Source organism: Onychomys torridus, chromosome 13, assembly GCF_903995425.1.
Source record: "Onychomys torridus chromosome 13, mOncTor1.1, whole genome shotgun sequence".
Lineage (NCBI taxonomy): Eukaryota > Metazoa > Chordata > Mammalia > Rodentia > Cricetidae > Onychomys > Onychomys torridus.
The window spans coordinates 27,441,854-27,709,130 of NC_050455.1; the positions used below are offsets into that span (position 1 = coordinate 27,441,854).

Below are 267,277 nucleotides of genomic sequence, written 5' to 3' on the forward strand. Positions count from 1 at the left end.
GTGTGTGTGTTTGCTTGTCTGTATATGTGTCACATTCATGCAGTGCCCACAGAGGTTGAAAGAAGATGCCAGATCCCCTGGCTCTGCAATTACAGGTAGTTGTAAGACATTCAGTGTGGGTAACAAACCCAGGTCCTCTGCAAGAGCAGAAAGAGCTCTTAACTGCTGAGGCATCTCTCCAGCCATGTTTTTAGTATTCTTAAAGCCAGACTCAGAGGAAGTTCTCATGAACATTTGTCAAATGAGTGTGTGAATATACGGATGACCAGGGGGTGCACACAGCAACAAAAGAGAGAATACCCAATGACATTGGGTTTGGAGGTTTGCTCTGAATCATGGCCGCAGCTAAGCTAGGGAGAGACTTGCAGCTAGTAGTTGAAGTCTCAGTTTGTTCAAACAGACTAGGATTTGTCCTGAATCTAAATAGTCTGTGTGACTCCGGGCAGGTTCCTTAACTGCTCTGTGCTTGGCCACTGCATCTGTACCATGGGAGCTAATAATATCATTTATATTATAGGATTGTGTTAAATTAAATAATTCGAGTTACATAAACGTGCTCAACACCTATTCATTACTGTGAAGGGACCAAAGCAGATGGAAGAACCAGGAGGAATTGTACCGTGCAGGCCATTTCAGGAGTGGGGCTCAGGATCTTGGGCAAGGATACAATTGACAGCCCTGGACTGCCAGGAACCTGTGTCCTGGCGCCAGCTCTGGTCCATAGGCTGTGTGACCTCAGATGAGTCTTTCCTCCCAAGTCTTGGTTTGTCTCCTCTTCAAAATAAGGACAGTAATTCCCTTCCCAGAACCACCCAATAGGATTATTGTGGGAGATCACACAAGATAATATATATGAAGAAGCCTCCAAATGTGCTAAGGGCTATATAAATACAAGGGATTACGGTTATCTGCAGGCGGTTTGTAGGGGCTTAATTATTAGCGTTCACAGGCACTGCAGCTGTGACGCAGCCCTGCAAATGTGCCCTTGGCAGCTCCTTAGCAGGAAGAGCCCCGGGCAGAAACTGAGGCTGGGTTGCCAGCGTGCTTCTCGAGGGGATGGGCACAGGAGGGGCCGGCACTGGGCAGCATGGGTTCTGTATAGCCCAGGCCTGCTCTGCAGGTGTAGATCTGCAAGGTTCAGGGCTGAGAGCGCAGGAGGGGAGGCTGACGCTCTTGGCTTCAGGCGTACCACCCTGTGGATGCTTCCAGAAGTGGGTCTTTCTTCTGGGTTCGATCCTGGCAAGCTCCTCCTCTGGCTAGAGGAGATAGATGGAGACAGGCCCCAGCTGAGGATGACTCGGCATTGGCTAGACCCAGCTGGGTGGTGGGGAAAGAGGCGCCCAGCCTCCCAGTGTCTGAAGACCCAGAGCTGTGCAGTTTGGAAATGGAAGGAGGCCAGGAATTCTCTAGGAAGCCAGAGCAGGGCCGGCAGTGGTTCAGTGCTTTATGCAGAAGGGCGGAGGAGCTGAGAGGACCTGGAGCCTGGCTTGAGGATGCCTGGGATGGAAGATAGCTATGGTGGAGGTGGAGATGGGGCCTGAGGGAGGGAGCGCTGAGGTGTGAAAAGGCATGCTCCAGAAGCAAATGGGAGTGGTGGTTCCCAATGCTACCACTGATTGCTTACTCACAATATTCCTAGCTGGGAGCATATACCTGCAATCCCCACACTTGGGGGACTGAGGCGAGAGGATTGCTGTGAATTCCAGGCTAGCCCTGGCTATGGAGCAAGACCATATCTTAAAAAACAAATCTATGCCCATCTTCTGTAAGCAATCCTAATGAAACTCCCTGGATCCAAGAAGAGGAGGAGGAGGAGGAGGAGGAGGAGGAGGAGGAGGAGGAGGAGGAATCATCACATCAGGAAAGCAGAAGAGGATCTGGTTGAGAAAAGAATGAGAATCACCGAAGGTGGAGGGAACAAGAAAGGGTAACGTGGGGGCTGTGAATATGATCAGAATATGTTAAGTACATGCATGAAAACATTATAATAAAACTCATCATTATGTATAATTAATACATATTAATGAGAAATTATTATTATTATTTTAATTTATTTTGGTTTTTCAAGACAGGGTTTCTCCATGTAGTTTGGTGCCTGTCCTGCATCTCGTTCACTCTGTAGACCAGGCTGGCCTCGAACTCACAGAGGTCCACCTGGGTCTGCCTCCTGAGTGTTGGGATTAAAGGCGTGCGCCACCACCGCCCGGCTTTACTTTTAATTATTTTAAACTTAAACAATCTTCCTGGAGCACTACAATAGTCAACTGGGGTGAAGACAACCCAATTTAATAAACATTAATTGATCATCTATTGACCCAATAGACAAAGGTTCTCTTCCTCCAAAGGCGGGAGTTTAGAAGTGAAACCGTCCCAGGAAGAACCAGTTGCAGACACAAAGACAGTAAGGAGAGACCAAAGGTAGCATGGGTAGACAGCCCCAGGCCACGCAAGGGTGCTGCAGCTTGGCCCAAGGAGAAGAGTCAGGCTGAGATTATAGACTGGAGACGCCAGACTCAAGTGTCCACCAGTACCATAGAAAAAGAACCAGCAAGTGGGAACCTGTGTCCCACATTCTCCACTCTCAGGCGGGGCTGAAGGCAGGGGAGGGTTACCTCAGCTGCAAGCCTGGACAGCTGTCAGAGACTCAGCGTGTCTGTCACTGACCAAATGTGGGAGCAACTAGGTATGTGTGTCTGCCTGATGCCTCCTCACACCTTTATTAGCATCTGTGAGTCAACAATAATAGCCCTTCACATGGGCCTGGCACCTCTGTCCACCTAAGTTTCATAACGATCTCTCCAGGGAGTAGAGCCCAGGTCTTCTCCTCCCATACTACAGACGTTGGTGCCTGACGTTATTGTCCACACTGTGAAGTGCTTGGGCAGAGACCAAGTTGCTGATGTAGCAGCCACTCCCATTTTACAAGTGAGAGGGACCAAGTGACCCTTGGGCGTCTAGACTGTAGACCACAGATCTAGAACTAGCAACCTTTTCTTTTAGTTTTCTGATTCTTGGAGGCAGGCTTTCACTATGTAGCCCTGGCTGGCCTGAAATTCATTGTGTAGACCAGGCTGGCCTGAAACTCCCATTAATCCCCCTGCTTCTGCCTGCCTGGGTGCTGGGATTACAGGCGGCCGCCAGCCTGCCGGGCTTGTTTCAGCCTCCTCCTTTCATCTCTGCTGAGAGCTGTAAAGCTGTCCAAACAGTGACCTGCTTCTTCCAGCACAGCCCAGTGTTCCCAGCTCCCAGCTCCTTCACACCCCAATCCCGAACTCTGACTGCAGCCCAGCCTTGAAGGCAGGACTGAAATTCTGGTTTATGTTGCCTGAGTGCTCCAGGCTTCTGCCCACATCAAGCCTTGGTGTTCCCATAAATTTTTCCAGAGTGGCGACCCCTCCCGACTCCATCTCAGAAGCTGCTTGGTTAGAGCAGCCGGGATCAATGTACAGAAAACCCAGTAATAACCCCAGCACAGGCAGCGGGGCTGCTGTATAAAGACAGATTAAAACCTCATCTGGTTGGGATGCGAAAATAATTCAACTGCCCGAGGTTGCAGGTGCAGAACAACATGGGAGCGACCCTGGGGATGGGTCTGCACCCCTCTATCTATCTTGGATCCCCCCTCGGAGCCACCTTTCTTTGTTGCCTGCCTGGAAGCCAAGGCTGACACATCCTGGTCCCCTAGGGAGCGGTGAGGGGGAGGCAGGCTGAGGGAAGCTAGTCCCGCCTAGCACCACACGGGGATTCATTCACTCCTCAGCGGGACGTTATTTTGCTCATTTGTTAGTCTAGGTCTCCTCACCTAGACTATAAGCCCCCAGGAAGCCAAGGACCTGTTCGTTTACGTCCCGCAGTGTATCCCCTATATGCAAGAAGCTCAGCTTGCACGTTGAGGAAACGAATACATGGATTAGAAATCCTGCTTCTTTCAGATCAGCCTCTAGGCCCTCGCTGGCCTCGATTCTCTGCGCTGTAAAGTGGGCTGAGCTGCCTGGAAGGGTGATCTCAGTCCAGCGAGGGCCTTGTATCTGGTTAAATTTAAACCGGGTGTGGTGGTGTCATATTCCTCTAACCCAAGCACTGAGGTGGTAGAGGCAAGAAGATCAGAAAAAGTTCAAGGTCATCCCTCACAATGTCGCAAGTTCGAGGCCAGCCTGGGCTAGATGAGACTTTATCTCAAAAAAAAAAAAAAAAAAAAAAAAAAAAAAAAAAAGAAAAGAAAAGAAAAGAAAAAAAAAAGAAAAAAGAAAAAAGGATTCCGCTAAACTGATTTTTTTTTTTCCCAGAAAATAGAAATTGCGTCTGACTCCCGAGGCGCCATCAGGGGGCGCCCTTGTGCAAGGTGCTGGGCGCCAGGCGCCTTCGGCTCCCGGGTGAGTTCGGCCGTGGCCACCCCCACTCCCCGCCTCCACCTTTGGGGGTTACCTCCCCTCTCCTCCGTCCGGTTCACACGCCCACCCCCACTCCAGCGCGTGTCCCCGCTCCAAAGATTGTCTCCGCAACCCAGCGCCCCTCCATCCCCCGCCCGGCCCAGACTCCTTCCACCCACGCAGCCCCATATGCTGGGAAGAGCCTCCCACTCCCCATCTGTCAAGCCGCTTCCTTACCCCCATTCCCCCCCTGCTCCGCCGCCATCCCCTCCTCCGGGAAGCCCTTCCTGATTGACAGGACGGGGGACCAACATTGCGGGACACTCGCCTCCAGCCCCACTGTCCTAAGCCGAAGGCTGTGCTGGGCGAAGGATGAGCTCAGCGTCTAGGTTTGGGGACAGATGCAGAAACTCTGTGAGCTTCAGATCATGGAAAAAAACCTGCCAAGGTTCAGCAGCTAGCAGGGACACCCTCCCCCCCCCCCTCCCCCCCTTTTTTTTGTCCCGCCCCAGAGGCCAGGAGAATGGGGCGCAGGCCCCACCCCCCGCAGGTGCGGGATCGTGGGAGGGACGGGGACTCGGGGCCTGGGGAGCTGGGTGCGGAGGAACAGGGTCTGCTTTTCTCGCCTGAAGGACCTGGTTTCATTTCGCAGATTGATTATGGCTTCATGTGTGGATGTGCGCGCGCGCAGGCGCGCGCTGGGCGTTGTTAGCTTTTTCTTAAATGTACCTTGCTTGTCTAATGAATGTTTGATTGCACCTACATCCGGAGGCTGTTTTAATGAAAGGTGAAGGCTCCTAGAGGGAAATAAATAAATAAAAGGCTGTTCCCCTTTCCCTCTGCACCTCCTTCTCCCACAACTCTGCGTCCCCAGCTGTCTTCTGAAGCCGGTGCCTCGCGGACGAATTCTGATCCTGTTTGAATGTTCTTGTGTAAAGGATGTTTCTCTCACGGGGAAATCAGCCGCCTCCATCGGTCAATCTCCGGGCTTTTATTAAGGGTGCCAAAGGGGAGATGAATGAAGAGAGAGGGCTGAGGAGGAGGAGGGGAGCCCTTTCTCTGCTGCCAGCACGCTGGACTGCCGCTTTGTTCACTTGTTGACTTGGGGGTTCTGTGTCAGCCTTTGCCTGCGGTCAGGCTCCAGTCGTCAGAATGTGATTAGCAACCCACAACTGCATTCTGACTAGGAATTTGCTGAACGCGAGAAAGCTTCAGTTTCTTTACCTGTAAAATGGAGACCGTCGTATTCATGCTGTGAATGGTTGGGTGACAGCGCATTATGCAAAGTGCCATTAAGCACAAAGTAAGTGCTCAGCGAAAGGGGCTGTAAATATCTCCTATGATGGGGACAGGGTGACACACAGACCCCGACACCGGTGGAGGCAGTGTGAGCTTGCCTTGAGGGGTGGAATATCTGAGGTTCATCAATCCGTAGACCATTACCAGGGCCTGTGTGCCAGGCTCTGCTCTGTGCTCTGGATTCAGCTGTGAGAGCAAACAGAGATGGTCTCTGCGGTCCACATGTAGCCTGCCACCAGACCCTAATAGCTGAGACAGAGCAACAGAGTAGGGCCACTTCAGAACACAGAGAAGGGTGCCCCCACTCCACCCCCGGCTTCTCAGAAGAAGGCGATTTCATCAGGCAAAGATGAGGCGTGTCTGGGTATTTCCTGCTAGAGGATGTTGAATTTAAGAGAGTGAAGTCATGGTTATTGTGGAACTAAAAGGTCAGTCCCTGTGTGCTTAGAAAAACAGTTCTGGAGACGGTGTGGTGGTGCGTGTGTTTACTCCCATCACTGGAAGGAAGAGGCAGGTAGATCTCTGAGTTTGAAGCTAGCCTGGTCTACATAGCAAGTTCAAGAGTTGCCAGATCCCAACCCCCAACCCCCAAGACAAGAAAGAAGAAAAATGGTCCTGGGTTCAAATCCTAAGTTTCCTATTTTCTGTCTTTGTGGCCAGATCACGTTATTTAGCCTTTCTGTGCCTTGCTTTCCTCTCCTGTTAAATGGGTATATTAATAATAAAAAAGCGAATCACAACACACCTCTTTCATTGGGGTTTTGTGGAGCACGAGAGAGCATTCACCAAGCGCTTAGTACAGGCTGGGCATGAGATTAACATTCGATAACTGTTAAACAGTATTAATACTCATGGGTCCTGGAAGATCATGGGCGGGGGACGAGATCAGGAAGTACCTTATAATCCTTGGCAAAGGGTCTGGACCAACCTAAGCACAGTAGTGAACAGGGGAGCCGTCAAGTCCTCAGCATCCTTGATGTCATCTCTGGCTCTTCCTTCACTTTACACCCAGCCCGGGGCTCAGCAGCCATTGTCAGCCGCTATTGTAATACCTCATGGAGCCTCTGACGGTTCCTTGCCACTTCCACAGTCAGCACCCTGGTCCCTGCTGTCTCCATCTCTCTTCTGCCTTGCTGCAGTGGCCTCCTGGCTCATCTCCCCTGCTGTCTGCCCTCCACACTGTAGGGAGACGGAGCCTGCTAAAATGTGAGGTAGGTCCCATCACTGTTCTGTCCAGGGACCTTACCTCTCACCCTGGGAGGGCAAAGCCAACGTTTTCATGATGGCCGACAGACACTGAAGTGAGGCCCCTTACCAAATCTCACCCCTCCCTCTCTAAAATAATACAACTATTTATTCAGTGAGCTCACGTGAACACACCATGGCGTGCATGTAGAGCTCAGAGAACAACTTGTGGGAACTGGTTCTCTCCTTTGTTTGACCTTGGGCTTCCTGGGGGTCGATCTCAAGTTAGCACGCTTGGTAGCAAGTGTCTTTAAGCTGCTGATATGTTTCGCTGGCTCCCCTTTTGGTTTTTGGTCTGTGATCCTAGGACTTGGTTGGCTGAGGTAGAGGGATTACCATCTAGATCTAGGATAGCTCGGGCTACATAGTCTAGGCCAGCCTGAGCTGCAGAATAAGACACTCTAGGTTTGCGGGCCTCTGCATCCTTCTTTAAGAGTTTGCAAAGCTCTGTTCTCTCTCAGGATTGCTGCCTGGTCCAGCCTCAGGTGTCAGTGAGAGGATGGTCCCCCACCTCTTCCGGCGGAGGCTCAGTCAGGCCTTCCTTCCTTCCCCTGTATAACAAGCCGACCTCCTGTTCTCTGGTTTCCTCCTTTTTAGTAGCAGTGACCACCATGGAACACCGCAAATTTGCTGGATGACTTACCACTGGTCCCTCCCCACCTCATCGGAGCGCAAGCCTCGCGAAGACAATGGTTTTGTTTGTTCCATTGTTATACCCTGTATCCAGGGCAGTGCCTGGCACACAGTAACCTCTCCATAACCATGTGTTGAGTGAGTGGGCTGAATGAATACGTGCCAGAGAAACAAGCGGTGCAGTGTACAGAATGGGTGGGGCCATGCTGAAGGCAGAGAGGGAGACCTTGACAAGCATCCAGGGGAGGGGCGTGCTCAACTCACATGGACCGAGGAGATATTGCTGGAGAGGGGTGAGCTGCCCGAGAGGCAATTCAGTCCGGTCTGCGTGGTTGGGAACCACTCGGCTGTGGAAGAAAGGATGAAGTGAAGGATGGTGGGCATGAGTGATGCTTGTTTCCGGCGTCTTGGCGGTTGGTGGTGCCAATTACTGAGCTGGAAGGAGGAATGGGCTGGGGTGACTGTTACCGATCTCAGCGTCTCTCAGCCTTTGTTACTTCATCAGCAGAGTGGGGAGGTTGAGTCCTGCCACTGTCTGAGGTGATTATGAAGACAGAGAGGAAGATAGATGAAAGAAAGGGCAAGCCCTGTAGGAGTACCTAGTTGGTTAGACAGGTGTCGATTTGGGGAGATCTGGCAGGTAGGTGAGATACTGACCTGCAGTAGACTCTAAGTGGCTGGCCCAGAAGGAAGGAAATGCCAGGAAAATTGCTTTGGTCCATATATGTAGGCGATAGGAGAGGGAGAGAATAATATGATATAAGGTGTCATGGCTGTGTGGAGGCGGGACTTGGTTGATTCTGGAGTGAGAATAGGGTACCAGCGCCAAGGGTGAGGTTCAGCCAGAGGTTTTCAAGCAAAGGGCCACAGGGTAGCTTGAATCTAGGTGTGGGCGGTGACGGCGGCAGGATGGGGGTGGCATACAGGCAGGATGGGGGTGGCATACAGACACAGGGTGGATGATACTGACTGCCATAGACATCCTTCTCTGCCCCCACCTATCACATAAGAGAGACATGCTGATGCTGAGGACAGAGAGGACAGATCTGAGTAACCTGACGCAAAGCCTCGGAGCACAGCCGCTGGGTGTCTTCCTCTCCACGTCACCCCCCAGTTGTGCTTAAGTCAGGGGTCAGGTAGAGTGGGATAGCAGAAATTCTGATGTTTTTATTTACTCGATTATTTTTATAGGTCTGGGAATCATGCGTGCTATGCCACTGAGCTGCACCCCAGGCTTCCCTTTGCAGTTTCTGAGGCCTCTGGGAAGTGCTGGGCAGTGGACTTGCAGGCTTGTCCCCGCCCTCTGCGAGGTCAGGCTGTGGGGAGCAGAACCTTCCCTGGGTCCATTGCAAGCTGTGCCAGCACCCTTACTTTGCAGGAAGAGGTTTTCCAACGTCAATGTCCCTGGGTTTATAAGAGGTAGAACTGGGGCTTGAACCCACAGGGTTCGTGTCCAGAGCCCTGGTTTGTAACCACAGATTAATCTGACCAGGGTTGGAGAGTCTGATCAGAGGTTTACCTATCAGAGGATAGACATGTGATTGTGGACACCTGGAGAGGTCACCAGAGAGAAGTGAGGTCCCTGAAAATAAAATGGCCTTTAGAGGGAGCCAGCTGGTAGACACTGCCTCCTTCCTTCCTTCCTTCCTTCCTTCCTTCCTTCCTTCCTTCCTTCTTTCCTTCCTTCCTTCCTTCATTTTATATTAATACAATTACATATATCGGTCTTCTGGGTTCCAGGCACAGGATGATAGAAACAGTTGAATACCTTCCATGTGCCAGACACTCTTAAGCTATAGGCTACCGTAGGAAGTAAGCAGCTCAAACTCCTGCCCCCATGGAGCTTATGCTATATAGAAGAGACAAAAGAAACAAGACGTGTGTGTGTGTGTGTGTGTGTGTGTGTGTGTGTGTGTGTGTTAAATAATAAATATCAAGAAGGAAAAACAAGGAGTGATATGAAGTTGAGATTCCAAACAAGGTGATGGGGAAAGGCTTTCATGACAGGAAACACAGGCCAGAGTCAGAGTATGCCAGGCCTTTCTGGTAGCAAACATGTGTGTATTTAACAGATATAACTGTGCACATTGATAATCCTGGCATTCAGGAGGCTGAGGCCAGCCTGAGCCACACAATGAAATCTTGTCTCAAAAAGCCAAAACGAGGCTAACGATGTTGCTACCCAGTGAAACCTAGCACACACCAGGCCTTGGCTTGGGTCCCCATAAATGTGGCTTGGTGGCAAATGCCTGCAGTCTCAGCCCCTTCGAAGCAGAGGCAGGAGAGTTATAAATTCAAGGTTATCCTTTACTACCTATGAGTCCCAGGCTAGCCTGGGTTATAAGAAACCCCATCTCAATGTGTGTATTTTATAAATACATATTTATCATTGGGCATGGTGGATTGTGCCTGTAAGGGAGGTTGAGGCAAAGGTTTGAGTCCAACCTCAACTGCATAGTGAGTTCAGGGCCAGCCAGAGGGAGACCCTGTCAAAAAAATTAAAAAAAACAATACACATTTGTATCTATAAAACATTCATACACATTGCTGAAGGCCAGTGGAATGTTTTGTGTTGTGTGCTTGGCTTTGCTTTTGTGCCTGGAATCTGTTTAAGGGTTCTTTGGGCTCAGTCCCTGTGCAAGAGGGATGGAAGCAGGAATGTACACTGCAGGGGTCTGGGGTCCAGGTCCAGCATCAGACTTGGTTGGCCCATGGGATGCTCTAGTTCTAGAGCATCCTTCAGGGGTGTCTGGGGCTGGGTAGCTGGCTGCTCTTTCCGGTCAGTTGTGGATATGGAGACCTAGGTGGGTCCTCAGGCAGGTTCCTTTATTTAAAACCTCTAACCTGCTGCTGGACAGGGGTGGCTCACACCTTTAATCCCAGCACTCAGGAGGCAGAGGCAGGCAGATCTCTGTGAGTTTGAGGCCAGCCTGGTCTACAGAGCGAGTACCAGGACATCCAGGGCTACACAGAGAAACCCTGTCTCAAAAAGCTAAACTAAACCAAAAAAAAAAAATATCTCGTACCCAAAGCTAGAGGGTGGGGAGGAGGGTTGTGACACGCTGTCTTCTGAACATGATGTGGCCGTTACATTCCTAAGTTCACATTGGTGTGGTCACCTGCATAAGGCCTTCATAGGGCCAAGCCAACACCATCAGCCAACTGCCCACGGGCAGCACTGGCTGAACTCAGTGGGTTAAGAAAAAAGTGGGTAGGGGATTTGTTGGGGGTTGTCCCCGGGAAATTAGAGGTAGAGTTGGATAGTCAAGATATACTGTATAAGTCTATAAAATTGTCAAAGAATAAATAAAATAAATTGTAAGATGTTTTTTAAAGCTAGCTCTTTATTTTATGTGTATGGGTATTTTGTCTATTTTTGTCTCTAGCCTCATTTTTATTTTATTTTATTTTGGTTTTTCGGGACAGAGTTTCTCTGTGTAGTTTTGGTGCCTGTCCTGGATCTCGCTCTGTAGACCAGGCTGGCCTCGAACTCACAGAAATTCACCTGGCTCTGCCTCCTGAGTGCTGGGATTAAAGGAGTGTGACATTTAAATTATAAAAGTAAATACTTCTTATCCTCCTCTTTTAAGACAGGGCTAGGGCTGGAGAGATGGCTCAGTGGTTAAGAACTACTGCTCTTTCAGAGGACCTGAGTTCAGTTTCCAGCACCCACATCAGGCTGCTCACAATCACTTGTAATTCTAGTCCTAGATCAGACTTCCTCTTCTGGACTTGGAGTGCACCTGCACACATGTGGGGCGCACACACACACACACACACACACACACACACACACAGAGAGAGAAAGAGAGAGAGAGAGAAATAAAGCTCACTATGGTACCACATACCCTTAATCTTATTACTTAGAAGACAGAGGCAGGCAGAGACTCTGTGAGTTTCAGGCTATGTAGTGAGACCCTATCTCAAAATAAATAAATACATGATAGAAATAAATGCTTTTAAAATAAGAATAAAGATCTGGGTGGTATATATTTTAATCCCAGTATTTGAGAGCCTGAGGCAGATGGATCTCTGTGAGTTCCAGACAAGTTTAGTATACAATAGTGAGTTGAGCATAACAAAGGCTACACAGAGACCCTGCCTCAAGGAGGAGGAGGAGCAGGAGGAAGAGGTGGTAGTGGAGGAGGAGGAGGGAGAGAGAGAGAGAGAGAGAGAGAGAGAGAGAGAGAGAGAGAGAGAGAAGGAAAGAAGTCTAGAGTACAAGAGTGTCAGGATCTTGCCATGAAGCTTAGAATCCTCCCACCTCCGTCTCCTGAGTGCTAGACTTTCAGCCATGGACCACCATGCCTGACCACCCCCCTCTCTTTCTCTCTCTCTCTCTCTCTCTCTCTCTCTCTCTCTCTCTCTCTCTCTCTCTCAGATTTATTTATTATGTATACAATGGTTTTTTTGGCCTGAAGAGGGCACCAGATCTCATTATGGATGGCTGTGAGCCACCATGTGGTTGCTGGGAATTGAACTCAGGACCTCTGGAAGAGCAGCCAGTGCTCTTAACCTCTGAGCCATCTCTCCAGCCCCGCCTGACATCTCTTACCCCACCTTAGATGAAGGAGGGAAGGAGGTGTGATTGTACTGGCTGAGACTATCTTCCAGGCTCTCGATCCAGCGCTCACCCCAGCTCTGGGCCCACAGGAGGGGATCAGAACCTGCTCTACTCAGGAAAAGGGGCCCAAGAGCAAACCAGGAAGAGGATGGAGTGAGACATCTATCTCTTGCCTGGAGTGGACCTCTTCCTTAGGAAGGGACTTGAGAGATGGGGGCCAGAGGCTTCTTGGGAGGAACCTTGACAGGTTGTCAGAGTGCCTCTGGTTTCAGTTTCTACTCAGATGCATGACGCCTGGCCCCTGGCCTTGGGAGGCCTTGCTGGCTGGCTGGCTGGTCCAGGAAGCTTTTTCTGTCTTACCAAACAGATGACCAAACTGCTTGTCCCTGTCTTAGCCACTTTTCTGGTTTTATGAAGAAACACCATGACCAAGGCACTTATTTTGTGGTGGTGGTGGTTGTTTTGCTCTGTTTTGTTTAAAACAGGGCTTCGGTACATAGTCCTGGCTATCCTGGAACTATCTGGACAAGGCTGGCTTCGAACCCAAAGATCCACCTGCCTCTGCCTTCCAAGCATGGAGGTTAAAGATGTGAGCCACTACCACCTGACTGACCAAGGCAACTCACAAAAACAAGCATTGAATTTGAAGTTTAGCATTGCTGAGGATTAGAGTCCTTGATGGCAGAGCAAGGGTATGGGGTCAGAAAGAGCTGAGAGCTTGCCTCTTGACCCTCAAGTAGGAGGCAGAGAGAAACAGACACTGGAAATTGCAGAAGTATTTTGAAACCTCAAAGCACACCCTAGTGACACATCTCCCCCAACAAGGCCACAGCACCTAATCTTTTTCAATAGTTCCATCAGCTGAGGACCAAACATTCAAAACATTAGCCTCGTGGGGGGGGGGGCATTCTCATCAAACCATCACATCCCACTCCCTGAACCTTCCCTCATAGGCTCATGGCCATGTCATAATGCAAAATGCATTTAATCTAACTTCAAAGGTCCCCACAGTCTTTCAGGCTCAGCCTAGTTTAGTTTAAAAGTCCAAAGTCTCTTCTGAGACTCAAGACAATTTCTTTTCTTTTTTTTTTTTTGAGCTGGGGATCGAACCCAGGGCCTTGTGCTTGCTAGGCGAGCACTCTACCACTGAGCTAAATCCCCAACTCCAATTTCTTAATTATAACCCCCCCATAAAATCAAAAAGCAAATTACATACTTCCAGCACACAGTGGTACAGGATATACATTACTGTTCCAAAAGGGATGGAAGGGAACATAATGAGGAAATACTGGCCCACAGCAAGATCGAAACTCAGCAGGGCCAACTCCAGATCTGTAGCTCCGTGTCTGGTGGTTAGATGGCTCTGCCCTTCTGGATTTGCTGACTACCACACACTGGTCTCCCTAGGGTTCCTTCCACTCCCTGTGTGTAACTTCCCTTGGTAGCTATCCCATGACTCTGACATGTCCCATATCTTGGGGTCTCCAACGAAATCTAGGCTTCATCCTCATGGCTTCGAGAAATGGCTTCTCAGGGCTTCCATGCAGGGACTCCCTTGCCACATGCCTGGCCTCAGCAGTGCTCCTTAACCATGGGAGAAGACTCTATAACCTCTTTACCCATGTATCCTTCACATCTCTGAAGCCAGAACCACCCAGCAGATGACGTCCAGTTCAGCTGCCTGCTTGGACGGGAGCCTGGCCCCATCCCCAATGCCCTTGAATCTCATTAGCAGCAGCTCTTCTTTGTGGTTGCTCTTCAGGAGCAAAGAACAAAATTCCTCAGGCCTTCCCTTTTTACAAGTTGGAGGCTTAGTTGGTTTCACCCTGAGACCTTATCTTATAATCTTATCTCTTTAATCTTCTCACCTCTTTTAGTACGAGCCTTGACTCCCACATTAAATCTCCTGATGCTCTTTTTTTTGGGGGGGGGCAGAGGCTTTGTTTTGTATTTCTTTTAGCCCTGCTTGTTTGTTTTCTCATTGTATCCCTGCATAAGAGTAACTACTAATAACCACATGACAGAGTCAATATTAGGCTGTCTTGAAATCTCCTCTGCCAAGAACACTAATCTAACACCTTTCAATTTAGCCTCAGACAGGTTCTTAGGACGAGAGCAGAAATCTAGAATGCCAAACTATCACAAGAATGGTCTCTAGTTCAGTTGTTAATATTATTCCCTCTCTGAAACCTCTTAAACTGGGCCCCCATAGTCCACATTGCTCTCAGCGATAGTGCCATTGTCTTTCAGGCTGGTACTAGAATGGCCTATTAACCCTCCATCAAGGCATTCGACATTCCTGGTCCAAAATCCCCAAATCTTCTATATTCCTCCCAAATCCAGCATGGTCAGGCCTGTCGCCCTGGCACCAACTTTTCTGTCTAGTTACTCCCTGAGCCTGGTCAAAGTCCAGCCTCTTTTGGGGAGCAAAACATGGAGAGAAGAAGGAGAGGGGGGTTCCAAAACTGGCCTGCGGAGGCCTTTGCAAGGCTTCAGGCTACTGGCTGGGGGGGGGGGGGGGTGGGGGGGGGGGGGGGGGGGGGGCGCTCAACGGAGGATGACCCCATCAACCCTGCAATTTCCAGCCAGTTTGAACCTTGGCTGCCCCTCCTACCCGGAAGGTCTCAGCAGTGAAGAGGGGGGATTGCTCTATCAAGTGTGACCTGGGGTTGGTGATGAGTAGCAGAGGTGGTATGATTAGCTAGACTAACATGTCACACGGTGGGCTGTGCGTGCAGAAATGCTGGATTGGGTAACTGGCAAACTGAAAGGCTCCTTCATACTATAATGGTTAAAGAAAAAGGGAATTATCTCATGCCTTTCTTTTCGTCTATCAAGGTGTCAGCGTATGCTAATTACCTGGCAGCGGCTTCAACTGGAAGAGGAAAGAACAACTGTTATATTTCAGAGGGAAGATTTATCTTGTGTTGTTGGCGCCAGTTGGAGGAGGAGGTGGGGTGGTAGGGGGGTCAGAGAGGCAGAGTGAGAGCTGATGCTTGACTTGAATGGAGTCAGAAATGGCTTTGAATTGAGTGTTCTCGTCTATGATTAGGAATAATAAGCCCTGTCGAGAGAGGCTTTGTACTGCATCCTGGGTCAGGGAAGGACGCAGCGTGGGCAGAGACCTGAGCACCCGATGGTTGTGGGGAGGCTCAGGTGGTACAGCACACCTGGAGGTTTGTAGGGGCTCCTCCACCCATCTACTGGTTGCACTAAGGGGCTGTATGGGGTGAGGATAGGGGGGTACAGGCCTAAGGACCGGGGAGCCTTACTTTGGCATCCTGGCTCCACTTCTGGCTGTGATCTGTATCACATGACACTATCATCCAGGTCCTCAGTTTCCTGGCATGGGGAGGTGTGTAATCCCTCCTCTCTGTGATGACTGTCAGAGCTGAGTGAAATCCTGTAAATGAAAGGCAGGGCAGCTTAACCAGCAATAGCACCCATGGTTAGAATTATTTGACACAGATTTTTATATTTTAGCATCTACTGGACTCCAGCATGCAGAAGGGAACAGGACACTGAACTCTGCCTGCAAGGGGATCACCACAAATGGATGCCATGCATGTTCTTTGCTCCCACACCCTCAGGGTCCTAGACTATGGACAAAGGGGACACAGGAACAGGCAAAGGCCCTTAAACCTCACACAGACTGTGTTTGGACCTGCTATGATGATAATGACAGTGACCTTGAACTGACTGCTTGATATGCATGAACTCAAAGTGGAGCTTGTCTAGGGAAGTGATGGGGACTGAAGGGTCATCGCAGGAAGGGAGGAGCCAAGCTACTGTTGGTGATGGTGAGCGAGGGTCTGCCTTTGAGGGGGGCCAAGATTTGGAAGCCAACATTGGTTGATTGCACATCTGAGGGGGTCTTTTCTTCAGGGGTGATGAACCCCCAGGATCTGGTGCGCAGGCTTCCATATATTAATTAGCCTGGCTGCCTGTGTTGAATCCCATGTGTCTCAGGTTTTTTTCTTCAGGATCAGCTGGGTGGGGAGTGAGGGAGCTGGAGAGAGAGGCAGGTTGGACCGGGAGCAAGTGTACATACAGACTGTAATGGCAGAGATCTGAGTTCAAATCTTACCCTTCAGGAACACTCGTCACAGCGTAGAATCTACTGAGTCGGCGTTCCTAAAGGCTGGAGGTGATTTCTAAACTATGGCCGACTTTTCCAGCTGGATTTCATTCTATCCCGCCCCCTTGGCCTGAAGTAGAATTAACTACTACAAGGATGGCTCAGAGTGGAAGGAATAGGGTGCTACCAGGTGGGCTGTGTGACAAGCAGAGGCTTTGAGAAGGTAATGGCTGTCAGAGACCAGCAAATCGCAGTGTCTTGAGAACAACACAAGTTACTCTCAGCCGCCAAAGAACAAACATGCAGCACAAGACGCTTTGCCGAAGCCGAGCTGTTTTGATCGTTCCGGATGTGACACGTGTCACGTGAGAAAGGCGAGCTTCTTGTACTGAAACTCCCTAATTGACAGCTGGTGGTTCCAGGAACAGTGGCTCGGAGCTTGAAGGGGCTGGGTCCAGAGCAGCCCCCTCACGCTACCCATCTCCCCCTTGGTCCCTGGCAAGCCTTCGTTAACCCAGGCACTCACAGTGGCATGGGATCTGGGGTGAGGAAGGCTCACTACTACAGATGCCTTGAGGTCCAGCCTCAGCCTCTAACTTTCCAGGCCCTTTCTTTTTGCCTCATTTCTGGAACCCAGGCTGTGTGCAGTCTAATTGAGCTTCTTGACTTGGCCAAATGCTCCAGGCTCTGTCTGGCCTTCAGGCCTTTGCATATGCTGTCTTCTCTGCTTTGGGTCCCTCTCCTGCCCTCCCTCCCATCCACCTGGCCAGCAATGACAACTTTGACTTAATAACAAATATAACAGCAGCTTCTCTTTATTGAGCGCTTAGTCTGGGCTAAGTGCTGCCCAAATGTTTTCTTGTATCTAAGTCTTACGATTTATAAGGAAAAAACAGTGACAGTTGGCACGTCACACATTCTACTGTTGACCAGGCACTACTCTAAGCACATTGTGTGATGTAAATTAACTCAGTCCTTACAGCCCCATGATGGGAAAGTTAGCTTCATTATTCTGATTTCACACGTAAGGAAACCGAGTCACAAAGAGGCCAAGCAACTTGTCCAAAGTCACCAGCTCAAAGTGGCAGAGTTCACCTTGCAGCTTGTCCCAGAGCTGAAGTTTGTCACGGCCATCTCATCGGCCTCCACTACCACCTCCCTCTACAGCATCAGATGAGGGCCTCTGCCGACATCTTGTGGAGATCATCCGTGTGGGCCTGAAATGCCTGACATGGGGGACAGGCTAGCCCAGCACCTGGCATGCAGCCGGGCTCATCTATGCTGAATCCTGTGGGAGCAGTCTTTCTCTGGGTTTCCCCTTTCAATCACAGGACTGTGAAATGAAAAAAAAAAAATGCAATTGCATAAAATCTAGGTTCTCATTTTTGCATAGATCTGAGGCTTGTTGTTATTTTGAGACAAGATCTCACTATGTATCCCTGGCTGGCCTGAAGCTCTATCTTCCAAGTTATTGGATTAGAGTCATGTATCACCATACACGGCTTTGGGGTCTTTTTTTGGGTGGGTTTTTGCTGTTGTTGTCTTTTTAATGCACCCATCTGAATTGATACAGAAAGTGCAGATGGTAAAACTTTTGCAGAATGAGACCAATCTTAGAGCAAAATGAGGAAGCGCCAGGGTGCAGGCAGCCGCTTCCTGACACTCCGACCCCCTTCTGAGATACGGGACTGGGTGCAGAACAGGAGCCCTGCACCAGCTCTCTATTACGGCAGATCTGAACTTAGGGTTCTTGTGAGAACATTCAGAGGGCTGTCACCATATTTATTCTCCGTCCAACCTTGGCCACGTGTTCAAAGGGTTAAATTCCTGTCAGAGGACCTGGGAGCCAGAGGAGCCAGAAGAGTGTGGTGGGTTCTGCTCTCCTTCCAAACATGGTGCTTAAACCACCACACTTTTGCATCTTGAGCAAGCTCCATTTTGGTTTGCTTTGTTTTGTGTTCTTGAGACGGAGGTCTTGCGATGTAACCTTGGCTGGCCTAGAACTCCCTACATAACCCTGACTTGCAGCAATCCTCCAGTCTCTTCCTTCAGATTGCTGGGATGACAAGCGTGAGCCACCATGTTTCAGCTTAATTAAACTCTTCCCCCAGAGTTGATTTCCCCCTTCAAACTCGGTGTTGTTGGCTAATGCTTTTGCTTTCTACCATGCTGCCAAAAGAATGGAGAGCCCCCAGCGGGAGTGAGGGCCTGGCCCGGAAAGGGCCATTGCGTTCCCTCTACCACTCAGGAAGAGGTGGTCTCGGACGGGGCTGTGCCCCCTGCTGGCCTTTCCTCTGTGGTTCTAACGGGCAGGCAGGAGCCTCAGCCTGCGCTCTCCCTGAGCCAGTGACAGCCGAGGGGTGGTGGTGAGGTTCTGACAGCCTTCACGGCTGCCCCGCTGCCCCGCCCCCCAGGTGCACAGCCTGCCCGCTCAGGCTGGGAGGTGTGAGTGCCTTCCTTTCCACACCAATAAAATGTAGATAATGATAATACCTTCCTCCCAGGCCTTCGGTGAAGATCAGATGAGAGGACGTGGGGAAAAGCGACTTACATGCTATAAAAGACTCTGACAAATGCTCATTATTTCTTCCTATTCTTCTCCTGGAATTTATCAAATACTTTATGAGCCCTGGAGGTGTTTTTTTTTTTTTTTTCCTCTTCCATCCCTTCTATCTTGCGTGGATTTGTCTGGGCCACAATTCTCCTGTCCTTTCCTGCTGTACCATAGAGAAACAGGGGTAGTTCAGTAGTTAGGGAGCGACAAGCTGGCATGTTTTGAATCCTGGCTAGATATCTTTCTAGGCCCAATGTAGGGCTAGGAACACAACCTCTGTGAGCTCTGTTAGCTTTCCCCTGTATAAAATGGGTATAAAAATTGAGCTTGAGCCGGGAGGTGGTGGCGCATGCCTTTAATCCCAGCACTCTTGGGAGGCAGAGGCAGGCAGATCTCTGTGGGTTCGATGCCAGCCTGGGCTACAGAGCGAGATCCAGGAAAGGCGCAAAGCTACACAGAGAAACCCTGTCTCGAAAAACCAAACCAAAACAAAACAAAAACAAAAACTGAGCTTAAGCATAGAGTTGATATGAGGACTGAGATGATTTGTGTAAAACTCAGTACTGTGCCTGCAGCAGGTCCAGGCACCATCTGCTGTACTGTGCTGTTGGGTATTCTCTCCGGCAGGCATGGCTATCCTCTTTAGTGGTAGGACCAGTGAAAATAGACCTGGGACACGATTTTCATAGGCTTCCTTGTCTTCATGTGCAGAAGCGGGTAGATTCATTCATTCAGCAAATCCTTTCTGATTATCTTGGTGCTGGGTACTCCTGGGGCAATAGGAAGTCTAGCTTGTAGTCCTTGCACTGGGGAACCCCACATTGCAGTGGGGCAAATATTCACTCATTCATTCATTTGTTCAATGCTCAATTCTCATCCATTTGCAGGGTCTATACAGCTCTGTGCTGGTCTTTGAAATAGAAAGCTGGGGGTGGGGCAGGAAAGGAGAGAAACAAGATCTGGTTAAGGTCCCTTGAAGCATCAGCTGTCCAGGATGTGTCTTCCTACTTCCTGTCACTTGACCTCAGTCTCCCCATTTGAAGGGGTCACTCAAGCTGATCCCCAGTCTCCTGGCCCACACCAACAGTCCAGGTTTCTGAGCCAGGACGGACAAATGATGAGTGACACCCCGTCTCTGCTCCCGGCCCACACGCTCACTTGGGTCTTGGGCATCGATCGGCTAGGAGCTCATTAGCGGCCGCACAGCCGTCGCCGCATGTCACAGGCTCTTAAAGTCTCCATTACTGAGGGACCTCACTCCTCTGTATTTTTAGCCTGCATCTGGAGGAGATGGCTGGCATCTCCTGTAGTTATACACATTAGGTTCAGTGCTTTCGACAGCTTCTCAGGCCTCTGGGCACCTGGATGGAGGTGGGGGCCCCAGATCTGCTCCTGGAAAAAAACAGTGGGAGGTGGGGAGTCAGGGGTCCTTTCCTCTCCCATAATTCTCCAGCCTACTCCTATAGGACCACTTTCCATATATGACAGAGTAGAGATGACTCCCACACTTCCAGGACACTGACAGCTCTTTGGATACACAAGAATGAGGGCAGGTGATGCCAACTTAGGAATAAAACCCAGGCCAGTCAGATGTCCCCAAGGATCAGCCACCATCTCTAGTTACAGACAGGTAGAGGAAAGCTTGCAGAAGCCACCCAGCATGTTGTCATGTCTCACAGTCAGATCAGGGTTCTGTCTGTCTGTGGGGGACTGAGCCAGCCTGAGTAGCTACCCAGTCCAGAGAGCTCAGGGCCCTCTGCCATTATGTAAGCACTGCATTTCCTAGACCCCAGAGTGCAGGAAAGGATGTTTTGCAGGCAATGACTCAGAGAATAGTGGTACCTGTGAGAAACAGAGCATCCCTTGCTTGGGAAGATAGGGAGGTTAGAAGGGACCATGAGGAGGAGATCCCTCCTTCTATTGAGGAGAGGCCATTCCCCAGCTTGATAGAAATAGAGCTGTGACCATGTCCAGCCTGGACTTAAGAAGAACACAGACTCTGTCAGAGACTAGATACACATGCCCCCCCCCCCACACCTAGCCATGTAATCAACTTACTGGCAAAATAAGATAACAAGATAACAGTATCAGATTCTTCTGTCCGAGCCCCAGGGTACCAGATATGCGCCTTGTGTTTCCTTGCCAGATTAGTGATCTTCCTGTGAAGGTGGGAGCTATGATGACTATTCTCATCTTGCAGATGAAGGAAGTGGAGCTCAGAGAGGCCAAGCAAGTCACCCATGCTCACACAGTTGAAAAGCACCAGAGTTTCTATCCAGAGGGCCAGCGAATCCTTTGCTGTACCAAAGCCAAGGAAATAAATAAGGTGAGTTACCCAGCAGTGGCTTTTTTTGCTGATGATAAAGCTAGAAGACAGGGCTGGAGAGGTGGCTCAGAGGTTAAAAGCACTGGCTCTTCTTCCAGAGGTTCTGAGTTCAATTCCCAGCAACCACATGGTGGCTCACAACCATCTATAATGAGATCGGATGCCCTCTTCTGGCATGCAGACATTCATGCAGGCAGAACATTCTATACACAATAAAAAAAAAAAGTCTTAAAAAAAAAGTGAGAAGACCATAGCATTGTGAGGGGTGTGGAGTTTCTGCGTGAGGCAAATTATCTACTTCCCTCTGGGCTTTGATCAGGGGCTGGGTTGAAAGGGGAGGAGTTAGCCTGGCAAAATGGTGAAGCACACCTTTAATCCCAGCACTCACCAGGCAGAAGCAGGAAGATCTTTATGTTCGAGGCCAGCCTGGTCTATAGAAGTGAGTTCTAGGACAGCCAGAGCTACACAGAGAAACCCTGTCTCAAAAAAGAAATGGGGAGGGACGCGTCTCACATTACACACTCGCTCTGAGCTCCACTCAACTGACAAGATGTTGAATGATAACAACAGAAAACATAGCTGGAACATTTTCCCAGAGCCAGGAGTATTGCCTGTGGTGCTGAGGTCTGCCCGTAAATGAATACGGAAACGGAGCTCAGAATGGCTGAGCAATCTGCCTAAAGCTGCACAGCGCATAGGAAGTGAAGGTGGGATTAGAAATGTAGTATGTCTGCCTTTGGCGCGTCAGTCCCAGAGGCCTGTTTGGAGAAGTGGGAACTTGGGAGGCCCTCAGTCAGACGGGCAAAGGAGGAGCCCCATGTTTTCAGGAAGCACTTAGCATTTTCCCCATTATCACAACGATGCTAACAGCTTCCTGATAATCAGGTTCCGAACTGCTTGCCTCTCACGGTGCCTTTTCACTCCATCCATCATAGATCTCCCTCCTCCCTCCTCCCCACTCCCCTCCCCCAGTGCCCCAGAGCTTCAGCACAGAACGCCCCCCAAAGGAGGAGGGAAAGAGTCTGTTATACCTTTGTGCATCTGGAAGGAGCAAGAGCAGCAATGGGAATCCCCTAGCACAGACTCTTGGGAACTTCTGAGCCCCGGCGACATCTGTGTAATCACCAGATAGACACTGTGTGCCTATTTGGTGTCAGACACCATCAAGGGTACGGCTGCCAAACACTGTCATGTTCTCCTGAAACCCACCAGTCCATCATCCACCCATAGACTCGCACAGTCGCATGGCCGAGCTGGGGATGTTGTGGCAAGCAAGGCCGGTCACTTCTAAACCCAGACCAGAATGACAAACGGGAATGGTCTGCTTGCTATGGGCGGGAAGGGGGACAGAAGGAAAGTGTAACCAACACACAATATGATATGATTCTAATATTAACACACCCAAAGGGGCTGGAAAGATGGCTCAGTGGTTAAGAGCATCGGTTGCTCTTCCAAAGGACCTGGGTTCAATTCCCAGCAAGCACACGTCAGTTCGTAACTATCTGTAACTCCAGTTCCAGGAGATCTGACACCCTTTTCTGACCTCCATGGGCCATAGGCTTGCATGTGGCACATAGACACGCATAAGAGCAAAACACCATACACATCAATAAGTCTAAAAAAACGAAACAAAAAACCTGAACAAGAGCACTTGGGGCCCTTGTTCACTTCATCAACACATTTCTCTGAAGCAGAGAGAGAGTACTTATTCCTGGAACTTTCACTGGAGGGTGCCCCATGAAATGGGCCTTGAGGAATGAGCAAGAGCTTTCTGGGGAGAGAAGAGGGAAAGGCCCATGCAAGAGAAAAGCCCATGAGCAAAGAATGTGGCTGGAGATTTGATGGCATTCTAGCCCTGGGCTAGATCTTTGCCTCTCTAGCTAACCTTGATATTTTATATTTTTTGAGCATGTATCATCTGTTAATAAGGATTCAGATAGGAGTGTGGACATCAATGGATGGCTGAGGACCCTTTGAGGTATTCTCTGGAATAAATGCCGGGTTTGGGCAGTTCCTTACTTCTTCAAACAGTTCGTTTCTCACGCATGTGCTTTCTTGGTGATGCCTTCTCCAAAGATGTGAGGGCTCCTTCAAGAGCCCGGGTGGCTGCAGTCAGTCTGTGTTGTCCTGACTGATCGTGACAGGAGGTACCTACAGACCCACAGGCTCCACTTTCAGCAGCTGTGACGTATAGGGGGTGTGGCTTCACCCTGGTTTGAGGAACAGGGCTTCTGGCCTCCCCAGAGCAGAGCCCTAGCCCTGAGATTCTGTGTGATCACTGAACAAGAAGCCTGAAGTGTGCCTTGCGGGTTGATTGGATTAGCATTTTGGAAGAGTCCCCTTCTAGTGCAGTATATTAACGATTCATTCTGGCTGGTCTTTCACCCAGGGCGGGCTCTTTGTAAAGTGCCTCAGATTTCTTAGGAATCCTCAGAGACACTTTGACATTCTGATTGTCACTGCCAACGTGGGCTGCGAGGAAATTAATTGACATGGATGAAACCCTCCATTTCCAAGGGCTGTATAATAAAATAAAGGTTATTGTATTATTGCAGATTCCACTACTCATGAAAAAGGGCTAAAGACCATAATCACAATATGGCATGTTTAGTGGGGCTTTGATTTCCACAGGCAACTATCCTGAACTATAGAGACTAAGAAGAGCAATAGTGATTATTTATCAAAAAGTTACATGTGCCAGGCACTTCACCAACCAATCTATGCCTTATCTATTCCCACAAATAAACCAGTGAAGGAGGTGCTGTCCATCTCTGAGGCCTGAAGAAATGGAAGGAACATGGCAGGAAAGTGTAGGCTAGAGCAGATACCCTTGTGGATAAAGCACTCTGCTCTTAGATGTGGGGGAATATTGAAAGATCTGGGCAGGCAAGGGTAGCCAATTAGCCAAGTGGAGGGCATTCTAGGTGGCAAAGTATTAGGCAAGTTTGTGTGTATTTTCTAGACTTGAGAAAACATCTTCTTTTTTCCCCTTAGACCCCAAGAGTTTCATTCATATGTCTCCTCATCCATCCACACAAAAGAGACCATCCATTCATCATCTACCCATGTACCCATCCATTTATCTATCTATAAATCTACTTGTCCATTTACCTGTCATCCACTCATCTATTAATGCACCCATTCATTTAGTTTTGCATTCATGTATTCATTTACTTAGTCAAATCAACAGTGTCTCTGATTAATTCCCAGCACCTGTCATGGAGGTGAGTGTCCACTGTGGTCTGGATGTCTGCCACTTAGCAGGTGCGAGAGAAGCAACAGAGAAAAAAAGCTTGGAGGAACACTGTCAGCCCTGTAATTTGTAGAATTTCTCTAACTTTCTCATCTCTAGTCTCCCTACGTGGATAATGTGGATAACACTTGCATGACATTGTGAATTAAAAGGCAACAAATTTAGAAAATGTTTTGCAAGTCAGGTGGGGGTGTCACAAGCCTTTAATTCCAGCACTCAGGAGCCAGAATCAGGCATAGCTCTGTGAGTTCTAGGCCAGCCTGGTCTACAAAGCAAGTTACAGGACAGCCAAGGTTATTCAGATAAATCTTGTCTTGGAAAAAAAAAAAGAGCTTTGCATATGTCTATGTATCATCATCATCATCACTAATATCACTATCACCACCACCACCACCACCACCACCACCACCACCACCACCACCACCACCACTATCATCATTACTAATGCAGGATATTCTGGAAACTGAAATATCCTTAAGTTTGAGAAATCACATCTACCACAAAAATCCTGAATATGTTCAAATATGGAACTTGGTAAAATGAAATTCGATACTTCAAATCATGAGATTCCTCAATTTTACAACAGTCATATCATATGCTCTTGGTGCTATGGTGTTGGGCAATAGAACTGGAAAATGACTTGGTAAAAGGGCTACTCCATCATGATATACCAGGTTTGCCATTTCCAGGTTAGTGGATAGAACTCCCGTGTTTCAATGTGATTGTTCAAGGGCTAATCCCTGTTGGTTGCAAGGATATATCAGGAGATAGTGTATGGAAAAATGTTTCTGGAAACTCAGGAAAAGATGAACAATGCAGTTCCAGAATGAGCAGGATCCACAGTAAGTGTAGGCTGCAAAGACACTGTGCCTGTCAGCTTAGGTGAGTTTATGCTGTGGTAGCAAAAAATTCCCTAGCCTCAGATCCTTTTGACAAGGTTACATCTCCTTGGTGTGTCTCTCTTGGGTCAGCAACAGCTCTGTTCCAAGTTTTCTTCACTTTGAAACTCAGGCCAAAGAAGAACACATTGGTTCTTTATAATTTTTATTATTTTTAATTTTAATTTATTTTGTGTGCATATGTGTGTGGGGGTGTGTGTGTACACATGCCACAGCTTGCATATGGAAGTCAGAGGACAATTTCCAGGAGTTGGTTTTCTTTTTCCACCATGTGGATGCTGGGATCAAATTCAGATAGTCAAGGTGGGTAGCAGGCACCTTTACCTGCTGGGCTGTCTCAGCAAGCCTGGCTAGTCTGGAACTTGAACCAATCCTCCAGTCTCAGCCTCCTGAGTGCTGGGATTGTAGTGCTCAATTATAGACCAACTTGAATTCATGATCTGCTGCCTCATCCTCTTTACAATTTTCATATTGTTAATTTCTTATTGGTGTATCTACAGCCCTGGTTAGCCTGGAACTTGCTATGTAGACTAGGCTGGCTTTGAACTCACAGAGATCTGTCTTCCTGTCTCCGGAGTGCTGAGATTAAACATATATGCCACCATGGCTGGTCCACAGTGGTTTTTAAAGCTTTGCCTTGCATTTTATTGGCCAAAGCTAAACACACAGCCAAGTCTGACACCATGGGAGCAATATTCCATCCACGTTTAGAGAGGACACCGAAGGAGAGACAGTGGAAGTTTTGAATAGTGATCCAATTTCCCTTAGACTGTAACTGCATGAGATGTCGGTGGAACCTCAGAATGGCTTGGAGGAAGGACCTTTGCAGACGGAGGCTGCAGCTCAGGTCACGCAGCTTTCCTGTGCATTTGCTTCTTCTCCATCGACACCCACTGGCTCTGGGAACATTTCTATCTGAGAAGTCGGCTTTTCTGTTTGCTGTTTCCCCAGCTTGCTATTTCCTCATGACTCTGCCTTCCTCTTTATGGTACCTTTGCCCTTTTCCTCTTTTTCCATTTTGCATGTGTATGTATATGTGGTGTGCTTCGGATATATGTACATGTCTGCTTGTGTGTGTGTGTGTGTGTGTGTGTGTGTGTGTGTGTGTGTGTGTGTGTTCCTGAGGTTAATGTCAAGAGTCTTCCTCAATTGATTTCTATGATGTATATTGAGGGAGGATCTCTCTTCAATTTTTAAAATTTTATTTTATAAGTATGTGTGTGTACATGCATGCATGTATGTATACCATGTGTGTGTGATGCACTTGGAAGCCAGAAGCTGTTGGATGTGACAGTTGTGAGCCATTTGATGTGGGTGCTGGGACCCAAATCCAGTCTTCTGCAAAAGCAGTAACTGCACTAGCTACTGAGCCATCTCTCCAGACCTAAGGCAGGGTTTCTAAGCTAACCCCCACACCCCCCAGAGCTTGGTCTTTCAGTTAGGTTGGCTAGCTAGCTTGGCCCAGTGATTCCTTATTGCCATGTCTCCTATTGGGATTACAGTTGTCTGCCATGCCCCCTGGCTTTATGGGTGGATCCAAATTCCAGTCTTCACGGTTGCCAGGCAAGCGTTTTACCGCTGTGCCCTTTCTCTAGTCCCTCTTTTTTCTTATAACCATTCCCCTGATGGCCTATGCTGTGAATTCAACAGAACTCTTCAATTCAGGTACCAGAAGTCCAAACCAAACCTATGTAAAGAAAGACGGTAAGTCCATTATATTTCTCATTGCTGTGACCAAGCACCTGGTCGGAAGCAACTTAATGGAGGGAGGGGCTTATTTGGCTCATGGTTTGAAAGGACAGCTCATCACATCAGGCAAGCAGATCTTGACTGTGTCAGCAGGACCATGAGGCTATTTGCTCACAACTGGGTGGATCAGAAAGCAGACAGGACAGAAAGTGGGGTAGGCCAGAACACCTCAAAAGTCTATCCCCGTGACCCACTTCCTCCCAGGAGGCTCTACCCTTAAAGGTCCCACACCCCCTCCAAAAGTACCACCATCTTGAAGCAAGCATTGAGACGCTTTTCGGTAGCATCTCACATTCAAACCAGAACAGAACAGTTCTGGCCCACACATGAAGAGTCACGGATAGAGCTGTCTGTCAGGTCCACCCTGAATCCCAGTGAGTCTCTGTTGTCTCACCCTCTTCCCACAGTGTGAACGCCTTTTTTGTTGGGCATACTCTATCATCACCCGATGGCCTGAATCCTAGTAGCCATCTCCCTCTACTTCCATGGGGACCAAATATTTCAGTTGGTAATATGGCCCTTGCCCGCAGCTAGGGATGGTTTAGATGTACATCCTGGCTAATGGGCATGAGTAAAGGTGATGTGCACACTTTTCTACTTCCCTTTCCTACTGCCACTCTCTGGCTGCAGTGTGGCTGTGTGGACAAGGTGAGCTCATCCACAAAACAGAAGGCACCCGAGCACCTCAAACTTGTGTAGGACAGAGCTACCACAAACACTTGGGAGAAGAAAATTAACTTTGTCTTGCCTAAAGTACTGCTGTGTGGGCCTTTGCTACAGCAGCCCAACTAGAAAGAATCTCAATTAATTTAGTCTCCTTCACAAGCCCAGCATGGCAGTCCAGGGCTAAAATCTGCCAACTGAGTCCAGTGTAGCCATGCAGGCCTAAAATCCCAGGTCAGGAGGCTGAGGTGAGATTGAAAGTTCACAGCCAGCCTGGTCTACAATGAAGATTATATCTTAAAACAAAACAAAACAAAAAACAAACCCAAAACCAAAAAACAACCTCAACAATAACAACAACAAAACAAAACAAAAACAAACAAACAAACAAAAACCAACAACAAAAATCAACTGACTGTCTGGCCTTGGATTTGGTTGGGCCCTTTGTCAGAATCTAGCATATCTAGAATACTGGGGTACCATCACTAGGAAAAAGGGGGCTTGCCCTCATGGCAGCAAAGCCCATTTAAGGGCCTCATTGCCCTTGTGTGTTGCCTGATGAGATCTCTGAGGAGAAGATCTAACTTCTGAGTGTCCCAACTTGGCTTTTTCCTCTCACTAGGCACCGGAGGAGGCCTCTGGCCTGTGCTGTGATGGGCAGAGTCCTGTGCGGTTCGAGTGTCTTCAGAGCCGTGTGAGCCTCAGCTGCCATGAGTGGGTTTTGTGAGGTCTAGAGGGAACTAAGGAAGCAGCTAGTGTTTTAGTTCATTTGGGTTGCTACAACAGAACACCGTAACCCAAGAGGCTTCTAAACAACAAAGTTGATTCTTTGCAATTCTGCAAACTAGAAAGGACAAGGTCAAGATGTTGATAAATTCAGTGTCTCCATAATATTCCTTTTGCCAGAGTCTGTTTTCATGGTTCTTGAATATATCTTCTCTCTGTCCTCACATGGAAGAGGGGCTAAGAAACTCTTTGGAGTCTCTTTTAAGGGGCACCCATCCCATTCAAGAGAGCTGAACCCTTGTGATCTAATTGCCCCCAAAGACTTTGCCTCTAGACACTACCGAATACATTTGTTGTTGTTGTTCATTTGTCTTGTTTTTGAGATAAGGTCTCCGGTAGCCAGGAGACTGGCATGGAACTCCCTCTGTGGTTGAGAATTCCCCTGAACTTCTGACCCATCCCCCTGTCTCCACCTCCTGGGTTTAATGTAGTGCTAAGGATTAAACCTAGAGCTTTGCACATGCTAGACAAGCCCTCTTATCAACTGAGCTAGTTTCTTAGCCCTTGATTTTTCAATATATGAATTTGAGAGGTGTTCTTGGTCATTGAGGAATTATTTAGATTTGGCTGTCCTGCAGTCATGTCTGTGGGAGGATTGTCTTGTTAATTGGTGTAGAAGGAGCTAGCCCAGTGGGAACCACCATTCCGTGAACAGGAGGTACTGGACTACATAAGACAGGAGGAAGCTGGATGAGGATTGCAGACAGGTAGCATGGGTGCATTCGTTTCTCTCTGTTCTTTTTTTTTTTTTTTTCCTTTGGTTTTGTTTTTTGAGACAGGGTTTCTCTGTAGCTTTGGAGCCTGTCCTGGACTAGTTCTGTAGACTAGGCTGGCCTTGAACTCACAGAGATCCATCTGTCTCTGCCTCCCGAGTGCTGGATGAAAGGTGTGTGCCACCACCGCCCGTCTCTCTCTGCTCTTGATGGTGCATGTGATGTGACAGCCGTGTAAATCCCTCACTTGACTTCCCCGAAATGATGGACTATAACTTGAGACTGTAAGTCTGATAAACCCTTCCTCCTCGGTGTTGCTTTAGGTCAGGGCATTTGTCAGAGCAACGTATGAACAGCAACAGGAGGCGAACAAACATTTAGACAATAGCAACTGGGGAGTGGCTGAGGGCAAAGAGGGTCTGGCTGGTGGCATCTATATCTGTGCCCTCTGCCTGCATCCTCAGTCTGTCTCTGCCAGCGATCATCTCTGCAAAATGACACAAGGATCCTAGTTGGGTCATCTTTTCTGTGCCAAAGGCAAGACAAGTCCTTTAAATTTACTGCAAACACTCATTGGGGATGGACTAGAGTGTTTGTTAGCGGCAAACGCCAGTGAGTGTTGATAAATAAAGCCATTAAAAATGTGTTATGGCTCTGACACTTGGCGTAACATCTTTCCTCCTGTTTTTCCCCATGTAACATTTATTTTAAATGGCCCCAGCCAAAAGCCAAGCACCAATAAAACTGGCCCATGTCTCCCAGAATATCTTCACTTGTGAAACACTCGAAGGTTCTGCACTCAGACGGGATGGGGAGGGGAAGCCACCGGAGGCCCCACTCTTGTGTAACTGCACTTGTTGCACTTCCTGTGGTTGACACCTAACTGTACATCACATTTGCAATTTTGAAGCTTCAATTGCTTAAAAATATTGTAACTGCTCCTCAAACAGGAAAATTGTATTTAGATTTCCCTCTGTGTTTAACCTCAGACTAGCAAGAGATGGTCTTCACATTTCCCCAGCAAATGAAATCATTTTTGGATTGAGACTGTTTAGGGATGGTTCCTATCATAAGAAAAAGAAAACCTAGGAACAAACACAGCCATATATTCTGTGCAGGCCTATAATGCGGACAATAAGTGATCGCTTTTGTCCTTATACTCCTTGGCATGAAGGGCCAAGACAAGGAAAGGCAGTCTTGAATATGAGGTTTAGTCACATCTGAACTGTTGCTGAGAGAATTGCAGCCTCCTGCACTCAATTTTCCTAGGGCCAGCCTCCTGCAAAATTGGCATTCCTTGGGCACTTTTCATACAAAAATTCCTGCTTCCTTGTAGAGGCTCAAAGGCTTTCAAACCATATCTTTCCCCTCAATCAAGCTTATAACTCATTTGCCCTAAAGTATGATTGCTTACATCTTAAAGGGAAGCAATAGAAATTGGGAAATAGTTTAATCAAAGGGAATAAGTGACGTTGGAGAGATCCTATACAGTAATAGTCTATTAGGTGACTGTTAAATGGAAGTCTTTTTCTGTCTCCTCATAAGTCTGGTGACTTTTGTTTGGGTCTCAAGTAGCCCAGGCTGACCTGAAACTCAGTATGTAGCCAGGGATGACCTTGAACTTCTGATCCTCCTGCTTCCACCTCCCAAGTGCTGGGATAACAGGCTTGCACCACCCCTTCCGGCTTATGTGCCACTCTGGATCAAACCCAGGGCCTCCTGCACACTAGGCAAACGCTCTGCCAATAGAGCTACAGTGCTACCCAGCCCACGAGACCAGTCTTAACTGTGGCAAGTCTGCCTTTTCTTCCTTCCCTTCCTTATATCCTGTCAGCAAACATCACTGAGGAGCCTCTGCTTAGAACAAGAGCTTCCTATCACAGAGAGAACAGAGCCCAAGAAGCAGCCGTCACAAGCATGTAGCTGCTGTGGGGATGTACCGTAGGAGTGCCCGATGCACGCCAGGGGCAGCCTGCCATGGACAGCATTTTCTTCTCAGCACCCCAGCCAGGCAGGTAGCACAGTTTCAAAGACAGAGGTAGCAATTTTTTCTCTTCCAGGTCACACACAGGAAGGCACGGTGCAGGGCTATCAGCACAGGCAGTTTGATTCCAGAGCCTTCTGTTCCAAGTGAGATTAGATTAAAATAAGCATATAGGGCAGGCTTTGAGGAGATTGTGTTTAATGTGCTCTGCACGACCAGAGAAGCTGTGATGAGGGGCAGGAAAGAGGGCCAGCCTCTTGCTGAGCAAGGGGAGCCTCAGGTGAGGGCAGCTGCAGTGGGTCACCCCACTCTTGGCCCCTTCCTCCTCAAAGCCCCCCCCCCCCCTTACCAGCAGACACCAGAAGCCAGCAGGCTGGCTGCGCCCCAGGCAGGCTCTGGTCAGGAAGAGGGAATCTTTTGTGAGCTGCAGGCCTGGTCTCTGTTAATGCCAATTAGCGTTTCTGCCTGCTTGGAGCTGCAGGGCCAGCAGGCTTCTGTGATCCTGGTGGCTAGGGGTTCTGGCCTAGAAATGCTCCCGATGTGGGACGAAAGTCAGAGAGTCTGAGGGGAGGGACTTCGTCATTGAAAGGAGAGGAAATGGGGTTTCACAGACGCTCCACAGGGCCCTGCAGCCTCAAGAGCACAACTCCCTGGGGCCAGAAAAAGAGAGAGAGAGAGAGAGAAAAAACAGCTGGCCTGCCTCCAGCTGCCCTAGCTGGCCTCTCTATGAACCAGGGTCTGGCTCCTGAGAGAGAAGGTGGAAAGAGGTTTCCCATGCTCCTAAATTTGTTGGAGACCTTGGGACAAAGCTCTTCCAGGGCTTGAACTATCTAAGCTTGTGGTGCAAGGAGCATCCACGTCAGAGTTCCCAGTCCTCAGGGCCTGTGTCTGTTTGCATCAGTGTAAATAATGACAACACACAACAGCTTGAGTGCTTAGGAAGTGCTGAGCCAAGCTACACGCTCCCTGTTAATAGGCTGCCACTGGGCTTCCAGGAGGGCATGACTAAAGGACCCCAGGTTTCTGAGGCCCCGGCTTTGGCCCCATGTCAGCTTCCCCCCCCCCCATCCTGACTGCCTGTCCCCTAAACTGCTCCCCTGCAGCTTCTACCCACTTCCTGTTGCCCTGACACCTGTCCCGTCTGCTCCCTTGTGGTTTTCCTCTTGCCCTTTGCTCGCCACAGAGGCTGCCTGTCTGGCAAGGCCTCTGGCAGAGCCATTCTCCTTTCTCCCATTCCCAGGCCTCCATGAGCTGGACCACATTGCCCTTTGCCTTCTGTGGGAGGGCGGTCCCTTGTGTCCCGCGCAAAGCAAGCCGACACAGAGAAAGCCAGGATCTGGTCCCTGTCTGTCCCTTCCCTCTCTGCTGGCTTCAGCTCTAGGCAGTTGATAAGTTGTTCTTTTATTTTATTTTATTTTTATTTTGGTGAGTCACCCAGGTGTTCCAAGGGAATAGTTTCCCAAAACCCTGTTACTGAAGCTTCAAGGAAAACACTTGACCTTGCCAGCACCAAGCTTGTCCTACCCTTATCCCTAGGGGTGGTCCTCCTCTCTGCACCCCCTCTCTAGGTGTGTGTGTGTGTGTGTGTGTGTGTGTGTGTGTGTGTGTGTGTGCAAGCCAGAGGACAACCTTGAATGCCATCTTAAAGAATGCCATCCACCCAGTGAGATAGAGTCTCTCATTATCCTGGAGCTCACTGAGTAAGCTAGGCTGGCCAGCTAATGAAGTCTGTTTCTACCTCCCCAGTGGTGCTGGGATTACATGTGTGTGCCACTGCATTTGTACATGGATGCTGAGGATCAGACATGGGTCTTGACACTTGAGAAGCTAGTGTGTCATGAACAGACATTCCCCAACCCCCTTCTCTCCCTTTCTTGAGATATGCTCTTACTATGTAGCCCAGGCTGCCTTTGAACTGCCAATATTCCCGCCTCTGCCTCCTAAATTGTGGAATTAGAGCTGTACCCCATACTCACACTCAGCTTTAGCAAAGTCTTTCCAAGAAGCACATGTAGGGACAGAGACAAGGCAGTGGTGTCGGCAGCTGGAAATCATCGGGCTTGGTCCATTTCTTGACCCAAACCTTTTTCTCTTTCTTTCTTTCTTTCTTTCTTTCTTTCTTTCTTTCTTTCTTTCTTTCTTTCTTTCTTCTTTTTTCTTTTTGGTTTTTCGAGACAGGGTTTCTCTGTGTAGCTTTGCGCCTGTCCTGGAACTCACTCTGTAGACCAGGCTGGCCTGGAACTCACAGAGATCCGCCTGGCTCTGCCTCCCGAGTGCTGGGATTAAAGACGTGGCCACCACCGCCCGGCCCTTTTCCTCTTTCTTGCACACACACCTCACTTTCTTCTCAGGGATTTCTGAAAACTACCAAGGCTTTGTAACTGAGGAAATGGACAATTTTAAGGTTAAAGAGGACCTAAAGAGTGATAGAGGGCTCACGCTGGCTTCCTGGGTCCCAGTCATAGCCTCCTGTGACACTTCAGGACAGTACCTCAACCTAGAGCACAAATGACTATTTTTTCTTTTCTTTCTTTCTTTCTTTCTTTCTTTCTTTCTTTCTTTCTTTCTTTCTTTCTTTTTCTTTTTTTTATTTTTTTTGGTGAGGGGGGTGAAAGGGAGGACAGAGTCTCACTATGCAGCTCTAGCTGTTCTGGAACTCACTCTGTAGAGCAGGCTGGCCTCAAGTGCACAGAAATCCACCTGCCTCTTCCTCTTCAGTGCTGGGATTAAAGGTGTGCAGCACCACACCCGGCTCAAATGACGATTTCCAACAAAACCGAACAAAAAAGTTTGCTCCCTCCTCAGAGCCTGAGGTGGGCAAGCAACTGACACTTGTCACTTCTTATTGTATTGGCCACCTGCTGGCCAGCCAGTGAACTCCAAAGTCCATAATTGTTTTGTTTTGTTTTGTTTTGTTTTTGAGACACGGCCTCATGTTGCCCAGGCTGACCTCAAACTCAATATATAGCCAGGGATGACCTTGAACTTCTGATCCTCCTGCTCCCACCTCCCAAGAGCTGGGATAACAGGCTTGCACCACCCCTTCCGGCTTATGTGTGACTCTGGATCAAACCCAGGGCCTCCTGCACACTGGGCAAATGCTCTGCCGATAGAGCTATAGTCTACAGCCCACGAGATTAATCTTAACTGTGGTAAGTCTGCCTTTTCTTCCTTCTCTTCCTTATATCCTGTCAGCAAACATCACTGAGGAGCAAGCTTCACGCAGGGAGACTTGGGGGCACTGCTGTGCTTTGTGGCAAGAGCCAAGAAAGGGCCTTAGGCTGCCACACACTGAGTGGCTCATCAGCAGAAGAGGTTTTTCTGCTTGGGTTGAGATTGGATACCCTGGGCTCTGGTTGTACTTCAGCCAGAGATATGAACGCAGGAGAATTCAGACTGTCATGTACAGCTCCTGTGTGTTGAATAGAGTCACTGAAGTCTTTGTGGACAGTGCTACAATCATTGCTGCTGAGGAGGTGGAAGCTTGGAGGGGTTAAGTATGTGACCAAGAAAACACAGCAAGAAAAGAGCTAAGGGTTGAGTGGAAATCTGTCTGGCTCCAGAGCTCCGAAATTGGACAATACTTCCTGGACATGACTCCTGCGACAATTTTCCACCCCCACCCCGAATATCTCCATTGCTTCAGCTGAACAGAACCTCTGCTGGGGTTCTGAGAGCAGGAAGTTAGCGTCCTTGAAAACCATCTTAAGGGACCTTATGATGTGGGGGCATTGAGATTGGGAAGGCTCTGTGGAGCTTTCTTCCCACCCATTAGCCATTTTTTGGTCATTGGAAGCTGGCAGAGGATGCTTTGCCAACAAAGGTATCACAAACGCTTTTTGCCAGCCTATCACCTATCACTCCCTGGGAAAGAGCAAAGAACAACAGTCTAAAAGCCAAGGGCTAGCCAGGTCATGGGACCAATCATTGGGCTTAAGCCTACCCTTCTAGAAGGGGCTTGAGTTCTGCACTCATCCCCACAGCCTGAGGCACATGGGAAGGTGGATGGTATTCACCAATTCCTTGGGGCATCTCCTGACTGTTCCAGCCAGCAAGAGCTCCAGCCTCCTGCCCTCATGGCTTACACGATTGAACTGGACTCTGAAGTTTTATTGGCAGGCATTAGTCTTATTTTCCCAGTCGGCCTCTTGAGGGCAGGAGACCCCCTCCCATGGCACTTGGTGAAGGGGTGTGCTTTCTTGGAACTCAGCCAATACCAGCTGGCTACTTGGAACCCTCTAGACTGTGTTCAAGGACTGGCATGCACATGTGTTTACGTTTACTTGCGTCCATGTGTCTATATGTTATATATGTCTGATATATACATAGGATGCATGTGTCCATATGCTCCAAAATGGCTCGCATACTTGTGCCATGTTCCTACATAACGTGATTCACCAGATATTAAGGACAAATTGAGTATGACACAGACTGTCCAACCCCAGAGCGAGGAAAAAGGCCTTTAGAGCAGTAGCAACAACAGCGTGTGGCAACATGCATCTGTAATCCCATCCCTATGGAGCTAGAATAAAGAGGGTCATGAACCCAGGGCTAGCCTGGGCTGTATATGGAAACCCTATCTGAAAATTAACAGCCTTCAGCAAAGTTAAAGCAGATGAAGTACCATGATTAGGGAGTACATAGCAGAGTCACAGCTTAGTCTAGGGAGATGGATCAGGGAAGGTTAAGAAAGGGAAAATCGGCCAAGACTTGGAGTGCCCCCCTGCACCCCAGGGTGTGTTCATCTGACTCCTAACACGTGTGAACTTGACCTTGTGTACAAGTTGGGCCTTTGCAAATACCATCAACTTAAGATGACGCCATGCTGAATGAGGGGACATCCTAATCCATCAACCATTGTGCTTCTCGAGGGACATCTGGTGACAAGACTGAGGTGATAGTCCAGTCTCCAGAAATTCTTGAAGGTTGTGGACTTCAGGTGACTGTTGTTGGTTTTTACTCTTTTTTTTTTTTTTTAAAGATTTTATTTATTTATTATGCACACAGTGTTCTGCCTTCATGTATGTCTACATGCCAGAAGAGGGCACCAGATCTCATTACAGATGGTTGTGAACCACCATGTGGTTGCTGGGAATTGAACTCAGGACCTCTGGAAGAACAGCCAGTTCTCTTAACTGCTGAGCCATCTCTCCAGCCCTGGTTTTTACTCTTTTGGGGGGGCCTGCTTCCTGGCTCCCAAATAGATCACTCACAGAAGCTTATTCTTGCTTATGAATGTCTGGCCTTAGCTTGGCTTGTTTCTTGTCAGCTTTTCTGAAATTATCCCATCTACCTTTTGCCTCTGGGCCTTTTCCTTCTCTTACTTCTGTATATCTTACTTTCACTCTTACTCTGTGGCTGGCTGTGTGGCTGTGTGGCTGTGTGGCTGTGTGGCTGGGTGGCTGGGTGGCTGGCCACTAGCACCCTCCTCTCCTTGTTCTCTTGCTCTTCTTTTCCTCCCAGATTTCTCCTCTCATTTCTCCTCTCTGCCTGCCAGCCCCACCTATTCTTTCTTCTGCCTTGCTATTGGCCGTTCAGCTCTTTATTAGACCATCAGGTATTTTAGACAGGCACAGTAACACAGCTTCACAGAGTTAAACAAATGCAAGATAAATAAAAGTAACACACCTTAAAATAATATTCTACAACAGGTGACTGTTCCCTGCCTCCCTCTGTGAACTTAGACAAGAGCTAGAACTTCCTTGAGACTCAGGAGGCATAGAATAGATCTTTTCTCCAAAGTTCCAGGAAGGAACTTACCCTGCTGACATAACCTCAGAGTTCTGGCCTCCAGAACTGTTAGTGAATAAATTCCCCTTGCATTTAAACTACCTTATTGTGGTCATTTGTTATGGCATCCCCAGGAAACGAAGCCAGAAGTGTCCTAAGAATCTACTGGGTGAGGAAAAAGAGGAAAGAATGATTCTGTCACAATGAACCAACTGCACTGGGGCATAGAGGAGTAAGAGCACACTGCAGAGGGTAACAGAAAGCATAGATCGGGAAAGTTCCCTGAGAGCAGGGAAGGGGAATTACATGTTAGAGCCTGCATGTGTGTATGTTTTCCAGGGGTGTGTGATTACATGAATGTGTGCCCATGCATGTACTTCCTGGAATTCCACTCTGCTTTTATGATTTCTGGTTTAGTATGCTCCTGCATGGTTGGTGTGTGTGTGCCTTGACCTGTATGTGTGACTTGTATGCTAGGGCATTAATGTGGACAGTCTACAAGTCTGTGCATTGAATTCAAAGCAGTCGTAGGGAGACTTGAGCAGGGACAGGCCTGTTTCTCTGTTTGCATTCTTGGTGCACACTGTCAATACGCCTGGCCAGAGTATGTGATGACAGGCAGAAGGCAAGGGCGGGGGCTTACCTGTCCTGGTTCAAGAAGACGAGACAGGGCAGGAGGCCTGTGGGGAAGAGAAGTACTCTGTTCTTGGGCTGGAAAGGTGGCCCAACAGTTAAATGCATGCAGAGGATCTCTTGCAAATGGCCAGGATTCAGTTCCCATATGTGCTTGCAACAGCCTTCAACTCCAGTTCTGGAGGATTGAATTCCTTCTTGCCTCCTTGGGCTCCTGCAGGTATGTGGTGCACATATATTCATGCAGCTTCACACATATACACATGCATTTAAAACAAAACAAAAAAGAAGTGCTTAGCTCTTGAGATTGACAGCTCTAGGTGGCCGTAAGTATGGTTATGGTCCCTTTTGTACCTTGGTCCGACCTCATTGGCACAGCTCCTGAAGAGTCCTCAAAACTCGGTTTACATAGAGGCAGGAGAGATGGCTCAGTGATTAAAAGCATATACTGCTCTTGCAGAGGATCTGAGTTTTGTTCCTAGCATCCATGTCAGGCAGCTCATAGTTGCCTGTAGCTCCAGCTACAGGGTTCTATGACACCCTTTCCTGGGCTTTTTGGGCACTTGTGCACAAGTGCATGCACTACAAGTAATTAAAAAATAAAATGATCTGTAAGAACAGCTGAATTCATAAAAGCACACTGGTTTGGTCAAATCTCCACCTGCTTGGGAATCTCTTAGAGGAGCCCCACTCCTTGGAGAAAGGTTACAGCTGAGAGCAGGAACCAGGGGAAGGACCACCCGATCCCAGCTCCTGCAGAAGGTTGCGTGTGTATGTGCTTTTGTTTTTTTCTGGGGACATCCCAACCAGAGATTTCTATGAAATCTAAGAACCACTTCTGTGCTCCAGGCTGACATTGAGAGCTTGAGTGTGTGCATGTTGTGTGCAGGTGTGTGCAAGCATGCGGAACTTCCAACCTGCTTCCTCGTCGAGAATATGGTTAGATCAGGATGTCAAGTGCAGCCCCAGGCCCTGCCAGCTGCTGCCCTGGTCAGATTGCAGGGGACTGTCCTTGATGGGGCCGGTAGAACAGACAGAGCCTGTGGTAAGGACAGGAAGAGAGGCGGAGGCTGCTGCTTTGAGGGGAGGGGCGGCTCCCCTGGCTTGGTGCTCTCTGAGATCAGCCTTCGACAGACGCTTAGACTGAGATTGTTTCAGGCAGGAGCAAGTCTTGAATTTGGAGCTGGGATGGACAGGTAGGATGAGGATGAGAGGAAGAAAGTGCACATGGCACTGTGAGAAAGAGCTAGGACTTTTCAGCACCTTGGCCAGTACCCTCGGGTTCCTAGGGCGCCAAAGTTGTCTGCCAGTTTCCAGATGCCTGGTCTGGGTGCAGTGGAGATGCTGAGGATAGGGAAAGGCACACAGGAACTTACCCGAGGGCTTTATTGGGGTTATAGAAGCTCTTGAGAAGCTGGATGTGGAAGAGAGTCCTTCATAAGTAAGTAGAGGTAAGCCCCCCAAGAATGAGGAAAGAGGATCTTCTGGGGCTCAGGTCTGGGAAAGAAGAACAGCAGGTTGCAGGTGGGGGGGAGTCATCCATGCTGGGGCTGTATTTCTTTGCCCTTTGTGTCAGGCACAGGGCCAAGCATTCTGGGCTTTAGTGCGTTCCACCCTTGGATAACCGAACTCTATTGTTCCTTTGGGAAGCGGTCCAGGAGCAGGGGCATTCCTGTAGCTATTCCTTGAGGCTTCTCCCATGTCCTTTCTTGATGCGCCTGCCACGTTCCTGTGCCTGCCTGCTGCTGCCACAGCCCTGCCCTTTGCAGCCCCGTTACAGCCAGCAAGGCTTCACTGCCACCACTGCAGGGATGCTCCTCGGCCTCCCAGACCCCGTGGCTCTCTTCCTTCCAAAGAACTTTTTCAGAGCAATTAATCAACCTTATCACATCCTTTCTATGGAGTCCTGCACAGGGAGGGATGCAGAAAAAGCATCCTGCTTGTAGGAGCCAGTCATGTGGATATGTGGATACCCGGGCAGCTGGTTGACAAATTCTTCCCTGGGGACTGCCACCTCTTCCAGCTTTGGAAGTGACTGCAGTATGAGCCTGACCCAGGAGGAAAAGTGGGGACACCTTGCTCTCAGCCTCGCTCATTTTCTAGCTCCCTCCGCCATTCACCCGCTTCAGTTACTTCAAGTTTGTTCTCCCAATCCTTTCCTAGGCAGCTCCTTGGGTCAAGGGTCACATGCAAAGGATTTGGAGATGAATACCCATGAGTGGAGAGAAGGACAACCTCTGTGAATGAGTCTTTCCCTTGCACATGGGGCCCACCATTTTGCAGCAGCCAATGACATGGGTAAATAACTTGTCTGAATACAAATGGATCGAGTCCATCCAGCAGCACACAGTCCTTTGGCCAATCTAGTCTAGGCTCTGATGTTTTGGTTTTCAGAGAGTAGCACATCAAATAACGGGGCCCTGGGTGAGAGGAATCCTAGGGCCATCTTAGCTGGTCCTGATGCCAGTAGATGGAGCCCCGCCACCACTCTGTTCTAGGCTCCATGCTGGGTCTGGGGATGTCCCTAGTGGGTGATGTGGTAGCTAAGGAGAAGCAGAGCCTAGGCGGGAACCTAGAGAAAGAAGACTGGGACAAAATGAGACATTAAGTATGCACCAGCTGGTGACAGTTCCTACCCTAGATGCCCTCTAAAAATGAACTCATATTTACCCATAAGCTCTTTTAAAAATATATAAACATTTTTATTTCATGTGTGTGTGTGCCATGTGTGCTGTTGCTCATGGAAGTCAGAAGAGAGCGTTGGAATTACAGGCTGTTGTGAGACACCTGCTGAGGGTGTGGGAACTGACTCGGGTTCCCTGAAAGGGCAGCAAGCATTCTTTTTTTTTTTTTTAAGATCTATTATGGGGGCTGGAGAGATGGCTCAGTGGTTAAGAGCACTGGCTGCTCTTCCAGAGGTCCTGAGTCCAATTCCCAGCAACCACATGGTGGCTCACAACCATCTGTAATGAGATCTGGTGCCCTCTTCTGGTCTGCAGGCATACATGGAGGCAGAACACTGTATACATAATAAATAAATAAATCTTAAAAAAAAAAAAAAAAAAAAAAGATCTATTATGTATACAGTGTTCTACCTGCAGGCCAGAAGAGGGCACCAGATCTCATTACAGATGGTTGGGAGCCACCATGTGGTTGCTGGGAATTGAACTTGGGTCCTCTGCTAGAACAGCCAGTGCTCTTAACCGCTGAGCCATCTCCCCATCCTGTAGCAAGCATTCTTAACCACAGAGCCACCCATCTTTCTAGCCCCTCTCCCACCCAAGAGTTCTTAAGGGAACTGAAGTTTAACAACATGAAGTTTACAAAGCTAGTCCTGGACCAAGTTGGGAGGGGTTTGGGATTTTTGTTTGTTTGTTTGTGGGGGGAGGGGTTCGAGACAGGGTTTCTTTTTTCTTTCTTGTTTTTTGTTTGTTTGTTTGTTTGTTTGTTTGTTTGTTTGAGACAGGGTTTCTCTGTGTAGCTTTGCGTCTCTCCTGGAACTCACTTTGTAGACCAGGCTGGCCTCAAACTCACAGAGATCCACCTGCCTCTGCCTCCCAAGTGCTGGGATTAAAGGCGTGCGCCACTACCGCCCGGCTTCGAGACAGGGTTTCTATGTTTTAGCTTTGGAGCCTGTCCTGGAAATAGCTCTGTAGACCAGGCTGGCCTCGAACTCGCAGAGATCCACCTGCTTCTGTCTCCCAAGTGCTGGGCTCAAAGGTGTGCACCACCACCTTCTGGCTTGTTTTGTTTTTAATCTTAGCAAAAATTTAAATGTAAGTCAGCTAGCACCATTCCCTCCTTACGTCGCTCACACAGCTTCCCAGTGCCGTTAAGAAGAATCCCTTTTCCTTTCCATGCTCAGCAAGTCCACGCATCTCTCCGACTCTATCACCTACTCCACACGGCTGGTGGCCTTCTTTCCGAGCCTGAGCACACACACACACACGCTCCCTCTCTTCTCAAGGCTCTTGCCCTCACTACACTGCTGCTTTGGGTACTTTTCCTCCAAATCTCCGCAGGGCAGCTTCTCATTTTTCAGGTCAAATGCCACCTCCTCAGACAGGCCTTTCCCTACTGAGGCCTCCCTCCTTTCGCCCCAATTTATTTTCTTCACAGCAATTAAAATTATTTATTCCTCACCTTAATCATCAGCTGTCTCGTAGCTAGAACAGAATTTCCTTCAGGGAGGAAACCTTGTTTGTTTGCCATGGTATTCCCAGGGCCTGGTGCTTAATAAGTGTTCAATAAATGTTTGATAAGTGAGTGGTCTCTGAAAGGCTTCCGGGGCCTCAAGAGCGGCAGATGACAATGATGATGATGGCGATGATGATGATGGGAGTGAGGAACAGGGTCCGGAGAGAACTCAGCCAATGGGCCACGGAGTACGCTGCAGCCTGATCACTGGGCAGCCCAGCTGTCCGTCTGTCCATGAGGTAGCCTGGCCTCCCTTGCTGAACGGCGAATGTATGTGGACACATTTCCTCAGACATTGCATGAAGTCAGGTGGAAGGGATGAAGTTGCCTGGTGTGGCTGAATCAGAGATGAGGGCCCTTGGGCCCCCCGGGTGTCCCCCAGCCTTTCCAGATTTGGGGTGAGGTTCGGGGAAGCTCTGGGGCCTGCTTTGCCTGCCCTGAGGGTTGCAGCAGGCATCGCCCGGAGGAGGGGGAGGCTGCTGCTCAAGGAACCTGATCTTTTGCATTTGCTGACATTCTTAGATTTGGCATTTACAACCTCAGGGTTCTATTCCAAGGAGGCCTTTTGCATTTGATGTAAATATTATGGTGATGAGAGGTGACACAGAGAAACCCTGTAGGAAATCGAAATCCACCCCCACCAGGCTGGGAGTCTCTCTCGCTGCCTCTTTGGGTTGATATGCAGTGGACTGATTCCTCCCAGGTCTTGGGTTAATCCAGAAGAGCCCCCTCCACCCATAGGCAGCAGGGTCTGGGAGCTGCACATTAGTTATTTTTCCAATTTGTAGAACCACATTCATCCATCAATGTGGGAAGCAATCAGGGCAAGTCCTGAGCCAAGTGGTGCTACAGCTATTCTTGGGGGGGGGGGGGGTTTCCAGAGGAAGGGGGGGAAGTCTTTAGCTGGACAGGAATGGAAAGTGAAGGCTCCTAGCCCTGGGGTGTTCCCTAAGTCAGCTGCTGTCCCCTCTACTTCTTCAGTGACTACCAGTTCAAATTGTCTCCCGCAGTTTACCTTGGATTTACATGTCTATGCAAAGTATTGGGGCCCTCTGGCAACTGCGGTGTTTCTTAATGACAGTTCTCTTCCTAAACAACCTGGAAGATGATGTGCACACACACACACACACACACACACACACACACACACACACACACACATGCTTTCAGCAGGGTGCTGGGACTGGAGGTGATCTAAGGATCCAGGAAAGCAGCAGGGCCTTTACACGGATAGTTCTCTGACATGCTGTGTGTCCGGATACAACTTGCCAATCTCTCTGAGCTCTGGTCTCCATATCCTTCAAATGGGGAAGATATCATCATGGGATTATATGAGGATCCCATAGAGTTATGTGCCCAGCCCTTGGCATGAGTGACTGATGAGAAAGCGGAGCAGTAATGATCAGATACAGAGGGCTTGGCAGGGGCAGTGTGGATCAGGGGCCAGCCACCGCTCTGGAAGCCCATCATTTATAGCTCCTCTTCCTGCTGTGCCATGAGCCCTGCCTGCACACTGGCGAGACACCCAGTTGATAAACTGGTTGTTGGATGCACGAGTATTTCTGAGAACATCAGTAAGCTAGAACAGCCAAGCTTCTATTCTGCAGCCAGAGACAAGAGTTCAAATCCCAGTGAGGTATCAGCCAGCTGACTTTTCAAAGTTTTGATTTCTTCATTTCAAAGAAGGAAGTGAATTTTACAAAGATTAAATGGGAAAGTGCTTGACATTTATCAGGCCCTTTCTGAACATCACTGTAAAAGGCTTTATGTTGTAATGGGAAAGACCTAGGATTTGAGATCAAGAGATCTAGGTTAAATCTACCTCCATCTCTTATTTACTGTGCTATCTTTAGCCAATTATTGCACCTCTAGTTCCCAATCTATAGAAAAAAACATGTCAAGTGGGACACCAAGACTCACACTTGTCATCCCAGCACTTAGCAGGTCAAGGCAAAGAGTTTTAGGCTTGCCTGGGCAACAGGGTGAGACTTGGTCTCAAAAACAACCAACCAACCAAAAAAGCAACAACAAAAACTACAGAAAGAAAGCATGCAGAAGTGTAATATCATCCGGTTTTAAGTTGCCATGAAGAAAACTGAGAGTTTGCTATGAAGAAGATGCTCAATGCCTACATAGTGAGTAACAACAGTGAAAAGATTTAGGGTCTGGATTGAGAGAAATTGGTTAGATTGCCTGGGCTTGTTATTTGCTTTGTGTGTGACTTGGGACAAGTGACTTCACCTCTGTGAACCTTGAATTCTCTTGCTATAAAATAGCATAATATGTATCCCCTAGCATCATTGTAGAATTAAATTAGACAGTTAATATTAAAACACCTCATAAACCACAGGACGTTGTGTTCACTCTAGTTTAACAGTACTTGGACGAGAGCTCTGGGCAAGGAGCTGCAAGGGCTTTAGAGTTCTGTTCCTAGATGACCTATGACAGCTGCGGAGAGAAGGCACAGAGCAAAGTGCCGAGCTCCATGGGATCTCCCTCCATTCACTAATTGCATACATGTTTACAGGGTGTCTTCCAAACTCGAGGCATGGAAGGTCTACTAGAGATTTTAGGTTAGGTCTGGCAGAGGAGCTAGAAGGCCAAAGTCAGGCTTCGAGATTTACCATCCTGTAGGTAAAGGTCTCTGAGAGTTCACATGCTTGTGGGTTACCTTGTGGTGACTTCTGGCCAGCTGAGTGGCTTCACTCAGTCACCTCTGAGGCTAGAGGGTGCAGGGACCACTGTGAGACCATTTGAATCAGCTATTTAGTGGGTGGCCTCTCCCCGAAGGTCAGAGGCCTATCTGGCTACCACAGCTGGCAGTCACAAAGGACCTGCCGAGAATCCAGTCTAATGGTGCTGCAAAGGCTGAAGCCACTTTTCTGGGAAGGGGAGGGCGAGTCGCAAGATGATTTGCTGCTGCCACAATTTCCCTTCAGACACAACCTGTCTCGAGGGCCAAAATAGCAGTTTTGCAGGCAGGAAAGTATTGTGACATCATCCCCAGATTCAGCCAGATTCATCAACCCCTCTCCAGCCAGTCGGTCTCCCTCGTCCCTTGGAAACATCGGCCAAGGTCCTAAGGGACAAGCTTGGTGGCCCAAAGGTCCCATCTAGCTTCTTGGCCCCAGTTCTGGGCTCTGTCTAAGAACAAGACCCCCAGCTGATAGCCACTAGGAAAAGAAGAAAGTGTTTGTGCCTGTGACTAGTTTCAGCCATTCCTGTGCCCCAGGGCTGAGTGTAAGACCTGCAGGCCAGGAGCATACAGACTGGGCTAGAGATACAAGGATGATCCCTGGCCTGGAGGCTGTTCTGAGCGGTGAGAAGTCAATCTGCAGTTGCTGGGAGAGGGAAGGGAGGGAGGAAAGGAAGGACAGAAAGAGAACAGGCTGTGTGTGTGTGTGTGTGTGTGTGTGTGTGTGTGTGTGTGTGTGTGTGTATGTGTGTGTGTGTTACAGCAGAAGGCAGGCAGGAATGGACACTCCACAGCCTCCACTGATTAGAAGGGTTTTGAAATTGATAAATTACTTTGTATCAGGGCAAAATGATTTGACCAGATTTCAAATGTCTTAGAGAAGGGAAGCTTCTCTTGGGCCAAGTATTGATTGCATTTAATAGAGCTGGGACTTTCTCACTTAAAAACAACAAAATAAACATCTGGGAGAAGGCACTAATCTCCTCTCTCTCCCTCTCCCTCTCTCCCTTTCTTCTTAGCTCTTTCTCCCTTCTCCTGCTTAAGAACAGCAAAGAATACAGAGACCCCTGCAGCCTGGGGCACTGCTGATGGTGAGCTGAGGAGCTCCTTTGGGGCAGATTGATGGTGGGGGCTTGGGCGAAGAGGGGGTCTTGGGTTGGTCCCATTCTTCACAGATCGATTTTTGCCAAACAGGGACTGTCAGGGCCTTTGATAAATCACTAGTCCGAGTGATGAATGCCCTGAGGCAGGATGGGGTGGGATGGGGGTAGGATGCTAGTCTGGGAGACAGCTCAGGGAAAGACAGGGGCAAGGAGAAAGGGCTGGTGGGCAGAGGGAACTGGGGAAAGTTAGCCCTAGTTAACTTTCCAAGATACATAGATACCTTGTCTCTCCACAGGATTTGACCACAATCATTGGCTCAACGGCACTTCAAAATCCATTTTCTGCCTGTCTCTCGTCTGTCTCTCACTGTCTGCCTCTTTATCTGGCTTCCAAATGAACTCTGATAGTTTCCTCCCAGGAGAAGATTTGCTTGGGCTTCCTGGAAAACGGAGAAAACCTTAGGAAAGAGGGAAGTGAGGAGGGGTTTGGCAGTGACAAGTGAGCAGGGCAGGGCAGGGCAGGATGGTGCAGGGTGCCCTCCCCCCCCACACACACACAATGTGCAGGGTGCAGCTACAGCAAGGACCAGCAAGGGCAGAGAGGGAGGGGGCTGTGGGGATGCACTTGGGAGTTTGCAGGACAGGTCTTTCCAGGAACAACCAGGCTTCCAAGGAATCATGTCCTCTCTAAAAGGAAAGCCATGTGTGTGGTTCTCATAGCCTTCCAATGGGAGGGGAGATTGGCCTGGGGGGGTGCTCCCTGAAAAACAGAAGAAAGTGTAGAGCGGGTGAGAGACCATCCTAGAGCCACAGGAATGAGCTATCTTTATAACAAAGCCTGCTTGGAGATGGCTCAGGTCATAGATTATTGAATCGAATCCTCCCTCACTGGCTTGGACACTTTGCTTACTCAACTTCCTTATCTTAAAAAAAAAAAAAAAAAAAAATGGGAAAATAGAATCATGATCCAGTATGACACGTTATCTTAATTAGTACAAACCTGGGCCTGGCCCAGAGCGAGCACTCATTGGTGAACATTAGCTAGGGAACCCTGCTGTTCTTCCTGGTGTAACAGCAAGATAGATTCTGAAGTCACAGAAACACAAACATGTCAGCCACCACGGGGACTCCTAGCTCTCTGCCAGAGGGTGAAGAACTGTACTGATTTTCCATCTACAGGCCCATTTATGTCTGTCCCCACAGCCAGCGCTGGTGCATCATGGGCCTAGGGCTCTATTAACTTCTCTGTAGTAGAAGTAGCTGGAACATAGCCCACCAAATATCCACAGGGCCCCCCAGCTGGACTCCTGGGCCTTGAGCTCTCCAGGACTCTGTCCATGGTGCTAACCTTCATCCCACGCCTTGCCTCAACCCTGCACGCCTGACCACCAACTCCAACATCTCTGAAGACCTCCTCATCTCGGGGATGAATTCTGAGCTCATGTTCTGGACCGCTGCCAGGAAGAAGGACGCAGTGTTAGTTGAAAGCATCACACAAAAGGCCGCAGGTAATTATGTCTCTTTTAAGCTGCTAACAGGATTGGCCGTTTGATAAATGGGAGGATTTGAGGCTGTTTTGTCACTGACAAGCTGTTGTAAGATCATATTGGAAGCCGAAGACAGTTTATCTTCATGTGTGTGGTAGAGAGAAGGGAATTCTCTGTGGATTTTACACCCTCTTCAAATTAATGTGATTTCCTAGGCTGGTCCTGGGCACAGAGTGAGTGATCTTTATGACTTACCCCCTGATTAGATTACCTGGCTCAGCGGCCACCTCCAGGCCCTCAGAGTGCCCTGGAGCTCACCAGGTCCCTCCCCCACTTCATGCCTCCAGCTCTCCAGTACCTCAGGCTTCCCCCTGACCTCCCTGCTCTCCTCTGCTAGCCTTACTCACAGGCCCATCTGCTAAGCAAGGCCACAGCTCAATTACTGCTGGCTGGCCTGAGAGCAAGAGAGATCTGGTTTCTTCAGCTCCTCTGGAGGGAGTAGAGAGGAGGCAGGCAATGGGAGTGGGAGGAGGGGGACCAGCACAGGAGAGCAGAAATGAGACAAAGAGAGCAGAGCGTTGAAACAGAAAAGCAAGCTGAGCCAGAGACAAGAGTAGACAAAACCAGTAGCAAAGGAGAGGAATGGTTTATCTGTTTTATTTCCAGAACCTTCCCTAGAGCCACAGGTACCAAGACAGCCTCCTTGCCTTTCCTGAAGCCTGAGTTAAACAGGTCCCCAGGCATTTCCTACCAGATGATGGCTTTATTGTCTTCATAACACATACCACCGTTACCCTGCTTAATTGTTCTTTTCTATGGCACATAAGACCCATGTGAGGGCAGAGGTCATTGTTGCCGTGTTCGTCCCAGAACTTGAGCACACAGTAGGCTCTTGGTACGTGTTTATGGAATGTGTGGTGAGGCGGGGATTTGGAAAGGGGTGGCCAAGGGGCAAGGTTGGCTTGGCACCCTGGCACAAATTTGAAGGCAAATGGAAGGCTGCCTGGTTTGGGGCCGGGTCCTTAAGGTCACCACCACTGGCTAGATTTAAAGAGACAATTTCCAGTTGAGGGAATGCTTCAGGAACTCTTTAGGAAAATTAGGCGTCCTCTAGAGCAAAGCTTCTCAAGATGTGACCCATGCAACACTTGTCATCTGCATTTCTTGACACATTTCATGTAATTCTACAGTGGTTTTGTGGGAAACAGGTCAGCCGGAGGCTCCTGGCTCCTGGCTCCTGCCCGAGTGGAGTAAAGTGTGTTTGTGTGTGTGTGTGTGTGTGTGTGTGTGTGTGTGTGTGTGTGTTGGAGGGTAGTGGTTAGAATCCTTGCAATGCAATGGGAAGGCTAATGCCAATTATGTCTACTCCAGTTCATTTTACAAACTTGAAGCAGCTTACAGGTAAGCATTCAGAGATAAAGCTAGCCATACCAGGCAGTTCTTCTACCTCCCCAAGACTTCTGAGGAAGAGGAAGACAGCAACAGATGTGGGAATGAGAAGGATCCCTTCTTGCTCCAGGCCAACTGAGGCTCTGCAGCTGGTCAGCCATGCCTCATTTCCCTGGCAAGCTGTGCACCCACCCTATACCCCAGGCTAGGTTCTCTGCTTCTTCAGGGGCCTCCCCCCAATTGTCAGCAATCTGTGTTCCATTACTGATTGGATACTATGCCAGCATATCAGCACACACACACACACACACACACACACACACACACACACACATTACAACACAACCCCATCATAATATCAGACATGGTCAGGGTCCTCATTAGACACTCAGCATATAGTAGTAGTTTGCCTGAGTCATGGTACAGCTTGAATGTATCCATTCTATGTTTCAGCCTAGACTGATAAATGTTGGAATTTGTGGGGGTGATATGGAAGCCAAGGTCCAGTAGGTTGGAAAAATAGCTCACCCATCCCATTACTGCCCAAGAAAACCAAGGCATGACAGAGCTACCACCACCTCCCACCCAACCTACTCTCCAGCAGCCCTGCCTTACATAATACCTCAAATAATACATGCTCTGGGTGGCTTAGAAGCATCCATTGCTCGGTACACAATAGTCCTTTGCATCTTAAAGCACTCCTACCCTTTAGTCTTCATGGACCTTTCTACATCTCTGGCTCTGTGCTGTTGGCACACTGAGCACTCTCTTCCCAAAGAGGTATCTGGTATCTGTCTTCTTCTCTGGACTGAGAGCCTCACCATAGGAGTGTCTGAGTCTTGCCCACTGAGGGGTCTCTGGTACTACTACCCACAGGGCAGGGCATATTGCAGGCTTTGAGATGGGAAGACTAAGGCTTAGGCAAGTCCCTTTGTTTTGAGGAGTGGCTCCTGAATATCCATTCTCAAGGCCCTGAGGATGCATTGGAAGGCTGAAAGGCCATCTCTCTCCCCTCACAGAGGCTATAAACTTAGGGTGACATGCATAGGCGTCAAGTGGTTGTATAGATTCATGTACAGGTGCAAATGTGTCAAGTGCTGTATGGAAGGGGCTGATGGAGTCAAGAATACACAAGAGTGGGGGGCAAGCAAGCTGAGGTATCAGAGCCTCCTTAGAAGAGAATAGCCGTAAGGATGATGTTACTCTGAGGTAGGAAAGTCTATATGGAGCCAAGGCAGAAGAAAAAGTGTTCTGGAGAGCGGTAACACCATGTGCAAAGGCCCTCTGCATCAGGACAGGACATGGCCTCCAGAAGGAAACAAAAGACCGATATGGCTGATGTGTGTGGGGTCTTTGAGGGTGCCTGGAAGCAGGCAGAGGCCAGACCACCATGCAGGGCCTTGTCAACTGAACCTGAGCAATTTGTTTCCACGTCCCACGGATTTAAACACTGAAGAGTTTAAACAGCACAGGGCATGGGCATCATCAGCAGTGATAAGATAAAATTGCATTTGAAAAGGTCATTATGGCTTCTGTGGAAGAAGGAGGAAGGGACTTGAGGAGAGACAAACAGGCCAGTCGGCTGTGCGTTGTAGCCATTCAGACTTGGTCCCTGAAGGTAAAGGCAGAGATGGAGAGTAGTGAACTGTGTGAGAATGTTTTCCGATTGACGCCATGGATGGATCAACAACAAAACTAGGGCGAGCATCTATCCTTACCCTTTGTCCTTTCTTTTGTTTTAAATTAATTTATTTCTATTTTATGTGCATTGGTGTTTTGCCATGGGTGTTAGATCCCCTGGAAATGGAATTACAGACAGTTGTGAGCTGACATGTGGGTGGGGAGAATTGAACCCAGGTCCTCTGGAAGAGCAGTCAGTGCTCCTAACCAGTGCTCCTAAAAGCCTTTGGTCTTTCTTATAGTCATTGGCTTCCTTGTCAAGCAGGTAGGCCACCAAGGAGAAAGGGCTTCTAGGTCACCTCCAGACCCAGATTTGCTCCCTGCTTTCACCGGGTGAGGGGGTAGCGGCTGGGGGTTCCTCACACTATGTTCTTCCATGCACCTTTTAGGCTGAACCCAGGCAGGGAGTGAATTTCTTTCATCCCTGCAGGTGCTTTGCATGCTGGGAAATGTAGTTCTGGAGCAGGAAACTGGGCCCGCTCCCGGCTGTGGGTCTGGCAGGCAGCCTGGTTGCCATGGCAGCAGCTGGGCTGGAGCCACCGAACCATTTCATCCACAGCTCTGCTGGTTCTGAGAGCTCCCAGCAAGAAAGCTTGGGCTCCAGGGAGGAGGGAGGGAAGAAGAAGGGAGAGGGAAGGAGAAGAGGGAGGGAGGATCTTTCGGGCCTTCCCCGGAGGCCTAGGCTAAGCTTACCACTCCATGGGGCTTGTGGATTGAGTAGAGAGAAGTCGCCAGCACAGGCTGAGAGAAGGAGTCAGAACTGTTGGAGATGGTCGCGTCAGTCAGACCCTGTAGGTTCAGTTTTGTGAATGCAGAAGCCCTTAGCCGACCAGAGAATGGAGGAAGCAGCCCTCCTCCCCAGGGAAACACAGCCTGAGTGCAAAGGCAAGAGAGTGCAAAAGCGTTACTTAGGAAGGAAAAGCCCTGCCCATCTTTTCTCCAAAGTGTCCCTAGGACACATTCCCTTCTCTCTGCCTGTTGGCCACAGTTCTAGTTCATTCTCCCCACCCCCTCCAAGAAGGCTTTCTAAAACACAAATCTGGCCCTGCCACCCCCCCCCCCCACACACCCCTGCTTAAAATTCTTCAATGGCTCCCCTTTTGCCCACGGCTGGACTAGGTCCAGGCACTCTAGTACGATCATTCATGGCCTTTCTGATGCTGGCCTGCAGCTTGCTGTCCAGCGATCCTCCCGCCTCCCCATCTGCTACACCATATCAAGGATTTCTCCTTCACCCCTGTCTCTGAACATGCTCCTCTCTGCATGATGTGTCCCTTCTCTCCACCTCCAAGCCCACCAAACCTAGCCAAAACAGCCCCTCCCTATGCAGTTTCCCGAACTCTTCCAGCAGCGGAAGAATGAATGGCCCGCTGCTCTGAGCTCCCAGAGCACTTTGTACCTCTCTCTACAGCACTTATCACCCATGTTGTGAGGATTGTCTCTGTAGCTGCCTCTTTCCTCTCTCTCCTCTGCATCGGAGCCATCCCAGGGTCCCCAGAGCCCAGCACAGTATCTGGCACACGGTAGGCCCTCAATAAACGGTGGATAGGATTGAATTTAGAAAAGGAAGGTTTTTTGGGCCTTCGCCACACTCCCACTCTGTATTCTTGGACCTCTCTCCTCTACCAGCTTCTCCCTTGGGTGCCTGAGTACTTGAGCATGGAGGACTGAGCAGTGCACCACAGCTGACTAGTGGACCTTGTCAAGAGAGTGGTGTGTTCTATTCTGGACAGGGGTGACATAGGCACCTATACATGGAGGCTGTAAGCCTCTTCATGGCACTAGGAGTTTGCACCAAGTCACACCCAGGTCTCCAGACACAAGGTGCCTGTATCTTCAACGGAGCCGTGATTTATGAAGCCAGCTCCAGGATCCGAGAAAACCAATTAGGCTTCTGTATTTCTCCACCTGGAGGCAGAATAATTCCAGGAAAGTCCTTCCTTCTGGGCAGAGGCTCCGTCTGCCTGGGCCTCAGCCTGCGTCTGGCCCATCCAGCTTTCTATGCTGTCCCTATGGGCTGCTCTCTGCTCAGTGGCTCTAAGCTTCCAGGGCCAGGAAGGAACCATCTCGAGAAGGATGGCTCTAATTCTACTACATCACATCTGGGAGGCCCTTTCTAGGTTGCTGTCCTTCCTAAACCTTATTTCCTCTTTATAACAAGAGGGGTTTGTTTGTTTGTTTGTTCTTAAGTCCTTAGTTGTCTGGGCCATTCATTCATTCACTTACATATGAATTCACTTGTTCACTGATATATTCTCTTTAAAAAAAAAAAAAAAAAGATTTATTAGGTGGCTTCTTGTGTGGGAGCCGCATTAATCACAAAGAAGTGATTCAGAAACATGGTCTCTACTCTCAGGAGGCTTTCAGTCTGAGGCTTACTTACCTTCAAGCGCTTTGAGGAGGAAGTGAATGGCCTGATTTGAGATGTCAACGATTTTTTTGCTCATTGCACCTGTGGTATGGCAGGTGTGGGAGAGGAAAGTAGGAATGATTCAGGTGTTTCCCTTCCAGAGGAAGTGGAGGGAGCCCCCCCCCACTCCACCCCCCATCCCCCCTCTCCCTGCTCCCCCCTCGTGTTAGGTTCTACATGGGTGATAGGGCCAGGAGAGAGGAGGTTGTGAACTGCTGCAGCAGGGACCCAGGCTCTCAGGGACCTTGGGGAAGGTTCTCTAAGACAGGGAGACTGGTCCTTTTCACCCTGTAGGAGAGAATGTGGATGGGTGGAGCTTTGGCAAGGCTGACTTAGGTTGAGCCAGAAACAGCCTTCCCTGGTTAAGGGTGGGAATAATGGATTAAGGTGTCCCTACTGAGAGAAAGGAGGGTTTCAGCTTCACAACCTGGAGGAAGTGGGCGTTCCCAGAGCTCTTGGAGGCTGTGATGTCACCTCTGCAGTGCAGGGATGAGTCCTGTAAGGGGTTGAGAGCAGGAATTGGTGCACTGGCTGGCTCAGGTTCTTCTCTTATTGCCCCCTCTACAAGCTGGGCCCAGAGCCTGAATGATGTCCTCAAATCCTGTTGCTCCCGTGATCCCAGAAGGCTAGGGCTTAGGGGAAGATAAGTCAGTCTAGGGACTAGGGTTTGATGGAGACCAGAGATGCTAGGGAGCAGAGAATGAGACTAGATGGTGGAGATCCTTGATGCTTCTGGATTGAATGGCAACCTTGTTCTGTAAGTTTCGAGTCTCAGTTCCCCTAGGTATAAAATCTGCTAAATGTTGGACGTGTCTGGGGAAATCCCCAGGGCTCTTTGGTTCCTTTCTTCTGCAATTGGAATGGGATGACATACGGAGAATCTACCAAGAAACGCTGGCTCCACCCTCTACCAAGGGACTCAAATCAGCATTTGTTGACATTTCTCAAGACACCCTCAGTGCTGGTGACATTTCAGAGCCCCGCTCTCTGACATGGCTGGAGGATGTAAGCCTGACCCTGAAGCCTTTGCTCCAGACCCAGACCCACTGGAAAAAACCTTGCCTCTCCTCCAGCACCTCCGACCAGTGCTGAAACTACCCAGGGGGCTCTGGGGCCAACTTGAAAATGTTGACGAGGCAAGACTGGAGCAGGTGTGGGCTCAGTCCTTTTCTTACCAAGCTTCAACATCTGCCTCTGTGGGATGGAAGCCGCCATCCTTGCTTCCCTCAGAAAAGAGTTGTAAGCGCATAATGGTGAGAAAAGGGGAGTGTTATGTCTGCTGCGTACTGTTATCCAAGTGTGAAGTTCAGATGGAGGTATTAGGGCCGGGGTAGGGGTACAGTGTGGAGGACCAGCAGGTGCAGAGGCTGGAGGAACCAAGGCAGATTCTGCCTGTTTCTTTTTTTGTTTGTTTGTTTTTGTTTTGTTTTTCGAGACAGGGTTTCTCTGTAGCTTTGGAGGCTGTCCTGGAACTCGATTTGTAGCCCAGGCTGGCCTTGAACTCACAGAGATCCGCCTGCCTCTGCCTCTCAAGGGCTGGGATTAAAGGCATGCGCCACCACCGCCCGGCTCTGCCCATTTCATACATTGGAGAAGGTCACTTGGTGGGTAGAGGTCGGCACAGGGAACCAGGGGGATTCTTGGATGCTCTTGGTGAAGCTAACAGAGAGCAACAGAGCTGTGGACCAATTCAGAACCAACCCAGTCTAAGGCCAGACCACCATGAACACACGCCTGATCTTGAGAACTAAGCAGGGTTGCGTACAGTTAGTCCCTAGCTAGGGAAACCAGCCTGTATCAGGAGGGAGAGCCAAGCTCACCAGTTTCCCCTCTTCATCTCAGGCTGGTTAGGAAGCCAATTTGAAAGGTCGGGTCAGAGTGATGACAAAATGTCCAGATTTCGGAGTCAGCAGAGCTAATCCTGGCCCTACTGCTCACTAGCTGTGTGGCTTTAGGCAAGTACTTCACCTTTCAGAACACTGTCTTTCTCAGTTCTGAAGAAAGGTAGTGATGTGGCATACCTTGCTGGCTTGTGAGGAGAGTTGGAGAGGATGATGCTTCAAATTTCTTAGCATGGACGGCCATAGAACACACGGTGAGCAGCCTTGCTGGCCTCTATCGTTAGTGGCATCCGCTCTCAACCAGGAAGCAGATTGGACCTCACTGAAAACCTGTCTCACCTCAGACGGGCCTTCATCCACAAAGAGAGAAGACCATCTCCCTGACAGGTGCTTGTACATTTGAATATGTGCCAAGTACCAGATTTCTACTTGGATTCCAAATGTGCTGATTATGTGAGATAGATTTCCCACCTGAGTCTCAGTTTTTGCCTATTTAAATATATAGAGCAGGGGGCTGGGTTTGGGCTTTGGAGGTTAAGAGTACTTGTTGCTCTTTCAGAGGACCCAAATTTGGTTCCCAGAACCCATGTCAGATGGCCTACAACTGCCTGTAGCTCCAGCTCCAGGGGATTCGATGCCCTCTTTTGGCTTCTGCAGTCACCTGCCCATACTGTACACACACACATAGGCAGACACACATATAAAAAACAGTGAGTCTTAAATAAATATGAGAGTAATCAGTCAAGGATTATGGATTGGTGTTAATAGCCATTAAGTGAATTTCTGGTCAAGCAAACAAGTGTGTTTGGTGCCAAAGTAACACACAAACATCATTTCCTAGGGGGTGAGGATAAAATTATAGCCACCGTGCTGTCTGCCTCAGCATTTCTAGTGGTGAGAGCGTAAGGTACCCGCCTCCTGCTGCAGTACAACAGGACGTATCAGTATTGCCTCACACGTGTTGCAGAGGATTGCTTTGAATGGCTTCAGCCTTTAGATCAATTTTCTGGTTTCCAGGAAATGCTAGGAGAGTGTCATAAGCCAAACAATAGTACAAGGAAATAACTAGAAAGCTGGGAGAAGGGATGTGTAGAGGAAGGCTGATCTGGATGTTCTAATGGATAAATAGCCCAGAAAAATGGACTGCATCACGCTAAGCAATGCTCTGCCCAGGATGGTCGGATACTGTCCTCCCACTGGACTCTGGCAAACAAACTAGAAAAGATTGGGAGGGTGGTCAGTTGGAGAAATTGGTATATGGGCTGTGTACTAGAAGAGAAGATGTTTACTGAAATGAAAAGGTGGAAATTGCTGGACACACACACCTTGATCACCTTTCCCCCCTCATTTTATGTGAACGGGTGTTTTGCCCGCCTGTGTATCTATCTATGCACGACATGTATGCAGTGCCAGTGGAGACCAGAAGAGGGCTCGAAATTCCCCGAACTGGAGTTGGAGTCAGTTGTGAACCTCGATGTGGGGGCTGGGAATTGAACTGGGGTCCTCTGGAAGAGCAGCCAGTGGTCTTAACTGTTAAGTCATCTCTCCAGCCCCTTGATCATATTTTGGTTAAACAAACAAACTAACAAACAAAAAAGACTTCTAAGTTTAAAAAAGAAGATCAAGAACAGCTGGCTACGGTGATGCATACCTGCAACTGCAGCACTTTGAAGGCAGAGGCAGGAGGATTGCCACAAGTTTGAGGCCAGCCTGGTCTACAGGGTGAGTGCCAGACTAGCCACCGCTACATGGTGAGATCTTATTTCAAAAGCAAACGAGAGCAGTAGTGGAGAGGTGGTGTTAATGATTAATAGGAATAGGGCCAGTTTTCAATTTTTGTATTTTTGCTGTCTGTACTCATCCCATTTCCAGAATGTGCATGCATTGCTCCTATAATAAAATGCTATTTAATAAGCAAAATGGAAACAGTAACAGCATGTACCTGCTGGTGCTGTCATGGTGCAATGAGGTAATGATGAGAAACACAGGCTTTGGCACAAGTGCATGCTGGGCAGTTTGGTGCCACTAAGATATCTGTGCTGCTCTACCCCCGATCAGCATTACCTTGAGCTGGCTTACTGGGGGTGCTAGCCTGTCCCCAAGTCCTGGCACATAGCAAGCCTTTGCTGATATTTGTTGAACAAATCACTTCCTTTGGTACAGCTTTTGTTGGAAGGAAGCATGCCTCAGAGTTACCTTCCTCTCCCTGAGCCCCCAGGATGTGACTCTCAGCCAGGTCCTTACAATCAGCAGGAGGCAACCTTCTGCTAGTAACAGAGAGCCTCGGTGGTCTGGGTCAAAGGAAACAACCGCGTCCCCACTCCCACGGGCTATACTCTCTGTTTGCTTTCTTTTTCATTTCGGAAACAGAATCTGACTGTAGCTCAGGCTAGTCTGGAACTCACGATTTTCCAGTCTTAGTCTCCCCGGTGTTGGAATTATAAACAATTTCCCCATCCCAACAGCTTTTGACTTTGACTTCCTTGTCCACCCTGAAACTCTTGGCCAGAGGCTGAGAGTGAAGCTCTTCTTTGAATACAGACTGGGATTAAGGCTAACCCCACCCTAGTAGCCGGTTCTTGGTCTGGTCTGAGCCAGCTTCCCAGATAAAGCCCCCAAATTAAGATCAGGCTGCAGCAGGGATTATCTTATGGCGGAGGACTGCCTGAGTTGAAAGCCAGACTTTAGACAGGTAAGCTCGGGTCCCAAGCTTGCTCTGGACCGAACGCTGAAGCTGAGGCGGAGTGTGATCCTGCTTGAGGCCGAAAGATAGCTGAGCTGTTGCTTCGCAGAGAAGCCAAGGAGGAGGCCGTGGGCAAGTGGGCTGCGGGGCGGAGCTCGGGCAGCCATGCTGCACCAGAGATGCAGAGATGCCTCCGGAGGCTCCAGCCTGCCCCGCGCTGAGGGCTGAACCCGCTTAGGGTGAGGGGAGCAGCGTCTGCCCGCGCCGACTCAGAGCGATCCGGCACCCGCAGGGGCGGGGAAGGGCTTTGCCAGCAGCGGAGGAGCACTTGCCTCCAAGGGATCCCCCGCTCTGGAGAGGAGCCTCCGGGCCCAGAGTCTGTGGTTTGTGCCCCATTACCCCAGCTCCACCCACCAGGAGCCCGCCGGGCTCTTTGCTCATTAGGCCGACATCCCTCTTTAATAAAAAATACATGAATAAATAAATAATAGCAGCCATAACCGAGCTGGAAACCGCTTTCCACTCTTCTTTCTGTTCTGTTTCCTCCAGTCCTTCCTTCCAGCCGCGGTCCGGGGGTTGGGGGGGGGGGTCTCGGTGGAGTCGACTGTAAATCCTTTGCTCCCCACAGAGTGGCAGGCATTCCTGAAGACTGCGGCTGGGCCCACTGGACTGGATGGCTGCTCTTGTGCGGGCCTAAGCCAGAAGAGGGGTTCTTCTGGTTTGTTGTTGTTTTGGTTTGGGCACAGTCAAGTCTTTAAAGGACAAGACTCGAACTGGCAGAGACTGGAGCAGTATGAGAGGAACTGGAAAGTGGTATCTACAGAGAAAGCAGGGGCAACACCGAGCTGGTCTCAGGGAGAGGAAGGAACTAGGAGAGAAGATTATCTTTCTTAGACAGAACGACCAAAATCTCACCTTTCACATCTCCCCCTTTCTCTCTGTGCCTCTGTGTCTTCCACGCTTTTTCTCAGTTGTGGGAGACTTCCTTTCTAGGAGGAGACCATCTCTTTCCTGATCTCTGCCCCTCGAAGTTAGTAGAGACCTTTGCGGGCCTACCCACAGTTCAGGACCATGGAGAGTGTCCTACGAGGCACGTGCCCTCTCCCGAAGGAAACTCAGTTCAAATACAGGACTGACCGCCTTAGAGAGTAAGACACGGGCTGAATGGAAGCATAGTAGAGGTGGAGGTCAGAGGGACCAGTGGGGGAGAGGGCGTCCCCAAAGCCTCCCCCCCGCGCGTGTACACACACACACACACACACACACACACACACACACACACTGCCTCCACCCCACGGTAGCTAAGCTTGCATACACACACACACACACACACACACACACACACACACACCCTGAATTACTAGATTTTAGAGGATTGGGAAGCAAAAAAAAAACAAAAAAACAAAAAACAAAAAAAAACTACCCATCCTGGGATATGTAGTTCAGGAGTGCAGCCCTTGCTAGGATGCTAAACATAACCAGCAAATCCTGGCACAGAGAACACTATGACCCGTGGGTAGGTGCTGGGGAGGCTGGGGAAGCAATGTTGTGCACACAATCCCCAATCTGAGGGTGTGCTCAAGAGTAGGAAGAGTAGGCAATAGGGGCCATGCTCTCTTAGGTCTGTTCATTCTGTTCATCTGGCAGCTGCAGGCTGGAAGGAGGGGGTCAGCCAGGGCCTTCCCTGGCCCTAGCTCAGAACTAATGGCACCCAGGAGTTTCCTCTTCCCCCAGCAGCTCCCTCTGGACAAAAACCAGGAGCCAGATTTCGGGAGCAGTCCAGATGTTCAGGGAAAATACAGGGAAGTGGAGCAGATGGGGCCTGGGGTTCCAGTGGGGGTAGGGGAGGAGGGCGGCAGCTGGAGGCTGTGCTGGGGCATGTGTTAGAGACAAGGTTGGCACAGTGTGCCAGGGCATGCCCTACAGTGTGAGCCCAGGATACAGGACTTGGTTAAAGATCAGGTGGAGTCAGGTGGTCCTGAAAACCTTCCCTGGACCAGTTACTAAGATCTGAGCTGGCTCTGGTTCTGCCGGGGCCCAACGGGTGTACCCTGTGTCAGAAGTGAACATGACAGACCCTGCCCCTGCACCTGCATAGAGGAGCTTAGTCTGTCGGCCTATCATTCAGGACTTGGATTTGAATGCATCTGCCACTCAGCAGCCAGAGTGGCCACTCCTAGGCTCAGGGTAGAAAGTTTTGCCCAGAGAAGGCCCAAGCTTTCTACCCCAGGAGAGACAACTCATCTCCCCATGCAGGTCCTTGATCCATGCCCATGCCATCCCTGTCCTGTGGAGCAGGAGTATGGACACCTACCACAAGACTCTAGATCTCTCTCTCTCTCTCTCTCTCTCTCTCTCTCTCTCTCTCTCTCTCTCTGTTTTGTTTTGTTTTTCAAGACAGGGTTTCTTCTGTGTAGCTTTGTGCCTTTCCTGGAACTCACTCTGTAGCCCAGGCTGGCCTCGAACTCACAGAGGTCCGCCTGGCTCTGCCTCCCAAGTGCTGGGATTAAAGGCGTGCGCCACCACCGTCCGGCAACTCTAGAACTCTTACCATCCTGCCTCCAGCATGCACTTGAGGTCCAGAGGCTTTTTCTCCCCACCCCCATTTAGCTTCACCCAGCTGTTTTCAATTCCCTGAGGTCATACCAGTGTGAGAGAAGAGCCATGAGCTCACTGGGAAGATGAGCAATCTCAGGTGCATAGGAGTAAACTTGCATGGAAGGCACAGTTCTGCAGCAAGGCAAGATTGAAAGCTGTCTCCCAGGCTTTGGGACAATGTGGTCACCAGCAAGTCATGTAGCCCTGAGCATGACTCTCCCCACCCACTGGATGAGAAGGTCTGAACAGGTTGATCTCTCTCCAAGACCTCTTTATGCTCCACTCGGCTCTGGGAAATGGAATGGTGGGGGTCAGCTGTGTTGATGGTCCCCCAGCTGAGGACAAGGCAGTGATCCATCTCCCTCACTTTCTAGGCTCTCGGGACCTCCCAGGAGGTCAGGACAATTGGCAGGGTGGGACTGGAGGACCATCGTGGGGAGGCCAGATTCTGGACTAATGCGTTGCCTGCTCAGGAAGGAGAGCAGGGGAGGTGTGGGGTAGGGAGCAGAGCTAACCGGGCAGGCCAGCACCAGACAGGCAGAGCCAGGCAAACAGAGCCAGGCGAGCAGAACAGAACGCGGCTCAAAGCTCTAGGGCTTCACAAATGGATTTTGCTAAAAACGGAAATTTCCACCCATCCCTGAAATGGAGCCTCGCAGTGTGGCCGGCTCTGGTGGGGGTCTGCAGCAGCTGGGGGCATAGGCAGGGACAGAAACCTCAAGCCAACCCACCTCTTCCCAGCACCCTCCTCCTTCCTCTCTTCCCCTGCCGACAGGGGTCATGGGGTTCCTTGGGGACCTGAAGCATCCTCACACCTTTTGAAACCTTTCTCACCTTCCCCTAGCCTCGGTGTGGCTCACACTCCCCCGTCCTTCTCCTCCTCCTCCTCCTCCTCATCATCATCATCATCATCATCATCATCTTCAGGCTGCCTCTACCCCAAACAGCCCTCACACCTCCCCACTCCCCCAGGACTGACCTGACCAACTTCCCACCTCTACCTTTTCACCCTCTTACCCCCCCTCTGCTCCCCCTCCCCTTCACACACCCTCTTACACTCTCTCCCCAGCTCACTCCCAACTCCCGGTCACACCGCACCCTCCTCACTCCACTTTTTGGAATCCTCTGCTGCTCCCAACTCTCTCTCACCCTCCCCTTTCCCTCCTCCTGCCACTCCATATGACACTGCCTTCCTAGCTTGAACCCCCTCTCCTACACACTTGCTTAGAACTATTAATAGTCCTTGGGGGTTGCTTTCAGAGACAAGGTCTTAGCTCTGTAGCCCAGGCTAGCCTTGAACTTGGAATCTTCCTACCTCAGACTCCTGAGTGCTAGGATTATGGTGGGGGGGGTGCTCCCACACCCACACACCTGGCTCCCACCATCAAGTCTTTAGAGCTAAGTAGCTCCTGGGAAGGGGCTCCCAACTGGACCCTGACGGTTGGATGAACCAGGAAATTGTCTGATGCCTCTGAGATCATTTCCTTACCTGTACAGTGGAATTGACAACTAGCCGCCCCTGTGGTGGGGCTATTGCGCAGACTTCTTGGTGGACCGCTTGCCTAGCACGCAGGAGCCTTAGTCATGTCCATTTGCTGTTTTGTAATTAATTGATCCTTAGGGGGAGGGGAAGGATGGAGCGGATTGTGCAAGCCCAGAGGGCCAGAGTAAAGGAAAACAGTGAATGGCTCCTGGGAAATACGGATAGCCCAGACCTTAAAGAGACACATGCAGATACTGGCCATGGGGTATCACAGAGAATGAGGACACCCTTTCCTTCCCAGGCCAGTGCCCAACACAGACTTCCGTGGACACCACCCAAAGGCTAACCTAGAAGTTGGAATTTGGGATAGAGTATGGGACATTCCAGGTCCCTTTATGAGTGGGTAAGAAGAGTATTGCTGGACTAAGACAATACAGTAGCCAAGAGAGTAAGCGGGGGTGGGGGGGGTGGGGGGGTGGAGGGGCGTTGCCATGGGTTCCCTTGGGGATTTCTTGCTGCAAGCACAGAGCTTAAGGTCTAGGTATAGATAGGATCTAGTCAGCGCCTTATATGAGGTCTTAAAATCAGGAGATGTGTCAGGGCCTCAGGGCTGCAGAGAACAGGTTCCTACTTCTAGGTGGGTGGACAGCAGAGTATGGAGACTGGGCAGGACAGAGCCTGGGGGCTGCATGAATGTGGCCTGTGGTCAGAGCAGGCCAAAAGACTGCATTTAACCTGAGCAGGTGGGGTATTGAGGGACACCTGGTAGGCCGTGGGGGTATGGTATGGAGCCCACCTTTTTCTTTGTCAGCTTCACTTAGAATTAGCAGCAGAAGCCAGGTGGTGGTGGTGATGTATGCCCTTAATCCCAGCACTCAGGAGACAGAGGCAGGTGGATCTCCGCGAGTTCAAGGCCAGCCTGGTCTACAGAGGGAGTTCCAGGACAGGCTCCAAAGCTACACAGAGAAACCCTGTCTCGGGGAAAAAAATAGCAGAAGAATTAGCATCTCTCTGGTTTTCTCTCATTCTAGCCTCAGGTGCTGGGTACCAATCCCAGAGCCTGGCCTGAGCTGGGCCAATCTGTGGAAGACCAGGTTGTTACAGGGGAGAGATGGCTGCGGGTGATACATAAGGACAAGCAAACAGTCACTCGGAGAAGTGGCCTTGGGCCTGGGGCCTGGGAGGACAAGTAGCAGGAAGATGGGAACTAGGGAAAGAATGCATCTTTATGATGGCCCAGAAACAGGGAGCCTGAGAAAAACTGGGACACAAGCAAGGCTGAGAATGTCTGGGAGGTAAGGGTGGGTGAGTGGACCAAGGTGGACTGTGTTCCAGGGACTATGAGGGAGATGGAGCATTCCCGGGGCTTGTGGGCTTGTTCGTAAGAAACGGAGTTTGTGTCTCTGAACACTCAGAGCTGGGGAGAGGGGGGCGAAGGAGGGGAGAGAAGAGGAGGGGAGGGAAAGAAGGAAGTACAGAAGATAGAATCGCTTTCAAGTCTAAAGCCTAGATGACTCCAGGCTCGGCAGGTGGGCTTATGCATACACCTTGCAGAGCATTGTGGGATATTGGTTATCACTGGAGTCTGGACACTTACCTCACCTCAGTTCCATTTGCCTTTCCATAGGAGAGGAAAAGAGGAGCCCATATCCTTGGAAATAGGGGAGTAGAAATCTGATCAGGCCCAGCCTGCTGCCCCCTCATCCAGACTAAGGAGCTCCAAGTAAGAATGCTACCACATTCTAGCCTGTGTGACTTTGGCATGTAACTAACTGCTCTAGCATCCTCACTTTAAAAGAAGGATAACAATAGTAATAACAGCCATGTTTGTGAGGCATGGTGCTAAGCATTTACTCTCTTGAGATGCTGAGCCCAGACCTTATTTGTTGATACTAGGCAGGCATGCAACCTCATTAGCTATCCCCTATCTTTGGTTTTTTGTTTGCTTGTTTTGAGAAAAGGTCTTACTGTGTAGCTCAGGTTAGCCTGGAACCTGAGAGCCTCCTCCTGCCTCAGGCTTCTGAGGGCTGAGATTACAGATGTGAGCTACTAAGTTCAGCACTTAACACTTTATTAATGTCCTCACACAACCTTATAAGGAGGCTTTGCAGTTGAGAAAACAGGAAGTCTGAAAGGTTAAGTGATTTCTGTTGCCTGTGGTCACCTGGCAAGTGAGAAGGTGGGGTCTCTAGCCTCAGAACCCTGTCCTTCATAGAGTATGGTATCTATGTCTCCAAGTCACTGTGAGGGGTAAATGAGATAATGCACATAAAGAAGTATTTAGTTACTGCCTGGCACACAGCAAGTGCTTAGGAACTAATGTTGTCATTACTTATTCATTGGCACGGGTGCTCCGGGTTTTTTGGTTTATGGCTGGGCAGATAGCAGGGAGCTTGGGAAAGGAGGGAGAAACTTCTTGGGGGTGGATGCAATTGTAAGGAGGCCACAGGTGCAGGGGGCTGGGTGCAGAATGCGCTGGTGAGAGGGGGTGAGCCGGTGAGGCAAGCAGAGTAGAGGGAACGGAGGTGAATGGCTGTGTATTTACTTAAAGATCACTCCTGTGATCTCACTGGCCAGACATCTGGTTTTCCTGGGCATCCCCAGGGAATGGAAGTCAGACAGCATTACTTCAGCGGTTCTGATGCCATTTACCTCAGGTCTGCTTGAACTGGCTTGACAGCTTGAGGGCTCGGGCCGTTTCACTACAAAGGAAGCACAGCTCTAGGTCTGGTCCTGGAGCTTGCTGGGAGTGGCAGTCCTTTCTGGATTGGGTGCTCTCTGCTCAGAGCTGGAAAACACAATCTGACTCCCTGTCCGGGTTTGTCCTATTACAGAAGTCAGAGGCTGTTGAGAGGGTCACTGGGCAAATCCCCACACCTCTTCCCTCCCTGACTACCTGGAGAAGAGACCCCAGGAGGGCACTCATGTGTTGGAGGAGAGAGTATGAGTCTTAATGAGCAAGGAGGAGAGCAGCTGGGAGAGTTCTAGAAGCTGTGGTCATCAAGGTGAGACCCTCACAGGGCCGATCAGCCACAGGGCAGTTCATTACATCCTTCCTGCTCAGCCGGGCAGTGGTGGCGCATGCCTTTAATCCCAGCACATGGGAGGCAGAGGTGGGCGGATCTCTGTGAGTTCGAGGCCAGTCTAGGCTACAGAGTGAGTTCCAGGAAAGGTGCCAAAGCTTTCACAGAGAAACCCTGTCTCAAAAAACCAAAAAGGAAAAAAAGAAAACATCCTTCTTTCTCAGGTGGGGTCCCGGGGAATCAGAGTTCCATGAAACTCAGTGAGGGAAGCCAGGTTAGGGCCAGACAGGGACAGCCTAGCTGATGGGGGGAGTGGCAGGCAGCCTTGCTCTTTGTCCATTTCTTACACAGCTTCTCCTCCAATAAACACAGGACAAGGACTGAATGCATGTTAGTTAGAAGAGGCACCAAACTGCTGTCTGTCCTTGGCTCTAAGCTTCGGTTCTGCCCATTGTAAAAACACCATAGTGATGGTTTTCATGTTTGCCTCCCTGTCTCGGGTCATGCTCATTCATTCATTCATTCATTCATTCATTCATTCATTCATTCTCCTCTTCACTCATTCAGCAGGCATGTCCAAGCACCTACCTTGTGCTGGCCCTGTCTTAGAACTCATGGGACAGTAGCAAACTATTTTCTTTCCATTTTTTTTTTTTCATTCCTATGAGCCACTGAACCTGTAGATGTTTAGATGCTCTGTGTGCCAAGCCTAGATTAAAGAGGGGTGTGTCAGAGCAATCTATAGCCTGGTCTCTGCCCCAGGAAGAAATTCCCCCTTGGAGTAAGAAGGGATCTCAGTTGAGGCATCATTTGGGGCCTGTCTGCTGTCTAGCCCAGCGTCCCTACTTTTTCCAGTTTTATATTCCCAGCTTTCTCCAAACACCCCAGGACTTCATGAGACCTAATAAATTCAGGCTGGTCCTTGCTCTGTGTATGTCTTCATGTGAATCTATATGAATGTTCATGTACACGTGAGCATTCATGCAAGTATGTGTATGTTTGTGTGAATATGTGTATTTGTGTGTGTGTGAGTGGATGTTCCTGTGTGTGAGTGCCTGTGAGTGTGTGTATGTGTGTGAGTGTTCCTCTGTGTGTGTGCACAAGTGTGAATATTCTCATGAGTGTGTGTGTGTGTGTGTGTGTGTGTGTGTGTGTGTGTGTATCTCCAGCAAGGACTGTCGAGAGGTGCATTCTCCCTGAGCAGATGCCCAGCTGGACAGCTAGGGTTTAGGGGGCAGGTGATGTCAGTCTCCACCCCTATCCCAGTTGTAGACCCCACTGGGTCTTTCTGCCAAGAGGGGCTGCCCGCAGAATAGCACCTAAACTAGGCTGATGGTGGTTTCTTAGTCCCGAAGGAGAACTGTGGGGAGGCCAGGAAGTGAGAAGGAGTAAAGGCAACGAGGCACCTCAGAGTGCATGACCTCACTACCAGCCAGGGTCCCTGGGGGTTCATTCCCTGCCTGGGCTTCTGGGCCTACTTCCAACCCTGAAGGTGTCCTGACCCAGCAGCCTTGTCCCAAAGGTCCTATTTGACTTGCAGAAGAGGCAGAAACAACCCCGGGAGATTTAGGTCTTTGTCTGTGTTTTGTGGCCGGGGGCCCTGCCTCTCCCCGACTCCGAGACCCGTCAGAACGTTCTCTGAGGAACTGGATTCTAAGCAACAGCTGGCCCAGCAGAGGGAGGCTGTGAGCAGCAGGGGCATGTGTCGGGGAAACTGGGAGGGAGCTGGGTACCACGTGCCGAGAAATGGGGGGCCTGTGTCTGCACAGGCGCCCCTCCAACACTGTCTGACAAAACGAGCTGCGTCCTTGCCGTCTCTATTTTTAGTCGGAACTGGAAGGAAAGGAAATTCGGGGGCCAAGCCACCAGCCCCGGCTGCCGCTACCAGCACCCACTCCACGTGGTGCGGGGGCACAGGAGGAGCCCCAAGTACCAGAGTCTCAGGGAGGCGGCACATTGCTCCCTCCCACCTGTCAACCCAGATACCGGGGCCTGATGGAGCCTGGAGTCAGGGGACATGCTCTGGGTTCCCGAAGCGGGAGGCAGTGCCTCCTTCCTGCCTGACCCGGATGCCCTGCTGGAGGCGTCCTGCCGGAGAAGAGGATAGAGGAGCATCCAGACCCAGTTTGCACTCCTGAAAACAGGATTTTGGTAGCTCTACTTGTGGGCTCTTAGGGTGGAGCCCCTGCTTCCTTCCACAGGCTTAAACAGTTTAGAAGGTGTCGGGGCTGGCTCTTCCTCAATGGGAGACTTGAATCGATAGAACCCTCCAACCACCTCAGCAAGGATTGGGGGCAGGGGGAGGAGTGTTTCAGTGTCTCCACTTGGCAGAAGGACAACCTAGCTTGAAGCCCACAACTATCACACTCATCACTTCTGAGTTAAAACAAAAAAAACAAAAAAACACAGTCTGGGTGGCAGTGGAGTACAGTGGTTAGAGCCTGGCCTCCAACCTGCAGACAGATGCGGGTCTGGTCCTGACTGCTCTGCCTACTGGCTGTGTGACCCCAAGGAGGTGAACAAACCTCTCTGAAATTCTATTTTCCCATCTGTAGACAAACCATACCGTCCTTGTTGGGGAGATTCAGTGGGGAAATGTGATAGAACCTCACCGTTGGCTAATGGAATTTAAAAAGCAGATCCAGAACCTGGAGAGATGGCTCAGCAGTTAAGAACTCTGGCTGTGGGTTCAATTCCCAGCATCCATGTGGCCACTAACAGCTATTTTAGCTCCAGTCCCAGGTGCAGGCACATGGTGCACAGAGATAAATACCTGGGAGCAAAACATCCATACACATAAAATAAGTAATAAAAACTCTTTGAAAGTTTAAAAAGAAGACCCATGGTGTAGCTAATCTCAGGCGCACATTGTAGATCCATAGCACTGGGCAGATTCCCCAGTGACCTAGGATTTCCCCCACACACAGAACATTTAAGGACCACTAAAGACCTTGACCCCAAAGTTAAGAGATCTGGATGTTAAGATCATGGTGGCTTCTCACTACCTAGGAAGTCCCCATTTCCTTTTTGATTGGTCACACCAAGTGAGCTTTGTGGTCCAGCTGGGATATCCACCCAAAAGCTATGAAGTATAACTTTATTTATTTAGCTAGTTAGTTTTGAAACAGGGTCTCTCTATGTAACCAGGCTGATGTCTAATTCATGACCCTCTTGTCTCAGCCTCCCAGGTGCAAGGATTGATGGGCTTGTGCCACAATACCCTGCCCTCTGTGAAGTCTAGTGGGCAAAGATGAAGACGAGTATGAAGAGCTGGCCTGGGGGCAGGCTTGAAGACATCGAGGGAGGGCCCCTGCCTACTCCTTCCCAGGAGCTGGTATGGTCCATCAGCCAACATGTCAGCCAGCCAGCCGACAGAAACTGAGCTGCATCCCTCCACCAACCCGGGAGGCTGTTGCCATGGCAACTTCATATTTATCCACTTTAGCTCCTAATTAAGGGGAAAAGCATATAACATATTGGATGTCAAGGAGGCTTTGTGAGCCTCAATTTAGCGGCCGTGCCTGGATGTCAAACTCAAGCGTGATTGCTGTTAATCACCTCCCAAATTACCAAGACAGGTCACAAAGGAAGAGGGTCCCCCAGTGCAGGGCCGGCAGGGCCCAGGGGAGATGAGGTCGGGGGCAGGAAGGGTGACTTCAGCCTCATGACCTGGGAGACTGCTGGGCAAATGCTGGTCTGATTAGAAGGTCTGTGGGGACAGTGGCCAGGTCTGTTTTCACTGACCCTGTGTCATTGAGCATCACCCTAGAGAGTCACAAATAAAGGCCCTTGGTCTGTAGAAAGGAACTAGCCAACTGATGAACCAAGAGGAAGGAAGGACCATCTGTAGCTCCTGGTATCAGAGGAAGAGGGAAGGATGGCTGGGAATGGTAAGTGCAGGCCAATCTGTCATCCAGTAGGATGACGGCCACCACATGGCAGATGGGCAGTTCAATGGGGGTCCACTTAAGATGGACTGGCTGGGTGGTTGCACTTACCAGTTCACCCAGGCTCTCCCAAGGTTGGTCCTTGAGCTCCAGTTAGGTCAGCTCCTGCTGTGGTGATGCTGCCCTGTGTCATTGGGTGGTAACTCAAGGCCATGCTCCTTGACGCTTTGGATAGTCCTTGGAGCCCTGTGCAGGCTGACAGTTGTGTTAGGAGTCCAGGGTACTGATAAGAGGACATTAGCAGAGTAGGTAAGTTTGGGGAGAGTTTCACCTTGATTATTCATAGCTGTGTGACTTTGATCACATCACACTATATCTCTGATTCTGTGTCATCATCTGTCAGGTGGGAATTATGGTAACTCCTATGTCATGTGTCCTGTGTGGTTCCACGAGACAATGTGGAAGGTTGGCACTCTGGCATGTGGTATGCCCTCAGTAACTATGCAGAGAGTATTACTACCTGAAGAGGCAGGCTTGGAAAGACGGCACAAGTGTGTGGGGATTGAGGGCTGGGCTTGGAAGAATAGAGGAATGTTTCTGTGTGCCCCTTCTTGACAGCTCTGAAAGAAAAAAAAACTCAGAAGGGAGCCTTGGTGGAAGTGGGTGGAGGATGCTGGGAGCGAGAGGGGATGGGACCACGGACACCTGTGTGACCTACATGGGGGTGTTTCTCAGTCTAAGAAAAGGCCATAGGAAAGAGGCTCTGGGGCTTGCTTACCAGCCAGTCTAGGCAAACTGATGAGTTCCAGATTCAGTGAGACCTTGCTTCAAAATAAGGAGTAGAGAGCAAGAATTAAGGAAGACACTCAACATTGATTTCTGGTCTCCATGCACACATACTCACATTCACACACACACACACACTCACATATTCACATACACACACATTCCCTCTCTCTCTCTCTCTCTCTCTCTCTCTCTCTCTCTCTCACACACACACACACACACACACACACACACACACACACACACTACCTGGGCTGATTCCACTCTGTACTCATCACAGAATTCCTGAATGAGAATCAAGGGCTGTGGCCTTGTGACTGTTCTCAATATTCCCTGGGGTCTCTGAGACTCAGCCAAGCCTGTGACTTACTGTTTAAAACCAAAAGGTCACTGCAGGTCAGAGCTTGAAGCAAAGAAGGACAAACCCTCCCCACACCTGCCTTTTGTAGGTAGTGCCCAGGTTCTGCTTGAAAACTTGTACCTGGAAAAAACCCACAGCAAAAATATCTGAAGCCACTATTAATACTGATAGCCCACTACCATGGACCAGCCAAGAAAAAGCATTTGAAAAATAACTATGATGAGGATGAGGATGAGGATGAGGATGAGGAGGTGGATGAGGAGGAGGAGGAAGAGGAAGAAGAGGAGACTGTGAACCAGGAACCAGTTAAGGGTATCTCATGAATCTCTTTCAATCCTCACAACAGCCACTGAGTAGGTCAACCCATTTATACAGAGGAGAAAGTGGAGGTTCAGAGGGGTATGTCAAAGGTCACAGAGCTTGTTCATGTGATTCAAACCTTGGTCATTTGAATCTGTGACTGACATGACCTCCTCTTTCTCTACATACAGTTCAGGAAACAGGAGGCCCAGAGAACTGCAGTGAATTTCTCAAGATCACAAAGCAAATATGTGGTAGCGGAAGGACTAGAATCCCTTCTCTTTCTACTCTGCATTCTTCAGACACGGTTTGCAGACAGGTTAGGGATGGTCAAGGGGAGCGTTCTCAGGTCTGCACTTCCACTCTAGATAGAGAAAGAGGAAGCAGAGTGACAGAGGCTGACACGCGGGGAGAAGGAGCAATTTGGGACAAGGTGACCATGGTGGCTGGGGCAGCCTTACTGGCCTGGTAGGAGGAGTTGCGTGGCCTGGTTTCCACAGATGTGGGCTGCAGCCGCCCGCTGAATGGGAGGCTATTAAGGGAAAATGCTTTGCAAGGAGCTGAGCAGCCGGGTGCACAGACCATCGGGTGCTGAATGGGGGCTTTGTCTCTTTAGCCTCCCGCAGACGTCTGCTGCCTGGGTCTGTGTCTGGGAGGCTGGCTGGTCATGAGGCCAAAGGGTCATTCTAAGAAGGCTCTGTGGCCTCCACTTCCTTCATGCTTCTCTCCCGGGGTGGCTCTGGGGGCCAATCAGAGAGCACATGCTAGAGTTGCCTGAAAAGTCCTAGGGACTCAGTTTTGCTATTTGTGCAATGGAGCTAAAGGGGGCATTGTCTTATAATCTCATGAAGGCCGAGCCTGAAAGGAACCTCACCTTCATGGTGCTGGTAGCTACAGAGAATGCTGTATGGGGCCTGAGGCGTCCCTTTGATCTTGCTCCACTCCACTCATCCCAGGGAAAACTTATTTCAAGTCTCCCTACTGTTCGTTCCTCCCCACAACAGACAGACAGCAGCTCATGATGGCCGTCTCGTGTGAAGCGAGGCTGTGTGTGGACAAAGAGCATCCCTAAAGGAAGAGCTCTGAAGAACATGTGGGCTCCGGGCTGCGTTCCCCCTTGACTTCAGACACCCTTCAAAGGCTGAAATGTGCATGGCAGTCAACACCATAAGCCTTTAAGGATACTGGTCCTTCATTTGCATGCCTTCTTCCTGGACCCTTTGCCAGCCAGCTCTTCCCTGTGCTTTGGACATTACAAGTTGCCTCAAGGAAGCCATCCTTCAGACCCCAGATCCTCCTAACAAGCACCCACCTCTCTCTTTGGGGCCTGGGGTCCTGTGAGGTTAGAGACGTATGGCCCATTGAACAGAGCTTGGCCCACAGTACCTCACATATAGATGTCTGCCAGATGAAGGAATGAATGAATAAGTGAAGGGATGACTTGATTCCTTGGTCCAGGGGAGAAATAAAGTAAAAGGGAATGTCTGGTGGGATGAAGAGAAAGCAGAGAGGGCTTCAGGAGAGGCTGTGAACACACCAGGTGAGGGACCGAGCTGACCTTCTTTCCTGGGACCTGTCTTGAAGTTAGACTATCATCATAGCTGGTGGTTGCTGAGGACCTTCTGCATGTGGGCTGCCATGATCAGCACGCCATACCCTCACATATTGCGTGCATGCTGCTTTGTTGACTCTGTCCCAATCCCCATACTAAGAATGGAAGCCAGGGCCTCAGGCATGTCAGGCAAGTGCCCTCTTCCTGAGGTCCATTCCTAGCCCCTTCATTGCATTCTTAAAGCATCTCTGTGAAAACAGGCACCATAACTGCCTGCATTGTATAGAATAGAAAATAGAAGGCGAGTGTGCCCAAGGCCACACAGTCAGCGATGGTGGAGCTACAGGTAGGGTTAGCCCCCAAGCCTGTCATCACTCTACCTCCCAGGAAGCGGAAGTTGATGGGAGATGAAGCTGGAGAAAGCTCAGCCACTCAGTCAACTTTTGGTGAGCAACCAAGTACTGGGCCCAGCAGGGAACACAGAGTTTGGCAGGTAGCCCAGCTAGCCAACTCTCCATCTGAGCAGACAGACAGACCAACCTCAGGAAGAGGAGTTGGATGATGACAGCACACTGCAGGGGTGGGGGGGGGGGGCTATGCCAACCCACCTGGTGGCAGCAGGCAACTTTTGTCCACAGGTGCCTTGTATATGGACAGTGGTGAGCCCTGGGTGCAGAGTTGTTCGTAGAGAGCCATTTGAAGCTTTTGCTAGAGACTTCATGGTGCGACGCTTGCTGAGCTCAGCCCTGTGGCTCCTTGGCACTCCTGGCACCAACAGGGCCAACTTCTTTGCCATCTCCAGAGAGGAAGTTTCCCTGCTTCTCAGGGCTTGGCAGATCACTCTAAGTTACTCTTTTTCCCAACCCCCAAGCCATGGGATGCCAAGCATTACAGTAGCCTCCTCTCCTGATGAATGCCAACAACATCCTTTTAGCAGAGAGAGAGCCCCTGGGTCTGGCCTGCCTGAGACCCTAGCGGCTATATTCTCTGATTGTCCGCTGTGCTGGAAGCAAAGGCCCATTAGGCTTAGCCTCTGCCGTGTGGAAATAACCCACTGAGCAGCGAGGAGTCTAGTGGTAGGCTGTCTTGGCCAAGTGCTGATTTCTTGCCATTCCTCAGGAGAAGCATGGCCTCTCAGCTCTGCCCTGGCAGCTGTCACATGTCTCTTGCCTGAGCCCTGGTTGTTAAGATGCTGGGCACAGGGGGAGAGACCCAGGCTTGACTATAAAGAGCTGGGAACTTGAGCATCCGCATCCACAGGAGGCGCTACCCTGATGCCTTGGCGTTACTTGGGAGCCTCAAACCTGCCTCTAGCCTTGTTCAGTCACTGCAGGACCAAGCTGGCTGCAGTGTGAGATGAGGGGCCATTACAGTGAGGTGGTCAAACTGAGGTTGGAGAAAAGATCGGATCAGGCAACAAATGAGGACTAGGCATGGGGTCAAGGGCATGGTTAGGGATCAGTTAATATCAAATATGTATGGAGACACTGGAGGTGTAGGTCAGCCATAGAACACATTTTCAGTAGGCAGAAGACCTGAATTCTATTAACAGCTGACAAAAACTTGCACATATATGTATATACACATACAAAGGTCTATACCTATGTTGGCATTGAGATTGGAAATGGTGTTGGGATCATTGCCGTTAGCTATAGGATTTGAGGGGGAATCCGTCTTGGTTTTAATATCACGGCTGGGATGAGGGGGTTGAAGCTGAAATTGTAGTTATAACAAAGGTTGGATATAGGGTTAGAGATGGAGAGAGACTCAAGCTGGTTGTGGCAGGATTGCAGGCCTGCTGTTAGTACAAAGTCAGGTTTGATTTGCTTTGGAATTGGGCCTGAGAGTGACTGGGAAATGGTGGGAACCAAGGTGAACACTTACAAGACTACAGGGGTCCTCTCAAGAGTCCTCCCCCACTTCCCCCCATCACTGCTTGCCTTCAGCATCCTGACCCCCACCAACCTCAAGTTCCATCTCCTAGTTCCAGGCAAAGTCTAGGTTCAAAGGTCATTTCCTTTCTGCCCTCAGCAGACAGAACTGCCTGGGGTCTAGGCTGTGCCTTTCCTAGCTACTGCATTAGGTAGTGTGTCCTCCAGGGAGGAGCAGAGTGGGAATTGAGACTTGCTGGGTAGGCTCCGTCAGCTGCGCTTCATCCTAGGGGTGAGTGGGGACATGGGTGCCTGATGTCCACCCCCTCCCGCTCCTTACCCTGACCTCTTGCCATCATTCTGCAGAGGCCCCAGTCTCTGCCTGCCCCTTCTCGCTTCTCAGGGTGACAACCTGACATCTTCCAGCACTCAGCGCCGGGGTCAGGCTTTTAAAGCTGTCGTTGGGAAGACTGTGGCCCCTCTCCCCCTCTGCTCCCCCGCCTGAGTGTCCCTTTATGCAGAAGCGTGCATCAGGGCATGAAGCAGAGGATGACTGTGACACCGTGATGCATTTTAAATGCAGGCAATTAGTGGCTGAATAAAATACAGAATAAGCACCTCCGCCTGCTCTTGGCACAGCCGTGCTGAAAGCTGCCAGGGTGAGGAACAGGGAATGGCGGCCCTACTCCTGGGCAGGGGCTGTTTGCTGGGAACATGCTGCAGAGAATGGAGAGTTAAATTTTCTCCAGAAACTTCTCATCTCTCCAGAGTTGGGGATATTTAGGCTGCTTAGGCTGCTATAACAAAAAGCTGCAAATTGGGTGGGTGGCTTTAAAAGCGAAGAAATGTATTGCTCGCACTCTGTGATTAAGACACTGGCTGATTTGATGGCGAGAGGCTTCCTGCTTTGGAGGCACCTCTGGTTGTCTCCATGGGAAAGGGGCATAGGAGTTCCCTAGATCTAGTTCACAAAGATGCAGCTCTCATCTGTGAGTCTTCAGGGACCTTTAAGGACTTTCCTAAGGCCTTGTCTCCTACAAATTAAGGATTGCTTCAGCATATGAATTTGGGGTAGCATAAATATTCAGGCCATTGTCCAGGAACACAGAAAGGCTGGGGGGGGGGGGTTCTTAAGGGATCTGGGAGACAGAAGAGCAGCAAGCAGAAGACAGTGACCTTGGAACGTGACAGACTCGGGTTAGCACCTTGGTTCTACCATCCTGTTGTCCACCTTTCTGTTGCTGTGACAGAATACCCGAGACAGTCAACTTATAAGAAAGATGATTTTGCCTATGGTTTCAGTCCATAGTCCCTCATTACTTTGGTTACCATGGCGAGAGAGAAGTGAGAGGGAGACAGAAAGGACATGTCGCCAGCAATCAAGCTTCCTTCCATCAGGCTCTTCCTCCTAAAGAGTCCATCATCTTCACCCCTACCTCAGCCAAAAGGCTGAGAAGTGATAATTCACTGCTGTCCAATAGTGCCACAGGCTGACGACCAAGCCTGTAACATGTGGCCACTGGGAGACATTCAAGATCCCAACCGTTAGAGCCACCCACCAGCTGTGTAACTTGGGCAAGCTGCCTCCTCTGTAAAAAGGAAATAATCAACAGCACCACCCTCTGAGTGATGTCATATTTAAATGAGATACTTAGTGAGCCACATCCCAAATGAGCCCGCCTCCCCCCGCCCCCCAGGAAGAGATGAGGCCAAGGTATAAAGAAGTTTGAGGCTGTGCTGGGAAGTCTTAGGGTGCATAGTGGGATAGGTCATGGACATGGGAGTAAAAGAGGCGCTGAGCAGACCTGTTCCCCACCCCCAGCCTTGGGGTTCTTTCCGATTCCCTCACTGATGGCCCTCTCTGGTGTCCCAAAGAGAAACAGGTGGCCAGGCTGACTGTTAGGGGATGCAAGAGAAAGATCACGGACCTCATGAGTCCAGGGGCATGTTTCCCATGGGTTCCCCTCTTTGTCACCCTCCACTGGGATGCCAGGCAGAGATACCTGCCCTTGGACGGCTATCTGAAGACCCCTCAGTCCTAAACACACAGAAGCTGTGAGCATCCTCACAGACCTCGGCTTTGCTGTTTTCTTGTTAATCTGTGAGTCCCTCCCACACTGTTCCCAAGATGAGAAGGGCCATGAGGGTGATTCTCGGGGGAGGTGACTGTCTCATGGAGTAGCTACACAGTTCACCACAGCTGGGGAACAGAAAAGGCCAGGCAGGTACCTGGCTCCTGCTCCCAGAAGGACCCTCATCCTCTCTCTGGCTCAGCCCCCTTCTTCAAATAAAAGCAATGACATCATCCTCGTGCTCAGTGGCTGAGCCAAAAAGAGGTGATCTGAGAGACTGTGGAGGAAAAACAAAAGGAGCTTGGGGTGGACAGGCCTTGGCCAGATGAAGGACAAATTCCCAGTCCGCTCCAATGCTCTTGTATGCATCTCTGGAGTCCACCCACAAGTGTGTTGGCCAGTGAGAGAGGAAACTGCTGAGTCACAAATGTTAGAGCAAGGATGGGGCTTCCAAGGGCTGCTAGGAAGGCAGAGGTGCACACTCAGCAAGGTAGAGTCCATGGGATCTAGACAAGCTCCCTAGAGGGTATGCATCTCCGCTCCACCTTCTGTAAAATGGGTGGGGGGTGGGGGAGTCAGAACTGGGCTTAGTGGTGGAGCCCTAGCTACCTGAGAGGCTAAAAGCAGGAGAGAACACAAGTTCAAGGCCAGCTAGACTACTGCGAGACACCCTGTCTCAAAAAGTTCCAAGAAGGTCAAGACTACAGCTTAGTGGTTACAGTGTTCGCTGTGGGACTGGCACTCTGGGACCCGCTCTACCAGAGGCAGTGCACAGTGCGAGGTGCTGGCCCCATTTGGTACTCCAAGGCTCCTCCACCCCCACCCCCACCCCCGTCACCTGTTGGCAGGGCTTCCCTTGGCCCACTTGCCCTCCCTCCCAGGCATGGTCCAGGTCTTAATGGTCATAGCCAACATGCTCTCTGTCTAAATGATGCTCGGCTAGCAATGGGGGTGTGGGGAGAGGCTTCACATCCGTGATCCTGGGCAACATCCAGCCCACCATAGCAGGAGTCCTGGCCTCAGGTTCTTCCAGGTCACTGGGTGTGTCCCCAGCCAGCAACTCCTGTCAGAGTTCTGAGAAGCTTCTGCTCTCCCCTCCAGGCACAGGCCTGGATCCTTCTGGATTATTCTGTAGAAGCCCTGGGTTCTAGTTTCCTTGTGTATTTCTAGGGCTCCCTTCAGGGCTTGGTGGGACTCCTGATGGCTTCTCCCCATCTGGGTACTTGCCACCATTCTGTTCAGTGTCCCTTTGATCTCCTCCTGTCTAGAGTGTCTCTCATTGTTCCTCATCCTTGTCTCTGGCCCATCCCATGATCCATGGTCGCACCTTGGTTCCTAGACCCTGCCTCTCCTTCCGCGTTTCCCTGCCAAGCCTCTGTCCCATCCTTCCCCTCCTGCATATAAACCCCTGTGGCCTCTCTCGCCAGTCCACACTATGTTTTGATATTTAATATACATCACGTGACTCCCCAACCCACCCACCCCCTGCGTGCGCACACACCCCTCCCCCCCCACACACACAAAGTTGAATCCCAAGCTTTGAACAGAAAAGACCAAAGGCTAAAGGCCAGGTTTGCTATCCAAAGAGGGAAGGGCCTCTCCTCCGCCCAGCTCTCTTCTTCTCCAGTGTGGGGTGCAGCCCTGGCTCTCTGTGCTTCCTGAGCACGGGTGTGTGTGGGCTGAGGGCAGAAGGCCCATCTTGTCTGTCATCTGGAGAGACGTGTGTGCAAAATGTTAGTTCTATGGCTCTGATTCAGCTTCCAGGCGGCTGGCTGCAGAACACAATGATGGAGGGGGTGATGGGGACCCAGAAGGAGGAGCAAGTGGGAATCGAGACAGAGCCCTGGGCTTTGGCAGAAGACCTAAGACTGCCAGGCTAGGACTCCAGGTGGTCTCAAGAGGGTGTGGGTGGGGTCAGAATACCACCGATGCAGTGATGTTATTAAGAGTCCTGGGAAGGAAGCATGGATGGCAGGGCCATTTGGGTGTGATAAAGGGGACCCAGAATGGGGCAGAGGGGGCCTGCGGTGAAGAGGCGGGATATTGTGTGGTGAACGCAGGTGAAAGGATGGGTCAGAAGAAGGTAGCCCGCAGCAGTAGACATCCATGAGTGCTGAGAAGCCATTGGCTGACCTCTGTGGGCTCTGCCTCTCCCTGTTTCTCACTAGTCTCCCTGATGTATTCCTTCCAGATCTCTCTCTCTGCCCTGGCAATCCCGGCCCACTCCCTCTCTCTTCTCCCTGCGAAGTTTGTGGGAAGTTTGGTTTTGTCTGGGTGGTCTCATTTAAAGACCACTATACTTAAATAGCCCAGGTTGGCCCGGAATTCCAAATGTTCCTGCCTCAGCCTCACAAGTGCCGGGTTACAGGCTACCTGTGTAGTTGGGAGCAGCTGGTGCCTTCTTGATGAAGGATATTCTACTTACAGAGCCCCTTATCACCATGGTCTGGCCTCCACAGGCGACTCTGCGTTTTAGGGTTGAGCCTGAGTTCTTACCCTAAGAAGGGGCTGGTAGATGATCCTTACATTTTGACCAGGGGCCAGTGTGTAGCCAGACACTGACAGCTCAGAGAGTCCACAGAAGGCCAGATCCACCACTGTTTCCCATTCCCACAATCCTTTGTCTGCACCCACAGGGGTCTGGAGGGGGCCACAATGACCTCTTGGTTTGGAGGGGTGTATTTTAGGAGACCAGTTTTTAAATACATGCTAATGATGCTGTTGATGTAGGGTAGCCCTCGCTGAGAACTCAGGCTGTAGAGAGGCTGCAGAGAGGATCCTTGCATTTTTTTTTTTTTTACTTAAAACAAAATCTTCAACTAGCTGAGATAGACCTCGTTTTTACCATCACATCACAGAGATGAAAACTGAGGCTCAGAAAGCTTAAGTCATGGGCCTGTTTTTGCCAGGGCGGGGCTGGCTCAGAAACCAGAGCAAACAACTCAGAGCTTGGGTCCTTGGGCGGTTAATGTCGGAGGCACCCAAGGGTAGAAGGGTAAGGAGCATTCCAGAGAGACCACTAGTTTATGGGTACAGTTTCGGCGGAGCCAGGCTCCCAGCTCCTCCCCCAAGGCCTGAGAGAGCCTCCCAAGTTCAAGTAGCATTTCCAGACCCACATGGGCCTCAGATTCCCCTGCCTCCACTGACACCTCGAAAAGTCGCTAATTGGTTACACTTGTGGCCATTGGGGGAGGGGTAGCCTATATTTAGTCCTTTTTCTCTGGGGGGTGGGGTGTAAATGAAACCATGAAGTTGAGGCAAGAGCCTGTTCAGGGTCCATTCCCGTTTCCCAGCCCCGTCCTACAAGTAGCATGAGCCCCTGGCAGCAGGGAGAGGCTTGGAGACCCTCCCCACGTGTCTCTGTGTGGGTGCACTGGGCTGCTGTGTTCCTGAGGCGCCGGTGGGTGCGTGACGACGGCAGCTCCCACCCGGCAGAGCCGTGAACAGAAGGGGCGAGCTGCAGGCAGCTTTAAATAGCTCCTTGCTGTATCGCACTTGCGGAAGCCCCATCCCCCCCCCCTCCAGTCTGCTGCCCTAGGGAGGGGCCGTGTGAGCCCCAGAAATGAGGCCAAGACAGAGGGGCTCAGCCCCCACCTGAGAAACATCCTAGTCACGAAGCACCTGCCTGTGCTCAAGAGGCCGGGCTCACTCCCCCCCCCCCCACCTCCGCTCCCCGAACCCACTTTTTTCTGGATCCAGGAGAATTCCCATGATACGGGACTGAGCAAGATGCGTTTCGGCCTGGGCATGTATTAGGGATGTAGGGGACACAACCTTCACAACGGGCAAGTCCAGCCTGCCATTGCTACAGTGAGAGGCCCACCAATGTACTCCCAGGTGAAGCACCTGGTGGTCAGCGCCCACCCTCACCTTTTATGATCTTTACCTTTGACCTCCTTCCTCTCCCTGTCTCCAATCTCCAGACCTCACTTGCTGATCTTTTTATTAATGCTTCCCACACATGCCCGGCTGGTTGTCACCTCAAGACCTTGTATGTATTATTCCTTCTCTCTGAAATGCTTTTCTGTGGCTTCCTAGGGCTTGTAGACAGGGCCACATTGTAGGTTCCGGGCACCTTTGCCTTTCTGTGTCCCTCTCTATTAAAAGATACACAAATAATATTTTATGGCCTTATATGTTACTATTACATATTAAAATACTTTCTTCAACCCCAAAGTTCATTGTTTTCCTCTGATTTTAAAAGAAATGAGCATCTCGACTAACCTCCCAAAGTGGGGGGCTCTGGCCTCTGGGCTGTAATCTTTAATGGCGAACTTAAGACCAGAAAGTTCAGGGATGGCTTCCCATAAGAAACAAGGGCTCGTCTGAGATCTCTACACAAGTTGGAGTTCATGAGGCTAGGATTCCAACTGGAAGTAGAAACAGGCTAAGCAACAGGACATCACATGCAAATAACAGGTAGCTGGAGTTGTGCTAGCCAATGAGATGACTAGGGACATGGACGGCCACACGAGATAAGGAGATAGAAGGAGACTTTGCCCACACTGTAGAGGACCTTGGAGTCCACATTGTGGCACATTTTCTTTTTCTGGGGAGGTCCTCAAATGATTTTAACTTATATATTAAGCTTGTATTAGTCTGGTTGCCTATGAAATAAGGATGCACATACCCTACTTGTCACTACCCCCTCCTGGCATGCCACAGCAGACAGCACTAATCAATTACAGCAGAAGTTCTCAAAGTGTGGGCCTGAGACCAGAGGCATCAGCACCACCGGGGGATTTGTTAGAAATGCAAATGATCAGACCTCACACCAGAGTCCTCAAATGGGAAACTCTGGGGGTGGGAGCCAGCAAGCTGTGTTTAACAAGCCCTCCAGGTAATTCTGATGCGAGATGAAATTTAAGAACCACTGAACTATAACACTCTTTCCTGCACGGTCCCTCTGTGTGGCCTCCTAGGCAGTCACTACTAACCCAGCTAACTGCACAGAGCCCTGGCTTGGGGAAGCTCAGAGTGGGTGGCTGCTCAGAGCCTAAGAAGCTAACGAAGGTCCTGGCAAGCCGGCAAATGGGCCAGGAGCAAGATAATAAAGCTGGCCTCCTGACGGCTGAGTATTGCACAACCTCAGAGCGTCCTCTCCCTCTGAGCCTCAGTTTCCTCCTCTGGGCATTGAAGAAAGTGTCACTGAGTGGGACTGTTTCTGCAGCTTCTGAGCCAGAGTGAAGTGGATGCCTGATTGCACCCCTCCCCTGGGGAAATCCCTATAAATCTGCCTTTCTACTGCTCGGAGTGGAGCGAGGACTGAGCAGTGGCGGGGGATGTTGCCCAGAGCTTGTAAGAGGCAGCACATGACTCAGCCCTGGAAGGAGGCATCCATCACCCTGGGCAGCAGAAGGCAGTCAGGGAGAGACAGCGTGAGAGTGAGGGAAGAGGAAGGGAGCGCCCAGCCTACTCCTGCCCAGGCTTCGGAGCCATTGACCTACAGGAGAACCCTCAACCCAGAGAGGGGGAAACCCGAGATTCAGGGGAAAGAGAAAGGGAGTGTCAAATGATACAAAAACATTCAAGATACAAAATGCATGACCCTGAACTTCGGACAAATTCTATCTCAAAGGAAATTCCTCCCGAAACCCCATTTTCCTGGCTGCCTCTCTTCTTAAATGTCACTTCAAGAGAGCGGGCCTCCCTGGTGCGCCATCATCTTCTCAGGACCCTCTGAGCTTACATCACTCTTCAGAGTCACTGTGCTGATCTGCACACTGGCCTGTGGCATCTCCCTGCACCCCTGCAATGCAGCTCCTTGAGAACCGGGGTCTCCCTTCTCCGTGGCTGCTCCCCCTCCCACACCTGGGACAGTGCCTGGTACGGAGTGGCCACTCCACACAGCTGTCTCAGTGTGCTGGGAGTGGCTGCAGACAGCTTACTACATTATGTCACCACGTCCCGGCCATCTCTAACAGGGAATGAGATCTCTATCCATTGTGCAGATGGAAACACCGGACAGAAACCTATGTGTCACAGGGCTAAGCAGGAGGGGAGCCCTGATTTAGGCCTCCCCTCTCTAACTCTAAAGCTCAGAATACCCCTGTCCGTGTGTGTGTGTGTGTGTGTGTGTGTGTGTGTGTGTGTGTGTGTGTGTGTGTGTGTGTGTGTGTGTGTGTGTCTGTGTCTGTGTCTGTGTGTCTGTGTATGTCTGTCTGTCTGTCCGTCTGTCTGTCACCACCTAAGATCCTATAAGGAAACCTCAGCACAAAGAAGACCCTTCCCAAGCTAGAATGCCTTAGCTGAGGACTTCTAGAGGCGGGGTCCTGATTTAACAGCTGCTGTCCACCTTCTGGAATTTGTTACCCACATGGGGTCTTCCCAGCTAAAAATAGAAAGGAGTTCAGGAAGAGCTGTGCAAAGTTAACGGATGGCAGGTCCCCAATGGTAATTAAAGGAAGTGAGAGATGCTGGGGGCGTTGGGCCTAGAAGCGGGAGGTCAACATCCTGTGGGGGACTGCCATGGTCTCACTTTAATAGATCCCAGATGCCTCAAGCAAGGAAACGTGGAAGACACTTGGTCTCAGTCCCAGGCTATTCACTGCCAGAATTCTTGCCTCCTCCCAGGCCCACACTCAGCTGGCCCACTAGGAGGGCTGGGTAACTTGCCATGGGGACTTGCTCACTTGCCTAGGTTAATTTGTGTAGGATAGATAGGTAGACAGGTAAGATTGTATATGCATTCATGGTGTTTGGTTTGGGGGTGTTTTGTTTCGTTTGTTTCCAAGACAGGTTTTCCCTGTGTAGCCTTGGCTTTCCTAGAACTCGCTCTGTAGAACAGGCTGGCCTGGAACTCACAGAGATCCTCCTCTTCTTACCTGAGTGTTGGAATTAAAGGTGTGCACCACCAGGGTCTGGCTACATATATGTGTGTGAGCACCCATGCCATGGTGTCCAAGTGGAGAGCAGAGAACACCTTGGGGAAGCTGGTTTTCTCAACTATATGGTTCCCGTGGAGTGAATACAAGTCCTCAAATCATCAGTTGGCAGCAGCTTTTTCTCCCTGCATCATCTCCCTGGCCCCGTGCACTGTTTATTTGAGACAAGATCTTCTGTAGCCCAGGCTAGCCTCAAACTCACTATGTACCTGAGGATGACCTTGAGCTCTAGGTCTCCCTGCGTCTATTTCCCAAGTTCTAGGATTATAGATGTGAGCTACCACAACTGGGCCTTGTTCTCTGTGCTGGCTGGTCTTATGTCAACTTGTCATACAAACTAGAATTCTCTGAAAGGAGGGAAACTTACTTGAGAAGATGTCTCATAGAATCATTTTTTCTTAGTTATCGACAGGGGAGGGCCTGGCCCATTGTGGTGCCGTTCCTGGGCTGGTGGTCCTGGGTTCTATAAGAAAGTAGGCTGAGCAAGTCATGGGGAGTAAGTCAGTAGGCTGCACCCCTCCATGGCCTCTGCATCAGCTCCTGCCTCCAGGTTCCTGCCCTGTTTGAGTTCCTGTCCTGACTTCCTTTGAACAGTGCTGTGCAAGTGGGAGCCGAATAGACCCTCTCTGCTCCAACTTGCCCTTTGGTCATGGTGTTGTGTAGCAACAGTAGAAACCCTAAGACATTCTGGTATTTTCTTTGCAGCCCTCAGTTTTGTTGATTTGTTTTAATTAATGTAATGGTTTTTTATGGAGTTTTTTGGAGTTGACTTTTTATATGTGGTGTATGTTGAGACAGAACCTAACTGTAGAGCCCTGGCTGGGCTCAACTCCAGGCAGTTCCTGGTTTAGCCTCCAAAGTTCTAGGATGACAAGTATGAGCCGCCATAGTCAGCGGAAAGCTTTGTGGGTGGGTTGGTCTTTATCTCATTTATTTTTTTTCTTACTTTTTTCTTTCTTTATTTTTTACTCTTTGAGACATTCATGTATGTATCAATGAGACATCACATACACTCTTCATCCCATCCTTCAGCCCCCCCCCCCCGTTACCTCCAACATACAGCCTCCTAACATCATATCTTTCTTTTTGCTAACCCACTAAGTCCCATTAATGCTGCCCATATGTGCATAGGTATGGGGCCACCCCTAGAGTATAAGGGACTTACCAGTGGCCTTACATTCAGAGAAGAACGGCTTGGCTGGCTTGATCTTGTACAGGTCTCATGCAGACAACCACACCTGATGGGAGCAATAGCCAGGCTGTGCCCAGAAGACAGGCTCTCACAGCTCTCCTCCACCCCCCAGCTCTTACATTCTTTCACTCCTCCTTCCTATCATCTTCTGAAATGTCCCCTCAGCCGTGGGGATCAGGGATGGGGGTGTGTGTGTGTGTGACTGGGTGGCAGGTTGGTGAAGATGTCTCATTTAGGGCAGAGCACTGAGGCACGTGGCCCAGCTAGACACCTGTGCCCTGACTGCTGCACACGCACAGCCGAGCTGCTCTGGCCAAGGCTGACAAGAGATCTGATTCCTGCCCTGGGTCAGCAGCCTCCTCTGAACTTTCCTGGGGAGGGGGACAAGACCATCTTTCCTTCCTAATGGTTCATATTCCTTCCATTTATGTGTTATATTTATATATTTATTATACAAAATTCAATCCGCAGCTCTCTTTCTCGCCTAATCCAGACTTGTGGATTTCAGGCCAGGGCCTCTTATGTCTAGTAAACCAAAGACATGAGACAGGCCCCCATGCCCTTCCCACTGGGGATCTGCACCCCCACTCCATGACCCCCTCCCACTAACATCCCACAGATGCTGTGGCTCATCCCTCCCATCCTCCTGCCTCAGCCTCCTCGCCTTTCCCTTTGTCTCTCCCCTTTCCCCATCCTCTTCCCCTCTCCTTCCCTGATACCCACCTGCATCCCTGGTTTTCCTGTCCACTTAGCCAATTTCCTCCCCCTCCTCCCCCTCCTCCTCCTCCTCCTCCTCCTCCTTCCCCAGACTCCTCCTTCCCTCTCACATGCAGCACCCAGCACCCTCCCACTTCACAGTCACCCGCAGAGCATCTAAGTCTCTCTTATCTCAGCCCCTCTCACTCTCTGAAAGACACACAGGCCCAAGTTGTCTGTGGCCTTCTCAGAAACGGTCTATGTTGCCCTATTCCTGACCAGTCCTCCTACTACCTGAAAACTCACTGGTTCCAAGGCACCAGCAATGAAGAGGGGCGGGAACCTGCAAGTCCCTTGACCACTGGGGCCAACATACAGTCCCTTCTGTATGTTCAAGGTTAGGATGTCAAGGCTGAGGCAGATCTTGTCCACCATCCCTGGGCAAGGGCAGTAGTCTTCCTCATACCCCTAGGCACCCCACACAAGGGTCTTATGGGCACCCAGGAACAAATGGCTATTGGAAGAAGCTGACCTGAGCTATCCTCCGGCAGCAGCATGCTGGGGCATCTGAGGGCCCGACTTCTGCCTGGGCCTTTCTAACGTCCACTGCTGCAGCTTTCTTGCTTCGAATGAAGGTCCCAAGTCTCAGATACTCCCATGCCCACGCACAACACAGGTATGTGTACCCCTTCCCATGACGTGGCACACATACATTACAGCATGGCTTCGCAAACTTGAACACCAGAATCACCTGGGAGGCTTGGGGAGTTCAAGGCTCCACCCTCAGGGGTTTGTAATTTGGCAGAACTGGGGGAAAAGGGGGTGAGGGGTGGTTGCATTCAAAGCCCAGCCCAGCCCAGCTCCTGCTGCTCCTGCTGGCTGGTCAGGTGCAGAGTTGAAAACCGCTGTCCTAGAGATGCTCGATTGTGCACATACAGGAGGACACAACCGCGCAAAGCTTTTGCAAATGAGACTTGAGGTAACTGGGGAGAAATGGAAGCGATGAATTGAGACTGGAACTCCTCGGCCTAAGAACAATCTCCAAGCGTCCTTCTCTCGTTCTCGGTTTCTAAGTCTGAGTTCTCAGTCACCCTTCTCTCTGCAGTGTCTTCCCCCAGCCAAGCCCTGCTCTCCCAGGTGGCCTCCCAACTCCTCTGCACACAGGAACCCATTTATCGCCATCCCCTGATGAGTGGCAGGCAGGTGAGAGAGGGAGAATACAGACCAGGCTCAGTTTCCAGCTAACAGGGGAGCACCTCCACCACAAGAATGCAGCCAATTATTTCCCCTGTTCTGGGGGATAATCATTAATGCCACGGGAAATTCTAAACAAGCGATTAGATCATTACTGGGGCAGGCTCTGCCAGCCTGTGCCACCATTAAGTTCACTGTGTATCAGTCTCAGGAAAGCTCACCTGAGAGGGAAGGAAAGGAGGAGGAGAGGGTGTTGGCCCGGCCAAGCAGGATCACCAGCAGTCAGTCTGGCAGAGGTTGGCCCCAGACCCACCAACCCTTCTCTGAGCTGCGTGCCTTCTCTGGCTATTGCTTCTGACCCACCAGCAGCCCTTCACAATCACATCCCACTTGATGGGCCAATTCTTTCATTCAACCACTGACTATTTACTAAGCACCTACTATGTGCCAGAGATAGTCTAAGGTATTCCCTGGGGAGACGATGACTATGACAGGCAGGACCCTTTCCCCAGGAGCTCACAATTCAGAAGGAAGGGCAGATAATCAAAAGGTGAACAAATAACCAAGAGATAATTACAGCTGTGGCAGGTGCTCAGGAGGGAATAAACAAGGGACCAGGTATTTTGTGTGGAGCCCCTAGTGGGAAGAGCTTGGAGGCACCCTCACCAGCCCTCCCTAGGGCTGGCCAGCAGTCTGTGCCCATCTCTTGGGCCTGCAGATCATGTTCTACATGAACATCTGCAGTTCGTGAGCAGCCTCCTTCCTCCCCCCAAGTCTCCAGCACACTATCTTTGGAAAGATAATGAGTATCTGTAACAGCTTACTGTTGTTTAGCACTTACTGTGTGCCAGGGATTGTACTGAGCAATTTATGGTCATGACGCCATTTCATCCACAGAACAATAATAACGTTATGAGCTAGCTGTTTCTTCATCCCCATTTTACAGAGGAGGAAACAGAGACCCGAAACAGTTGAGCCATTTCATTTGTCCAAGTCAGAGGTCTGCCTGAGCTCCAGAGAGATACCACCTTGTTTTGACTCCCATTAGGCCTGTGTGGACTCCTCAGCATTTATTGCAAAGCTAAGAGGTGTGTGGCTTGGCTTCCCTGTGGAGGTGGAGCTCTTTAGGACTGGACAATCAGGGCTGATGAGGCCAATATAATAACAACGAGAGGCTTTGGGCCTCCAAAATAAAGCCCCGAGAGGAAAGGCAATTTGCCACGGCCAGCTGAAGGGACCCCACTCACTCAGGGATTCTAGGTCAGCCCCCTCTGTTTCCCCAAGACTGAAAAGAACCCACAGACCTCTCTATTTCACTGTTGCAACCCAGGACACTGCAGCCCCCAGAGGGCTCTCCAAGTGTCCCTGCATGTCCTCTACCTCCTGCCCCTGTGGCCAGGCTGCATTCCCCAGGGCCCTCGGGGCAGCCAGAGGTAGACAGGACCGGAGCCTGGGTCTGCGGTGACTAATCGCCTGGTGCTTGGGAGGCCATGGTGAATTATTCACACGGATTCTGTGAATTATTCAAGTTGTTATTATTTATTTTTCAGATATGCCTGCGGCAGAGCCTCCAGGCCCATGTTCAAAGGATGACATAACTCCTGACTTCTGGTCTCCTCTGTCTGTGGAAGGAACTCAACCAATCCCCAACCTCTGCACCAGTGTCCAAATGCAGGCCCAGACACAGGGTTGTTCTGTGGGGCAGACTCCTGCAGAAGCCCTGCCCTGGCACCAATTACTTGTGGAGGCTTTGCCATGCCTCTCCACACAGTGCTTTACCTAGACTGGCTCACAGGACTGCCACAGCAGCTAGAATAAAGAACACTATCGCCAAGTGGTGGTGGCACACGCCTTTAATCTCAGCCCTCGGGAGGCAGAGGCAGGAGGATTGCTGTGAGTTCGAGGCCAGCTTGGGCTAGAGTGAGTTCCAGGACAGGCTCCAAAACTACACAGGGACACCCTGTCTCAAAAAACAAACAAACAAACAAACAAATAAAAAAAGAGAATACTATCAAACCCATTTTACAGATGAGGGAACTGAGGCTAAGTGATGTCATATTTCTGGTCCAGGGCTCCCAGTTAGAAATTGGGATCAAGTCCAGAACTGCAGATTCTAATGCCGGTGTCATATGTCTAATGCCACATCATATGTGCTCATGGCTGTGATGTTGCACAGTGTCTCATCAGATCCTTCTGCTGCCCCAAACACCTCCCACCTCCACCCTCAGCTTCAAACCATGCTGAGGGCAGGCCACGCCCCATGGCTTAACACTCTCAGAGGAGCATGGCTCCACATCTCTATGGCAACAGTATCCAGAACAGCCAGTGCTGAGTTTGCCAGGCCTCTAAGGAACAGGAGGTGGCCTTTGCCAACAGAGGCCCCCAGGTGTCCCAGGCTCTGAGCAAGCGTGATTCGGGGCTCCCTCAAGCACATCAACCTCACACACTTCTCCATCTCCCCGACACACACAGAAAGACAGACGTTTCTCGCCCCACAGTCAGGGCAGCCATCCCTGCCCCCCCCATCCCACCCCTCCCCCCCCCCCCCCCCCACCCCCCCGTTCCTCAGCCCTCTCACAGCTTACTAGCCATCTAACTTCCATGCCTCAGAAAGCAGCTTCTTCTGGGATGGAGCCTCCCCTCCCCTCCCCCACACTGCCATCTGAAGGAGAAGACTTCATCCCTGGGAAGGCGTCCTGACCATAAATTGCTCAGTGCAGTCACCCTGAGATCAAGGTGATCAGTGATCTGTGTCCCACAGACACTCTCTTGTCCTGGAAGAACACTTGTCTTTTTGCCAGTCTGTTCATTCATTCACCACTCACTCATTCATTCATTCATTCATTCATTCGTTCATTCACTGACTCCTTAGCTGGGCACCTCCTATGTGTCAGGCACTGTTCTAGGAGCTAAAGGGAGTTGCTGAGAACAAAGTGTCCCCTTACCAGGAACTCCTCTCTCCAGGGACCAGCACCTCCTGACATTGAAAGCCAAATCACAGGCCGACTGGGTTAGAGTCTGGTTCTTCCAGCTCCCCTGACTCTGGATGACCTTGAGCTAGCAGCCCCTGGCTCCCTGTTTTAACTAACTGTGGGTTCTAAACCCTCAGAGCCCCCCTCCTTCTCCCGTGCCAGGAACTTAAGAACAGGGACAACACGCCTGTTTCCATGTCACAGCTGTGAGAGCCAGCACTGTGCACACGCTCCGCACATGCTCCGCCTCAGGTAGACTTCACAACTGTCCTCCCTCTGTGCACTCTAAAGAGGGGTCTGCGGATGACTCTGTTAAAAAGCCATGGTAGAAAGGCACCAATTCCTGAAGTTGTCCTCTGACCACCGTGGGAGAGCATCATGGTACACATGCACCCACACACCCACATACACACAAATACCGGATACCTAAGTGCAAATATAATACTAAATTTTAAAAGTTTAAACGTGCCAATTTCAGTTGCTAAAGTGGAACAGGGGCAAGCGTTCGCTTGGTGCCTGTTCTTGCCCCACAAATGGCTTTTTAAAGTCTCCACAGAGGTAGATCCTGTCAGTCCCATTTGATGGACAGGGCAAATGGGACTCTGGCTACAGGGCTGGGGAGGAGCAGAGCTGGACTTTGAACCTGGGCCCACAACAGCCCAGGCTGCTACCAGGATGGAGTGATGGGGTGTGGTTCCCTCTCCCCAAGCCTACCATAGAGGTGGGAGGGTGACCAGATCAGCCCCTCTGCTGGGAAGCAGGAGGCCCCTGATTTCTGCTTTCTGGGACAGCTACAGCGGAGACACTTTGGGTGAGGCCATGCTGGCTAGTCATACAGGGTCTAGGAAATCCAGGTTTCTAGGTACCCCAGAGCAGCCACTTCAACATGCTGGGGTTCTGCCAGCTCTTTATCTCAAAGCACCCAGACTTGGTGAGAGGCGGAGAGGTGAGGAGGAAGCAGAGTCTGAAACCTAGGCCTAGAACCTGGGCGTGGAAGCATCCACACCTAAGGCCCAGCCAATGACACTGTACTCATGTAGCCTGGTCTGATTTTCATATTTCTTCTGATCCTGCAACTATGGAGGAGATCTTGCAGGACTGTGAGAATAAAAACAATTCCTAAACTCCCCCAAGCCCAGCCATGGGGCCTCCTCCTCAGAGCCCAGGCTCTGGGAAACCTAAGCCTGCATCCTAGGGCTGTTACTCCCTAGCCAGGCATCCTTGGATCAGCACATCACCTATTGAACCTTTTGTGAAACTGGGATACCCGCACCCTTCTCCTGGGCTTGTGTGACTGATATAAAGTGCTCAGCAAAAGCCAGGTATAATGAGCTAGCTCCTCCCTCCCAAGCTCCTCCTGCTTGTCATGAAGTGGCCCAGTAAGTCCTTAACTCCTCACAGAAGCATGGTGTCAAAGTGTCTTTGGACAACGGTCCCTTGTTCCCATGGGCCCTGCTTGAGGCTCTGCAGAAAGCTCTGGGTCTGGCGGGAAGGCTCAGTGGTTAAGAATGCTTGCTGTTCTTGCAGAGGGTGGAAGTTCGGGTCCCCAGCTCCCATGTGGGGCAGCTCCCAACCTTCTGTAACTACAGCTCCTGGGGATCTGATGCCCTCTTCTGGTCTCCATGGACACCCACACAGATCTGCAAACACACATACACACACACACACACACACACACACTCACACACACAAGCATGTGCACATGCACACACACACACACACACTTTAATAAAAAAAAAAAAAAAAAAAAAGGAAAGAAAACTCGCCAGGTGGTGGTGGTGCACACCTTTAATCCCAGCACTCGGGAGGCAGAGGCAGGTGGATCTCTGTGAGTTCGAGGCCAGCCTGCGCTACAAAGCAAGTTCCAGGAAAGGTGCAAAGCTACACAGAGAAACCCTGTCTCAGAAAAAAAAAAAGAAAGAAAAAAGAAAGAAAGAAAACTCAGCCGGGCACGGTGGTACACTCCTTTAATCTCAGCACTTGGGAGAGGCAGGCAGATCTCTGTGAGTTCAAGGCCAGTATGATCTACAAAGTGAGTTGCAGAGAAACCCTGTCTTGAAAAATCAAAAACAGAAAAGAAAACTCTACAGACTTTTGTCTCCTGCAGCCTGGGGCTGTAAGGCCCCTATAGAACCTCTGAGCTTCAGAAAGTGCAATCTTTAGTCTCTGGGGTGAAATGTCAGAGAGATGGCTGAGATCGAGGTCGTGATTGGGAGACCCACTGGAGGCAGCAATGTTTAGGCAGAACTGGAAGCCCAAGCCCCATCTCATTCCTCCTGCCCCTGCTTGGGAAAGGACATGTGTTGGTTCTGTTACAGGTGATAAACCCAATCAGTGCTCCATGTTTGAGGATGGAGGTATGGATCTGGTTAGTGGACAGGCTGGAACTGGAGCCTGTGGAAGTCTGAGGCCAGAGTTAGTACCCAGCATGTGATGGCTCTCCCTGAGCCATCCCTGGTGAGAGTGTTTACTGAGCTCTGGTGGGTCCAGAGCCTCTGAGCACTGTTCATCTACATTCTCATCCTTGCTTCTCTTTGGAGCCTCCTCCCCTCTCCTGTACCCTCACCCTGGCCTCTCTGAGGACTCAGGACTCAAGAGGTGGCCCCCACCTTCAACTCCAAACTAGAAACTGTCCTTCCCACTGCCTGCAAGCCCCTGGGAACCAGCCCCTAATTGCATCTCGGGCTGGGAGGCTATTAGCCTGTGATTGAATCCCTGATGTCTCCCATACCCCCTGGGTGTCAGCTCTCAGCTTCCATGGGGGTTTGAGATGACATTGAGCTCTAATTTAGCACCCAGCTAGCTTGGTTCCCCAACACTCTCACCCCAAGCCCTGGGTAGGCTCCTCCAATGATCTGCATTCTCTACTGAGGGGTGGTCAAGGGCTCTGACCATAAGCGAGGCTCCCTGGCCTATCAAATACAGAACACATCTCCACGCTGACACACATCTCATGCCCTGCTGCTGTGGGATTTTCATGGCATCTTCCTCTCCCTTTTTTGGCCTAGGCTTCCTTGTATCATGGGAGGACAAGAGCCTGGAGTGAGAGTCCTGGGTGCTTTTCCTCACTGCCTGAGCCTTAAAAGTACGAGGGGGGAGGGGATACTTCTGCTCTGTCTAACCTGCTTCTAGCAGGAATGATTGACATTTTGATATGTCCTGGGGTTTCCACCACCAATATCTTCTGAATGCTGGGCATGGTGCCAGGTAACTGTGCATGTCAGCGAGGCAAAGTCTTGCCTTCCCAGCCGCAGAACAGTCACCAGGGCTAGGCTAGAGAAATCACAGACAGGCCGGAGGATGGCATGGCCAGCAGTGGCCCGTGGGAAGCCAGAAGAGGAACTTTTTCTAGCTGAGAGGTATGGCCTGAGAAAGCTTCCTAGAAAGGAGTGAGGAGGCCTTGTCGGTTTACTCAAGGGTAAGGTGCCGGGGCTAGACAAGGAACCTGCTCCAAGCAGAGGGACCAGCATCGGAGAGAGGCCGAGGAAGACAGGGGTGACCAGTGTAGAGGCTGGAGGCGGGCTAAGGCCCTGTTTGAGGATCTGCACTTCATCCAGAGGGCACGGAAGAGCCATAGGAAGTACTGGGACAGGAGCATGATACAATGCCATATGGAGGAAGGATTGGGGGCCAGAGGGGTGAAGGCGGGAGACCTTCATGCAGACTCCCAACCATCTGTCCTTCCTCCCCCACAAGTGGGAAGAGCCCCTTATGTCCCCATTAGAAAGGGAAGCGGGACTCCTCTGGTTCTCCTTCTCTCTTCTCCCACAGTTCCTGACTCGACCGTGTGCACACAGGCACAGAGAAAGACCTGCTATAGAGACCCTCCGTTGGAGGGAGGCTGGAGATGGCTTGGGGGAGACAACACAGAGCCATCTGCCCTTCCAGAGCTGCCTTTCATGCCTGGGTGAAGCTCCAGGCGGGAGAGCCACTTCACGACACTTGGCACAGCAACACTCTTGTCCACTAAAGGTTCATCTCTGCCCGAGCCACAGAGACTGGAGTTCAGCGGCTCCAGCAGCCTTGGGTCCCACACTTGGCTCAGAGAGACAGCGTCCCACAGGGGTGGGTGCCGTCATCAGACTCCAAGTAGCTATCACCAGGCTGTAGCTCTACCTGTGAGTTCTCTGGAAAGCATCTGTCCATTGTTGTCAACTCTACAGCATCCTCCTCACTGTCCTTCTTCTCCCATCCTCCCACTGCCATCCAGCCCCTGCACTGCAGCCACACCAGTGAAGCTGCAAGGAAACTCCAGTCACTGCTCTTCTTGATGTCCTTCTGTGCCTTTCCCTGTCCTCAGAGTGAGAATCAAAGCCCTCCTGTAGAACGCAAGGCCAGTCTGACCTCAGTACCTGACTACAGCATCCTCACTAGTATTGCTAGTAGTGCATAGGGACACCCCACATCCGGGTCACCCTGGAGTGCTGGGCCCTCGGGGTCTACCTGTTCTCTCCCTCCAGGCTTTGCACAGTGCACCATTAGTTCATCATGTCTCTACTTGGAAGTTAACGCCACATGCGAGGAGCCTCTGACCACCCTTGGAGGTACCGCTTCAGGGTTTACTTTTTTGTTGTTGTGTTTATTTGTTTGGTTGGTTGGTTGTTGTTTTGAGACAGGGTTTCTCTGTGTAGCCCTGGCTGTCCTGGAACTCAAACTGTAGACCAGGCTGGCCTTGAACTCACAGAGTGAGGATACCTGCCTCTTCTTCCTGAGAGCTGGGATTAAAGGTATGCGCCACCAACTTGGATGGGCTGAGGGTTCTTAAAACCCTGGAACTTTGCTGGCCACTGTACTGCACTGCACTGTCAAATGCCTGTCTAACAGCTACCCTGGATCTGGATCTGTGAGAACCCAACAATGAGCTGCAAATCACCTGTCTGTGATCCTGGCACTTGGGAGATGGAGGCAGGAGGATGATCAGGAGTTCAAAACCTACACTGGACTACATAAGTCTCAAAACAAACAAACAAACCAACAAACAAAATACCAGACAGGCCATTGAGTGTCTTCACTCACACGGCCTGATGTTTCTTGCAGTATATTCTGATCTTTTCTATTACTTTGCTTTAAGTAAAATTTTCTTGATACTTTAAAAACGAACAAAACTGCCGGGCAGTGGTGGTGCATTCATTTACTTCCAACACTGGGAAGCAAAGGCAGGTGGAGCTATGAGAGTTTGAGGCCAGTCTGGTCTACAGAGGGAGTTCCAGGATAGCCAGGGCTACACAGAGAAACCCTGTCTCAAAACACCAAAAACGAATAAATAATAAAAATAAACAAACCCAATAACTGTCTGCTAAGTGCATGAGAGAAGGACAAAGCAGGAAAAGGAAAGCCATCACCCTGCTACCCGATTCAAGGGCCAAGCATTGCTACTGTGCTCGGGGCAATTCGGCAGCTGCTAGCAGAACCGCTGTGCCCACTCCGTGCCAGGCACTCTCCGAGCACTCCCTCATTGCATGCCCCAGGGGTCTTAGAGAGGAGAGGGGTTTTGCAAATATCCTCATTGGATAAGCAAAGAAGCCATTTGGTGCCATGAACAAGATTGTCCCCGACAAAATTCATGCCAAGGCTTAACTCCCTGTGTGAAGGGTTAGGATGTGAGACCTTTTAGAGGGAATTAGATCATGAAGGCTCTGTGTTAATGAATGATGAACCCAGTGATGGATTTTTAAAAATCTCTGTCTCTCTGTGTGAGTGTGAGTGTGAGTGTGAGTGTGTGTGTGTGTGTGTGTGTGTGTGTGTGTGTGTGTGTGTTTTCAAATATTAGGAGTCAAACACAGAACCTCTCACATGCTAACTCAGTGCCCTAACTCTGAGCCGTGCCTCCATTCATGTGTTTACAGGGTCAAGGATTGATGAGTTGTCTGCAGAGTGGGTCTGACACAAAGGCCAGTTTGGCTCTGTCTGCTGTATGTGTCTCTTTTACCAGGCAATGTCCATACTTATTGAGTGCCCCCAGCAAGAAGGTCCTCACCATACACGGGCTCAGAAAGCTTTAGTATCCAAAGTTAAATAGCCAGAAAATGACGTAGCCTACGTCTACATCCCAATGGCTGGAGAATGTATCTGACACTCGAAAAGGCTCTTCGTTGTTCTAGAACATTCTTCAGTCCAGGAAAATCACCAGAGCACCGTCTGTCCCAATCAAGAGAAGTCCCACTTCTCTGGCCAAGGGGCCAAGATTCCAGGGTCCCTCAAGGAGACATATGCCATGCATGCACCGCAAAACCATGCAGGAGGTATGAAGAAGCCAGCCTCTGGGGACTCCCTTGGTAACACTTGCGTCCTTCTGAGGCAGAAGTCTGGGAAGTGGGAAGAACATCTTTCAACATCACGCCAGAAGGTAAGGTCCTGAATCTAATAACAAAGCAAATTTGACTGGAAAGGAAATGAGATTTCTTTGTCAAGGTGAGAATGTCTAGGAGAGCCGGGAACAGCATGGAGTTGGGGGCCAGGGTGCTTTGGGGGGGGGGCTACAAAAGAGGGAGTGTGGATCTGGAATTATTAGAATGTTGATTATGTCCTCTTGATTGTTAATGAAATTCTTCACCTTGCTTTTCTGGACCAGGGGGAAAGCTCCCAGAGCTCATTTTCCAGCTGATGAGAGCAAGAGAGAGGGCAAGAAGGGGCAGAAGACTCTCGGCTTAGGGAGAAATTAAATTCCACCTCAACAAATGTGACTGGACAAGCCTGGCCGCAGCCATGGGAGGCAGAGCCCCTGGCTGGCCTGAAGTCCCTGTGGAAATGTGATGGAGACCCTGGAGAGGGAAAAGCCCAAGACCCACGACTCAGGCAGCAGCATCAAGTCTGGTAACAACAGCTGACCCTGAGCCAGCCACATAACCCAGACACAAGCCTGCCCAGGAACCTCCCACTGAAAGCTCCAATAGCCCAGGTGGTCAAAACAGCTATTGCTCCCATCCTGCCAATGTGGACACTGAGGCACAGCCAGGATAGAAATGCACCTACTCTCCCACACCTGGGATATGCAGAGGCTAGCACTCTAGGCCAGCTAGGACCGGTTTGTGTCCTCTGAGGTTTGGATGATGCCCAACTCTACACTGCCTCCTGGAACCTCAGCTGCCTCACCTAGAAAATGGAGCCAATAACAGTTGTTGCTATGGAGGGCTGCCGTCAGGACTCAATGAAACAAACAACAACAAAAGTTAATTTCAAATAGAAGTAGTATTCCTAGGCTGGAGAGATGGTTCAGTGGTTAAGAGCACTGGCTGTTCTTCCAGAGGTCCTGAGTTCAATCCCCAGCAACCACATGGTAGCTCAAAACTATCTATAATGAGATCTAGTGCCCTCTTCTGGCATGTAGACAGAACACTGTATTTGTAATAAATATAAATCTTTAAAAAAAAAAAAAAAAGTAGTATTCCTTCAGGCTGGGGATGCCGCTCAGTTGGTAGAGGGCTTGGCTAGCATGCATGAAGCTCTGGGTTTGATTCTAGTACCGCATAAACCAGTTGTGGACGGACATCTGTAATCCTAGCCCTTTGCAGGTGGAGACAGGGAAGTAAGTTCAAGCTCATCCTCACCTGTATCCTCAGTGAATCTGAGGCCAGCCTGGAATACATGAGACCCCTGTCTCAAAAACAGTTCTAGGGCTGGAGAGATGACTCAGAGGTTAAGAGCACTGGCTGCTCTTGCAGAGGACCCAGGTCCATTCCCAGCACCCATACACTGGCTCACAGCTGTCTGGAACACTTGTTCCAGGGGATCTGATGCCCTCTTCTAACCTCTACAGGGACCAGGCATGCACATGTCAAACAGACATACAAGCAGGCAAAACATTCTTACAATAAAAATAAAGAAAGAAGAAGTTTTAACTTGATGTAAAGACTTAATATTCCCCTTGGCAGTGATCCCTCTTAGATGATTCAATGACGACACAGAACAACAGGGCCAAAATCCCCGTCTGTGTGACCACGAGCAAGATAAATAAGTACATTAGGACCCAACTGTAGTGGTTTTGATGAGGATGGTCCTGTAGGCTCATAGATTTAAATGCTTGGTCCCCAGGTGGTGGAACTGTTTGGGAAGAATTAGGTTAGGAGGTGTGGCCTTGTTGGATGAGCTGTGTCGCTGGGGGTGGACTTGGAGGTTTCAAAAGCCCACACCGTTTCCAGTTACTGCTCTGTCTCTCTGTCTGTCTCTCTCTGTCTCTGTCTCTCTCTCTCTCCTCTCCTCTCCCCCCACCTGTGCCTCCTGTGAATCAGATGTAAGCTCCCAGCAACTGCTCCAGCATCAAGCCTGCCTGCCTGCCTGCCTGCCTGCCGCCATGCTCCCTACCAAGATGGTCATGGACACACGCTCTGAAACTGTAAGCCACCATTAAATGCTTTCTTCTGTAAGTTGCCTTGACCATGGCGTTTTGTCACGCAATACAAAAGCAACTAAAACACCTACAGGTGATGAATACAATGGAGCACAATCAAGCAGCCGAGGAGAGGAATTGTTGACGGGAAAGATGGCAATTAAAACAAGACAGTCTAAGAAAGATGGAAGTGAAAGAGGGGAATAGAGGTCCAAGTAAGTGCAAAGGTCCTGAGCTGGGCCACACCCAGGAGGTCATAGGAAAGAGTAATAAAAATAAGAGTCTTAAAATAACGGGGAGTGCAGCTTGTTGGCCTTTGTAAGGACCCCGAGCTTCCGTCTTCCTGAGACAACAATGCTTCAGAGGGTTTTAGGAATGACCATGTTCGTGGTTTTAAGGTACCTCTCTGATGTGGCATTGAGAATGGACTGTCAGGAGCCCAGCCCAGAAGCAAAGGAGAGTTAGACGGCTGTGGGCAGCAATCCAGGTGACAATAGATGGATGCTTGTCCAGGGAAGCAGTGAGGGACGCTCACATTCTGGATGTGTGTCCCAGGATGGAGGCAAAACCCGCAGGATGAGCTGATACTACATGAGAGATAAAAGGGAAAATCTCTGATGGTTTTTTTTCCTGCTTTCCACCTCCTAGACTCCTGAAGACCTGTCTGGAAAAGCTCCGTGGAAGAGCCATGACTGAGAGCAGACATCTGCCTTGTGGCTTTCCTGCACTTCCTAAGCCTCTCCCCTTCAGACACCCCACGGCAGCTTGCCTCTGCCCCAGGCCTCTGCTCCTGAAGCCCTCCCTGTTTTGCTCTGGGAACTGGTTCTATTCACCACTCTTCCCAGCTGCCACCCTGCCTTGTCATCTCAACAGAGCATCCATATGGCCAGAAGACCTTCTCTGGCCTACTGGGCTGGGTGAAGCCACTATCCCAAGCTTCCTCCACGGGGAAGAGTCCCTTTTCCCTTTTGTGTTTGATAAAAGCCTGCCCTCAGCTAACTGACTATAACCTCTATGGTGACAGGGGACCACCTGTGTCCTCACAGGAGGCAACTCACCAGGAGAGACCTTAGATCTGCTGTGGATCCTTCCGCTTCTGGTAAATTAACTCGGATGAGGAAGTGTTGAGACAGGCTCTCGTGTAGCCCAGGCTGGCCTTGAACTCACTACATAGTCAAAGGTGTCCTTGATCTTCTGACCCTCCTACCTCTACTAGCCTAAGTTCTGGGATTACAGCAGTTCCTCACCATGCCCAGCTGGGAAATTAACTTCACTGACCTCAAATCTCTGGCTACCAAGCAGATGCCTGGCACGGAGCGCTTAGCACACACTTATTGAAGGAACAAGCCAGACTTCTGTAAGACCTTGTGCATGAGACAGATCGGAGCCTCAGTCTCTCCATAGGTAAGGATGGGAATAGAATACCAATTTCATGTGTTGTATGGAGATTAAAAAGCATGAGGCAGGAGCATTGCCCACGCTAGACGATGCACAATAATATATCCTAGAACGCATTCTCAGACAATTACACCTTACTATTCCCCTGCTCATCCCTGCCCCTCCCCATCCATTCCATACCACCAGCCCTTCCCCTACTGCCCCCCTTCCCCTCCAAAGGACTCCCCGGGAGTGGAATCATCAAGGCCTCCAAACGCACCCCTTCTCTCCCAAAGTCCCCCCAATTCGCCACTGGTTACATATTGATCCGTTTAACTTTCCCAATGGATGATAAACATGAAATTAAAATGACTTCCTGGAATATTAATGCAGTAAATGGCCCTATTAAAAGAAAGAAAATACAGCTGAGAAAATTTGCTTTGATGTAGCATTTCTGCAGGAGGCTCATTTATCTGCAGCCCGGATTCTCCAAATGAGATTCTGAAGGTTTCTCTGATGTCTCTTATTTTTCCCTCACCAGAATTTCAACAGAAAATAGAATTACAAGCTGGTGTCATAAAAACGTGGGGCTTTTCCCTTCTCAACCAAGAGGCAACTGAAAACAGGGCAGGTAGGTGTCAGTTTCTGCAAACACAGGCTGAGGTCTCTCCTCCTCCTCCTCCTCCTCCTCCTCCCATTTCCCCAGCATCTTATGGACGGAGTCCTGGTCTAGGCTGCCACAGCAGCCTCTAAAGATCAGCCTCAAAAACCTGCGCTGCTCTGAAATAAGGAAAAGGGTTCAGTCCTCCCAGACTGTGCTCTGGGCTGGATGGGCAGCTCAACTTGTGTATGTGAAGTTTGGCTATCACTTATCAAGTGTGTGGTCTTTGACAAAGCATTTCAGGACAGGTATAGTGGTGGCTAGCTAATTCCAGTGCTTGGGGAACAGAAGTAAACGGATCACCGAAAGTTCAAGGCCAGCCTGGTCTACAGCAAGTTCTAAGCCAACCAGCACTACATAAAACCCTGTTTTGGTTTGGTTTGGTTTGGGTTTGGTTTTTTGAGACACGTTTCTCTGTTTGGCTTTGGTACCTGTCCTGGATCTCGCTCTGTAGACCAGGCTGGCCTCGAACTCACAGAGATCCACCTGCCTCTGCCTCCCGAGTGCTGGGATTAAAGGCGCGCACCACCGCCACCCTGTTTTGTTTTTTTAACTTGAAGGCATAGTGACACACGCCTCTAATCCTAGCACTTGGGTGGCAGAGGACAGCTTGGTTACCAAGTAAGTTCCAGAACAGCTAGGGCTACACAGAGAAACCCTGCCTTGAAAAGCCAAAAAATAAAATCAAGCATGAGTCTAGAGAGTGGGTTCAGTGGTTAGGAGCTGCTCTTCCAGAGAACCCAGGTTCAGTTTCTAACATCCACATTATGGTTCACAACCATGCATAACTCCAGTTCCAGGGAATCTGATGCCCTCTTCTGACCTCTACAGACATCAGACATGTGGTGCACATACATATGTACATATAGGTAAAACAGTGAGACACATAAAAATAAATAAATCTAAACTTTTTTTTATAAATCAATCACTTCACCTGTAGTGGTCTGAATGAGAATAGCCCCCCATGAATACTTGGTTCCCAATGGGTGGAACTGTTTGGGAAGGATTAGGAGATATGGCCTTGGTGGAGGAGGTGTGTGTTCCTGGGGTAGACTTTGAGGTTTCAAAAGATTTGTGCCATTTTCCCTGCCTCCTGGTTTTGGATCAAGATGTGAGCTCTCAGCTGTTCCTCTGCTCCAACCCCATGGACTCCAACCCTCTAAAACTATAAGCCAAACTAAATCATGTGGCCCTCCACTGAGGTGTCACCGACTCCAAGAAGATGCCCCTAAGCTGAGTATTCCCCTGCTTTGTGTGATTGTGTGTGTGGTGTGTGTATGTATTTGTGTGTGCAAGTACATGTACACATGTGTTTGTAGAAGCCAGAGGTAGTGGCTGTTGTCAGTCACTAAACATCAATCGCTCTCTATCTTCTCTTTTGAGGCAGAGTCCTTTCACTGAACCTGGTGCTCACTAATTTGACCAGATTGGCCAGAAAGCCGTAGGGACCCTCCTGTCTAAAGATAGGCACCAGAGGTCCCGGCTTTTTACATGGATGCTGGGGATTCGAATTTACGTCCTTAAGTTTACACAGGAAGTACTTTATCTACTGAGACATCCCCCTCAGCTTCTTCCGCTTTTGGTGGTTGGTATCTTGTTCCACCTGGCAGGGTCTTTGTGTTTGATAGGGGCTGTCAAGTGGATCTATGAGCTTTGAGTGCCCAGCTCAAAGAGGGTGGTCCCGGGCTTCCTTGTCTGCATCTTGCCTGGGTCTCCACTTGATGTGAAGAAGCCTATCCCTTCCTTAAACCCTCAGAGAAACAGTTATTCAAGGCCCTGTAGCATAACTCATCCCCCCCTTCTTTAAAAGTCTCTTACTTTCCTTTCTCCTCAGCAGCTTCTTCAGAGATCTCAGGTCCCCTCCAGACCAGAATTTGGCTCTATGGGTCGGTAAAGAAGTGCTGCACACCGTCTGCCTGGGTGACTCTCTGTGGATGCCCTGGAAAAGCCTGAGGCGTCTCCCAGCCTCCCAGCTTGGCAATGTCTATCTTTGCCAACTACGAATCAAGATTCTTCTGACCTTTCCCAGGCTACCAGAGGAGCCCTATGCTGGGATCCAGAGCACAGCCCCAGCCCTGCCTGCCTCCATGCTTCTCAGCCATCCCTAGCCTCACAAGTGTGCACAGACACAGTCACACACAAGGAAGGTCAGGTGCTCAATCCTATAATCCCTGTGGTCACAGCCACAGGAATCCAGAAAGATGAGAAACTCCTGGGGACCAGGGATAGGCCTGGGGCTTTGTAACATCAGCTTACCTGCTGGGGCTGCTGTCCTTGGAGACCCCTGCCCAGCCAGCCCATGGACCCCTGGCAAGAAAACGAGGGACTGGAACCTAGGGGTTAATTCAGGGGAAACAGCAGCTGCTTCGATTCCAAGGGGCAGATGAGGGCAAGAGCTGTTCCAGCTGTGATGATGACTGTGAGGAGGTTGGGCTGGCCATGGAGCATGGCCCAAAGTGCCTCCCCTCATGTACAGCACAGCTATCTGTGTGGACAGACAGACAGACAGGCAGACAGACACACACACACACACACATACACACACACCTTTTTCTAGGCAATGTGTGTCAGGGATCGACAGCATACTGAGATGACCCTCATCGCTGCACACGAACAGGATCCCTCCCTGTAAGAGTGAGCAAAGAGTTAAGGACACCAGCCAGGAGCCCCAGGACTGGTTGGAGCTGTCTTAGCCCTGCTGGCCTCTCCTTACCCCTGAGGCTGCTTTCTGCAGAACATCAACAGCGGCGGCGGTGGCGGCGGTGGCGGCGGCAGCAGCACGGCGATAGCCACGCCCAGCTTCACACTCCATCCCATTACCAAGAGCCAGATGAGCCGGGCAGCTTTGCACGAGGCATAATGTGATGCTTCGCTGGCACTTCATTATGCATTTGTTGCTCGTGACTTCTCCGTGTGGGTTTTTGTCCTAGCTGAGGCCATTGATCATCTTCAATGGCAGAGCCCTGAAAAGCCTTCGGCCTGGGGCTCGAGTCCTTGGTGATAGATGAGAGAGACTAAGGGAAAAGGTAGTGGGCATGGGGAGCCAGCACTGTAGCCACTGGGGGTCCAACCGTACTTTAATGATCAGTCAGAAACAGCCGGCAGAGACTCTCTAAGGACCAGCTGGCTCACCAGTTGCCGAAGATTGTGGACTCTGGAGACTCCATGTTGAAACTCAGACTCCAAGCGCACACCATTCAGCTGATCCGTAAATGCTCCACAAACCATGCATGGACCTCAACACAATGTGTGGGCCCTCACACAAGTACTCTGACACATGCACGCCCATGTCCTCTGTACACATGCCCCACCTGATATGCATTGCTGTGTTAACCTGCCTACACCCCCAGACATACATATGCTCCCTAACTAAGTGGCCCCAGGCAGACTCAGGCACCTCCAACTCTGCCTCTAATAGAAAGCTACACAATATGGCACAGAGGGCCCCCCTGGAAAAACTTGTCTGTGGATAACACCCAACCTAGCCCTTGAGTCTACACAGCATCACACAACCAGGCATGTGGCTGCAGATGCTCATATCTGAACGTCCTCCCTGCCTCCTTCCCCTCACCCCAACTTCCACACTGCCTGTCCTGTCATGAGGAGACAGAGCATCCCAGTCCCACAGAGCCCAAGGGGCCTGATTAACAGGAAATTCTACAAATGCCAATTAGAGCCAAGTTTACTGAACAAATTGTTTGCAGTTGTGCCCCGGAACCATCATGAATTTTAATTTTGCATTGATTTGCACTGATGCGAAGCTCACAGATGCCAGGGTCTGTGGCACCTCCCACCTCTTCCCAGTCCCCAGTGAAGTGTCATTATCCAACCTCAGACCCTGGGGCCCTGGGACAGCCTTCAGCCTCGACCAGTCACAAGGCCAGCGCCACCAGCTCAGGTTTGAGAGACCCATGATGCCCAGGAGATGGGTGTGGGTTTAGAAACACACACATTGGTGATGAGGAAGACTCTAGGCTTTCAAGACTCCTGGAATTCTGCAGATGACACTGGGGCCCTCTCATGAACATGAAGTCATTCGTGAATATAAACACCAATGTAAGAGAGACACAGGCACAGAGTTGTAATAGTTTTATTTAATACCACCCCAACTAAGAGGAATTCCAGCATCATACAACCTCAGTCCAAAAGACACTTCAAAAATAAATCTAGTCACATCTTCCTGTCCTTTGTATCAAAGTCTCTCCCCAAATGCCTCTATCATTTTGCACCACTTAAAAAAGTATCCTTGAGTCTGGGCCCTGCTGGGACACAACTGTGATCTCAGAAGCTGCTTGAGAGGCTGAGGCAAGAAAAGTCTCAAGTTCAAGGGCTGCAAAGGCTACAGAGCAAGTTTGAAGTCAGCCTGGGCAACTTGGTGAAGCCCAGTCTCTAATTAAAATATTAAAAGTAGTAGTGTACTAGCGAGTCAGGCTGTGATGGCACATGACTTTAATCCTAGCACTTGGGATTCAACATAGTGAGTTCCAGGACAGCTGGGGTTTACAAAGACAAACCCTGTCTCAGAAAAAAAAAAAAAAAGAGTATTCATCTCCACTTAAGGGTCACTCAGAATTTTCCTTGGCCCTCCAAAATGGTCCCTCCCCTCCAAAATGCACCCTCCACACTTCCCTGTCTTCAAATGACCGTAACTGGCTTTGCTGGATATTGCATGCTCAGTACTTAGCCAAGGGCCTTGCATGTAATTGATGGTCTACATGTCTCAACCTTTTGCTCAAGGAACACTGTACCACAAACCACCTCGAAGCAAGTATTTCTTTCCTTCCAGTTGGTTGACTGGGTTTTGGTTGGTCTGGCTTGGGCCCAGCTGGGCAAGGCTCTGAGGTTGGGTGAAGCCACATGAGGTATACTCTGCAGAAGGCAGGAATTCAAGAAAGCCTGTGCAGCCAAGCAGGCACACCATTGGCTAAGGCAAGCCCTGAGGCCACAGCAAGGGTGTGCACCCAGGATGCCAGGCATTCCGAACAGGTGAATCTACCACAGGCCACTGAACACCTCCTGGAGTCCAATTCTGTGCTCCATGGTGCTAGCACCTTGCATATGTGAATTCATCTAGTCCTGTAGTACTTACAGCCCTGTAAGTAGTGTACCATTGGTCCTGTTTTCATAAAAAAGTAGTTTAAGCCGGGCAGTGGTGGCGCACGCCTTTAATCCCAGCACTCGGGGAGGCAGACGTGGGTGGATCTCTGTGAGTTCGAGGCCAGCCTGGGCTACCAAGTGAGTTCCAGAATAGGCTCCAAAACTACACAGAGAAATCCTGTCTCAAAAAACAAAACAAAACAAAAAAAAATGTAGTTTAATTAGTAAGTAAAACTTCTGCAAAACAAACAACAAAAGTCACATTAATGTTATGATTCCTCCTGCAATCTCAGCCTGGCCCCCTGAGGCAGAGGGTTATTTTCTTCATTTTGAGCGCTTCCTAGTAGTTTACATGTACGTCTCCTCTGCCTTCCCCGCCTCCTCCCCAACACACACACTAAAACCTCTGAAAAAGTGACTTGCGGGCTGGGAAGTGCCCGACTTGATGAGAGCTTGCCTTGAAAGTATGAGGACCCAAGTTCTAGTCCCAAAACCTACTTTTTAAAAAAGGCCTGGCATGGTGGAGCTTTAATCTCAGCACTTAGGAGCCAGAGGTAAGTGAATCTCTATGAGTTCAAGTCTAGCCTGGTCTACAGAGTGAGTTCCTGAATAGCTAGGGCTGTTACACAGAAAACTCTGTCTCAAAAAAAAAAAAAAAATCAATCAATCAATAAATCAATAAAAATAAAAGCTAGGCATGGTGGCAAGTACTTTTAATGATAGTACTTAGAAAATGGAGATAGGTGAGCTTGGGGGAGGACTCACTGGCCAATCAGACTAACCTAGCCTATTTGGTAAATTCTAGACCAGGGAGAGGCCCTGTCTCAGTGGACAGGGTCTGAGGAACAACACCTGAGATTGTCCTGCCCTGTATACACACACACACACACACACACACACACACACACACACACACACACACAGTGTGGCAGCTGTGGATATAACTCAGATGGCAGAATACTTTCCTAGTATGCATAAAGCCTGGCTCAGTCCTCCACATTGCCTAAACTGGGTGTGGTGGCACATACCTATAATCCCAGCCCTCAACAGGTAGAGTCGGGAAACAGAATTTAATATGCCCTCTTAAATTGAAAATACCTAGTGAGTTTGAGGCCAGCCTGAGCTACAGGAGATCCTGTCCCAAAACAAACTAATATTGTGACTTGGAGCATTAAGACTTGTCTTGGTTTCATTTTGTTGTTAGGCAGGATCTCATGCCAGTGGCCATGTCAGAGGAACAGCAGGTGCTACCCAGCCCAGGCCACCCTCAAACTCTCAATCCTCCTGCCTCAGCCTCCCAAGTGCTGGGATTGCAGGCATGCACTATCAGGACCAGTTCCTTGTTTGCTTGTTTCACATTTATTTTTAGTTTGTGGGTGTTTGTCTGCATATGGCCTGTGTACCACATGTGTGCAGTGTCCTCAGAGGCCAGAAGGGGGCGGCAGATACCCTGGAACTGGAGCTACAGACACTTGCTAGTGACTGTGGGTGCTAGAAACAGAAGCCGGGTCCTCTGGAAGAGCAGCCGGTGCTCTCAACCACTGAATCATCACTCCAGCCCCTCCTTTTGTTTTTGAAGGAAGTCCCTGGACCCTGACCTCACTGGCTCCATCATGGCCTTCTCTGGTTCTGCTTCTGATTGCTTATCTTCTTTCTCCTGAGTCATTCTCTTCTGCAATTGCCCCGGGTTCCAGGAACAACGGGACTGATCAATAAACATCCTCATGACACAGGACTGAAACTAAGCCCTTAGCAACAGCAAGCCTCGTAGGACAGATGACCCCATAATGAGATCATTCCCCCAACGGTAAGGCTGCACCCTGGAGCGGGGACACCACATTGTTCCCAAGTGACAACCATGGTATCAACTTCTTCAGAACCTCTCGCAGAACTAGAACTGAGACACCAAGCAAAGAGACCATAGCCAGCTGCTCGGAAGCTGTGTCTTGTCCCTTCCCTTTTATAAAAACTCAGGGGCCAGTAAGGTGGTTCAGCTGGTAAAGACATTTGCTGCCAAGACTCACGTGGTGGAAGGGAAGAACCAACGCCCACATGTTGTCTCTGACTGTCACAGATGTACCATGGCATGTACAAGCAAGTGTGTGTGCGCGCACACATGACAAAGAAAAACATCTCAGAGTACTGGAATATAGACTTCGGGGTCACTAAACCATTATTTAATCACCCTGCTGACTGAAGGCCCTGCCTCTGCCTGTCCTTTGCTGCATGGGATCAGGATATGTGGTGCGTTGGGATTCCCAGAGCCGGGACATTTGCCCTTGAACTCTGGTTACCTGTTGCGTGAGTCATGCATCCAAGCAGCTCTTCCTCCTCGTGAGTCAAGTTGACCTACATTATTTTTCCACTTTCTTAGATTTCACAGGTGAGGAAACAGAGTCTCAAGAGTCAGGCGTAATGCACATACCTGTAATTCCTGTGTGTTCAGCTTCTCCGCTCTACTGATATGGGGGAAGAGCATTGACACACAGCGGCCCTGGCATAAGCGGAGAAGTCCAGCCCAGAAGCTTGGCTCGGACAGAGGGATCTCCTACAAGATAAGGAATGACAAAGAGAACCTCGCACACTGGATCCGCCAAGGCCTGCTAGCTCTCCCAATCCCAGGGCCAAGCCTCTGCCCTCAGGCCCCGTTCCTTCCTAGAGTACAGCCTGGGCTTCAGGCAGCTCCTCCCCCTCCTCAGTCCAGCCTCATCTTCTCCTCTGCTCCCTTGACAGACAGTAAAGTTCCTTCTGAAGAGAGGCAGGAAATGTGTGACTAAACCTGCCTTTCCCCCCACCCCCGCAATTTTGTGGTACTGGGGTTTGAATCTAGGGTCTACCCCTAAGCTACATCCCCAACCCTCTTTCCACTCTTTATTTTCAGACAGCGTGTCTCTATGTCACCCAAACTGGACTTAAACTTGTGATCCTGCTGCCTCAGTCTCCCAAATAGCCAGGATTACAGGCCTGTGCCTTCAGGACCGGCCTTCCTGTCTTAACAGAGCCTTTGCACAGAACTTTTGTGTGTGTTAAATAAGAAATCACTCTCACCTCCTCTCTCAGAGGAAAGAGACTGTAAGCCTAGATAGGAGAACTGGGGGTGGGGTGTGCTTTAAAAATGGGTACCAACTGTAAGACTATTAGGGAAGTTGCTCTGAACCTTGTGACTGGGCCGAGAACCCCACTAACTCCCCACACACTCAGAATGCAGCCTCTCTCCTGGAAGCAGTTCCTATGTGGGGTGGGGGTGGAGGGCCAGTTCGGTGGCTCACAGTCTGCCTCTGCCTGAGGACCTGGGCTCTGTGAGTCACTACCACAGGGCACACTCTTGGTGTGTCCCAGATGTGGATGATCCTGCCTCAAGCAATGCTCCAGACAATTCTGGGAAGTAGATATTGTCCTCAGCAGAATCTGAGTCACAGAAAGGCTGGCTCAAAGCCAAGAAATAGAGAAGGGAAATTGTCTGGTTTTCTGATTCTCGGGTTCCTCCTCTGTTCAGGGGGTACAATAATAATGTCCATCAGAAGCAAAGTAAACTGGCTTCGGGCACATAGTAGGTGCTCAGTAAACATGATTCCCTGCCCAACTTGGTAGAGACAAACTTAGATAGTTTGAAATCACCAGAGAGCTTTGTTCATTTGGGTTGGTTTTTCAGTCGGCCCTGGCCAGCTTGGGACTTGCTGCATAGAACATAGTGGCCACAGGGCTGGAGAGATGGCTCAGCAGTTAAGAGCACTAGCTGCTCATCTAGAAGATTTGAGTTTGATTCCCAAGCCCCTCTTGGAGACTCACAACCACCTGTAACTCCAAGTCTTAGGGGATCAGACATCTCTTCTGGCCTCTGTGGATACCTGGCCAAAAAACAAAAACCACTTAATCAGGGGGCTGGGTCAGGGACCCAGGGAGGGCTCTGTGGTTCAGTGGATACCACACAAGTATGAGGACTGAGTTTGTACCTCCAGAACCCATGGAAATGCTAGGTGGGTACAGCGGTTCCTCTGTAATTCCAGCCTCTGAAAGCACAGACAGAGGACAGCCAGAACAGGCTGGCTAAGGAGATTGGCCATGTTGGTGAGCTCTGGGTGTAACTGAGAGACTCTGCCTCCTTAAATGAAGTAGAAGGATCAAGGATGAGTCCTGGCATCAACCTTGGGTTTCCATATGCATGTGTACCCACGTGTTTGTGCACACACACTTGCAAACATGCATCCATACATGCATACCACACACACACACACACACACACATACACACACACACACTAAAAAAGGGAAAAGAAAAATTCATCAGGGACAATCTGGTAGTGTGTACCTATAAACCTCATACACTGGGGAGACAGAGGCAGACTGGCAGGAAGAGAATGCAGGCCTTTATGCTTGTTACCAAAGCATGCTACTAAAGGAGCTACGTCCCTAGCCCTCTCACATTGCATTTAATAGTTTCTTGGTTTTAATTTTGTTTTGTTTTTTGTTCGTTAGTTTGTTTGCTTTTTTTTTCAAGATAATGTTTTTCTGTGTAGCCCTGGCTGTTCTAGAACTCCTCCTGTAGACCAGGCTAGACTTGATTCAGAGACCCACCTGCCTCTGCCTCCTGAGTGCTCACTGACCCCATGCTTTGTCGATATCCACCTGAACAGCTCCCACTGGCCACTTCCACCAAGAAGTTGCCCTGGCCAGCAATCTGGAGCCGGCACTTTGGCTTTGCTCTCTGAGATACTGTTAAACACATGGTGGGATGGACAGGTCATGCCTAAAACCGCTGCTTTATGTGTCCACGTGTCTGCTCCATGTCTCTCCTCCTTCCACTCTCAGTTTTAGGAGTTCAGGGCTCCTGTCTGCTCTGCTCCATGGCTGCACCTACAGCAGCCAGCACACCAGAGACAGCGCTTAATGAATATTTGCTGGGGCTGGGATGGATTCAATGGCTAAGTGCCTGTCTAGCATGCACGAGGCCTGGGTTCCGTCCTAGCACCACAGAAAGAAATAAGCAGGAGTTGGATGGTAGCTTAGTTAGTAAGGCACCTGCCATGCAAGTGTGAGGATATGGGTTTGACTCCCAGAAGCCATTTTTAAAAACCAATTGTAGTGTCATGTGCTTATAATCCTGGTGCTGGGGAGGTGGAGACAGGCGAATCCCTGGAGCTTGATGGCCAGCCAGCCTCCCCTAATTGGTAAGTGCAAAGCCAGTCTCACGAGGTGTGGGCTGGGTGGATGCCTCTGTGGATAAAGTATTTATTGTGCAAGCATGTGGACCAGGGTTGGGATCTCTGGCACCAGGTAGATTCTGGGCAGGCATGGAGGCTAACTACAATCCCAAAACTTAGGCAGCAGAGAGAGGGGATCCCTGGAGCAGGCTAGACAGATATATTATCCAGAGTTGGTGGGGTCCAGGTTCAGCAAGAGACCCTGCCTCAATAAATGAAGTAGAAAGCAATTGAGGGAGACATTTGACATTAACTTTGAGCCTCCAGACACAAGTACAGCCACACACATAGCAACATGCATATACATACATGTCACACATATGCAAAAATGATAATAATATGTTTTTAAAAGTGTTCCCCAAAATTCCAAGTGGATAATACCCAAGGAATGACTTCCCCGAGGTTTATTTCTGTCTTCCACATGCAAGTGGACACACCTGCACCCACAAACTCACAAAATAAATTAATACAAATAAGTAAACAAATAAACTTTGGTGGAATGAATGAAGGAATGTAAGTCCACGGCCTCTTGCAGAATTGGATGTCTCAGAATTTCTTCATTACTATAAATATAAATATAAATATAAATATAAATATAAATATAAATATATATATATATATAATGTGTGTGTATGATGTGTATATATTCACATTTGTGTATATGTATATTATATGTATATATAGCTATACACACATATACACGGGGGGGGGGGGGGGGGATAAATAATAGCCCCTAACTAGAGAGTACAGTCAGCCCTCTATGCCCATGGGTTGCATATCTGCAGATTCAACAACTTTGATTAGAAAATCTTTGGGGGAGAAATTACATCTGTACTGAACATGTAGAGAAGATTTCCCTTGCCATTATTCCCTAAACAACACAGTGCAGCAACTATTTACACAGCATTTACATTGTATTAGGCATTATAAGTCATCTGGACATGATTTAAAGTACACTGCAGGGCTGTGAGGGCTCTATGCAAATCCTACAACATTTTATACAAAGAATTAGACAGCCATCCATTTAGGTAACCAGTGGTGAGGCAGTCCGGGAACCCATCCCTCCTTCAAGGATCCAAAGTTAACTGAACTCATTTCGCTGGGACAAATGGAGAGTCAGGCAAGAGCCCCCTTCCTGCATCCTCTCTACAAGAGTCTTTCCACTTGCTCTAGCTCATGGTCCTAACTGAATGCTCCCTCTGTGGATTGCACCTCTCTGTGGACCAGCCAGGTCAGAGGAGCCTTTTCTGGAGCCAGGCTCACCTCACCAGGCAGCAGTAGCAGCCTGGTGGGATGACATCACCAAAACCCCGTGGATACTCAGGAGAGGTGGTTGCTAGGGGACAGACTGAGGAAGAGTATCACCAGCAGGAACCCAACATGAGTCAATGTGAGGGAGAAGACGGTGGCCATGATGGTGTGTTTGGAATAAGAGCCATGACCCTTGTTCCTGGGTTGAGAGAGGATGAAGAGGAGACACTTTAAGAGAGTATCATCACTCACCTTCAGCCCACCCAAACCTCAGCCTGCTAGCTTCCTCTAAATATTCCCAAGCGGCCCCATCACTTGAGCAAGGGCAGGGATACTGCCAGAAGCTGAGTCTCATCCTCATCTTCGTTCTTTGTGGCTAAGGTGCCAGGCACTAACCTAAGCAATTTACACACACCCTTTCAGCTCAGCTTCCCTCACAGCAGCCGCAGAAGGTCACACTATCACTATGTTGTGACAAATGAGGAAACAGAGGGTCATTTGTCTGTTATGTCATTTGCCTGTCATAAACAGCAGTTATGTCATTGGCCTATCTCCAAGCCCAGATCTTGGTGGCATTGCTATGCCTGTTCCCCAAAAGGTACTGTTTAGAACCATCTCAAGCCCCTAATCCTGAAAAGGAGAGCCTCAACATCGTGGTACCCTCCCATCATTTGATGGTAGCTTCCCCTTCATGCTTAGTAAAGGCGCCCCAATTACTGACACCACCTCTGGCACAAGGGAGCTTAAAGGGAGACAGAATCCTAGGCTATCAAGCTGGCAGAGACCTAATGCCACACTTTCAGCTGGCAGGTGATGAACCAGAGGCCTGCAGAGGCTTCCCACACCCCTCTAACAGCAGCCATTGAGACTTGTGTTGGGGGCTTCTAGATATTTCCGCCCATAATCTCAGGTCCCTGCTCTGATAGATAGCCACTTTGATTTTGAGGGTGGGTTGTGCAGCTTGAATCAAGAGACTCTTGCTAGCTAGGCAAGTACTCCGCTACTGAGCTACATCCCCAGCTCATACATTTCCATTTCGAATTTCAGCTCTCTTCCCAGAAAGCCCCTGGGAGCCTTCTGCTTCTTCTCATTTTGTGCGCCTTTAAAGAACACTGCACAACTCATCTCCCTCCCGTTGGATTTTGTCCTTTGGAGCCAGGGCCCCTCTCCCCCTTCCTCCTCCTCACACCCCCAGATCATCTTTCTCCTCTTCCTCTTCCGGCAGCTAGAACAGGATCCTGAAGGGTCCAGGTCCCACTGTGGTCATGTGCTGGCAAGCAGGGGCTATCAGATCTTCTGGCTGCTCCAAAGAGCCTCTCTCTGCTGCTTCTCTCCTCTCTCAGGGTTGCTGGGAGATTATTAGATAATTTTCAAATTTGTAAAGTGCCTTAAGCTCCTCGGAGGCAAGGTGGTATATGAGTGTAATAACAATAACAATCCTATCTGTCAGAGCCATTGAGAAAATGAATCTTGTTATCCTCAGGAACCAGCCTAGAAACTGCAGCAAGGAGCACCCAAACAATGTGTGCAGCTCAGTTTCCTGACCAATCAAGGGGCAGATAAAGTGCCACCCCAGCCAAAGTGGTGTTTTATACACACACACACACACACACACACACACACACACACACACACACACTGCCCAGGGCTAGCAGTAAAGGGCTCTCAGAAAGTTACCCAAATTGCCTCTGACGCTTCACCAATTAAAATGACTTTAGGACAAGTTGAAATCAACTCTGGGAGCAAAGCATTCTGATTTCTGAACCTCTCGGAAGGCAAGTGTCTGAGCAGACTGTCACTCACTCAGGAGTAATGACGGGAAATCCATCAGGGACAGCGATTGAGTCTGGAGAATTAGTAAGGCTGTTTACACTGTAGCTGCGAGTCAGTGGGGCTGGCCATGGCTGGGCTCTTGACGGCCACGTCAGCTTCTCTCCTAATGAGCTTCTCCAGCTCCACACTCCCCCGGCTGGACTCGCTGCTACAGACTTCAAGTCCAGCCGGCTCTGACCTTTCAGTGAGGACCTGAGGGCAGGGTGTCTGCAGACAGGCAGAACTGGATTCAAGTTCTGTCTCTGTCACTTCCAGACTGTTGATGTTGGGCAAAGCACGTACTTCTCCGAGCCTCAGTTTCCCCAGGGCTGACATCTACTTGAAGAGACAAGAGCTTATCTGTAATCCTGGGAGGATCAAAAGGCCAACCCAGGGTACATAGGCAGTTCTAAGCTAGCCTTGGGTCCATGAAATCCTGTCTCAAAAGCACAAAAAAAGCAAAATAAAATTGACATGATAGCACAATTTACAGTTGTCCAGTGAGGGTGGAAATGGGTTGAGATGCCTTCTGCTGTGCATTCGCCTTATGAGCACTAAAGGAAAACAAGGTCTGGTTTATCTGCTCAGCCGTGGGGCATCCATCTCCTTTAGAGCTCAGGAGATACAAGAAAGGCAGAAACCATTGAGAAAATACAACCACATTTCAAGCCACAGGCCTATGCCACCCTGGCTGTGTGAGATTATACACAAGTCCCTCTGAGCCTTAGTTTCATCATCTGAAAAATAAAATAAGCATGTAACCCTTCTCTTGGCCCACCAGAACCTCTCTAGGAGAAATTACAGAGGACTGCAGCATGAAAGACTGCAGTCAGATTAGAGCTAGACTTCCAGGCAATGGGCAGCAATCATCCCACTCCTTCACAGGATCTTTGGCATGACAGCCCCAGAGATGCTCTACAAACTGGAGAAGGGACCGCTGTGGTCTAGTAGTTCCAAGAGCTTTCTTTGATCCTCATTTTCCAAGGCTTTGCAGAACCTAGAGTGACCCTGAAGGGAAATCTCTGGACCTGTCCAGGAGCAGAGGTCACATCCTCACAGACAAGCCCAGGTCAGCCATAGGCCATGACCCTATTATTTAAGTTTTTCATAAAAGGCCTTGGGCTGGAAGAATGACCGGGACTGGCTTTTCCGGCCAGGAAGTAGGAGCAGCTGGGCCTAAGACCTAGATTGACCTATGCAGCACTCGGGGCTGGGCTGAAGACTCCCAGCCTAAGCCAAGCGCCTCAGTGGCTGAGATGAAAGCCCCTAGATGGCCAGCGGTGGGGGGTGGAGGGGGGTGCTCTTTTCTGCCTAAGCCAGGCCCACCCGCCTCTTCACGCAGCTTGTGGACTCTGCGCTGATTTTATTGTAATTTCCGACTTGTCTCGGTTAATAGCGTTCGTTGGTTAATTACTGTGTATTGTTAAAATAAAAGGAGAGGGAATTCCCACAGGAGGCTCTCACTTGGCTAAAGCAACGTGAGGTGGTGAAGAGAGAGGGTCTGGGGGAGTGAGTGAGCTTGCCTGGCTGGATTCTGCTCAGTCAACAGTAGCTGAGGCTGTGGACTGCCAAGGTGGGAGGCATCAGATCCCTTCCTGCCTTCTTCTAGACACAGCTCCTCGACACCATCCTTGTGTCAGAGGCCCTACCTACTTGCCATCCCCATACTCTTATCAGGAGAAGCCTAAGGAGAAAGCCTATATATATCAGGAGACCTGGGACCCAGGGGACAGCTCCCAGGGGTCTGTCCTGTGACAAGGAGCAGCTGACAGAGTAGAGGTCTTTTGGTTAGGAAACAGCTATAATTCAGGGCTCATATGTTAAAATCTAGCCATAAAGTTCAGTGACAGCACACTTGCCTAGCAAGCGTGAAGCCCTGGGTTCGAACCCCAATAGTGCATTTAAAAAAAATGACAAATAGGTACCTAGAAGATGGTTCAGCCGGTAAAGTTTTTGCCTAGCAATCATGAGGACCTGAGTTCCATCTCCAACACACATTTGAAAAGCCAAACACAGTGATGTGCACTTATAATCCTAGCACTGGGGAGGCAGAGGCAGAGGCAGGTGGGTCCCTGGGGCTCAGTGATCATTCAGCTTAGCCTACTTGGTGCATTCGAGGCCAGTGAGAAATCCTGACTCAAAAACAGGGCTGGTGGGTGGCAGGGGGAGTTGGATGGTACCTGAGGAAACACACTTCTGGCCCCAACCTGTACACACACACACACACACACACACACACACACACACACACACACACACACACACACACACACACACACTACCACCCCTAGAAAAATAGGTATGGGGTCCAGGTCCTGACGGAGGCTGGAGCGGCAACTGTGGTTGGCCACTAGAACTGTAGGTTGCCAGGCAATTCACCAGGAGTGGGGGGGGGGGGTTCTAAAGGGGTTCCAAATGCTGACCTGCCATACATTTATCCAGAGCCATCCTGAGTCACAGACTCAAGAAGCATTGGCATAGCGTAGGGGCAGGGAGAGAAGAGAGTTGGGAGGGAAGGGAGCTGGGGAGAGAGAGAATCCCCCCGACAGAGAAGGATGGAGCCTGAGAAGGAAGTCCATACAATCTCAAGGCACTGATTAAAATCCTAGAAGAAAATGTGATGGAGAAACTTTCTATCTTGCTATTGAGACATTTAACCTAAAAGAAATGAGTTAAATAATTTATACGGAGAACAAGTGAAATTTGCTTTGATCAAATTAAAAAATATGACTGTGGAAATAAAGTGTCCGCCGCATCCTTTCCAGGCGGCAGATAGGGCTGCCGAGAAACAAAATGACAGAGACATAAAAATAACTAACCCTAACCCGGCGAATATTAGCACCATATTTTTTGGGAGATTACACGGCGTCACTGTAGGCCACGCAGAGAAATCCTTGCTAAGCACCAACAGGAGAGGTCTCTCTCATTGTGGAGGCCCCATAAAACCCAGAAAATGGATAAAATTTTCCTTTGTAAAAGCGATCTGACTTCACACAGGGGTTGGCCCAAAAGCCACAAGGGATCAAATCAAATTTCCCACTTGTGCATTTCCAAAAACGAAGAAAGCTGCTTAGCTTCCCACCCCAACTCTGTAGTTCTTGAAGATGCCTCCCTTTCTTCCATTTATTCTGCACACACACACACACACACACACACACACACACACACACACAGAGAGAGGGGGGGGGGGCTCACATGGGCTCACACACTCAGCTATGATTTTTTTTTCTTTTTGTCTTTTTTGGGGGGAGACATTTGAAACAGGTATCACTTTGGGGCCATAGCTTAACCTGGAACTCATCATGTAGCCTGGCTTGGCCTCAAATTTGTAATCCTCCTGCCTTTACCTTTGGGTACTGGGATTCTGTATAGGTCCAGACCTCTGCACCAGACATTCAACTCCCCTGTATACGTTTTCCCGCTCTTCCTTCTACCTCTCCAAGCCTAGGATTATAGCTATGCATCACTAAGCCTATCTGGTGCAGGGATGGATCATAGAGCTTTGAGAATGATAGACAGTACTCTACCAAGTGAGCTGTGTCCCCAGACTCCTTCATCTGATCCTTGTTTGTTTTTTTTTGTTTTTGTTTGTTTGTTTTGTTTTGTTTTTTGTTTTGTTTTTTTGAGGCGGGAGGATTTTATTTTTATTTTATATGTATGAGTGTTTTGCCCTCGTGAATGTCTGTGCGCCATGTTCATTCAGTGCTTGTGGAGGCCAGAAGAGGGCGTCAGTTCCCCTGGGACTGTGTTACAGATGGCTTCTGGGACTAGAGCTTCAGAGATGGTTGCTAGTTTTGCGGTGTGAGTGCTAGGAACAAAACCTGGGTCATCTGAAAGAGCAGCCAGTGCTCTTAATGACTGAGCTGTCTCTCCACTCCCTGATCCACTCTTGGGAAACATCTCAGACCAGTTTTAAGAGTCCTGAGCAAGAGATGGATGTAGATGCCACGCACTGACTTAACCATTCAGCCTCAGCAAGTCACCCTGTATGGTGGACCTTGCCTGGTTCATTGTGGTAGCATATGCCTGTAATCACAGCCTTCCGGGGACTGAGAAGTAGGATGATGGATGAAAGCCATATCCAGCCTGATCTACATTGTGAGAGCCAGTCAAAAAGGAGGAGGAGGAACAGGAGAAATAAGCCTGCCATAGTACATAGAGAAACTCACTAGCAGCTTGGGACCTATCTTCCTCTTCTACTGGGGGGAAAAAAACAGCAAGTAAAACCAGAGAAGCCAGGGATCTCCCGTCACATTGACTCTGTACCTCCTCCTGGAGAGTCTACGGCACACCTGTAATCCAATCTGGGAGAGAAAGTTCAGGTTGGCTTGTACCAGTCCTACTGGCTTTGGGGGTTCAGATGACCCCCCAAAAAACCCTATCTCTGAGGAGAGGTTAAAAACCAGACAGTAGAGGCTGAAGAGATGGTGCTGGGGTTATGGGGCTGCTTTTCCAGATGACCAGGGTTCAATTCCTAGCACCCACATGGCAGCTCACAACTGTCTGTAATTCCAATTCCAGGGGACCCGACACCCATGGCAAAACACCAATGCACATAAGAATAAATGTAGAAGGTCAGACAGTAGCTGCCTGAAGTTCTGGCTTCACCGCTAGTGTGCTTGTGTGCCCACAGACAAGCTAACTCCCCTCCTCATCTGCAGGAAGAGCAGGACTCTCCAAGGATGGAATGAATATGGGGATGCAACAGGGTATCCAGAATTTATAAACATTCCATAAATGCAGGTGATTTTTTCTTTGCAATGACCTTGGTCAAGGCATCCAAGGTTACAGTGGATTTTCTTTCCAAATCCTTAGTTATGGTTTCTGACTCTCCACAGAAAGAGTGTCTTACTGGCCTGTGTTCTGCCTGCCCTGTGGAAAGGGCTGTGGTCTGCAGTCCTGGCAGCACAGACAAGGGGCATCAAGACAACGGCACAGCTCAGAAATGAACCCCTGGCAGCTGTCCCCTTCCCAAAGGCCTGCCATGTGCCAGAGGGAGCCTGAAGCCAAGACTGGCTTCTCCTGAGGAAGCTGCTTCTTGTCTGTCTGTCTGTCTGTACTTTGATTTTGGATACAAGGTCTCATGTAGTTCAGGCTGGTCTCTAACTCACTAGGTAGCAGAGGGTGTCATTGAACTTCTAATCTGCTTGTGTCCACTTCCTGGTGCTGGAACTTAAGGTGTACACCATCAAGCCTGGCTTCTAGAGAAGCTCCAGAAGGCTGGGGGCTTTGCGGCAATGCAGATGCTGTCTTTAGTGGGAGTGAGCTCTTTGTGTGTGCAAACAGAGCCTAAGGGACCTACAGAGGGGTGTGCATGTCGGTGCACTCTAAGGGAACCCTGCGTAGTTCTCAGTATGTCAGGAGGACTTGAACTCAGAGCCTACCCAGCCCTGGGGGGCTCGAGATGTATGCTCCCTTCTTTTCTAGGCACTTCCTCCTTTCCTTTCCCTATGATTGATCTCCTCCTCTCCCCACCCCCTCCCTAGGACCCTTGAGAAATGCAAAACCCATATGAGAATAGAATCTCACATTATGTGCCTATTAGGGTTGTGTGGTGGAATGCTGTGCAGATAAAGGAAGGAGAGGTAGAGAATGGAAAGGCAGGCTCTCTCTCTCTCTCTCTCTCTCTCTCTCTCTCTCTCTCGTGTGTGTGTGTGTGTGTGTGTGTGTGTGTGTGTGTGTGTGTGTGTGTGTAAGGGGGGAGGGATCAAGGTAGGAAATATCCACAGCAGGTGTGCGGTTGTTGTCCAGGAATTGGACTGTGGGTGGGCCCAGGGCACACGAGTGTGTGTGCACCCAGGCAGAGCTGCTGAGCCACTGTGTCTGTGCAAGTGTGTCAGCCCAGGGATGGGGTTGAGCCTGCTTTTATCTCCTCTGGCTGTGCAGGATTTACAAGCTTTTGAAATGCAGGATTAATAAGAAGAGGCCGGTGTTTTAATCTATAATGGAACAGAAAGTATCATTATTGTTAAATAATGCACAGCCTGTCGTTTATTAAGAATTAATGGTTTATCGAGTGTTCGGGTTGCAGCAGCTGCCTGTGCCCTCCCTGGCCTGGGCTCCTAGCCGGTGGCCTGGCCCTCTGTGCTGTCCCCAGAGCTTGCAGGCTGCAGGGGCAGCAGCCGCCAGTGGGTGGCCTGAGAAGCTCAGCGTTTGCTTAGACTCTTTTAGTGGTGTTCCCTGGTGGGGTCAGGGACAGGCTGGCAGAGTGGGGAGATGTGACACAGTGATTCCCCTCTCACTCCCTCAGCCTGGATTCTTCTGTCCCATCCTAGAGAGAGGAGGAGCATCCCTGTCCCACCATATTTTGGGTTAGAAAGCTGTCTCCATTCTTAGAAGTGGGGACAGTAGAAACCCAACTATTCAGGAAGTTCCTTGCCCCTGGGTCAGGAGAATCAGCATCTACAGAGATGGCTCAGAAGAAGGAAGCCACATTAACCAAGGACTTTCTACAGGCCAGGCATTTCCCAGGCATCATTCCACTGTAACGGGTATCACCAACTAGCATATATGTTCCCATCTTATAAATGAGGAAACTGAGGCTCACAGAAATTACATCCATCCAAGACTACATCACAAGTGGACCTAGAGCCAAGCCTTTTTTTTTTTGGCCTTGAACTACCTATGTAGCCAAGGGATGACCTTGAACTCCTGATCTTCCCGCCTCCACCTCCTGCATGCTGGGATTATAGATCTGTATCTTCGTGCTTAATTTAGAGCTAAACTATTGGTTTTTTGTTTTTTTTTCCCCAAATCTCTTTCCAGTCTGGGCCTTGGGGCACTAGCTCTAGGCTTCCCCATTGCATCAAAATAGATGATCTTCAAAGGCAGTCACTGGAGAATTGCTTTAGGGTCTCTGTGTCTCTCATGTGAGGCCTGGCCTGCAATGATACACAAAATACAGAACAAACACCCCAGCCAATCTAGCATCTCCCCCAGCAGGGAGCACTAAGCACAGATCCAGATGATGTCACAGATGGCAGCCAGGGCCCTGACCCCCAGCTTAACATCACAGCCAGATCCATCCTTGACCTCTGGACACAGAGCGCCTTGCTTACCCCATCACCAACCTGGTTTGAATCTCTAGCCAGAAAGACTCGACTCCAGATCTAATTTCTGATCACACGTCCACTATATCTGCAGCAGAATCAGCACCCTGTGACCTTGAATAAGTTACTCAACCTCTCTGAATCTCTGGTGGATGTTGTAATAGGCCTGCCTCAAAGGATTATTGTAAGTGCCCGATGAGGTCATCCATGTCAGCATGTAGCTCAGACTTGACAGTAAACACTGGGTTGATACTAGGAAGGAGTGTTGTTGCTGGGGTTGTTGATTTCAGCGGATATTCCCAGCATGCATAGCCCACCAGCTTCCACCCCATTCCTCCACTGCTCCTCAGGCTCTGTGCTGGGCACATGTGGGGTGAGTCAGCCTGAGGCAGTGCTGAACAATGTCTATCTCTTATCAAAGCTTCAAGCCCTCTTCACCTTCCTCCAGTCCCGGCTCCAATCCCTCTCCTCTCGGCCTTTAAACTTGCACCCTTTGAAGCCCCCTTCCTATGCCTACCCCACCTCATCTCTATACCCCCCCACGCTCCACTCTTCATCCATCCCAAACAACGCGGTGTTTACCATGTGCCTCATTCCTACCTCTCTCCTCCTTCCCCCTCTTCAAGCGCGACACCACTCTTGTCTCAAGCCCATCTCGCTCCAGTCTTCTTCCCCAATCCCAACCTTTCCACAGCTATCCTCCCTCATCCCCACCCAGCCTTCTCCCATCCCAGTTACAGGGGTCCGGGAGGTTTTGTTGGGGGGGAGACGGTGACACTGCCCCTAGAGGCCATGGTGGGAAGGTGCACGATGAGAAAATGAGCCCCCAATATCCTAGGGCCGGCGCAACCCCAGCACCTGCAGTGGGTGGAGCCCCTGATGGGCTGGAGTGGGGCGGGCACTAACTGCGCTCCAGGCGAGCTCCTCACTCCCCACCCCTACCGTCCCTCGCTCCTCCGGGCGGGCCACCACGCTGGGACCTCGGCCCACAGCCGGGCTCCTCACGCGGCTCCTGTTTTATTAACCTGCTCTCGCCACTGAATAGGGTGTGCGGGGTGTGGAGGGGTGAGCTGCGAGGTGGGGGCCGGGCTTTGCCGGAGATCACCATGGAAACAGCCGCTCGGCCAATCAGTGGGCAGGCTGGCCGAGTGCAGCGGGCAGCTCGGTCTCTGAATCCTCGTGCAGCCGCCGGCTGACTCCTTCCTGACAGGCGGTCCACAACCCCTGCGAGGCAGAGGATGAAAGGGGGGACAAGACCCTAGGGGCAGTGGCACCGGCAGCTGAGTGGCGGGGGCGGCCGTGAGGCCTGAGGCACTGGAGGATGGGGGTGGGGGGATGGCTAGAACAGAAGATAGAGATGGGGGGCGGTGAGTAGGGGCTGGAGACGATCCATGGCACGAGGACACGGTGACAGGACCACAGGAGGCCGCCACAGGGGTCCCAGTTTCTCCCCAGTGGAAGTGTTCTGTCCAAGCCAGGGTTCCTCGCCGGTTGGGACCCCTTCCTTCCCTCTTTGCGTGGGAAAGGACTGTCTCTGCACTCCCTCCTCTCCAGCTGGGACAAGCAAAGATGACGGCACACGTTGTTGAATGTCCCTGGGGGTAGGACTGGCCCTGGTCGGGAGCCACTGAGCCGCACCAGGCAGTGGTCACTGTTGATGAAACTTGTTGCCCCTAGGCTGGCTTCCCTGCGGGAAAGGAGGAGGAAGACACGGAGGAGAAGTGGAACAGGCGGAGGGGGAGCCAGAGGGAGCCAGGCTGGAGGGGGTGGGGGGATGGAGGAAGGAGAGAGGACTCCAGGGCTGTCAGGAGCAAACAAAGCAAGCTCTTTAAATTCCTTTCTCCCTGCCCTGCCTTGCCCAGCTGTCCTGCAGCCTCTCTCCAGACACCACATCCAGGAAGTCCTCCCTGGTTGTCTCATTGCCGTCACTGGATTTCCTTTTCTTCAGAACCACTCGTCACTCACCTCTGCCTCTACCACATCCCGCTGACTCATTCACTGCTAACAGCTGTCAACCCTGTGGAGGGAGAGCTTTCCCTCTGCCAGACCCTGACAGACTTCATTCCTAATTTCTCATTTCATCCTCACAACTCCACAGCTAGGTAACATCATCATCACCATTTTGCAGGTGAGGGAAGTGTGGCTCACATTAGCAAGCTTGCCCAGGATTGATCGAAGAGACGGCGATGAGGATCCAAAGCAGGTTGTCAGGTCTGAGGGCGTGCCTGTCTAACCTCAGATGTGTAGTGGGAAGCTTGTGCCTCCTGGATGGGTCTGGAGCCCCCTTGCAATGCCCAGCACGCACTGGTGAGCAGCAGGCACTGCCGAACTGCTCTGAATAGGATGGTGGTTCTGTGTGAACAGCCAGGCATCGAGCCCAAGAAAGCTAAGACTGAATGGCAACCCCTGGTTGCTGGTCCCCAGAAGGCCAGCAGGGTTTGCTGTGGCATGGTCTAGTGGGGCCAGTCCCACGAAAGGAAGCACCACAGGGGCTATTTTCCAGCCATACTACCTCACCAGGTCTCCCATGGATGCTGGGCCATGGCCCCCCCCTAGTGGCCAGAGGGTCACTCTAATGACAGCGGTATCCACCAGTGCACCTGAAGATCTCCAACACAGTCGTCTTATCATCTGGGTGAATTCTCAGGCTCCAGGGCATCCCCTCGGAGTAAGAGCTAAACACCTCAAGTGACTGGACTTGCCCCAATCTGAGCCTGACAAGACAAACTTCCGCCACCACCCCTCCCCACGGGGAGTCCCTGCCCTCCACCCCTAACACATTTGAAAAGGTGTTGCCATCGGAGGACTGGATCAGAACCCTTTCACAATGACCACAATGATTCCACCCGCATCCCTGCAAGAGGGGCCTTGAGGCTGTGGGGCCTCTGCCAGGAAATATTGAATAATACCACTTCCCACTCAGGTTAGGGTTTTGGTCTGGACTCCAGGAGCTGGAGTCCCAAGGGGCTCCCATCAGATCTGCTCCCCCACACGCACCATGCACCACCCGCCTCCCTCAGGAACCTGCCACACACGCACAGCACCTCGGCTTTGAAGGCAGGGCTCCTGGCAGGCTGCTGTTCCCATGGCAACTCCATCCCAGGCCGCCCTACCCAGTACTTCCCTCCACCCCCTTCCTCCACCCTGAATCCACATCACCTTCATTCACAGAACAAGTGCAGCACCGCATCAACAAAGTGGACACCCCTTCCCCCACGCCTTTCCCCATCCTTTTTTCCTCCTTCTCATTCAGTGGAAAACCACAAGCTAGGAAAAGAAGGGGTGGAGAGAGGGGAAGTGGCCAGAGACTGAGCTGAGGTGAAGGGAGAGGGTAGAAACTGGAGGGAGCCATGGCTCAGCTCCCTTCCACACCATTGTGGTCCCCAAGGCTTGGGATTCTGTTCTCATCCTTGGTGCGTGGGTCTGTGCATCTGCCGGGTGAAAGTCCAAAGCACAGGCAGGCTCCCTGATGAGCCCCAGGACTCACACTGGGGCTCAACGTCAGAGCCCAGGTGCTGTCTCCAGCACCTGCCCAACTGGAACTCAGCCCCTGACCCCAAGGCTGCTCCTCATTCTGAGCTGGTGCCCCTTGCTTGGGGAAGACACTTGTTGTCAGAGTCAGTGTGGGCACTGCGGTCTCCAGTGGGTCAGTGGGTAGAGCTGGTGGAACCTCACCCCCCATCCTTGGATAGACAATATGACTTCTCTGACCGGGGAAACTTGGCAGGTGCTGTTGGAAGGTCCAGAGAGGGCCGCTCCAAGCCAGCATCAGAACTCTATCTTCAGGAGGCCCAGTGCACGGTCACAACCCAGCTTTAGAGCCAGCGGCCAGGACTTGAATTGCAATCCCTTCATTTATCCTCCACGGGAAGCTTGTCTCCTCCACCCTGATTCCCGTGTCTGAACAACGGAGGCAGCGATGACACACAGGCCTTGAGCCGCGGTGTTTCATTTACTGCTCGCTGCAGCTCAGCAGGGGAGAATGATTGTTGTCTGCTCTCCGGAAGGGAAACTGAGGCTGGGATAGACATCGGCACAGCAGGACTTTAATCAGGCCATGAAAGGTAATGTTGCCACAGAGTCCAGACACAGCTGCTAAGTCTGAAGGGGGAGGGGGGTCTTCGGAGGTGAAGCCCACGGTTGGAGCACTTGCCCGGCTCTGGGGAAGTCAAGCTGCCATGTAGTCCTACTGAGGTTCTATGACCCGAGCTCAGGCCTCCTGTGTCACTGGCCTTCGCTCTGTGGATGTACAGAGTGCACTGGGGACCCAGGCTGCATTCACCAGCCAAGATCAAGGTCAAGGAAGGGCTTGGTGAGACAGAACGATGTGGTCCAGGAGGCGAGCTAGCTCTGGTCCAAGAAGTGCATGAGCCGACAAGCTGTGAACAACTCTGTCTAGCCAAGCGCTTGACCATGGACACAGAAGAAGGTGAGGCCTCAAAGATGAAGGGACGTGTCTAACTGGTATTTATTTGCTCTATGCTTCCTCCATAAGATGCAATCTGTGGGGAAAAGATCAAGGTCAACAGCCTCTGGGTTTAGAATCTTCCAGAAAGGGAGCAGAAATCCCTAAGGAAGCAAGGCTTGAACCTGAAGGACAGCCTGGACAACTCAGTCTCACCCCTGCCAGCCCCACAGCTTCCCATCTCCCTACAGCCCACCCCCAGTTTCTTAGGGGGTCCTCCAATGCCTAAGCCACCTAGCCACTCTGGGAATTTCAGTGTGCTAGGACTTACACACACACACACACACACACACACACACACACACACACACACACACACACGCCAGCCCCAATCCCCTACCTTGAGTGAACAAGCCAAACAAACAGCATTGTTCTCCTACACAATGGACACAAAGAACTTGGGAATTCACAGAATGGTCCTGAATTTCAGCTTCCTTCCCCTCCAAGCCCTAGAGAGCTCCATTGTCTGCAAACTCCACTTAAAATACACACCACTGCTCCAGCTGTGGAGCTACTTAAGACTCAAGGAAGCCCCCCCTTCCCTCCCAGTACCCTGCCGAGCTAGTGGGGAGGAGGGGAACAGCAGCCTACGGTCCCTGCGCCAATGGCAAGCTGGAAATGACTCTGCCCTCGGTGCCACTCGGGGGCGCCCATTTTACAGCTGAAAAGACCAACGGACTAGAATCATTAGACCTAAGGAAATGAAAGTTCCCAGGGTCCCTCCTCTGCTCTGCTCTAAGGACAGAGGACTCCCTAAGTTCTTAAGGCACCTGTTCTACACAAAGATCCCACCAACTAACTACAAAACCATGCTTGAAGGAATGCTACCCAGTTCCCCTATGGCCCAAATGACTGGTCCTCCACTGGCATGTGGCTGCCATGATGCTCTCCTGAGGTACTCTTTCCCTCAGAACAACCCACTTCTCCTGGATGCTTTAAGTAGCTTTATGTCCCTTCCCCAAGCTATGCCCTTCACCCCAGCATCATCTGTAAGTAGTCACTCAACAAATATCTTCCAGAAAGCTGGGCAGTGATGGCACACACTTTTAATCCCAGTACTCAGGAGGCAGAAGCAGGTGGATTTCTGAGTTCAAGGCCAAGCCTGATTTACAAAGCGAGTTACAGGATAACTAGGGCTATACAGAGAAACCCTGTCTAGAAAATCCAGGGGATGTGGGGTTGTGTGTGTGTGTGTGGCGGGGGAGGTATCTTTCAGAGATCAGGCCCTGTGCCTGGAGCTAGACATCAGACAAGAACCCAGCTCTCCAGATAAGCACGGTAAATTAATGCATAATTACCAAGTAAGATAAGGGATCTGACTATGTGAATTTGGGGAAAGCATCTAACACAGGATTCTTGACTAGTGGAAGGGAGCTGGGTAGCCACAGACTAGCTGTGCAAAGGCCCTGTAGCAAGAGGAAGTTGTTTTATTCAAAGAACTGAGAATGCAGTGGGATTGGAGGCCAGTGGGTCTTGGGGATGAGGTGTCTGAGCAACAGTGAGGGTCTGAGCCGATTCCAGAGAAGAGAAAGACACATAAGCATGTGCAAAAACAGCTGGTTGACTTTTATGATTGCTTTGGAAAAAGAGGGCTTCACATAGCCCAGATGTGCTGAAACTCAGTATGTAGTCAAGGCTGGCCTTGAACGGCAGACCCTTTGCCTCCTGCATGTTGGCATAGCAAACAGACACCACCACACCCAGCAAGGTCGGTTGACTTCGGCCTCAGAGAGCCATTGTGGCATTGAGGATGGAGCTCCATTGGTATGCTTGCCTAGCACGTACAACACCCTGAGTCTAATTTCCAACACCACGTGAGTCACACAGGGCAGGGCACACCTGTAACCCCAGCACTTGGGAGGTGGAGGAAAGAGGCTCAGAAGTTCAAGGTCAATATCAGCAAGTTGGAGGAAGAAAAGAAGGAGGGGTGGAGCAGGCAAGATGGGAAGGAAGGAAAAAAGGAAGGAAGGAAAGGCAGGCTACAGATCCCTGAAGTCCCTGCTCTCAAGGCAGGCCCTCCATCTCCTTACATGTACTCTTCCAGCTACCCAGAATTCCCTGCTTTCAGACCGTCCATTGAGTCTTTGCCCAAACTACACTCCCCTTCCCCCACCTCAAGAGCAGCTCTCTCTACATACACTGTCACACTACCTATTTAGGTAGTTTGGTCCTTTTCATAGCACTTACATGGCCTAAAAATAAATTATTTATTTCTTTGCCTGCTTGCTGTTGCTTTCTCCTTTCTAAAAACTAGTTTTGCCTAGTCATTAAATTTGCATGCTTCAGATCCTATTGGTTGGAATGAAATGAGTCAAGAGAATGCAGTGCAGTTGGCCAGAAGGCCAGCATGGTGCAGAGTGTCCTCAAGTGGCCACCATCGCCAGCCAGGGTAGAGACAAGACCAGTTCACCTCACGTACTCTACTCTCTATCCCCATCATTTGAGTTTGCACAGAGCTCTGTTTAAAAGAAAGGTGTATTCAGAGAAGGAAATCCAGTCTTCTGTGACTGTTGCATTATGGCATTCAGCAACAGTAAGGCTGCAGTAAACAACAGATGAAGTTGGACATTGTGGCAAACACCAGGAACTCCAGCATTTCGAAGGGGAAGGTAGAAGGATCAGGAGCTCTAGGTTATTCTTAGCTACACAGCAAAATTGGAGGTCAGCCTGGATTATTTGAGACTCTGGCTCACAAAAACTAAAACCCTTGCCCCCAAAGTGAACAGATGAACGGCTGATGCACTCCAAGATTAAAAAAAAAAAAAAAAACCTGTGTTTACTCCCAAATATACAGATACAAATGAATATACTAGCCGGGCGGTGGTGGCGCATGTCTGTAATCCCAGCACTCGGGAGGCAGAGGCAGGTGGATCTCTGTGAGTTCGAGGCCAGCCTGGTCTACAGAGCTAGTCCAGGACAGGCTCCAAAGCTACAGAGAAACCCTGTCTCGAAAAACAAAAACAAAAACAAAAAAAATGGATATACTAATAGGTAATATGTGGGTTGCTCAGTCACATAGGCCAGTTCATTGCTCTGGTCTAGCTAAGCCATACCCACAACCTCTGGCTAGGACAAGGACAAATGAGCATGCTGTAGTCTGCTGGTTTGTCTAAGATCAGACTTTTAAGCACACCAGAGAAGTGCAGAGAGGCTGGTGGCTTCCTGAGCCTGACTCTTCTAGGAATAGCTGATCCAGTCACCAAATGAGGGCTGCAAGAGAAAGAAGCAACTCAGTGGGTCTCTCCAGGACTTAACAAGCTGACTACCTGGGCAATATTTTATTACAAGGATTTTTGTTCATTTGCTTGTACCAGGGATTGAACCTAGTGTCTCAGTAATGCTAGACAATGGGACCGGAGGGATGGCTTAGTGGTTAAGAGCACTGGCTGCTCATCTAGAGGACCCAGGCTTGATTCCCAGCACCCATATGGTGGCTCACAACCATCTGTAACTCCAGTCCCAGTGGATCCAGTGCCCTCTCCTGGTCTCCACTAGCACCAGGCAGACACATAGAACACAGACACACATGCAGGCAAAACACCTATACACAGAAAATACAATCCAATTTTCAAAAAAGGATGCTAGGCAAGAGTTGGCATGGTGGTTCATCAGGTAAAGGTGTGTGTGCTGCCAGGCCTAAAGACCTAAGTTGGATCCCCAGATCCCACATAATGGGAGAAAAGGGACCTCTGAAAGTTGTTTGCTGTGCTCCATATACATTTGGGTGCGCATACCACTCATACTCACACACTAAATAAATAAATAAATAAGTAGAATTTATTTGGGAAGGGGAAGAATTCGAGACAATCGCTCCACCTCTAAGCTACATCCTGGTCCTAACATTTTATTATTTTACTTATTAATTTGTTAACTGGGTCTACTGAGTGCTAAGCATGACAGAGGATGGGCAGGCTCATGTACAGCAGCTGGCTTGGGGAGTAGACTGAGCAGGTTTGGAACACTGAATGAACAGGACTCTTTACATGAATTTCCTTACAGTCCCACTCTGAGACTGTGTGAGCACATACATGTCTCTCTGTGTGATTGCTAGTATTCTCCCATTTACAGATGAGCACACTCAGGCTTGGGGAGGGATAAGCAATTTGCTCAAGATTTCCATTATGAACTATTAAGTGGAAGAATGGATTTTCAGACTCAGGAAGGTGCAAGGCCCTCTACTCATCCTGATGGTGGTTGTAACCCTATGAATCAAAAGTAGAACCTGGCAGGGCATGATGGCACACACCTATAATCTGAGCACTCGTGAGGCAGAGGCGGGTAAATCTCTGAGTTTAAGGCCAGCCTGGTCTACAACCTGGGACAGCCAAGTCTGGAACCTGATTGGACAGATTGAAGAGGCCACAGTTTGAACAGTTTTCTCTTTGTGTTTTTGCAGTACTGTGGATCAAACCTAAGGTTCCATGAATAGCTGGCAAATACTGCCTCTGGACTATGTTCCTAGTCCTAAGTGTCTTATCAATACTGGGGTAGTTTGGGGTTCTAAACCGTCATCAACAAAGCCAACAGTTACTGATGATTTTTTTCCTCACTGTGGCCTTTAGGATATCAGCTCCTGGGATGCAGTCCCAGTCCTGGGTGTGTCTCTAGCCCTCAAACAGAGCTTTATGAACCAGTGGATGGGACTGAGGGTGGAAGGGCGTGGGTAAGGGATAAGACAGAGTTGAGCAGAGTACTTTGGGTAAATTTGTCTCCCTACTCTGGTTGGGGACAGGGGCAGGGGGGTTGGGGCACTTGGGGACACTCTCAGGGCCAAGTTGATCCTTTGCCCATCTGCATCCCTGCCTCCTGACTCATTTCATTCCAACCAATAGGTTTGAAATATGCAGATTTAATGACTAGGCAAAGAAATGATTGGCTCATTCCCCTGATGTAATAAATGCCACTATTCAAGTGACTCTTATGTGCCCCACCCCCACGCCCATTTGGAGCACTGGATTTTATTTCTGGCAGGAATCTCCCAGCTCCTCTGTTTCCCCTTATTCTTTCCCCATTCCAAGCTAGCAAATCATATCAAAATGCCCAACTAATCTCCCAGGGGATGGGAGTACAACAGACCAGGAAACCCACACCCTTAGGTCCTGCCTAGGCTCTGGTCTTCATTGGCCAGCCCACGTGCCTGTGCTGGCCGCACAAAACATCAAATCCAGATGATAGGACGCAGTGACTGAGACACTTTGTGAGAATGTCCAAAGCTTTCTAAAACCAAACCCCAGCATATCGGCTGTTCTTTCCAGTCCCTAATTTAGTAATTCTATTGAGAAAAGAGATTGTGGGTTTTTTTATTTGGTGTGATTTATTCTTTATCATATAAATAATAATAATTTACACAAAGCTCTTCCCCAAACAGAAGAGAATCTGTACATAAAAATAAACAAAAATTAAACTGAGCTGGGCCTGGTGCCCAGAAAACCAGCCAATTCCAAACACAACCAGGAGAAAAAACCCTCCAGGTCCTGGGAGCTCTGGGGCCTTGGCTGGAAGTCTGGGCGGAGGCTCTGATCTGGGAAGCCGCTGCCCTCTCTTCAAGTTTCTATGCAGGCTGATGGTGTGGATGGCAGCCGACATTCAGAGGGAGCAGGAGAGCTTGGTGGGCTGGGAGGTAGGTGGGATTCAGACTAGCAGCAATAAGCAATTCCCAAACTCCTGGGCGGTGTTACTGGAGGCTGCCAGCTTCCAGGGGGTGGCAAGAGCTACTGTGGCTAGGGAAGATGGAGTGCAGTGTTGGCCAACACCCAAAGTGGGTGGTTCTCTGTCCCTTGCAGCTCCTCACAGGCCTGGGCTGGGCAGAGCATCTTCTGGTCTTCTGTTCCCTTGGTGCTCTGGCTCTCTCTCTCTCTAGAGGCCTGTTATTTTTACAGATATTGAAAGATGACAAGCAATCTCCTTGGCCATTGATTAATTCCCTCAACAGACACTCGTTGGCTGTTTTAAATTCTCTTCCCACCCTCACCCCCAGCCCAGCCCACCGCCCCCCACCCTTATTTTCTGAGGACTTTTCACATTCTTCGGTTGTACATGTAGTGTAGATTGAACCTCCTCCTCTGATCCCACAGAAGGAGGTGGGTGTGCCCTGCTCTGTAAGTATGGCTACCCATTGCAGGTAGATGTTTTACAAAAGGTGAAGGTGATGATGGTAGTGGGCATGGGGATGCTGAGGAAGAGGGGCAAGATAGAGAAGGAAGGGCCTCTGGAGTGGTGCTGAGCCTGCTTTGGGCTCTCTGCTGATCATTTGTCTTCAACCGAAATGAAAAATGAGAAAGTGATGAATTGTAAAGGTCGTGACGACAACAGTGAATTTGAAAGTATGAAAAGGAGGGACAAGAGGTAGGAAATAAAGGAAACTCTTACAGGTGCGGCTGAAGCTTCCAGAAGGGAAATAAACAGAACACAGCAGATAAACGCCAGGGCTCTAGGAACAGATGTTCTGGTTTCAAAGTCCAGCTCCAGTGTGTGCCGAAGGGGCACAGCACTTGCCTGGGATGTCCGGGTTCAATCCCCAGTACATTTAAAAAGACAAAAACAGCTGCACCACTCACGGACTTCTCTGAGCCTCAGCTTTCTTTCTACACAAAAGGACGTGCAACAGTGCCTGCTGCCATGATCCCTGCGTATTCAAAATAAAGCCTGGCTAGCCTAGCTGGGTGTGATGATGCACACCTGTGACTCTCCACACTCAGGAGCCTGAAGCAGGGGGATGGCAAATCTCAGGCCTATCTGGTCTACATAGCTACATCCCTTCTCAAAAAGAGATGGAGAGAGAGGGCCAGAGAGGTTGTTCATTGGATTAAAGTGCTTCCCTGACTCACAGGGTGCAATGGAAGGATGGGCCATCCTCTGACCTACACATGCATGCCACAGCATGTGCACACCTCCCCTCCAAAAAGTAAATCTAAAAAGGAAAGAAAGAGAGGGAGAAAAGAAGAGGAGAGGAGAGTTAGTAATAAACCCTCCACAAGGGTGTGCACCCTAGGTGCAGATCAGGGTCACAACTACTTCCTGGTCAAGTGGGTCATAGACCCCAGCAACCAACTTGAGAAAGTGCAGGAGACCTGCTGGGTCAGGCCCAGCCAATTCCTTTGAGTGACTCCTGCCCAATCCCCATCGGGGCTGTCCTGAGTGAAATGATTTGGAGAGGATGATGTTTTGAAGCTCACCAGTCTCCTTGGGCAGTAACTCTGTAGGAGTGACTGCATGGCCCGTGGGAACGTCCTGTCTCCAGACAGGCCCATACAGGTGTGTAGGCTCAGGTACAGACTGAACAGCATGCCTGTGCCAGGGGTCAAGCAGCGGGAGATGCTGAGCAGGTTGGACCGGCCTCCTTCCTGGAATTTTGTAAAGGTCTGCTTAAGGGGGGAGGCTCCTGTGACCCCACTCTCTAAAACAACTGCCAAGCTCTAAGTGGCCTCTCACCTTGGGCCCAGCTGCAGAATCTGGTGAGGGTGATGACTGGGGCCATGTTTGCCATCTGCTCCCAAGCTTAGCTAAATGTGGGGCTTCACTGACAAAATCGGCTTTCACCATTTCTGCCCCTTTTTTGCATTCTTCATAATGTTCTTCCTTCTCCCCAGAGTTGGAGGACAGGAACGAGCAGCCAGGGTCACCCATACACAATGCTTGATTAAATCTTTATAGACTTTCCTTGTCTGGACCTTGTCTAAGGATGTCAAAGCCATCTAACGTTTCAAAAACAACAGGTGCTAGCTGAGGATGCAGAGGAGAGCTAGGTGTTCTTCCTTAACTCACCCCAGAAGCAGACTAGTGCCAGCTCCTTGTCCCTTAAAAGCCCGGGGTGAGGGTTCAATGGCAGGGGCCTTCATGGGTCCCTCTCCTGGGCTACTCACAGACGTCACCACCAATTCGCTGAAGGTAGATTAGAGCTAGGCATGCCCTGGGGGCCAATTCCAGAGCTACATTCACTTGCGGTCTGGTGCCAGGCTGAAGTTCATCCAGAAACCCAGGCTTGCCTGGAGGTGTCTCCAGCAGCAGACAGGACTGAAATGGGCACTACAGATGCATCTAGCTGGTGCTTAGAAACCGTGTGGTTGGCTAGGCAGAGAAGAATCAGGCTCAGAGAATCCAGGTCACGTGTTCAAGGTCATTCTGATAAAAACATCAAAGTGGGTACTCAGAAAACACCCCAATGCCAAAGGCTGGGCTCCTACCTGCTAAGCTAAGCACCACCCACCTGGATGAACCTGAGCTTCCATTCCTAAGAGTAAAGCAAATGGGCTGAGAAGTACAGAGAGCTAATATGGCAATCCCTCAGCCTCAAATGTACCTGTCCACCTATGTGTTTTTGTCCACCTGGGTCTTCCTAAGCAACATTCAGAAAGAGCTAGAGTTATTCAGTCCAGAGCTCTCTGGGCAGCTCCTGAGGTGGCCATGTCTTCGCTGAGTCAACAGACACCCCCTAACCCCAACCTACAGGCCACTATGACTTTCCCTCTCCTGCAAACCATCCCCTCTCTCTTGTGCCAGTCCATCAAAGTGGCCCTATACCCCTCTCTTCTGTGCCCCTCTCCCTCTTTTAGAACCCTTGGGCTCCCTCCCTACATACATGGCCCACGCTTGTAATGTAGACTCAAGGGGCATCCAGCTGCAAACCTGTCTGATGAGCTTGTGTTTGGGGGGGATCACACAGCACCTCCCATATAATGCATTTTATACCATCATGTATGTGCTTTTATAAAGCAAAGGAAGCCAGGAAAGTCTCTGGGCTGGCTGAATCTTTGGACTCCCCTCCCCCTGCGACATCCCCCTTGCTCACCAGCTGCACAATGGAGTGAGAGAAAGGGGCAAACAGGCAGAAACCAGCTTGCTTCTGAGGCTAGAAAACAGAACTGTAGGAAATGAACAGGCTGAGAAATGTCTGCTCCACTCCATGTTTGTATTGCACCCACAGTCTTTCTCTGCAGCTCTTCCTCCTGCCCCTGCCCACCCCCATGCTGGCTCCCCACCCCCATCACCCAGCTTGGGTGCCTGGGGCTTGGAGGTTGTGTGTCTGGGGTTTTGAGGAAAGCATAGCTTGATGTGTGTGTGTGTGTGTGTGTGTGTGTGTGTGTGTGTGTGTGTGTGCATGTTTCTGTGTGCTGTGTGTAGAGATGGCAGACCTACCCCTCCTTGGGAAGCAGCTTAGCTAGAAATGCCAGCGGCAGAGACAATTGTGAGGGTGGGGATGCTGAGCACAGAGCCGGCGGAGCCCGCGGGCAGGCAGAGAAGCACCACACAAGAAATTGATTCCATTAAAAAGTAATCTTAAATTTAATAAAAGTTATGATTTGATTATAGCCACAGAACCTACAGGCAAGAGGGAAGGGGGCGGCTTCTAGTGATGGATAAACAGCAGAGGGAAGGAAGCAAGAGATGAGGAGGAAGGGAGAGGAGAGAGAGAAAGAAAGAGATGCTTAGGTTTGGATGGATGAGAGGATGGAAGGACCTGAGGTGTAGCGGCTGAGACCATTTTCTTTCCCTCGGATGGAAGAAAAAAGCCCGTGGCTGCTTTCCAAAAGAGAAAGGAGTGTGAGGAGACTGGAGGAGCTGGGAGAGAGGGAGCACGGGTGGGTGAGAGGAACTAGGGCATGGAGTGAAGGCCTGGACCCGGTGGATGGCACACCTGTGTGTGGAGGACGGTACGGAACCATGGGAAGGACCACCAAACACCCACTGAGCAGTCAGGCAGGCAATGCGTTTCCATTGCAGGTCAGCGTCTCCCTAGCAGCGTGAGAACCTCTCAGACCCCCCAGTTTCCTCAGCTCCGAAATGGAACTCTGGAGCTCCCATCTTGGGCATCAGGCTCTCCTAAGAATGAAACAGCTGGGGAATTCCTCAACCCCAGGAAAGCTCTTCTGATGCTCCCCCACTAGAGGTCACTGGTGAGCACTGCCCTCGGTTGTTTTGTGAACACGGGCCTCACCTCTTCCGTCTCCAAGGCAGATTGAACTTCATTGTCTCTAAGGTCACTCAAGAGCAGTCAGTGTTTCTCAACCTGTGGGTCTCAACTTCCTGGGGGGGGGGGTCAAACAACTCTTTCATAGGGGTCACCTAAGACCATCAAAACACAGATACTTCCATTACAATCCATAACCGTAGCAAAATTACAGTTATGAAGTAAAAAAAATAATTTTATGGAGCCGGGCGGTGGTGGTGCACGTCTTTAATCCCAGCACTCAGGAGGCAGAGGCAGGAAGATCTCTGTGAGTTCGAGGCCAGCCTGGTCTACAGAGTGAGTTCCAGGAGAGCCTGGACTATTTTACAGAGAAACCCTGTCTTAAAAGACCAATAATAATAATAATTTTATGGTTGGGGGGGGTCACCTCAACGTGAGGAACTGTATTAAAGGGTCGCAGCATTAGGAAGGTTGAGAACCACTGCTCTAGAGACTGGCTCTCCTATAATGGCTGGTGCTTTGACCACTGCCCATCTTTCAGAGTGTGACAAGGTAGAGGACCACAGCCCTGAAGGCCAGGGAGGGAGGAGGTGACCAGAAACGGTGGACTAGAAAGGCAGAAGCTAAGGAGTTCCAGTGTGCATTTCGGTTACAGGATCAAGAACCATATCAGGGAAAGTGCACCCTGGGTAGTTTTCTACTCCCCACCCTGCCTTGTCTCTTTCCTGCTCACCCCAGAATCATGCTCAGGTACAGAGTTGACACGCTTCTGACCCCAGAGAGGTAGCCACCTCTGGGGCTGAGACGCGTGGGTCCGACCTGCCAGCTACTGCAGTCAGGGAGGTGAACAAAGCCTCTGGCTTCCATGCAAGTCTCCAGCAAGCCCTGGCCCTGTCTTGAGCTGGGTGTGTGTGTGTGGGGGGGGGGGGGTGCTGGGGCCTGCAAGTTCAGTGCCAGATCCTGTGAGTGGGGACTGGGCCCGAAGCCAGGGCATCACTGTGAGAAGCTAATGGAAGTGAGAACCAGAAAATCTCCGCTACTCCAGAGTCCAGGAATCCGGAGCCACACAATACGATGAAGAGAACTGGAGCCTTGAGGAGACGGAGATAATTCTGGAGAAAAAAACAAAACAAAACAAAACAAGACCAGTTCTGCTTTGTCATCTCCTCAAAGTCCATCCACTGAATATTCAAATTCTTTTTTTTTTTTTTTTTTTTTTCTCGGTTGGGACTTTAGCTCAGTGGTAGAGCACTTATCTAGCAAGCACAAGGCCCTGGGTTCCGTCCTCAGCTCAAAAAAAAAAAATTTTTTTTTTGCTTGTTTGTTTGTTTGTTTGTTGGGTTTTGTTTTGTTTTGTTTTTGAGACAGAGAGTCCCATGTGATTCTGGCTGGCCTCAGCTGTAATATGTAGCTGAGGATAGTCTTGACCTCCTGATCCTCCCATCAAAGCCTCCGGAGCATTGGAATTACAAGAAAGCATCACCATGTCAGGCCTGAACTCACTCTTTGGTAGTGTGAGCTTCTTAGGAAGCTCCACACTGGTTTGGAGTGTGACTCAGTGGTAGAGCACTGGCTCAGAACACACAGACAAAGCCCTGAGTTCCAGTTCCAGCACCAAAGTACTAACAGAGAGACACTAAAAAGGCATGACCAATTTCTATTTAATTATTGTTTAAAAGATATAGTCTATCTAAGCCAGGTTGGCCTCAAATTCTGTATGTAGCTGACTATAGCCTTAAACATCTGATCCTCGTGTTCCTGTCTCCCAAGTATTGGGATTTTAGGAATGCCCCTAACCCTGACTCCCTTAGGTTTAAAAAAAAAATGTTTATTTTATTTTTTGAGATTATAGTATAATTACACCATCCTCCCCTTCCCTTCCCTCTCTCCAAATACACTTCCTTGATCTTTTTTTTTTTTTTTTTTTTTTTTTCCCCTGTGACAGACTGGCTGTCCTGAAACTCCCCCTGAAAACCAGGCTGGCCCCAAACTCAGATCCACCTGCCTCTGCCTTTTGAATACTGTAATTAAAGGCATGTACCACCACTGCCCAACCATGGCCTCCTTTTTTCCTTAATTGTTGTCACACACACACACACACACACACACACACACACACACACACACACCCCATATTCCTAAATACACAAAATACAACCTGCTCAGTCTGTATACTGTTCTTGTGTGGATATTTTCAGGGCTGACCATTCAGTATTGGATAACCGGTTGGTATGCTTTTCCCTGGGGAAGTCTATGCCTTTCCCCGCAAAACCCCTCCCCAGCTCCATTCCTTAGTTGCCTGGAGTTCTTTGTGTGGGGTTGAGGCCTCCTGGGCTTTCCCCCACCCGTTTGCATGTCGTTGTTGTCTTTATTCCGGTTCTTGTTTCAGCAGTTGGTGGTGAGACTTTCTGATGTAGCTTCTGACATTCTTAGAAGACACACTCTCAGAGCAAACTCTGGCTCCTACAGTCCTTCTGCCCCCTTTTGTACAATGACCCCTAAACCTGAGGGGCAAGGGTGGTTTTGCAGATGTATCCTTGGGACTGAGGTCCCCAACTCTGCATTTTGATTGGTTCCGGTTTCCCGAAATGGTCTCTTCCTGTTGCAAAGAGAAATCTCCTTGATGATGTTGTAACCGGGCTGTTCTCACCCCAGTGGAGATCAGGATGAGGAGACACACAGACCCAGCCAGGGATGCACACACGAATCTAAAGAGGTGACCCTAAGTCAGTAAAGCAGGGGGGTTATAAAGACAAAACACACACGTTGGGCAGTGTCAGCTGATGCAGATATGGTGGCTGTTGACAAATAAAAATGAGACATTTTTGTGTTACTGTGAGATCACTGTTGGGTCAGGGAGGGGAGCAGAAAGCCTTGCAATTGCAGAAGCAGAACACTGGCAGGTGAGTTGCGGTTCCTATAAAATACTATGCCTACCCGAGGGTCAGTCTGAACACAGTTTTAGCATGATATGTTTTTCTCCTCATTCCCCTTGTCTTAGGCATTCTAGCATTCAATGAGGGGTGAGGGCTGTACTTATTTGTGGGAATAAGGACAAGTATTCAGAATACAGTTAGGGATTATGCTGGTTAAGTAAAATGGTAATTTTAGGTTCTCCTCCAAGACCCACGACTTCACTAGCCCTGAGTAGTTGGCTAGGTTTCTGATACCAGGCATGGTTTCTCTCTTGCTGAGCAGGTCTTAAGTCCAAGTAGAGGGCTGTTGGTTACTGCCAAGGTATGTGTACCATTACTGCATCCTTAGTGTTACTGTGTCAGGCTGCCCACTGCTGTGGTTCATAGGTGTCCTATCTGGCGACTTCTCTCCTTTGGAAGCTTGGATGATACCTCCCTGTACCATGGAAGCTAGTCCTCAGGGAGGAGGCACTCAGGTCATTTCCAGCTCAGGGGTCTCTGAGCCCTGTGTCTGAAGTGCGTGGTATAGGGACATTTACCTTCCATCTCGGGGGCAGCCAAGGGAGATAACAATAGCCTGTAATGTTTTGAGACTCTTGGACAACCCTGACCAACTACTCAAAAAAGGTCAAAAAAGGGCTTTTCAAGATTGGTGTTGGAGTATTTGACTCTAGGAAAAAGCACTGCCAGTCCAGATGGAAATTTTTCATTTAAACTATGTGTGTGTGTGTGTGTGTGTGTGTGTTTACACATCAGCTTACAAATATTATGGGTATTTTCGGATAGTTAATAGTAGGATTCCTTGTGACTTTTCCAGACATCCTTACTGTTATGTCACCCTCTTCCTCTCTGCTTCCATGATCACCTCCCTAACTGGAAGGCCCCTATTTTCCTCCTTTCTCCAATCAGATCACCCATACCCTTCTCCATTGCTCCCACCCCAGCAAAGTCTCTTTTACGTTCCCTGGTTTCTGCAGTTCTTTTAGGTGTTTGTTGTTGTTTGTTTGTTTGTTTGTTTGTTTTACCAAGTCTTACTTTGTATTCCTTGCTATCCTAGAGTTTACTATGTAGCTCAGGCTGGCTTTTAATTCTCAGTAGGCCTTGTACCTCAGCCTTTCTGGTGGTGGGACTTACGGAGGTAAGCCACCACACTCCACTCACCTCCATTTCTTTGGTTTTTTATTTTTTGGTTGTTTTTTAATTGAGATAAACTCTCACTTTGTAACTGGCCTTAATTCTAAATCCTCCCGCAGTCACCTCCTGAGTGCTGATGACAGGCATGAGCCGCCACCCCCAGCCTCTGGAGGTGGACGAAATGGAGGGTACTGTCTTCATTTTACCAACAAAGAAACTGATTTTTCAAAGGGTTTCTTGTCATACCCTCTCCAGACTACAGAGCATGTACTGGAAGGATCTTGGGCCGGAAAACCACCTGTCCAGACTCAGGCTTTAGAGTGTACTCCCCAGGCCCACTGCCAACTGTGCAGATCCCACCCATTGTGACTCTGTCTTCTGGAGACCTTGCCAGCCACTGCTGTCACAATGCTGATCTGTTCCACCATTTCGGATCCACTCTATTCCCAAGCCAGCAGTTTCTGTTCCTCCTCCCGGGAGTGCAGCCTGCTTTGGACATCCCACGGCCCATTACATTGCCAGGGGCAGGAAACTATAGATCTGATTACCACAGGAAGCTCTGGAGATTACAGAGCACAATGATCTGCTGCTCCTGCAGATCCCTTCCAGACCCCTTCCCAGAGCCCCTCCCTCTGAACCGAGCTGGGGCCTCACGTGTGTGGTGTTCTCTACCACTGAAGTCCTGTGCTGCTAACCATGGGCCTTTACTGTGCTTCCGCTGCAGTGTGCTCTATGTAGAGAGCATCTGGTCATTCCCTGTCATCACATCTAGCCAGCCTTTTGCTCTTGACCCCCTCCTCTTCTGCAGAGACCCAGAAGCAGTGGCTGGGCTCAAAGGGGAAACAATCCTCTTGTGATCCTGACTTCTGCAGGACACTCACTAATTAGCATCTTCTGCAGCCTCTCCCCAGAGCTGGTCTGCCGTGGTGGATGTAGATGGTCCAGACAGGGAAAGAGAACATATGTTGATCAAGAGCCTGTTGTGTGCCAGGCCAGCTAGCCTGGTATAGACAATGGTGAACTACAAAGAAAGCCCTCTTCAAACAAAGGTGGATGTTGAGGATCAACCTCAGGTTGTCCTCTGAAAGCCACACATGTGCCATAAAATGTGCCTGCCCCACACACATCACACACACACAAAGAAGAGAGAGAGACTGATTAAATTGTTTAGTCAAAGTCACACAGGAAAGTGGCGGAGCCAGGACTTGAACCTGCCCGTGTCTAAGGGGAGCCTGTGTGCTCTTTCTGGCCTGGGTATCTTTCATCTCTGGTTAAGCCCTGGAGAGGGAGGGCTCCTTCACAGGAAAAGGTCTCCACTCTAGCTTGGCACAATCTTTCAAAATGAAAAATTCATAGACGTTTTGAGCCAGCAATCTCTTTTCTAGGAATGAATCCTCAAGACATCCACACTTGCACACAGTGTCTGTCTAGATGTTCTTGTTTGCAGTATCAAAAACTCAGGAGCAACCTGAATGTCCATCAGCAAGGGAGGGGACAAGTACAATATTATGTGACTATGGGAAAAGATAGGCCAGGCTGCAAATCAAAGAAATAAATAACAGTACCTTAGCTATTGGACACATTAACATATATTTTATACGTGCACATATATTTCAAATATGTGTTTTATTTATATAGCTGAGGTTACTTTACATGGTGTTGATGGTTCCGCAAGGAGAGGAAGTGAGGAAAGGTGGGGAAGGGGAAGGAGGCTCCCAGGCACCAGGAAGCAACCCCTCCACCCTGTCTGTCCGTTCTCTGTCTCTCCCTTGAGGATTCCCAGTGCATAGGCAGAACAGACATTGCAAAGCCCTGGGACAAAGGAAGGGAGTGGCTTATCTGTGCTGGGCACCGCTTCCTCCCACCATCCCCATCCTGGCCTGGCACCTCCTGAAGTAGTCTCAGACTATACCCCTGTTTGGGGGCCCAGGGGTCACTGCACTAGGTTCATAATCAGTGGAGGTGGAGCATGTCCTGCCCTTACACACTGAAGAGGAATGCTGAGGTCACCTCTCTGGGCCATCTCATGACGCCTTAGATAAAGGCAACCAGGGCCATTTGGTTCTTCCTAGCTCTCCATTGTTTATCACTGAGTTTTGTATACTGTACATCAGATGAAGTCCGGATGCATCTGATAAGGAACAGGGCATTCTGAGGCATTCTGAGCGTGAGACAGACAGGGATTTGTTGAATGTTTTGCCTTCATCTTTAAAGACTGGTTCATAGGATATCCGTTGTGACGGAGTGCTGATTGACCAGATACCCTCCAGCTGACCTTGTCTTCCTCTCATCCTATGTTACCCTAGTACAGGTTTGGGATGCGAATGGACCACTATCATACATGGATAGACAGCCAAAGGAAGAGTTTTCACTCGCCTTGGAACTCCGCTTTGGGTCTGTGTCCTTTTTCAGTAAATTCTCTTCTACCTGCTTCACGGCTACATGTCAGCCCAGTAATCCAAAGAGAACCACGCCCCTCCCCGCCCCCCCTGCGCTTCAGACTAGCTCCTCTTCTTACTGTTGTTTCTCTCCTTGGGTTCTCTCTACCTGTCTCTAGGCTGATTTCACAACCTCTTGCATGTAAACGATAGGAAGATAGGAATCCAACTCCAGAAGCTAAGGGTGAGGCTTCGTTGGCGCAGTCCTGGCCTGCCACATACAAGGACCTGTGTTTGACCCCCAGCACCACATCAAATCATGCCACGTGTGATGGTACATGCCTACAACCCCTGCTTGGGAGGTGGGGACAGCAGGATCAGGAGTTCAGATCATCCCCAGCTACATAGAGTTGAAGACCAGCTTGGGCTACATGTGACCCTGGGCGAGGGGAGGGGTTCCAAATCAGGGCAGCTTGAGCTTTTTCCTCAGTAACTGAAAAATTCAGAGATAAAGATTTCAGCCATACCTGGATCGGGGCCACACCCCAAATGCTCTAATGCAGCCCCATTCTTATATTTCCCAGAGTAAGCAAACCCTGCAGAAAGAAAAGCACCCTTTCCCCAAGAGGTCAGCAAAAGGCCCCCGGCTGATGGTACTGGGTTTGTATCGAGTGACTTGTGGTCCATGGATGGATGGCACAGGCTGGCCAGATCCAGTCTTGTAGCTATCCAGGGATAAGACTGGACACAGGGAGAGGTATTCTGTAGGCAGGGTCTGGGAGTGCTCGCCATCAGAACATGGGAGTCTGATGGTGAACGACAGTGACTGTCCAACCTTGTTACTGACTCTGGGGCAGCTTCTCCTCTCTTATGGAAAACTAATGAGGTGTTGAGATGCTGGGGGCAGGGGCTGATCTTCAAAGCCTAGTTTCTTTGTCTAGCCTTGGCCTCACAATCTAGAATAAAGAAGCTCCTGGGCTTAACTCTGTCAGGACTACACTCACCAACGCCCAGTAGTCACTCTGGTGTGGATGGGGACAGGGACAGAGGGAAGAGAGAGTAAGAGATGGACAGCACAGGAATGGATATAGGCAGAGGCTCATGAGCAAGTTTTGACAATGGGCCATCTTGGGAGCCTGGACCTGCCTCCCAGCCGCACTGGCATCCTCCAGCCAGCATGTGCATGCTAGTTGAGTGGTTTCTGCTCTTCTCTGCCCAGCTTTCTGCTCCTCCTGATGGCCGCCTTCTTCCAGGGTCTTCTCACTGCCACGCTGCCAGGGCTTCTGCATATGGGTGTCATCCCTGTCCAACACTACTGTCCCTTGTCTTCTCGCCTCCTAACTGTATTTTCTACTCAGTCTAAAGAAAGCCGAGGCGTAGCTGGGCTTTGGTGGCGCACGCCTTTAATCCCAGCACTTGGGAGGCAGAGGCAGATGGATCTCTGTGAGTTCAAGGCCAGCCTGGGCTACCAAGTGAGTTCCAGGAAAGGTGCAAAGCTACACAGAGAAACCCTGTCTTGGAAAAAAGAAAGAAAGGAAGAAAGGAAGGAAGGAAGGGAGGGAGGGAGGGAGGGAGGGAGGGAGGGAGGGAGGAAGGAAGGAAGGAAGGAAGGAAGGAAGGAAGGAAGGAAAGCCAAGGCTTTTGCTCCAAGGAACCTTCTATTCTTCTGTGGGATGACCAAGATGGGAAGATAAAAGGTGTGAAATAAAAGAGGCAGAGGCAGGTGCTGGGCAGGTCCATGGAGTTAGCACTCAGTGGAAACATTGGCCCCATGTCCAGTCTGTGACTCACCACATCCTCACAGCTGGGGATTGTCTACTTTCTTACCGTTATCACACACACACACTCAGTGCCAGGATCCACCACATTTCTCAAGTGTTAAGTCTGTAAATTCTAGTTGGGTATGGTGCCAAAAGTCTGTAATTCTATCACCTGGGAAGTGGAGAATCAAGGGCAGCCTCAGCTACACAAGCCCCTCTTGAAAAGGAGAGCAGAGGTAGGGGTGGGATTGAAACCTTAGATAGATGCCTTACCGTAGGCTCTTCTGTTGTTCTACATTGAAAAGGTTGCAATTGGAGCAAGTCTATGAAATTCTAGTGCATGCACCACCATTTCCAATCCAGTGCCCATAGCAGACATTACCAATCAACACTAGAATGCTCTTCTCAGGATGCACATCCAGGTAGCTGTTATTCATTCCACAAAAGCTCGCGGCTGCTTCTTTGTCACTCATGGACTGGCTGATCACTGGCTGATCTCTGAAGGCACTTCCCATGCTGACGGCTAAGTTTTGACCTGGATGAATGATTATCACTCACCCCATTTCCCCTTTCTCCCTCCAACTCATTCTTTCGCTCATTCCCATCCCTCCCTCTCTCTCACCTTGCTATGTTTCTGAGTTCTTTCTCTGAGCCCACGTAAACCCTCGCTGTTGTCTGGGTCTCCAAGGTTCTGTTTGCTGTCAGTCAGCCTCAGGTTCCTTGTAAGTTACATGCATTGAGTGATTCTGCGACACAGGATCAGAGAGACAGGCATTGATAGAGACACAAGAGGCAGTCACAGGAAGACAGGAGGGATGAGTCTACAGAAGTGTCGCCAGATAACAAAATGAACAAAGAGGGGCTAGAATTAAAATTATGTAATCAAGGTTGTCTGAGTAGGAATGGGGAGGGGGAATCTGAACGAAACCCCCCAAGGTCACAGTGGGAGAGTGGATCTGGTAGGATCTAAAACCACAAAGGACAAAGGGAGCATATAAATTAGGATCTCAAATGACAACCATGAAAAGGACAGGGAACTTTTTTGGTAGCAGGGGACTATGAAGAATTGCCCTAATGAGATGGACTTCACAGGGCTTTATAGGTGTGACAGCATCCACAAGTTACCGAGCAGGAGAGTTTGGACCAGGAGGGTAGGTGCTGGCCAGCCGCCAATTAGAGGCTTATCTTAAAGCCTTAACTAGGTTGGTGGATATGACTTACCCATAAGAAAGAACTACCTAGAGCGGTTTTAGACACCCAGAAAGTAACACCAACTTTACCTTGGGGGTATGTGTGCTTGTGGAGCATGCACAAAGGCCAATGGGTCTGGAGAGGAGTGAGCATAGGAAAGTGCTCTGTCTATAATCTGGGAGTTCAAATCCCAGCTCATCTACTTTCTAACTCTAAGACTCATCAAGTGTCCTCACATGCAAAATGAAGATGAATTTCACCCACCCCTAAAAGTTGCCTTTTGAGTGTTAAGTCAGAATGGGAATGGGCACTGGGGAGACAGCTGTTAAGAAAGTCCTTGCCTGAGTTTGAGCCCCAGAACCCAGGTAAAAATGTTGAGTGCGGTGCTGTGTGTTGTAATCCTAGCTCTGAGGAGGCAGACACAGGCACATTCCTGAAGCTCACTGGCCAGTCAATTTAGCCTAACTGGTTATCTTCAAGCCAAAGGTAGACTCTACCTCAAAGAGGGGGCAGTGTTTCTAGGAACGACACCTGAACTGTCCTCTGACCTCTACAACATGAACGTACCACGCACCCCACAATGTGCACCCTCATGCATGAGCACACCGAGGAAAAATAAGAATGGAGATTGGAGTCAGGCATGGTGGTATAAACCTGGAACCCCAGCTATCTGCTAGTTCAAACTCAGCCAGTCTCAAAGCAAAAATATAAGTGAGCCTCGGGCTCTATCTCAGCACTACATTGCTAACCTTGCATTATGTAAGGCTCTGAATTCAAACTCCAGAACTACCAAAAATGTCTCTGAGTTAACGGCTCCAAGCACTTGGAAAGTAGAGGCAGGAAGATCAGGAGTTCAAGGTCACTCTCAACCTCATGAAATTTGGAAATAGAGGGCCATCCTAAGCTACATGAGACATGCTGTCTCAAAAACAACAACAAGGAATGCATAGGAGCTAGGGATACAACTCGGTGGTAGAGCGCTTGCCTAGCATGCCCAGGCCTTGTGGCATACAGATACACATATGTGTGTGTGTGTGTGAACGTATGTCTATCAACTTTAAGAGCAGAGTCCTTTCAAGCACACCATCTAATTCCCATGTGATGTGTAGTTTTTGTGTAAACAAAGGCTGCGATCCCAAACTGCCTGATCCATCGTGGTACAGGATGAGCTGGACAGCAACTGCAGAGCCCCCGCAAAGGGGCCAGTTGTTTTCCAGCGAGCAGAGGCCATGTATGGCAGAATAGCACAGGCACTGACCAAACTGAAGGCTGAGAATAACTCACAGACATCAGATGGCCATTTCTTTAGACCAGTCTCTCTCCTTTACCATCTGGTTGTGGGCTGCCTAGCCTTTTCAAGCTGCCTGGCCCAAATTCTCCCCAATGAAGGAAACAAAAAAAAAAAAAAAAAAAAAAGCAAACAGGATTTCTGGTGTTCCTAGGAGGCCACCACCCACCGGAGGTGGCTTGGCTGTGGCCAACAAGGGTCAGCCAGGCCTACCAAACAGTAGTCCGAATGGCAGTCCCTGAAAACAAGGAAGAGGCTGGCAGGCACTTTCCTAAATCCCAGTGTAAACAGTGTTCCAGAATCTCTTCAGAGGCTCTAATTAATAGTGATAAGGAAGAAAAGGTCCTGGGGTCCCCAACCCTGTCATGTGTCCATGGGATCTGCCATTTGGTACAGTGTGGAAGCCAGACCAGTATAGAAGGAGACCCCAGCTTCCCTACGCAGATATCTGGCCCCAGGACATATGGTACTACTTGAAATTAGGAACACCCTTGCTTTCCAGATTCTAGGGATATGCCACACCCTCAGGCTGAGGCATAGAGGCTAAGAGAAAAGGGCTATGGAGTCAGACAGATCTGAGCCCAAATTCTGAGCTTGACTCTTTGCTACTAGGACCCTTGGGCCAGCTCTGGAAGCAATATGTATCTATTTCTTCATCTGTAAGTTGGAAATGATAAAAATGAGTTCACAATAGGATTACCCACATATAATAAGCATGTAGCATTTTAGCCCAGGTGTGGAGCATAGGAAGTACTTGAAAGATATTAGCTGTTTTTTCTTTTAATTAATTGCTATAGCTCACAAGGCCCCCAAATGTTCTGTGATCAAGAAATTGCATAAATTCCAGTCAAGAAGGCTGAAGAGCCCAGTAAGTGAATCCCACTCAAGCAAAGTCTGATATGGTGTGACCCTTCTGTCACCCCGATTATATGGCCTGGACTGCCATAGAGTGTCCTTTCAGGCCCCTGTGGAGCCCTTTCCCATGACCACCTGGTGGTACTGCTGGGAACAAAGGCCGATCTTAGAAAGTCCAACTCCTTAGACTCCCTTTGACCTTTGTCCTGGCTGGGGCCCAGGAAGAGGCAGCAGTGGGCCAGGAATAGATGGTTCTGAACAACCATACCCAAAGTGACCATCCTCCCCTCCCTGGGAATCAAAGCAACCGGAAGCCCTGAGGGAATGGGCTCAGACCTGTCCGTAGGAAGGGGATATCCCTGGGTTTTAGTTGATACTCCAGGTAGTCAGGCCTGCCCTTGGGGATGGAGTTCATATTTCTTAAGAAAGTAGGACACTGTCATGACAACAGACAAGAGGCCTAGGAAGACCCCAGACTCTAGAGAGACCTTCCTCAGGAATCCTCCGGCCCTGGGCAGTGTTCTCATCCTTCCCAGCCCCCTCCAGCCTCCACTACTGCCTTCAGCCTGTGTTCCTGTGTTTACCTGGGGCTGCCCGGTCTGGGTCTTTCTCTGTATGTGGGTCCTTCCTTGTCCCCCACCCGGCGGATGCCTGGGCTGAATTGTGTATTTCCGGAGTTGCTACTTGAATCACAGGCCCTTATTTTTAGAAGATTATGAAGGCGGGGGCTGGGAGGAGAGGACGAGGGACCCAGAGTTAGAGAGGAGGAGGGTCTGAATACCGTGCCTGTGGTACAGGAGTGGGGAGAAGCACCACCAGGGTGCAAATAAACCAGATGAGGGGAATAGATGGGGTGGTGGGAGAAAAGGGGGGTGTGAGGAAGTGGGGGAGTCCCATTCTCCCAGTACCCTGGGGGCCCCCCGAGTGGAATCAGAGTCTATCCGGCTGGGGAGGTTGTGTGGAAGGGGCCAGGTCAAGGGTCAGTCTCTGGCATGTAGCTGGATCCCCGGGGAGGCTGAGGAGCCTGGGAAACAGGCTGAAAAAAGCGACTTCCCTCCCCCTCCCCAGAGGCCTTTGGGACTGGAGAGTGGCTTCCTGTATGGACAACCTCTGTCCCTTTTGCTGAGGATGTCTTAACCCTTCTGGTGCTGGTATCGGACAAAGCAACATGTGTGCTCACATGCATTTTCACCCTTGGGGGGTGAGAGGACACGAGCCCAAACCAAAGCTTGTGGGGTTAGGAAGTCCCCACCCTGCAAGAAATGGGGAGCCCATGCTGCAACCAGAGGCAAGAGGCAGGTTGCTTCTTCTACCCCGAATATGCATGCTCGGCACGTGCGTGCGACACCTCGCACACCCTGGGCTGCCAATAAGCGTGAGAGAAAGACGTCAACCAAAATAGATGGGTACCCTACCTTAACTTCAGGTCAGGCTCTTTTCCTTTTGTGTTGCCTCCCGAAGAGTACTAGATGAGAAGTCAGAACTGGCCTGGATTCAAGTTCTGACCAATACCAGTGGTGAGGCTTTGATCAAACCCCATTGCTCCTGGGGTGTGTGTGTGTGTGTGTCTCATTTTCATTTAACTGCAAAATGGAAATCAGCAAATAAAACGACCTTATGGTAAAGCACCTGCCTATGACAGAGCCAGACGACCTTTGTCAACCTGCAGGGATGTGCAAAGCAATGGTATTATTGCCAGCTGAAGACCTCGTCCAGAGGTTGGATGCAGCATAGTCATTTTGACATTGAGGCAGCTTGGAAGTGTGTGACCTTGGGCAAGTTCCTTGGGTCTCCATTTTCTCATCTGCAAAATGAGGGCTCTGCTAATACCTACTGCCGTGGACTGTTGGGAGCGTCAATGAGATAGTACACATGAATGGTTATACGGTGCCTAGTGCTTGGTGAACTCCATAAATAGTGGCTATTGTTACATTCACCTCCACCTACAATCTCCAGCAGCTCCTAACCCTCCTCTCCCTCCCGCTTCCTTTCCTGAAGGATAAGACATGCCCAGGTCCCTACTCTGGCCTCACTGGGATGAAAAATCTATCTTCCTGAAGCTGGAGCTTCACAATATCTGAAAGAAGACAGGAGAGAGGGTTGCTGAGAGTGAAGGCCATAGGCTGAGGGTGCTGGAAATTCACTGGGGGAGGGCAGAAGAGGGTCAGAAACCAGCCCTCCCCCCTCCCTTCAGCTGCTGGGGTCGGGTCTCTCATCCAGCTAAGCAGGGCACCTGGATACTGAGGGCTGCTTATCAGGTTAGCTTGGAGCCGATGTCTCTGGCTGTCTCCGCCTATTACCCGACCCATCCGTCCGCTCTCCTGCACGCCCTGCCTGCCCCCAGCCCTGTCTGTGCTAACTAGTTAATTGGATCTTGGCTAACCTGGTTATGGGCCGAGTCAGCGGGCTCCTCTGCCTCGAGAAGCAGGAGTGGGGGAGGGGCAGAGCTTTGTGTGTGTGTGTGTGAGTGTGTGAGCATGTGTATCTGTGTATTAGATCAGAGCCTGTCTCTGAGCTCTGATCTGAGCCTCTAGGGATCCTGGAACCCACAGGCGCTGAATCTGCATGCCACAGAGGAGACTTAGAGCAGCACCCTGCTTCACTGGGAGAGTGGAAGGCACAGGTCTCACGGCCTTTTCTAGAAGCTAACAGCCCATCTGTCCTGAAGGCACGTAGATGGAGAATGTAGATGATTCTTAGCTTCCTCCTCTGTAAAATGGGATTATAAAACCTATCACCTCAGGGGAGTCATTTGTGAAGACCAAAAGAAACAGCGTGCACATCTGTGCTTGGTGCTTTAGTAGGGGCTCTGTGCATGGTCCTGATCTCCACCATCATTAATCAAACCGGGTTCCAGCCATGTTCTTGGGATCCTGGGGGTTGGGCCAAGGGATCTCGGCAGAGATGGAAAGGCTTTCATTCACAGATGATTGCAGGTGTTTCCTCTGAGGCAGGACTCCAATCTCCTCAATTGTTTCTTATGCAAATGTTATGCTAATGATCTCCTTAGTGTATCCCGGTGCCCAGCAAGAAGGTGAGGGTGGGCTAAGCCTTCAGGTTTCACTGTGACCACACTGTCCCCTCCCTTTGTCGAAGAGAAGCCAGTGCTGATGCTACTAAGAAACAGTTCTCAAAGCACTGAGCTAGAGGGTAAAACAAAGACAGGCCTGGATCTCGGTAGGAGAAGGACAGCCTCATCACCGCCATAATCATCAACATCAAAACGGCCTTTGGAAACGTCAGATTCTTCCCCGCCCTGTGCAGACTACTCTGCAATTACGGAGGCCCAGCCCCTGGCCCTCGGGGTGCTGGAACTGGGGAGGGGGCGGGAAGGGAGGGAGGATCTTGGAGAGAGCTGACAGGCTGTTTCCTAACAAGCTAGTGGCCTTTCTTTGAGCTCTCCTTGAGCCAAAGGCCAAGCTCAGGTCAGGAAGGTTCACAGTAAAGTGGGCAGACTACCGTGAAGGAAATGGTAGCAGAATGTATCCCATCTCGATTTCACTTTCTCCCCAGCAAGGAGACTTCCCCTCTGTCTCCTCCCGTCCATTCTCAGTCATAAACTGGGTCTGATAATTCCTGCCTTTCCAGGTTCTAGTGAGATGAAGGCCTCAATGACAGTCCTATCTGGTGACTGGATTGATGGCAGAGGAAAGGCGGGTGCCCCTGCTGGCTTCTCCATGGCCCCCATGACCTGAGCTTATGTAGCGGCTCCCCCTTCACACCTGCAGCTTGCTAAGTTGGTTCCCTGAGTCAAGGAAAATGAAGCAATCAAATGGTATGGGTGGGCTTGAGTTGGGTCTCCATTAACCTCTCCTCTGCCCTCCGAATTCCTTTCCTGCCTTCTGACTTGATCCTCTGACTTTGTCCTCTAGATTATAGAAAAGGGGAGGTGCAGAGTGACACTGTAGACACAAGTTTAGCAACAGTCGAGGACTGCAGATCAGATCAGTGTGGACACAGCGTCCTCCCTGGGGGTCCTGGGCCCGCACTGCCAGGCTTCTTTGCTAAAATGCCCAGGGCACTTTCTTTTGGCTCCTCCAGCCCCTCTAGGGAGAGATTCCAGGACCAGTGCCTAGTCCAGGGCAGACTAACCCTTTGACACATAGTAGGCGTTCAGTTTAAAAAAAAAAGACTGGAGGAACCAGAGCGACATCCCTGAAGACTCTCTAATAAATGCCAAATTGTGCAAGCAGCTGGCTGCTGTAATTAGACCAAGGAGGGCAGTCACTTATTAATATTGGACTCATGGCAGGGTTAACAGCCATAGAGGGTAGGGACAATGAAGAGAGAATCACTTCCTGTGCCCTCAGGGATTTCCTTCTGAAGAGCGTGGATCAGCACCCATGTGCCCTCAATGGCCTAGGGTCCTGCGGCCTTCCTGGTGTCTCTGGCCTGGTGTAGCAGTTAGGACTCTGGCCTCTCCTGTTCCTGCCTTTCTCCTGGAGCCCCAAGGCCCTTATCTCCCTTACTTCAGGATGTCTATCAGTAGGGAACCCAGATGAGAGCTCTGTATACCCAAGCCTTATCTTTCCCCTTATATTCAAGGCGTTAAAACCCAGGGGCAGATTTATCTTCTGTCCATTCTCTATCCCCAGGGGTGGGAGACTGGGGGAGGGGGGTTGGTGCTGGAATAGAGAATTCCAGTGGGGAGAGGGTGAGAGAGAGAATGAGAAAAAAGAGGAAGGAAAGGAGGGAGGGAGAGAGGAAGAGAGGGAGGTGGGGAGGGAAGGAGAGAGGGAGGGAAGGAGAGAGGGAGGGAGGGAGAGAGGGAGGTGGGGAGGGAGGAAGAGGGGGAGAGAGGGAGGGAGGGAGGAAGAGAGCGAGGTGGGGAGGGAGGAAGGAAAGGAGGGAGGGAGAGAGGAAGAGAGGGAGGTGGGGAGGGAAGGAGAGAGGGAAGGAGGGAGAGATGGAAGGAAGAGAGGGAGGGAAGGAGGGAGGAAGAGAGGGAGGTGGGGAGGGAGGAAGGAAAGGAGGGAGGGAGAGAGGGAGGTGGGGAGGGAAGGAGAGAGGGAGGGAGGGAGAGATGGAAGGAAGAGAGGGAGGGAAGGAGGGAGGAAGAGAGGGAGGTGGGGAGGGAGGGAGAGAGGGAGGGAGGGAGAGAGGGAGGTGGGAAGGGAGGAAGAGAGGGAGGTGGGAAGGGAGGAAGAGAGGGAGGGGGGAAGGGAGGAAGAGAGGGAGGTGGGAAGGGAGGAAGAGAGGGAGGGGGGAAGGGAGGAAGAGAGGGAGGTGGGAAGGGAGGGAGGGAGAGAGGGAGGGAGGGAGGGAGGGAGGGAGAGAGGAAGAGAGAGAGGGAGGGAGGGAGAGAGGGAGGGAGGGAGGGAGGGAGGGAGGGAAGGTCACTGCCTCTGTGCCTCTGTTCTCAGACTCAGAGTGTAAGCATACTCTGCCTGGGAGTTTACAATCTATCTAGAAAGAGGAGGTGGCCAAATTTCCAGCCCTGAACTCCGGTCCCTGGGCTTGGAAGCCTCAGCCTGTACCTGCTCTTTGGCCTGCCAGCCCAAGCCCCCTCTTTCCTCACTGGCTGACTCCCCTTGGCAACCAGTCCCTGAGGATGTACTCCTGGGTACCATCCAGGGGTGGGGGCCGCTCAGGAGCCATGCCAAGCTGGGAAGCATGGCCAGGAAAGAGTCGGCAGAGCAGATGCCGTCCTTCTCCTGCTGCCTTGATTAGAGAAATTGAGATGTTAATAATATTCTGAGATGCAAGGTGCTAATTAAAGTTAATTACTGTTTCCTTGTGAAGTAACCTCTCCTCGTGTTTACCAGGAACAAGGCTGCCAGCCGCTCCCCTGGCTCGTGCCAATCACGATGCCCGCTGCTCAGTGTACCCCACACCCCCACAGGTGCCCTCAGCTGCCCCAGTTCAGCCCAGGCAGGTACCAGGAGCTGGGGTTCCCAGGCCCTGCCTCTCAACCAACCCTGCCAAGTAACACAAAAGCACCTGAGTATGAGTGACCCATGTGACCTAGAGACAGGAGGGATGACCTCAGGGCTGCCACCGGTGTTCTCGTTCCCCTCAGGGTCTTGCCTATCTCTTTCAGCTCAGTGACCTAGAGCAAGGTATCTAACTTCTTAGGCTCTGTTTTCTCATGTGTGAGCGGGTCTCATAATTCCTACCTTGTATTGTTCTGGGACTCAAATGGGACACTGCCTGTAAAATGTTTAGCATAACCACACACATAGTTGGATTTAATAAGCTCTCAATTAAGGTTAACTGTGATTGCTTTTGTCTCTGTTAATAATCATCTCCCTTCTAACCCCCTCTGCTGTGTGGTCTGGCTGCAGGACCTAGGTGAGTGAGCTGAGTGTATATATACAGTCGTCCACACACTGGACCACCACCCCAGGCACAATGCATATGAATCCCACCCCCACCTCCCTACTCCTCCATCCTCTGCAGCCCCTTACCTGGTCTCTCTCACTTGGAGAAGTGGCCAACCCTCGGCTAGGGGTCCTGCCAAACTCAGCCTATGTGAGGTGTGTGTGTGTGTGTGTGTGTGTGTGTGTGTGTGTGTGTGTGTCTGTCTGTCTGTCTGTGGGGTGTGTGTGTCTGTCTGTGGGGTGTGTGTGTGTATATGTGTCTATCTGTGGTGTGTGTGTCTATCTGTGGTGTGTGTGTGTGTGCGCACGCGCGCGCTTCTCTCCTGTTCCAGACTTCACAGGGCTTTGAGGGAGAAGCCACCCTCTTGGGATTCAAGTCAGGTTGCCATGACTACTGCAGGTGTTCACCTCCAATATCCTCTGCTCCCTCCCCAGCACCCCCATCCCAACACAGCCATACTGGCCAATTCTAGGGGTGAGGGGGAGACATCTTTATGGTAAGAATCTCCCAACACCTATTCTGGATTACCTCTTCTGTCTTCCTGCTTTCCCAGAAAGCCTTTCAGCTGGGGAGGGGGCCAAGGGACCAGACTAAGGCCTCTACACAATTATTCCTTCCAACTTAGTTTCCTTGGGGCTCAGCGCTAATGACTTAATATCACTGTCATCTTTGATTTGGAAGGATGGAGGCATTGCAAAGGGCCCCCTGCCTGTAGCACAGGGAAGCAAAGAGTCAGGAGCCTCTGCTGGCTACTGGTACCTTCTCCAACTACAAGAGAACATCTGGTCTATTCTCTCTGGGAAGTACTGGCCAGCCAAGCCTAAGTCACTTCTTTTTATGCCTTAGAAGGGTAAGAGAAAGGCTAGACATCCAGCTCAGACTTGGGGGTAAAGGTAACTTGGAGAAGCATTGATGGAGCCAGCAGGCTCTGGGAAATCCCTAAGGCTTGGCTGCTCCCGATGGACCCTTCATTCTCCCCGCTGGGGCCCCAGATTCCAACTTCGGGCTTAGCTTTGGTGATGGCAGATCCTATTTGACCTCCTCCTTTCCCAAACTCTGGCTGTTAGCCCCTCTGCAAGCAGGGTTTGCAGATTTCTGGTTTCTGATCCAGCTGCTTTCAGCCCAAGTCCTCCTTCAATTCCATCGCCTCCCCCAGTGTCTTCCCTCCCCATTTCTTGCTTTGGCTGTACAGTCCCAAAGTAGATGTGTTCCCTCCTTCCTTCCTTCCTTCCTGCCTTCCTCAAACATCTTTGGAAATGGGAGTGGGAAATAAACAAAATTCCTGCCTTCTGTAAGCTTTTATCGTAAGAAGACACAGAACTTGAACAAGTAACAAAGTAGTGACAGATTTGGATAAGGCCAGGACATACGACAAAAAGGGGGCCCTCAGCTGGGTGGTGGTGGCACATACCTTTAATCTCAGCACTCAGGAGGAAGAGGCAGGAGGATCTCTGTGTTTCAGGCCAGCCTGGTGGATGGTGGTCCCTTATACTTCGCCACTTAGATATGGGAAGTCAGGGGAAGGGTGATAAAGCAGTCTGCTAGGGCTATTGGAAAGGAAGTGGACATTTGCACAGGCTGTCCCTAGCACATCATGGATATGGAGGCACTTAGCCTGTTGCTATTCTCTGCTACCAGCTGCTCGGTCCACCACGACAGGGATGACAGGGATGTAAAATCAGGGTGGCGTCCTCCCCCAGCAGCCCTCCCTCATTTCCACTCACCAGGTTCTCCAGCTACTTGTAGCTCCTAAAGCTCAGGGGATGAGGAGTAAAGGTGCCAACTCCCAGGGAACTTATTTATTTGTCGATTTATTTATTCATTTGTTGGTTTTTGGTTTGTTGAGACAGGTTTTCTCTAATAGTCCTGGCCATCCTAGAATTCGCTTTATAGACCAGGCTGGCCCCGAACTCACAGAGATCTGCCTGCCTCTGCCTCCTGAGTGCTGGGATTAAAGGTGTGTGCTACCATGTCAGGCTCTTTTGGGGGGAATTTAAATAAAGAAACTTGGGCTGGGGCTGTTGCTCAATGATTGAAATTTTACTTAGCATGCATGGAGACTCTGAGTTTAATCTCCAATGCTACACTGAAAACAAAAAACAAATGAAGTGATGAATACATGGGCAAGAAAAGACATGGGCAAGCAAAAAAAAAAAAAACCAAAACATGTTTTAATTGGTTGTTATGTATGTGTGTGTCTGTACACATGCATTCAGTCCTCTCAGAGGCCAGAAGAGGGTGTTGGATTCCCCAAGGGCTGGGAACTGCATGGAAGTCCCCTGAAAGAGCAGCAGCAGGTACTCAACTGCTGAACCATCTCCCCCCACCTCAGGTAAAGGGTTTTAACACAGCTTCCATGCTACATAAACCCCTACTGCTGCAAGAATAAAATATGCATGCTCTGGGAGGATTTAAGAATCCTGGCCAGGTCAGGGCTGGGGGGGCGGGGCGCGGCTTTCTGTGGGTGCAGGTTATTGAGGGCGGGGAGTGCAGAGGGCACTGGGCAGGTGGAATAGGTCCAAACCACGTGGTGGAACCATGTGCAGACTGGCAAACACTGCCCAGGGACTTTGTCCTTCCCGGTGCTGCAGCCCCATGAAATATTTAGGCTTCTGGATGCGGCTCATCCCTTATTGTCCCCCTCAGCAAGGATACTTCTTCCTTTACATCATTTATGGCTGTCCTCTTTCCTCCCCTCAGAGGCAGGCAGAGCAGGGAAAAGCAGACCTGAAGCTAGAAAAGTCTTTTTGATCCTATGGACAGGAGACAGGGTCTATGCCCCACGCCCCAACACATACAGCTCTACCCTCTGAAAACAGATACCTACTAAGTGACTTCAGGAGGAAGAGAAGGATGGATCTGGGCCTAGGGAGGGGTCACTGTGCTTCCCAAGAAAGAGTAAGTTTCAAGAGGACAATACCCCTGAAGTGCTCTCGAGATAAAGTGCTCTGACCATAAAGCTTGCCATTTATTCGTGTGTGCATGCATGTGTGTGTCTGTGAGTGCCCCTGTGTGCTTGTTCATTTATTTAATTTTGAGACAGGGTGTTACTATGTGGCTCTGGCTGTCCTGGAACTTACTATGTAGACCAGGCTGGCCTCAAAATCAAAGATCTGCCTGCCTCTGCCTCCTAAGTGCTGGGATTAAAGGTGTGTGCCACTAGGCCTGGCTATGTACTTAATTTTTTGAGACACCGACTCACCATCTTGCCCAGACAGTCTTGAACTCACTATGTAACCCAGAGGTTGTCCTGAACGTTTATGTCAAGCCTCCTGCCTCAGCTTCCCAAGTGCTGAGATTATGAGCATGTTTCACCAGGCCTGGCTTAAAGCTGCCATTTACCAAGCCTCTATTGAACCTTTACTCAGCAGTGTGTGCATTTCGGCTTTATTATCCTGATTCCAGCTAGGGAAACTGATACGCACAAAGGTTAAGTAACTTGCCGGAGGTGACCAGACAGTCCAGCAGTAGGCTGAGCCCTCACAGGCCTCTTCTTTTTGATAACAGAGGTGAGGCTTAGTAAGAGGAAAGTCAGTGAGTGCATCTCGGTCCTTCAATCCGTTGTCCCCACCGGTCTGGAGAGTTCTGTCAGGCCGGCTTCTGCTCTGTCCCCTCAAGACCAGGCTTTGTGTCCCAGTGGGTCAGCTTCCCAGTTAGGGTTCCCAAATACTCTGTTCATTAAACAACAACAACAACAACAACAAAACCCCACTTGTTGATGCACAGAGGCTGGGAGACCTTGAAGAAGAAAAGGGAGCGTGATGGATTCAGGGGTCAGAGAGAGAGCCTCGGCAAGAATGAGGAGTAGGCGTGAGGAGACACACAGAGACAGAGATGGGAGAGTGGAGGAGGAGGCAGGTAAGGGGTGCACATTGACAGCTGGAAGGCCGGATGTGGGATGACTCCCAGCCTGGACTCTTACAGACTACCCCATCTAATGAACGGGAGGTAGAAAACACAAGTCCTATCCCGGCTCCTGCTGTCTCCACCCACTGTCCCCCCATTATTTCCTTCCCTTCCCCCAACATCTTCCCCTAATTCTAATTAGTCTAAGTGACTAAGAGATGGTTTCAGCCTGAACAGCCAATTAGGTCAGGAATAACGGAAGGTAGGTAGCTCCCCAAGTCTCTCCCCCACAACCTATCCCCCATATCTGCCTTTTACCCAGCAGGAATAGTCTCATCCCAAGACTCCACACTGTCTTTCAGGTTCTCCTGTTTCTGCTCCTTTCTTAGTACCCAGGAGCACCATTACCTGTGACCACCTGGCTCCTGGTCCACTCTCAATCTCCCACCTCAACCCTCCCTTCTCAGGACCGGGAGTCCTCCTGGCAAGCAGATACAAAGCAAGGGTAGGGGTCTCCCCATGAGGCCATTTTTTTAAAATCTTTTTCTTCCCTGACGTTTCTCTTCCTATTCTCTTCCCCCACCTTCTCTCTTCTTCCTCTGGCACTTATTTCTAACATCCATGGACCAGGCCTCCCAGTTGCCATGGAGACGCAGTGTGCAGCTGGATGGTGAGTGTGTGAGGGGAGCTGTATGCACTCTGCAGTAGGGGCGGGTGGCTCTGTGGGAAATGCATCGGTGTGTAGGAAGCATTCTGCAAGGGAGAACTGGACCGGGATCCAGGTCACCTCCCCCAAGTGAGACTGCAGGAAGGACTGGGGGAGCACTCTGGAGGGCCTAAACCTTTAATGGTGGATGTTTTCCTCTGGGAACACTCTCCCCCAGGTCAGATATGAAATCCTATCTAGTCCAGGCATTGGACAGGCAGATTCTGGAGGTACCAAACCCGTCCCTGCAGCCTAAGGAGAGGAAAAAGAAGAGAAGGAAAAGATTAGGAGTGGACAGTACTCAACTGGTCTAGGGTCAACTTCCCCTAGAATTGGGGGAGGCAGTTGTAATAACTGGGCAGATGGGCTGGCTAATACAAAGTTCCCCAATACTGTTCCAGTGAATGGCTGGGGAGGGTGTCAGCAAAGGGGACACGGTCCTCTTCTACTCACTTCCCCTGGATTTAGCCTGAAAGTCAGATGTCAGAGAGCTCAAGGCACCTGCCCTCAGGAAGCTAGCACCTCAGAGGGATTCAAGAGGAAGCCCCAGCACCTGAAAGTTCTCCCAAAGCACCAAAGCTTAAAATTCTTCAACAACAACAACAAAAGATCCCTGGCTACGCTGAATAAAGTGGCCCCTTCCCCTACACTCCACCTCCATTTATCTTCCTTCCTGTCCCACTGTTTCCTCCTCAGCGCTAACACAATCTGTAATTATCTCATTTGTTTGTTTGTCTGTTTTCTCCACTGGAATGTAAGTTCCAGGGGAGAGAATAAGGACCCTGCCTGACTCGGAACCCTAATATCAGCACCTGGCACAGGCACCTCCATGTGCTATAAAATAAAAACAGATAATTGACTTCACTGAAATCTTATAGTCACCCTATTATCATCCCCATTTTATAGATGAAGAAACTGAGGCTGTCACCCGCCCCCAAACCAGGCCACTAGGAGTTGTACAGCCAGGTTTCTGCGATTACTAAGTCCAGGTTTGATGGAAGGACACGGGACTATGTATGGTAACCAACCTGCTATAAAGTTGGTTCCCCTCCTGTCTTTCTGCCTGTGTGTGTCTCTACAGCCCAGACATCCCCAGAGAAACGGGCCAGGAAAGGAAGACAGAATCCATTTTTTTTTTTAAATGTAAATTTGACCTTTCCTCTTGGAGGTGTGGACTCCTTCGCTGGCCTTCTCCTCCTCCCAGTTCTTAGATGGACTAGCAGGTCCTTCTAGTACTGGCTTGTATTTCTGCTCAACCTCTCCTGCTTTTCCAGGACACCCTATCTTCTACTCCACCTCCAGGCCTTCACATGTAGACTTCCTGTGCCTATAGGGAAGGACAACCATCCTTCCCTCTCTCCGTGAGTGTTCAGTCATGTGCCCTTTGAAACCCATCCCTTAACTGACCCCTTTGGGAAAGCCTGCTGGCCTCTGGAGGAAGTAACCTTCCTGGTTCTTGAGCCAGAATTTCAGGCTCAAGTCGGGGCTGAACACAAGAGGCGGTCATTGTTTACCTGTCTTCATTTCCCATAGAAATCATGTGTCATTCTTGTGGTGTCCCAGTATCTGGTGCTGGTCTGGTAAGTGGGAGAGGCTCGGGAAATGTTTGTAGAATTAGTAAGTGAACCAGGCTCAGGATTCTGGTACCCGGCTGGCCACTCCCCATCTCCTTCAACTCCCTGACCTTTGACTTCCTTTTCCTGGGCTTGGCCTTAACTGGAGGGGCTCCCCATCCTCCACTGTCTAACCACATCAGGGTGGGAAGGATATGGGCCCTCCACACTGATTAACTTGCCTCCTGATTCAGTGAGATCTAAAGACTGGGGCCACCATGGCCACTGGTAGAGGGTTTGTGAGTCTGGAGCTGGGGTACAGGGTGACTGACTGGGTTACAGACTCAGCCAGGGAGCTCACCTAACCCTGTGGACTCAAGGCTGCCAAGAACCTTCTCTCCTCTCCTCTCCCACTTCACCAGTGTGCCACACGTGAGGGTGCCTGATCACCACGCCCTCTAGCACTTCCCCTCACCCACCCTCCCCCTCAACAAACACACAGCTAGCTAGAGGTCACTTCCAAAGTAGCAGAGACCTGGAGTGAGACTCCAAACCCCATGATGCCACACAAGCATCTGGGAACGGACGAAGGGGCGCTGGCGACCGACCCCCCCATTCCCTCCCCCGCCATTCCCCAGTCAATCCGGGTTTACACCGTGGCTCATCCGAGATTAGTCCCTGCGTTCTGCTAATCCCAGAGGCTGGATGGACCCTGACAGCACAGGCTCTGGAGGGAGCGCAGGCCGAGCGGAAACACGCTTGCCTGGCGAGGAGAGGAGGCGCGTCCGCGAAGGCGGGGCCTGGAACTGGCCGATCCGGTATCTGTTCTTCGACCTCTATGGAGCAGGTGTTTACCCGGGAGCTGGGCAGAGGAGGCTAAGGCCCATCCAGTCCAGAAAGGGGAGGAGAGCGCAGCCGGAGCCCAGGACAGAAACCTTGTGGGTCCCCTTCCCCAAAATCAACTTCCAACCCTCATTCCTGAGCGTGGGAGGAAGTGCCAGACACACAGATGCCTCCCGCCCCCCCTCCCATCCAGTTCCGCAATGCCTACTCATTGCCAAAGGAGCGGGAAGTGATACACCAGGGAACGATACCAGGGCCCCAGTTCCCACCCCCAAGTCCCTGGAGGGCTCCCCGCTGAAGAAAGTAATCCAGCACCTTCCTCCCAGAGAGCCCCTCCGTCCCTGACCTGCACCTGAGCTCGGGGCGGATGGAGTGCAGGAAGTTCCGGGAGCCAATAGGCGTCACTTTGAAACATAGCAACAGCGTGTCTCTCCCTCTGAGTTCCTGCTGCCGCCCCCTGCCCTCGACCCCCAAGGCACCCTTGATCCCAGTATGGGTCTCTCTCTCTCTCACGTCCTCCTAGCCCAAGGCCTCCACCCAAGAACAGCTCTGTTCTCCCAGGGCTGTAGACCTGAGGAGCTGGAAGAAGCGAAGTAGGGTCCGGTTTTCACACTTTTATTGTAAAGCTCGGGAATAATTACACGGGTCTTTCATTGACAGCTCAGCAAACAAACCGGAAACGAACCGAACCGGAGGGGGTAGGGGCGGTGCCTGCGCATGCTCGCGGCGAGGGGAGGGAGGTCAGAGAAAGAGAAAGACAGAAAAGACAGAAATCGTTACAAATCAACGGGATTGTGCTCGCAGCGCCGGGGGGGGGGGGGGGGGGGGGGGGGATGGAGTGGGGGCGGGGGCCCTTCCCGGGAGGAGCGAGGCGGTGGGAAGTGGCACGAACCAAGAGAAACACGACCCCGAAGTGGGCACCCGACGCGCCCAAACCCCCCCCCCCCCCCCCCCCCCACCCGACACACGAGAGAGACACGGCCCCCCTCCCCACTCAGATAACCCGAGGAGACACAGTCTCCCCTCCCCGTGGGCAGACATACCCGCCCTGGAACCCCCAGGGGCGAGGTGGCCCTCCCTCCCAGAGAAGTCTCACAAGGAGATGCCCCCCTAAGAGACTTTCACAGGGTCAACACAAGCCCTCCCAACACCAGAGACGGCCCCCACCCAGGGAAGAAATGGCTCCAGGGGGCCTCCCTCAGGAGAGAGTGGTATCCTAGAGCCCCTAGAGAAAAGACAGTTCAGAAATGCTCAGTCTCATTCCAAATGCTGCAGGGCAGACACCCCCATAAGAGAGATGGGGGAGGGCCAGAGACATCTCTTCCGGGGAGCTTCAGAGACAGCTTTCTCCCTGGAAAGAGAGCCGGCCAAGACTGACTTGTCTTAGGTACTCCCAGGAACCCTGGGAGACAAGCAGGCTCCCGAGAGAACCTGGATAGGGAAGAGAGACATGTTCCCATGGTCCCCGGTGGGAATTCATGTCCCCAGAGACTCCCAAGGGGAGACATAGGGACTAGAGAACCCCCAGGTTAGGGATGCCTAGAGACAGCTCCCCTCCTGATGTGAGAGATGCTTCAGGGACCCTAGGAAATATGTCCCCACATACCCTTCCCCTACTAAGAAGAGACATGCTCTGAAGTAGGGAGATGGGGACCAACTTGGTCCCCTCTAGGAAGACACTGACTGGGTCAGGCTGGGTTTGAGGGGGGTCTCCTCTGGCCAAATGTCGCCTATTGGTACATAAAACTGTACGCGACACAAGGCATTGGGGAGGGGTTTCACAGACCTGGGACCAACAGGGCTAGCCATCCCCTGCCCACCTTTGGTTTCACCTCTTGAGTGCCCAGGTGGTGACAGATTCAGTGCCCTTACCCCAACCAGGGGGCCAGGGCCCTGCATTTGCCTGTGGAAGGACTTCTGCTCTGTGCTTCTGAGCCCTTCCAGCCATCTAGGCTACCCCCTTCCTTCTGGCTTCTCCATTGTGCAAAATGTTCCTCTGCTCAGTGCTCAGGAGTCTCCATGGCCAGGCCAGGGTACCAGGCCACCAAGGGCCTCCAGTGGGAGTCTGCTGACCCCAGGGACGCCTCTTGGCTGGATTACCCTCTCCCTTAAGCAGACAGGCCTCATACAATCTTTTCGTCCTGATCCTAACCTTCAGGACCCGGGACAGCCCTCCAGGCCACTGCACCTCAAGCTACCAGCTCTGCAGACACTATTGCACCTGCCCCATTTGTGCAGGGGAAAGGGGCTGTGTCTTTAACAAGCCCCTGGCCGGCTTCCTGGGCCTCCCCCAGGGAAAGGAGCCTTTGGCCAACCCCTGGACCTGGCTGTTCTTACCTTAGCCTGCCTACCCGCTGCCATATAAGGGCTGCGGATGCTGAGGCCACCACCCTAACAATGCACTCCTTCCCAGCACAGTTACCCCAAACAGTAGTAGGGGTGAGGAGGCAGAGAATTGGGTGATTCTACAGCTCCTCCTGGCTTTTCTGGGGTGGGAGTGGGGTCTCTGGGGTTACAGGAGTCAAGACTCAAGCTGCACAACTCCCAAAGGCACCAGACGACCCAGCAGCCTGTCCACCCCTCCCACACATGGGCCACCCCCACCCCAAGTTTAGACTAAGTCAAGTGGGGGCCATACCCTGAGTCTCCAGCCTCCCAGCCTGGGCCCTTGGGGAGCTGGAGAGGTAGGGGCCAAGGCAGTGGGGGCTTCTGGAAGGAAGAGAGGCTGAGGCTTTGAGATGGCCACAGTGGGAGGGAGACGGGGGGCTCTGCAGGATACCCCTCATACCTTGGCCCCCTGAGGTGAAGAAAACCCCCACCTCATCATGGCTGACTGGGCTTCTCTGCCTCCTAACCTCCCCGCCCCCTCCCCCATGGGACCCCTGACCCTGGAGAAGGGAAGCCCAACTGGAGGAAGGGGCCTAGAGCCCAGGGTGCCCTGAGGCAGCCCTCCCACCCCCTGAGATCAAGGCAATGGTGGTTTTACAGGCTGATGGGTCAGTCATGGCGGGGGCTGGGGGTTGGAGGGCGGGGAGGATGCTAGGTGCGGGTCCCCCACATAGGAGGCAGCAACCAGCCACCCCCTGAGCAAACTTTCCTGCTCCCAACTCACCCAACCAGGCCAGAGGCACAGTCATCCCATCCCTGTCCAGCTGCCCCCCTCCCCACAGCCTCAGGGCCCCTCTGTGATGCTCATCTGGGTGTGGGAGGCCAGTCTGAGCGGGGGGACTCCCCACCCCCCAGGGCACAGCGCAACAGTTCCAAAAAAATAGAGATTTGTATTTTTTTTAAAAAAAAATTAAATAAAAGCCCAGCTCTGCTGATAGGCAAATGTTACCCCTGTCCCCCCCCCCACCCACCCTTTGTTTCCCTGGCCTGCGCCCCCATCCCACCACGGCCCCAGGGGTATTTACAACATGGAACAATAGAGGCCTGGGGGGGCACTGCGGCAGGGAAGAGGGGCACAGGGCAGGTCCCCCCTAGAGAGGTCCCCCAAGACAACACAACATCAACGAGAAAAGTTGCAAAGCAGGCAGAAATGGGGGCATCATTCCAAGGTCCTTATATACAGACGCCGCAAGACCAGCAGGGAAGGGGGTGCCCAGATGGGATCAGGCATGAGCCTGGGAGCAGGTGGGCCAGCCCAGGAGCGGTGCTGGAAGAAGAGGTCTTCACAACACCCTCACCCCAATCCCCACCCCACCTTTGGTAACAACAGCCCTTCAGAGAGCCCCTGGTGGTGGAGGTTTCCTTGGAGCATTCGCAGGGAGTAAGTCCCCCAGTTTACCCAGCTGCAAGGCTACACCGCCCTGATCAGCCATGAAGAAAACAATGAGTTAAAAGTGTGCTGCCCACTCTTGACTCCACCATCTGCCCAAAGCAAGGGGGTGCTCCCTAGAAGTAGATGGAAGGGAGCCCAGTCATTGCAGAGGAGCCCTCATGGGCATCCGCTGGGTGGAGCCCCATAGAGGGGGAAGAAGGGGCTCCTTGGAGCTAACGGGTAGGATTAGGGGGGAAATGACCTGGACCCTGCATTGGGGGCAAGGGCCAACGTGGTCTTGAAGCCAGTACTCCCATGGATCGGGCCCTGGCCACAGAGTCCACGCTGGAGGGATTGAGTGGGGCCCTGGAATAGACCCAGTTGGGAGCTGGCCGGCGACTGGGGGAGGGGTGGCCGCCGGCCAGAAGGGGGCTCACAGGTAGATCTCACGCTTGGCGGCGGTCTGGGCAGATGCCGGTGTGGCTGTGGGTGGGAAGTCCGAGGTCTGGGTCAGGGGAATTTCCTCCAAGGTGGCCGAGTCCTTGCAGGAGTCATGGCTACTGTGGGAGAAGGCACTGTAGGAGGGCAGGAGGCGCACGGGGGCCGTTTTGGTGTTCCGGTCTTCCGGGGGGCTGGGGCTGCCGGCGCCCGCAGGCTCCTGCCCTCCTCGGTCCTGGTAAGGCACGAAGGTGGAGAGTTTGAGGGCGCTGCTCTTGGTCCGGCGGCTGGGAGACGACTGGCCAGGCATCCAGCATGCGTCAGAGTGACCAAACTCGCTGCACTCCCGGGTACATGTGCCCGTCATGGCGACGTCGGGCAAAGGGCGGAGGTCTGTAGGGAAGCAAGGACAGCCATTAGAGAGGGCAGCCTCAAAAAGCTCTGCTCCATGCCCTCCCCACATTGTTATATACCTTCTGCATCTGAACTGAGGTGCGGTCTCTCCAGCCCGCAGAGCAACAATACACACCCCCTCAGGCAAGCACTGCTTCCCTTATTCCCCTGTAGCCCCCTGGACAGCTGCTCTAGGTCAGTCTTCTCTCTAGCACACACACACACACACACACACACACACACACACACACACTCCTTAAATAGGTGCTGTTCTTCCAGCCTCCTCTACCTTACAGCACTCTTCCCACCCACCGATCCTGCCCTCCGACAGGTGCATAAACAGCACATCTACAAACCATCACCTGTCTCCAGACAGGTTCAATCATGGGATTCCACCCTCAGATAGGGTTGAGGAAATCCCATCCTAATTTAGAGCCTCCCACCCCCCACCCCCCATTCATACAGAGCCGTGGTTATACAAATCTACTCCACTGGACACCTCTGTCCCCACACAAAGACGGCACATACCTTCCTTCCAAGTCCCCTCAAGCCTTCCATGCTCCCAGCTTTCTTAAAACCCCACCCCACGCCAGCACAGCAATGCCTTGCTTTAAAGCCAAGGGGAGGGGACAAGCTTCTATGTGGGATGTTCACACATAAGCACACACACACACACACACACACACACACACACACACACGACAACAACAAGCACACACATGCAACCCCTGCCCACCTCACACCAGCCCCTCACCAGCCACCACCCTGGCCTTGCCCCCAGCTCCCTGCCCAGAACACCCACGGGAACAGGAGTTGGCCGCCTGACATCAGCAGTAGCCAGTGTGGTTGCTGGGCAGCCAGAGTCTCCATGGGAACGGCTGGGCCATGAGCACTTCCTGTCACAGCTGCCCCTGGGCCGCCCTCACTCAGGGACAGCACCAGGCGGTGACCCCCCTCAGGGACATGACTGAGAAGCTCTGCCTGGGGCAGGGGCTCCCCCAGCACCACCCACCCTTGCTTGGTCTACTGCCAGTGTAAGGTGAGGAGGGGATAGTTTTGTTATTAACCCTCAAAGCACCAAAGCTCTTTAGTTCACGGTTGGGGACCCAGGATGGCACAGAGCACTGGGTGGGCGGGGCTGGGTGCTGGGGCGAGTCCCATAGACCCCAGACCCCAGAGCAGCTCCCACCTACCTGGCACTCTGCCTCAGGGCCTGCTCCGGCCAGCCGGCTCTGCGAGAGCATAAAAAGGACGAGACTGGCATGAGATCACGCACGGGGTGGCAGGGGAGGGAGGGGCAGAGGGGGCTCTGGGCCCAGGGCCTGGGAGGTTAGACAGGGCCCTAAGACTCAGGGTGAAGACGAGCACTTTCCATCTTTGGGGAGGAGGGAGACTTTGAACTAACAGAGGTGTGAGACCCAAGGACAGCTCCAAGCCAGTCTTTCTCCCCCAAGGGCTGGCTTTGTTCAGCTTCTCCTCCACAGGCTGCCACATGGACGCCTTCTCACACATACTCCCGTGCACACACACACACACGTGCAGCACAGGCATACTCTCACAATATACCTCGCCATCCATTCCCACACTCACTCACCTCTGCTCCAGCTCTTCCCTTCAAACGCCTCCTAGAGAGGCCCACCCCTTCCAGACCTCCTTCCCAGCTCTTCCTTAGCCAAACCTTCTCCTACTCTTCTCCTGGGGGATGGGGGGGGGATGAGGGGAGATTCCATCCTTCTCTGAGTTCTTCGTAACATCTGGGAGCATCATGCTCTCATCTCAGATCCCCTCACTCATTTGGGGACCACCATCCTCCTTCTAGTGTCCTCGCCATTATCTGAGCCTCCTGGCCATCATATTCATTCTCTGGGGTCCCTGTTCCCAGGAAGTCAGCATAAGGCAATGCTACCCAAAGACCCCAGAGTCAGACACAGCTATGAATCCCTTCATGATCTGTCACTTTCCAGATGTGTGATTCTGGGCCAATTGCAGAACCTCTCTGAGTCTCAGTTTTCCCCACTGTAAAGTGGGTACCATAAAGTCCTCAGGTCAGAGAGTGTGGGGAGGAGTCGATGAGACAGATCTGAAAGCATGGTGCTTACTACAGAACACACAAGCAGAGCTCAAGACACAAAGGACCATCTTAAAAGCACCATCCCTCTTCTTGGACTTTAACTCATTCCTAAGATGCCTCAAACGCGCCGACGCTCCTCACCGTTCTCAGGGTGCTCCATTTCGCCTATGCTGCCATCAGGGGTGGTGCGCTCATAGTGGTCCTCAGGTAGGGCCAGGGGACCAAGTCGGGGCCCTGAGGATGACTTGCTAGATGGTGTTTCAGACTCTTCCAGGCCACTGTCATAGTAACTGTGCTGTGATGGGTCCTGCAGCTCCTGGGCCTGACTGGTGGCCGAGAAGGTCACACGGCGGTGAGGTAACTGTAGGGACAGAGAGTGTTACTCTTGGCTGCCTTAGCCTCCTCCATGGGGCCCAGCACCACACCAGTTCCACACCCAACAAGACCCTCCCCGGTCTCAGCAACAGCCAAGAAGAGGCCCAGCCCCTTTAGTGCAGCATAGGCCCCAGAAAGCATAGATCCCAGTAGAGATACCTCTTAATTCGAGGCTAGCCCCCAGTACAGCCAAGTCCACACCCTGGAAGTCCCAACACAGCATAGGCTCCACTGTTATCACAGCCCCAGACTGCCATGACAATCCTAGTCCAGCCCAACACTGTTACACCACGGCTTCCCGACACAGGCATGGCCTCCCTTGCCTTTCAGAACAGAATGGACTGCAGTACAGAGTAGAGCCCAAGAGCAGGACAGCCCAGTCTCAGCCAGCTCCAGATGCCAGCCTGGCCTCTAAACACCAGCACAGCCTCAAGCTCCTGAAACAGCTCCCTGAAAGCAGAGGACACCTAGCTCCCACACTGCTCTTCCATACCGAACCGTCCCCTCTTCCTCTAACTGTACCTTCCAGGCTTGAATTCCTCTCCTGGCTCACTGCTCTGCAACTTCCCATTGCCTCCATCCAAAGGGTACCAACCTCTTGCATCTTGCTCCTCAGACCAAGTTTGCAGTGCTGAGGCCTCCAAGGGCCCCTCCTACTCAGGCCCCAGCTCCCTACAAATCCTTTCATGGAGGCCTGGGTGTGGGAGGAGATGGAGGGAGGAGCAGGTACTTGATAGGAACAGACACAGGGTGTCGGAGAACTTAGGCCCAGTGTGGCGGAGCACGGGACACCCATCAAGGCTTGGGAAGGCTCTTCTCTATGGTGTCCCCTCTAGGAAACACAAAGGACCCCCTGCTTGGTGGATCCAGATTTGGGCTTAGACTGAGTCCTGGCATTGGGAGAATCGAACAGTGACAGGCTGTGCCCTGCCAGCAATCCTGTTTGCCTGCCACGGGTTAATGATCAGACCAGGAACCTGGCAACCTCAACCTGGCACTTGGCACAACCATCAAGCCACCTACCTGGGACCTCCACTGGTTTTCCTGCCAACCAGAAATTAAGAGTTGTGGAGGGCACAGATCCCAGGTCCCTGGAGGCCAGTGGAGCAGCAAGGCCCAGGCCCTGTTGATGAATCAACAGACTCTAATCCTCCAAGACACAGGCACCTTGTCTCAGCTCTGTGGCCCTTTTTGTGAAGGTCAAGGAAACAGCCAAGAGAGGTGATCTCGGGTTTGTAAGCCCACTTCCTACTCTGTCTGAAACCCCTTATTAATGTCTGAGGTCAAGGGTAGAGGTATCAGGACAAGAAGCTTTGGTCCTGGCGGAACAGCCCCCCTGCTACCTCCCCATGTTTTCAGGAACCCAGTCGATCCCAAACAGTGCAAGGTGTGGATGATGAAGTGAGCTCTCCAGAACTGCACCTTTGGGGCTAGCTTACAAAGGAGCAAGGTCCACCTGGTAATGGGATAAACAGACCCCAGGACGGTCCCCAAAGGCACATGGCAGCCTGGTTATTAGTGCTTCTCTTTCTTGTTTTCTGTCAAGACTGGCCATCCTAAAGAAGCTGGTAATCAGGGGCTTCCGTCCTGCATGTGGGCAAGTCCCTCGGGCTTTCCCCCATCAGTGAAACGCTAGGTGGTTATACTCAATCTTAACTGCTCCTGCAGTTCTATCAAATCTTAAAAGACCAGGTCCCAAATCACTCAATCTCTGATCCTGAGTACTTCATGGGCTGCCCATACTGACCCGCCAGATCCAACATGTCAGAAATCAAATTATTTCTCATCGATCGTCTTTCACATAGGCAGTGAGCTCATCACTGTCTCGTCACTGGCACTCAGGAAGCTGATATCCACCTGGGAATCCTGGTAGTTTCTCCCTCATCCCCATCCCTCCGCCCTATCAATTAGGATCTTGAATATGGTTGGCCCTTTCTCCCTAAACTCAGCCAAACCCATCCACCTATCATCCCCCCTGCAATCCTTAGTCCAAACCTTAGTGCTCCTGCGCTCCCCTCCCCCACATAAATGGGGATTGAGCTAGGGCTTGACACAGGCTAGGCAAAGTAAGTGCTCTTTCTAAAGTTCGGTTCATCCGGAAAACTGGGGTGTAAGGGACTTTTCTTCCTGAGGGACATTTAGCAAGGCACCCTTGTCCTCTCCAATGTATAGTCCCCCAGACTCAACATACTCTCTCCTACACCCTCCACTCCAACCAGAATACTCTCCCCTCCTGCCCTCTCCCTGCTTCCAACCTGGTCATGCTCACCCATGCTTCAAGAGCTGCTCACACAGTGACCCTTAGGCAAGGGGGCCCTTCTGCCCAAATCTTACCCATCCCTGACAAGCTGGCTCTGGGTTTCTATTCTCCTCCCAGAAGCCCGTTTCTGTTTCCCCCACATTACGTCCTAAAAAGTAGGAGGAGGCGCTAAAGTCAAACAAACGTGGAAAACTCAGTTAGACAAGTTTAACAAGTTCACTCTGTCACAGGGCTTTGCAGAACTTTTTAAGGATGTGATAGCTAGTCTCTCACTAACTTCGTCGTGGAATCGGCTTCTAATTGTATAGTAGATAATGGCAGACTCTGGAAATCAGATCCCGTGAAGCTTCATATTTAAACTCTGACTCCATCAACTGCAGTTTTCACTTATGTGAAACGACTATAATAAACTGGCCTGGGTCGCCGTGAAGAGCATTGACTGAATTCACATATGGTACCTTGCACCTAGCAAGGCCTCCCCAAATGGGAAAGAACAGCAGTAATAAAAGTTTCATGGACTCAGACGTGGTGGTGTATGAATTAATTAATTCCAGCACTAGGAAGGTAGAGGCAGTGGATCTATCTCTGTGAGTTCAAGGCCAGCCAGGTCTATACAGCAAGCTCCAGGCCATTCAAAGCTACATAGTGAGACCCAGTCTCAAAAAGAAAGTTCAACTATTTTACAGTACACATAAGGAAAAGCTTCCTATGGCCCTTCTCAGTTATCACTTGGGATTCATTTCACTTGTCACCATTTTTTTTTTCTACCAAAGTCGAGGACCATGCTGAGCACGCGGAAGGAACTTGGCCTATGTGCTCTGACAACCGGTAGTGGAAGGTTTGGTTCTACTCAAATGTTGGGAGGAGGTATTCAGTGTGGTTCCGTGGATGGGCTGGCTGGGTTGGAACCCAGTGAGGGACAACCCCTTACACCTTGAGAAAAAAAGAGGGGCCAATGAACTAAAGGAATTGGAAGGAGTAAGGGTCGCAAGGCAGAGTGAAAGAGGGAGAGTGTGAGGCCAGGAGTTTCCGGAGGTCACCCAACAGATGGATGACTTCTAGGGAGAAAGAAGTTGTCACTAGATATGACCTCGCATACCCCGCTCCTCCAAAACTCTTCAGATGTTTTTCACTTTTGGGGGTATCCCAGGACTTTGGGGAGTTTATAGATGAAACCAAGAAGAGAGCTGGCGCCTTGGACCTCCTGGGAGTGTCTCAAGCCTCTTTGGTCACCATGGAGATAGGTTGCCTCTGGCCTCAGAGACTCCCCCAGGACTAGAGGCCCCTCATCCACACCTTAACTTCTCTCAGGCACAAGCAGAGACAGGGCAGACCCAGGAGAGTAAGAAGTGAGAGACGGAGGGAGAGAGAGAGCGAGCTAGCTGGCAGTCCAGGCTAGTGTAAGGAGGGGGAAGGATGGAGTGGGAGGTGGCCTTGGGCAGGAGGCTGAATTGGGACACCCCATCCTATGACAATGGCTCACCCAAGCCTAAGGGTGTAAAGTGGGTCTCTGAAGCATCAGAGAAGCCCCTGGCCTCTCCCAGGGCCTTCCCTCTCTGGAGCCCAGGCTGGTGATCATGGGGAGACACAGGGCAGGGCCAGCTAATTGCTGAGTGTTGGTGTGAAGAGGCTGGGAAAGGGACTTGGGGGAAGATTTGCCCTGAGGGAAGGTGGATGGTGTAATCAAAAGGTTCTCTGGCTTCACCTGAGGCAGGAAGGCTGGCTGCCTCCCCACACAGGTGCTCTGGTTTCAAGTCTCTGAGAAGCTGCTCCATTTAGACAGAAGGACGAGGGAGACAGAGCCTCTCCTCCTTCCTACCCTCTTTCTTGGTGAAGAGTCTCAGGCCAGGCGGAAGGCCTCACGACCATGGGGTGAGGGAGCATGCTACCATACTCCTCTGTTTTAAGGCTGGAGCTTTCTGCAGACATGGAGATGGGTGTGGGGGTGGGCAGGAGATGACATACTAAGATAGGGCTGGAGTGAAGTAGCAGGCCCAGGGAGCAGGGAAGGATAAAGGGTAGCCATGGTGGAATTGAGGAGGATTTGAAAACAAAGCTGCTGCTTCCAGTCTCTCTCGCTGCTTCTCTCAGTTCCGGGGAAATAAGAAACCAAAACTCCAAAAATAGAGAACTTTATTATCAGGACCACGTGAATAGGGCTGGGGTAGGGGATGCGGGGCCAGCCCCCCGGGGCCTGGGGATGAGGAAGAAGTTAATACACAGTACATACAGAAGGCACAAGTGGAGAGGATCCCCCTCCCCAGCAGAGTCCCCACCCAGAGGTCTTGTGTGTCCCCTCCACAGGAGCACCTGTACAGCTGATCTCCGAGAGAGACCTGGGTTTGGAATACTCTCCTCCCATTTCACCCTGTTCCCGCCTGTCTCCAAACCTGCATTCACCTGCCCATTAGCTCCTCCTGAAAGACCCAGTAGCTAGTTGAGCAGCCTGGGATCTCACAAGTCACAGACTTCTCCCTTGTGGGGAGGAAGCAAGGCAGGACACTTACAGAGCTCCCCCCAGTTTCCAATCATGCTAACCCTTCATATCTGAGTAAGGCATCAGGGTCCTCGGCGAGGCCTCCACAGCCCCAGATCAGTGTTCCCACCTCCCACAGCTAGCTCAGGATGCTCCCATATGATCTAGTTGATCATGGCAGGCAAGACACACCCGCTCTATCACTCCCACACCTCGGTCCAGATGGCCCCGTGGTAGGGGTGGGGTGGGGGCTGGGGTGTGCTAAGCCGAAAGGGCTGGCCTACCTGCTTGCTGGGGTATTTGGGGGGGTTGGTACGATAGCTGTAGTCGGAGTACTGCTCGGAGCCCGTGGACGTGGTGTCCCCGGTGCCCACAAATGTGTTTGCAGGCGGCAGGTCCTGCACCACCTGGTGCTTCTTGGAGGCCGAGGGTGACTGGGGTTGCAGCTGGATGGAAGGCAGTGGGGAGTTGGAGCGATAATGGCGGCCTAAGTCGGGGCTGCCTGGTGGGTAGTTGAGGGGCAGGTGGATTCGGGGACTGTCCCCTGGGGCGTCGCTCATTAGGTTGAACTTGAGGGATTTCTGCAGCCCAGCCTCATCCTCGTCCTCCACCGGCTTCACAGGCTTCGGGGACTTGCTCTTCTTCCCCTTGCTCTTGTTTCCCTTAGCAGCTTTGCCGCTGGGCTTGGGGGCATACAGGTCCTTTGTCTCCTTCTTGCCAGCCTGATAGCCACTCTTGGCCTCCCGCTGCCGGCAGTAGCGCACGAGCACAGCCAGGGCGATGAGTAAGGCCACGGCCACCACACCGGCTACGACACCAAAGAGAATGTTGCCACGCTGCTTGGAACGCTCGTATTCCGGATCCCCTGCAATGTCAATATCCAATGGTGTGTCCAGGCTGTGGACCAGGAGGGTCTCTAGCAGGGTGCGGTTGGCTAGGGTCTCATTGACATAGAGGTGGACCAAGGCCGTGCCGTAGCGCGGGGGCTTGCCTCGGTCACTGACCTTCACCACGAGGCGGTGGAGCCCGTGGTGGCGCCGTTCAATCTCCTTCTCCAGGGTGATGGCACCTGAGTGTGATCCAATCTGGAAGAGTCCGTAGGGGTTGCCACCAGCAATGCTGTAGGTCAGCTCAGCGTTGACGCCAGAGTCAATGTCCTCCGCTGTCACCTGACTGACTGTCTCACCGAGACGGGTCTGCGGGGTCAGCAGTCGGTGAGATGTGTTGGAGGGGGCAGTGATAAAGGGTGCATTGTCATTCTCATCCAATACATTGATGGTGACCCCGACATACGCCGAGCGAGGCGGGACACCACCATCGACAGCCTTCAGTTGGAAGGTATAGGTACTCTGTTGCTCCCTGTCAAAGCTCAGACTGGATAAGATGGTGCCTGTGCCGTTCTGGATAACAAAGTCGCCATTGTCCTGTTCTACGGAGAGCTGCACCCGGGCATTCTCCCCCTTGTCTCCATCGATGACAGTCACCATGCCCACTGGACTCAGCGCGGGCATGTTCTCCATCACTGAGAAGTTGTAGCCACTCAGCATAAATTTGGGGTCATTGTCATTACAGTCAAGTACGTTGACGAGGACCGTGGCTGTCCCCTGAAGGCTGGGACTGCCCCGGTCAGCCGCCACCACCTTCAGCTCATAGCTCTCTCTCTGTTCCCGATCCAGTGACGTCTTCACCCGGATCTCTCCATTCTCGGGTGAGATAGTGAAGAGGCCCTGGGCAGCTGGCTCAGGTTCCAGAGAATACACCAGCTCGGCATTAGAACCCGAGTCGGCATCACTGGCAGTGACCTCGGCCACCACTTCCCCAGGCTTGTTGTTTTCTGGGAAGGCGACTTCAGTGATGCTCTGGGTGAAGACAGGGGCGTTGTCATTGACATCCACCACCTGGACCTTGAGGGAGTTGGTGCTAGAGAGCGGGGGATTGCCGGAGTCCACAGCCACGATCTCGATGGTATAGTCTCTGACTTTCTCATAGTCAAGAGGGGTGGTGGTCTGCAGGAAGTACTTTTTCTTGCTGTCACTGCCTGTCTCGCTGGCCTGGCGTAGCTGGAAGGGCACATCACCTGCTACCACACAGGTGACCGCTGCGTTCTCTCCCTCGTCTCGATCAGATACCTGCACCAAGGCCACAGCCGTCTCCTCGGCCACGTCCTCGGATATATTGGCCATCCCATCTTGATGAGTCACTAGCCCTATGCCTCGGATCTCAATGGTGGGGGCATTGTCATTCATGTCTTTCACAGTCACAGCTACCTGGGCACGGGCACTCTTTGGGTTGGCGCCTCGATCCTTGGCGAGCACGGAGAAACGCAGAGTGCTGAGATCCTCACGGTCCACGGGACCCTGCACAGTGATAAGTCCAGTGTTCCTGTCTAGTCGCAAAAGACGTCTGACAACTTCAGGAGCCTGGTGGAAGGTATAGTCGATCTCTGCATTGGCACCTTGGTCTGAGTCATTGGCTTTCACCTAGAGGGAACAGGGACAGGTTAGTAAGTTTAAGGTGCATGAGCTGCTAGTGTCCTTTCCCACAAGTACACCGTACTCCATGAAGCTCACTTAGCACCCTTTCCAAAAGCGACAATCCACCCTGGCCGGACATCCAGGTAGACACTGCTAACCTATTTTCCCAAAGAGCCCAGATGCAGCTCGCAAATCCTTCTCAGTGGCACTGCATCACTAGGACCAGGCAGGATCACATTCCACTCTTCATTTGCACCAGTCTACCTAAACACTGAGACGAGCCGAGAAGCAGTGAGCAAACCCTTTCCGCCAACCCTTCGAGCTGCACTCCCAACCTGTCCCACCCACCATTCTGAAGGGATGACAGTGTCTGAGCAGTAGAGATGGTGGGCATGCATGTACTCAAGTACATACCTTGTATGCAGGCATGTGACATACACACAAGTATGGGACTGTAAGCCGTGATAGCTGAGCGCGAGAAGGTGTTTTTGTTCGTGTGTGTGCATGCATCAATGGAGACCCCCATACCCAACTAGAGGCCCCAGATGAGGGGATTGCTATTGAAAGCAGCCAGATAGAGATACGGGTCAAAAAGAGCCCAGCAGGCCCAACCCAGTCACTGCTGTCAAACTGGGGAAACCTGTTTCTGTAGCTCCTTGACTGTTGTCTGTTGCTGGCAAGGCACCAGTGTGAGGAATCCGGCCTGAGCCTGGGGCCAGAAGGGAGGGGTTGGTGCAGGCCACAGAGCCTGCTGGCAGCGGGCTGGGCTTCCAGCACCAAACAATGAATTGCCTGTCCCTTTGCAGTGGGCACGCCCTCCCACGCCAATGCCGCCCTGCACTGGGACCAAGTCTATACAAACATGGGTGGTAATGGGGCAACAGAAGCCAGGTGGGGATGGCTATGAGGTACCACTGGTGTATTGAAAGTATTTACAGCCAAACAGAATGTAGTGTGTGTGTGCGTGTGTGTGTGTGTCTGTCTCTGTGTGTGTCTGTCTGTCTGTCTGTCTCGGGGAGAGAGTGGAAAAGAGTAGTGGGCATACCTTGGCAGTCTCTAGGGAGCAAAATCAAAGTCTTGGGTTCAAATCCCAGCTCTACTGCTTTCCAATTAATTATGTGGCCTTGGGCCAATTATTTAATCTTCCCAAGCCTCACTTTACAAAGGTATAAAATGGGGATGAATAATAGAACTTATTTCATAAGACTGTGGTGAAGGTTAATAGGGATGATATAAAGAAATACCTAATGCTGCCTAGGACATGGCAAGTGATCCTTAAATTTTTAATACCCCCTTTCTTTTGATCTGTCCGTCAATCATTCATCCACCTATCCCTCTGTTTCTAAGAAATCCAATTACACAATGCTGAGCCCTGTACCTACAGGCCCTCATGCCACAGCTGGACTTCGGTTCTCCTTAGGAAGGGAACTCCATCCATACCTGCCAAGGCTTTTCTACAGAGGAGACTTCTGGACAAGGGCTCCCAGCTACCCTGGTGCCCCTTCACACCTTTGAAGGCAAACCTCTAGCCATTTTTCCTACCCAAGCCCAGTCTGTCCACCACCAGCTCTGTGGCTCTGCGCCTAGACCCTCCGTCTCTGATTGGTCATCTTCTTAGCTCTCTCCTTCCCCACCTCCCATCTTTGTTTTTATGACCACTAGCTGTCTACCTTGCCCGGTACTCGGCCAATTTCACTGCTGCCAGCCTCTGAGGACTCTGTCCTGTGTCATCTCACTGAGACGATGTAAAGCAAGTCTATAGGACATGAGCAAAGATGGGCTCTGACCCCAGGCAAATGAAGAAATCTCTATGGGCTCAGCTTCTCATCTGTAAAATGGGGATAATGCTTACTTACCTTGTACTGTAAGGATTAATTTATATAATATGCACAGTGCATTTAGAACAGTGCCTGGCACCTGGGCTATTATTATTCGCCATCCCGAACGGCTGTCTTTCTATTCTTTCTCAGCCTCATTTCTATATTCTAGTCCACCAGCCTCTGGAAAAGATGAAAACTGCCACCCACTCACCTCAGCTCCAGGACCCAGAACGAAGGGTCTCTCAGGTTGGGTAACGGTGTCCAGGCTAGCTGAACTCTCTTTAGCTTGCTCACATTATGGACAGAGATCGCTTCAGCCCATGGGGAAGGAGAAAGGAGATGGGACTGGCGGGAGGCCAGGGCTGAGATGAGAGCGGGAGATACACCCACCTGTCTGCAGGGACGCTTCTCTGTTCCCTCCCAGGCCCCAGCCCCACCAAGCTGCTGCCCAACCCCTGGGGCAGTTCCCATGCAGAAGGCTGCTGAGAACTTTCATAGCGTCACTGACCCCCTCCACAACTGTCTCAAACACCACAAATCCATGGTATCCCATGGCTGGGTAAGGAGGCAAACGTACCGACAGTCCAGTGTGATTTGTCAAAACTGAGGACCCTCCGGGCTGACACAATCTCATGACTTTATTGAGAACGAGACTGTGTCGCCAACGGAAACAAAATCTCACCTGGCTAAAGAGAGCTGCCCCTGAGTGGGAAGATCATGTCATGGCAGGAGAGGGTCTACTGGGTAAAAGGTGAGTTCCTTGATCCAGCCCAGGCTAAGGAGAAGGCAATCCCAGAAGTTGCCCTAAGTTGAATCTGATGGGGAGGTATGATGATATTTAGATGCTACATCACTGTTGCTTGTTCAGGTGGAGGAGAGGAAGATGATGAGACATTCTCCTTTGGCCGGGAAGAAGGGAGCTTCCCACAACATTCTGGGTTTTTTGTTTTTCCCCTAAGTGAAGGACCCTCCCACCCGGTTTTGGTGGGTCCCATTTCCAAAGGGGAGTCACCCTGACAAACGGTTAGATGGAGGAAGCCTCTCACCTGGATGACCGAGTGGCCAATGGGGCTGTTCTCAGACAACTCCGCTTCGTAGGACGGCCGCTCGAACTTGGGAGCGTTGTCGTTTGTATCAAGGACGGTGACCCGCAGCAGGGCGCTGCTGGCGCGTGGAGGGTTGCCACCATCCTGAACCTTGATGGTGAGGTCGTAGGAGTCCCAACGCTCTCGGTCCAGGTTGCCCATGACAATGAGCTGTGGCTGCTTCTCTTCCTGGTCCTCGGCCACCTGCAGTCCAAATAGCTCCTGGGCCTCAGGCCCAGCCTGCAGCTCATAGGATGCCACGCCATTGGGGCCAGCATCACGGTCTGTGGCCAGTGGGATGGGGAAGAGCGAGCCGATGTTGGTGTTCTCAGGGATGGCCAGGGTGATGACCGGTGAGGCAAAGTTGGGTGTGTTGTCGTTGATGTCCTGCACCTCTATCTGGCCTTCTAGCAGCCGGGGGCTGCCATTCTGCACAAGGTCCGTGATAGACACCTCAAACTCCAGGATACAGGGGTTCCCAGGGATCTGGTTCTGGCATTCACGGAGCCCCTCTCGGTCAATGGAGGTCTCGGTGGTGAATATGTCACCGGTCTTGCCGTCCACTCGCAGGTATGGAGCACCTACCTCGAGTTTATACAGATGACCCACGTCTGGAAAACCGTAGTCAGCGGCAAGGCTCCCAATGAGGGTGTTGGGCGGCTGTTCCTCTGGCACCTTGTATACTACCTGGGTGGTATGGCCTGCAGATGGAGCCAACAAGAGTAGTAGTGCCAGCAGTGAGGGGAGCAGCAACTGCTGCCCCCCCGGGCCCTGGGCTGGGCCTCAGAGGCCCCATCCCGGCAGGCTCCAGAATCAGGAGAACTACAGGAAGACACAAAGTAGAGGCCATCAGCTGTGAAGAGGAAGTTGACCCCCCAAAGGCTGACAGAGACCCCCACTCTCCCTCTCCCACCGAGTCACCATTCTCCCACAGAGAGAGTCAACCCTAGCCCAGAAATGCGATTCCAGAACCCCGAGCCTCACCCACAGTGGGGTGCATCCACAGTGGGGTGCAGCAGCTGTGTCTGACCCAGCTGGAGAAGTTGGTAGGAAGACAGGCAGCTCCAGCAGCTCCTGCCCATGGCACGCCCTTAGCCAGCTGACGTTCCTGGGTACCGCCCCCCCACTCTGCTTTCAGCTCGGTGCTTTGCACAACACCTCCTTCTCACCAGCATCCTGCCTTAGTCACCCATGGTAATTACCCTGATACTGAGATAGGCAGCAAGAGCAAGTGGAAGGGTTAGGCCCGGGACACCTCCGGTTGGAGCACCCCTCCCACATCTGGAGTACAAAAGCAGCGTGCGCCCACTCCACCGGTGCCCTAGACCCTGGGAGCCATTACTGCCCATACTCCCCATGCTAGAGGAAGAGTATTTCATTTCCCTTTCTTCTGAGATACCAAGTAAGCTCCTGCGTATGAGCTCTTACATCCCAAATCCTCCTTTTTTGACAAACAGCATCCACAGTGCCCAATGTTCCCCACTCCCACAATCGATTGCCAACATCTTGTGAAAATGGCTAGCAGCAGGGCCAGAGAGATGATGGCACCGTGGGTCAAGGGGATTGCTGCCAAGGCTGATGACCCATGTTCAGTCCCCGAGACCGACATTGAAAGGAGAGAACTGACCCTTGTAAGTTATCCTCTGACCTCCATATACATTCTGTGGCATGCATTCCCCAGCCCACCAATGAATATACTTTAAAAAAAAATTGTTAAGAAAATGCTGGGGTTGGGGATTTAGCTCAGTGGTAGACCGCTTGCCTAGCAAGCGCAAGGCCCTGGGTTCGATCTTCAGCTCTACAGAAAGAAAGAAAGAAAGAAAGAAAGAAAGAAAGAAAGAAAGAAAGAAAGAAAGAAAGTAAGAAAGTAAGTTGAGTAGGTGTTAGTTCTCCCTGACTTCCCCACAAATGTGTTTCAAAGCACTGTGTGTGTGTGTGTGTGTGTGTGTGTGTGTGTGTGTGTGTGTGAGACACACACAGTTCCCATCACTCCTTGCTGCCTGTTGCTACGGGCAAGTGTGTAGAAGAAAGGAGTAGAGGTCAAGATTGGGGTTAGGACTGACTGACCCTCAAATTGACATTGGGAGCTGCCCTGTTCTGTCCTTAGCAACAGAGAGTGCAGCGGGTCTAACTGGGACAGAGCTGTGATGACACCATCAGCCTTCACTGGTCCACTGTCTCTGCTCTCCAGAAGATCAACCGCCTCCTCGTTTGTTTGTTTGTTTATCTGTCTATCTGTCTGTCTATCTATCTACTTATTTTTCCCCCAGTGCTAAGAATTGAGCACAGGGCATTGCATAGACTAGATAAATGATCTACCACTGAGCTACATTCCCAGACCTTTGTTTGTTTGTTTGTTTGTTTTGAGAGACAGGGCTTCTCTGTGTAGCTTTGCGCCTTTCCTGGATCTCGCTCTGTAGACCAGGCTGGCCTTGAACTCACAGAGATCCGCCTGCCTCTGCCTCCCAAGTGCCGGGATTAAAGGTGTGCGCCACCACTGCCCGCCTCAGACCTTGTTTTTTAAGATAAAGTCTCATTAGGTATCCCAGACTAGCCTTGAATTCCTCCTGACTCAGCTTCCAGAATGCTGGGATTGAAACCCTGTCTCAAAACCAAACAACAAAACTGGAACGCTGGGGTTACAGATGTGCACTACCACACCTGGCTCTGGCTCCTGTTTGACCCTTATCCTTGCCTACATCCGGAACCTGCTGCATAGTCATCCCTTCCCCGTCTCTAACTGGTCCAGTGTATCCCACAGCCTTCTCTCTCTGTCACCCCCAGATCCTTCCAGGAGGCTAAGCCGTGCACACCCTAGACTACAATTGCACCACCATCACCACAATAGCCTACCTCTTTTCCTCACCCCATCTCTCATCTCCAAAAAACAACCATGGCAAACCCTTCCTCTATTCCAATCCCAAATTTCTGGTCCAGCATTTTCTGTGGGGAAGGAGGAAGGTTTCAAGTTCCATTCATTTCCCCCACTTCTAGAATCTCTATCCCAGACCTGACACTGACATTGCCCATCCCACTGAAGACAGGTTTTGCCACCGCCCGGAACCCTACAATGCCTTACTAGGCCTCTCCAGCCCACAGTGACCTCTCCTTCCTCCAACTCACAGCCACTTATTGTCTACTCCAATCCTAAGGCAATGAATCACTGGGCTGCCCCGGACACCACCCAGCCCTGTTGTTCAACTATAGTATTGGGCACCTATTCTTGTGTTCTCTGTCTCCCCAGGAAGACGCCAGACATTCCAAAGAGGCAAGAATTCATATACTCACTCATCCCCCTCTTGCCCCGACAGATGTAACTGGGTAAAACTGGGCATAGAGCAAGTGCTCATTCCGTACTCCACAAAAGCATATTAGTCACTTAAAATGTGCTAGGCTGTCTCCTGAGCACTGGAACACAGCAGTAAAGACTGGACCCATCTGCTGTAACAGTGGTTCCAGTGCAGTGACTATCAGTTTGCTGGGTTACCTCTGTGTACTCATTTGGCACATGTAAGGCAGCAGGGTGGAGATGAACCTGGGTTATGACTTCAGATAAAGTCGGGCAAGCCCCAGCTGCCTATTTCCTGGAGTAAACAATTGAAAGCCTTGGTTTCTGCATCTGTCAAATGGAGACGATACTATCTGTTTCCTAGTGGGTCTGAGTTAATGTAGGCTAAGTGTTTACAACAATGTAGGCACTCAACAAGTTGTCTTTTCTTTCAAAGCACTTAGCAGTTATAGTTTCAGGCCTGTTTGGGAAATTGGCTAATGGTTATCTTTCCTACAGGACAGTAAATGGAGAGCATTTCTTGAGACAGGGACTGATACACTGTAACCCAGGGATAAAGTCCAGACTGGCCTTAAACTCAAGCCTCTGGAGAGCTGAAATTACAGTTATAACCCTCTAATTGTTTACTGTGCCATCTAGCATTGGACCCAGACACACAGTAGGCCTGAAGTGAACAGTTCTGGTGTGATTCCAGGGTTGGCCTTGGCTGAATGGTAAATGGTTTACTCACTTGCCCATTTGCCAATTCCCTAGGAATCTACTGGGTTAAAATGCAAATCTCCACTTAGAATCTACTCTGCTGTAACACTCAGCAAATGTTCACCAAATGTACAGATTCCTCACACAACTCAAGCACTTCACCTCCCTTCAGAAGCCTTCCCAAATATAGGCCCCTCCTGGCCACTCCTCAACCTGTGAGATCTTCACCAGATAAGTACACATGCTTATTCTCAGCCACAAGCTTGCTCTCTCTAAAGGATTTTATGATGCTCGATTTGGATCCACCCTCCATCATACTTCAAGCTCCAACCCAAAACATATCTCCAGAGAACTGTCCAAAGAGCTTCCTCACTTTCGCCCCCCACCCCCAGACCAAAAAGAGTTCACATTTGGGGAATCACATCCCCATTGAGAACCGTACAACATTATCCAGCAGAATTTTTCTAGGAAAACGACTGTTCACAAAATTTGGCAACAAATCGAAGGGTCTGTGGTCCGACAAAGTCAGGGTGATTTTGATTCATGACCACTTTGATAACTAAATACTAAGCCTCTCACTTGGGGCTCTTCCTATTTGGAGATCACAGCTTGAGACACAAACCCCTCGGGCCTCCCAGCCCCACCTCCGTTAAGAGCTTGCTTTGCCTCCAGCCAGCAGCAGTCAAGAAAGGCTTACCACAGGGTAAGGCACCACCCAAGGAAGTCCTGGGGATGGGGTGGGTTTGGAGGAAGGGTGGCCCAGTATGGGGGCAAGTGTTAAAAGAGGGTTTGGATACTTGAAGCACTTGGAGAGTTTTACCAAAATAAGGACTATCTGGCCCTACCCTTAGGAATTTTGATTTGAAGGTAGGACCTGGAGAAACCCCCTAGGGCAACTGTGATACAAAGGTCTTGGAAAACAACCTGGAGAAAAAGTAGTTCAGAGTGGAAAAGGATCCAAAGCTCTGCAAACCACATCATCACCACCTCTGCTGCCTCCATCACCCACCACCACCACCACCCCAATCAACTCTGAGGGTCTACTAGTGCATTGCTAAATAGTTAATCATTCGAAATGGATATTAGTTAGTATTCTAGCACCCTCCCCAAATCTTTTTTTTTGGGGGGGGTTTTGAGGCCAGGATTTCTCTGTGTAGTCCTGGCTATCCTGGAACTCACTCTGTAGACCAGACTGGCCTCAGAGATCCACCTGCCTCTGCTTCCCTCCTGAGTACTGGCATTAAAGGTGTGCCCACCATGCCCCATCCCCCCCACCATCACTGATGGTCTAAGACTCAAAAACATGTAAAAAAGCCTCGGTCAACAGAAACAGTTATGAACAAGCAGGACCTATGAAAAAGCACCTCTTCGCTCAGAGACCGGATTTGGGAAAAGAATCGACAGAAACCTGAGACTGAAATACGGTATTTCCTACACACGTATTACCTCTCATCCAACCCTAGATTGCCAACCTGGCCTGGCCAGGAGGGAACCCAAGCCTCCCAGCCATTTGCAGCTGTGGAGGGAGTCATGAGGCCTGCCAGGAAGCGGCTGGGAAAAGCAGTAAAGTGGCCTTTACACATCCCTACCCCCAACATTGCTGAACTTTGTCCCAGGCAGTTGGTGTTGGGAGTCATTAGTCTCGGGCGGCAGCCTTTGAAGCTGCTTTATCTGCACAGGCTACCTTCCTAGGCCAGGGTGCCTCTCCACCCAGTGCCATGGGTACCCAGGATCCTGGCGAGACAGACCCTAAGTAGAGAAAGGCACAGTGACCCATCTCCATGAGGACTGGGGTGGGGGGAAGACCACCCCAAGACAACAACAAAAGCCCAACAAGGCTTTAGGAGTGAGAGGCAGGGGACAAGCGTCCCCAAAGGTCGAAGGACTGCCTCCATCTGTGTCAACATCTGGGAAGGTATGAGGGCAGGTGAAGGTTCGCCGGAAACCTTCATTTGCACACCGTTTTGGGACCAAGGTCCACTTCTTGCTGGATGCTGTGAGAAGAGCGACCGGGTCAGCTTGGGAGCCTCTGACCCCCAACACCTGCCCCAGCACCATTATACAACAACCACTGGGGCTGTAAGTACAAAACACCAAAGGACAAAGGGAACATCTGAGAGCCTGGGCGGAGGGTAGGCAAGTGGAGCTGCATGGGGTGGAGCTCTTCAGAGGCTTCCCACGGCGGCGAGCAGTCCTCGGTCCTTTCCTATCTTCCAGAACCCTCTATTAGCCTCTGCAGGCTTCCAGACACCTGCATGCTTGAACCAGATTGCTGAGTTCAAACCCTCACCCAGCACTTCCTAGTTGTACGGCCTCATCCAGGTGATTCACTTTTCTAGACCCATTTCCCTATTATTAACTGGGGGGGGGGGGGGAGGGGGTGGTCCTGCCTCTCCCGCAAGCAAGATGGCTCAGTGGATAAAGGAGCTTGCAGTTTTGATTCCTGAGACCTACATAGTGGGAGGAGAAAACGGACTACTGAAAATCATTCTCTGACTTCCACATGTGTGTGCGCATACAGATAAACTAAATATTAAAAAAAAAAAAAAATCCTGCCTCAAGCCTGGCGGTGGTGGCGGATGCCTTTACTCCCAGCACTCGGGAGGCAGAACCAGATGGATCTCTGTGAGTTCGAGACCAGCCTGGTATCCAAAGCGATTTCAAGGAAAGGCGCGAAGCTACACAGAAAAACCCTGTCTCGAAAAACCAAAAAAATACATAAATAAATAAATCCCACCTCTTCAAGTTATTTGGGAGAACTAAATGAGACCCAGTGCACCTAAAGACTATCATCATATTGCAAGAAAGATTAGAAATTTAAGTCTCCCAATCCTGTGATAGAGCATTTTATTCCACCACCGGGCACATAGTAGGTGCTCTCCGGCTCAAAGAAGGACCAAACGCATCTACTAGCCTATGAAAGAAAAGATAGTATGTGCTCTACTACTGCACCCTGCTCAATACACTGTTTAGCAAAACCCCTCTCGGCAACACCAACTAGCTTTGTTCCTGGCAGGGACACCTCTCACCCCACATCAGAACCCGGACTCCCTCTTAGCCCCTCCCCTCCCACGCAGGCCCCATTCCAGGTAGTGTCGCCGACTCCTGTCCAGCTCTCTGCTGGTGTAGCCAGAGCTGCAGGGTACCCCGTTACAGCCGGTCCCCTCTAATATGGAACTAGAGACGGGTTGAAGGAAGCGAGACAACCAGATGAGGCTGCACCAGAACCCAGGCCTGTTTCCCTAGCCTGTTTCTCACCCTTTTCGGAGGTTTCTTAGGTTATCTCCTGGAACCCATCCTCTGCCCTAGCCTAGTTGTTAGTATAGGTGTCAACCCCACAGCGGACCCCCCTACACACACACACACACACACACACTCAAGAAAGTAACACCCAGGTGCCCTCACACATTTAGACCTCTGAGGGTACCACAAACACATTCTGGGTTGTCCCTGTCCAGGCATCTGACCGACAGCAGGTCCTGGAAAGAGCCCTGCACCTTCTGGTACTAAGTCCTGGGCTTAGCCAGCTCCTGAGCAGCCCTAGTCCTCACCATCTCGGTCAGTGAGCGCTCTCAGCACACACCCAGCACGCCCGAGTGCCTCCTCCCAGAGGAGGCCGTGTGTGTGTGTGTGTGTGTGTGTGTGTGTGTGTGTGTGTGTGTGTGTGTGGTGGGGGGGACAGCGGCCGCTCCTAAGGTTCTAGTCATCCCACCCCCGCTCCCCACCAGGGTGACGCCTGGCCTTCTGGAGCCCAAGGTGAGGCTAGGTGAGGCGCAGCACAGTGAGTACTCTCTTAGGCCAGGCGGCCACTGGCGTCCCTTGCCTCCAGGACCGCCGCGGGGAATCCCTCCTCTCCCGCATCTCTAGCCTCCGCCTAGGTCCCCCACAAGCCGGCGCCGGCGGGAGCAGCACAGCGGGCGCCGGGAGGGGGGCAGGGAGGAAGCCGGCGCCGGAATCACAAAGCCGCGAGCCTGGCCGGGCGGGGACATTCTCATAAAACCGATCCTCTCACAGCGGCAGAAATGGGGTCCTTGCCCTGCACTCAGTCCACGATGGCCTCAGCGTCACTCCCTTTTCCTGCTGAAAGAACAGTCGCCCTCTACTGCTGGGGAAACTGAGGCCAGAAGCCTGAACTACCCGAGAGTGGCCGAAGGAAGGGACGAGAGTCCTACTCGCCTACCAGCTTTTCTTCTGCGCATGCTGCGGTCTCCGTTCCGGCCCCCGGGCCTGGTCAGCACCCAGGACTGGCCTGCAACCGGGCCCCGGTAGAGGGACACCCAGGTGTGCGCGACCCAGGTGTGCTAGGGACCCAGGTGGCTCGGAGAACTCAGCTAAACGGCCCGGAAAAGCTCGCAAACACCTTCTTCGGTGTTGTACCTTCCTTTTGCGTTAGGATCTGGGGTCACACAGCCCCAGGGTGGCGGCATGGCGCGGCCTGCCCTGTCCAGCTTGTTCTCGGAACACCCAGCAGGTCAGGCCCCGGAGTGGAAGTGGGGGGAGGTGCCGCCGGGAAGCCGGTCTGGCCGGCCCCGGGGCTCCAGTCCTGCCGATATTTACAATAACAAAGTCCCGATTGAGGTGACAGGGCTCTGAGTGCTCTCCAGGAGAACCTGGAGGCTTCTCCCGAGGGGATCTGACCAGAGAGAGTGGAGTGTGTGGGGTGTGTGTGTGTGTGTGTGTGTGCGCGCGCGCGCGCGCGCTGCAGAGTGTAATGTGACACTGTTGGTGTAAGGTGTGTGTGACAACCAGTGTTAAGATGCTTTGAGCAGTGGATTCTGTTTATGAGTCTCTGCTGTAGGTGCCTCTCTGCTAGGGTGTGTGCTATCAAGGCGTGTTAGGAGACATTGGGTTGTGTGTAGGGGTGCTGTAGAGGGGGGACAAGCAAGACCTGTGCTGTATACCTATGTCCTGGCCGAGGAGTGGGCAATCATTTGTGCTAGGCTGTGTTCCTTCAGCGGTATGTGCAGGGAAGGAGGTTTTGAGCGTTCATCTGGCGAACCGAGGCAGTTATCTTCATACATGAAGGCACGAGGTTGTGTTTGTGTGTCTGACACTGCCCAGTATCCCACCCGATTGTGTTGTAGTTATCTACGGCCACGGGTTGTGTGTCCCCGCTGCTGATCGTGCAAGCGCCGAAGCAGATTCTGAGCTGGTGACTGTGCCCAGTGGGCGCTGGTGTGCGGGAGGTATGGTCTGTGTTCACATATGTACGGATGAATGTATGTGTATGTATCTGGGATGTGGCTCTTCCAGGTGTCCGCGACGAGCTGGAAGCGCCTGAGTGAGCTGAGCAAATCGCCCAACAAGTGTGTGTGTGGTGGATAATGTTCCTAGCTTGCCTGCTCCTCCGGCAGCCCCCGGGCTGTACTGAGGGCCTTGCGCTTCCCCCAAACCCTCTCCATTCAGCGCGCTCCTGGAGTCTCTCCTCCCCGCGGCTTGGAGCGCGCTCGGGTGCGGACGCCGGGGCTGGGGTCCAACTCCAGGGGCACCCCCTCCCTTCTCTCGGCTTCTTGCAGTGGACCTTGGAAGCCAGCGAGCCCCAGCCGCAACCTCTCCCCTCGGTGTCCCAACGGCCTCCACCTCACTCCCGGCGCGCTTGGACACCGGCTGGGCCCCGATCGCCTCGCTCCACCGAGCGCCCCTCCCTCAGCTCCCGCCGGCCATGGCCGCTCTGGGCCCCGAGCCGCCGCCGCCGCCGCCGCCGCCGCTAGATCCTTACCCGCCTCGGGGCAGCACCGGCCGGCCGCCCCGCTGTCCGTGAGCCGCCGCCGGCCCCGGTGCGGGCTGCGGCTCTCCTGGGCTGGGGCTGGCGCTGCGGTTCGGGCTCCGGCTCCGGCAGGCTGTGGGCGCAGCAGCCAGGCGGCTTGGCGTCCGCGCCGCGCTCCCGCTCCGCTAGTGTGTGAGGCGGCAGCGGCGGCGGCGACGGCGGCGGAGCCAGCAGCGAGCGGAGCGCACAGCCGGCCCGCCCCCTCCCTCCCCCTCCCTCCCGGCCTGCCCGCCCTCCCTCCCCCCCTTTTAGGCCGGGAGGTGGAGCTGGGACCGCTCTGGTCCCGCTGGGAGGGGACCCTGAGCACCGCGCCCCCAAACAAGTGCCCCCTCCTCTTACGCTGTCCCCACCAACACACACACACACACACACACACACACACACACACACACACACACACACACTGCCTAAGGCCGGGTGCACAGGCTGCCTTTTCGCCTCTTCACCTTACACTCATCCCACCCAAGCCTCCATCTAGGACCCCTTCGGAATTGCTCTCTCCAGCCTCAAACACCTGTCCGTCCCCCATCCCACCCCCCCCCCCGCCTCTGCCTCCTGGGAAGTCAAGGCACGGGAAGTGTCTCCTCTAGCTCTTTCTTCCCCAGCATCTTCCCTGGGCAGCTGCCCAACCAGGTCCACCCTTTTCCCGGTCAGACCCCCCGAAGTCACCCCTTCTCTTTGCGCGCAGGGAAAAGTCCTCCCCTCCCCCTCCGCGCCGAGCTGCAGTGGGGGTGAGACTATAAAGGGGACCGTAGCAAGGTTCGGGGATGGGATCTGGGAGCTCTCGAGTGAGGGCGAGGAAGATATTCAAGTGTGAGGAATGAAATGACGCTCCTGAGTTCTGGCTGTTCGAGGGTCCCCTGATCACCTGCCCTCGGGGCGGTGGAGAGCTGCGGCCGCGCACTGGAGGCGGTGACTTAGCACACCTCATAGAGTCAAAGGGATCTCTGCCCTGTGAAGCCTCTCAGTGTCACAACTTGTGTCACACGCCCTCACAGTGCCACAAGCTCCCTTGTCACACACTCGGCGAGTCACACACCGTGTGTCACACGCAGTGTCTCACACTCCAATACTTGGTTTCTAGCGCTCAGCTCTGGCTCTCTGGCGCCATCTTGAGGTGCTTGAGCAGCTTGGGCACTCCCTCTTGCTCAGGTTTTGGTACCCCGGCTGCCAAGTGCCCCAATTCAGTAGGACCTCCTGCCTAGTGCCGCTTTCTAAGCCAAGGCTCCATGTTCCAGGTCAGACGAATGGGAAGGATTATCTGTACCAAGGCCTGGTGCTATGTTTGGAAAAGGCCCTTATATGAGCCGACTGCTTTCTAGTTGTCTGCCATAGTCGCTGACCGCCCCCCTCCCCATATCTGTCACTCCCTCCTTTTCTCTACCCATCTCTACCTTTCTTCTGTCTCATGTTTCTTTCTTCTGCTTTCTTGTCTTTCTAGCCTCTGGGCCTCTTTATGTGGGACATTCTTCGAGGTAGGGGTGAGATCCGTAACTAGCTGAAGAAGCAATGGAGAGCTGCCAGAGCACCCCTAACCTCCACTCATCCCCCTTTCTGATCTGGACCCTCTGCTCACCCTTAGCCCTATCCTTCAGTCCCAGGAGCCCCACTGGGGTGCTCGACAAGAGATGCAGAGAGCTGGTGGGAGGAGGGCCTGTCCTTTAAGTGGCTTTCTCTGTCCCTTGCAGAACTAGTCCCATTATTGAGCACAGCTCCGAGAAGCAAATCAGTGGGCCGGAGAGAAGAACTCTTCAACAGAGGAGCTGCCCCAGCCTCCCTGCCCCCAGCATGCGCCTGCTGCCCACTGCAGCAAACCCTCCCCAGGCTGCTTGCTGAGAGCCATTCAAAGGCTCCTCTGTTCTCCTCCTTTGCTCGGGGCTGAGCAGGATCAGCAGCCTCAGAGCTGGGCAGGAAATGCTAATCTCCCAGATGTTCCCCTCCGTCCTCTCTGCTCCACCACCATCAACCCCAAATCTTGCACCAAGTGGTGGGACTAGAACTGGGCCAAGGCAGCAATAGCAGGGTGTGCTTAATTATCCTCCCTTGCCTCAAGTCCCTTCCTACTTCAGCCGCCAGACTGTGTCTGTGGGGACCTGAGTTGGGACAATGTAGGTATGAGTATTGAGGCTTGTTTTCCCCTGGGAAGGCAGGCAGAGCTGAGACTTCGGGGGAGAATGGTTGGGGAGTAGAGGGAGTATCATCTGAAGAAGAAGAAGAGGAGGAGGAGGAGGAGGAGGAGGAGAAGAAGAAGGAGAGGAGGAGGAGAAGAGTAGGAAGAGGAGAGGAGGAGGAAGAGGAGGAGGAGGAGGAGAAGAAGAAGAAGAAGAAGAAGAAGAAGAAGAAGAAGAAGAAGGAGAGGAGCCAGGCTCTTGGCCCTGTGCCAAGCTGGGAGGAGGACCAGTTGGCAAGTGAAGCATTGGGGGAGGCTTCTCAAACTGACAGTGACTGAGAGTCCATCTGGGAATGTGTCCAGAGAATGGAGCCTGGGTGATGCTAGGTAGGAAAATGGCTGGGATGCTTGCTGACATTGTGTTTACCTGGGATGCGCTGTAGCGAAGAAGACTGGGATCCATTAGAATCTGAAATGGCTAGAAAAGCAGCTGCCTCTATGTGCTGTGATGCTGGCGTGCCTAGGCTGTAGCCAGAAAATCGGATGACCCAAGAAGCTGTTGTGAAGTAATGTGTGTATATGCGTGTGTGCATGTCGAAAGAGGGCTGTAGCTGAAAAGCCATTGGTCTGGAAGCTGTAGGTGGGAGGCTGGTACACCTGAGACTGGCTATAGCTGAGCTGTTCTGTGTTAATTTGACGTGGTTAGGGCTGTAGCTGAATCTACTGTGTGGGTCTTAGGAGATTTAAAAAAAAAAAAAAAAAAGACAAAACTGTTGCTAGGAGCCTGCACCTGAGAAGCAGGCTGTTACCTGGGATAAGAGCAGAGCTACTGTTGTATATAGGACTGTAGCTGGCATGCTATTGGTCCTGAAGCTATAGCTGTGAGGACAGCATATTGAGGATTGGCTGTAGCTAAGATGCTATTGCCCAGGATTGTGACTGGGCTGTTCTTGTGTGCAAGCTCTCCCTGGGATGCTGTTCTGCCTGCAGCTAAAGCTCTGAAGCTCGGGTGTAGCTAGGACGCCATTTCTTGGTAATATAGCTGGACCACTGTTGTGTGGGGGTTGTAGCTAAGGCTCCGTTGTCTAGGAGATGAGCTGTTCCCCAAGATGCTGTTCTGGGAGGTATCATGCTACTAGAGATGGGAGCTGATCGGCTTAGGATGGTCCTCCAGTGGCCGCTGCTGGGTCTGTGATGGGCTAGGTGGGGGAGGGCAGGTGAGTCCTGTCTAGAGGTCCAGGAGATGTCAGCAACCTAAGGTCAGGCTGGAGCTGCTGCTCTGGGGAGGCCTCAGCAGCTGCTCTGCTGTGGAGCTCAGAAGCCTGTTTTCATTACTGTTTTAACTCTTTTTTTAACCTTGTTTTTCTCTCGGCTGCACTTTCGCTCACTCATTAATTTTGGTATTTTTCTCACGGTGCCTCAGCCCCTGTCACGGCTGCCATGGCAACAGGAGGCAGTGTGCATAGTGCCAAAATATCTGATCAAAAAATAACCAAAATAAGCAAACACCAGGATGGCTATACTGGGGGCTATATGGCCAAACAAGTGTTGATGGATAAGATCCTGGAAGCCCCGCGTTCTCGGGGGAGCCTTTCCATTCCCCCTTTCCTTTAAAGGAAGCTTTCTGGACCTTCTGATAACCTGGGAGCTTGCTACCCAAGGGACCTTACAGCATACTTTCCTGGGACTCTGAGATTTTCAGTAGTCCCTGGTCAAGTGACAGCTTTTCCTGTGGTTAATGTCTGAGGAGAGAGTAAGACCTAAGAGTCTCCTCTACACCTTCCCTAGTGGAATACTTCTGCACCCACCCACCTCTCCCCTGCCCTGTCTCAGGCTTATCCTTCCTCCTCTACTCCTGGCCCATACTTGGTTGTCTTGGCTTTCTTCTTTTAATAGCCCAACACCCTGATGGGATGGACTGAGGCAGGAAAACCGCCATCCTCCAGACCACCCAGCCACCCCCAGCTCCTCAGTGAAGGTGCCTGAGCAGAGAAGGATGCCATAAAGGGACCTGACAGTCCTAGGTCTCTGGGCATCTCTAGCATTGCCTGCCAAAGGGAGGCTCCTGAGCACCTCAAATACCTTCACCTCACTCTTATTTCCTTTCTCCTTTCTTATTTCCCTGGAGATATCCTCTCAAATGAGCATGTTCTAAAAGGAAGAGAGCTTCATGCAAGGGAGGAAGGATCAGAACTCTTGATATTACCTGCCTCCCTACCTTTAGCGCCGTGCCCCCCCACACACACACACACTAATGTTCCCTCTGAGGGAACTTGTCTAAATGTCTGGAGCACCGGGGATTGGGGGAATGAGAAGGAACCCCTCAATCATTCAGTTACATCTCTGTTCCTGTGCCCCACTCCTCCTGGGGGAAGCCTCACTCCTAACACATCTGCCTCCCCTCTGGGAATGACTTCAACTTGCCTCCAGAGCTTCACTTTCAATGTCTTGTCCCCCCTCCCTTCAAGAGCAGTAGTGGCCTTGGCCTCCTGGCAGTGCCTTCCTAGCCCGTTTCCATAGAAACCTGGTAGGTTGTGCAGTGCAGGAGTGGGAGGGAGACCGGAGGAAAGAGGGACCAGGCCTCAAGGGCAGCCCCAGAAGAAGGAACACGGGTACTGAGAGAACGTGGGGGTCTGCTCCATCCAAAGTGGGACCCTGGTTTGGGGAGGGGAGGTAAGAGGTAGAAAATGCCTGCTAGATTCTACTTGCATGCAGTTTGCCCTGCTGAGAAGGGGCCACAGAACTGTCTTCTCCTGGCAGAGAAAGGGGATCACACCCCACCCCACCCCACGCCCCCATGTTCACCTCTTTAAGATCCTTGTTTACCAGAAACTGCCTGGTTGAGAATGACTTTCTTCCCAGGACCCATTAGTCTCTAAGACAGGGACCATAGGACACCTCTCCCCTACCAGCTCCTTACCCTCCCTAGCCCAGCGACTTCAGAATCAGAAGGCTGGGCAGCCCCGGGGGACCCGGTGGCCTCTGCTGACCCCATGGCGTGTAGCTCTCAAAGGCCTCATTCATGTCTGGGGGCTGAAGGCACCATTGTCCCCCCCCCCGGGCGGGGGGGCATGTAGCATGGGGACTGAGGGGGGGGTCTCGACTCAGAAGGAAGGAATGCGTCTGGAGAAGTTGCCCGCTCCTGGGTGGGGGTGGGGGGCTCCAGTCTCAAGGTCCCCACCAGATCTCAGTCGGGACCCTTTCGTGACCCCAAGTTGGGTCCCCAGTAGTTCCCAGAAGCCTTCGCGCATCCCTTGAGGGTGGGGACTGCTGCGGTGTCAGAGAAGGGGCGGGCGAAGTCTGGCCCCACCTCTCTGCACTCCGAAAAACCAGTGCAGAGTCGGGAGCTGTCCAGCACTTCAGAGTTGATAGACTGCTAATTCGCCTAGGTGCCATTACACAAGGACGCCCAGAGCCCCGTTAGCTCAGGAAGTCTTCCTCGCCTGAGCTAAGACCGCAGGCTACATCTGTTCTAGGTTTAGATGCTCTGAGTGTGTGTGGGGAGGGGGTGGGGTCCCTCGATGCTCAGAACTGACCTGGGGAGCAACATGTCCCTTACTCTATCTGAGCAGAATTGAAGAATTGTTGTTATAAAACTGCTCCTCCGAACCAGTCTCAGACCTCAACAGGAAAAGAAGCACCCACGGAACTCAGGCCTTGCCTCCCCTCCCCCATCTCTCTGCCTGGGCCCGCTTGCCTCCCTCTCTCCTCCCTCCCCTCCTCTTTCCATCCCTGCTGGGTTGGGGGGGGCTGCTGAATTATCATTTCTCAGTTCTACTAATGTGCTCCCTGCTGCGGGGAGGGATCATAATTCTGGGAGATGATTAAGTTTCAAATTGTTTTTCTTTCTGTTGTTGAAGATGAGGCTTTAATATGGTCCCTCCTCAGTGGAGGAAAGCACCCCATCTCTCCTCTTTTAATCCTTTTTTTCAGGACCCTGCTTTTTGGGGTCTCCTCCAGACTTTTGGATGTTCAAGGTAGTAAGGGAAATGAAGGACATAGACTGACCCTTGACTCAAAGGGTAGTTCACACAGTGTACTAGAAAGAAGTCAGACCAGCAAGAATTCAACTCTTGTCTCTGTCACTTACTGCCCATGTGATTAAGTTACTTCAGCTCTCTGAGCCTCAGTTTCTTCATCTATTAAATGGGCTCATGGAGTGTTGGTGAAGATTTAAAATGTTCAGCAGAATACTTGGTGTTATGCTGAAACTCCATAAATGTTGGTAGTATACCCCATGCTGTGTTGCCCTGCTTCTGGAACTTCCCTGAGTTTGTTCTTTGGTTCGGTGAATGTTTAGAAAGTGCCTTCTCTTTTCCAGGCACTATGCGACAGACATTAAGTGACCTATATGTCCCTCCAATACCCCTTCGTCCACCTCCTTCCCTCACTTAAGCTTAGCTCCACTCCCCTTGTGTCCTGTCTCCTTCCTGCTCTGCCATTGTGATTCCCATTCCATTCTCCTGTCTCTTTCTCTTATTGTTACTTTGATTCTTTTTTCTTTCTTTCTTTCTTTTTTTTTTTTTTTTTTTTTTTTGAGACAAGGTTTCTCTGTGTAGCCCTGGCTGTCCTGGAACTCACTCTGTAGACCAGGGTGGCCTCGAACTCAGAGGCCCACCTGCCTCTGCCTCCTGAGTGCTGGGTTTAAAGGCGTGTGCCACCACATTCAGATGTCACCTGGATTCTTATCCTTCTAACATACATGCCTCCTTTGTCTTCTCCACCATTGTTCATGTCACTGAGACCATCAGAGTAAGAAAAAAACAAAAACAAAAACAAACAAACAAAAAAACCGGGGAGGGGGTGAGTTTTCAAAAGAAGAGGGAGAATCTTAAGTCATGATTTGTGTGTGCAACTCTGTAATGTAGTATACATGCAACAGTGAATGTTGAATGTACAGCAGACTTCTAAATGTTAACATCTGAAGTGTAAGCTTATTTGTTTGCTTATCTCCTATAGGAGCTGTCTTAGTTAGGGTTTCCATTGCTGTGAAGAGACACTATGACCACAGCAACTCTTATAAGGGAAAACACTTAATTGGGCTGGCTTACAGGTTCAGAGGTTCAGTCTATTGTCATCATGGCGTGACATGACGGCATGCAGGCAGACATGGTGCTGGAGAAGGAGCTTACTTAGGTCTACATTTTGCAGGCAACAGGAAATGGACTGAGACACTGGATGTGGCTTGAGCATATATGAGACCTCACCTCAAAGCCTGCCTCCACAGTGACACACTTCCTCCAACAAAGCCACAGCTCCTGATAGTGCCACTCCCTTTGGGGGTCATTTTCTTTCAAACCACCACAGGAGCCACAAGCCTCTGAAATGTCTGTTTCTTTGGCTACCTGTCTATCTTCTCTATCTCTGTCTTCTAAAAATGTATTGTTGTTATATTAATCAACTTGTTAAAATATTTTATTTAACTTTATTTTTATGTGTATTGGTGTGAAGGTGTCAGATCACCTGGAATTAGAGTTATAGACAGTTGTGAGCAGCCATGTGGATGCTGGGAATTGAACCTGGGTCCTCTGGAAGAGCAGCCATTGCTCTTAACCACTGAGCCGTCTCTCCAGCCCCTGTATATTAATCAGTTTTATTGAGATATAACTGAGATTAAAATGCTGATAGTTAGTTTTTTTTAGAGACAGGGTTCCTCTGTTGTGGCCCTAGGTGTCCTGGAACTCCGTAGAACAGGCTGGCCTCGAACTTAGAGATCTGACTGCTTCTGCCTTCTGAGTGCTGGAAGTAAAGGCATCATACCCAGCTTAAAATTATTCTATTCCACCACTGTGTGTGTGTGTGTGTGTGTGTGTGTGTGTGTGTGTGTGTATACACCACAGTACACATGTGGAAGTCAGAGACAACTTGGGGGAGTCAGTTCTTTCCTTTCACCATGTGGGTTCTGGGAATTGAACTCAGATCAACAGATTTAGCAGCAGGCACCTTTACCCACTGAGCTATTTTGCTGGCCCAAATTGCACACATTTAGTACATATAATTTGAAGAGTTCAGATGTCCTTGTTTTCTCTGAGTGAGAAAGCTTACACTTTATTAATAAAAGAAGCTGATTTCTGGTAACTGTGTTTGTTTTTGTGGGCCACAGTTTTGTGTTAAGGACAGTTTCACTGAGCTACATGGTCAGCCGTAGTAACAGTGTACATTTAAATTATCTAAATTTAATTTTTTTGTTGGTTTTTGAGACAGGGTTTCTCTGTGTAGCTTTGGAGCCTGTCCTGGAACTTGCTTTGTAGACCAGGCTGGCCTGGATCTCACAGAGATCCACCTGCCTCTGCCTCCTGAGTGCTGGGATTAAAGGCGTGCGCCACCACCACCAGGCCCTAAATTTAATTTTTATTAAACAGGTTTCCCTGTTTCTTTGGGCCTTCATTTGCTCACGAAGGCTCCTGTGTCAGACAAAACACTCCATAACTATATCTAGTTTTCTCCTGTCATTCTCTTGTGTTATAGCAATCTGGACCATAGACTTAAGCCATTGGTTTAAAACAAAACAAAACAACAAAAAGCGTTTTTCCTCCACCACTGGCTCTTGTTTGCTCTGTTTCAATTTGTTTGACTTTATAACCAGGTGAGGGTTCAGTTCAGCCAGCACAGGAAACAGAAACCATTCCAGGTATTTTAAACCGGAGGGAGTTAATTTAGGGAATTAGTGATTCCAAACTAATTAAAAGGACTTGTGGAGTGGACTCCCGGAAGCCGCACCAGGAGAGCTACTGTGTTTGCCATGACTGGAATCAAAAGGCCACGATGGTGGAACTATTGATTTAAAGAACACTTTGCCAGAGATTTGCTCTCCAGGAATTAGGAAGCAGAGATCCACAAGCTGGAATGGCTATTAAAAGAGAACCACGTCTCCAGGCTTCAACTTGTCAGCGAAGAGCCGGGGAGACGGCTCAGCGGGCAACAGCACTTGGATGGCCCGAGTTTGATTTCTGGAACTCACATGGCGGAAGGAGAGAACAGACTCCTGCAAGTTGTCCTCTGACCTGCGCATGCGCACACACGATAAGTCAGTGACATGTTGTGAAGACAGAAAGACTTCTGCCTTCTTCCTGCTGTCGTCGGGTGACTTAAGTGTGGCCCGATGTTAAGGGGGTCAGAGGAAGGCAGACCGGATCTCCAGGCTTCTCGTTAGAAGAAAGCAGGTGCAGAGCACAGTGGCACGAGCCTATGGTTCCAGCTCCTTAGGAGGCTTAAGCAAAAGGACTGTGAGGTCCAGGCTTGCCTGAGTGAGTTCAAGGCTAGTGTCAAACAAAAAGTGGAAAGAATTCTGGGGACCTATTTCAATGTTATAGTACTTGCTTAAGGCTCTAGGCTTAGCATCCAGCACACACAGACACATATATACCCCAGAGAAGAAAGAAGGAACTGGGCTACCTGCCATTGGACCGTCTGTAACTAAGTGGGTGGTGTGAGGATCGGGGCAGGAAGAAAGGATGAGATGGAAAGTATCTGTCTCAGACCAAATTTCAGCAACACCAGTCTAGAGCCATAATCGTCTCAAACTGGTCTTGGTTCTAACTTGGAGCTAACTAAGGAGACCAGGCTCTGAGAATTGCCGGGAGAGCAAAGCTAAAGCCAGTGCCCAGGGGAGAGAAAGGAGCAGACAAGATTGTGGCCTCCAAGTCAAAGCTATGATGCTCTCACTTCCCACGAGGAGCTAGCTGACATAAGAATCCAGGACCTTGAGCACAGCCCCCTGGTAACAATGGCGGCTTCTCTCTTACACTATCTGGTTTGGGTCTGTGTGGCTCTGTGCAGTCCACCTGCCACCTGCCTTAAGACCATCATTCTGAACAAGGCCTAGGATTCTCATGGGAAGTGGAGAAGGAAAACACTCAAAGTATTTTCAAAGACTCGTCTTTCGAGCAGGAGGGCCAGGAGTCTAGGAATGTTTTGCTGGGAAACACCAAGGAATTGGTGCTTCCCTGCTGTTGATAACTGCTTCCTTCTGAAATAACAGATGTTTGGGCATCTCGCCTCTCCTCTGAGTCCAGGAGTCAGGAGACAGGTCCTGGGGGTTGTAAGGAAACAGTGGCAGCTGCCGACATCCCAAATATATCACAAGTCCATTAAACAGCATCACTGTATGTCTGTTGAGTGAATATAAAAATGTAAGGACATGGGGTGGCTTGGCTCCCTGATCTCCTAAAGAGCTTAGGGATGGACAGGATATCCTGGATTTAAAAGCCTGGCCTCACAGTTGTTCTGTAACTACTCTGTCATTTCTTAGTTGTATGACCTTAGGCCAATCCCCACACACACACACACAAAAGGGAAGTAACTGTACTTACCTAACAAGGTGGTTAAGAGGGTTGGCTGAGGTAATGATATATGATAAATACAAAATATTTGGCCAGTGCCTGATATATACTGAACTTTTGATAGCTAGTATCTGCTAGTATTTTTGCAATGATTGACAGTACATATGTTCTCAGGAACAAACACCTTTCATGTAAATAACCAGGGACAGCTGTTAGAGGGCATTCTTCATCCCTCTGAGGCTTACCCTGTACATGCTCAGTTACTTTCTGGAGAAGTAGGGATCCAGACCAGGTGAGGATGCTCCTTGGAACCTGTTTCCACCCTCTGAATAGTCTTCCTTTTTTTATCCCTGGCTCAGTCCCCTGTGGTTCCAATAGGCTTTTAACAGGCCACATGGAGGATGGCGTGGTGACATCCCGGTAGCGAGGAGAGGAGGGTGTGATATTAAGAGTCGGAAGATCAGCAGGATTTAGAACCATTATCTCTGACCTTTACTTACCTTGTCTCTTTCTCTGTTCTGCTTGCCCCAAACCCTCCAACTTCATCTGAGTTTACTGAATACCGACTCTTTAGCAAGCATTATGCCAGCACTAAGGGCACAGAACAGAAAGCAAGACAGCCCTAACCTACTTATGCACATGAATAACACCTATAGCAAATAGAACCACACAAGCATTTATCTAATTACAAATATAATAGCTTCATCCAAGGAAAATGATAGGGAGTAATGAAGGTGGCTAATGGGAAAACTTGCCCTCCCCTGCCAGTGAGGAACAAACAGGCCCAGATCTGAAGAATGATTAAGAATCAGCCAGACAAGGAGAAGGAAGTTCCCCGGGCAGAAGGGAGTTCCTGCCAAAATGTTAGATGATAACTTTTTGATGTGTTGCCTTGACGAGAGCTATTTGATTCTCAACTGGGAACTCCCAAAAGAATAAATATTTAATGGTGGGATTTGTGAAGGCATGTGACCTGCTGATAGAATCAGACCTTCTCATTGGCTTTCCAACCAAATCATGTGGCTAAGGAGGTCTGTCTCTGGGAATGGAGAGAGAGAGAGAGAGAGAGAGAGAGAGAGAGAGAGAGAGAGAGAGAGAGAGAGAACGCAGAAGTGTGGGTGTTTCTTTGTGAAAGTAAACATCAGTGCAGATGTGCACGGGTATATGCAGAGCTATGGTTAGTAATTTTGGCATCTGGACCAAGCAGCAGAAACATACATTGAAATTCAGGAGCACACTAGCTCCTGCATGGAGGAGAGCAGAGAAGGGAGATGACCCTTCCCCCTTACACAGAAGCCTCCAACAGTTGGGTTCCGTGTCCTCGACACTGTGCATCTCAGGTCATCCATTCTGGCCAAGTGTAGAACTACCCATCACTTCTCGAGAAGCTTTAGTATTGAGGGTGGAGGAGGGAAGAAGATTTCAAAATTTATAATCTTTTGGAAAATCATTCTTTTAAAATGTTGACCCTCCTCTCTATTTTCCTCCCTGGGCCCCTGGTGAGTGTGCTATATCAACACTCTAAATGTACTGTGCATTTATGTGTACTGGTGTGTTTCTGCCTGTACATATGTATGCTGGTGTGTTTCTGTATATACACATGTACATATGTGTGCTGGTAGTATGTGTTTCTATGTACATGAGCAGGTGTTTGTGATGACTGTGCAGAGTGGTAAGAACCCCTGGGAGCTAGTGGTGAGCACTGGCATTCCCCTGCTCCCCTGTCCCATCCAGGGGCTCAGCCTCCCACTCTGCCCATCTCCACCACTCTTGTGAAAAATGGAGGCTGGAATGATCTGCACATCAGGTCTGAGTCCCTTCATATCAGTGACAGACTGAAATGTCCTGACCGCAACAAGACAGACTGGAATAATATGCTCACATCTACCTCCATCCATCCCATAAAGCGAGTGGAACCTGGGTCCATTGCAGTGAATGAGCTTCAATAATTCATCCCAGCTGCTGATGTGGTATTGACATAAAGCTAATTTAACACTGGAGGAGCCAGGGAAAGTGAGCAGCAATTATGCCTTCACCCGAAGCATGGTCTTTCAGCTAGCTCTGGTGTTGCTCCGGAAGCCAACTCCCAAAATAGGGAAAGTGCCAGGGAGGTCACTGGCCTCCTTCTCTCCTTGAATACAGTTGACTTTCTGAAGATGTGTTCAGTTTTACCTTGCGCATGGTCTGTGTATGTGCATACATGCATTCATATGCACACGTGGAAGCTAGAGGTTGACCTCAGATGTCATTCCAGAGGAGCCGTCCATTTGGGGTTTTTTTTTTTTTTTTTGAGACAGGGTCTCTCATTAGCCTGGAGCTTGGTGAATAGGCTAAACTGGCCAGTGAACCCCAAGAATCCTACTATCTCTGCCTTCCCAGCTCTGGGGTTATAAGTACATGTCACCACACCCAGATTGTTTAACGTGTATTTTGGAATCAAACTCAGGTCTCATGCTTGCAAGGCAAACACTTTACTGACCTGTTATCTCCCATCTCCCCCTGGTGTATTTTTGGGACAGAATCTCATATAGCTCATACATTTTTACGTGTGTGAGTGTTGTGTCTGAGTGTGTGTGTGTGTGTGTGAAATGTAGATACGTACACGTGTGTGCACGTGCACATATGTGTGCATATATGTAGAGGCCCAAAGTTGGTGGCAGGTGCCTCCCTTGATCACTGTCCACTTTATTGATAAAGGCAGAGTCTCTTGCTGAACCCAGAGCTCACCAGTTCCTCCTAGTACATCTACTTAGCTTGTCCTGTGGTCCCCTGTCTCTGCCTCCCAAGTGCTATCATTACAGGCAGACTGCCACGCCTGCCCAGTGTTTGCATGTGTTCTGGGGATCTAAACTTCCGCTCTCATGCTTGCATAGCATTGAGCCACCTCCCCAGCCTTGTCTTTGAACTTTTGATTCTCCTGCCTCTACCCCCCAGGTGCTGGCATTGTAAGTGTGTGCCATCACATCTGGCATGTTGACAGTGTTCTGTTTCTGCACTTCTCAATAGTCAAAAGAGATATTGCTTAAAATTTCTTTCTTTCTTTCTTTCTTTCTTTTTTGAGACAGTGTTTCTTTGTGTAGCCCTGGCTGTCCTAGAAGTCTGTCTGTAGACCAGGCTAGCCTCAAACTCACAGAGATCCACCTGCCTCTGCCTCCTGAGTGATGGGATTAAAATTTCATGTGAAGTTTAAAATTTCTAACACAAATGTTCTATTCTATTGTTCCATTCTCTCTGTGTGTCTCTGTCTGTCTGTCTGTCTGTCTCTCTCTCTCTCTCTCTGTGTGTGTGTGTGTGTGTGTGTAACTGTGGAGGTCAGGGGACAGCATGCAGGAGTGAATCGGTTCTCTCCTTCTACCATGTGGGTCTTGGGAATTAAACTCACTCAGGTCGCCAGGGTTGGTGGCAAGAGCCTTTATCCACTGAGCCATCGCAAAGACCCCACGAGATGTTTCTTAAGTTAGATAGACCTAAATCAAGGTATTTGCTGTATCCCTTTCCACAGAATAAAATCCTCTAGCACTTTCTATGGGATATGCCAAATGGACAAGAGAGGCTGGGGACAACAGGAACTATGACTGACAGCCTAAATGATGTCCAACAATCCATTTCTTTTTCCTCAAAAATAAGCATCAGGTCTGGGATTGCCCTCAGTGGCAGAGCAGCTGCCTAGAATGCATAAAGTCCCAGGTTCAATCCCTGGCATCACAGAAGAACTAAGTAAAAACTCCTCATTGGACATCATACAGATGCTGGAATTCTTATTCTCAATTATTTAAAAAATATGGAAGGGGCTAGAGATGTAGCTGAGTGGCAGAGTGCTTGCCTAGCATGCACAAGGTCCTGAGTTCAGTACATAGCACCACGAAAACACAGCATCTATTGGTATCAGATTCAGTGAACAGGCTGGATTCTTGCCATTGCGGGGTGGGAAGCTTGGTGGGAGAGGCAGGTATCAAACAGGTAAACATGGGAATGAGTAGACAATGGCAAATTATTACCAGTGCTTTTTGTTTCTATTTATTTATGCATCCATTCAGCTATCAATCCATATGGGGGAAATAATAACAATCAGCAACAGTTTGGAACGGTGGTGCCTCTCTGCACCTTGAAAGGCAATGGTTTGGGCAGAGTAGACTCAGGCAAGGAAAAGCTCTGTGTCTAATGCTTTGCCTCTTCCTGTAGGTAAGTGAATAAACTTTACCGGAGCTGGTGGGAGAAGAGGAATTAGGAATGTGTGTGAGTGTGTGTGTGTGTGGGGGGGGGGGGGAGAATGTAGGGGCAGGGGAGTCAGTTGAAATCTTGCCTCTGCCATTTTTAAAACAGTTGGGTGACCTTGGAAAACTTATTTCTTTCAACTCTCAGTTGCCCCATCTGGAAAACAGAAATGATAACATCTCTGGCTTGATAGTCTTGTTGTGAAAAATTAAGTGAAATAACATTCTAAAGTGCTTACCAATGCTTGGCATATGGTAAGTGTCAATAAATTACTATTCTTGCTATTATGATTATCCTCAAGTATCTTTATTACCCCCAGGCTTTGACACAGTTTGTTCCATCTGCCTGGATCACACCCTGTTTCCTGTATTCATTCACACTTGTCTTTCAAGTAACACCTGAGACATATTTCTCTGGAAAAATGTTTCTAGCCTCTAGATCAGTAGTAGCTCTGTAGCACCTGTGAAAAGCGCCATGTGAGGCCCTTTAGGGCAGCCCAGAGGGCAAAGCTCTGGTCATACAAGCCTAGCAACCCAAAGTCAATCCCTGGAACCCATATAAAGGTGGAAAGAGAGAATTGGCTACAAATTTGCCCTCTAACCTCCACAATGAGCACCCCCTGATTGCCACACACTCACTGTGGTACATGTATACTAATATACTCAAACACACTTGGTGGTCTGAATGAAAATGGCCCCCCATGTGCTCATATATGTGAATACTTGGTCCCTGTTTGGGAAGGATTAGGAGGTGTGGCCTTGTAGAAGGAGGTGTGTTACTGGGGGGTGGGCTTTGAAGTTTCAAAAGCCATTCCCAGTTAGCTCTCTGTTAACTCTTGTGTCTGTGTCTATGTCTCTGTCTCTGCCTCTCTTTCTCTGCCTCATGCTTCTGGATCAGATGTAAGCTCTCAGCTACTGCTCCAAGACCCTGCTGGCCCACCTGCTGTCATGCTTCCCACCATGATGGTCACGGTATCCAACCCTCTGGAACTTCCAAATTAAATGCTTTCTTTTATAAGTTACCTTGGTTATGATGTTTTGTCTTGGCAGTAGAATGATAACTAAGACACATGCGCTCACACACATAATAAATAAAAACAATTTAAAATTACTATGTGAAACAGAAAATAAAGCTCATTAGTAGAGTTTTTGCCTAGCATGTGAGAGGTCCTTGGGTTCATACCCCACACACATAAATAAATAAAATTTAAAAGGAAGAGTCTCTCTCTCTCTCTCTCTCTCTCTCTCTCTCTCTCTGTGTGTGTGTGTGTGTGTGTGTGTGTGTGTGTGTGTGTGTGTGTGCATGCGTGTGTGTGTGTGTGTGTGTGTGTGTGTGTGTGTGTGTTTGTGCATATGCATGAATATACACTCCTGTGATAATAAAGCCACTGTTCACACTTGATAAAGTACCCCGGTCAGATGATAACATTTAGGGAAATGCAAACTGACTGAGACACACAAGGGCTTTCCTTACTATCTGCAACTTCTTTATAAGTCTAAAATTATCCCCCCAAAAAGTTATTTTAAAATGAAGATTCTGCACCAAACCACAGTGGCATGTCATTTTATAGTATCAAAAAGAAAGGGGAAGGAAGGAGAGAGGGAAAAACAATCTCAGAAAATAACAAGTATTAGTGAGGACGTGAAGAAATGGACAGGAATGTTACATGGTATGGTTTCTATGAAAACATAGTATAGTAGTCCCTCAAAACAATTAAAAATCGGGCCAACAAGATGGTTCAGATGGCAAGGGCACTTGCCACACAAGCCAGGGGATCTGAATGTGGTCCCTGGAGCCCTCATAAAGGCGGAAGGAGAGAACTGACTCACAGAATTGTCATCTACCTCCTCACACACGTGCTATGACACACACACATAGTCAGTGAATACGCTTTCAAAGTTACAGCAGTCAACTTCACGTTATGTGTGTTTACCCATAACTTACGTGTCTATTTTTTCAATCACTCCTGGGCTCTGTCTTCGGATCTTTTGATTCGGTGCAGAAATGAGAAAGTTGATCCCAAAGGCCATGTGATACTGCAAGGGCTCTGGAAAGCCAAAACAACTTGAAAAGGAACCAAGTTGGAGGGCTCACACTTTCTGATTTCAAAGCTACAAGTTACAAAATAGTCTGATACTTAATTAAGGATCAATACATCTATCATGATAGAATTGAAGCTACGCATGGTGGCGTATGCCTTTAATCCCAGTGCTTGAGAGGCAGAGACAGGTGGATCTCTGTGAGCTTGAGGCCAGCCTGGTCATATATAAAATATATATAAGAATTGAGAGCTCAGGAAAAAGCTCATATAACTGTGCTCAACAGATTTTTAGTAAAAGTTCCAAGGCCTAGATGAATCTTTTATGGTGCTGGGACAACTGGGTATCTATACATAAAAAAAATTAGTTGGAGGTTGAATATCATAGAAAAGCCATAATCGGGGTCTGGAGAGATGGCTCAGAGGTTAAGAGCACTGGCTGCTCTTCCTGGGGTCCTGAGTTCAATTCCCAGCACCCACATGGTGGCTCACAACCATCTCTGTAATGAGATCTGGTGCCCTCTTCTGGCCTGCAGGCATACATGTAGACAGAGCACTGTATACATAATAAATAAATAAATCTAAAAAAAAAAAAAAAAAAAAAAGCCATAATCTTGGCAATTGGTGGGCTGGGGTAGAAAGCTCTCAGCTCAAGGCTAGCCTGGGCTGTATGTCAGGACCTTATTTCAAAACAAACAAACACATAAGCAAAGTCCCAGAAGTTGTTGCCCCTGTTGTGACGGTTAATCTGATTGTCAGTTTGATTGACTGTAGGAGCACCTAAGAGACACACATGTGGGTCTGTCATCTACGAGGGTGTTTTCAGAGAGGCTTAATGGAAAAGAAAAGATCCACCCTGGATGTGGTCAGCACCATTCCACAGACAAGAATCTCAGACTGAACGAGAAGGGGGAAAGCTGAGCAGCATTGGTCATTCTGATTCCTAACTACAGGCAACTTATGAACAGCCGCCCCCGAGTCCAGCAATGCCCTCCTGGTGATAACACACTGTGAGCCCAGAAAACCCCTTCCTTGAGAGCTCTTGCCGAGTATTTTGACACAGCATTGTCTCAGGAAGTAACTAATGTACACCACCTGGCATCATGTACAAAAATTCACTAAAGAGCTTCCAGGTAGCTGGACACTCCTGAAGAGGTCATGGATGTTCTACCTCCCTACCCTATGCCTGGGCCTACCTATCTCTTCCACACAGCTGTTTGTATGTATCCTTTAAAATATTGAGTCATAGACAGGTAAACATCATATGTCCATATGGTATTCCTGATCAAGCATTTGGCTTCTACCAGAGCCCAGGAACAAACTTAGGAGCTGGTTTCTCAAAGTATAAACACATTTGTCTAAGAAGGCATATCTGAGTGGGGGAGGTGGTGGCACACGCCTTTAATCCCAGTGCTCAGGAGGCAGAGGCAGGTGGATCTTTGTGAGTTTGAAGCCAGCCTGGGTCTACACAGCAAGTTCCGGAATGGCCAGGATTACATAGAGAAACCCTGTCTTGAAAAAACAAACCAAAACAACAAGAAGAAGAACAAGAAGAACAGGAAAAGGAAACAGCTGCGATTAAAAGAAGAAATATATCAGTATCTTCCTATCAGGGATTCCCGGGTGGTCCATGAATGTCCCCATCTGCAACAGATGCTTGGAACACGGTTGAATTGGCGGGTCAGAAGACCAAACCTCAAAGCCGCTTATAGTATACCTATAGCAGCTTCAAAACCTTTTCCTGTCCCATGTCTGTGCTAGTTTCTTTTTGGTGTGTAACAAGTTGCCACAGTTTAGTGGTGATAACAAAACAAACCAACAAAAACTTTAACCCTCCGTGGACTAAATATGAGGGCAAGAACTGTCGAACCTCTTGGACTAAAACACGAGGGGTAAACTTTCATGACCATGAGTTTAGCAATGGTTTCTTTTCCTTCCTTTCTTCCTTCTTTTCCTTTGAGAAAGATTCTCGCTAAACCCAGGTTAGCCTTGTACCTCCCCTTCCCATAGACTTATGGCTGCCTCACGGGCAATGGTTTCTTAACTATGATGTCAAAACTACAAGCAATGAGACCGATGGGACGGCTCAGAGGGGAAGCACTATCTGCCAAGAGTGGCAAGCTGAGTGGAATCTCCCTGACCTCCATGGTGGAAGAAGAGATTCACTCCCACAGGTTGTCCTCTCAACTCCACAAGCTGCCTTCTGACCTCCATATTTGGGCTGTGGCAAATACATGCCCCTCAATCAATCAATCTACTACTACTACTACTACTACTAATAATAATAATAATAATAATAATAATAATAATAAACCAACTACAAGCAAAAAGCTGGGAGTAACAGTATGCCAGTAATATCATTATTTGGGGTGCTAAGGCAGGAGGATTCTGAGCTCAAGTTTAGCCTGAGCTTATAGAGAGACTATTTATAAATAAATAACTAAATATGCACATATATAAACAACAAAGGAAAAATATATAGACTATATCACAATTCAAAACATTTGTGTAAATAAATACCATCAAAAAGTTAAAACAAAAACCTTTTGTTTCTAACTGCAAATCATATATCATCCAATAGATTTCTGGTATTCAGAATATATTAAGAATCATTCCAACTCAACAATAAAAGACACCTCAGTTTTTTTGTTTTGTTTTGTTTTGGTTTTGGTTTTGGTTTTTGGTTTTTCAAGACAGGGTTTCTCTATAGCTTTGGAGGCTGTCCTGGAACTCACTTTGTAGACCAGGCTGGCCTCAAACTCACAGAGATCCACCTGCCTCTGCCTCCCGAGTGCTGGGATTAAAGGCATGCGCCACCACCATTCGGCCAACACCTCAGTTCTTAAAGTGAGCAAAGGATTTAACTAGGTATCTGTCTTAATTACTGCTGTGAAGAGACACTATGACCAAGGCATTTGATTGGGACCTAACTTACAGTTTGAGAGGGTTAGGCCATGACTGTCAAGGCAGGGAGCATGGCAGCAGGCAGGCATGGTGCTGGAGCAGTAGCTGAGAGCTCACATCTTTTCTACAGCCACAAGGCAGAAAGTGAGCAAGACTGGGCCTGGTGTGAGCTTTTGAAACCTCAAAGTCCACTCCCAGTGACACATCTCCTCCAATAAGGACACACCTCTGAGAAAAAGTCCACCAACTGAGAACTAAATATTCAAATGTGTGAGCCTATGTGGGCCATTCTTATTCAAACCAGTACAGTATCTCTCCAAATAAGACATATAAATAGGCCAATAGGTACATGACGAGATGCTCATCAGCATTGGTCATTATGGAGATGCAGATCAAAGATACATGAGATACTGCCTCACATCCATGATGATGATTATAGTTAGTAGGGATCACAAGTGTTAGCAAGAATGTGTAGATGATGGTTATTTGTTTTTTGGGGGGGAGGGGGGTTCGAGACAGGGTTTCTCTGTGTAGCTTTGCGCCTTTCCTGGAATTCACTTGGTAGCCCAGGCTGGCCTCGAACTCACAGAGATCCACCTGGCTCTGCCTCCCGAGTGCTGGGATTACAGGCGTGCGCCACCACCACCCGGCTTGATGATGGTTATTTGTGCATTCCTACAGAAACCAAAGTGGAACAGCCAAAGAGTCAACAACCAAACTGGTTTAGTGACTCTTCAAAAAGTTAATATATAGAGCTGGGAGTGGTAATGCACACTCATAATCCTAACACTTGAAAAGTAGAGGCAGGAGATCAGAGGAGTTCAAGAGTTCAAGACATAGCTTGGGTTACATGACATCCTGTCTCCAAACAAACAAACAAACAAACAAACAAAGACAAATAAACAGAATGATCCAAAAGTTAAACAGAGAATTACTATATAACCCAGCAATTACATTACTGGGTGTGGACCCAAGAGAATTGAAAACATCTAATCAAACAAATTGTGTTATAGACATAATCTGCAAATCATCTATCTACCCAACGAGACTGATATGTAAGAATGTTCATAGCAATGATGTGTTCACACAGCCAAAGAGTGGGACCTACCCAAATGTCCATCAGTGGATGAAGGGCTAAAATAATTCAACAATCAAAGGCAATGAAATATTGACTTACCATACAGATATGCCTCAAAAACATAAAAGTGAAAGAAGCCAGATACAAAAAGTCACGTACTGTTTATTACATGAAATGTTCAGGATCCACAAATCCACAGAAATAGACTACAGGAGACAGAATGGGAGAGCCTGGTTCCTAAGGGTAGAATGTCTTTGATGGCTGACCAAAGTGTTTTAGAACTAGATAGAGGTGTGATTGCACACCACTGGAAAAACACTGAAGGGTGCTGGAAGTACATGCACACTAGTTTTTTTTCCTTGGCTACATTTTATCTGTTTTTTAAAAGCAGATTACTTGTGCCCCACATCCAATTTTGTTTTACTTTATTCATTAATACTGTGTGTGTAAGAGAGGGCAGGCTCCTGCGTGCCACAGCACTTGTGTGGATGGATGTTTGCCTTCCTCCCTGGGTTCCAGGAATCCAACCCAGGTTGACATGCTTGCTTAGGAAAGGCTTTCCCCTGCTTTGCCATCTCACTGGTTGAGTCTTATTTTCAGAGAGACATATTTTCACTTGATACCTCTGGTATGAGGTCCAGGATCTGAACTTTTTGGCAAGGAGCTGTAACTTTTGGTAGATAGTCCAAAGAGAAGCATCATTAAATGACATGAAACCTCCTATCTGCTGGTCATGAGGGAACATACTGTAACCCTGGCATTCAGGAGGGAGGACCAGAGGATTGAGCCCAGTCTGGGCTACATAACAAAACCTTGCCACACGCAAACAAACCAACAACCTCCTACCTCCCACCAATAGATACCCGAGCTTCTCTTTGCTAATACAAGTCATAATTATAAGCTTTCTGCACCTCTTTCCGCCCTGGACTGGCTGGTTTTATGCCAGCTTGACACAGACCAGAGTCATTTGGGAGGAAGGACTCTCAATGGAGAAAATGTCCTTATCAGATAGGCCTGCAGGCAAGCCTATGGAGCATATTCTTAATCAGTGACAGGTGGGAGGGTTCAGGTCTTTGTTGGCAGTGCCACCACTGGTCCTGAACAGTATAAGAAAGCAGGCTGAAGTCAGGCATGGTGGCTCACAACTTTAATCCCAGCACTTGGGAGGCAGAGGCAGGCGGATCTCTGTGAGTTTGAGGCCAACCTGGTTTATATAGTGAGTTTCAGGACAGCCAGAGCTGCATAGTGAGATCTTGTCTTGAAAAAAACGTAACAAAACAACAACAACAAACAAACAAACAAACAAAATAAAAAGAAAAAAGAGCTGGGTGGTGGTGGCACATGCCTTTAATCACAGCACTCAGGAGGCAGAGCCAGGCGGATCTCTGTGAGTTCGAGGCCAGCCTGGTCTACAGAGCGAGTTCCAAGAAAGGCTCCAAAGCTACACAGAGAAACCCTGTCTCAAAAAACCAAAAAATAAATAAAATAAATAAAAAGCAAGTCACTAGGAGCAAACCAGTAAGCAGTACTCCTCCATGGCCTCTGCATGAATTCCAGCCTCCTAGTTCCTGCCCTGACTTCTCTGAATGATGGGCTACAAGCTGTGATGAAATACACCCTTTCCTTCCCCAGGTTGCTTTTGGTCATGGTGTTTATCACAGCAACAGAAACCTAACTAAAACATGCCCCTGAATTGTAAACTTTATGAAAATATTGTTTATGCCTTCCTTGTTTATCACAATAACCCCAGCATCTATAGTACCTAGAAGGAGGAGAAGGAGGAGGAGGAGGAGACACCTGGATATTATATGGGGTCAGTAGACACAGGGTGAAATGTTGTAGGGTATCCACCAGAGAAGATTGCTTACACATGGATTTAAGCCAATAGAAAGTCTTTATTAGCTGGCCGGTAACTACACTGAGTGCTCGAGATCCCAGATCCTCAGTAGCCTTTCTCAGGGTGAGCTTTTAAGCACACACACACACACACAAAAACCCCACATATTCTGTGTTGATATACTTTAGTTAGTAAGAACAGTTAGCCAGAAGCAGAAGTACAGAAGCCGAAAAGCAAGGTTAGTACATTTATAGACTTTCCCAGAACTATGGACTTTGATGGATGAGGGCTTTGTTTTCACTTTGGCGGGTGGTGCTGTCTACATGCTGAGTTTTATGGCCTGAATGGTACTTCCAACATGGCATCAGTTGTGCTAAGGTCTGGGGGCCCTACAGAATTGAATAACTGAACTAAGTTAACTAGAACAAATTAGAGGAGAGTGGAAGAAATCCTAAAGGGTCCAGAGCATCCACAGTCTTGGTTGTGGGTTCAAGCTTTCAACATCTTGTCTCTGGTACTTTCACTGACCAGGGAGTGTGTCAACACACAGTGTGGAAACAGGTGGTGCTGTAGTTTCACATGTCAGTCCCAAAACTCAATTTGAAATTTGTCATTGTACCAACCTTAAGTGGAAGACCTTCAAGAAATGATTGAGCCATGAGGGCTCCGACAGGGGGTTCATCACTCTCTTTCTTGACCTGTCTTTCTGTTTGGTGAGCTTGCGATGCCCTTCTGCCATGTTCAGTGCATCAGGAAGGCCCTTGCCAGATAGGGCTCCTTGATCTTGAATTTTCAGCCTCCAGGACCAGCAGCAGAACACACTTCTATTGTTTGTGGCCCCATCTCCGGCATTGTGTTGGAACAACACAAAATAGACAGAGACTCTCGGGAAAAGAGGCCGTTCCCAGTACCCCAATCCAGGCTCTGTCAGGGGAGGCCTGTCCTGGAGCTTATGACTAGCTTGGCCAGAGCAGTCTTGGCTCTGAGACCTTCAAAAGGCTTGCATCCAGAGGTGCACAGTTCTGCTGGCATCTCCTGGCTAGAAGACTCCAGCCAGATTTTCCCGGCCTCCCCGCCCAATTCCAGTGCCTTTTGGCTGGGTGAGCACTCTTTCTCTTGGCCACTTCCACGGTGCCTTTAGAGCACAGTCAGCAGAATGGCTTCCCTCACCATCAATGAGCTGGGCCTGGGCCAACCCACTGTCTCCTGGGCTGGCTTTTGAAGTCTCATCCACGCTGCACAAAGCGTGACACAGCCAAGTGGGTTTAGGTGAGCCATCCAGGGGCCCACTGGAATCTCAGACCTGGTCCCTTCCTATGAGTCCTATGGAATTTTCTCCTTTCAGCTCTTATCCCTCTCCCGGAGTCAACTCCTCTCTAGATCCTCCGGAGTCAACCAGTTTTCCTATCCCTTCCCTCCGTGTCTTCTCTGGGGGCTTCTGCACTGAGTTTGTAGCTGTCCATTTCTCTAAGTCAGTAAATACCTCCTACTCCCGTATATACATACACACAAAAACAGGCCGCCAATGCTTCAGAGGAAAGGGCTTTCTTCATTTTACCAGTGTCTAGTTACGTGGCCTTCTCCACGGCTTCAAATCATTCCTGCAACATGAAAAACTCAGTTCCACTGTGGGCCTACTACACACCAGGTCGGGGGATTGGTTAGAGCTTTAAATACATTAGTTCCCTCAGTGCACACACAACTTACCAGGTAAGTTATGTCTAAACAACTTTACTGTGAAGTGTGACAAGTCCAAAGATACCTAAAATGTGCATATGAGCAATTAACTAACTATCCCCCATATTACCATATGGTTACACATAACATATCTATTACACATGTCTGTGATGGATGCTCTCCATCTTTTCTGTGTGTGATCTTGGGATCAAACTAGGACCCCACTCATGTTAAGCAGGCACTCTACCACGGAGCTATAGATCCAGAATCCCTTGATTTTCTGTTTTTGGATTTTTAAAAATATATATTTATGTATGTGTACATTATTCTGCTTACATGTGTCCTTGCATGTCGGAAGAGGGCACCAGATCTCATTACAGATGGTTGTGAGCCACCAAGTGGTTGCTGGGAATTGAACTCAGGACCTCCAGAACAGCAGTCAGAGCTCTTAACCACTGAGCCATCTCTCCAGCTCCTGTTTTTGGATTTTTATGTGTGGTGCATGCTCTATTTCATTTATCTCAAGGACAAATAATGGATTGGATGAGTAGGCTTTAGTTTGCCAGTGAAGTCATGGTTTCAGCCTAGGTGGCTTTTAGACAAAGTGAAGAGGAACACTCTTTTATATGATCTCATTTTTCACTGAACACATTTTGAGTGTCCACCTCCTGTGCCGTTTTAAGCACATGAGTCAATATTGTGTAGTTTACTGTTCAAAGGGGTTCCAGAAAACAGCATGCATGGATGGAGGTTATAGATGTGTGCAAAGACTCAGCAAACACTGAATCAAATCAGTCTCAGATATCCAGTTGCATATGCCCAGCCAGGAGAGGTTCCCCCGCCCCAGAACATGTAGAGAGGGCTGGGCTGGGTGAGATATGCATAGGGAAGCAGTGTCAACCCCCAAAAGATGGTGCTATGATCTAGTGCTACACTTCAAGTGACCTCAGGTGTCATAGAACACTGTCCTCCTGGCATGGCATGGATGTTGTCCAACTGTACTCTCAGCAGCTATGAGAACATGAGATTCGCACAAGACTGGGCCCATTAACATCAGTAACAGAGGGAGGAGGGCTTCACACAGCTCTGCCCCTCCCCAAGGATAAGTACCTAGGCAGGTGCTGGTTGCTGGGAGAGAGGGTTTTCTTTAGTGGTGTAGCTGCCCATAAGTTGAAAGCGTTCCTGTACATAAACCATTACCCATGCTCCTGATTAAACTCATTGGCTTACCAAGCTAGACTTGGCTAAGATTGTTTCCTCAGTCTGTGGTTGGTACTCTATCTGGGATGAATAGACATCTGTTCATTCTTCTCAGGAAAAGGTCACACAACATGGGAAACTCCATTCTCCTCAGAACTGACCTTAACAGCCATAGGACAATGATAGGTCTTAAGGATTGTGGTCTGTGTGGCTCTAACATTCAAATACTCCTATCCCATAATCTATAGGGCTTTTTTGGGAGTAGAGTGAGACAGCCTGTCTGTCCTAGGATGCTCTAGGTAGACCAGGCTGGCCTCAAACTCAGAGATCCACCTGCCTCTGCTTCTTGAGTGTTGGGATTAAAGGTATGCGCCACCACACCTGGCCTTAGAGGGCTCTTAATGTCTCAAAGTATCCTCCACTAGAATAGGTGCCTGCAAAAGTGAAGTCTCCCTGCTTGTCAGAGAGGTCAGTTCAGATTCGATAAGGGACCCAATAGGATGGTTTCTAGATTTCCCCCAAGGTTGATCCTATTTTCCAAGTTCAGTGAATATTGTTCTCAATTAGCCATCCTTTTGAATTACTAACTTCTAGCCTTTTCTTCTGACTAATGAAAAAAACAAAAAGACTCTGATATTTGCCAGGCAAATGGTTTAAGTTGAATTCTTGGGCGGAGCTGGAGTAGTCAGGTCTGTAGAGATGTGGGTTTGGGTGGAGATGAGTTTGACAATGCCCCAATTTGTTTCTGCATCGGTTTCCTTATCTGTAAAGCATAACTTGTATCAAGGATGTAGTCATTATTCTTATTTTCTATGTAGGAAATCCAAAGCTCTAAAAAGTTAATTTGTTCAGGCATTCCCTCTGGAAACTCGTCAAGATTCAGGCTGATTCCCGAGTTGGAGTCTGTAATTGCTGACGGATCACTATTGGGGTGGAGGGGTACAGGATGGAGGGGGAGACACCATCATATTAATATTGATGTCCACTATGAGATGTTCCCTGGTACCCAATGTGTCCAAAGGAAACTGTATGTTAGTAAGAAAGGAAAGGGCTGTAGTATTGAAGGTTAGCAGGAAGCACAAGGAAGTCAGCCAGTCTAACCCCCCCTTCCTCCCTCCCTCCTTCCCTCCCTCTCCCTCTCTGCCTGTCTCTGGAAGGCTCGAAGAGGCAGAATCGCCACATTAGCGCAGGTCTGCAGCGCCCACCCCCATCGAGGACGCCCAGCACCCCCTCTGCAGGCCGCCACCGCATTTCCCTGCCCCCCAGCAGCCGCGGCTTGGAAGAGGAAGGAGGACTGCAGCGGTTGCCACGCTTTATGTTTCTCCAGAGCTTCGAAGCAAGATTTCCCCAAAAAGCCATATTAAATAAATAAAAGGAAATTCAGCAGATGGGAACATGAATCAATGAAAACTCCCATATGAGTGCGAAGATTTATGTCAAAAAACAAAACATCAACATCTGGGAGCTGCCATCTCCTCTTGGTTGTTCGTTTGGAATGGATTCTTGGTGTCGTTTTCTCCCTCTTTCTGGCTGTGAGAGAAAGCAGAAAGAAAAAATAATAATAATAAAGAATAGAAACCCATTTGAAAATAGTCGTTTTAAATCAGAAACGAAAGCCCGCTTCCCACCCCACCCCTACCCCCCAGGACAGAGGGGATGTGATGCAGGCGACCGGGCTGTGGGCTGGCTCCGGGAGCCTGGGACCGAGAGCCCCCTGCCGGACGCCGCGGGGCGCCCCCGCCACTGGACCGGGGCAGCTCACGGCTGCAGCCCGCACAGCTGCGGCGACAGCGCGCGTGTGCACACACACATACACACACTAGCGTCCTCCGCACTGCGGTCGCGTCCCACGCGGGTGGAAGTCCAGGTCGGCGATTCTGTGACAGCTTCTCCAGGTCAACCCCGCAGCCAGGGAGCTCATGCCTGGCCTGCCGGGGCCAGGACTGCTAAGGAGTAGCGAGCGGTCCTTTAGCTCTTTGGCTGGACCGCCCAAGGGTTAGGAGAGAAGGTGCTGGGTCCTGATGTCTGGATTCAAATCCTAGCTAACTACAGACCGCTGATCGCCTTTGAGCAGATTTACCTTACTGAGGCAGCGTGGGAATAACAGTAACAGGCTCCTAGAGGACTGTGGGTGGTAAATTCTAAAAGCACACAAGGTGCTTAGCACAGTGTACATAGACACAAAATTGAATAAATGTGGGCTATTATCATTAGGACAGAGGCGCACATCTCTCATTGTGGATCTGCAGGATATGTTTTTTTTTTTCCAGCTCCACAGCCTTGTAGAGGTCTTGACCCATCCATCCCATCAGCTACAGCTACACTAACCTTATCTTTTGCCCAACAGCCCTGTTCCCTTCTGCCTGAGGCCTTCTGTGGAAGGTTCTTCTTCATCTTCTGCATCAATACAGCCCCCCCTTCACATCACCCAGGAAACTCTGCCTCCTCCGTCCCCAAAATGTGCTCTGTTCTAGCCTGGGCTTCTTCCTCGTAAGGTTCCTGGATGAAATGTATCCTTAACTTGGTTATACGCTTACTGTCCACAAATCTGGTATTTTGCTCCATCTGTCAGCAGCCCAATCTGTTGTGGTCCTTGCGGTATTCTTGGTCCCCAGGCCAAGCCAGTGACGATAGATTCTTCAAGTGCAGTAGATGACCTGAGTGGAAGGTGAGCCACTAAAGCCAGATAGAATTCTGAGGCCAGGATGACTCCTCATCATCCCACCCTACCACCTTCTCTCTCTCCCCTCCTCCCCCTCCCTCCTCCTCCCAACTCCTCTTCCTCCACCTCCTCTCCTTGAGACAGGGTCTCACTGTGTAAACCAGGCTAGCCTAGAAGAGATCTGCCTGCCTCTGCCTCCGGAGTGCTGGAATGAAATGCACACACCACCACTCCTGGCTTATTGTTCTTCATTGCCTGCGTGTATGTGCACCATACGGGAGCCTGGTGCCCATGCAGGCCAGAAGAGTGTGTCAGATACCCTGGAGTTGTGAATCACTATGTGGGAGCTTGGAACCAAAGCCAGGTCCTCTGCAAAGGCAGCCTGCACTCCTAACTGCTGGGCCATCTCTCCGGACTCTGTATTCTGGCTCTTCTATACTGCCTCACCAATTCCTTCCAAAAGTGAATTCCTATTGTCAAATAGGCCAGGCCCCGTGCTGGGCGCCAAGAACACAGACACAAACAATGTTATCTTTGACCTAGTGGTGCTCTGGCCCAAAGGTGGAGGTGGACATGTGAACAGAGGGAAACACAGCTGGAAGGGAGACACAGAGAGCAGAGTGCTGGGGCAGGAGGGGAGCTGTTCCACAGAAACAGGGCAGGGACTGGAGAGATGCTTAGCAGCTGGGAGCACTGGCTGCTCTTCCAGAGGAATTCAATTCCCAGCATGCGCATGGCAGCTCACAACTGTCCAGGAGAGCTGACACCTTCACACCAACGTATATAAAATAAATAAAATTTTAAAAGAAAGAGAGAAAGAACAAGAACAGGGCCCTTGGCTCCAGGAGGTAGAAGTGGACCAAGCTGAGCGCCTTCTCTGCACTATCATAGTAAAGCTCAGGGCCAGTATGAAGGCCTGTCATTATCCCTGCTGCACAGATGAAGCCTGGCGGAGTTAAGTCGCCCAGGGCCACAAAGATAGTAATGGCAGCAGAGGGACTGAAATGGGAGGGTTCTGACTCAGAGCCAGAGCTGTGAACTACTTAGCCATGCTGCCTGGGAGCAAACAGCTGTGAGGCTGCTCCACCCCCAGTTCTGTGCCCGTGGAAGTGGGAGCTGCAGTCCAGAGGCAGGAGAGCCACAACCCAGGAGCAGGCAGGGAGAGCAGGATTGTTGGACCCGAGAAAGCCAAACACCTTGCTTCCACAAAGAGCCTAATGAGAAATGCTCTCAAGGGTGCAGAGAGGACCTGCAAGTGCTCAGTAGAATCGGGAGCACCTCTGGCTTCGGGCTACCAGCCCTTGGGGAAGGCCCCAGTCTGAGCCTGGCACAATGCCCTGAGGGTGCTGCTCTCACCTCTCACCTCCTGCAAGCCTGCAGATCTTGCTACATCTCTCAGCATCCCCAGCTTGTTAAAGGCTGGATTCGCATCCTCTATGTTGCTCTTCAACGGTGGCCGCACCTAGATCCACAGGCTGTGGGAGCAGGGAAGGGGATCCTGCTTCAGGGTCTTCTGAGCTGAAGCCTGGCTCAAGCCAGACAGGGGTTTCTTCATGGAGCTGATGAGACCACCTAGCTTTTTCAAGTTTCCCCATCCCCCAGCACTCAGAAGCCTGCATCCTCCTCAATATCTGAAATTTCTTTATTTCCTTAAATCACATTTATTGTGTGAGTGTGCATGCCATGGTAGGTCAGAGGGCAGCTTGTAAGAGTAGCTTCTCTCTTTCTACCTCGTAGGTCCCAGGGATAGAACTCTGCTTGTAAGGTTTGGTGGCAAGAGTTTTTACCTGCTGAGCCATCTTGCCAGCCTTTATTTCTTACTTTAAAAAGAATTTTTAGGGCCGGGCGTTGGTGGCGCACGCCTTTAATTCCAGCACTCGGGAGGCAGAGCCAGGCAGATCTCTGTGAGTTCGAGGCCAGCCTAGTCTACAGAGCGAGATCTAGGAAAGGCACAAAGCTACACAGAGAAACCATGTCTCGAACCCCCCCCCCAAAAAAAAGACTTTTTTTTAGGGGCTGGAGAGATGGCTCAGTGGTTGAGAGCACCAGCTTCTCTTCTAGAGGACACAGATTCAATTCCCAACACCCACATAGCAGCTCATAGCTGTCTATAACTCCAGTTCCAGGGCAGTCCAAAGCCCTCACACTGACACACATGCAGGCAAAACACCAATGTACATAAAATAAAATTAAACCATTAAAATTCTTTAGAAATAGATTTATCTTATGTATATGAGTATTTTGTCCCTATGTATGTCTATGTACCACAGTGTGATGGATGGTTGTGAGCCACCATGTGGGTGCTGGGAACTGAATCTGGATCCTCTGTAGAAATGAGTGCTCTTAACTGCTGAGCCATCTTTCCAGCCTCCTCTCCTCTTAAAAGTAAGACAGAGCCTCGTGTAGCCAGGCTAGCCTTGAATTTGCTGCGTAGTGGAGGACAAGATGGAACTCCAGACCCTGCTGCCTCCACCTCCCAAGTGCTGTGTCACAGGTGATAGATACTTCCCTCAGTTTTATTCAGTGCTGAGGAGTGAACTCAGGGCCTTGTGCACGCTACCAAGCACTCTACCAGTGGAGCCACATGCCCAGCCTCAGGCATCTGAGGAACTCTGCAAGGTGGATCTGAGGTGGCGGCAGAACAGCTAACAGAAGTAGCTAGAAGCAGCTAGGGCTGACAGGCAGGAAAGAGAACAAAGGCAAGATTGACCCTAGTCACCATTCACTGAGGCCTTTCTGTGTGCCAATCACTGTACTAAGGACCCCATTTCACAGAAACAAAGGCAGCAGAGGTCAATGAACAAGGTGGGGACGTCTCAGGAGAAGCTGGACAAGACACATTCAAGCACCTGCTGCAAGAGGGTGAATTTTGCAGGACTTGGGGATTAGCTAGGTGTGGGAGTGTCTGACACCTTTGGGGGTGTCCATACAGATCCCAAGAAACATAAGACAGTCTGTGGAGGGGCTCATTTGGTTGGCTCCTGAACCCACATTTCTGATCTTTCTTGGGCTCCGGCTGTATTCTGCTCTTGGTACTTCTTAGATTCCCCGGCCCCACCCCTCCAGATTCTGATGCAACAGATGTTCGCTTCGGTGAGTTTTCAGCATTTACAATGACAGTCCAAACCAACACGGGAGGACTGAGAAGGAAGCTGAGCCAGCCCGGAGTTCAAGGCTACTTTCCTGGAGCATTTGGAAGAACACAGACAGAAATAGGGAAGCAGGATGGTGAGTATTTGTAGTTAAGATTGAAGGAGTAGCCAGGCAGCACTCGGGTGGCAGACACAGGCAGATCTCTGTGAGTTCGAGGCCAGCCTTGTCTACAGAGTGAGTTCCAGGACAGGCTCCAAAGCTACACAGAGAAACCCTGTCTCGGGGGAAAAAAAAATTGAAGGAGTAATATGGGCAACCCAGTCAATGTACCCTGATGACTAATGAGGTAGGCTCATCATATGTAGTCCCTACTCATTGATAGTCACCATCATCACCATCACATGGAGTCCCCACTCACTGTCATCATCATCACCATTACATGAAGTCCCCACTCATTGTCATCATCATCACCATCATCACATGGAGTCCCCACTCATTGTCATCATCATCACCAACACATGGAGTCACCACTCATTGTCATCATCATCACCATCATCACAAGGAGTCCCCACTCACTGTCATCATCATCATCACATGGAGTCCCCACTCATTGTGTTTTCTCATAAGGGTACTACTTTCATTAGTCCCATGATGCAGATAAGAGAACTGAGGGAAAAGACAATAATTAACCTGTCCAAGATAAGCAGGCAGTCAGTGGGAGCACTATGTTGATGTCACACAACTCCTGCTCTTCTGCACTGCTTCCTGACACTTCAAAGAGTTGAAAATGGCTGCCTCCAGGGAGCCGGACTGGAGGGTAGAGAGCATGTAGCAGAGGTCTGCTACATTTTGATATTACCCTGTAGTACTCTTTGACTTTTTACTAGAGTAGAAACTCTTTTAACGACCTTCTTTGCCCTCTCCTACATTACCTTTTCACTGGTAATGAAAAGATAATTTCAATTTCATATATCTTTTTATCTGAGAGGTCAATGGCATGCTCCTTGCTCCTTGCCAGCAGGTTCTTCCTCAGCACACTTCACACCCAAGTATAAATTGTTTAACCACCTGACCAACCCTATGTCCAGGTTCCTAGCAGGCAGCAGGTTTCTGACAAAATGTTCTTTTAAAAAATAAATGAAACAAAACATTTGTAAAAGGGAGTGTGCATTAAAAACAAATCCACCTAGTAAAAAGCAAAAGACCTGACACCAATGGTGAGGTAGTGACTCAGCATTCTCAGTGACAAATGTGAGGTTGTTGGCTGAGAAAGGACAGGGGACAATGAGGACTTGACCTCTTTCCTGGACCCAGTCTATCCCACACAGCAGCTACACACACACACACACACACACACACACACACACACAGTCCCTAGTCCCTATCATTTTTTTTTAAAGATAGGGTCTCTCGTGCCTCCTAAACTGACCTCCAATGTGCTATATATCTGAAATTGACCTTGAATTTCTGATCCTCTTGATTCCACTTCCCTAGGGCTGGGATTACAGGCATGTGCCACCATGCCTTGTTTGTGAAGTTCTGGGGGAACTGAGCACAGGTCTTAATGCATTCTAGACAAGCACTCTTCCAACTGAGCTACATTCCCTCATCCCAGCTGTATCTCTAGCCCTTCATTCAGTTTTGAAAGAAGTAAACCCATGCAGACTGGATACATGGTTTAGCAGGTAAGAGAGTTTGCTGTGCTAGCATAAGGACCTGAGTTCAGACCTCCAGCACCCATGTAAATAGCTGTGCATGGCTTTGCATGCATATAACAATTCCAATGTGGGGATGGTGACAGAGACAAGCAGATGCTACTTGCTTGTTGGCCAGCCAGCCTACCCAAATGGGAAGCTTCTGGGTTAGAGAAGACCCTGTCTTACAGGAATAAGGTAGAGTGTGATAAAGGAAGACACTCCATGTCCTTCTATGGCCTCTGGATGCATCTGCATGCATACACACAGGAGGAGGGGGGGAGTAGGAAAAGAAGAAAAAAATAGGAAAAGGAAGAGGAGGAGAGCCGTTATTGTTGTCACTGTCACCCTATGTGGAGCTCCTGCACAGTCCCTACTGCAGAAACTGCGAGTCTCCAAAGAACCACACTTTCCCACAGTCACGCTCTGGGGTCTCCCCTTCCACACTAATTTGGGGCTGGCCTCCCAACGGGCTTTAACCAACAGACCACAGAAGGGAACAGTGCAGGTTCCAGGCCTCGTTTGTGAGGGGCAGGGCAGGTCCACTCTTAGACACTCTGAGCCACTGTGTAAGCAGCTCAGCTGCCCAGGGGGAGAGGCCATGTGGAGTCAAGAGGCCCTGAGACTACATGCAGAAGATGCCCAGCCTTTCTGTGGCCCCGGCTGTCTTCACAGGACTTCTGTCCCAGCTGCCATCCAACTTCAACCTTGTGAGAGACTTCACGTGAGAGCAGCAGTACTGCCCAGCGGAGTCCCACCCATTTACAGAACCAAAGGAAATAATGACAGTTTTAAGCCACCAAGATCTGGAGTGTTTGTTATGCAGCAATAAATAAATGCCATTCTGTATTTTAATTGCCTACTGGCTTTGTTCACACTATTACATCACTTCCTCAGTGAGGGCAGGGTTTTGTTATAATTTTTCTTTATTCTTGGGAATTTCATACATACATACATACAATGAAATATGATTGCATACACTTATACACCTCCCACTTCCCCCTCCAACTTCCTCTGGATCTCTCCAACACATCTCCTTCTCAACTTCAAGTCTTCCTTTTCCTTTGATAGACCATAAAGTTATATCAGCACTGCCCATATATGCTTGGATGTAGGGCCATCCCCTGGAGCATGGGAAACCCACCAGCAGCCACATCCTCAAAAAACAATGTTCCCTCTCCCAGAAGATATCAACTGCCAACAGCTCCTCAAATAAGGGGTGGGGCCTGGACAGCACCTTTCAACAGCATCAGAATTTTAGCCGGCTTGATTTTGTGCAGGGAACCACAGCTGCCATGAGTTCATGAGTGACAGCCATGCCATGTCCTGAAGACAGCTTTCACAGCACCCTCCTCATCCTCTAGCTCTTACATTCTGCCTCCTCTTCGGAAGTCTTCCTTAAGTCTTGGAGGTTGGAAGATGATCATTATTTAGGGCTGAGCACTCAGTCACTTCTCAGCATGTGGGTCCGTTTTTATCTCTGCAATGACTGCTGCCCACTGCAAAAACAAGCTGCTTTGACCTGTTTTGCTGTTTTGAGACAGGATCTCCCAGGCTGCCTATATCACACTGTGCAGACTATGCTGCCCTCAAACTCATGACAACCCTCCTCCCTCAGCCTCCTGAATACCGGGATTATAGGCATATGCCATTATAATGGGCACATCCATTTTTTTAAAGTTGTTAAGTACTCTAGGTATTCTCTAACACCGAATAAACTCTCATAAACTTGATTAGTATAAATTTAAAATGTCTCCAAAAAGAAAGGCAACAACAAATGTCTACACTACTCCTGTTGTAAGAACAGAATAGCTTGAATACACATCACCAGAAGTGATTTACTGGGTACCTAGACAATAGGTTCTTAATGAAAACAGCTGGCCTTTGTAAAAGGATTGAATCAACTTGACTTTGGGCCATAATCCAAAAACAGACTGTGAAAGCAAAGAAGAAAATGGCTGATGGCTTCAGGCCTTGGCATTTCTAGTAAAGACAAAAGTCGATATCATCCCAACAGTGTTTGCACTAACAACAGAATGGATGTGAGGATTCCACACTACTTCTCATTCAAGTAGTCTCTTGATATTCCCAAGATTCTGGGTGGAAAAATGTTCCTTCTTTCCTTTTCCTCCTTCTTGACAGTGTCTTACTAGGCATCTGATTGGTCCTGAACTCACAATCCATTGGCTTCAACCAACCACATGCTGGGATGACTGGTGTGTGCCACCACCCCTGGCTATAATGCCATTTTGTGTATGGGAGCAGATACCTTATTCTCTCCTTCAAACCCCTTTAACTAACTTCAGGCAGACCAGGACCTCAATGAATGTACGTGGAATGAACACGTTTTTGCTCAAATCAGTCATCCCATGACAAGAGTCTGGAGCTTTTGGCTGTGTGCAGTTAAGAGACATTGTGGAAACATATTTTGTGGGCTGACAGTGTGTGTTAAGCCCCAAGTGGGACACAAAAAGGGGAAGATGCCACCCTGCCCTGAGGGAAGGAACTGGGTATACTTACACAGACGAGATAATTAAATAACAGGACAACATATAATCACTGCTAAACTGTGCAGTAAAAATTAAGCACTATGGGGATTGGGAAAAGCAGAGAAGTAAGTGGTAAGGGCTCTGCCAGTCAGGGAGTCTTCATTGCAGCCCTGAGATCAGGCTGAGCCTTGAGGAAGGAAGCCAACTACAGACAGGCCGAGAGGAAAAGGGCCCAGAAGTCCCAGGAGGAGCAGAGCCAAGCCAGCACACTTGAGGTTTTATTCCAGGCAGCACATGGACCAGGAAAGGTGGCCGTCTCTGCTCCCCAAGCAAGAACATTTCTGAACAGTTCCCCATATGCAGGTTCCTGGACCTGATGTGGTTTCCTCTGCTTGCGATGCCCTTCCCCCTTCCCCACCGGATACACTTACTCATGTTTAAAGGCCCAACTCAAAATGCAAACCACATGGATGAATCCTTCCCTGATATATCCCCCACCCACTGCTCATGCGTCTATTAAAATACAATTTACAGTTCCCTGCTGACCTCCTCCCCTACTATAATTAATACTAATTTATGTTTCTTGGGCCCTTTCTATGTACCAGAACCTATGCTAAACACATATGTTGTTTTGAAACTTACAATTACATGAGGTATTGTTTTCCCTATTTTACAGATTAAGTGTGCTAAGTGTGCTTAAGAACCCTCCAAAGGGGTGGTAGTAGCGCAGGCCTGTAATCCCAGAGGCAGGCAGATCTCTGAGTTTGAGGCCAGCCTGGTCTACAGAGCAACTTCCAGGATATCCAGAGCTACACAGAGAAACCTTGTCTCAAAAATAAATAAATAAATAAATAAATAAAATTCAATAATAGTAATAATAAAAATAGCGGCCAGGCGTTGGCAGCGCACGCCTGTAATCCCAGCACTCGGGAGGCAGAGGCAGGTGGATCTCTGTGAGTTCGAAGCCAGCCTGGGCTACAAAGTGAGTTCCAGGAAAGGTGCAAAGCTACACAGAGAAACCCTGTCTCAAAAAACAAACAAACAAACAAAGCAAATGTTGCCGTGGCGCACACCTTTAATCCCAGCACTCAGGAGGCAGAACCAGGTGGATCTCTGCGAGTTCGAGGCCAGCTTGGTCTACAGAGCAAGATCCAGAACAGGCACCAAAACTACACAGAGAAACTCTGTCTCGGAAGGTGGGGTGGGGGGTGGGGGGTGGGTGCAAATGTTAAATTTTCTACAGAGTGAGTTCTAGGAGAGCCAGGGCTACACAGAGACACCTTGTCTTGAAAAACCAAAACCAAAACCAAACAAAAAACACCCTGCAAAGACCACAAAGCTTGGAAATCAGAAAGCTGGTATTCAAAGCATTATTTGTGGAACTAGAGCCCATTTGCTTTTCATGAGTGCTAGAGATTGAAGGTGGCCTTGTGCAGGATAGGCCTGACATCAGACACTGAGCCATAAGTCCAGTCCTACAGATGTTGTTCTTGCTCTTTCTGAGGCAAGGTCTCACTGTTATAGCCCAGAACAGCCCAGAACTCATTATATCTTGAATCTGTGATCCTCCCTCAGCCCCCAGTACTAGAATCACAGGCCTCTGTCCCCAGGCCTATCTCAGAATCTACTCCTTTTCATTTATTTATTGAAACCAGGCCTCATGTAACCCAGGCTGGCCTAGACCTAGGTAGCTGAGGATGCCCTTGAACTACTGATCCTCCTGCCTCCACTTCTAAAGCCTAACATCACCTGCTTCAGTCTACTCTTCATGTACTGGAGCCATGTATTTTTGGAGGCCACAAATGCTCTTTATCAATCTGTCTTCTCAGATCCTAGAATGGTGGCTGGCATATGGCTCGAGATCGTTTAACAGATAAACACAACTTTCCTACCACATGCCTGGGTCTAATCGTAGGTACACCCAGTACTCTTATCCCAGAGACTTCCACCCACCTAAAAAACACATATCTGGGGGAAGGAGGGAGGAAGTCTGAACACCTTTTTTTCCCCCCATAGAACTCCAGAGCGGTGAAAGTCGGACCAGTTTACAAAAAAACTGACTCTGGTTGAAACTGAACTGGAGGGCTCTGACTGACCAGGGCCTGTGAATCCTTGCGTATTTTGAAAGGAGCAGCCACTCAAAAGCCTCAGCTTGTTGCATGAGGAAAAAGTAGTCCTGATTGCTCCAGCTGATCCGATCCTTGCACAGGGGACCAGACAACAGAGTATCAGCCGTGTGGGGACAGGAAAACAGCGCCACACAGTTACCTTCAGCAGTCTGAGCTCTCCTAATGTTAGAGACTTTGACCAGTCCAAACCAGGATTCCTGCCTTAGAGGGTGAAAAGAATTTCAGGACTGACCACTATGATGAAGAGGAGCTGGGATTGTATTAAAGATAACTTTAACATGGGCGTAAGCATGAGGCTTAGAAGGTGCACAGGGAAACACAGTAAGGCAATAGTTTTAAGTATGACTCCTCGAGGGGAATCGCAATTCTCTTCGTATTAGCCATGTATATCTTCGGTGGTTAAGTTACATCTCAAAAAGTTGCGAAGAACCACCCAACTTCTCTCTCTTTTGTTAAGCAAATTTATAGGGTGGTTCTTTGGATGGAATTATAATCTGATAAAGTAAAATCAGATGCCACTGGGGTTGCACAAGAGGTTTAGCACATGTCCTTTGCCTGTAAATTGGGTTTCTGGTGAGATTACTCGGGAAACAAATGCTTATGGCTGAGAAGGGGAAAAAAGGCCTTTCACAACTGTTATCTGTGCTGTGCTGGAATTCTTGTCCGGTCGCAATCCTGCCCCTGAAAGCGACCAGCCTAAACGTAAAGAGAGAAAACCGGGCTAGAAGCTGGAGGCAAACCCTGCCCTGGTGACTTCGGTCCACCAACCAGCCGCCATTCGGATACGGGCACCTCCGCGGCGCCTGCGATGGCGACAGAGGACACCTCGGCCCTGGCCCCGCAGCACGTCCTTGTTGATCTCACCTCGCCAGCGCCAAGCCCGCCCCTTCCACCACTTCCTCCCGGGAGCACCATCCTTCCGGCAAGGCTCCTTGCTGATTGGCTGGCTGGGGACTCGGCCTCTGGGGACTGCGCAGCGGCCGCGCTGGTCCCTGTCCGGTCCTTCGGCCTTGCTCTCTCGGCTGCGAGCTCTCTATGGTGCTGGCCACGACATGTGGCGCCTGACAGGGCTCCTGGGGCGAGGTAAGGGTCATCTGCAAGGCGAGTTCCGGCAGGCCCAGGCCTCGGAACTGCAATGAGCCGCACTCCGCGGGAAGACAGCCGTAGCGGCAGTAGGTGGGGCTAGGTGCAGGGAAGGCGGAGCTTAGGGGGCGAGTCGGGAGCCCTTGGAATTTGAGACGAGGTAGGGCAAAGTGGGGAGAAGGTGGAGCTTAAACCCAAGGAGATGGGCGGAGCTCTAGAAGGGGAGGAGTCAATAAAAGAAAGCCAATGGAAAGAGGAAGAATTTAGAGACACGTGCTCAGTATAGTGAGAATGTGTGTCTATAGATTTATGGTTCTAGAACAGAAGTTGCCACTCATAGGAGAGTGTTGGAACGCTGCGAGAATCTTTTCAAAATAAACATGCTTCATTCTGAGGGGTCTGACTTTATTAGTTTTGGGGGTGTTACCTTGGGAATCCTACTACTCTAAAGATTTCTGTCTAGCGGGGCAGTGGTGGCGCACTCCTGTAATCCCAGCATTCAGGAGGCAGAGGCAGGTGGATCTCTGTGAGTTCGAGGCCAGCCTTGTCTACAGAGCTAGTCCAGGACAGACTCCAAAGCTACAGAGAAACCCTGTCTCGAAAAAACCAAAAAAGAAAAAAAGGAAAAAAAAAAGATTTCTGTCTTGTACCCTAGTTTAAGAACCTCTGCAAGGTTCTCAATAGTAGAGAGTTTGTCTAGAATTCTGGAGGTCCTGAGTTCCATCCTCAGCACCAGAAAAACAAAAACACTGCACAGATAGATGTTAGTGATAACTGGGTTCCTGGGGTAAGGCTCTCTCACAGACTAGAAGATAGATTGTTGAGGCTATCTTTATTTCAGCCCATTGCTGTTGCTCCCATAGCTCTCCCCCGCCTGCTGGGACCTGGCTTCCGAGGAGTAACACCCAGACCCACCAGTTCAGATGGGCCTCAGACAACCTTCACTACCCCACTGCTTCCTAAACCCAGCCTTGACAGGTGAGAGAGAGGCTTAACATTCTGTCACGTGTGGCCTCCTGCTCCCATTTTGTACAGAACTTAACAGCCTCTAATTGTAATTTAGGTCAGGCTCCTATGGTCCAAGGAAGAACAGAGACCCAAAGTGCCATAGGTGGAAAGATGCCTTCCACTGGATGTCTGCTCATGTCTCCCCAAACACTCTTCGGGATGCCATCTCGTGGGTAAGGCTTCCCCAGCCCTATCCTGTACCTTCAGCATAGAGGAGAATGATCTTGCATGGGAGGACGTCCTAGTCTAGAAACAAGGTCAAGATTATATCCATATAGTGAGGTCTTCAAACCTGATCATGTTTGTGGAAACATTGCCATCCCTCCAGCCTCTGCCATGCATTTATTCTCCATTTGGTTTTATTTATTTGACATGTTTGACCTAAGCACTAGAGACAGAGCAGAGAACAAGGAAGACATAATTCTTGCCTTCATGGAGCTTAGCATAAATGATATAAATTGATAGACACCGTGACTTACCAACATGAACTCTTATGCACACATTATCTTATTTAATATTTGCAAACATCGGGGGTTGGGGATTTAGCTCAATGGTAGAGCACTTGCCTAGCAAGCGCAAGGCCCTGGGTTTGGTCCTCAGCTCTGGCAAAAAAAAAAAAAAAAATTGCAAAAATCTTGGAATGGGAATTTAACCTTCATTTCCTATACAAGGACACTCAGGCTTTAGAATATCAGTAATATACCTGAAGTCACATGGCTCTTAAGTAGAGCAGCCAGATTTTGCTGGCCTGACATTCAAGCTGTACCATGGTTGCTTCACCTAGTATGTCTTGTAGAAACACCTAATTCAGAGCCCAATGTATAATATTTGCTCAGTAAATATTTGTTGAACTGATTAGGTGTCATAGGGCAGAATCTTGACCCCACAGGCAGTGAGTGTCCCATGTAGAGATTGCAGCTGCACACTATTCTGAATGAAATGGACGCATATATCACTCTTGGGTCTGCCATATCCCAACCTGGTATTTCATGCTTGGTACAGTAGGCAAGTAGCTTGACCCGTCTGGGCCTTGCTTTTTGTTTTTTGGGGTAGCATTTCTCTGTGTAGCCCTGGCTGTCCTTGAACTTGCTCTGTAGCCCAGTGTGGTGTCCAGCTCACAGAGATCTGTCTGCCTCTGCCTCCTGGGTAAGGGGATTAAAGATGTGTGCCACCACTGCCCAGCCACATTTTTTTTAAAACCTGTAATTTGGTGTCCTCAGCAGAGCTGAACTTGTGGTGTCTCCGTGACATAGACGTGGCTGTCTGGGTTTCTATGGACTGGAAGCAGATTATACCACAGAGAAGGGAATCTTTTTCCATTTTGTCAGAGCTGAGCCCTAGGTCAGAACTACATGGATTCCTTTAGGGACCTGGATCTCAATTCCAAGGGCCTGTTGTCATCTCTAGGTTCTGCTGCCACTACCCATGTGGCCTGCACACAAACTCTCTCCAAAACCGTTCACCTTGACTTCCTAGTGACGGTGCCTTGTCTTTCTTCCTTCTGGCTGCAGCCCAGTCATCATCCTAGCACCCTTCCCTCCCAGGCTCTTTGTAACCCTCTGATCTGTTTTCTTCTTGGTGTTCTGCATAATTGCTAGGTTATTGTATCTGTTTCTCTGTGTGTTTAGGTTTTGTCTCTTTTAACAAAAGGTACAAATGTCATGAGGGCACAGGAACTGTCTGTCTTAACTTGCTATCTTACATAGTTCCTGTTGCAACAAAGAAGTGTTAGGGTGTCTCCAGCACAGATGATAGAGGTGAGCAAGCAACTCCTGGGGTAGGAGCTAGCTCAGCTGTTCTGTGACACCTTTTCACACTTCCACTTGTACGTGTGCACTCTTGTGGTTGGTTGGGGACTTGTGTAGCAGGAATCTTAAAGAGTCTTATTAATAAAATCAAATCCGAGCCAGGTATTGGGGTGAATGCTGGAAGATCAAAGAGACAGAACAAGCCACAGCTACCTCACCTGGCCAGTTCCTCAGCTGGTCTTGTTTCCTCAGATTGGAAGCCTCTGAGTCCTCATCCAGAATGGATCTCAGCTGAACTGTGCTGCTCCAAAGCCTAAAAGCTTAACCAGCCAAATCCTGAGCCAGCGAAATGCTTAACTAGCCAAATGTTTCTAGTTTCTGGTCTTCACGCCTTATATATCTGTCTACTTTCTGCCATCACTCCCTGGGATTAAAGGCATGTGTCACCATGCCTGGCTGTTTCTATTGTGGCCTTGAACTCAGAGATCCAGAGGGATTTCTCTCTCTGAAATGCTAGGATTAAAGGCGTGTGCTACCACTTCGTATCCTCATGTTTAATATTGTGGCCGTCCTGCTCTCTGACCCCAGATAAGTTTATTTTGGAGAACACACAATATTTCAGGTAACACAATACCACCACAGACTTGTCCCTGTATTTTAGGCCAAGCTCCAACTTACCACAGCATCTTCTTGCCTGCCTAGACCCTTTTATTCTGTCACTTGCTGGCACATGCATTCAGCATGCATTTTTAAGGCGCCTAGTCTCACATAATACTGCCCTGAGCTCCAGGGATACCAGTATGTGCATGGTCCGTGGGCCCTGCCCCTGCCGTGCTTACAAACTAAAAGGGAGTGACAGACCCTAAGTGAATGATGGAAAAGGGTTACAGAACAGCAAAGGCCGGGTTCAGTGCTATGGGAGTACATGGTGTGAAGTTGCCCCACTTAGTCTGGAAAGGCTCCTGGCAGATGATGAGTGACAGGTGGGGGCTGGGCTCCTGACATGCTGCTTTCTTTCTCAGGGCACTCTGGCCGTGCTGGCCTTGCACCTGGCGAGGCAGATCCACTTCCACGCACCCCTGGTAGCAGGACCTCAGCCAGCTGACCGCTGCCCTTGGCACAGTCCCCTGGACCGCTTCCTCTCCTCCTCCTGGTGGCACCCACACTCCTGTGAGTTCTCCATCCTCGAGGGGCAACAGGGGCAGGCTGGGAGTTTCTCTGGGCCAGGAAGTGTCTCTGGCCACACCTCAGGAAAAGAGCCATCAGCAGCCCCTTGCCTTTCCTATCTGAAGGCAGAGGAAGAGGAGTGTGGGGAAGGGCTGTCCACACTGGGTGTGGGCCGTGCCTGCCCTCAGTGCTCCTCAGTGTCCTTCTGTCACCTCCCAGAGAGGAAGCCCCCACACCTAGGCTGCTTTAGACCCTGGGTGTGGCTTCCTGCCCACTGGTCAACCACTTAGGTTCAGTCCTGCAGTCACTCGTCAGTAACTGAAACCGTTGAGTGTATTCTGGGTTGTGTGCAGAAGGCATATAGCCACATGATCAAAGCTCTGGAGTCAGATTTTAAGAGTTCTAACCCCTCACTACTGCTTCCTAACTACTCTTGTGTTCCCTGAAGAAACCATTTTCAGTCTCCCCAATGCCTAAGTTTCTTTATCCGTAAAATGGGATGATAATAATAATGGGGTTCCTTGGGAAGACCAAATTAGTTAACACGTGTCAAGGACTTAGCACAGCACCTAACACATAGTATGCGCTTGGTCCTTGTCAGCTGCAGTATTAGGTCTTGGGTGAGCATGAAGCAGAAAGCTGGGTGCTGGGCTGCAATAGTGAGTGAGGTAGGCACTCCCTGCCCCTGGGAGAATTCAAGTGATTCGTGCTCAGGATGGGAGGTCAGCATAAGTATGGACCCCTGTAGAGCAGTGGTTCTCAACCTTTCTAATGCTACAACTGCTTACCACAGCTCCTCATGTCGTGGTGACTCCCAACCACAGAACTATTTTTGTTGCTACTCCATAGCTGTAGTTTTGCTGCTGTTATGAATCATAATGTAAACATCTGTGTTTGCCCTATGACCTCAAGCCACCTACGGGGTCGTGACCCCCAGGTTGAGAACTGCTGCTGTAGAGGAAGGCCAGCAATGGGAGTAGAAGAGGAACCCTGGGAGGGAGGGGTCTCAGGAACTTCACAGTTCTTCCCCTGGCCTCCCCAAACCTCAGGGAGGACTGCCTGGCAAGTGCTCCCAGCCCCCAAAGAGCTGATCCCCTTCTTTCTCACCTGACCTTCTTGCTGGCTCTCTCCAGCACTTCGGAGGCACGTGCTTCCCAGGCCTGACCGCCCAGCTCCTACGCACACTGGCCTCAGGGAACCAAGGCTGGGCCAGGAAGAACCCTCAGCTCAGCCCCAGTCCTGTCCTTCAGATGGCTCCCTGAGAGCTGGCCTTCTGAACCTACCTGAAGAAGGTGTGACCTCACCTAATACCTACAGAGTGGGGAGGGGGTAGATGGACCTGACACCCACAGGAGGGGGAGGGGGTAGATGGACCTGACAGACACCCACAGGAGGGGGAGGGGCTGGTGGGTGGACTTTGGTTTTCTGTGTGTCTGGCTGTCGTCCCTGTGAGGCCTCTTGCTTTCTGGGGTGACGGAGAGTTATTGACGTAGATAGGGCAGACTGGGAGAGAAAGGAAGGGAGAAGTCACATCCTTCTCTCCCTGACTGACGAGTGTTGGCCCCTCCCTTGCAGAGCTCAGTGACTTTGACTTCCTGCATGCCAGCGGGGACTTCGCATCCCAGGCAAAGGCACCCGAGGCCTGCCCTCCTGGAGAGACAAATGTACGGTCCAGGTTTGGTGCCCTGGACGCCCACTCCACTCTTGGGGCCGGCGGAGATCCAAGTGAACCATCCCTTGACGCTGCCTTCCGTTTCTTCCCCAGGAACAAGACAAGTCCAAGGTTCTTCCCCTCGAGGAAGCTGTGACTTCCATCCAGAAACTCTTTCAGCTCAGTGTTGCCATTGCCTTCAACTTCCTGGGTACCTGGTTCCCCTCCTCAAGGCAGGAGGATGGGGAAAGGGAAAGGGGTGGGTGGAATGCAGTCAGAGTAGAGAGTGTTTATCTTCTCCCAGGTAGGTAGACCAGATGTGGCTTGGTGGCGCAGTGGGGTCCAGGATCCATCCTTACACTTAGACGTTCAGCCAGTCAGCCAGTGGTAAAGCTAGCTCCCATCCTGAGCTCGGTGTTAGTCATTCCAGCTCCTGCCTTCCTGTGTATATTCTTAGCAGCTGGGAGGAGAGACTCAGCAAGCTAGAGGACCACTGCTTGCCTCCAAGGGCATAACCTTGAAGTTGGCCTTTATAGAGGTACGTAAGCCACAAAGTAGGCTTATGGCCATCTGTTATAGGAGGAGGCTGAAAAATGTAGTCTTCAGCTAAAAGGCCATGTGCTTCTTTGAAAACCCTGTCCTGTGTAGGCATTAGAAAATTTTAAAGGACACCCAGCATTCTCTGCCATGCTTAGAAAAGAACAGGCTCCTGCCGTCTGCAGCAGGCCCCAAGTGCATAATGGGAAGGAAGCCTTATCAAATCTGGGAACTCCACATGACTTGGCTATTTGTCCTGGTTCTGTGGTGACTTGGCTCTTGTCTCGAGCCATCTAAGATGGAACCCTGGATTCCCAGCAGCACTTGTTGGGACCTCGTAGTTGTTTGGGTGAGAGGCTGGAGTTCATTCAGAGCATATTTACTGAATGTTCACCTTTGCTAGCCCCTACTCTGTGTCCTGGAGATATGGTGGTTCTTTATGCCCATGGTGTTCACATGTGAATTGAAGGATAGTACACAGTAAACTGGCCAGGTATAGTGGTGCACTCGGGAGGCAGAGGCAGGCAGATCTCTGAGTTCAAGGCCAGCCTGGTCTACAGAGTGAGTTCCAGGACAGCCAAGAGAAACCCTGTCTCAAAAAACAAAACAAAACAAAAATGAACAAACAGAATTTCAGATGATAAATGTTAGGAAGACATTGAAGGGGATGTTTTACTAACTTGGGCAAGGAACAACTTTTCATGTAGAAATATGCTGGAAGGGAGACCCTTGAGCTAAACCTGACTGAGCTATTTTTGTTCCCATCTGGAGAAAGAGCTCTCCAGCAGAGGGAGAAGCCAGTGCTAAGGTGCTGTGTGTGGCAGCGCTGAGTTTTATTAGTTAAGGGACAAAGGAGAGGTGACTGGCCGGAACTTAGTGATCACAGAAAAGATAGAAGGGTGAAGTCAGAGAAACCGCCAGTAGCCAGCTCAGGTGCTTACGGCCCTCGGAGTCCAGGAAGAGAGTAGGGATTTCCTACGTGAGACAGGAAGCCACCGGAGCAGGAAGAGGATGGTCATGTGATCGGACTTACCCTTCCAAAGAGCTGTGTGGCTGTTTACAGACCAGCATGGATTGAGGGGGCCGGAAGGGAGACGTGGGACCAGCAGGAAGACTTGCTGAGAGCTAAGAGGATGTGATGAGGGCTTAGCAGAGACCAGAGGAGAGGGGGAATCCAGGTTGCTGGTGAGCGGGTGGGGGCTTCTGCCCGTCACATCTCCTTCCGAGGACAGAGGATTTTCAGGAGGCAGGGAAGTGAGTTTAACTCTGCTTGCAGAATGGAATGCAGCTTCTTTTTGTGATTTTGAGGGCAGACTCTCTCAGAGCCCTCCTGCCCGTTCCCCCATTCATATATTCATTTATTCAGCAAGTGCTGAGCCCTGTGGCAGAGCACAAAGGCAGCACAAGCTATAATCATATTTTGCATTTATGTAGAATTTTCATCCCATGCAAAATTACTTCTCCGTTCTTGTTCTGCCTGCCTCGAGGATTTTACAGTATAATTGAGGAGACGGGGCTCATTCTTTTGTACCAGCTGTGTCCATAGACAAAGGTTTGGTATATTAGGAAAGTGCTCAAAAGAGTTTCAACCCCGAGTGTGGTCTGAAGGTTCTAGAGGAGAAACAATGGGAGACCTGGTGATGGAGGCAGAACTCGGGGCTTCCGGCAGGAGCCAGTCTGAGCAAATGTGAGAACTGATAAAGTTAGTCCTGCCTGTACGGTCCCGTTTCTTTAATGCCTGGGCAAAGCAGCGGGCCCTGGCTTTGGAGTTTGATGTCAGCCAGGCATTGGCTGTCTTCTGCTAGGGCTCCTCCTTGACCCATAAGACTAGCTGAGCAAGATCACCTGTGTAGTGCAAGTGCGCAGTGGAAACCCTGTCTAGCTGACAGAAACCAAAGAGTCTCTGGGATCTCTTGACCTGTCGAGCCTCAGGGGGAATGGGGATCATGAAGCTCCAGAGACCCAGGGGCCAGCCGTGACAGTGTCTCCAGGTTGCTGCTGTCAGAACACATAAGAGTTCTTTTGTCTCATGAGAATCTTCTTAACCTGATTAAGATTCATGCTCCTGACAAAGTCTCAGTGGTGGGGAAGAGCACAGGCATGTGACTGACAGCCCAGGGGAAGGGTTGTTCCCAAAGGGCAACCAGAACTCTTAGCCCATAAGCAAGCACAGCCACCCCATCTCTGGCACCAAACCTCCAACCCCCACCCCCATGTCTCTGGCACCAGTGAGCCAGCTGGAGAAGTCAATGCAGCACACCTGTATCAGCACAAGTCAAAGAGGGATTCTGGGAGGAGACAAGCAACCTGAGGGTCTGCTTGAGCACGTGGAAGGAAGGTCACAGTGGAAGTGTGTTTGTGCTTCATGCTTTCTACAGGGACAGAGAACATGAAGACAGGGCACTACACAGCAGCCTTCTCTTACTTCCAGAAGGCCGCAGACCGTGGCTACAGCAAAGCGCAGTACAATGTGGGCTTGTGTCTCGAGCATGGCAGAGGCACCCCTAGGGACCTCGGCAAGGTACTGTCCCACCCCCAGACCCAAGGAGCTCAAAAACAAGTAGTAAACAGAAGTGGCTAATAGTTCATCTTCTGCCCCTGACTTCATTGGAGCCCAGCTATGATTCCAGAGTAAGCTTTCGTAAATTATAGAAATGTACTCCAAACTCAGGCAGGGCAGGCATTTTGCTTTCTTTGTAACTGTACTCTCAAAGCCTAGACTACACCTTGATAAATAGATTAATTTTAAGATAGAAGGGTAAGTATGCAAGGGTGTCATGTATAAAATATTTTGTTGAGCTGTATGTGAAAGGAAAGGGGAAAATCAACTTGTTCTTTTATGTCTACGGGGCCTTAACAATGATATATCAGAGCTATATTGACAGGGAAGATATTCATAATATAATGATATGTCTCTCCCACTGTATGAGTATATAGTCATACATAAATATAATGTATAGGGCTGGAGAGATGGCTCAGCAGTTAAATTGGACTACCTGGTCTTTCAGAAGATCTGGGTTCAATTCCCAGTACCCACATGGTGGCTCACAACCACCTCTAACTCCAGTTCCAGGGGATCTGACATCCTTTTTGTCCTCCATAGGCACTGCACACATGTGGTGCACAGACATACATGCAGGCGAAACACCCATGTATACAAAATAAAAACAAAATAAAAATATATAATGTATACACATGTACACATACATATGTAAATGAATACACAGTGTGTACAGAGTGAATCACATATACATGGGGGGAAAACTTGGAAGCCTATACACTAAATTTTTACAAAGAATGATCTTAATTGAACATGGTAATACACACCTATAATTCCATCACTCTAGAGGCTGAGGCAGGAGGATTTCTACACATTTGAGGCCAATCTGGGCAATAGAGGTAGTAACAGGCTGCAGGAACTCTATATCAAGACTCCTCTCAAAAAGACAATGGATCAAAAAGTCCTAATGCTCTTTAGGAGGCAGGATATCCTGGGGTTTTACGTTTGTATTTTGGGTTTCTGTTTTTAAATTTGACTTAGCAGCATTTACTTGACTAACCTATAATGGTTATGTATTTATTTTAAATGTTCATTCAAAGGAAGAAGCAAATTACCTGCAGACTGATTATTTTTCATTTCCCCAGGCTACCCTCTTTTACAGGCTGGCCGCCACCCAGGGCCACAGCCTGGCTCAGTACCGCTATGCCCGGTGCTTGTTGCAAAGTTCAGGCTCTTTGTCAGACCCTGAGGGCCAGAGGGCAGTGTCTATGTTGAAGCAGGCTGCAGACTCTGGCTTGACCGAGGTGAGTGCCCCCGGCGGGGTCTGTTCTCAGTGAGGTAGGCAGAGCCTGGAAGTGACTAAGATGCCCGTTTCCTTCCTCCCTGACAGGCCCAAGCGTTCCTTGGGGTGCTTTTCACCAAGGAGCCACACCTGGATGAGCAGAGAGCCGTGAAATACCTTTGGCTGGCAGCCAGCAATGGGGTGCGTATGAGATCTCTGGTCTGTGCATGTTGGGGATCAGGTCTGATAAGAAAAGGGATTGGGAACTGGGCTCTGAGCTCTATGATCATGATATATTTTCCAGGAGCCTTGGGCTAGCCAAGCCATGGCTCCCACCATGTGACCTTAGACAGGGCCACTGGGATACTGAGCTTAAAGGTGGGGATACCACTCAGCTGACGTGGGAATACTTGCTCTCAGACATTGTGAAGTGTGCACAGCAGGGCTCCTCTTTACCAGCCACCCAGCCTGTTGCTTGCTACACATTCACCCCATATCGGGCCATCACTTCTTGATTCAGACCAGTCTCATCACCTTCAAAACAAGCATAATAATCCCCACTTTAACTGCCGATTCACAGGGTTAGTGGGAGCATCAGACCAAGACAACAGGTGTGCAAACTCTCTCGAAGCTGTACCCGTGACCAGTCCCTGTGGTGGCCTGGGAAGTCAGACACGTGAGAGAGGCATACTGGGTTGTCTGACCTGGGTGTTGGCATTCAAGTGACATAGCCCAGTTTGTTCCACAGGGAATTGGTTCTGTGGGATGTTGATGAGGAATGCCAGGGGAATGGTTAGTTGGACCTCAGGAGCACTAAGTGAAAAAAGATGTTTTGCGTGTAGACAATCTCAGAGCTCTTTATCACTGTGAAATGCCAAGGTGATCTGTGGTTCACCGGATTCCCATTATACCTGGAAGGGTCCAGAATACTGGATTGGAGCAGGCAGTGTGCACAGTGTCATTTCCTGAGCAGGACACTGCTGCTTCTCTTTGTTCTCTGACCAACAGACTGATAGCATCACTGAATCGGGACACTTACCTTAGCCACTCTGTGCTGTGCTGTGTCTGTAGTACAGCAGAAGGCGGCCAGCGCCAGCCAGTTACTACACTACAGTGACTGTTCCTCAGGAAGAGTGGGCGTCTACATGCTGGCTACACCCTGGGCCTCCTGGCCTGCTAGGGTTAGACCAGCATGCTAAAGGGGTGCACAAAGGGGTGTCTGCCACCCACTGTGGGGCGCTGTGTTGGGACACAGCCCTTCCACTCCAGCCTTTTGGAAGCTGGGCTGGTCACTAGGGGCTTTAGACTGAGTAGTGTTGTTAGGTTATTTTTTTTGTTGTTGTTGTTTTTTAAGATTTATTTATTTATTATGTGCACAGAAGAGGGCGCCAGATCTCCTTACAGATGGTTGTGAGCCACCATGTGGGTGCTGGGAATTGAACTCAGGACCTCTGGAAGAGCAGTCGGTACTCTTAACCGTAGAGCCATCTCTCCAGGTCTCGTTAGGTCTTAGGTATGCCTGTTGCTATGTCTTGCCCTGCTGCAGCTCCAAGTCTACTGCAGTTATTACAGACTTTGGCCTTCATGTCACATAAGAGGGACAGAGTATGCAGCAGCAACTTGTGGCGCATAAAGGAGCAATGGGACCATGACCACGGTTGGGAGTCTAGAATTTTTTTAATTGAGGGATTAAATATGATAAGAGTAAGGGAGGAGAGCTCAGTGGTGTGAGAAGCTGGAGGGGAGTCTGATGCTGGTGGCACTGTCCTGAGCACCTTTCATCCAGACAGCCTAAGTAGGGAGTGCTTCTGTTACCCCTGTTCCATCAGTGAGGGGACTGAGGCACCCAGGTTGGAAGCCAGGAAGGCTAGCCTGCAAGCCAGGCTCTAATGCCTATTTGTTCTGTCTCACAGAGGAGTGCTTTGTCAGTGAGGAGACAGAGCCCAGAGCCACAGGCAAGGGGCAGAGCCCCTGAAGAAGACATGCTTGTGCTGTGGTTTCTGTTTTACAGTCCTCTCAGGTGGAGTCAGGAAGGCGGACCTGTCTGTCAGAGGCCAAAGCTTACCTCCAGGGGTCCTTCCCATCTAGGGACGAACCCTTCCGCAGTCTTTTTCAGCCAGTCCCAGCAAGAGAAGCCTTCATAATGGTGGGGGGAATCTCCCCAGGCAGAGGGACCTAACTCCTTAGGCAAGCACTGGGCCTCTAGCATGTCACAGTTGAGGGCTTGGAATGTGGCAGGCCGCACGGATGAAGGCCTGACTCCACCTCCCTCCTGGCTATGCATTCCAGTTCTTCCGTTTGTCTGTCTTCTCCTTTAGGACTCTCAGAGCAGATTCCACTTGGGAATATGCTATGAGCGGGGCCTTGGCGTTCGGAGGAATCTGGGCGAGGCTGTGAAGTGCTACCAGTACTCAGCAGCTCTGGGGAACCAACCCGCCCAGGAGAGGCTCCGGACCCTCTTTAACGTGGAGGCCGCAGGTAATGCAAGCCAAGGCCTGGTTCCTTCCAAGCCTAGTGCCCTGTGACAACAAAGGGTGGTAGCCCCAAGTCCCCTGATCCGTCCTGGTAGTTAGAAGCCCAGCTTTCAGAGCAAGGTTATCTTGTGTTTTGACCTCTGCTGTCACTGAACTGGGCTCCATGCCTTTCAGCCTTGGTGTCTTCTCTGACAGAGGAACAGTACAGCTTAAGTCCTTAGCTTGTTGTAAGCACTACATTTCAGGAAAATAATGGGCTTAGCAGAGGCAGTCATGGTGGTGCCTGCCAGGAATCACAACATTTGGGATACTAAGGTGTTCATTCCCAGGTTGGCTTGGGTAACATAGCCAGACACTGCCTTTAAAAATAAAGCAGAGCATAGTCTAGCATACAGTAAGTGATGGTTGCCATCATGATTTTTTGGGGGAGCCAATGTCTTGAGGCTGACTGAGGTTCTTTCTAGGGCTATGAGAGCCTCACTCACTTCTGAGTCACTGGGGCGGGGCCTATTAGCAATGCCAGGGGAGAGCCAGGTCCTTTAAGAAGTCCTGCCTTTTAGCAGCTTAGATGCAAGATTGCAAAACATCGGAAGTGAACTTCTGCCCTCCGGGGTTCTCCCGTTGTGCTGTAAGCCTGTATTTAAGACCTCCTCCCTCCTTCAATAAATGGCATTCAGCATTCAAAAAAAAAAAAGGAAAGAAATTGAAGACAGCGATGTTCTAAAACAGGAAGTGGTGATAGTGTCATGGGCCTATGAGGATGCTGGACTAAAGTCTATCAAATTGTGCAAACAGGAAAATTGTATACTGTGTGAATTATCTGTCAATAAAGATCTTATATTTTTTTAAAAAAAGGAACTGGGGGAAAAAGAAAAAGAAAAAAGAAGTCCTGCCCTGCCAGGCATGGTGGCCCACGTCTTTAATCCCAGCACTCGAGGCAGAGGCAGGTGGATCTCTGGGTTTGAGACCAGTGTAGCCTACATAGTGAGTTCTAGGACTTTGTAGAGACCCCATCTTAAAGATCCGATAGGAGAACCACATGAATAAACATTGGCTGCACCTCTCTTTGCAGCCCCAGGGCCCAGCAGCCTGGCCATGGCAGGACTGAAGTCTTTCTCCAGCCCGTCCCTCTGCAGCCTGAACACCCTGTTGGCAGGTGCCTCAGGCCTCCCTCATGCTTCAAGCACTGGGAACCTTGGCCTCCTCTGCAGAAGTCGCCATCTTGGAGCCAGCCATGGAGCCCCCGGCAGGGCTATCCCAGCCTTGGAAAGGAGTCTCATGAGACTGGGTTTCGGCTAAGGTGAGATAAAATACAGCCCTGGCTAGGAAGAGGGTGGACTGGAGATTGGGTGGCAAAAATTGGGTGTTAGTATCCCTTCCTAGAGTAGCAATTCCAGTTGGTACTCAGGTGCCCACCTATTTGAGGTGCATGGCTAATCAGTGAATTTGTCTTTTTTTCCATTTGGTAGCCTCTCAAGTAACACAAAAAAATACTCATTCAGTGACCCCAGAAACCCTATTTGTCACCTTTGCCTTTGTTTTTGAGCAAATAACTAAACTTCTCTGTTCCTGTGCCTCAGTTTCCCCACCTCAGACCATATTATAGTTTGCCAGTAACTCTTGATGTGTGCATGCCCCTGGTAGTTGACAAGATTTCACATGGCATGTAAATCAAGATGCTTTCCTTTAGTAATGTGTTTAATATATAATGCCAAATGTAATGAGCAAATTGGCCTATAGTTCTTTTGCATTTATGTACAAAACTAACCTTTAAAAAAAAAAAAAAAAAAAAAAAGGCAGGATATTGACTTAAAGCATCCTGTCAAATGGAGCACAAATCCGGAAGTAACGGAAATGTGGAGGCGTTCCCACGGGTGGCTGATGCTTGGAGAATCCTGAGTGTTAGCAACGTTCTCGCCATGTTTATCCCCAATGGACTCAATGATCATCTTCATCTTTGATGTGGAAGGGAGAGGTTGCCTAAATGCTTACATGTGTCTGTTTGCATTTTCTTCAGACTTCCACCTGAAAGATGGAGCGCAAGAGTTCTCAGAGATCACACCTTGAATCCCAAAGAAGAGGCCAGTTAGCTACTTACCTTCCTGGAACCTTCAGCCTCTCCCCAGCACCATAAAGAAGCGTGTAAAGACCTAGGTTCTGGCCCTGCCACTGGCCTGGCTGTGCCACCTGGAAGCAGTGACCTGATTTTCTAACATTATTTTCTCAAGTGTAGACCAAGGACAGTAGCATGTGCCTTCCTGCCTCAAAGGACTGAGGTACAGCCATTTCACTGCAGAAAGGGCCCGTGTCCTTGCTTAGGTGCCAAAGGTAGAGTGATGCCCATGGTTCTATGGTCTTAAGAGTCACCAGGGGCCAGGCAGTGGTGACGCACACCTTTAATCCCAACACTTGGGAGGCAGAGCCAGGTGGATCTCTGTGAGTTCAAGGCCAGCCTGGGCTACACAGTGAGATCTATGACAGGCACCAAAACTATGCAGAGAAATCCTGTCTCGAAAAACAAAACAAAACAAGATTCACCACGCCCCCAGGAGTGATTGCCTTTAATCCCAGCACTTAGGAGGCAGTGGCAGGGGATGTCTGTGAGTTCAAAGCCAGCCTGGTCTCAACTCCAGGACAGCCAAGGCTACGTAGAGAAACCTGTCTCAAAAAACAAAAATGAAACAAGAAGAAAAAAACATCATGACTCCAGCCCAGGCTTCTGGTCTCCCAGTTCCCAGTGTTGTTTGGAAACATTATCATCACCCTGCAGGTGTGGGGGTATCAGTAGAGATTAGGACCTGGAGTCTTGGAGTCAGAGAGTCGAGACTGTGAATCCTTTTTGGGAAAGGTCAGGTAGGAATATACAAGTGTTTAATAAAACAGATGGTGGATTATCTCCTCACTCTTGCCCTTGAGTGTGTTGGGGAGAGCCAAGGAGATAGGCAGGGGGAGCTGAAAGCTAAGGCTCCATCCTCATCTCTAAACTCTCCATTAACCAATTTAAAGGGTCTTAAAAGCTCTCCAAGAGAGAGACTTAGAAAAAAAAATGACTTCTGAGTCAACGCTAATGACTCCAATTACTGAATTTGTGAATAGCTGTTCCCTGGCTTCTGGAAATTAGCCCAAGTTCAATAGCAGAAATGTGGCTGTGGGTAGGGGGGTGGGAGGAACTGAGGACCAGCCCTCCCCACCTCACCCCCACCCTGTGACTGTTCCCTTGCCTAGCCAGCATGGTCTGTTCAGAGATGGGAGGGTTTTCGAGGGATAAGTGTTCACATTTTCTGCGGTCCACCCCTGCCTCTCCTAACTTCTCTGTGGTCTTAGCTATGCTGTTCCAGCACCTTCTTTCCCCTGAAGCCCCGGGCACCTCTCCTGCTCCCTGCTTCCCTCCCAGATTTGCCATAACACCATCCTCACCCCTATTGGACACCTTATATGATGCCAGCCACAGACCGTGCTCCTTAGCCGTGGGCACCCGGTCATTTCCCAGCACTCAGAGCAGTGTCCCAAGCAAGGTGTGGGCTCCATGGTTGGAGTTTGAAGCCCTGCAGTACACTAACCGTTATGGCAAAAATAAATAAGAAAGGTTTCTGTGGTCGAGTAAGCTTGAGAAGCACTGCCCAGACGGCCCCTTTTTATAGATTCACCGCACACATCAGCAGCATGAGCTCCAGGAAGCCCGGCAGTAAGACCAGGGTTCTTCACGGAGGCAGTGGCCTTCCTGGGTGCCTTGAGAAACGTCACCACAAGCATTCTCAGGGGTCCTACCCTGCAGCTGTTAAGTCATCTGGGTCCCCTGAGCTCCTCTTGCTTCCCCAACCATGTCAGTCAAACAATGGATCGAGGTGTCCTGCCATTGGTGCTGCGAGGTCCTCAGTCCTACTCAGTCCCTGCCGAGTCAAACACAAACTGGGTAGTCACGTTGAGGTGGGGTATTTCTAAACTCTCCAGCCTCAGAAAGAAGAGCCTCTGCTTGGGGAGAGGGAAGGGTAGAAGTCTAAGTGGTGTTATCAGTGGGGGCCAAACAGGCTGTGCAGGCAGGTGGCCTTAATTCAGTCTCTGCCACTCTCAGTACAGCCCCAGGGGACAGGCTTCATGGACAGACCTCAAACCGCTAGGCTTCTGCCATTGGAATTCTACTCATGACTCATCGGTGCCCTGAGGGAGGATGTGAGAGGAGAGCAGGGAGGTGGCCCCACAGCAGGGCCATGGAAGCTTGTGTGCTGGCAGATACAGGGTTCCAAGCCTAGCCATGGAACCAGTTCCTCAGCCATGAGACCTTAGAGCAAAACTGTACTGATGCTCTGTCCTGGAAGCCATGATGCTGTGGTGGGAATACAACCGTTCAGATCATTATTCTGATAGAGTGCTGGGAACTTAGTAGATGCTGAGCAAAGGTGTATTCAACACATCTGCTCTGTGCCCAGCAACAAGCCTACACATAGTAGGTGCATTAAGTAATTGTTTTGTGGATGGATGAAAGATTATGCCTTTCTCCTCTCTATGATCATTATGCTACTTCTGACACTTAGAAATTGTTCAAGAAGGGCTGGAGAGATGGCTCAGCGGTTAGGAGCACTGACTCTTCTTCCAGAGGTTCTGAGTTCAATTCCCAGCAACCACATGGTGGCTCACAGCCATCTGTAATGAGATCTAGTGCCCTCTTCTGGTGTGCAGGCATGTATGCAGGCAGAACACTGTATACATTAAAAAAAAAAAAAAATTTTTTTTTTTTTTTTTAGTTTTTCGAGACAGGGTTTCTCTGTGTAGCTTTGCCTTTCCTGGATCTCACTCAGTAAACCAGGCTGGCCTCAAACTCACAGAGATCTGCCTGCCTCTGCCTCCCGAGTGCTGGGACTAAAGGTGTGCTCCACCACCAGCCCGGCTATAAATAAATCTTTAAAAAAAGAAAAAAGAGGAGGCAAAATGGCTGGCCTGAGGTTTGAAATTCTGTGTGCCTAGAAACAGATTTTAGAAGCGATTTCTCCTCACAATATCCTTTTCAAATTACCCGATAAGGATCATGGCATCAGCAGTCAAATGGGTGACATCAAACAGAACTATCTGGAAACATTTATTTCCAATCCAAAATGGAGCTTTATCTAGTGTCTGTCAGAAGTCTACACATTCTTCTCTTCCAGAGGACTACAACTGGTATCACAGGCACCGTAAGAAACCGAATCCCCCCAAAGACAGGTGACGACTCTCAACTTTCCAAGCATCGAGGAAATTCTTTTGTCTCACTTGCCAGCTGAGAAGATGCAAATGGCGTATTCATTAAGATGTTATGTAAGAAAATAATAAAAACACCCTTTCATAGAAAAAAGAAAGAAATTGTTCAAGAAATACAAAATATAGCTAAGTGTGGCTTATGTCTGTAATTGTAGCACTTGAGATGCTGAGGCAGGAGGATTGCCTTGGGTTCAAGGCCTACAGTGAGAGATTCTGACTCTAACAAGTTTGTTGAGTGGTATTTGTATTGCCCTCATAGTATACACTATTCCTCGGAGGATCTAGAAAACACTGACCTACTTGGCAGGTAAATAGGATGTGCTAAGTTGATCCTATACTAAGTCTCCCTCCTCCCGCATCCTGTCTTTTTTTGGGAATTTGGTTCCCTCCAGAGTCCCAAGGGTAGCGTTGCCATCTCATTCTTGTTTCAGTTGGAGGAGAGGTAGGGTCAGTGAGCTGCCAAGCTGAAGTTGGGTGACAGATGGGGAGGCTGCCTGTCAATCTCTGAGCTGCCCCCAGGCTGAGTGAACACTGCATTGCACTCTCGGTGCTGGAGAACGGCTGACTATTGATTTAAAAAAAAAAAAAAAAAAAAAAGCCCCTCTGTGCTTTCCAAATTAAGACGACATTTAACTGAGTGCTTGCTGGCTCGCCTGCTCTCTCTCTGTCTCCCAGGGGACAGAGCCCATCTTGGTGGAAACTGTTTCAAGTTATGTCCAAAGCCTTAGCTTTGACATCTTGGCTGATGTCAAGAAATTTCTGTAACCTTCCTGTTCAGCACACCCAGTTCTGTCACCATATGTACTGCCTCGCTCAGAGCCCATTTCGGGGAAAAGTGCTGGTGTCAGCGTGCTAGGAAGGGATGCGGGGTGCAGGATACAGCACCAGCCCTCGCACACACACACACCCCACACACACACAAAACACCATTGCCCAGGAGTTCTCTGGGTTCTGCAGGGTTGCCTAGGACAGACCAAGAGGGCTACAGTGGTCCTCAATCTTAGTGAACTCAAAGTCCATTTCGACAGTCTGATGAAAACACTATTCCAGCCCAAAGGAGAGTGCACCCCATCCCTGCTCGGCATGCGGTTTAGCCGTTCACAGATCCTGAAGCCCAGACACCGTAGGTTAAGAACCTGTGATGGAAACCGGGTGTAGTGGCTAACACAGCTAATAACACTACTCAGGATGCTGAAGCAGGAGAATTGCCAAGTGTTCAAGTCCATGGCTACATAGTACGTTCCAAGGTGGCCTAGGTTATTCTATGAGACTATCTGAAAGAAAGAGGAGACAGATCTAAGGGGGGGCTCAGCAGGAAAGATGCTTGCCCCCAAACCTGACAACCTGACCTTGATCCTTGGAACCAATGTAGTAGAAGGGGAGAACTGACCCCCTACAAGTTGTCCTCTGACGTCCACAGGCAAGCCCTCTTCTATGTGGGCTTCCCACCCCTGCTAAAGAAAATAAAAATTGAAGTGTCTAGGCATGATGGTACACGCCCTTAATCCCTGCAACCAGGAGGCAGAGGCAAGCAGGTCTCAGTGACATCAAGGCTAGTCTGGCCTACCAGGCCACCGGGCCTACACAGTGAGACCCTGTTTAAAAAAGCAAAACAAAACAAAACAAAAACCCCACCATAATGTAGAATATGCTAAATCCCCGTCGCAAATCACCTGTTGTTTTGTCTCTCCATGTCCTTAGCTATAAAATGAACAGTTTCTAGATGACTGTGATACATACACTGGTAATCCCAGTACTTGGGAGGTAGAGTCAGCAGGATCAAGAATTCAAGGTCATCCTCAGCTCTAATGAAGAGCTGAGACAATGAGAAGTTCAGGCTCTGTAGGTCTGCAAATGGTTTAGTGTCTTGAAGGCATGCTGCATAAATTTTTACAGGTCATATGTTTCCTTGGGAATCTGATGAGAACTTTGTATCTTCTGCTCAGATAAAACTTCTTATGTACAAAGGTTTTACTGGTATGTAGCTAAGGACCAGGGTTTTAGGACTAGAAGGATGCAATGGTTTCTGTCTTTTTTTTTTAAGATTTATTTATTTTATGTATATGAGTGCTCTATCTACATGTATGCCTGCCTGCCAGAAGAGGGCATCAGATCCCACTATAGATGGCTGTGAGCCAACATGTGGTGGCTGGGACTTGAACTCAGGACCTCTAGAAGAGCAGCCAGTGCTCTTAAAGGCTGAGTCATCTCTCCAGCACCACTGCCACCCCCATTTTGTTTTTGTTTTTATTTTTATTTCTTTAGTTAGTTTTTTGTAAGATAGGGTTTCTCTGTGTAGCCCTTGCTGTCCTGGAACTCACTCCATAGACCAGGCTGGCTAGAATTCACAGAGATCCTCCTGCCTCTGTCTCCCGAGTGCTGAGATTAAAGGTATGCACCACCACTGCCCAGCTTGGTTCAGTGTTTCTGATGACCGAGTCTCAGCCATGGTTCCAGCATCCCTAGGTCATCTCCCCACTCTGTCTCTCCTCCACCTGCAAATCCACTAGTAACTTGTGTGTGTGAGATCAGCATGGTCTACTTTCGTACTACAGTCTTTAGACTTTGCTTTTACATAGTACTATTTCCCCCCAATGAGGTCCCTACCTGGAGTGTCAACATAAATAAACATAAACTCTGAAGCATTTCTTTACCCATTTATTCATTCATATAGCCACTCAACAAGTATCTCTAGTGTCAACTGTGCCAGGCTGGACAAGCCGGAGCTCCTGCTTGCTTGGTTTTCATGGCCCCTCTCAGTGGACTGGAATCCAGCAGCTCTGTGAACCAGCTTGAAAATCACAGGTCTCATACGATCACCCTGACCTGGAGTGAGGCCACGAGAGACCCAGACCTTGCCTCTGAAATGTAACTTGTTCAGGTCTCATAGTGCTCATCTATAAGCTGGACTAACATCCCTGAAGAGGACAAGTGAGGCAGACACTATCTCTGTCTCCAGTGTCCAGGAGAGCCCCTCACACTATCCTAAATTAGCTGTGACTGCTTGGAAATTTCCAGAAACAAAGAGCCTTGGGAACAGATTAGCTATTTCTTCACTCTTCCCACCCCTGGAAGGCTGGCTGCTGTCAGTATGGATTTCATAGTCCCAGTTCACATACCCTCCTCTGGGGCCTCAATTCCCAGACCCAAGCCTGCCAATAGCGACAGATGTCCCCAACTGAGGTGTCAGAAAAGATGACTTCTGAATCTGAAGGGTGGCTCCCTGGAAAGGGACAGGACTGGCGCTGGGCACATGGAAGCTCCCTTGAACCCGTGCTTGTAAGCATGCAGTCAAATGGACCTGGATGCCTGCTATGTGCAAGGCAGGGACTTCACCTTTTCTATCCCTTGGCTGGCAATCTAGTGCCACGGTTGATGGCATGGGCTTTGGTGTTGGGCCAGCCTGAGCACAAATCCTGGCTCTGCCTCTATTCCCTGCTCACTCTTGGGAGAGACATTCAACTTTTCCAAGCTTTGTATCTGTGAAATGGGTATAGTAATACCACCAACCTAGCATTGTGGGGAAATCAAATTAAAGCCTAGTGCCTGGCTCATATAAATACTTTATTTACAGTCTTGCTTTACTTGTCCTGAATTTCCAGCTGAGAAGCATGTTGTTGGATAACATAGTGGAGTGGGGTCAAGAACACACATGTCCATTACCTGCGTACCTGTCACTGGGAGCCAGTGTGACCCACTCCCACCATGACCCAACAGGAGTTTCATGCCTGGAATTAGATGACAAACTACCCTCACTCTGGTACTCTGGCAAACAGGAGAATGAACTGCAGTTTTTCCTTTATTAGTGGGTCAGAGAGCATTGCCTGGCTCCCCCAGGAGCCAGCCCTCTGCCTTCAGTATCCAGTGAGGCCACCCTCCTGCTTATGATACTACACTCTGTGGCATCTGTTCCTCCTGAGGGCCAACTCTTTACACTCTGTATGTGTTTTACCACAAATTCCTTGGGGAGACACAAGGCTGCCCCTGTCCTCCATAATGCCCAGCCACAGGATCCCCGTTACAAGGTCTGCTCTGGCCAGTGACCTGTTAATCCTCCTCTGTGGGGAACAGCACCAGTCACCCTAAAGTTAGAGGTATCTCTGGCCAGTGAGTTCCACAATTTTAGAAATCGGCTCATTCCCCGAGATCCTCAAGGTCTGAGTACCCTACCATCTCCCAGGGGACCTGGTTCCTGGATCCAAAGGCCTCCCAACCAAGCGTGGTCATAGATTCCTGCCACAGTCACGTCTGCTGTGCGCTGCGTTCTTTCTACTCAGCTGTGCTTCTGAGCCCGAGGCCCCGCTGGTGGCCAGGTCTAGACTGAGGGTCCTGCCGCACACCGAGAGCCGCCGCAAAGCGGCGGACGCAGCCTCCACTGGCACCGTGTGCTGCCCCAGCAGCATCTCCAGCAGCGAGCTCATCTCCGAGACGAACGTGCTGGCCAGGCGCGTGCCAGTTGGGCTTAGCTCGGGTCCCGGTCCGGCTGTTTTGCCGAACGTCTGGAAGGTTCTCGGTTCCTCTGAAGCTGCAGCGTCAGGGGACGACAAGTTGTCTCGGTAATTGGTGGTGAGGGGCAACGACAGTCTCGCCATCCAGGCTGGGTCAGGGGGACTCAGCTTGTCCAGGGCCAGACCTGCAGAGGAAGGAAGGACTCGGTGAGGGCCAGATGCAGGGAAGGGCCGGGAAGCCAGGCCAGGCGGGGTGGGGCTGTAAGCAGGACAGGAGCAGGGGACACGGAGGGACAGGGAAATGGTGGGGGACACTACACCGTGAGAGCGGGACCGGAAGGAAGAGGCCTTGACAGGCAAGCTCCCTGGGCAGGAAAACTGCTGACCAAAGCCGGAAGAGCTTAGTTTGGAGGAGGCATGAGGATAGACAGAATTAGCCTGTTTCAGCCTGGCAATGGAGGAGCACATCTGGTATCCGGCCACCTGAGAAACTGAGGCAAAAGAGTCACAGCAAGTTTTGAGGTCAACCTGATCTTCAAGATCTAGGCCATCCAGGGACCCTATCTCAAAAACAAACAAACAAACAAAAAAAGAAATAATAATAATAATAACCACTTATTAACTGCTCATATGCCAAGAAATTGCATAATTATTTCACCTACTCAGAGGTTTGAGGTCAAGGGTCTTATCTCCATTTTAAGGATGAGGAAACTGACCCTTGAGGAAGTCTCACTTTCTAGGTAACCAAAACCAGATTGGGCCAGGCGGTGGTGGTACAGGCCTTTAATCCCAGCACTCGGGAGGCAGAGGCAGGAGGATCTCTGTGAGTTCGAGGCCAGCCTGGTCTACAGAGTGAGATCCAGGACAGGCACCAAAACTACAGAGAGAAACCCTGTCTCGAAAAACAAAACCAAACAAAAAACAAAACAAAACCGGATTGGACGTAGGTCTGATGACTTTGAAGGCCCAGGTAGTCCCCAACCGTACCCAGTCTCTAGGAAGCATGACCTTCTTGTCCCCGGGTGCTGCTCTGGAATTCCCAGGGCTGACAGGGCTTGCATTGTCACTACCTGGCCCCATCTCCCTCCCCCTTCACTGTTACTCGCCTGGTGTCCAGCTGAGGAGGGGCTGCCTGTCTGAGGATTGTCCTGAGAAGGAGTGGGGCAAGTGGGCGGCAGCAGCCTGGTGCTGGAGGATTTTAAAAAATGTCCCCTAGAGTCTCATGCCGCCACCACACTGCTTGCTCATTTCTCCATCAGAAAATCCTGTCTCAGAATAATACTTCTCGGAGCTGGGTGTGGTGGCACATGCCTGTGATCCCAGCACTTGGGTGTGTGTGTGTGTGTGCTGAGACAGGAGGGTAACTGGGAGTTCCAGGAGCCATAGGTTACGTGGGGCACAAGGCCAGCTAGGACTGCATCAGACGCTTTCTCAAATAACACAAACAAACATGAATTCCGGCCCCCAAAGTGAAGACCAAGCAGGAGGGGAAAAAAAGGAAATCCAGTTTCCTGCTTATGAAACAGACACACACACACAGACACACACACAGACACACACATACACACACACACACACACACACACATAGACACACACACAGACACACAGACACACACACAGACACACACACAGACAGACAGACACACACACACACAGACACACACACAGACAGACACATACACACAGAGACAGACAGACAGACAAACAGACAGACACATACTGGGGAGACAGAGAGACAGAGAGGAGAGGGAGAACATGTGTTAATATAAACAGATATTTCATGCTTGTTTCGGGTTAGTGGTTCTAAATCTGTGCAAGAAGAAGATGCTGGAAGGAAACAGGACAAAATGTTAACCGAAATTCTCTGGGCATAAATGATTTGTTCTTTTTGTTTGTTCCTTTGTTTGTTTGCCTTTATTTCCTACATTACCAGAATGCTACTTTTGCAACTTGAAAAGGTCATTGTAACGTGTAGCTAATCGTTTGTTTGGATAAGTGAATAATCCCCTGGTTCTTATCTCCAGTTCTGGACTGGACAGGATGGGTCTGGCCCCCTGCTTGGAATTTGGTGAGTGTCTGTTGTATGATTAATGGACATGATGATTGACCCTTGACATTGGGAGACTGTAGACATTAGTTTCCTGACACCCTGAGACATAAGAGTTGGAACTCTTGGTGGTACAGACTACAGCCTTTCCTTGTTCATGGTCAGCTTCAGAAGAGAATGGGAAGTTATGGGGCAAATGAGAACAGCTGGAATTTGGTGATGAGTTCACTGTGAACCTTCATTACAAATTCAGTGAGTTCATGAAACTAATAAAACAGTCATTCCCCTGGCCCCGCAATGTGTGTAAAGCTACCAGAAGTCAATATAGGCTGTCTCATTCCATTTCTTTCTTTCTTTCTTTCTTTCTTTTCTTTTCTTTCTTTTTTTTTTTTTTTTTATCTTTTTTAAGATGAGTTCTCACTTTGTAGCCCTGGTTGGCCTGGAACTCCTTATGTAAACCAAGCTAGTCTCAAATTCACAGATATCCACTTGCCTCTGCCTTCTGCGTGCTGGGATTAAAAGTGTGCACCCACATACCTGATTTCCAACTTGTTTTTTGAGACAGGTTCTCTCACTGAACAGGAGGCTCACAATTCAGTTAGGCTGGCCAGTCAGCAAGTCACAGAGACCCTCCAGTCTCTGCCTCCTCAGCACTGAGATTACAGCTGTACTCGGTCATGCCTGGATCTCATGTGGATTTTAGGGGATCCAAACTTAGGTCCTCAAACCTTTGTGGGGAAACATTTCACCCACTGAGTCATCATTACCACATCTTCAGATGGCTTTTTTATCTAATCACCAAGTCCCCAGTCCTAAACACATCTCTCTGTAGCCCCAGGGCATCCAGGTTTTGGACAGCAAAATCTTTCTCACTCCCCTTTTTCCATCTTCCCACGCACATTGCCCAGTGCCTTCTGGGCTGTGGGGAGGCAGGACAGGTCAAGGATTGAGCCCACGGGTTCTAGCACCAGCTGGTCAGTGATAGAATTCAAAACTGTAGCCACCAACCCATATGTGGGTACTGAGCCCCTAAAGTGTAGCTGGTGTGACTAAGGACTCAATATTTCATTTTATTTAATTTCACTTCATTTCAACTTAAATCGCCACATGTGGCCAGTGGCTACCATATTGAACAGCACAGCTCTAAAATTGAGAGCCATATTGCCTATATGAATAACCATTCGCCGAGTAACCCTGGTCAAACTATTAAACACTCTTGACCTCAGTCTGCTTTTTTTTTCTTTATGAAATGGGCATAATGAGCAGCCCCTTTCTCTTCATATTTTCTCCAGAGACACTTACAACAGGTGGCTTGCACTGAAAAGCACTCTGTCAGTGCCTGTTATGGGTTTTAGCCCCCCAAAGGGCAAAACCTGCCATACCTTGCAGCCAGATGGAAATAAACTGACTGCAGAAGCAGAGGGGCAGGGGCAGGGTGTGTCACCTCAAGGAGGTAGACCAGTTCCCACAGAAGGCGCTTGGCTGGCAGAGTCTTTCGTTAAAATTCAATAGTATGTTTATAGTAAATCTAACTCTTTTGGCTGGGTGGCAGCGATGGTGCACGCCTTTCATCCCAGCACTCAGGAGGCAGAGCCAGGTGGATCTCTGTGAGTTCAAGGCCAGCCTGGTTTACAGCGTGAGATCCAGGACAGGCACCAAAACTACACAGAGAAACCCTGTCTTGAAAACTAAACAAACAAGAAAAAACCTAATTGCTTTGCCTTCCTCTCTTTCCCCTCTCTCCTCCTCCTCCTCTTTGTTCATTGTTTCTTATAGGGTCTTATGTAGCCCAGATTAGTCCAGAATTCATCAAGGGTGACCTTGAGCTTCTGACCCTCCCACCTCTACCTCCCAAGAACTGGGATTAAAGGCCTGTACCAACAGGCCGGTTTAATGCAGTGCTTGGGAATGAACCCAGGAGCAGGCAAGCACTCTACCAACGGAGCTACATTCCGACCCAAAACTCTTCTTTTTTTTTTTTGTAGAAAAAACAAAGAATTTCTTTATCTTCAATTAGCACATTAAGGAGTTGTCTCTTTTCTGGAGTGAAAAGTTATTTAAATATGCCACACAAAACGGTGCAGTTGACTTTATACTGCTCAGGTTTGGGCTCCCAGCCAGGACCGAAGAGACTCTGGTCAGGCCAGCTTGCTTCCTGAGTCTGTGTTCACCTGTCCATTGCAGTTGGTATTATCTACCACAGAGGACCGCCTGTAGGCTTTCCTGGTGCTTGGCACACAAGCCAAGAACTAAGTAACTGTTTACTCAGCAGTGACCCTAAGTCAAGCCCCTGTGCTGTGTTATTCTCTTTCTTTAATTTTTAAGAGATTTATTTATTCCATTTTATGTATATGTTTTGCCTGCCTATATATGTGTGTACCATGTATGTACCTAGTGCCTACGAAGTTCAGAAGAAGGTGTTGGATCCCCTGAATCTAGAGTTACAGACAGTTATGAACTGCCCTGTGGGTGCTGGGAACTGAACCCAGGTCCTCTGGAAGAGCAGCCAGTGCTCTTAACCGCTGAGTCTGAGTCATCTCTCCAGCCCTGTTCATTATTCTTAATAATGATTTTTTTGCCAGGCGGTGGTGGCGCACGCCTTTAATCCCAGCACTCGGGAGGCAGAGGCAGGTGGATCTCTGTGAGTTCGAGGCCAGCCTGGTCTACAGAGTGAGATCCAGGAAAGGCGCAAAGCTACACAGAGAACCCCTGTCTAGAAAAACAAAAAAAACAAAAACAAAAAAAAGATTTTTTTTTTTTAAAAAGTAGAACCTGGGGTCTGGAGTGATGGCTCAGCAGTTAAGAGCACTGGCTGCTCCTCTAGAGGACCTGGGTTCAATTCTCAGCACCCACAGAGCAGCTCAGAACTGTCTGTAATTATAATTCCAGGGGATCCAACACCCTCCCACACGCAAAAGTGCAGGCAAAACACCAATGCACGTAAAATCAAAATAAATGTGTTTTTTGTTTGTGTTTTTTAAAAATAGAACCTGGTCATTAAACAAAGGAAAGCTGGGTACGGTAGCTCATGCCTATAATCCCAGCACTTGGGAAGTTGAGGCAGGAAGATTTCAAGGTCAGCCTGGGCTACATATTGACAGAGTGAAACCCTGTCATAAACAACCAAACCCACCACCACAACCGCATAACTAGATAAACAGATAACCACTTCCTAAGACTGCGGTGGAAATAAGGCTGGCCACACCTCCCTCCAGGCCACACCCCTCTCCAGGCCACACCCCTCCCAACTGTGGATTGGACAACTCTGGAGCCTGTGTGCATGGTGGATGATGGGCACAGAGACAGCACAGGAGTGACTTTGGGGCATCCCTACCTGTATGGGGGTCCAGCAGGCTTGACAGCTCTTCTTCTAGAAGTCGCTTCACAGAAAGGTCCTCCTCGGGGCCTAGGGGGCCTTCTTCCAGGTCAGTTTCTGCTTGGCCACCAGGCCTGACACCTGGGCCATCTGTGTCTGGGATGGTAGCCCTGTGAAGAAGCCAACCGGGTTTCAGCTGAGGACTGCTCACATAACTGTCTGCTCATGGTATCTAGATCATCTGTCATCTATACAGGGAACTGGGGCGTAGCCTGACGTAGAGAGTGGGGGTGAACTGGGCCTTACGCCCCCAGGCTTTCTGCTGCCTGTTTCCTCTCCTATAAAACGGGAGTAATAAGTAGTAACTCTGATGGGGTTTTGTAAATGAGACTTCGCAGGTAAAAGGTTTAGCATAGTGTCCTGCAACAGTCTAAACAGTAGGCACACAGAAGAGAACAGAAGCCGTTGGTAGTTTGCTCACTACTGTCTCCCTCACGCTTTCGATGAGGATGGCACAGGGTGGCATTTAGAAAACTCCTTCAGTTAAGGTGGTCATCTACCCAGCACCAGCATCTCCCCCCATGCAGCCCCCTCAGACAGGCTGTCCTCGAACTCACAGAGATCGGCCAGGCTCTGCCTCCCGAGTGCTGGGATTAAAGGCGTGCCCCACCGCCACCCGGCGATTTTTTGCCTTTCTTATTCCTTGTCCTCTTGTCAAGTGCTCAGAGCATGGCCTGGCCCCCACTCGACAAACACTATGGAGTGAGTGACCCTGGCTTCCTTCCTACTAAAGCCACATCTCAGAGCAGAGGAACAGGTCTGTGGGGGATGCATCTGCATGGGGCATCCTTAAACTACTTATATCTACGCCTGCACCCCAGCTTCCTGGCTTACCCTGGGACCCCTATGTCTCACTGACCCCCAAGGCCTCTGACAGTCACTCAGCACGAAGCCCATCCCTACAGGTGAAAAGTCTCCCTGAGGGTCTCCAAGTTCCATGATTCCTACCTGATTTCTGTTGTCCTCATTCCTCACTGGGACCATTTCTGCTGCTATTAAGAGGTTATCCAGGAGGTAGCAAGCTGGGGGTAAGGGTCACAACTATCCCAAGTCAGGCCTCATGCTATGCAAGGTACAGGCGCTCACTCATTAGAACCTTCAAGCCTATACAGAAGAGGCATTCCCATTTGACCACCGAGAAGATTTTTGCAGCTTGCCTAAGGCCCCCAAGGACTAAGTAATTAAGCAAGAATTCAAATCCAGACCCATGACTCCGGAATGTGATCAGTTAGGGCTCAGGAAAGCACGTCAAAATGTGAAGGCCTTTAAAACTGTCCCTCTGACCTCCTGTCCCAGAGCTCCACCCCCAGGCAAACAGATAGCAATCTAGAATTCCTTTCCCAAAGTAGGTCATAGAAACTAGAACTCTTCCTGAAGCCAACCATAAAACCTGAAAACACACTTGAATTCCCCCCTTACTTTCTGTGTACAAGCTAGCAATAAAGAAATTCTCTGACTTGCCCAGCTTGATTGCAGGCTGTAAGTCCCTGGTCCCAGAAAAGCTCCTAGCCCATGCCTGGAATCAAGGAATGCTCAGTAGAGCAGCCAAGAAGCCACACAGATAGGCCTTACAGGGACTCCCTCTTTGGTCTAGGTTTCAATTTGCTCATGCCCTTTTTAGCCAATTCTATTTCGCAGGGGTCCCGAAACACTGAACCCAATCTTAAAAATGGGTCTTTGGATCTTCAATCTAAAGGCTTCTTCTGTATCACATAAAACAATGATTTACAAAAATTATTATGGGGCCAGCGAGATAGATGCCTCAGTGGCTAAGGGCACTTGCCAGCAAACCCCAATAAACCGAGTTCAATCTCTAGAACTTACATAATGAAAAGGAGAGGAAAGACCACATGCTATTCTCCATCCTCCACACACACACCTCCCCCTACTCATATGCAAAATAAATGAATGTAAAATAATTTTTTAAATTTACTGTGGCTTTTCTCCTGTTCATTGGTCTGTTGGCAGTTTATTTCCACAGACTCAAATGTTGAGCCTGCAGAAGGAAAATCTGTTTCTCCATGCGTAGCGAAGAATAGGATTTGATATCCTCTTGAGGTCTCTTCAATTCCAGGGTAGCCCTCAGGGGCAGACCCTCACATCTACATCCTTATATAAAGTGTTTGTAGGCCCAAAGAAAGAAAGGTGAAAGTTACAGATTTCAAACCAATCAAGTAATCAGGGGAGATAGTCAGGGCTAGGAGATGAAGTCATTTCCTTAGCGACACTGGGACCTGTAAATATCATAAATACAGTGGCCCCAGGATGGAGCCTCCGGAGTGGGGGATGGGTGCTGTCTGCTGCATATACCCCCTGGGCTGGGTTCACAGGGTGCTCATCTCTCCACACTCTCCAAGGCTGTAGGGAGGGTGACCTAGGGGCCCAAAGGAGACTGTGCTGTGGGTGCTACATGCTGCTTACCTGCTGCTGCCGCTGCCAGCGGGCTTGGCCAAGTATTTATTTCCTCGGTGGTTTGGTTTGGGCTGGAATTGGCCCTGATGCAGCAAGGACAGCAGCTGGGAGATTTGCTACAAGACAGGAAAAATCTGTTGACTCCACACAATTCCGACCCAGCACGCTTCCTCACCGGATGTTTCCCTCAATGCTGGTGCTTTCTTTTTATAGTTTTTCCTCTGGCTTAGATGCTTCTGCGATCGGATAGGGGGTTGGGGGAAATGGACCTGTGTGACTGAGACAGGGACCTGGGGGAGGGTGCTTCCGGGCTTTGGCACCTCACTGCAGGTCCTGGGCAGCTGAAGGCGACATCACAGAGACCCTTGGAACCATCCCCATAAAGCTCATTCCCTGGAGTGACTGGTGGACTTGGAGGGTTGGAGTGAAAAGCCATTTCCAGATTATACAGTTGGTACTTTGATAAGGATAGTCTACAAGAGTTATTTTCCTCTTTGTGCAGTATTCAAGCATTCTGGCTTGAATTAGGGGCGGGGGTGGGAGGGTGGAGGATATGCAAGACTGCCTTCTGCAGGGCAGAAATAGCGTCATTTAGCCAATTCACTTATTCACCCTGTCAATCAATGGACATGTATTTAAAAGCATTTCTTTGTGCCAGGCAGAGTGCTTCTGTGGCACTTGTAAGAATGAGAAAGGGACCCCCTGTTGTCTTTGGAAGTTCATGGTTCACAAGGAAGGCAGGGAAGAGGGTACAGAGACCGCGAAGGAGTCACAACTATCCATTTACTTTATCTTTGGAAACAGGATCTTGCTATGCTGTGCAGGCTATCCTTGAACTCTTGTCTTAGCCTCCCAAGGGGCTGGAACCACAGGCCTGTGCCACCAAACCCGGCTTTCGAGCAAGTGGACATATGTTTGTTTGAGTTCTGGCTGTGTGCCAGGAACTCCTGCTGAGACCTAAGACTCCCCAGGAATTCCGCCAGAAACTGGAAGGTCTGGACATTAAGTGAAGACAGCTTCTGTTAAGGGTTCTCAAAGACTGGAAAAAAACGGTAGCGGTTCAGAAAGACGGGAGAAGTGGGGATTGTCTAGATGTCCGTGCTACCCCCCCAAGGTCCTGGAGGGAGAGGAAGCAGAGCCAATCTCGGCAGACTCAGCTCTCCTTCATGGTCACTAGCTTGTGAACTTTCAGGCAGGTTTTGAGACCTACTGAGACCTCAGCTCCGTCATCTCTCAGTCTCTGAAGTGGGTTCGAATTCTCCACAGCATTGTCGGTGTTAATGAGATACGTTTATACTAAGACTCAGGGATGTTACCTCAAAAATGTTGCTTCTGGGCAGCCAGAACTAGGCTTGCATGGTGACTTGGGAGAGTCAAGGTCCTGCCTCAGGTAGATTCTGCCTCCCCACCAGGCCCAGAAACCCTTAAAAGGCCAAGCCCAGTGCTGCAGCCCGGCGTTCCGAGTCACTTCACAATTGGGACCCCAGCTCTGGAGTTGGATTCAGCTTCACATTCTAAGTCTGTTCCAACCTTACCTCCCATCTTCCTGGCCCTAGAGAATCACTTATGGATTCTGAGCCTCAGTTCCTTCAGCAGCAGGGAAATAATAACACGAGACTGAGGTCACATGGTGATTGAGGTGTGTGAATCACGTGTTGATAGAGCCCCAGGTAGCACTTAGTAATTACCTGGCAACATTCGGGCCACACAATAGCTGCAGGCAGGTGCTACCATCCCATGCATTTTGTAGATATGGAACCTGAGGTTCACAGCCCTCGCAGAGACAAGGCCTGGGACTTGACTTTATTGTGCGGCTGAACCGTCACAAAGACCCGGGTGTTGGGCATCTTACTCTCGACCTAAAGTTGATTCCAAATGAGCACCTTCCTTTCCATCACTTCAGTGTGTCATGTAGCGTCTCTGCTCTCTACTGTCATGTCCAGTGGCACGGCTTAAGAGCTCATCCTAAAAGCAGCTGGTGGATGAATGAGTGAATGAATGAAGTGGTTGGCTGTAGTTCCCTCTGGGTTTGCAGGGAGCCCCAGGGTGAGGTTCCTAAGAGAATAGCTAAGCCTCCTAGGGTTTAGGAAGGAAGCTGTGTCCCTGATCATGAGAAACCTGAGCTGATTGTCTGGTCCAACAGAAGTATGTCTCTAACACACAGCCTTGCATGCTCCCCGGACATCAGAGAAACAGTTAGGGGTGACTCATGCACCGTCCCTGAAAAGACCTCCCGTTTGTGTTTAGTAAATCCCAAGACAGGAACCACATGACCACTCAAAATGCCATTAATCCTCCCCTCCAGGGCAGTGGGGATCAAGTGAGTCTGACTTCGTAATTCCCATTTTGTAGATGAAGAAAATGAGACTCCACTGTTAAAGGTCATTCCCTACATTCTCCGGTTCTAAGTTGCTGTGTTTGAACTGGGATTTGCCTCACTAGACAGTTGTTCCTACTGTCTCCCCAGCTGGTAAACTTTGGGGTCTCAAGCAAGTCCCTTGCCGGGGGAGGGGGGGTCACCTAGACCTGACTGTGTCCTAGGGGAGGGGGCAGGTTGCCTAGACAAGATGAGCAGGTTGAGAGCAGGGATGGAGAGGTGCTTTGTAGAGGTGGTAGCAATCATTTGCTGAGCATAATACACTCCGGGCCAGGCAGACCCAGCTGTCCAGACACAGCTGCCATTGATTGATTCATTTAGTTTTTGTGCCGTTTTGGGAGGAGCGTGCTGCTAAAGTGGGTACCCCTAACTCTAAGCTGAGTAACTTCTCTATGAGCCACAGGTGCAAAGAGCCAGGATGTGAACCCCAGCAACCTTACCCCAAAGTTTTCATTCCTAATCACCACCTTTGCTGTGTGTCCGCATGTGCCAGACATGCGTGAGTACTTTACGGGAATTAACTGGCCTGATCCTCAGGACAACTTTGCAAGCTGCACACTACTCACTAACATTCCTAATTCACCATCAAGGAAACTGAGGCTCAGAAACATGTAATGCCCTTAAGTGCTGTATCACAATGTGCTGGCTGAGTCTGAGGGTGAATATGGGAACAAGGGTGTCTAATGCTCTCGGCGGTGTTCTGGAGGGGAGGGGTGACCAGAAAAAGAGCTGCCCACGCCAGAGGTACCTGGACAGGAGGAGAGTCCCCAGCAAACTCCTCCACAGGGTTCCGTTCTGCGAAAGCAGCCACAGATAGCCGGACCAGGCTCCTCAGAATCTGGTGAGGACCGGACTCTCCCTCAGGAGACACTTTGCCATTGAGATTTCGCTGCCGTCTCAGGGTTGCAGAGGAGGCTGGTGGGCTCTGGGGGGCCTTCTCACTGCCCTGGTCTCCAGCCAGCCTCCCTATGGGGCTGCCAGGTACTTTCAGAGGCCGTACGTGTGGCTGGCCTAGGGCAGGTGGGGACTCGGGAAGGCTTAGGTTCTCTCTGGAGGCATTCCTCTGCCTGGGATGGTTGAAAAGAAAGTTGAAGGTATCCTGTAGTACCTCCTGGCTCTCTGCCAGTGCCCCCTGGTTGCCTTGGTTACGCAGGGTCCTGTAGAGGGTTGGTGTGAGGTGGAACGGGGCCTGCAGGCAGGAGTCCCAGCCTGCCTCCAGCAGTGCCTCCTTACTGGTGTCCTTGTGAGAGGACCTAACTTCATCAGCCTCATCCCCCTGGGCCCTGAGCATAGGCACCAGGTGGATATCTGCCTTCTGAATGTGTTTCTGGGGCCTCTTAGGCTGGTGGCGGTACGTGGACTCAGCTTCGCGACAGTTGTAGGCCCTATTGTCCTTCTTCTCTGTCCGGCAGATGGACACGAACAGGGCCAAGATCAACCCAAGGATGGCCAGCAGGACAGCCAGGCAGATCATTGCCAGCACTGGTGTGCTCAGGACCCCAGGCTCATGAGCAGAGTCCCTCAGGTGGTCCACACTGGTGACAAACACAACCCTCAACAGAACTCGAGTCTGCAAGGAGGGGCTGCCGTGGTCCTCTACCACGATCCCCAGGTCCCACTGACTCCCAATGAGGCTGCTGGCATTAGTGACGTTAATGAATAGCTGCCCCAAGGAGGGGCTGAGGACAAAGAGATGAGCCTCATTCCCACTTTGAATGCTGTAGAGGAGCTCCCCGTTGGCCCCCGAGTCTGCATCTCTTGCCACAATCGTCACCAAAAGGAAAGACCAGGGGCTGTGGGTAGCCATTGGTGCTGTACCAGCAACTGCTGGATCCAAGCCACTGGGATTCTCGATGGGCAACAGAAGGTGGCCCGTGGAGGCATTTACAAGCACTGAAAGGGTGGCTTTGCCTTCACTGAGCGCAGGCTGAATCACTTCCGGGGCATTATCGTTGGCATCCAAGAGGCTAACCCACACAGAGATGCTGGATGCAAACCGGGGTCGCCCTCCATCCTCTGCTATCACCTGGAACTCAAAGCCTGCCATCTGTTCATAGTCCAGTGACTTCTGAGCAGTGACTTCTCCCGTCTCAGAGTCAATAACTACTAGGTGAGACACGGGGGAGTCTTTGATATGGTATGACACTTCCCCATTAATGCCCAAGTCAGCGTCATGAGCTTTGATAGTAATGAGATGAATAGAGGGTGGGTTGTTTTCCCAAGTGGAGACCTCGTACCGGTTCTTCTCAAACACAGGTGCATTGTCATTGACATCACTGACTTGAATGCGGAGCTCCTTCTCAGCTGATAAGGGCTGGGGTCCTTGGTCTTGGGCAAACACCGTGAGAGTATATATGGACCACTGCTCTCGGTCCAGTGTGGCGTTGGTGAGCAGCATGTACGTGTTGCCATTAGTCCTTTTCAGCCTGAAGTGGCCCAGCTCTTGCTTCAGCCAACAGTGCACCAGACCATTGTTTCCTGAGTCCAAGTCATTGGCACTGACAAGAGCAATGAAACTGTCCCTGGGAAGATCTTCTGACACCAGGGACATCTGGGAGGCCCATGTGATGTGGATGCTTGGAGCATTGTCATTGACATCCAGAACTTTGATGAGAACTTTGCAATGGCCAGGGATGGAATTGGGACCCAGATCCCTTGCCTGGACATCCACCTCATAGGCAGTATTCTTCTCATAGTCTAGAGCTTGGCGCAAAATGATCTGGCCTGTCTTGGCATCTACACCGAAGGTGTTCATCACCTCTGGGGACACATGTTTGCCAAAGAAGAACTCTACCTCCCCGTTGGGTCCTTGGTCTGGGTCCGTAGCAGTCAGGTTTATGAGAAGAGTGCCAGGAGCAGTGTCTTCTGGGATTTCTAGTGCTAGTGAACTCTCAGCAAACACCGGGCTGTTGTCATTGGAATCCAGGACATTGACCTTGACCATGCTGGTGCCTGACTTAGGGGGATTCCCATTGTCATAGGCTGTCAGCACCAGATCAAAAACTGAGTGGACTTCCCTGTCCAACTCCTTCACCACCACAAGTTCTGCATGTTTGGTCTCATCAGGCCCCACAATAACATCCAGAGCAAAGTGTTCACTGAGAGACAGAGAGTAGGAAGATAAACTGTTAGGACCAGTGTCTTGGTCAAGAGCTCTGTCCAAGGGGATTCGTGTGTACAGAGCGGCACTCTCAGAGATTTCCAGCTCCTGCTCAGCCTTGGGAAACTGGGGCTCGTGGTCGTTGATGTCCAGTACCTGAATCTCCACATGAATCAGAGCCGAGGCCCTTGTGGCCAGCACATCAAAGGACAGCAGGCAGGGATCGTGCTGCCGGCAGAGCTGCTCCCGATCCAGCCGGCTGGAAGTGCTGAGCAGGCCGTCCTCGGAGTTCAACTGAATAGGCAGTGCCTGAGGCAGCTGCAGGATCTGGAAGGCATCTCCCGCCTTCCCACGCCTCTCCTCCACTCCCGGTTCTTGGGACAGTTTCGCTATCACAGTGCCAGAGGACACTTCCTCTGTCACTTGGAATTTCACCACGACAGTGGCCACCTCTTGACAATCCCCTGAAAGGAATAAGTAGCTTCCTGGCCCCAAGAGCCCCAGCAGGAATGGCAGAAGTAGCATCTTGCTTACCACAGGGAGGGCTACACTCAACCCACTGGAGCTCTTCAAAGGCAGGACACGTCCCGTCCCCCAGTGGTTCCTGAATGGCTCAGTCAGCCTGGATCTCCCACTTCAGACCTGCTGGTACAACTTTGTCCCATAATTAGAAGATGCTGGAGGAAGCAGGATTCCCAGGCAAGGCCATCTCTGTGGAAAGTTATCCGAGGAGTCTCCAAACCGATGAAGTGCTAGAGGAGATTCCTGCTCCGTGCAGCAGCACCAGCTGGTCCACTTAGCAGTGATGGGCAGGAACCAGGTCTGAGAGAGACGACCTAGTAAAGCGGGATGCAGGGATCTGACTTCCAAACAGTAACTGGGCTGGGGCAACAGAGAAGCAGCTTTTTCCTATGGAAACCCCACCTACAGGAAAAGGGAGGGCTGGGAGTTTCAATGGCAATTAGCGAAAGAGCATTTCCTGTGAGGCAGAGAGGCTGAAGAGGATGAGGCCTGGGACGGGCTGGATGGGAAGGTGCTGTCCACACAGCCAATGAGGACAGGGAGCCACTGTGCAGCCAAGTAAGCAAAGAACTTGACCTATACTGATGTCCCTCTAGGGCACGTCAGGCTCCCCATCTCTCTTCCTCATCTCTTTTTTTTTTAACCTTCTTTCCCCATTCTTCTACCTTCTAGAATCCCCTGTCTTTTTCTTACACTGTTGAACTCTCCGCCTCACCTTTGCCCCCCATGTTTGTCTCTCTGGGAAGCAGCTATTATTAGTAGAAAAGCCGCAGGCGCTAAAATGGCATGGGTTCAAATTCTGACTTTGCAACTTATCAGCTGGGTTTTCTGGAGCGAATGGCTTGATCTCCCTGAACATCTACTCCTTCATCTTCAAAGTGAGGTGGGGAGCAGAATAGTTGTCTTCTCTGCAGGAGATTGTGAGGATTGGATAAAACAATGTATAAAATCCCTTGGCCCGGTCCTGGTCCCAAATCACAAACAATAACGTTGTTTGGGTAAGGGTATTGTAGTGGATACAGCTCATTCCGCCTGTGGTTGGGGCTCTCGCATTGGCCGTGGGGTAGTTTTTGTTCACGTTGACCTCCTGAGGGTGCCAGTGGCTCTACCAGACGCTGTAAGGAAGGACCTGTCTGATCGGACTTGCAAGGCTCCCTTCCCCCCTTCCCTTCCTGAGATCCTTGGGATCCATTGTTCTCTGCATCTGGTCCAACTTGAGTCCCTGTCTGGGGAACCCCCAGCCTCCCTTCCTCTGCCTCCAACTTTTCCCGTTTCCTTCTCCCACACCTTCCTCTCCCTTTCATCTGTCTTTCCCCGTCTTCCTCCGATTCTTCTCGCCACGCTTTTGTTTATGAGAGTCCTGTGGACAGCAGCTGCCTTGCCCCCAGCCCTGGACTTGAGGTGACTTCTCCCTCCCGCTCACCTTCTCACTTAGGCGAGGTGCAGGAAGGCAGAGGAGTGGGCAGGCTGCTTGTGTGGCCTTGTGGCTTCTGATTTCCTCCTTCTGTTGCCTCCAATGGTCTTCTAGGTTTATTCTGCAGGTCTGGAGAGCATTTGAAATGCAGGAAATTAAGGTCAGCTTCCCAAAGATGGGTGTCTACTGCTGAGTCCTTGGGGCCAGAGATGCCCCATTTGGACACAGGGACACCACTCAGGGCTTGTTGGCATGGAGATCCATGGCAGTCAGGCTTGGGGTGGCTGAGGGGTAGCCACATGCACTCCCTCTCCTCTGCCCTTTCTTCCCTTCCATCCTGGAGTTTGCTCAACCAACTCACCGAGTCCACTAAGCCACGGCAGGGGGCCCGAGTCTACAGGGCCATTTCCTATGGTACAGCTTTGGGACCGCCAGCCCCTCACAGACTTAGAGCACCAATGATTGAGTCCCTGAGCCCTAGTCTCCTTCTCTGAGAGTGTGGCTGTCCTCTGTCTTGTCAGTTTATAGTAAAGACTAAAAAAGTGATACGTATGGAGGCCAAAGTGTGGGGTCGGACAGAAATCATTCAGCAGGGAGGGCCCACCGTTCTCTCTTTCTCATCTTGCAAGTTTAATGGCTCAGATGCAGATGTGCAATCAGTCATGAATTTACCTTTCTGCTTTTGTTTCTTTGTTTATTTTTTTCTTCCTTTGTCTGGTCTCTCTTAGCTCTGAGTGAGCAAGATACAGCCTATACTACAAGGGGAGCCAAGTGGCTCCCCTCAGAGCACAGTAACACAGTAGACGCTCATTGTCCTCTGGTGACAGCCTACTTAATGACCTCACTGTCTGACCCTTATTCATCCTACTACTGCACCAGGCAGTAAAGAGACCGTGACCCCCAAGGGCTTAAGGTCAATGCGGAAGTAGGGGAAAAGAAAAAATGAGCCCAGTGTGGTCACTGTGGACTGGGCCTGAGAGTTGTCAGCAATGCCTCCGGGCAGGTGCTCAGTGATCCCTGATGGACGGGAGTAGTTCACTAGGGCAAGAGAAAGAGCAGAGAAAGGCAAAGCAGGCCAAAGATGCAGACTGTGCAGACTCCGAAGTGGACAAGCTGCTTGCTTCTGCTGCACCTGGTGGAGGGGGGGATCTATGTGGTACAGAAGAAGGAAGATGGAACCAGGGTCCCTGGGTGATGAAAGGCCTGGGTCCCCACAGAAAGGACCTAAAACTTATTCTGGAGGCCAGAGGAGCTTTGGGAAGGCACAAAGCAGGAGGATGAGATCAGCAATGATTTGCCAGCCTCTGTCCTGAGTGATTTACCCATGTCCTCTCGTGCCTCTCCCCCCATGGCCCCTCTGCCCATGGCCAAGTCATCAGGCTACAGAAGCTGAACACCTTCCAGAAAGCCTCTTCAGCTGCACCCAGGAAGGTAACAGAGAGAGGAAGCCAGTTGAGAGGCTGCAGGAGAGCCTGGATGAAGAAAATGTTTCCAGAATGGGAATGTTTCCAGAATGCCATCTGGTGGCCAAAGGCAGAGAACAAAGCACAGAGGCACAGAGGGGACAGCCACCAAGGTGGGAGGGTTCATAGAGCTGTGCTGCACAGATGTTCATAAACAGAAAAGATACCACAAATAATGAAACGTCTCAGTACAGTGGTTCTCAGCCTCCCTAATGTTGTTACCCTTCAATACAGTTAGTTTCTCATGTTGTGGTGACTTCCTGTCATCACTACTTCATAGCTGTCATTTTGCTACTGTTACGAATCGTAGTGTAAATGTCTGATATGTGACCCCCCCAAAGGGGTCTCTACCTACAGATGGAGAACCATTGTCTTAATAGATGACCAAACCGGGGTGTGGTGGTACATGCATGTACTGGTCAGGAATTCAAGGTTATTCTTGGCTATATAGCAAGTTGAAGGCCAGCCTGGGCTACATGTGATCCTGTCTCAAAATAGTTAACATCAAAAGATAGCCAGGGCTCAGAAAGAATGGAATTCATGATTTATTTTACCTGTATTGTTTACATTCCTGAAAAGAAATTGTTATGCGTATTTAGCAATGCTATATACAATTAAATTTAATAAAGCAATGTATGTGCCTATGCACACATATGTGTGTTGTGACGATGAATACAAAAAATGAACTCACATTACAGAACTCTGATTTGTATTTCACATGTGGTCTGTTGCTATTGCTTTGTTTGGGTTTTGGGTTTTAGGATCTTTTTTTTGAGACAGGGTTTTGCACAGCTTGGGTTGACCTTGAACTCTCCGTGAAGCAAAGGATGACCTTGAACTCCCAATCTTCCTGCTTCCCACCTCCTGAATACTGAGATTACAGGTGCAGGCTACCTCTCACAGCTCGCTAGGTGTGATTTTTTTTTTTTTTTTTAAATCGTCACTATGTGCTTGTTTTATTGGCACTGGCGACATGAAGTTGAGCCACCCCTTGAAAAGTCCCAAAGGTTTACGAAAGGAGACGTCAGACTGTTCACAGGTGGTTGCCTCTGGGAAGGAGGCCTCCATTCTGTCCTTCTCTCTCCTGCCTTCTTCTAGGGGAAGCTGACCTTCCACAGCAGTCTGTCAAAGGGTGAGTGGAGCTGCCACTGGAGTTTGTTTAGAAAGATTTCATTTCCTTAATGTTTGGAAGAAGTTTGGAAGGAGCAGAGGAAGTATTTGAAATAGGTTTGACACAGCTGAACATGGCCTCCCTCAGGTCCTAGAGATTTTAAGACAACGGTCGATTAGGACTGCAGCTTGATATCTTTGCTCACCCCGAGCCTTGAGGTGACTCCTTGGGCATAACAAGGAACTGAGGGGTAAAATGAGAAGGGTGAGAGCCAGTGAATCTTTTTAGACACTTGGAACCTCCAGGGCTCACACTAGTAAGATGTAGTGCATCTCTTGGGGGCATTGACAGACAGGACAGCTAGATAAAGGCTAAGCCCACCCACTCAGTATAGACATCCTGACTTGGCCTTCTGGATTGGCTCTCCTGAGACTGCCCACCAAAATACCTCCAAGGAGGCCTAGAAGCATTGCCCTGAGAATCAGTCCACTCTCAAAGGTGGCTGGACCATCCAAGGTCACCCTCCTTTCAGAGCCAGACCTTGCTGAAGTGAGAGCCGGGAGTCTTGACTCGGAGACTCAACTGTTTAGTGTGGGTCACGTGCTCTTGGCGTGGCACTTAAGGGCTTTACTAGGACAGGTGACAAATGTCAAAGCTCACACCGTGGCATCTCCTTCTAGACAAGTACAGAAAGAAAAATGGACTTTGCAAGGAGAAAGTTGCCGAGATGTAGGACGGTTCAGGAAATGAAAAGGTGTTCTGTCTTAGAAAAGAGTGGTAGCCCTCAAAGGGACTGCACGTGGGAATGACATGGAAAGCTTGTGAAATGCCAGAGGCAGGGTAAGAAAACTCAAATTTCTCCTTTCCCAGGCTGCCAAGGTGGATTCTTCAATTTTTAACTCAATCACCATTCCTTCTAGCAGGCCGCTACTTTCAGAGTACTTGGAACCCTTTTCTGGAGAGACTCCTCCGTCGAGCAAGATGAAAAACTAGCAATGAACCTCGAAGTTACTGTCGGACATCGCTGCAGACACACAGGCTGTCAAGGGAGCAGAAGGTGAGTCGGACATCTGAAGAGGTTGTGGCCAGCTATGGACCTCCTTCATGATTTTCAGGAAAAATGCAAAAATAGATGGATGGTGTTTTCAATCCTCTCTCTCTCTCTCTCTCTCTCTCACCAATCTTCAGAGGAGAAAGGCACTAATTTACTTGTTTATTTTCTTTTTCCTTTTTTGATTTTCAAGACGGAATCTCTCTGTGTAGCCCTGGCTGTCCTAGAACTCACTCTGTAGACCAGGCTGGCCTCGAACTCAGAGATCCCCCTACTTCTGCCTCCTGAGTGCTGGGATTAATTTACTTGTTTCAGTTCTGTTTTTTTTGTTTGTTTGTTTGTTTGTTTATTTGTGTTGGTGTTGTTGTTGTTTAAGGCAGGATCCCAGTAGCTCAGGCTGGTCTTGAACTCCTGGTCTTCCTGCCTCAGCTGTCAAGTCTTGCCTTTAGACTTCAATTCTAATTGTCTACAGGTGATTCTGACATAGACCTGATCTCTCCCCCAGCCCTACTGGGAACTCTGAGTAGAGTTTCTCAGAAGCACCAGCAGCTTTATAAAGCCGAATCCTACAGCTCTATAGCTTCACCAGAAAGTGAGGATGCTTCCTTACCCAGCATCCTCCAGTTCACCTTCTCTCCTGATGCCTGTGTCTCTCTGCTTCCCTGACATTTGTGGTCACCTGGTTCAGTCTCCACATTCTGCACAGTTCTGTTTCTTAGACCTCACCTTTGGCTTCCCTTCCTTATGGCCCCCAGGTGTAGGATGTCCTCAGCTACTGTCCTCAACCCTCTCCTGAGCCTTGTTGGCTCAGAAACAGATCGCCACATTTGGCATATAAAAATATAGGATGCGGCTTCTCTCTCCCCGTATTCCCTAATTCTCCCCCTCTCTCTCCTAATAAAGCTCTAAAAAGGTTTTAAAAAAAAAAAGGCTGGGCGGTGGTGGCGCACACCTGTAATCCCAGCACTCGGGAGGCAGAGGCAGGTGGATCTCTGTGAGTTCGAGGCCAGCCTGGTCCACAGAGCTAGTCCAGGACAGGCTCCAAAGCTACAGAGAAAACCTGTCTCAAAAAACCAAAAAAAAAAAAAAACCAATAGGATGCCCAGTTAGATCTGAATTTCAGATAAACAGCGAATACATTTTTGCTCTAAGTATTTTTACCCGAAAGCCCTGCCCAGAAATAATATTCACTTCAGCACAAGTTTCTTCCCGTCCCCCAACACCCCACAATTTTGGTCTACGCAGTGAATTTGAAAATGTATCAGTAAACACAAAAGCCAAACGCACTGACTGGGAGCATCATCTGCACATGAATATTCAGAAGCTGATGCTGTTGGTTGGCCTGGTTATGCACTCAGCATTTCTGGGTCAGTCTGGGATCGAACTGTTCCCAGGCTGAAAGGAACCAGCCCAGAGGAAGTCTGGATCACACTCAGTCATTAAATCATTCAGTCACCCAATCATCCATTTATTTGGTGGAATTCAGCATGTTCTTCTCTGTTTACAAGGTCAATTTTTAGGGGGCAAGGGAAATAGCTCAAGTTGACCCACATCCTCCCTCCCTCTGAACCTTGGGTTTGGATTTTTTTTTTCTTTGTATAGAATCTAATCAGCCTAATCCTCCTCTTGCTCCAGAAAGGCTCTTGCAGGAGGGAAAATGAGCCTTCCCATCGTTACATAAATCCTCACGGGGCTTCCCTTTACAAGTGTCTGACAGCTAGGAGCTGAGCCCGGGAGCTCCGAGAGAAACTGCCACACACTGATTTATGATGGCAGCCGCTGCTAAACCTCACCCTCTTCCCTCCTCACAGAACCATGTTACCTTGGGGTTACAAAACTCTTTTCACTCTTGTTCAGGGGAATAATAATAAAATGCCAGGTTGCAAGTATAAACATGATCATTCTGTGCCTATTATTGTAATCAGACTCTACCTTGCATGAGAAGCATAGGAAGTACTCCACGCTATCAGATACCTGAAGCCTCTGCAGGGAGCTGTCTTTATATCATCCTGGGATAGATGACCCATGGGGCTGTTTGGACTGCGCTGATCCAGGAAGCTGGTCACACCAGTGATCTGACTAGTTTTCCTTACCCACACAATTGACCACTTATTTGTTAAGTGTCTAGATGCTCTAAGCATGGCACTGGGGGAAATGACGTGGGCTTAGGGCTCCTCCTGTCCAGGTTCATAGCTTGGCTCTATCATTTACCCTGTCAGAGACAATGGCACATCAATGACCTTCACCATGATCAATTCCTCAGCTTTAAAACAGGGCTGGAAGGGCTGGAGTGGTGTCTCAGTGGTTAGGAGCATGTACTTGTAGAGGACCTGAGTTTGGCTCCCAGCATCCATGTTGGGTGTCTTACAATTACCTGTAACTGCAGTTCTAGAGGGATCTGATGCCTCTGGCCTTAGTGAACAGCTGTACTTATGGGCATATACATACACATACGTACACACACATAATTAAAATAAAAAATAGGGATGGTGACAACCAGGATGATGACGATGATCACGACAATGAGTATGTGTTGGGTTGTTATATGGTGAGCTTAGTCAGTACACAGCACTTCCTGCGGTGGTTAGGTTAGCCTAGTGCATGGTTAGGATTCTGTTAATTATTCATAACAGAGTTATTTGCATACTTCTACTCATCATTTGCTTGCTTTATTTTGTTTTTGAGGATGAAACCTACATTTAAAAAAATAACCCTCAAGTTTTCAGATTCTCGTAAGATCTCATAGCAAACAAATACACAATGACAAGGTGACCACCAAGAGTCAATAATGATGGCCACTGGGTATCTTAGTTCACTTCCTATTATTGTGGGAAGACACAACACCTTCACTCTTGCATCCTTTGTGTCTCTAAAGCCACTACCACATAGATGACATTGCCAAAGTCAGCTGCCAGATTGGATGGACCTTGCCCCCTTTAATCACAAGGGCAGAGCTTTTAGTCAGCTATGTTTGAGGAACAGACAACAACTTAGGTTCTTTTGCAAGAACCTAAATTCTTTTTTTAGTTGTGTGTGGTCTCACCCTGAGGCAACCATCCCTTTATTCCAGCACAGAGGTTGACGCCTTGCCTAATCTCTTTACCTCTTTCAGCAGAAGCCTTGGCTGTAACATTATCTCCCGGTGTTCTCTTTCCCTTCAAACTGTACATGTTGTATTTCTCTCTGT

At 50.0% G+C, this 267,277-nt stretch overlaps 4 protein-coding genes and 2 long non-coding RNA genes across 12 annotated transcripts; 2 read left to right on the forward strand and 4 right to left on the reverse strand.

Annotated features, from left to right (window-relative positions):
* Window positions 1-4,332: 4,332 nt before the first annotated feature.
* LOC118594687 lies at window positions 4,333-45,992 on the forward strand. Of its 3 annotated transcripts, none has more exons than XR_004946400.1 (4): window positions 4,333-4,373; window positions 20,944-21,069; window positions 45,391-45,462; window positions 45,771-45,992. It is a non-coding gene; the product is annotated as an uncharacterized LOC118594687 (long non-coding RNA). The 3 variants fall into 3 exon arrangements; XR_004946399.1 differs by lacking the exon at window positions 4,333-4,373 and adding an exon at window positions 7,753-7,923; XR_004946398.1 differs by lacking the exon at window positions 4,333-4,373 and adding an exon at window positions 7,753-7,840.
* On the reverse strand, window positions 19,214-119,378 carry LOC118594686. Of its 3 annotated transcripts, none has more exons than XR_004946397.1 (8): window positions 119,209-119,378; window positions 105,722-105,844; window positions 52,868-52,936; window positions 52,414-52,482; window positions 50,724-50,903; window positions 37,490-37,526; window positions 20,802-21,041; window positions 19,214-20,135 (listed from the first exon to the last, which is right to left on the reverse strand). It is a non-coding gene; the product is annotated as an uncharacterized LOC118594686 (long non-coding RNA). The 3 variants fall into 3 exon arrangements; XR_004946396.1 differs by having other exon boundaries at window positions 19,214-19,668; window positions 37,490-37,693; XR_004946395.1 differs by having other exon boundaries at window positions 37,490-37,693.
* A 38,991-nt stretch (window positions 119,379-158,369) lies between these two features.
* LOC118594684 (protocadherin 18-like) lies at window positions 158,370-163,593 on the reverse strand. 3 transcript variants are annotated; one of them, XM_036204778.1, is made up of 2 exons: window positions 163,555-163,593; window positions 158,370-162,361 (listed from the first exon to the last, which is right to left on the reverse strand). In XM_036204778.1, exon 2 carries the CDS (start codon window positions 162,333-162,335, stop codon window positions 161,964-161,966), a length of 372 nt encoding a protein of 123 aa, XP_036060671.1. In that variant the 5' UTR covers window positions 162,336-162,361; window positions 163,555-163,593; the 3' UTR covers window positions 158,370-161,963. The 3 variants fall into 3 exon arrangements, with proteins under 3 accessions (XP_036060671.1, XP_036060673.1, XP_036060672.1); XM_036204780.1 differs by lacking the exon at window positions 163,555-163,593 and adding an exon at window positions 162,890-162,996; XM_036204779.1 differs by lacking the exon at window positions 163,555-163,593 and adding an exon at window positions 162,442-162,762.
* A 5,590-nt stretch (window positions 163,594-169,183) lies between these two features.
* Window positions 169,184-183,194, reverse strand: LOC118594668 (protocadherin-1-like). Its single transcript, XM_036204759.1, is given in 4 exon segments — window positions 169,184-172,023; window positions 174,884-175,693; window positions 175,695-175,744; window positions 183,091-183,194. Coding segments are annotated over 4 exon segments (3,159 nt in total). The 5' UTR covers window positions 183,110-183,194; the 3' UTR covers window positions 169,184-169,743.
* Window positions 183,195-223,016: 39,822 nt separating this feature from the next.
* On the forward strand, window positions 223,017-237,953 carry Dele1 (DAP3 binding cell death enhancer 1). The gene is made up of 13 exons (XM_036204703.1): window positions 223,017-223,168; window positions 224,032-224,146; window positions 224,232-224,349; window positions 226,947-227,094; window positions 228,225-228,383; window positions 228,667-228,755; window positions 228,857-228,953; window positions 231,658-231,800; window positions 232,925-233,083; window positions 233,170-233,262; window positions 235,380-235,539; window positions 236,608-236,835; window positions 237,553-237,953. The coding sequence occupies exons 1-12, from the start codon at window positions 223,138-223,140 to the stop codon at window positions 236,832-236,834; spliced, it is 1,539 nt and encodes a 512-aa protein (XP_036060596.1). The 5' UTR covers window positions 223,017-223,137; the 3' UTR covers window position 236,835; window positions 237,553-237,953.
* Window positions 237,954-243,436: 5,483 nt separating this feature from the next.
* Pcdh12 (protocadherin 12) lies at window positions 243,437-259,368 on the reverse strand. Its single transcript, XM_036204290.1, has 4 exons — window positions 256,178-259,368; window positions 253,062-253,168; window positions 250,599-250,750; window positions 243,437-245,400 (listed from the first exon to the last, which is right to left on the reverse strand). Exons 1-4 carry the CDS (start codon window positions 259,052-259,054, stop codon window positions 244,991-244,993), a joined length of 3,546 nt encoding a protein of 1,181 aa, XP_036060183.1. The 5' UTR covers window positions 259,055-259,368; the 3' UTR covers window positions 243,437-244,990.
* Window positions 259,369-267,277: the final 7,909 nt, after the last annotated feature.

What these genes read in the sequence shown, in the direction of transcription:
- LOC118594684 (XM_036204778.1), bottom strand. Translation starts at nt 162,335, where the DNA reads ATGACGGGCACATGTACCCGGGAGTGCAGCGAGTTTGGTCACTCTGAC.
- Dele1 (XM_036204703.1), top strand. Translation starts at nt 223,138, where the DNA reads ATGTGGCGCCTGACAGGGCTCCTGGGGCGAG. An exon ending in CCCCTAGGGACCTCGGCAAG is followed by an intron (nt 231,801 to 232,924) that starts GTACTGTCCCAC and finishes TCATTTCCCCAG; the next exon opens with GCTACCCTCTTTTACAGGCT. An exon ending in CTTTAACGTGGAGGCCGCAG is followed by an intron (nt 235,540 to 236,607) that starts GTAATGCAAGCC and finishes CTCTCTTTGCAG; the next exon opens with CCCCAGGGCCCAGCAGCCTG.
- Pcdh12 (XM_036204290.1), bottom strand. Translation starts at nt 259,054, where the DNA reads ATGCTACTTCTGCCATTCCTGCTGGGGCTCTTGGGGCCAGGAAGCTAC. An exon ending in GGGACTCTCCTCCTGTCCAG is followed by an intron (nt 253,169 to 256,177) that starts GTACCTCTGGCG and finishes CCTGTCTTGTAG; the next exon opens with CAAATCTCCCAGCTGCTGTC. An exon ending in GCTGGCAGCGGCAGCAGCAG is followed by an intron (nt 250,751 to 253,061) that starts GTAAGCAGCATG and finishes GCTTCTTCACAG; the next exon opens with GGCTACCATCCCAGACACAG.